General features: G+C 42.1%; 1 protein-coding gene and 1 long non-coding RNA gene across 8 annotated transcripts; one reads left to right on the forward strand and one right to left on the reverse strand.

The window, feature by feature from the left end:
• Positions 1 to 10,993: 10,993 nt before the first annotated feature.
• On the reverse strand, positions 10,994 to 219,241 carry EPHA5 (EPH receptor A5). Of its 7 annotated transcripts, none has more exons than XM_065689741.1 (18): positions 219,002 to 219,241; positions 203,681 to 203,745; positions 172,740 to 173,403; positions 112,715 to 112,870; positions 106,981 to 107,316; positions 75,858 to 75,982; positions 72,882 to 73,041; positions 68,804 to 68,906; positions 59,615 to 59,680; positions 52,696 to 52,763; positions 51,101 to 51,226; positions 49,862 to 50,047; positions 44,758 to 44,819; positions 43,743 to 43,952; positions 41,760 to 41,909; positions 36,893 to 37,086; positions 32,984 to 33,139; positions 10,994 to 11,166 (listed from the first exon to the last, which is right to left on the reverse strand). In XM_065689741.1, exons 1-18 carry the CDS (start codon positions 219,126 to 219,128, stop codon positions 11,106 to 11,108), a joined length of 3,015 nt encoding a protein of 1,004 aa, XP_065545813.1. In that variant the 5' UTR covers positions 219,129 to 219,241; the 3' UTR covers positions 10,994 to 11,105. The 7 variants fall into 7 exon arrangements, with proteins under 7 accessions (XP_065545813.1, XP_065545793.1, XP_065545823.1 ...); XM_065689721.1 differs by lacking the exon at positions 10,994 to 11,166 and adding an exon at positions 20,841 to 24,690; XM_065689715.1 differs by lacking the exon at positions 10,994 to 11,166 and adding an exon at positions 28,365 to 29,350.
• On the forward strand, positions 24,939 to 35,283 carry LOC136019499 (uncharacterized). Its single transcript, XR_010614913.1, has 3 exons — positions 24,939 to 25,608; positions 34,913 to 34,973; positions 35,127 to 35,283. It is a non-coding gene; the product is annotated as an uncharacterized LOC136019499 (long non-coding RNA).
• Positions 219,242 to 288,358: the final 69,117 nt, after the last annotated feature.

A 288,358-nucleotide genomic window follows, 5' to 3' on the forward strand; every position in this document is an offset into this window, starting at 1 on the left:
AAAACCATTTGCATTTTATTTATGCCTCAGAAAAAGAACAATCCAAGCTGACTACAATCTACAGACATTGCAATAAAAAAAAAAAAAAATTGTATCAATCTTTTTGCTGTAGTGCTCTTAACAAATCATTTTCAACTGGTCATTTCTCCACCTGCTCACCAAGGCCCAAGCAGCTGAAGCAAGCACATCTCTGACACTGACTGAATACCAATGAAGCTGAGGTCACTTCAGTGTCAAGTGAGTAGGAGAATAGCACCCAGCAAAAGATGTTAGTTTTGGACCAGCAGCAATCATTATGTGATAGAAACCAAGTAAGTAACAGGAGCACAAATCTTAGCAAACACACATTGACACGCACATGCACACAGAACAAAAGTTGAAAGGGGAAGGAAGGATGTGCCTAAATCAGAATAGCAAACAAAGGTTGTTCTGGCTCCCTTCATCTGAGACATCACTTGGCAAGTATTGATGGCAGTCTTAAATCAAGATTTGCATGCTGTCTCCAGCGTTAGTGATTTGTTCTGCCAGGTAAATCACTCCTGTAGAATACGTATTTATCAAGACATGATTTCTGCTCTCTAGAATCAAAGCTGCTAAAATACAAAGGAAAAGTAACCATTAAAATTCAATATTTCACAAAGCAAGAAAAAAAAGGGGGCAGGGGGAAGGAACAGGGTGATGATGGCTGCTACCTGCCTGCATCAATAACCCTGGAAGAGAGTAAAAGCATTTTATGTGCTGGGAAAGTTAGTGTATTTCATGTCGAAATGTGAAAAAATTACCAGAAATGGCAAAAGAGTGCAATTGATTGATATTGGTTGAAATGGCTTGAATTTTCCAAATCCTCTTATGACTTGATAAGAGCCCTGATAGGATTAGAGGATGCCTGAATTTCAGCCGTCTTTTGGAGGGTTCAGTCATCATCCATATAGCTGCCTGAGAAAACGCTTGTTTATATTTCACCACAATTTTAGATTGGTTTAGGATGAGAAGAGTCACATATTTCTCCGATCAGGTTTTCTTTTTCTGCTTATGTATATCCACATTCCCCAAAGTAAACAAACCTGTGCTTTTGAAGGAGGGTATTTTGTCTGTGGGGGTCCAACATAACACATAGGAACTTTAAGAAAAAAATAAAAACAGAACACACAATTACTGAAAATATCCTGTAGCTCCCTGTGTAGCAGAAGAATTTAAATTGATTTTTTAAAATTGATTGTAATCATTACTTTTAATTTTCCTCTAGAAAGTGCTTACTACAGTTCAATAATGGAGGGAGGAAACAGCTGGTCTGCACATTTGTGAGTGAGCAGCATTTAATAAGGTAATGTGTTCATTTTCTAGGTGTCAAGAATTATGAATTTATGCCAGGTCAAATTAATGCACGTGTTTTCAATCAACACAGTCAAGAGCTTTGTAAGTGAGCGCGGTTGTATTCAGTACATCTACTCCTGCATGAATAAAAGGAGAATGTCTGTATTATGGGGATGCAACATTTTATAACAGAAGTGGCAGGTCACATCTAACCCACATCTCACTATTCCCCTTAAAAACCAAAACTAGCAAAGCTGCTGGTCATAAAAACATTGGGCTACATTTGGTTCATAAACCTCAGGTTCCCATCCTTCTTCTGCTACAAAGTGCCCCATAGCGTTTCAGTAATATGAATAAAACCTAATGTTCCTTTGCCTGCCTTTGCAGCAGCGTGATACTGTGTTTGTAGTTTTTTATCTAAAACAGATATCAAATGCTATTAAATTTTGGGCTAGACTTTTTTTACTTCTTCCCAAAAGCAAATAGTAAATATTGACTGAAGTAGGCTTATCAATATTTATCTTAAGGTGAAAATAAATCTTCCTATTTGGGAGAGAGATGAGTCAGATAGTAAGTTTCCCAGTAATAGTCTCAGTGCCTTTCAGCAAACAGGGACATTAAAACAGAATGATCAGCTAAGGAATATTCAAAACACTCCCAGACACAAGCAGGTGCTAAGGCCAGGCAGGTGCTTTCTTCTGCTTTTAAACGCAGTGCCATTTTCAAAGCCACAATGCCCTAAAATTCCCATTTAGAAGGTGATGATGTGTTTGTGTATGTAGAGAGACAGGAACTGCATGGTTTGGGCACTGCAGTCACCTGGGTGCAGGATGTGATGCTACTCACCCCTAGCAGATATTTACCTTTCAGGGCAAACACAGAGGCCATGTGCCTGTGAAGGAAAAAGAGGATGGGGAAGGCAGAACTTAAGTGGGCAGTGAAATAAATTCCCTTGTCAGCCCAGAGAGATCAAAGAGGTGTAAGACAGGAATATAAATAGGTAAGTCTGCACAACTGTAACTGGAGAGAAAGCAACTGTCCTTATGGAGCTAATGAGACATGAGCCAGCACACGGAGGGAGGCAATGTTCCTTGTACCAAGGGCACCCTGACAGCAGCAGCAAACAGAGCAGGTATAGTGGAAGAGGGACACAGGCTGAGGCTCGCTGACCTGGCACACCAGAGACAGTGAGCAGGAGGTTCCGAAAATTGTACCAGCCCCTAATTTCAGCCCTGGGGTTCCTTTCTTTTCTACATAGTTGTGCACTTTATCTCTTTGCCCATGCTCAAAGGCTTAGTGCATTGACACATGCAAGGGAAAGCTCTGAGTCAGCCCTGAATTTGCTGACACTTGGTTAGAGGAAGTAGATTGTGGCACTGAACTAGATGCAAATAGGGCTTTGCACTTACTGAGGTCATGCCAGGATGTTGCTACTATGCATTTTTTGAGACTGTACCCTAGAATAGAACAAGTTTCCCTTTTTCTTCCACCCTTTCATTGGAAAATCCCATTATTCTCAGTGGTACAGGTTGGCTTCTCCTTTCTTCCTACTCCTCCACCCTTGCACAGAGAATGGAAAAAAAGGATTGTCTTGAGACCACTAAATGAAGGGTTCTGCCAAAATGCTGAGCTTATAAATTCAATTATTAAATGTTCTATAGCCAGTGACAAGGAAAGGAGGAGACGGATTACCAGTTTAGTGACACATTGCAAAATAAGCTTGGCTGAGATGCATACCTGACTTGTCCAGTTAATTACTTCATTTGATAAGATAGGAGCATGTGGAAAGGTGCAAAACATAATCCTGAATGGGGTAGGATTCAATTAATGGTTTTAATAAGCTGATTCTAGACTACGAATCTTGAACTATGAGTCACCTTCCTGTTGACCTTCAAGAAAGTGCTTGAGTGTTGGGATGATTTGGGAGGCTCCAAAAGGAATGTTCTAATCTACTTAGTTTTCAGCACAGAAAAATAAGCTCTAACACCTTGAGATATTACTCACTGAAGTATGGTGTCTCTGAAGAAGAGGTTATAAGAGGACAAATGCTTCCTTGAGAAATAATAGGCGAATTTTCTTGACTGGTTTATATGTGCCTGAAAGATGAGGTGGATTAATAGTGGGATGGCTGGCAGTTTCTGCAGGGGTAAAAAATCAAAGCATGTCAAAAAACAACATGTGGTCATCATCTCAAGATATTAAGGTGGATTGGGTAACCAGTATCCCTCATTCCTGTGTCATCCCAAGAATGTATGCAGTTGAATTACAGTCTTTTGGTTTCTTCATGGCCTCCAGAGTTCTAGCCTAGTTTTTTCTGAGACCACACTGACTCTCAAAATTGTTTCCAGCTATCAAACCCAGTATCCTAAGCTTTGGTCTAAGAAGGATACCAAGACCCAGGAACAGCGCCTCAGAAATTTGTGCTTCATTTCTGAAGAAGAAAACAAAAGCAACGTGATCCAAGTCTTTGTCCTTGTGCTACTGTTTCTCTGCATGAAGGCTGAACTGACAAGATCTGCATAAATTTCTGCCAGAGAGAGGACATAATACATAGACGAATAAGCACATAGCAAAATGGGAATGTATAATAAAAAAAGCACCAGATAAAGGGGAGGAGCTTTCAAAACTAATGCCATTAAATGCAATGCAATGATAGCATTTGCATATTGTACAGAAGAGTTGCCTTAAGGCCATGTTCTCCCACGGCAGCATTTATCTCCATGAGTGAGCAGAGACAAGGGACAACTGCCAAGAGGAATAGCCACAAGTGAGTTATTCTGTCTTTCTGTGCTAGCAATAACAAGTGGCAGAAGGGAGATCACCATTGCTCTCCTTGTCGTACTTCAGAATTAAAGCTGTTTTATGCAGCAGCTGGAGGGGATGGAAGATGCTTGGAAAGGTGATCATGCAAGATCCTAACAGCTAAAGGCTGTAAGGATTTTCCCCAAATGAAGAAATTTGTTGAGGTGCACAGCTAGAATGACATGAAGGTCCAGAGTGCCCATCCTCTTACTCAGGTTTAAATATCATCCTCTTATGTAGTGCTGAAGAGTAAAATTGCTAGGTTTCTCTCTGTGAAAGCGCTATTTGGTATTCTTAAAAAGCAATTCCAAAAGCCTTGTCTGATCCAACTGTGGATGCTTCAAGGACCTCAGATGAATCTCCAGCAGGGGATACCTTGGAAGGGTTAAATTAAAATTTCTTCTAAAATCATCCTTGATTTTGTCTATTCCTTCATTCTCTCCTTTTCTAGGTAGACTCACTGCTTGTATTTTTAAGCTTTGTCATCAAATTTAATACTAAATTTCAGTAATGTAAAAGTAATTTGTTATACTATCTTCACACATGTAGCTGTGGTGTCATCTATGAATTCTCAGCAATGTGGCACAAGTCAATGCCAGGCTTAAGCTGTGCCAGAGGATAGCAAGAATCTAATAGAGAATTATAAGAATTTTTTTGTGATAGAAGGGTGAGGATGGTGATTGGGATATTGTGCAGAAAAAGTTCTGGGGAATTATTTAAAGCCATGTTTGCAGACTGAGGTCTTTAATAAAATAAGAAGAGCAAAGAAAAGATTATGCGCGCTCTGATGCAGGGTTACAGGGTATGCTAAGTAACATTCACAGTCACCCGCTCTGAAGGAATGTTCTGACTTGTTAGAAATAAAGATTTACTGGGCCAAGTAAGGAGAAGAGTATTTTGACCTTGGCAGACTGGTGGTGGAACATGCAGATGGAGGAGCTGCTCTCTTCTAGTCCTTATAGGACTGTGTTTGTCCTTTCAAAGTGCCTTTCAGGACCAATGCAGAGCCCTGATGCTGGTTGGTGCATTTGGATGCTACCATAACACTAATGGATGAGCTAATTGTAATTAATGATTTATTTTATAAATTTAACCCCTTTAAACTTTTGTATTGCATTGTTTGCAAACAAGACTCATTTTTTTCCATCTTTCTAAGTTATTAAGCAGGTATTTTCTGCATCTATATTTCAGCCTACTGGAAATAATTGGTAAGACTTATTTGAATTTGGTGTTTGTACTGTGTGATTGGTCATGCTGTAATTCAAATCTGTATTCTTTCACATTTTGTCAGAGTCCAGAGCACACCACTGAGCTCTAATTACCCTAAAAGACCTAAAAAGTGTGATTCTCCACCCTTACTGTCTGCTTATTGGCCAGGAGCTCCATTTAATCTCAAGCTCAGGCCTTCAGTCTTACTGGAGTAATCCTGAGGGGAGTGTTTAATACAAGACATCAAAAAGAATCTCTACCTAACTTGGTTGAAGGCAGCATTTTGAAAAGTGTTGAGTGCTTGGAAGTCTCTTTTAGCAGTGATTTTGGCATTTCAGAGAAGAAGGTAGTATATAATTTGAATGAAATTTTACATTTCTAACTGCCCGACTGCAACAATGTTTGAAAGCAGTGATTAGTGAGAACTATTAAAGTTAATAAGTTGGAGGTGTCATTAATGTAAATACAGCTTAAACACTAGAAGGAAGAGTTTCAGTGAGAAGAAGAATCCCTATCTGCTCATTAGATTGCTAAGGCCAATCAAAACAGACATCTTTTGGAGGACCAGTTGTTTTAAAATCACCTTTAGGGATAATCATGTTTTAAGATGGATATGTAACTCTTTTAACATTTGGGTGATTTAAAAACTTCTGTCTAGAGGTCAAGAAATCTTATTATCTAAGGGCAAGTTTTCCAAATGCATTGGAGTTGCATAGCACCCACATCCCTTTAAGAGTGATGGAAAGGGTGCTAGTAAGAGATGGTATTCTACTGGGAAGGAAGAGGTGGACCCTAAAATGTTACGTTTGGCCAGACTGAGCATGACAGTGCCCCTTTCAGAATATGCTCGGTACAGGAGTTGATGGGAATGCTCACATGAACTACAGTGAGACCAAGAAGTACCAGGCACGTGAATGAATCCTGAAGTACACAGGACTTTTAGCAAATTTTTGAAAATAAGACCAATATTCTGCTAGTGCAAATCAGCTTACTCTTGCTGAAATCTATGGCCTCAGTTGCAGTAATCAGGTTACAGGCAAGTACATTACTTTGCTATGTATTCCAACTGAGAATCTGTCCTAGAGTATGCACTAGCTTCCCTAATAGACAGCAGATGTTTCCAAGATGAAATACTGACCTAAACGTTACCATCATCTCTTTAATAGCAATTTTTATTGTATCACATGCCTGGCAAAATATAGCTAGTGCAAGATGAGGCGAACTACTGCCAAGATGGACAATCAGCTAAAGGAGTCACTCTTAAGCCTTGAAAATACACTAACTGTGAGAAAACAAGCACTTGCAAAGGACCTCGGTGAACTCTGGTCCTTGTTGGAAATATTGCAGCTAATTAGCAACTATAGTTTCCAGAGAGAAGAAACTGACATGATGGAACGGCTGTTGGAGTCTCAGCCCATAGGTGTTTTGATGCTGGCACAGTTATTGATGTGACTTCTAGATTAAATTAAAGAGGGAGTCACAGCACAGGGCTTCTAAATGAAATAAATGTTCGGTAGCTAATGCTCTGCTAATATAATTTCACATAGGAGAATAGCCATGGCTATCAAGCATGGATTTTACTTGTTTCAGTCTGAGAAAGGTATTGAACAAAATAGTGCCATGTAAAGAACTGAACCTGTGGTTGTGTTTGCTTCCTTTTTGTAGCAAGGTATTACAGTCTCAACCAGCACAGAACAAGTCTACTCAGCAACCCTGGCACACTGTTTTCTCATGGTCCTTCAGAGCAATCCCGTCTCAGAGCATATATTCTGAGATGTTATTCTGGCATGTTTCATTGTCAGGTGCCAGAATAGAAATCAGAATTTCTGTGGCTTCTACCATTTATTTTCTCCTCCTCTTTTAATGTTGTTAATCAAAGATAATTCTAGGTGCGTACGATCATCTTCCAAGCTAGGAGAGGCAAACTTGATTCTCAATTTTAAATTTAACTGTATCTAGCCTTCCAAGGGTCGAGGAGGTGGAGGAAAGAGGAAAGAAGAAAACTATTTTTCTAGAGTAGAGAAATTCAAGCATTGCCTTATCTGGCTATTAAAGTTTTTAAAAGGCTGTTGGTTATCACTCAGAGGCATAGAGCAGAGTTTTAGGATCACAGGAACACAGGTCCAAGCCTACATCCACTGTCTTTAGTGTCTTGTCCTCTATAAAACCTCTTCCCTTCCCTCAAAATGGGAACGATATTGCGACAACTGTATTTGCTTCATTCGTTACCTAGAAGGAAGCTGTTCTGATAACCACAGCTGCAAAACAGAGCAGGTCAATTATTCATCCCACTGTCAGGAGAATAAATGCATGCTTGAAGGCAAACAAGAGTGTTTCCAGGAAGTCTCTTGGACCCATGTGATGATTCTGTCCTTTATACTCTCAAATGGTGAGCAAGCAACATCAGAAGGATACTGCTGAGATATTTTTCATCATTTTCAGCAATCATTGTAGTTTATGTCTTCCGTTTATATTAATAATCCTTTGCAATCTTGACACCAAAATCTGTTTTCTTTCCAGGAGCATTCCCCTCCATCACTCATGCACAAGCTCCTGGCTAATGGAAGATTGCTGGCAGGAAAATTGGCTTTCTTTTTTAACTTTTCTTTTCCTTCTTTTTCTTTACACCACTAAACCCCATGAGACTCTCTGTCTTGAGGAAGCCTCTTGAAGGATACTCAGCACTGGAAAAACAAGTGGAAAGAAGGAAAGTCAGAATGATGAGATGATGGCTTTGCGTGGAGGAAGAAAGGTGTGCCTTTTATGAATGTATACAAAACTTGATGGTGTTGTGCAGACAAGAGGCCTTTCCCCCATTTAACTATCTTTATCCCATCCTTCTCTTCACGTGGTGGATCCATCTAGAAATGGATATATTTCTCTGCATGTTATAACTGTGTTTGCAAGTTATTCCCCACCTAGCCCCATATCACAGAGGTAGATGCACAGGCAGGCACTGTCAGATCAACTCTGCCCCAGTGGCACAAAGCAAACATAAAGCAGGGCATCAAACATGTGAAATTGAGTTTCTAGCTGCTTTGCTGTGCTAGGCATGCAGCCCACAAGATAGCAGGGAAATCAACCCACTGTTTTGTTCATAGTGCTATTCCAGCCAAGGATGCGCAGTATCACTGCTCATTAGTAACTGTCTTGCTATGACTTTGGGTTCCCTCAGTTCCCATCTGCCTGATGTTTCCAGTTGCTGCTTCTAGGTTGCTGTTCTGGCAGTTCCCAAATTTGCTGCTGACCCAGCAGCAACTGGAGCATGGCATTGCCAGCACCACACACTGTCCCCATCCAAGCTCCTGGAAAAGCAACTGCATCACCTCTTGCTTCCCTAGCAGAAAATACCTTTACGTGAAAAGATCTGTCAGAGTCTCTTTAACTACAGCATGGAAGAGGGGAGGAAAGGGAGGAAGATATTAACAGGTGAGGTCTGAAAGTGGTGTTTTCCTTGTATAAATCACTTTATTACAAGTCCAATAAAATAAATGGAGGAGGTCAGAGTGATCACCTTCTCAATGCACAGGCATGGCTGGAACTTGCTTTTGGGGTTTATTTTAGAAATAAACTCTGAAAAATAAAAATGGGATCCAGTCAAGTGGAATTATAGCAGCAGACTTGGGAAGAGGATCTTTGTTGAGTGATTTTGGTCTCACTTGGATAGCCTTGCTAATATTAATGAAAGACAGTCGTAACTTGGCTGCTACTTTGTATGATTAAGAGCAGTGTTTTACACCATCCAATCTAAAACATTAAAACAAGTCATTAGCGAACAGTTTATCCAAGACTAAGAAAATAAAAAGACAAAAAGAAATTAAATGGGAACATGAAATATGCCTTGTAGCAAACCCTGGAACAGGTTTTGCAGGCCACAGTGCAGATATTTCAAATGTGTCAAAAGCAGCCTGACATTTCTTTAAGTCAAAAGAAAAAAGAAATGGCCATTGTGGGAATCGAGCTGCAACACTCACCTCTTCATCACCCTGATGTACAGCAGAAGGCTGAGGCTTATTTACTGGAAACTTGAACTGAAATTGGTGACCTGTGTGTACCTTATTGATGCTTTGCATCTCCCACAGGAGTTAGAACACCAAATTTCCCAACACAACCCACTGCTCTGTGCAATACTGAAGAGAAGGTTAACAGGAGGCTAACCTAGACCTCCTCCTGTAGTATGCCATTAAACTGCTGGCACTTGGGGTGGTGACTGGATTGGTCTCCTGTTCCTGACCAGTTGTGTCCTGGCTGGTTAAAGGGAGCAAAAGGCTGTGGAGGAGGTAAGGGGAGGATGCGCACCAGCAGGAGCTGAGTATCTGCAGAATCCTCCTTTTGGGGGGAGAATTGCACAGAAAAGCAGAGGCTGAGACCCAGGCATCCCTGTGAGACCACTGGGTCCCCGGGGGACCAGGTGTGCGCAGGTCATTGCTGGAAACCCTTTGAGGGCCAGGGTTAAACTCAAGTAATGGATGAGGGGGAAATGCTTCTGGTTTGGTCCATAGGGGTCCCCTGGGTGCTGCCAGTTCCAACCCCTCGCTGCGGCTTTGGACAGAGCTGGCACAGGCAGCCCTCCCTATTCCTGTCCCCGCTCGCTCTTCCCTTCGGGACAGGCTGTGGAGACTTGTCCCAGCTCCGGCCATGGCTGTCCCGGAGGGCTCTGGGGAGGAGGCGGGGCCGCCTGGCCCCCGCTGCAGCAGCGCTGCCTCTCTCACCCAGCCCTCTACACCCACACAGCAGAAGCCGTGCGGCGGGCCAGGGACACAGCCCCGCATCCCGGCCAGCGGCTCCGCCCGGCCCCTCCGCGGGGCGGGCCGGGCCGGGACAACCCCGGTGTCCGCCTGCCGTCTCTTCTCGCTCGGCAGGGGGCGGCAGCGGCCGCGGCCGGCTCCAGCAGCACGCCGGGTCAGGGCGGGTGAGGAGAGGTCGGGGCCGCGGCCTGTGGGGCTGCGGCCTGGCGGGCAAGTGCCGGCGGAGGGCCGGGGCCCGGCGTCTCTCGTCCTCGCCCGCCGCACGGGGTCTCCCCGGACAGTTCCCGAGCACCGCTCGGGACTCTCGGGAGGCACTGGCGAGGGCCTGGGGCTCAGCCCCGAAAGTCAGTCGGGGGTGTTTGTGGGACCCAGGACCCGGCTCCTGAGGCCGGTTTTGGGAGTCTGCAGCACGGAGCGGATCGGGCGTTTCCCAGGCTAGAAAACGCAGTGCAAATCGTTCGGGTTTGGGGCTGGGAAGTGGGCTCTTGGGGCTAGGCTGGGGGTTGGAGCAGAGATGGAGTCCTGTGTATTTGGGCTTGGAAACAGACAGCTGCTTCTGGGGTCAAACCCGGGGGCAGGTTGGGAACTGGTGCATGGGAGCGGGAGGGCATCCGGGGCTAGGCAGGGAGTATGGACCCTGCTGCACAAAGGGGTCTGGTCGTGTTGGTCACTGAAGTTTGGGAGGCTGGCATGTACCAGCCTGAACTGAGCATCTGAGATAGATTAGATAGTTAGATGATAGATGATGATAGATGATAGATAGATAGATAGATAGATAGATAGATAGATGATAGTCAATCAGTCTCTGGGGGAAGAGACATTTTTAACACCGTCTTCTTGTCCAACTCTTTATTCAAGGCATGTACAACAGCCAGAATAGTCATTAACTCATTAGTCCATACTTAGACAATGTACAATTATGAGAGTTCATATTCATGTGTACAAGTTCTGACAGTGACTGATTTCCAACCTTCTGAAAAGCCATGACCATTTGAACAAGCAGAAATTAACTGAACCCGGTGCTGAAATGAACTAAAGAGAGGCTGTGAACAAACTTGAGCTGAAATCAAGTGGAGCCATCTGTGAGCTGGACCTGAAACGAACCAAAGCAGAAACAAATGGGAGCTGTCCATAAGGTGGATGCAAAGCTGAACTGGAGCAGAAATGAGCTGCAACCATCCGCGAAGTACAGCTGTCCATGAGCTGGACCTGTGAACAAACTGGAGCCCAAACTAAACTGGAACCATCCATGAGCAAAACAAACAGAGGCTGAAACAACCGACTTGAAGCTGCAGCTGAGCTGAAGCTGCAGAGTGGTGTCTCCAGGCATTCAGAGCTGGTCTGTCCCCAGCCATGTGCAGTGCAGGCATTCTTCATGGGGGATCCACACCCCACGCGTGTCTCTTGGGCACAAGAGGCTCCCAGTGTGGCTGGGGCTCCTCTGTCTGTCCATCTCTGCCCAGGTTGAGACATGGCAAAATCAGAGCTCCCTGTGGCACCAGGAGTTGCTGTCCCTGCAAACCCTACTGTCTCCAGCCACAGGCAGCTCCTCTCAATCCCTCAATGACTCTTTCAGCAGTGGCTCCCTGGTGCCATGCACCCATGATTGGCGAGGAAGGAACAATGGATCCGGGACACCATAAATACCCCATTTCTTTCTGGGAGAGCAAATGAGAATCAGGATCTGGCTTAAACCAACTGCCCCCAGCCATCGGAGGAGGTCACCTCGGTGGGCACCGATGCCGTAGTCCTCAGCTCGTGAAGCACTGCAGCGGCACCTGCCGTGACCCGCTGGTGCTGCCCTGCTGGCACTAGGACCCCTCTTTACTTCCCAAGGGCTCTGCAAGGAAGCCCTGCAAGGAGGCGGTACCTGACCTCCTCGAAGGGGCAATGGCGGTGCCCCGGCTCCTACACCGGAGCCAGCGAACGGGAGAGAACGGCTGGTACCTCGAGGCCAGACGGGACACGGCGTCGCCCGCGGTTCCCGCCTGCTGGCTGCCACTGCGCGCCGCAGGAGCCCCGGGGACACGGGACAGCCGGGCTCGGCGCGGCTGCAGCCGGTGCTCCGCACAACGGCACCCTCTTCCCGGCCCGCAGCACGCCCGGGGTGGAGGGAGGCGGCGGCGGCACCGGCAGCAGCAGCGGCGAGGACCGGTCCCCGGCACGGCCCCGCTGCCAGACCGGCGCATCGCTCCTGGGGCGTTGGCGCCGCCTGGCGGCCGCGATGGGCACTCGCCTTGCGAAGCCTCAGCTCCGCACAGTGGCGCCGCCTGGTGGCCAGGGAGCGCGGCAGCATGAGGACACCCGTGGGAGGGGCACGGATGGGGAGATAGGAATGGGAATTACGAGACCTAAAGAAGCCTTCCAAAGTCTTTGAAAAGACATCACTGGCCTGGGTTTGGCTGTGATAGAGCTAGTTTTCTTCTTAGTAGCTGCTGCAGTGCTGTGTTTTGGCTTTACTCTGAGAATAATGCTGATAACACTGATGGTTTAGTTGTTGCTAAGTAAGTAAGGAGTGCATTCTTGTGCTACTAATAATAATTACTACTTACAGTGAGCAGTAGGGATTAAACCTATCTCAAGCACTTTTCACTCTAAGCAATAAGCCTCCAGAGAAATAATCTGTGAGATCCTTTAGCCAAACCCTCTACCCTGGGTGAAACACAGTGAGAATCTTGCCTTGATATCTGTGAGGTAAACTAAGCAATGCTTTTTATAGTATGGACTTCCTCGGCTGGTCAGTGTAAAGCACGGCTCCTCCCTGGCTATAAGGGGCTGGTGTTTTGTGGGATGTGTAAAGACAAAAGGCAGTCTCGCAAAACACTTAGGGTTTGCCAGCTCCCTCCACTGCCAGAAAGCCTCTTCACAAGGGATGCTCTAGCATCATCTATCTGCTGGTTCTACCTGAGGGCTTTGCTTTGTACCATTTTCCTGTTCCTCTTGTACCCTCTTGTCTTTCCCTCACTGTAAAAGTAAGTCCCATGTAACACAGCTAAGGAAAGCCACTGCAGCCACCATGGCCAAATGACCACCGCCCATCCACACTTGCATCCCCTGAGGAGGAAGAAGCATCCAGCATTGCTTCCAGGCAATGCAGACATGCCCAAAAGTGTTGCAGCAAACAGTGCAGTAGTGGAAGAAGATGGGGTGAATAGGGCTGGAAGTCACAAAACCTCCTCAATATTTCCCAGTTGTGCAGGGATTGCTCCAGCATGAATGCAAATGCTGCTAATGCCTTCTCCTCCAGAGCTGACATTTCCTGAGCAGAGCTCTCTTCTTTGACCTCCTTCTGTAAATATTGACATTGCATTCACATGGATAATAGATTTCTGTCTGCTTTTACTGCAGCCAAATGTTTCCACTGGGACTCTTATTACTTCTTATGGCTGGAAATGCACCTGCACCAGATGTGAGGTTCAGCATAAAACCCCTGCCAGGCCAAATCCCCAAGTCTCTGAACAGACTACTGCTGCCTCATCGCTGCAAAGCCCCCATTCATCTTTAGATAGGGTGAAGAAATAATAGTCTCCTGACCATTCCTCTTCTTTGGGAAAAAAGAAAAACCCTTGTGTTTGCCTGCTTTCTCCTTAAATCACTTCGTCTCTCCACAGCACACACTCCCAAAGCAAGTATCCGGCCTGAAAATCTACCTGCCCACCACACACAACCCACAGAGTCTCCTGAAATAAACCCACGAGCTTCCCAAAGGAGGAATAACCTGAGGTTTTGGTTTTCCAGTAGTAAACTGGCTGTTCGTAGCTATTTCTCCCCAAAATGAAATCCTCCTCCACCCATCACCCAGGGATGAGCCCCAGCACTTACTCTAGTGCTTTGCCTTCAGCAAAGCTTTGCTGCAAAGCATGATGCTTCCCTTTCTGCTCAGTGCAGTCTCTCTTACCATGCCAAATAATAGCCTGCTTTAAAAGCAAAATGGCTTGGTGATGCTTATCATGCCTCTGCTTCCTTAGTATTTTGCAGGCTCTTGGAGGGTTGCTCCAGGCAGGGCTTCAGAGAGCCAGTGCTGACCAGCATGCAAGAACTGAGTGGTCCACATGATAAACAGTAAGTACCTAGGAGATGGTTTTGCACAAATGTCTGGGTTTACCAGTTGCCTCAGCACCTTTGCTGTTATATTCAGCCCTTTTTTCTGCTCTCTCCTGCTGTCTGGAAGGTGCTGGAGGAAGGCAAGCTGTTGGCTGGCCAATATGCACGGGGCGCTGCTTGTCCTGTAGTTCTGGGGAGCTGCAGCTTGACTCTTTAAAGGTACTTTAATATTCCCCAATGGCCAGATTATGTCCTCCAAGTCTGGACCATGCAGTATCAACTCACTCCCTCTGCATACACCACTTGGCCTGTGGCCACAAGGAAAAGGCTTCTTAAGAAAGAGCATCTGAAGTGCTTCCTAAACTCGTCCTTTGTCTTTCACAGGGTCACACAACAGGCTCATGAGGATTTTGGTGTTCAAGGTGAATGCAGCTGTGTGAGCAAGGTGATTCCTCCTGCTTTCCCTTGCTCTGAGCTCCTGCGCAGAGCACGTTATGGGGGTGCCAGGAGTACCTCTCCCTTGTGGGCAGCTCTGGCTCCATGCAGAGAAATAATCACTCCCCCTTTTTTTAAGACATCTGGCATGCACTGAGCAGGAAAAATATGGCAAGCTGGAATTTCTTTCATTGGGAGAAGCAGACGACGCTATTTGGGCCAAATCTAAAGTTTCTCCCTTACAATTTTTGCATATGAATGGGAATTCAGGCTTGGTCCCCAGCGGGCCCATCATTATATGTATTAACAGGCAGCTGGGCTTTAGAAAAAGGGGGAAAGCAGAAAGAAAATAGATGTTTATTCTGTGCTTAGGCAAATTCACAGGAGACGAATCATCTCCCATTCTCGCCAGACAAACACTTTGCTCTCTATAGGCTCTGAATGCATTCACTCATCAAGGCATATTGGGTAACTGCTTATTAGCACAAGTTCGGCTGCCTTTGTGCATCCCTCAGCTACACACTCAAATTTAAGTCCTCAGTGTGGCAGCCCTGGTGAGATTATTTTGCTTTCCCTTGCTTGGAGGAAGCACAGGATTACACTACTAGAGCTTTAACTTTGATTTGAAAAAGACTCTTTGTATATATATATTTATATATATCAGAATATCAGTACATAAAATATTTATATCTGCATATACAGATATATATGTGTATTTTAATATATCTTTTATACTTTGTATATTTTTTCATATACATGTATTTTAAATATTCTCATATATTTTTACAACCTCCCTCAACACGGTCGCTTGTTAAACCTGGGGAGGTTGCAGTGCCCTGTGGTAAACATTCCCAGGGAATATAAAAGGGCTTTGCCATGGGTCAGCCTCAAATGAAGCTAAAATCAAATCACAGGGCTAGGGGAACCAAAGAAATGCCATTTTCCATTCAACTCCTGATTTATTAGCTCCTACAAACCACTGCTTCACCAGTGGGATGTTTCTGCAGTGTAAAAAATAACCTGAAGCACAGCTACCATCCTTTTCATCTTTCCTTTAGAAAACAAGACACCAATTCTCCTTGAATAGGCGAATAATATCATCAAAAAAGAATGTACATTGAGAGAACCATCCCCTGCCATCACTGGGGACCAGATGCCTGTACAATACCATTGCTTATGGAGGCATTTCAGCTCACTGCTTGGCTTCCTGGCATTTTTCTCCAAGAAAACAAACCTTTTGCTTTTTTGTCTGTTTTTTGTCAGAGTTTTTTATTTATTTATTGATTGAGTGGTCTCAAAGGAAGCCCAGTTTCAAAGGGAGCCATGCTCCATTGTACACCCTCCCACTGCTGCACCATGGCTGCAAGGGGAGGGCTGCTACCTGGTGCTTCCCTTCCCTTCCCAAAACTCAGGTGCACTCAGGCTTTCCAAATTTTGAGGGATGGAGGGGTCACCAGGACAATTCGGTGGGTTTTTTAGTCTTATTTTTACATCCAAATCCACTCCAAACCATAAGGTTTTATCTCTTTTTTTGCCCCTTTTCAGTGCTTACCTAGCAGCTTGCATAAACCCTGTGGCCTGTAAATTCCCCCCCTCCCATCACAAATCCCAGTGGCAACACCCACAAAGGCACCTGCAATAAGCTGATTTTTTTGAAAGGAAAGGTCTGGCTTTAAGACTAGGATGCAATGCCAAGAGAACTTGCAGAATCCCTGGGTGGTACCAGGGCCATCAGCCATTCATTACAGGCATTGGTACTGTTGCTAGAGAAGCTGGCTGCTTATCAGCTATGGCCATAAGGATCACAAGAGCCTGGATAATAAACTAGCAAGAGGTAGAGCTCTTTTTTCTGTCCCTGTACCCACTGTGGCTAAAGCCTGTATCTGAACGCGCTCTCTTGCCATAATTTATTTCTCCATTACATTTCTGACCCAGACCTGGCTTTGCAGATATCACTGTCAGCCTTTTGCCCTTCTGATTAGGCTAACAGCAGCACCTGAATGCTAATTGCCTTCCCTGACAAAGAAATCACCCACTTCCAGGGAATTAAGGAGGAATGGATAATGTGTGAAGGCTTTACCCCTGCCTGGATCCCCCCCTTCAGGATGTGAAGTGTGGGGACCAAGGGTTTGATGTCTCTCCAGCTGCTGCATAAAATTGGAGGGCAGTGCAATGACCCACAGCTCTTAGTTAGATCTGGGGGAAGGATGAAGCTATCACAGGGCTGATTTCTGTGCCCTGAATGAACTATCCTCATTGATTTGGGATGCTGCACGCCCATTACTGCCCCCCCCCCCCCGCCCCAAGCATCCCAAGTTTTCCTGTACTAGAGCCACCAGCTTTTCACCACACAGAAGACTTACAATTTTTTCTTTATTTCATTTTAGTTTAGTTTAGTTTAGTTCAGTTTAGTTTAGTTTAGTTCAGTTTAGTTTAGTTTATTATTTTGGTTTTCTGCTGGAAGAGGTGTAATTACTGATGCAAGAAGACCTACGATTTTGGCTGTGCAGCCAAATCCACCCTTCTCAGCCTGATCACTCCTAGGCTGTTTGCTGCCAGTCACCATATATCAGTTTATCACCTGGTGCTTCTGCACATGTATGCAAATATATCCCTCATTCCCTCCCCACCTGTACACATATATCTCCTTTCCCTTCCTCCTACATTATCTGGGTCCAACCATAGATTTTATCCCATTTGAAAGACATTAGAAAGCCCAGTGGTCCTGAACTCCTACACATCTCGTGGAAAGACGCTGCAGGAAGCCACTTTATCGGCATTTTTCCCACCAGATGGGAGAGGTTGTTGCCTATCTTCTTTTTTAAATGAACATATCATTTCCCTATCTTCTTTTTCTTTCCAATGAAATATCATTTTTACCTTGCATGCCCTTTTGCTCAGCAGCTCCACACTCTTGAGGAGTAAATGATTAAACTTTGGAGCCTGGAGTTTTGTGTTTAAATGTCAAGCTTGAAACACAGCAGCTGAGAAGAGAAATCGATAGGATTTCAATTTTCTTGTAATAAATATGGCCTTTATTGGGAGCAAACCAAGAAAATAGCTGGCAGCCTATCTCACAGTTCTGCTGCTTTTCTTTTTTTCAGCTCAGAAGATTTTCCTTTTTTGGTTTCAAAGTTAAAAAAATAAGCTTTGAGAGAAACGTCATCTTCACCAGCACAAAACACTGGCTGCTTATGGGGAAGCTTAAAGAGTTTTGTGGTCAAAAAAATCCTTGTTAGAGCTGCTAATAGGCTATCAAAGCATCACACCACCATAGAAAAGCATCTTCTTTCTTTTATTATACTTTATTTGCTGAATATTGCTAATACTGATGTTACAAATAGCAGGGCTGACCCCATCTGGAGGTGAGAGAATGATGGGGCAAGAAAGTAATTTATATGTGGACACCTTGTTCTCCTCCATGGCTGGCTCGTAAGCCTTACCAGGAGGAAAATAATCAGCCATATATTAATGGGTTATCACAGCTCACTGTAATGCAGGGGTCTGCAGGCATCAAACCCCCATGAGTCCCAAAGGACTTGCCCCAAATGCTTCAACTGGAAGTCTTGTTATAGAGGCAATCAAGCAGTGTCTTCAGTGTGCATCACCCTTCCCTGAGTTTCTCTGAGGCTTTTTCCCCAGAGACCCTCTGGTGTGCAGTAACTGCAAGCACACCCTGGTTTGCTCTCAGGGGTGCAGAGTGAGCCTTCTGCTGGCCATGCTGCTCTGGCTCCCATTTCCTACCCTATATCAGCCCGGGACTGCTTCCTTGATAACCATCTTTGCCCACATGAGGTCTGAGCTCTGGCAGGAAAAGAATAATTGAAAATACACACTTGGAAGGACACATGCCCTGCTGAGGGAACTGCCACCTTTGTAGCAGTGTCCTCACTGCAGCCCTGTGCTGAGTTTTCCAGAGTAGCCCTTTTTTTCCCAACTTACTGTTTTAGTTGTTTCTGCAGTGCCTTGATGTTGGCTCACTTTCTGCCTGTCTGCTGGTGCAGTAGCTTGTCCTAGGAGCAGTGGAAGCATTGTGTGTGAGGTAGACTCTCCCATCCCACCCATCCATTTTACCAAGCAGGTACAGTGTATGCCCTTCTCCACTCCTCAAAGTCCAGCTCCCTCCTCATGTCGGCAAAGATGAGTCACCCCTGGATCAGGTCGTGCTGTTTCGGCTGCTTCTTAATGCACTGGAGGGTGACTTTCAACAGGCCCTGTTGACTTGAATAAATCTATCTATCTCATTCTTTCATCTCTTCTGCTCGCTGGTCCCTTTCTTTGTGGAAGTATCCAGTCACAGTTTATGCATTCCAAGCTATTTATGCAGTGCAGCCCATGAAAAATACATGAACAGTCCCTTGCTCTTTCTCCCCACAGCTTCATAAATCTTGCATCACTTTCTGCATGGCAGCTCAGCTTCACCGGGTGATGGGGAGCAGCCTCCCCACTGCTCCTGCCCCAGAGCTGCAGCATCCTGTGGGGATGCTGGCACTATAGGCTCAAATCCTGTCAGGCTATCAGAGGAGGAGAAGGGGAGTGATCAGAGCCCCCTGAGCCCTGTTTTTATGTTATTGGACAAAAAAATAAGAGAGAGGTGCTAGTTCACTGCCTTGCAGTGTCTCCAGCACTGGGGGTCATCTTGCTTTGCAGTTTGTTTTGGATTTACTGAAAACCAGAGTGATGCAGAGAATAATTCCCCTCTTCACAGCCTGTTAAGCATCCTTGAGAGATGGCATATGTGACTGGAGATAAAGCTGTCTATTTACTGCAGGGACCAGCTGGAGACTGTGTAGGAGCACACCCAAAATGTAAGCAAGTCAGGCACAAGCTTTAGGACCCACTTTGCATGTAAAGCACCTTACCCTTCTGAGCAGGTAAGTTTATTATTCTGTGGCCACAATGTACAAGTGACTCTTCTCACACTGAGCCCAGTGGCAGAAAATACTAAGCAAACCCTGACCCGAGAGTTCTGTCAGGCTGGTCTCAAACCAAGATGGGCACAAAGGCTCAAAGAAATTGCCTAATTCCTTAGTTCTCACTTAAAGTGGAACATTATGGAAGGAGTTTGCATCCAGCTCTCATTTTTACTTTCTTTCTTTTTTTAATTCTTTGCATTGAAACTGCTAGCAGTGGTGAGCCTCCCTATTTTCCCTACAAGACCAGCCTCAGCTCTCAGATGCCTCCCCATCACCTGTAAAGCTATTTTGCTTGCAGCCCCTTTAAAGAAGTTTCCCCATTTTTGTGTTTTCCTCTTAGCAGGCTCTCTGCCTCCATGAATGATGCTGCTCACATGGGGTGAGTTTTTTCCCCATCCTCAAAGTCCCTCTGATCCTTCCAGCGTCTGTCGCCATCGTGGTCCAGCAGCAGATAACCCTGGGCTGAATAAGAAAACACTGCATGGGGACTGCCATGTCAATCCAGATAAAATTTATCCAAGTTGCTGACAGCCTCAGTTTGCTAACCCAATTGACCTTGTGCTCCCTTTAATATATAAAGCAGCATTCCCCTGCTGTCCCAGCCTACCGTGCCTTTCCTGGCCACAGTGTGAGTGTACCACCCATTGCTGGCTGTGGTTTCCCAAGATGCTGGGAGAACCAGCATCCTAATCCGCAGCTCTCCCATTTGTTCTCCAGCAGCAGTCATCATGCAGGAGACAGAAGATGCTGGCTGCCCACCACCACCTCTCTTAGACCTTTCCCAGGCTGATCTTTTACACCTTGCCCCTCAGCCTTTCCCAGCCACTGCTTGTCTCACTGCTCTTTAAGGCTGGGCAATGCTCCTTTGTAGCATGAGGTTGCCTCAAATCCATGGGGCAGGGGAGGAATGGGGTGGGGAATGTTGTGATGGGTGCTTTGGCCAGCCATGGGTTGGCTGGGGTCCCTCCCCCCAAAAAAAAACAGAGAAAAGCAGTTCTTGGAGGAGGGAAATCACAAAACCACAGTATTCCTGAGGGATGGAAGAATGGTGTGGCCAGCAACTCTTCTGAGTCTTGACTGGCTTGGTGGATGCTTTGCCTCACAAGCCAGACTAAAAAGGTTCCCTTCCCCCCCACAAAAAAATAACACAGGAAAGAGGGAACAGCCTGTAACAAGGTAGGATGGCTTCACGTAGGGTCTATGCATCTTCTTTGTCCCAGAGGCCCCTCTCTTCCCTAGGGACCACAAGATTAGCACCAAGTCTGTGTTTAGGAGAGAAAAAAAATAGAATTTATTTCCTTTCCAAGGGGAAAATCGTGATGCTTTGTGGACAGCCGAAGGAGCACGCGTGCGTGTGATCCACAACTGAATGTCACTGTTAGTCAAAGGTTTTTATTTTTATGAAAAAATAGAAAATTTCGTATCTTACACTACAAAAAAAACCCATGTACACAAACAAAATGCACAGAGAGCATCCAAGGAGGTGGGGGAGTGGGAAGGAGAGGAATAAATACAGCAATGCTAGTCTCCTATGAATTAACACGCTGATGCGAGGAGACGAGACGTATGCTGTGGCTCCGGCAGTGCTGGACGCACCAGTTCCCACCTTACCTGCCCTAAGGAATTACAATAAAGGACTGGAAACTAAGCGTTACTTAAGACTGCTACAGATGTATGTTACATACGCCTTAACGACTAATTTCAAGACCACAGCAGTCCAAGGAGTTACAATTTTTTGACCACTGGGACTTTCTACATTATATTCAACACTGAACAGACAAAAAAAAAAAAAAGAAAATTACCTTCATTTTTTGTTCTTCTGGCCATTAACATATAGAAAGAATAAATAAAATTTTTGAAGTATTTATTTTTTCTTTTAAATCAGTCCTATTTTTTATACTCAGGTAATTTTTCCAAATGGTAGCTACACAATGAAAGGGAGTTAGTCTACACAAGCCATGCCTGGGGATACTTCCTTCTCCCAAAAGGATAAACTACATTGAAAAGAGCCTTTTCATGTCCCAGGACCTTTGAAATACCTTCCTTACAATTAGCAGCAAAATATACTGGGAAAAAAGCACCCACTGGACCAGCCACAGCAAGATGGAAAAGAGCTTGGACCCACTGTAGGCAGGAAACCCACCTAAAGCCTTTACTAAGAGCATAACAAGTAAAATATTACTGTCATCTCATTCTGCTGCACTCCAATATATACAATCATGCCCAAAACACAGACTACTTCCAGTTCTTGGATGGGAACGGAAAGTCTCCGTTGTCTCTGGAATTTGCTTGTGGACATACAAGCTGTAACTTTTGGACCCTACTCATTAAATTACCATACTTTTTACTTTTAGCTCTAAGACAAAGCCTATTATACATGGATCTGTAGCAAGAACAGCTCTCGAAATAAATAGAAACGGTTATTTATTTATTTAAGGAACCGAGGTGTCCTATTTACAAATGCAGTCTGGCTTAAGGACAATTTGTTTTCCACCAATTCATAATCTTGAACGTTACTCCAGCACCTGGTGTACATCCCAGCCATATCACATATGCCTATAAAACTCCACGAATGGTGAAAAGAGAATTTTGCTGTTAAAAGATCATGAAAAAAGACCAAGCCCAACTCCCACAGAGCCAACAGGTAAGGAACAAGCAGAGAACGATCCCTCCCGATGAAATAAGTTGTTTCTGCCTTCCTACAGATTATTTTCCCAAGCACTGCAGGCAGGGAGGCACAAATAATCCCAAGACTGTTCTGCTGACAGCTCTAATAACCTATTATATGACAAATCTCTTTCTGTGTCGAAATTGTTATGTCTTGATTCCCCCTCCTCTTTTGTGGTCCAGTGGCTGCCAAAATGAAACAACAGGATGAGAAATCACACTATCAAGATTTGTCAGACCTTGCTGAGGCTCTTTTCCCTCCTATTTCTCCAGATTCTGGAGGACTTCAGCAGCAGCTCACAGGAAAGAAGGAGGAGGCCATTTCAGAACAGGCAAATACTGCCTGAAGAAGCCCTGCAGAAAGCAAGTAAAGCCCTGGTGCAAAAAAAGAAGCCCACCTAACCCTCTCCTCCTAGACCTTTCTCTTTTCTTCAGAAAGTGTGCTTTGTATCAAATCTCATCCAAAGACTTGGTGGAACTGGGAGAAAGACCTCTGAAACAGCTGAAGGTGGCATTCAACACCTGCTCCTGCAAGATGTGAAGGGACACAGGACTCCTTTCAGCACTGGATGAGCTCTTTAGGTTTGGCAGCACTGGGGATGAAGGGAGCTGCAGCACGTCAGTATGTCAAAGTTATCGCCAAGGAAGTATGCTATAAGATGCTACCCAAGCTCTAAGGAAGCAGTATATTTACAGAAACAGCAAACGCTTGCCATCCACTGATCCACTTTTAAATCCTTATCTTTACTGAAGCCTTCACCAAAAAAAAACAACCTATGAACTGCAAATTAACTGTGCTGATTAATACTTTGTGCGACAAAAAGAGAAGGACAGCCCCAAACTGTTTCTTGGTGGGATTCCCAGGTTATGAGGTTGAAAACAGCTCCCTCTGAAAACAGCAGCCATGAGCTTTAGTGGACACATTGAACCCCAACTGCAAGAAAGTGCTGATCTGAGCTATACCAGCCCTAGACACATAGTACCTTCTCACCCATGGGATGCCACTGTTGTCATAATGTTGTGCTGTTCTGTTCTTCTCTCCTCTCTGTGCTCTGCCCCAAAGTGGACAGGTCCATACCCAAACTGAAAATGCCCAGAGAGACAACTTAAGACAGCACAGTTCCCAAAATAGCCCCACTACAACCACCCCACCACCACTTTGGGCGAAATACTCAAAATCTCCATGCTGGATGACCACAGTCTCACCTCCACACTCCACCCCAGGACTTAATCCCCTTCATGAGAAGAGGCACAGCAAAATCCCTTCCTTCCAGCTCAAACCACGTCATGGCTTCTCTTCTGGGCTCCAGTGACAAGTGTGAGGGCTGCATGGGGTGATGGCTGCCAGGTTGAAATGCTGGTGTGGAGGCAGTCCCACAGTATCTTCAACAGGACTCGTACACACAAAAAACAATCCCATGCTGTTGCTGGAGGCCACTGAGAAGCAGATGCTTTACTTTTCTTCTTCTGAACATTCCCAGTCCATGGTGGAAAGAAAGAGGGGAGGACATCTTTTATTTTTGCAGACTCCTTCTACCTCATGTACGCAGTCAAAACTCCTGAAGGCTTTATATGTTGCTCAAACCAAACAGCAGCAAAAATACAAAGCATAGTGTTAACACAAAAGGGAGCCAAAGCAAAGCGAGAGGGAAGAAAAGCACAAACCAAGGAAAGAGCCCAAATTTTGTACCTGATGCGTAGCAAACTGTACAGTATATACATCTTCATCATGTATTATCCTCCCAGAAGGGCAAACAAAAAGAGCTTGATAACACAGAGGGAGGGAAAAAAATATACACCCTGTATTGTATTTACCATGGAGCAAGCAACATGTTTATACACTAGTATCTATAACTTAATGCTGTGTAACAGCACTTTTTTCCCATTTCTTTCAATTTACAAACAAAATATCTATCGAGAAATAATCTAATCATATTGCTCTTCAATACACTTCTGTAGACAAGTAAGACTTGAAGTGAAACTTCAGCAAACCTCAGCTTTTGGGAGCCCACAAATGGCTACGAAACTCCTCTGCTCAAGTCAGTCCTTGGAAGTATTACCATGTGCTGCTGTAATTAAGTATATAAAGGTGCTATATATATCTCTGTATCTCCCATGTACAGACAACGTATGGTGGGAAGGCTTGCTGTAGTCATCGCTGAAGCTTAAGAGATGGGTTAACCTCATGTACAGCAATTCGTTTCCATGTTCCATGCATCTTACATTTACTTCATGAAAATGAGGACACAAATAGGAAGAAAAGGAAAACTTCAGTCAAAACACTGCTTTAGAAGCGCTGCAGCAGAGGCCAATATCCTTCAGTTACAGAAACCACTGATTTTCCCTTTTTATCTTTTCTTTTTTTTTTTTTTTTTAGTCAAAATAAATCTCAGGGCTAGTGTACAAAGTGCAGGACCGACCCACTTGAGGAAGCAACTTTAAAACCGAGTTACAACGGCACCATTCCATTCACCAACTGGACCTTCATCTCTTGAAGGCTGTTCATTATCTTCTTCTGGTGACCAACAAGTGTCACTCCCAGCCGCCTCAAATCCCTGTGGGAGAAAGCAGACGTTGGTTCCAGGGGCCTCTCAGGTACACGCCGCCACACACACCACGCACCGCATGCGCCGATGCTGCTGTCAGCGCCTACTTCTTACCATTGGCAGCTCCTGAAGCCAAGCTTAGTTGGAAAGTTTAGTTTTCACTATTTCTTTTTTTAATTATTATTATTTTCAATGGTATCTCAGAGAGGTGACAGAATTTGACTTGAGATCACCTCGCTGGCCAAGAAGAAAAGCTGGACAGCAAAGTGCCAGCACCACTTTCAGCCAAGGAGTCTGCTAGGTGTGAAAAGTCCTATTTTCAAGAGAAAAGCTATGTAAGAAAGCCTGTGTTGCAGTTTCCTCTTCTTGGAAAGGCTGGTATTTCATCTTGGATACAAGCAGTGAGAAGTGAGGTCAATCCATGCTTCCTTCCTCTTCCGAAGAGGCAAAGCCAAAGATACACAAACCACAATCCTAAAACTAACTGCTACAGAGACCTGACAGGCAAAAGCCTCTGGAAGAGCCACCAGCCCGAGGACCCTCTACAGTCAACATGAACTGGCAGTGCAGCTCCCCTCTGAGCCTTGCACATCTTCCCATAAGCCCATGTTTGTTTTTTGGGGGGTAAATGCCAAACGCATTTGTGTTGAGTCTGTCTACTGGGCAGCCATTACAGAAAAGCTGTAATATAAGACAGTTTATGTGAAAAGCAGGATTAGGAGGAAAGATTGTTTTCTCAGAAGCTCAGCCCTCTAAAATTTAGGTGTATATATGAAGACAATCACGAAGGTTCATGCTGATGGCATGAAAGAGGCACCTCCAGGCAACAATTTATCCCATCCAAAGACAGAAGTACAACAAATTGTCCCCTGGAGATACTACAGCAGGACATTGGGTTACCAGAGACAATGACACACCTAAAGCCAGGTGAGGCCATGGGTTATGGCAGATTATAGCTGCTGGGATTTCTTTCTGGGGGGAAACACGTTAACAAATAAATTGTAGCAATAATATCTTAGAAGAAACGTCAGGACAGGTCCATCTGTGTTTCTAGCACAAGACACAGAGACTGTTAGAGAAGCAGTTTGTCTTAGAGGAGAATGGTATTTTGTCTTAAGACTTTCACTAGAAAAATATCAGCCCCTTCCTTTCTACCTCCACACTGGACTGAATAAAGGATGTTTTTGAAGTAGGGCTCTACAGGTTTTGTAATACACACATGAATCCCAGAGCTGCTGACACCCTGTGGCAAGTCTCTGAGGAGAAAGCTCTCCACTGAAAGCCAGTGGGATGTGACCTCCTCGAACACGTAGGTGCTTTTTGGAAACCACACTGGTGGGGTTGATGTGTGCAAGGGCTGGGGATTGCCAGCAACGCTCAGGAGCCCAACCATCACCTGAGACATACTGCAAACCTGGCCTATAGCTAACAGCATAGCTGTGTGCTGGAATGCAGGTGAACACACGCAAGTGACCACAAAAACACTTTCATGTAATGTTGCATGAGCTACCTATGGAGGTGTACCTCTCTCAGCAGCTTCACACTCCGGACAGAGTCCTGTGTGAATACAACCAACCACCTATGTCCAGAACTTACATAGATGAACATTGCTTCGAATAAAAACCAATCCTGAGTGAAGGTTGATACATCACCACATAAGCTTATTGAAGCCAAAAGTTAGATCTGTTGTTCTCCAAAGATTGTCACGCTTTCAGCCTTTTGATTTGGAAAATATCAGATATTCTGCTTCAGGTTAAACACTTCATTTGATTATCATACTCTTTTTTGGCAATGCAACTTGCCGATTTGTAGGGAAAATAACAAATACAAGCAGCATGGAGCAAGGGAGGTCAATGAGACACATCAGCAATGCTCCTTAGCTGGCAGAGAAAAGAAAGCAGCACCTGCAAAAGGTGTCTACCTTCTCAGGGGGACACACTTTCATTTCTGCCTCCACTGAATTGTGAAACTAGTTCAGCAAGTCATCTAAATAATAAAGGAAAATGTAGTAATGCTATTGTTACATGCAATTTATTTTATGTACACAGCACAGTTGGAAGTTCACATCAAAGATCAAAAAAAAAAAAAACCAACAAACCCAAACCAACCCAGTATAGGACCTGATTTTAAAAGAGCCAACATCCATCTTCCCCCTGCCGAGTGCTGCTCTGATGGCACTTCTTGAAAATTCAGCTTTTTTTGTTTTTTTTCCAGGTATGTAAAGTGCAAGCTGAGCTCTTTTGAAAATCCAGCACCGTGTATTTCACAGATGTATTGTTTCTGATAGTCTTGCATGTTATGCAGGAAAAAAATAGCTTGAAACTTTGAGAAAGGCATGTACGTCTTGGCATTTCATATCACCTCCATCAGTCTAACAAAAAACCCGAAACTACACAGATTTCCCCTAGCCACTTACGGTAACCCCTTAACTCAATATCCTTGAGGTGTGCCTCATGATTACAAAAGGGAAAGAAGAAAAAAGACTTTCTAGTTTCAATCCATTAGCTGCTCACCAGGGGATCCAGTCTCATTTTTCTTTTTTGAGTATCAAATTCTCTCAAATGCGGAGCCCACCAGTCAAAAGCACAGGGGCTCCTCAGAGAGGAGAAAAAAAAATTGCTACTGTGGAGTCCTTCACCTCCACAAAGACGCACCAGAAGACAACAGCTCCCGAGCCAGATGCTCACCTAGTATAAAATTAGCAGCTTTATTCAAAAGCCACTTCACGCATTGCAAAGCCAGCAATCAAACTTACAAAACACTGCCTAGAGATTGCATGAGCTTTAATTCCTTTTCTCCAGCCATGTCTTACAGTATGATGCACACTCCCATTCAGTTCTGAAGGACTTAAAGCAGTGCAAGGCAGAAGCCAATTTAAACAAAACCAGGGGCACGAACCAGCTGGTTTTGGGACAAACTCCTCCCCCTCCCCCAAACAACCCCCAACTTCTGTGCTTAAGGGCTGCCAAGCAAGTGTTCTCAAGGTCCAGTGTAGAGCCGCCTGGCTCATCTGAAGGCAGCCAACTAGTAATTTCAGTGGGCTCAGCTCAACAGAGGAGATGTGTGTGGCTATCTGCTGGGTCTTTGAAATAGAAATGCGCAATTCCCTCTAAGAAAAGGCACAACCAAGACCCGTGGACAAACAACACTTGCAATCAGGATCCAGGCTGCACCTTGCTGTGCAAGGGATCTGATCACCAGTGTTGGGTTTTGTGTGTGCTACTGCAGCAGCAGCACAGGCACCCCGCAAGGCCATGGAGATGCAGCAGCACAGGCTCCACAGAGGCCATGCAACCATGTGCTGTGGTGTCTCCTTGCTTCAAAATACTTAACCTCCCCAGGCGATCAGACAACTTTTATTTTTGTTTCAGGGATTAGTTTTCCCTTTGCATTTGTCTTTCATTTACATAGGGCTGAAAATGGGAACAGGGAGGAATTCAAATTACCTGCCAACAGAGTGTTAAGAAGCTGACCTAAGCTGACCAAAAAGCCAAGGAAATAAAAGGGCAAATTGGTGTTGGCTCATCCAAACCAGCCTGTATACAGCTGCATGCATGCTGCTCTCTTACCACTGCCTTGCACAGAAGCTCAACTGCAATGTGCCAGGGACAACACAGTATCTTCTTCCCTGCAATATCCTCCATTTGCAAGGGTTGAATTCACAGTCTCCACGTAGTAAGAAATATATTTAAACCATTTTATTTACAAACAGAACTACTTGTACACCATGGACCAGTTTGTCACAGTGTAGACTAGGACTCGTATGCCACATAAAATATAACCCTCTTCATTAGCCAGTTAGTCATGCAAGCAAAAAGGCCACATTCCTGGAAGATCTCAGTGGCTGGCACTAGTCAACCTACCACAGGTATTTTGTATTTTATCTCCTACCCAAGCCAGATTTCACCACCCTCAGGTGGTGTAACTCTACAGTTGCCTCATCAGACTGGGACTATTCACAGAGTTAGTTGTCAGTTTGAATAAGCGGTAAGAACAACCTCAAAGACCTTCAGGAGATGCTAAAGAGAGAGGAATCCACTTGCTAGGGACTTCAGCATCAAATAAGGACTTTAAGAGTTCATCTGCTCTTACTCATTATTCCCATCCTACTTGATTATGAGATGAGAACTGGTTTGTTCAGAAGCAGACACAGTATCACAATCTCAGGACTGAGATTTCAGGTTAACAATAAGCATCTAGAGCAGGTGGACTCTTAAACTCTTCATCCAGTATAACTTTTAATAAATGACTTATTTTATTTTAGAAGGAAAAAAAATACAATGCAAAGCAACACAGCACATGTTACAAATATTCAGAATTCTTCATCTAATAACAAACAAGAGGGTGTCCTGAGATTCAGTGAGTACAGATCTTTCAAAAGGTGGAAGTATGTAGTCCACATGGTTAGTAATTGGTCCAGTCAAGGGTCAAACTGAAACTCATATCATGGATCTATCTATTCTTGAGTATTGTCCTGGTAAAGTTATTCTTGCAGTGGATTGAAAGAGGTCCAGACACACTCAAAGTCACTAGGTGATCCACAAGTTTAAAGAGCAGGTCTGATCCACTGGAAAGGTTGCCTTCAAGTCTGATATCCAGTTGGAAAGAGAGGGTGGAGGGTGAGGCTCCACTTTTCACAAGGTGATTCGTCCCTTTGCAAGAATTAGAGCTAAATGTAGAAATCACTCTTTGTTTGAACACACACATTTTCAGGACTTTGCTTAAGCAGGCAGAGCTCAGGACTTGGGGCGATATTCACCAGTTTTAGCTTTTTTAATCTTTTGTTTTCAGAAATTTGTCACTACTACTACTCTTTTCTGGAATAAGTGCATCCAGACATCAGTTTGAAAAAAAAGCAGGGCAGTAACTGGGATTTTGCTTTGCATGGCGGGGGGGGGGGGGGGAGTGGAGGGGGGGGAATACGGAATAGTGGCAGAATTTAAAAGTGCTGAACATCTACCATTTCAACCAGGTCCTGTAAAAACACCACAGGCTGGGTGCCCACTGTCAGCAGTCCCATCAGCGTTAACGGCCAACACCTACTACAGAGCTACTTTTTCAGAAGGTTTTAGGAATCCTTTACATTAATCATATTTTTGGCTTTTCTAGCAGCAATTCTCCTGTTCGCCTTTCTCTATTTGATTTCCACATCTGTCTCCTATGCAGTTTAAATTTGGAAAATATAATTTTGGACGGTATTTGGAGGCAACCTCTTAAATTGTAAAGAATGTTTTACTGTTGTCATTTGGGGAAAGCAAGCTACTTTCAGATGTTCCGTTCACCTTTTCACCTGATCCCCCCAAGTCCCAGCTCTGGAATATACTGAACAGTTGCCTCTATTAAAAATGACAAGGAACATTTAACCAAAATTCTCTTTTGCAGAGTACAAAATAGTTTGTGGCTTCCTTTCGCAGGGAGAAAAAAAATGAAAACCTCTAGAAAACTGAAAACCCCAATTTATCAACCTTTAAAGAACTTCTCTTGTTGCAGTGTTTATGGAGAACCCATGAGTCTCAGCTGAGCCCACCCAGGAGCCACCCTTTGTTGATTTTAAGGGCAATCTACCAGTTTACATCAGCCTGACCATGTAGTTCAGGTTTTCAACATGGGACACCTTTCCTCTTAAGCCACTATGATGTTTTCTTCTTTAATAGTTGAGAATGTAGTCTTTTGTCTTTTTCTACTGTATCTGAGAAGGATGAGAGAAGTCTTAATTTGGATGCTTGGCTAGCTTTTTAATGAACCTTTCACAGTTATCCCAAAATAGACCTGAGTAGGGTCAAGCCTTTTTGTTAATGCAAAGATGTGCTGAGTTGCTCAAGAACTAAGCCTGACTCTTGCATCTTTGTCCAAGGCAGGGGAGGAGTTTATTTGCTGGCATAGATATCTAACTACTGGGAGTTAGTTTCAACATTTTCATCTTCAACTGAAATTCAAAATGGATTCATGAGATGTGTCCTTTTAGCTTAAAAGAACCCAACCCACAAACAAAACTCAGAAGCTCCCCAGGCCCTGAGGCATCAGCTCCACTGCACTGCTCTGCTGCTGTAAAGGCCCTGAAGAAAGCTGAAACTGAGCAGCTCAGACATGTGGTCTCCACTGGGGCTAGTAAAGGCCAGAGCAGGATGACACTTGTGCTATACAGAACATACTGGGACCCATTGGAGGGGGCCTTAGAGGCAGTTTGCAGCTGGTGAGGGTCAGAGCATCTCGGACAGCCATAATCTTACTTAAAGACTTTTAAACCAACTTGCCTTTCTGGCTAGAACTGTACAGATAATGGATTTCTTGGTTCACTGCCAATTGGAAAAAACATTTTGAAATACTTCTTGAGTATCCTGAAAAGACTTTTGAGGGATACTTTTCAGATTTCTGGAATATCAAAGAGTAGGGAAATATTTAAAATTTTAAGTCAAATTAATGACATAATTTCACAATCTAAAATGTTGCACTCAAGAAAATGAGGGGGTTTGTCAGTGGGATGAGATGCTAAGACTGTGTCAGCACAGACTAAGCTAAGACTCAGCTAAGACTGTTTAAAGCTGCATGAGTAAGTAAACTTCTACTTGACTGTCAAAAACAACCATTAATTTGAGGTCAAACTCAACGTTTCTCTCACCCAAACCAAAACATTTAAATTCTGAGCATTTCTTTTAGAGCTCTTGAATTTGCATAAAACTCTAAAGAGGAGCAAACTGGAAGCTTTATTGAAACTTAATTTTCTTTTTTAATTCAGCCAAGCAGCAATAAGTCTGTGATATAGTTTTCTATGTACATTTTTTTTTTCAACCTTCATTTTCTACCAGAACTTGCACTGGTTAGAAGTGTGAAGTGGCACAGCAGAGGGGAACGTTCCAACATTTTCCTTTTCTTTTAAATTACTGCCTCATCCTATCCCTCCTCTTTCCACTCAGCCTCTGTCTGGGTCTTTCTGCTACGTGGACTCTGACCACTCTGTGGATGGACCTCTTTCTTGGTCAGCATTTGTAGATCACCAGTCTAAATGGAGCTCTGAAGCCTGGGTGTTTCTGGGCACTACCATATCTGATGAGTAGGTAAGGAATGGTGGAGTGCTCAAAAGCCAAAGTAACATGGCACGTAAATGCAGTATTAGCTCAGAAACGGCATGTAGAGGTCTCAAGGCACACGAAAAAGGATCTCGGTAGAAATCCATGCACCCTGAGGTGCATATCCAGGTGTAAGGGATAAATATTGGTGATGTGAATGGTGCAAATATCTGAGTGAGGGCAGATGCACACATGGAGGGAGTGCAGGAGTGTCATCCAAAACTGAACTCCATGGAGATGCTACTGACCTGCATCATGTGCAAAGGACCTCCTACCCTGTACAGTAAGCTTCAAAGCAAGCCCTGTGGCAGGCAGGAGAACTGCTGTGGTTCTGTGGAGTTTCTTGTTTTATTCCTAACCCTCAGCATGGATTCTGTATATGCACTGGCAATTTGCATGTGGTCAGAAGAGCCACAACCTTCTCCAGAGCAGCACTGAGCATAATCCTTCCCATTCTGCCTTAATGCCTGCACTAACCTAAACTCAGATTAACCCAGCCAGAAAGGCAGGCTTTGAGATCAGTTTAAGTGGCAGGAGGAAAGTACAGACACAATTACACAAGCAAGGCAAGCAATTCAAAGTGGAACATACCAAATTAGCAGCCGTGAGGTGTTTACCGAGTCATTTGAATGCTGTCACGCCAATGGTAGTCATACCCATGTGCAAAAGCCAAGGGCACATTCAGATGGAAGTGTCATGACCAGGGAGCCTGTCTCCTAGAGCCGTGGGTTTGCTGACACTCTTCTGTTGGCATCAGCTGTATCTGTGCTTACTTCTGTTAATGTTGAATACTGTTTCTTGCCTTTACTGGGCTTGACTGTTCAGATCGACTGTGAAACCAGCTAATCTGGTGTAAAGGCAGTATACCACAGCAGGGACTCTAGATCTTATCCATTTAATAGTAGGGTGGGGGTTTTTATTTGGCAATAACCCCAAATATTCAACTGCTATTATGTCAAGAGGCACTTATTCAAACTGAAGCATTGATTTCTATAAGTAAAGAAGCCAAAGAAGTGACTGTTAAGTTAGTGACTGCCAATGTAGTGACTGTTAAGTTTTATTCTTGCCTGTACTTGTTATCATTAATACAGATGCTAAAAGAAAAACTGCTGACTGCAAACAAAGGGTAATGGTTTCCTCTCTGCAGCGTCATCCCTGCATGTTTTTGAATGGTTTGTCTTCCCACCCTCTTAAATTCCAGAAAATGGTGTGAGAATGATCTGGGCACTACTCACTCTAGGGTCACCTGAGCCACAGCATCCATCGAACTGTATCCATTCTCCATGAAGATCTCCGTGTATCGTCCCATTTTGATGGCTTCCAGCCACTCACCCACCGACCTGTAGGCGCCGCTCCCAACTGGACTGTGCTCTACCAACAGATTTGATACTCTAAAACCAAGTGAAAATATAAAAGCAAACAGAATCAGTATTGAGATGTACCCAATGTGACTCAGTAGCTCACATTTTTATATGGTAAAGATGATGCTTTTGTTATGGTTTCGGTGGTTGCTGCAGCCTAAATCCTCCCAGCAGGCTTGATATCCTGTGTTTCAAACATCCTGTAACTTCACTGACTTTAGAGTCTGTTCCTGCCATTTCTGGTCCTCACTGCAAGCAGAAAATGGAGAGGACTAACATCTATCCCCATTACCTCTCACCACCAAGCAGGCTCACTCTTACTTCAAAGTCTTCCATTTCACTCTTCCTGCTCTGTTTTCCTCATCCTTCTCCTTTAAAGCTCATAATTAACTTAAGATAGGCCAGAGCCTACAAGCCGTAAGCCAAATTACATTTCCCAGCAGTGGCCATCAATGGCAGGCTGCTGTTAACACTTCAGGGACCGCTTCAGCGAAGTTGGGTGGAGATGTCAGATATGGGCAGCATTCGATGAGCCCTGCAGAGAGCAGCAATGCTCCAACCATGAATGCAGAGGTAGACGCCTGCTCCTGAACCTTTGCTTAAGGCCTCTTTACTGCAATTGTAACCTGCTCAGTGATGCCATGCACGGAAGAAGCAACTCAGGCAAATAATAACCCTTCACCGCAGCAGAAACACCGATACAGTACCTGGCACAAGCGACCAGTGCCGTGTACAGGTCCACCACCCTACTAATGATGCGCAGAGAGGAAAGAGGGCTTGTCCAAGGTCAGCCAGGAAAGAAACTAGGTTTGTCCCTTCTTTTATAAACCAGGACATACAGCTAATGTAAGCCTTGCATAAAGATTATTACCCACAGGTATAAAAAGCCCCATTTTTTCTGGGTCAGCCTCTGACGGTGAGAATTATACTTAAAAGACTTTCAATTGGAAGGAGAGCTGGGATATTATATTAATATAGCACTTCAGGAACCTTCATATATTTTACGAGCACATTAGTATTATTTGTTTATTTAATAGCAATGCTGAAGGATCCAATAAAATGTGAATACTTGCACTACCAAGAACATAATGGCTTCCCATAACATTTTATACACATAAGAAATTCAAAACTCCTAAGTAATCATCATGAGAAGTGGATTTTCATCACTAATGTCAGGAGGCACCTACTGATATGCACATGCTGTAATGTAGAGAGTGACTTCCTCCCTTATTTGCATTAATGAGAATTTCCATAAAAAATACATTACATATATTAAAAAATCCTTTACAGCTGCTGTATGTTGAAACTATGATTCATTTGGAATTACTATAGTCTGAGCATGGCAATCTGTAACAATAGAAACACATTCCCAAAGGCTTGCTGCTCAGGTGCTCCATCCACATTGGGAATACCCACAGAAGCTCTGAAAAGGAAAGGTTTGGAATTGCATAGACATGTTCATGGAATAAAACATCAGGAAGGTGCTTAGCAGCTCAAGAAAATGACTCACTGCCTATTTTCCTCTTTTCTGGCATAACAGTCTGGCATAAAAGACTGCATGAAACTCTGCATAACAGGCCTGGGAAATAACTTGTTCTAAACTGAAAATGAAAGAGAAACACCACATATTTTATGCTATCATAAAGCTTTTCCTGCAGGTTTGCTGGGACTGACACTACATCTAATTGCTAATAAGAGTAATTTCTTCTTCAGATGGTAAATGATGCATGTAAAATAGCTTGGTGAATCAGATCTACCTTTTATTTAAATATTAACAGAGATTTCATGTTTCTTCTCTTCCAGTGAATGAGATGCCAGCACAGGGCTGTGAAGTTGAGCAACAGCAGTCAAGCAGGTCAAGCAGGTGAGATAAAGACACATGCAGCTGTGCAAGACTCACTCAGATGGTGCTCACAACAGTACATCTGCTTGGGTCCACACTACCAGTCCAACCTCATCTTAGATCCCTTTCATTCCTGTCCAAGGAAAACGATGTGTCTTTTTTTTTTCTCCTCAGAGTGTAAGTTTTTCTGAAGAGCCTCTTCCAGTGTAAGTCAGGGGAATTCCACTGCCATCAGTGAAGCAGCAATGATTTATATTCATCGTTCCTTCATGACCTTGCAAGCCACTGAGTGATTAGCAACAAAGATGGCTCAGAAGTAATACTTGCGTCCTTCCAGTGGAAACAGAAAAACCCTCCCCAAGATTCCAGTATGGTGGAGACGCTGTTACTAAAACTCAATAAAAAAATATTAATCTCTCTTGATTAAAGTGCAGCTTTATTTCTTGACCATATTTAATTTATTGTAGCCATGTAGCTATTCATATTCATGTTTAATTGTGCACCCACTGTTCTATTAACTTAATGTGGCTTTAGTAAATAGTTTGTGTAGAACTTTGGGAATCACAGAGACCCTCTTGTGATTACCAAGACTATCACAGCTGGCAGTGGTGTCTAGCATGCCTAGGAATGGTTGTGGGAGAATGTACTTGGACATAGAATCTTGGACATAGAATAGAATTGTCTGAGTTGGAAGGGATGTTAAAGATCAACTAGTTCCAACCCCCTGCCACAGGAAGAGACACCTGCTACTAGATTAAGTTGCTCAAAGCTCCGTCCAACCTGGCCTTGAAAGGGGAACCAGGGATGGGGCAGCCACAGCTTCTTTGGGCAACCTGTGCCAGTGCCTCAGCACCCTCACAGTGAAGAATTTCTTCCTAATACCTGACCTCAATCTTTCATTTTAAAGCCATTACCCCTTGTCTATCACTACACGCTCTTGTGAAAAGGGCAGCTTTCCAGCTTTCTCATAGGCTCTTTTTAAGCACTGTAAGGCTGCTATCCAACTCTCTCAGCTTGTCTTCAAAAGGAGGTGCTCCAGCCCTCTGATTGTTTTTGTGGCTCTCCTCTGGACTCACTCAAGCATGTCCATGTTCTCCTTATGTTGGAGGCCCTGGAGACAGATGCAGTACTGCAGGTGGGGTCTCAGGAGAGCCCAGTAGACAGGCAGGATCACCCCCCTCGACCTGCTGGTCACACTTGTTTTGATGCAGCCCAGGATATGTTTGAGTTTCTGGGCTGCAAGTGCACACTGTTGGCTCATGTTGAGCTTCTTGTCAAGCAAAACTCCAAGTCCTTGTCTTCAGGGATGCTCTCAAATCATTCTCTGCCCAGCCTGTATTTGTGATTGGGATTGCTCTGAAGCAGGTGCAGGACCTTGCACTTGGCCTTGCTGAACTTCCTGAAGCTGGCATTGGCCCACCTCTGAAGGTCCCTCTGGATGGCATCCCTTCCCTCCAGCATGAGGACTGTACCATACAGCTTGGTGTCATCAACATCTGTGAGCTTTGCATACCCTAAGACTTTCCCCAAGAGATGCTCTTCATTTGCATCACCAATATGAAGGCAACAGGCAAATAATTTGAGCAGTGTTTACTACCTACTTCCTGCACTCAAGTCTTGCCCTCTCTAATCTTGTGATAGAGCACAGGTAGCTTTATCATAGAACTATAAATGCCACTGAAACTCACGTTTCTGAAAGACAGGTCACAGTAATTTTCTTTGTGGTAGCAGCACTGCATTTAGACACTAAGTGAATTGCTCACCTGCCTGCCAATTTCAACAGAAGTATATTTGGGAAAAATCCTCTAGACATAATTAAACTGGAGTAACATCCACCTGCAGACACACAGAGGCTAAATAATAAGTGGTAACTCAACCCCAGGGGCAGGTATTCAGACAAGAATCTCACTCTGAGAAATGGCTTTGGCCCGAATTTGTACCTGCTCGATGCATTAACCAATGTCTTCAAGCTGCTTGGGTTACGGATGAGCTTGTCCAACATGCTGACAATTTCATCAAACTTGGGCCTGCTGTTGCGGTCTTTCTGCCAGCAGTCGAGCATTAGCTGGTAGAGAGCAGCAGGGCAGTCCATGGGACTTGGCAGGCGATAGCCTTCCTCCACGGCTTTAATCACCTACGGGAGACAAAACACAAGGCTGATGGCTTGCTTTTTTTCCTCTCATCTTTTCCCCAAATGCAAACTGACTTAAACAGAGAACTCTGGGACCAGCAATATGCTCAAGTAAAATCCCACAACTCCCCAGCTCCACACACAAGGGGCAAACCCTTCAAGAAAACTTCACTGTCTTTCATACTGTCTATGGAATGGGTTGAATAACTTAGGGTTTGGTCACTGCAAAATGAATCTAGAAAGCCACAGCACTGCTGCAACCGGGAGGGCAGATTGTCATGTCTCACTTGCTCAAAGCTCAGCCGAAGGCTGTAGGTTATATACCAGGAAACTCCAAGAGCCTACCCTAAATCCATGAAAAGCAGCCTACGGGGCTTTCTGGCATCTTCTTGAAGTACAGTGATTTTATTTATTCAGATGTTGGCTCCTTTCTAAATGAAAAAGCATGTGCTAGACCACAAATTTGTATTACAGTAATAAAAGTCTGACTGCATTTCAAAAGAGACTTTGAATGCTAATTGATGGATGGATTCAAGGCAGAGGCAGAATAACCATCTCATATATCATTCAATACTGTCTGGGTCTAGTTGTTTCTTAGTGTGGCCACATTTCTGCCAGGAATTTGAAATGTCAGCCCAAAAGTATATAAATTAAAACCAGGGGAGGGTTGTTGCACTGATTTCAAATACAAACCGTCTCTGGTTCTGTATCTTAAACAAGTGGTACGCACATGTGCTGCCGTAACTCTTGAAAGGCAGAAATGGATAAATGAGGGGAGAATTGAAGAAAGCAACTTGTTTTCCCCAGTTTGGGACAGATTTACAGCAGGGCTTCAAGCTCAGCAGTTCTCATTTAGAACCATTACAACTTTCAGGAGAACACAGCTTGTGTTTCAAGCCACAGGGGTCTGTGCTCATGCCAAGAGAGTCTCGGCAGCCCATCTTCACACCCTCTACTCCCAAGATTCCTTGTCCAAAAGGAGCTGGAAGCAGCTATTTGCAGTATGGAAAACCACAGCGCTTGACTGCTGGACTCCAAGAGCTACATCAGATACTATTCATTCTAGGCACCATCTCATGATTTGAAAACATCCTGTGTTCAAAAAGAAGGTGCTGTGGTTAGCGTGGAAGTTGTTTTCTTGATCTTTAGTCTCTATACATGCAGTACAGGAAGAGCCGTGTCAAGCTGGCATTGCATTTCAGAAGGCTCTGAAATTCAGGACCACATGTATCACTTTCAAATTATCCTCCACCACACAGCTTTTTGCCAAGTGGAAGAGTCTCAGGAATGAGCTGGGCTGGCCGAGCAGCAGTAGCAGGAACCTCAAACTCCCTAAGGATGTATGCAGTCGAGAAGTAGGCGAGGCTTTGTAATCTTCTCCAAATGCAGCAAGCACATCTGAAGATCTGGCCCACAAACCCTGCAGTGCTTTTGTGCCCATTTAAGGTTTCATCTGTCAGTAGAGCAGTTGCACTGCTTTCTACCTAACCTATGCTTGCAAAGCAGTCTCTTCGATGACCTGGCTCTTGCTCGCAACATCAAAAGCAGCCCCACCACACTAGGCTATCTGCACTGTCTGTTCTTCACACCATGCTTTTCAGCTAGTCCCTGATACTAGATTTGCAGCTGCCCTATTAAAAAAAGCCTCAGTGTGGCACAGCCACAAGAATATTATTTGCTGTGTCCACATCTGTATTTATAGCAATAACAGCTCCTCTTCCAGGTGTAGCAGAAAGAAAATAGTAGCAAGACAGGGACCAGACCATCTGGCACCAGCTCAGAATATCTGAACTACATCTGCAGAAGGGTTATGCATGTTTGATACTCCTGGCAGTAAGTAACATCACAATCAATGTCTTTAACTCAATTTACAGGATGTCATTTGTTCTAGCGGTACAATGTAAATGGCATCAAAATGCTGTGAGGAGCTAGGATGCTGAAATAGACTCTTGCATCTGAAGGTGCCTTGGGGGTCTGGCATTAAAAGGAACAAAAGAATGAAGCAACAGAGACCAAGTCACTTGTAGCCTCCACAATAGTTAGAAAATAAGAAAATGGCACATTCGCTGTTCCATTCATAGGTGTGTACTGCTTTGTAAAACTTGAAGAGCTAACATTTGCACCTAAGAGGCATTTTTGTCCCTTTTCTTCTTCTGGACAAACACTACTCACTTACAGATTGGGGTCACTGAACTGGGTGTTTGGGAGAGGGTGATTTGGGATAGTCTATTCCAGTAAATCAAAGCAACACTTTTAGCTCTGTTTTCATAAAACTACCAGTGTGAATACTAAAAAGCAACCACTGTGATCATTTAGCTTAGCAACCTGTGTAACACGCCACAAAATTCCTCCCAACAATTCCTGCATCAAAGCCTTATCTTTTGGTCAAGTCAAAGCGTATCTTAAGAAGATCATTCAGAAACTAGCACAACTCTAAACCATGGTTTGTAGCTTTTGCAGTAACAATGCTGCCTGCCCTACAGCACTGCATCTCCTTTAAAGCAATCCAGCTGTAACATGGTGAGAATCATTTTGCTCATTACTGACTGTGCTTGCAAACGATGTGCTTTAATTACAGCCCATGCAACAAGAAACTCCTGTGCAATGGAGTCCGAAATTCATGTGAGTAGAGACCCCATGTCCTCCGTATGAAAGCTAAAGCTGTATTTAACACCACTGGTTCTTCTGACAAGACAAGCAGGGGAGGAAAGAAGAGGCAGCCTTCAGAAGATGGAGGAGGAACGCATAAATCACACAAGAGACATGCCACAGCACTGAATCAAGTTTCATAAGCCTCCAGCATCCAGGCACTTGCCACCTTCAGAGGCAGAGGTAACCCAAGCAAAACCTGAGCAGAACTGATGCTCATAAACATTTCACCAGTCTTCTACTTTCTGCTGCTAAAGAAACCAATCCCCCATCCATTTCCCTTCAGGCAAGCGTGAAATTCATCATGCCCCACAGTGCATGGAGGCATTTGGGCTTTTCAGAACAGTTCTGCAAAGTGTGGATATTCATAGCAGTATGATCCAGACATGGGACTTCCCCGGCCACAGAGCCTTATTTTACTGGCACCAGCTTGAAACTTAGCCTGGCATTTACTGAATAACATCTGTGCTATGCTGAGGCATCAGCATTAAAGATAGTTAGAGGGCTCAGTGTGACAAAAAAAAGCTTGGCTCTCAATTGCTGCATTCTCCGCACAGGCTATGGAAAAAAGTCTCTGTATTTGACTGAGATAAATCCGTACATAAATACATGCTGCTTTACCAAACTCCCTGCAAACGTGACAGCTTTGGCAGTGCAGGAGTGGTGGGGCATTCATGCCAAACAACGAGCTTGTCTCCCTGGCAAGAAGCATGGCGTGAGCATCTCAAAGGTACCACTCTTTTCCATGCCTGGACTCAAAGTGAGATGAGACAGCAGCTTGGCATGACAGGTAGTAACGGTAGTAACATCCACTGATAGCAAAGGCCCGCAGAGAAACCACAGGAGAAACAGAATGCTCAGTCAGAGCCTTTGCTACCAGTGAAATGACAGAAACTCACAGGGATGCTGCTCAAAAAAAGGATGAAATATCAGGTGTTGTGACCAGAGGAAACCATGGTGGAACAATGACCTGCTTGCTTTGCCTAGCCGGCAGCAGCACCTCCACAGGCAGCAGGGCTGCAGAAATGAAGTGGAAGGTATGAGAAATGACTCTTTTCCACATGCAGGTGTTGCATTGTCCTCCACATCAGAAAGCTGCTTTGGGTGGCCCCACATGCTTTACGGTTATCCCTACGTCATGCACTAACCGGCATTCTCAGAGACCTCCACACACCATGGTTCTCAGAGATACAAAGAGGAAGGTGAGGCGCAGAAAATCTGGCAACCCCAGGCTTAAATTTTTTTAGCCTTAGACAAGAACAGGTGTTTATGAGGAGCTCAGGGTAGGATTTAGCCCTGCAGCAGGATCAAGGGATCCATACACAGGCTGGGATCAGAGCTGCGACAGGAGGAAGACAATGTCGCCAGGCATCCCCTGTCTGGAGAATGCTTCAGAGGGTGGCCTTGAGGTCATAGGCTCAAGAAAGCAGGGGCACAGGAACAAGGGAACTTGAGGGTGCTGTACAAACAAAGCATTAAGAGCTTACATTAAGAAAGACTTACAAGATGTTCACAACAGGAGCAAAACTATTCTCTTGAGATCAGCAATGCAAGGGCAACCAAGAAAGCTCTCTGGACTGCTGTTACTAGATCAAATCACCCAGCTTTTGTGCAGAGAAACAAAGGCCTTACCATGACTCCCCTGAGTTTCTGCTTTATGCGGCAGCAGGGGTTTGAACACACAATTGAAATGCTGCCAGTTTATCAGTATCTATCCCCTGGCAATCTTTGTCATTAAGCAGAAGAGGGACAGGCTCCAGCTCTAACAGCATTAGTGAAGCTCCAGCAGTCTGCTGTGGGAAGCAGGCTTGCCTCTGTGCAGACACATTTCCCTCTGCACACAGTCGGTTCTCTGCTGCTGCAAAAAAAGAGCACCAAATGGGAAGAACGTTTCTGTCAGGCATAGGGGAGCAAAGCCATTTTTACAGCAGCTCTCCTCCTCTTGTCCCCATCCTGCCTCTCTGATTGCAGAATGAACACCAAAGCCCTCAAAGTCCCAGCACGCAGCAGCTGTCACACATGCTTACATCTTGGTTTGTCATTTCCCAGTAAGGCCTCTCGCCGTAGGACATCACCTCCCACATCACGATGCCGTAGCTCCAGACGTCACTGGCTGATGTGAATTTGCGGAAGGCAATCGCTTCGGGTGCTGTCCATCGGATGGGGATCTTCCCTCCCTAGAAGCAAAAGAAAAGAAAAAAAACACCCAAATCAAACAAAACCAGATTGCAGAGGAGGGCAGAAAGCATGCAAAGGAGGACGAAACAGCACTTCCTAGAGCATCAAGGGATGTTATTTTCTCTCTGGAAAGAGACATCGAATTTTAAAGTAAATCTGTTTGACAGCATGGGGCCCTTTTCCACATTATCTCAGCCCATAAGCATTTGTAGGCTGCCTACTAATTGGCTGTCCTGAAGGTTTGTTGTTTGAATGCTGTTTGAATGCTGGGACATGTATAGGATCAACATCTCAATTATGTTGCACGGGTTGGTAGGGGAATACAGTTCCTCCATTTCTGAGAGCAAGCCGGGGAGGAACAGACAGCTCTGAAGCTGAGGAAGACTTTGATCTAATGAAGGATTCATGCAAATTGCTGCAGAAATAATGTCTTTTCTTTTTTTTAATGCAGTCCTGATCCTGCAGAGAAAGCTGCGTAGCCAGCACAGAAACCTGTGTGTGCAAAGACCAGTCGGCTTGGCCTCTGCTGTGGGACTGAAAATGATGCCACAGCTGTCAAATGCGCTTTGCTTTTTCCTTTTCTCGTTTCTACCATTTTAGAAATCAAGCTTCAGACCAGCTCTAAGAAGGAAGAGGGGAGGAAGAGGAAAGTTTGGATTAAGGAATACTTTTCTCATTGGGTTTAAAGAGTCGTTTCCCTTGATTTATTTAAAAATATATTTTACTGTGAAGTCCATCCCTTTCAGTGTTAAGCTAAATATTGGAAGGTCTCCCTGAATGCCCCTTAACAGTGTTTGTTATTGGAAAAAGGCAGAATTTGGAACACATTTTCAAAGTAAATTTTAAAAAGTCCCTTCTTCCAGTAATTATTTATTCACAGGCCTATCAGCACATGCCTTAAATGATGGGCCAGATTCTCAGCAGTGCCAATTAGCACATGGCAGCACATTGGAATCGCAGCAGGGCTGGCCAAGAGCCCTCCAGCCTGCAGGAAAACTCCAGTCCAGTCGTGCACTGAGTCCCATTGTGGGGCTGTGACTGCCAAGAGCTGAAAGACCTTTCCCAGATCTCCACAGGAACTCAGAATGTGACCCAGAGCTCTCACTGCCTGTTAAATAATACCCTTGGAAAAGCACGCTAACAGGACACGTCTGGGTGTGCCAATCACTGCCGTGAACACTGGAAGCTCCAGCCCTGCGCTGATGAGGATGGATCCTGTCCACCCCCTGTCCATGGTGCTGGGGCCATGTGGCCTTGCACTGGGATAGGTGGGCTGATGCCATGAAAGGATGAATAGAGGATGGAAAGGGGCAGAGCACTGAGGCTGAAGCAGCTCTTTCTCAGACTGGGGGAAATCACCTTAAACAGAGTAATGTTATAGACCATGTCCATCATTTGCAACGATATTACATGCTCACCAAAGTTTCAAAAGGGTCAAATTGTCCAGAAGACTGTGCCTTACATCCTTGCATGGGTGCCCAAGCAAAACAATTACTCTTGCTCTTTCCTCCCTTTGGTATTCACTAAAGAGGACAGAAGGATGCCTGGCACCTTTGCAAAGTTTGCTGTTCAACTCACGTGCCCAAGATGAACTTAGTTAACAGAAAGTTATTAGTTAAGTTCTGCCTTATTTGGCCACCTCCACTACGAAGTTACAGGCATTTGCAAAATGAATCTGACAAAGATTAACTGGTAATACGTGGCCAAACCCTTGTGCACAGTTTAAGGGCTCTGGATTCGTAGAAGCCTCTTTGCTAGAGAGCCTGAACACCAAAATTGGGCAGGAATACGTTTTAGTTGCGCTCAATCCTTTTCTTGAGCTTATAACTCACCCTGGTAGTGTATGCTGCTTCAGGATCATCTTCTAGGACTCTGGAGAGGCCAAAGTCTGACACCTTGCAGACTAAATTGCTGTTGATTAAAATATTCCTGGCAGCCAGATCTCTGTGTACGTAACCCATGTCAGACAAGTACTTCATTCCTGATGCAATACCTCGCAGCATCCCAACCAGCTGAATGACCGTGAACTGCCCATCGTTCTTCTGCAGAAGGAAGAAGACATTTGATCAGTTGAGAGTCTCTGCACCCTCAGCATTGTGTGTGCATGAATAAACTGCAAAGGCGAGTCTCCAGGGAAGAAAAACAGGGAAATTAATAATTCATTACTCTCATGCTCTGACCATGAAGCTTTTCAAAGTTTCACTGTTTGGATTAGGATCTCTAGAAGCAAAGCTAAGGAAATGTAGTTCTTTTAACTGGAGATCAAGGAGCAAGCTATTTCTACTGGTGACTGATAAAGAGACGGTGACTGTGAGTGAACGCATGTAGTTATGATTATAAAGGCAGGGGAGTGGGCTGTCTCCAAGTCAGCCAATTCAATGGCACCAAGTTGCATAGAAACCCTATCTGCAGAAGTCCATGTGTGAATATCTGGTGTTAGGGGCTCTTCCCCATGTTGCCATACCACATTTCTAACCACTTCCCCTATCCTCCCTTCGCTAGCTCTTAAGTTTCATAGAAAAACTCTGACAAGTCTGGGGGTTTGCTATGATGTAGTATGATTGTGCTCTTGAAACACATCACATTTTGCAGGATAAGTTAATAATTTCCATGCAGTAGACTGCCTTCTAAAATAAACATCCTCCAATTTATTCTTATCTGTTCATATCAGTGTACACACCAGGTCCTCCATGATGCCATATAAATGTAGATCAGACAACCAAGCTACTCCTGCCTCCAGACAGCATCAACAGCTGGACCACCACTCAGCAAACATTTTCATTGATATTAACCCAAAGAACCCAAACTGTAACCAAGGTCCCCCTGGAAAAAGGATCTAAGAATTACCTTTAAAAATGTATCCAGAGAACCATTCTCCATGTATTCAGTTACTATCATTACTGGTTTGCCTGGAAAAAAAAAGTGCATGAGTTTGTCAGCATTTTATTTAAAATAACATGAATAATAACAAAGTCTTTTCATAATGCATCTGAATGTGAATATACAGCCATGCAACAGTAAATCTACACTGAGACACTGCTGTCCCAGCAGGATAAAAATAGGTTTTGCCATAATATATGTAGACATAGGGGAATCGAGGAGTAGGGGATGAAAAAGAAATCCTGTATTATAGGTGGGGTATCAAGCCCTAAAGCTTATAGGCAATGTTTGAGGAAGAGGTTGCAAGGATAATCTGAAGTATCTGTGTGAGCTTGGTAACCGCCAAAACTAAGATCAGGACAGAATGGTATTACATCCCTTGTAATTCAAGTAAACCCATGTGACTATCCTTGTAAACACATCTGGAAGAAAGAATAGGAATATTTATGCTGCAGAACAAAAGCAAGTTAAGTATGGAATGAGTTGAGTGGAAATCAAAATAAAAGTTCTTAACAAAAGACCTGGTCTCCTATTGTTGACAGGAATAATAATGTTTTTCCAAATCCATTTGATTAATTTTCATCCCCGAGTCATTTTAATGGTAATTTTATATAGTTTTTGCTCAGATTTTATATCTAATTTCTCGCTAGCTTGCCACAATGACATAGCAATAATTAATGTAGTGTGCTCCAGCCCTTGTAAATTCAATGAAATCTTATAAGAACACGTAAATTATTTTTTATTTAAATCAATTTCCATTAGCTAGCATGAAGCACAGACAAAAGAGGAACTGTCAATTATTTGTAAAGTGCATTATAAATGTTTTCCATAGAAATGATCAACGAGAGCTGCTGCATGTCATAACATGCACATGAAAGTAAATGCTCCTAAAAATCGGCACATGTTCTACCATTTAGATTGATCTTAATCTTCCCACTTTCCTGTTATCTTAACTATTTGCCTAATTTACTGCTTAACTGTCCACATAATAAAGGTAATTGTAAACTTGTCAATCAAAACACTCATTGTGCAGATACTATTTTTGCAGCATGATGGACCTAAGCTGCTTCAGTTCTTTTAAGGTAATATCGCTGTTTCTGCCTGAGCTTCTAAGCTTCCTGAAAGTATTACTTTTTATATGAGAAATGCACCCTGGGGACATGAAAAATACCCTTAATTCCCAAAAGAAATAATGGACCCCATCTTCAAGGATGACAGCCGTCTGTCTATGCACATGGACTGCATGCAAGAGGAAGGAGAGATCTCATGTAATGTTCCCATAGGTTGGCAAACACATCAGTAAATACACAGGGAAGGAAAATACCAGGTATACCTCAATTTTTTTTGCATTTTTTGAGACATGAAACCCTGTCCTGGTGTCCTGGGCTTACCAGTAGCCGTTTTGCTCCTTCTTAGTAAGTGGTGCGAGCTCTGTTTTGACTTCCAGCCTGGGCAGAGAGCTGATAACACCGATTTAATTGTTGTTAAGTAATGTTTATTCTGGCCAAGGACTTTGTGAGTCTCATGCTCTGCTGGGGATGAGGGGAGGCTGGGAGGAAGCAGAGACAGGACACCTGACCCAAACTAGCCAAAGAGGTATTCCATACCACAGCACGTCATGCCCAGGGAGGTAACTGGGAGTTACCCGGAAGGGCACACTCTCTCTTCGGGGGGGTTGAACTCGTTTGGCGGTGGTATCGTATTCTCTTGTTATTTTCTCTTATCAATATTATCACTGGTGGTAGCAGTAGTGGTTTGTGTTGTACCTTAGTTACTGGGCTGTTCTTATATCAACCCGTGGGAGTTACATTCTCTTGATTCTCCTCCCCATCCCTCCGGGAGCGGGGAGGGTCGGGGTGGGGGGGTGAGGGGACGACCTGTGTGGATCGGTTTAAACCACCACACCTGTGTTCAACAGTAGCAGTCATTTTGCTTCTTCCTAGTAGCTGGTGCAGTGCTGCGTTTTTGACTTTGGCCTGGGAACAACACTGGTAACACCGATGTTTTCAGTTGTTACTAAGTAATGTTTAGTCTGACCAAGGACTTTTCAGTCCCTCATGCTCTGCCAGTGAGGAGGGGCACAAGAAGCCAGCAGGAAGCAGAGACAGGACACGTGACCCAAACTATCCAAAGGGGTATTCCATACCACACCACGCCATGCCCAGGATGGAAAACTGGGGGCAGTTATCTGGAAGGGCAAGGTTGCTGCTCAGGTCGGGCTGGGTATTGGTCGGCAGGTGGTGAGCTGTTGTATTCTCTTCCCTTGTTATTTCCCTTATCATCATTATTATTGGTGGCAGCAGCAGTGGTTTGTGTTATACCTTAGCTACTGGACTGTTCTTATCTCAACTCGTGGCAGTTACATTCTTTCAATTCTCCTCATCATCCCTTCAGGAGGAAGGGGTGGAAAAAGAGTTGGAATGAGCGAGCTGCTGAGTGGTTCTGAGTTACCGGCTGGGCTTAAACCATGACAAACCCTCAACTGTAGCATGAGGTCCCTTATTTCTGACACTGCAAGGCAGCATTGCAGAGAGATAGCATCCTGTTACATGACCATTCTGGGGGACCTCCTTCAGACTCCTGCCTTTGGTTGCCATCAGAGAAAAGAAAATAGGATTTCTGGCACTTATGTTTCATTACCTGATTGCTGCAGGTTGACAGTAATTGTGGTATAAATTAGCCCCATATCCAAAAGCATGGAAATAAAATATACAAATGGAGTATTTTTCAACAAAGTAAATTAAAACTAAGCATTGGCCCTTCTAAAGCACTGGGCTGATTTTCAGTATCAGCAGGGCTCCCTCCTGGCATTACAGGGCCATAAAATGTGTGTAAATGTCATTCATATCAGCATAATAATGCAGTGCATACACCTTCACTGCAACCAAAAGGATTCAAATGAAAACAGGACTATCATTACCTTTATAAAGCAGAAATAGCTAAGGGCTTGTCTGCACAGGGACAATGAAGATGATTACTCCAAATTAACTAAGGTGTGCATTTGAACTAGATTAGTTAAATGGTATTAAGCCCCTGCGTGGATATTCTCATTCAGAATTAAAAATGGCCTAATTCAATTTAACTTAATTTACTTCCAAAGTAAATCATAATGCAGCAAAGACATTTTACCCTAAAGATCTGAATCTACAACAGCCCAATGACTAAAACACTGAAGGGAAAAAGAAGTTAAACAATACTTGGAGATAGCAGCATAGTCTGGGATTCATAAAAGCTGTTTTGGTCCATTTGAAAGAAAATAAAAAAGCAGGCAAGATGCTCCAGATGCCTGATGGAAAAAATTTTGAGTGCAGTAAACAAGCATTTACTCAGCTAATGAGGAGCTCATGGTGAATATGTGTCCTTGCATCCAAACTACAGTTGCCCCAAGTCCAACTTAGAAGCAAAACTCTCAGCATTTCCATGGCCTTTGGAGAAGACAGCCACATTATATAAAAGAAACCTCACTAGGGAGGCATATCCTCTCTAAAGTGGGATTCCCACCCATCCCCTGAGGTCTCAGCAGACAGAAAGACTCAAGCCTATGTCAGCAGCAGCTTTTATGGAAGTATAATCATCACTGGCTTCTTGCCCAATATCCCGCATCACTGCAGGGCTAGAAATGGGAGCTTTTATGCATTAAGAGGTATACAGAGAGACCCTGAGAGATCTTCATATTTATTCAAATCTGGGGGGAGAAACCTATCTAGGTTATTTTTTTCTTTTCTTGAAAGCTTTAGGAAATGCAATTTTAAGGAAAAATGCAAGGAAAGGCTTTTTATTGCAAAATAGCAGATTTCGGAGATGCTGCCTCTGATGAATGACAAACAGTAGTAAGCACAGCCACATGGCCCCAAACAACAGCATTTGAACAGTAGTAGGTAAGCTCTGACATCACCAATCATGAAGACAAGAGGGAAGAGATTCTTCTGCCCTTATCTTTAATGAATACAGTAATTTACAGAAGAACTGGGCTGCGAAAGCTATGGAAGATTATTTTGCTAACTGAGTAGTCAGACCTTAGTAATTCTCATGTTTGCATGTTTTGCCAGCCATTTCACATTTTCCCCAAGCCTTCAACCCCTCTCATAATCTATATGCCAGCATCAGCAGCAACTATAACTATGGGCATCACGAGCAGATCCCAGAGGGAGCTTGCCTTAATTGTGGCTTTACACAGTCCTGTTGTCTTCAGCTACACTGCTGTTCTTCTTCCTTGTTTCTGGAAAGGAAAACTTCTGTCCTTGCTCACATGCCCTGTGAGTGATCACAAGGCTCAGCACTACCCTCTTGTGGGCTTTGCTTCAGTAGTTTCTCAAAATATGATGGCTGGAAATCATCAGGAGCTGGTGGTTTTTCTTTTTTAATATATTTATTTATTTTCCCAGACTCCTGGTAGCAAAATCCTCCCCGTTTCCCTGCCAGGGAAATAGCTTCTTGGCACATCTTTGCTCACCCTGGAGCCCACGTGGTTTCAAAAGCAAACAAATAAAAGCAGGAATAAGAAGTAAGCCTTCTCAAAAAACTTAGTGGGTGGCTTAGCATCACTGCATTCAAAATGCTTTTGCATTTTGCAGGCAGTAGGTGCTGCTGAACTACTTGCGAGGCAGCAGTCACGCAGTACACTCCACAGGCATTCAGACATCCCAGGCTTATTGCCGTCTCCATCACCTGTCCACTGCCTGAGGCTGGCAAACCATATCATCTCCTATTTCTGTCTCATTTAATTTGGGGCCTCTGAAGAGGGACTGCCTCTTAAGCCATGCACGTCATGCCTAAGTGAGGCAAGGTTTGCAGAGGGAGTTTACGTTTCTTACCGGTTTATCCATTATCTATCCCTTCTAGCTGAAAGAACACCAAAATCCTTTGGGCACAAAACCTCTTTACAATGTTGGGGAACTTGTTCTTGTCTAGACCTACAGAGTATGACATTTCAGGCAAAGAGAATTCACTGCTTTTTGAGAAATTAGGAAAGGCACAGTCAAACACGTTACCCAAGTCCTACTTACTCCCCTCACCCAACTATCCCATCAGCCAGAGTTCCAGAACAGCAGTCCACAGAACTTGTACCTACTTTTTGTTACAACACCCTCCAGGTGGATGATGTTGGGGTGGTCGAACTGTCCCATGATGCTTGCTTCTCCCAGGAAATCTCTCCTCTGTTTCTCCGTGTATCCCACCTTCAGAGTTTTGATAGCCACTGGAAACTCACGCTTTCCCTGCAGCTTCAGCCGCCCGCTGCAGACTTCCCCAAATTCACCTTCAGAACAAAATCAGAAAGAATGGGATCACAGCATGTTGAAGGAGTACAGGGCACGTGTCCGTCTACAGCAAGCAGTCCAGCCCCAATAGACAACTGATCAAAAGCACGCAGGGCTGTACCACAGTCACGGATGTGGAAAGCTGAAAATCACAGTGATCGCCCTCTCAAACATCCAGTGTACCACAAGCCAAGTAACTCATAGGCACAAAAAAAAACAAAACAAAACAAAACAAAACAAAAAAAAACCCAAAAAACAAACTAGGAAGAAAAAAGTCATTTTCCTATATTTAAAGAGCTATGTTCCACAGTCCATTGGGGTTGTTCCTAATTTTATATTTTGTTTAGTAGACGAAAGAGTCCTGTCACATCCTATATCATCGCCCTGTGTAGACAGCTTGCGTAAAACACAAGCCACTTGCTTCTTAACCTTCCTTTAGTAAGTTACATAGATGGAATGCTGTTAGCCTTTCACAGCAACATATATTTTTATGGACTATAAACCCTTTCTGATTTTATGACCCAAAATGGAATTTTTTTTTCTTTTTTTTTCTGGTGAACAGTAAATTACCTCCAAAACCATAATTTCAGAGGATAGAAAATATTCCTAAGGTTGGATGCGAGTCCAAATGAACAGCTTAACTAGAAAGAAAATGGGAGTTGCTTCTTTTAACCAAGGAAGTTGAAAGCTTTGGACTTTGGCTTGTGGGGTTTTTTTTGCAGTTGACTTCTTATTCTTACTTTTTGTTTCGAGACTGACCTTAATGGGGAGGAGGAAAAGGTTAAAATGGTGAAAAGAACCTGAACCCTTAGCATCCATCAAAACAACTCAGCTTGGCCCAAATGTGACCATTTTGTGCCATTTTCAGTTCAGTCCCTGAATTTCAAAACTGCAGATAATGGCAGGTTTTGTTTCACACTTCAGCTGGAACATACTCCCCATCACTTGCAGGGTACCTAACAGCACAAGTATTTCACGACCATTCCTTGGTCTCTTGCGTTAAGAAAGCCAACCCTCTATGCTGCTAAGGATCATGAAATGCATTTCCATACCAGCTCCAATAACTCTTTCAATGGTTATGCATGAAGCTTCAATTTCCTTAGCAAACTCATGGACAGCTTGGTTAGGGTCCTCATAGGTGTGGGGGTCAATGTAGGTCCTTACTCCAGGCAGCTTAACTGGAAACACAAATTAAAAGCATTAATGGCACATGGCATGACAGAAGATGGGCAATAGACATTCCTGTCCGTTGCACTTTGCTGGAAAAGCAGGAAAACTGCAGCAGGGAATGTTATTTCTATAGAAAAAATAACTTTCTTGGAAAATGACATTCAGTTTATTTGTGACATACATGTAACTTCATTGTATTTAGAAAAGCACATGACACTGCTGAGCTGGAATGATGCACAGCTAAAATTCCCTCTCAGTGCTGTGTAAAGGGCTGGTCCAGGGACTGGTACAAAAGGACCCTTTTCTGGATCTGGAAAGGGTATGCCAGAAGGAAAAGTGCAAAAATCTAAAAGTTAAGTGAACAATTTGCAGAGCAAGTTGGATAGACGGGTGTTGATGAAGACCTGCAATAAATTATGCCCTACTAGTCACAGATTAGCTCATCAATCAGCCACATTATTTCAGACGGAATTACTGAGATTTAAATGAACTGAATATTTGCAGTGCAAATCCTGTGGGTTGTACCAGTATAAATATAATCAATAGCAGGCTTTTTCTCCAGGACATGAGAGGAAAAAGAACTATTTTCATTTTCATTATCCATATTATAAGTTTATTTTGACAATCATTAAGGTTACTCACATGAAGAACTGCTCATCAGTCTAATGAGACAGCTACATTACACTGTGGCTTTTAATTGATTTGCTTCCTGCTGCCTTCATTACACAGCACTAATGGAAATTTGACTTTCACAAGATGCGTTTGCCTTTTCCACCCCAAAAGGCACCTTGCTGTTAGCCATCCCCAGATCCCACAGCACCAGACAAAGGAACGCTTTTCAAACCCTGGCTTTGGGTGTTCAGAAGGTCTGATAGGAACCATGAGCTGTACTTTCTAGCATCACCACAGAGGGTTTCATATACAAGGGCATTAACACAGCATTTCTGAAAACTTCCTAGGAGCAAGATGTAGGCATTACTTCTCGTGCCTCTGCAGAGACATCCAAAGCAAAGAGTAAATGTGGGTTTGGTCCTTATGGCTGGCGGGGGTGGAGTAAGGGTTTCAAGCAGGTATTCTGGACCGACAAGTCCAGACCAGAAAAACATAAAGTTGTTATGCGCTGACTGGGCAAAATTAATAGCACCTTGGGTCACACGGCAAAGACAGAAGACAGAACAAAATATCTCGCTAGAGAGATCTGTTGGAAATGTACAGGTGTGGATAACTGGGCACATACAAGGCCTGTTCAAATGTTCAGTTCTCCATGGAGCTTAGAGCAGGGGCAGATGTGGACTTACAAAATAGCAGAACAAAAAAATCTTCTGTGAATTATCAGCAAACCCAGAATTTACAACAAACAAAACACAAAAAATCCTCCCCAAAACCCCAAACCAAAACAAAGGAAACCCTCTCAGTTGTATGTCTTACTACTACTGAGAGTCAAAAACACATGCGTGTGTGTTTGATCTTTACTCACTGTGGCCATTATGAAAATGCATCTTTTCTTCTTCTGGATCTTGTTTAGCCTTGCTATAACCACATCTCCTGGAAAAAACCAAACCAAAACAAACAAACAGAAGAGTGTTTTTGTCTCATGTATGGCAGAACCCTGCTCTTTACTTCAAATCACACAAAGCACAGAACCCCAGAGCAGCGATAAACCCAACCTCTCTAGCAGCTGTATTGCTGCTGTCCCAGTTTTAGCTCATCAACTACTTGCAATTTCCCTAACGGGATTTAGGGCCCAAGGCCCACTGATTTTCAATTGGACTTGTGTTTCCAAATCCCACAGATGATTCTGAACAACTTCACTCTACTATACATCTAATTCAACTACTATTAAGAAGACAAGAAGGCAAGGACAGGAAGGACATTGGAAGGGGAATGGGATGAAACATCAGAATCACAGAAGCAAGATCTACTGGACCACAGAGCTTTTTGCAGGCACCATGTTGTATGCATTGCATGCTCCCCTCCATCCACTATCCATTTGAATAGAAATTTAAATTTTCATACTTTAGAAAAAAGCCCTGTGTAAATATTAGATATGTAAAACCTTAAACACATGCAAAATAATGGCTTATAAAGCAAAAAAAAAAAACCCAACAAAAACCAAACCATTGCCTCAGTGCCTTCAAGGGTCTCCTATGTATTTCTGGCTCTGAAGGGGTTTTCTGCACGTCTCCTGTCTATGCAGGGAAGCTACCATTCATGCAACCCCCTCTGCCCAGCACCAGTAAAGATGGAAAAAGACATGCAGTCACTGCCTGATTGATTGCTCTCATGTTAGCACCAGGCAGTTGCAAGGATGCTACTGAATCCTAGACATAGAGTTGCAACCATAGCCATATGAGAGTCATACCTTCCCCAGGGCATCTTCCTCATATTAGCCTTTGGCTGCTCTTCCCTGACTCGACCTTCACTCTTCTCACTGGTTCTCTAGGCAATGTTATTGCATTAGCATTAACTGAATGTTTTGGTGGTATTTCTGAGATTTGCTTCACTTAAGATTACCATGTAAGAAGCCACAGGGTAACTGCATAGGCAAAAAACTGCTATATACTCACATATATATGCACATTAAAAATATGGAATGCGGTATGTACGATGCACGTACATGCATATATGATGCCAGTCTTTCCAAGGACCTGATGTGATAACTGGATACAGGAACCAGACTGACCTTAAAGCAAACTGCATGAACATAAGACAGAAGGACATTGCCTGGTAGAATGGAAAACCTGGAGTAGACACCTACAACCCATCTAGCACACAGTGGGACTGCTAGCTGGCACACCTCAAAGAAAGCCTCAGATTACCAAGAAACCACTTAAAGCTGAGAGACTCTGAGTCTTTTCCATTGCCCGTGATTTTTGAGACGGGGGATGCAAGCACTCCAGCATCACTCACAGCAAGGAGGAGCATACGATTAGCAGAAACAAAACTGCAATTAGGAATAGGCAGTAATAGGCATCTGCATGAAACATGCCCTCAGCATGAAGTCCTATTACAAGGAACTGCTGTCTGCTTGGATGCATGGGGCCAAGCATTCTTTTGGCTATAGGATTTTGGCACTGGATCTGTAAAATGATCACAATTACAACAAAAGCCCCAACACAGTGGGACGTATGCACCGCTGCTGGGCTGGCCCCAGCAGAGCTGGGCAGACAGAGGGGAAAAGCAACATGAGCTCCTCAGGTTACTCCAGGGAAGGGGAGCAGGCACTTAGACTTACCTTGGGGAGAAGGGGACACCTACGCCAAGGGGAGAGGAGGAAGAAACAGTCTGCAAAGGTTGTGCAAATGCAGGGGAATGGATTGAGACAAGGTGCAAAAAACAAAGAGGGAGGCTGACAGGCAGGCCTGGGACACAGGCAGAGAGACAAACGGGTTGCACTTGCTAAACAGCCAGGCTATCTATCCATGCAGGGCATGATTTCAGCAGCAGAGATCATCACACTGAATGCAAAACCTATGAGAGCGGCAGTGAGGCTCAGTTATTTGCATGTCAGTGCTCATCGCCTTGCTCTAGCAGTGGCAGTGCCATTTCCCCAAGGTGGGGTCCTGCCTAATTAAGTAAAAACCTAAGCATTAGTTGTACACATTGATCCTGGGAGGAAGGGTCATTTAAAAGCATGCTTTGGTATTCACAACCCTTGGGTGAAAATGGGTTCTTCATCATACTGCCTCCCCTTAAACTGTATAAACTACAGTGTTATTATCAATTCCCACTGGCAGCCCCAGATTTTTCTGTTGCAAGTTGACAAAAGTTAAAGCCATTTTCCACAGAAGTACTTTCCTGGATTGAGGCATATAATGCAGTTCTCCTCTTAAGAAAAGCACAACTGTTTCAATCCATCCTTCTACCAAATGCACATATACAAGACTGCTTCTGTTTGCCTTTTCAGAGCAAATGCCCTTACCACTTCCTCATGTATGGAGTACTTAACCTATAAATAAGCTTTCTAACATTACTTTTTTTACTATCAGCATCTGCTGGTTCTTTGACCATGAAGACAGAGAAGAGAGAAACGGGGAACATGACATTGCTAGCATTCAGTGATCCGAGCACAAGCATGCCTTGACGCACAATGGTCCATGTTTTACTGCCCAGGGACACACTCTATGAGCCAGTGTGAATCAGTTGTCTCTGGCTGTCCCTTCTTCTCAAGCTAGGTAACACATACATACAGCAGCACATCACATTAGCATATGAAATAAGGCTCTGGGACCCCCAGAGCATCATTAAAAAAAGTTCTGATAAGACACACTGAAGTGAAATGGCAGCAAGTGGACTGCAAACAGCAAGCAACAGTTGGATGTCACTAACAGCTTGCTGCAAAACCTGTCTGTTGCAATCACTTGCACGCTTTACATACTCACTTCCTTAAACTACCCAGAGAAACAAGCCATTTACATGCTGATAAACTGCACTTCTTCCCTTCTTGACCTTCAGATGCTTTAAATAACACACACAACTATTTTTTGTCCTTTCCTCCTCAACTAAATACCATGAAAATCTGCTGTTTCAGGTTAACGGTCCTGGTTCACGGTGTAAATCTTACTGGCAGATAAAAGTATCTAAATATTGTGGCTTTGCAATGTATTTTGGGGAACGAAAAAACACCCACTTGTTTATGAAACAATCCATTTCTGCATGTGCATTGCTCTTCATATTTATTGGAAATGCTGCGAGTGTCAATTGCCTCCTGATGGAAGACTCATTCTGTAGTTTATTGTCATTGTACAAACCACAGATTTCCTATAACTTTTCTATACCATGTACAGCAAAAGCATAAAGATCCTGACACTTGCTTCGTCTCCCACTGAGCTGGAAACACTCAGACAAAGAGTTAATGCAATTCAGTAGCACACCTGAATCTCAACTCATTTACTCCTGTTGTGGATTTGTCCCAGTTTCTCTATCTAGAAAGCAGATGTCTTCATTGCACAGCTCTCTGTTTTTCAATAAAAGTATCAGAGGGAAAGAAAGTGAGACTTTAAATATTCTTAAGGCATCATGTCTTATTTAAAAACGACTTGCAGATTGGCAGGCAGCTCATAAAATATTTATGGAGCAGATTATAAAAGTGAAATTGTAAAATGATCCCTATATAGGTTTATAAAATATAAAACAGACAGGTAGAAAGATGAAGAATCCAGCTGGGAAACCAGTGACCACTTCCTTGAATGGCAGAAGCCAACTCACGGAGAAAAATCCTTCAAGAAATGAGGCAGGAAGATGTTTTTTTCTCCCTGGACTGATGAAGATACTCTGTGTCTGACCCTGTGCTTTGGGGTGCCCTTACCGGGTGGAGTGTGGTCCCTCAGCCACCCAAGGCATTCCCCAAAACCACAGAATACCCAAGGGAAGCGGTTTCCTCTTCTTAGCTGCGGCCACCACACTGGTCACAACCCACACAGGACACAGTCAGAGAACTGTGGAGTTGGGCCTTGGCCATCCAAGCCTTAGTAAGTGATGTGGGAGAGTCTTTATATACTTCTTTTATAGGCATAGGCCAAAGCATTTCAGCACACAGCCAAGCTGTTACTGGAAATGCACAGGGGACTGCACTTAAGACATCCCCAGTGAGGAAAGGGACCTCACCTTGCTAGATGCAGTCAGTATCATTGAATGGCTTGTGTCCTGAAGCAGCATGCAATCTCCCATCCCAGTTCTGCAGAGAATCATTCATGTATTTACTCTCTTAAATATGAGATAAATGAATTCTGTGCATTTCTCTGAAACAGAGACAAAATGCCAGTTGCTCTTCAGGGGCCAGACCTTCACTCAGAAGCACATCTTTTATAAATCAACTTTGAGGAACGCATCAAACCCATCCTGAGCTGTCATTTTACCGGAGATATGCGAGAACTGCAGGATTGTCATTTACAAGGGGTTAATGCTCATTTCATGCCATTGATTCCAAGATGTTAAAGTAATAAGGCTGCATACGTGTTGCAGGGCAGGACCGTGTTCCACCCAGAGGAACAAACAAAAATGGATCCGTCCATCTGGCAAAGATCCTGTCGCCTTAGCTCTGGGTCTGGAGACAATAACTTGTTCAGCAAATAGCTTTAGCCTGGATAAACAACACCGATACTGGGAGACAGAGGCAAAAGTCTACCTCTAGCAATGTTGGTCTATGTTCAGCATTCACCTTTTCTGCTTGCAATTCAGTATTCAGTACCGCAAAACCAGGGAATACTCAAGAGACTGGTGTAAAACGAACAGCTTTTATACTAGAAGTTGTTTCCCATTTTTCTGTTCACTTTCCTCCTGCATTTTTAAATGTCTATAAGGAGTTACTTCCATCATGCTGGACCAACCTTTCACCTGGAGTAACTTGGAGCCACCCATGCAGGCTGGGAATATGACTCATTCAACTCCTTTATCTACTCTCAAAGTCCTATAATTTGGAGAATGGGATCAAAAGAGCAGTAAAAGGTCTTGAGGTGACAAGCTAAGACATTCATCTCAGTTCAAAGATACACTAGACAACTGCCCTGAGGTAGGGTCCCTTCAAAACCACTGCAGGCTCACTGGCCTTCGCAGCAGCTTTCCCCAGCCACTGCTGTCCCCCTCTACACAATGCTACTCTGCCTTGACCTCTGATTAACTTGGATGCCTTACAAAGGAAGTTTCACAGTTCCAGCAGTGATATTTTTAGCCTTTAGTCTTTCCCTGCCTTCACACTGAATCACTCCTCACCTTCCAAAGCCACCACCAGAACAATTGAAAATAAACAAGATGCCATTTCCCCTTCTTGCAGGAAGCTCCCTCTGAAGTGATCTCCATAAATCTCGCTAAAGAGGTTGTTGTGCCTTCCCACAGCACAGCTGATGGCATCCGTGCCTTGTAGTCACTTTTCCCGTTTTCCCCTCCCAGCCTGCTGCTACATCAGTTTCTGCAGCTTAGGAGGAAACTTGTACAGAGTGTTTTCCAGGTCAGCCAAGTTTCTCTTTGTAGCCGTTCAGTCCATTGCTGGTCTAAGAAGTATTTTCCATTGCTGCCACTCTCTGGTTGGGAGTCTTGCTGAGCACATGTGAAGCATGACTTCCGCTGAGGGACTGCTTGTGCAGTAGTGGCACAGGCACAACAGACAACAGAAGTACTGGGAGGTTTTCTTGTAGCACAGTCGTTGCTTGCAGGAATGACCACACATACGAGAAGAATAGTTTGCAGCCTAACACTGAGCTGAGCTTCCTTGCTTGTTAACACTGCTCTTAAGCACTCAGAAGTCACAAAAACCCCCAATTTAAAAATGCTCAAACAGGCAGGAAAAAAACCCAAACTCCTGGTTTAGGCCTTTGAGATTTGCATTTGCAAACTCCTGCTTGGTTCAGGCCTCTGACGGAGCCAAAATACAGCATTAGAGAACCCAAAGGTCCTATCATTAAGGCACCAAGATCTGCCCTCATGACTGCTGTGCCCCACAGCCAGGGACTGCACCATCACCCAGCTCCCACCATATAAAGCCTCAGCATCCTTCAGAAAACACAGTAGAAGAGTTTCACACCTCTCACCCAGCTATGCTGCAAACTCTTCCCAGTTGCACAGCACATATGGGATATCTCAATGCTTCTGTGGTCTCAAGCAGCGATCTGATGGGGATGGTGATTGCATGAATCTCCTTAAGGCTTAAGAAGATCTTTGGCTGCACAGATTACAGCTCATTGAAAGACCTAAAATATATTCCTTTCAGGAAGCAACTCAACTCACGTCCAGTCAAACCAACAGAAGTTAAAATTACTCTTCTTTTGATTAGTTATAAAAGAGGGAGAGTACAAGAGAGCAGGATCTGGTGAGACAGCTCAGATGGTGGCAGAACAGGGCAGCATGCAGCACGGATACACAGCTCTCGATGCTCGCAGGGATATGTCCAATACTACTGAAGCGTATCATTGGCAAACAGCATCACGTCATTGCCATGTAGGTCATACATCGACACGTGTGTCGATGACAAGCTGTTTGTTTCACTGACATGCATGTTACATGCCACAAAACACCTTTCCACTCCCACCTGCCTCCCACCTCCTTTCTGAGGGCTCATTACCTCCCCCAGACCCTTTTGGTGACAAGAAGCAGAAGAATGTGTCCAGCTTATGCAATGTTTTATTATGACACGTGACATTGCTGGTGCAGTGTCTGGATCAAGCACAGCATAACACATTAGTTTGGTGGGTTTTTCCCCTTGAGACCCCTGCTCTTGCTGGAGACACACTCTGCTTCAGGTCATGCTATTTCCAGTTGTTGAGATAGACAAACTGGGTGCAGAGATCAAAAGAGAAAGCGATTTCCAGGCCAATACAAGAAAGGCACGGAAAGGCAGACCATGCACAGAAAACATGGAGGGAGGACACGAAATAGGAGCCAGCATGGGTGGGAACACTGACCATGTTAGGTTTGGATAGGCAACAGCACGCAGAGAAGAAGCCCACCCACAGCCATGATCGCAGCAACTGAAAAGCAAACAAAAAGGCCCAGGATAAGGAATAATCCCACTGCCCTGGCAAGGTGAAAGTACATTTTGCAACATTTCTATATGAACTTCTATCATCTTATTGCAATTATTATTTGGACCTTAACACCCTGGGCTGCAAGAATTTCATGGCATGTGCTACTGACAGGGAAAAACGCCTTGGGGAGAGTGCATGGATCCTAGTCCTGCAAAGCAATTAACCATGTGCTTCCTGTACTTGAGTACAACTGTTAGGATTAATGAGGCCACCCATGTGCTTAAACTTAAGCATCTGCCTTGGAGCAGGCAAAGGGACTTTTTCCACAGGTGTGTGTGTGGTATAGTACAATTTCTTTTAACAAAAAAAGCACTGGATGGATGGAAGCCCTGCTTTCGCAGACCCTTATGCATGTACTCAACTACACAGCTGTTTCTGGATCTCCTTGTATCAGTGAAGCTTTTGGCGTGTGCATTATATATCTGAAGAAGTGGGATAAGCTGTGTGTGAGCATTCAGTCTAAATAAACTCAATACGGTGAGTAGAAAGGTACTGCGTGCATCCACAGCTCGCTTTTGAAGGCTGCTGAGCCCTTACTCTACTCCAGTCAGAGCGTGAGTCCATCTGGCATCAGTCCACAACCCAAGGTTAGCTCCACCTCAGTAACTGACCTTTATCCTTCTCACAGAACTTGGCATGGACAATTTTTAAGTTACCAAGTCTATTAAGGTAATTCATCCTGAAAAAGAACACACTGCAGAAAAAACAACAGGAAGAACTTCAGTACAACATACAAGCAGCAGCCCAATGGTGCAGACATACTCTGGTTGGAGTCAGCTGAAGATCTCACTCATCACTTCTCAAATCATCATAACATTTCATTCTTGAAAAAAAATTGTGCCCATCAGATTTTTATAAAGTGCAACTTGCAATGCCAGAACATGTTAAAATAGCCTATTTAGACAAAATTAACATTCTGCAACTGCACTGCCTTGAATTATGTTTCAAAATAACTTCAGGCATGCGATGGTTTACAGAATTACATACTCGATTATGTGCTTACTTAAATTAGAACTGGTGCAGAATGTCTCTCTAAGCTCCTTTTGCACCAGCAAAACAACATGCTAATTTTCTAAACAAAGTGCCAATATTTTTTTACCATAATTGACAATATTTTGTATTTTCATAATGCCCTAGCTTGTGCAGTCGTACTAATATGGGACCAGCTCAGCCTTCACAAACCTCTCTATTGATTAGAGAGCACTCAAAAGCACACAAAGGGAACTCAACTATTATATATTTCGAGTTAATTTTGCTATTTTCTGGGTTTGTCTTTGCAGGGTTTGAGCGCAGGGAACCGGCAGTCTCCAGAAGATCAGTATGGCTCTGTCAACTGAGCTTACATTTTAGCTAGGAGGCCCTTTCCCCCAGGCATTTTCTAATGGTTGCTGTCACCAGACCTTCCCACACTACCCAGCAAGAAAAGTCAAGGGTTGTGAAACCATAGTTCAATTAACCTGAAAAGCAACCACCATGTTAAAATGAAAAGAGCTCACTGCTTTTTTACACAAACAAAACTCTTTGAGCACCTCATCAGTAACTGGGCTGGTCTGAGACAAAATCAGTTCTCTGCACTAAATGCAAAACACTTCAGATCTCACTTGCTTCCTTTATGGGGAGGAAAAAAATGCTCAAGTGTAAGGAAAATACGTCAAATGCAACCTCATGCCTGCATGGCCATCGCATAATGCTGTGCACTGAGGGTGAAAAACACTCTGAGGTGTAACATTAGGGGAAATCTAAAGCTGTTAGAAACAAACTAAACTGGATCAGCAGACAACAAAATTCACTTTCCAATCCCAGAAGTGCTTGGCTAAGTAAGTGAATGGACTACTTGGCTGGCACAATTAAGACAAAGGAAGATTTATTACTGCCTGTGTTAAAAGGATGGCTTGATTTGGCAGACAAATGGCAGAATATAAAAATCCCGAGGCAAACAAAACTGGATATTAAACTGCAGCAAACCTGCCGTGCCCTCATGGCCACCGCATCTGGCTGCTGAAGGCTCCTGGTAGGGACAGAGTTTCACAGTCTTCTCGCTCCACGCAGGTCTTGGTTTAGAAACTAAGAAGATGAGAGCAAATGCTTTCCCAGATGAGATCAAATGCTGTGGCAGGATAAGAGATTGCTGCTTAATGAAATACACCCAGACCTTTCTGGGGTTTTAAGATCTTTGACCAGCAAGCTGACCTGTATCGGGGAGCAGTCAGAGTTGAACCAAGCACTGTATACATCAAAATTATCTGCAAAGTCTCCTCCAGCATCATCAAATTGACCAGCAGACTACAAGGAGAGCTTTGGGGACTGCCTCTGGCCCCGGTGGGCGGCCAGGAGCCCCTTCAATGTGCTGCACGTTAACAGATGACATGTCCAGGTAACATGCACCAGTTAAGGTTATTGAGAAAATATCTACAGTGTCAAATCGCCTTTGCTAGGAAAGAATGAGGTGCTGAAGTGGCAGCGTCTCCAAAAGCCAAGCTGGTTTGAAACAAAATGTGACTCCTGCTTTGAGCCCTGGCTTCAAGAAAAGGGCTGCAAGGTGGGCAAAGACAATGTAGAGGAGCCTGGAGCTGCAGCTGCACCATCTGAACCTCTGTGGCCGGCTGGCACTGCCCCACTTTTTAGCTAGATGAACTCTACCTCTTCCAGCTATCTCATGCACACAAAGCTGATACAGTTCTAGCAAAGGTGACCCCCACAATGCCTATGTGGTTTGCAAGCCCAACTGTCCAGAGAGCAAACTTTAATAAACCTGTGCTAGGAGGACTTATCAACACCCTTGGCATCATTTCAAACCCTGGGCTACATACTTTGTTAATGAAATGTATATATTTGATGAGCGCCAACAACTGTGCCTGCAATCAATGTAATTAATTTACCACAAGTCTGCAGATGACCCAGACAGCATTCGGAATTAAACTACATTTCTAGTGGCTAGATAGATCTCAGAGAGGCTGTGCCTTATGTAGCTGTGGCTTTTAAGAGTTATAAGTTGAAGACTCAGAGTCATGATGAATGAAAACCTCGTTTGTTGCTTTTAATAAGCTGCTCTAATGGGATGTTCTTCAGAGGCTTGTAATTAGAGTCTGAAATACTTGAGGATGCCTGGGAAGATTTTTCTAATCCTGCATACAGCCTTAAGCAATGCAATGATTGCTTCCTGCAACTCCAGGTCAGGAGGCCAGCACTACACCTAGCACCTTGAGAGTAAACATGCTTGCTTCAAACATCAGAGCAGCAACATTACACACTGTGAGCTGGCAGAAATATATTTCTACTTTTCCCAGAACTATACAAATGTTTAAGAAGCCATCTCATTGTCCTGCTGAGCTATACCTAGTTCACATGTTAAAGCATTCCTTCGCACTGTTGAAGAATAACTGCCCAAGCAGACGATATCTATGCAAACACTATGGGGAAGGAAATGCCCTTGGAAAGACCTCTGGCATTATGTACACAAGGGGCTTTCATCAGTGCTCAGCAGGAGCCTAGAGCTGCCACCACTGAAGTCAGGCTCCATTTTCGGCTTGAAGGGCCACCCAGTTCCCTTCTTAATGTGGAAATGAGATTTGCAGAACGCCATCAAATGCATTATCTGAATGAAGGTGAGGAGCTTTCATCACTGACTGCTGCATTGCCCCATATTTCCCCTGCTCAGACAAAGCTTATGCCACCTGCTCGTCTGTTCATGACAATCCCACTCCATTCCCTTGGCTGCTGCCAGAATAACTCAGAAATGATCCTTTCAAGGGCAATGCCTCATGGGCTTACAGACTTGTTCAACTCTCACCTGTCTGGGCCAAAGTCATCTGAAGGCAGATTAGTCTGGGTTCTTAAAACCTCCTTGAAACTGCAGCAGCTCAGACTGGCTTGTGGAGCCTGGTGTGTTTGCACAGATGCACTAAGCCAAAATGTGTTTAGAATAAATAAGAAAAAGGTGTTGGAGCTGCCAAATTTGCCAAGACAATCTAGGCAAGATGCTGAGATGGGGAATACAGGCAGCAGATTTCCACACCGCCCTTGGAGGGCTTCACCTTGTACAGAAGGGTGCACTGGAGCACTTTTTCTTGTTGGTGAAGGATCCTTTATACCAATGGTGCTAACACTCATCACTGGGAAAACATACTGCCAAAGAGCAACGAGGCTGCTAACGTGATGGTGGTAGTAAAGCCTTGACCCAAACAGAAGCAGGACCAGACCCTCCTGCTCTTAGTGGATGGGAATTTTGACTTGGCAGAGCAATAGCTTCTCCAATAAAATCCTCTTGTCAGGTGAATCACGGGGAATATTTGGCAGTAGGCGGCATCATAAAGTGGCTATAAATCACAGGAGACAATGTCCTGTAGGAAGAAGGAAGAGCAGGGAAGAATGTAGATAAAAATCCTTTAAAAAATCACAACTAACAAAAACTGTGACTCATGCTGGAAAAATTCTCTATGAGAAACATTATCTACAAACTGTCTCCTGTTTCCTATGGAAATACCAAAAAAGCAAACTATTTTAAGCCTTGACATATCTTGGAAAATAGGATGGGGGCAGGTTGTGGAAAAATTCATCCATTTTGACCTTCCACATCACAGAGGGTTGCAAACTCTGGCTCAGGACCTAGGATATAAGCTATAATCCTTTCATCCTCTCTACTCCCTGAAAGTCACTTTTAACAAGATGCACATATTTGTGTCCAGAAAGTAGCCCTTTGCCACCACAGGGGCTGATATTTAAAAGTCTAAATCAGCTAAGGTCAAGGATGGATACTCCAGTGCAGAAGTCTCTAATTGCCAATACCCAGATGGCAAGATTTGTCTTTGCTTTGTCTTTTGAAGGCTGGTTCCTTGCCAGAAAGAGACCTTCTGTATATGCACGACACAGGGTGAGGGGCAGGGTTTTGTTGCTTCAAAACTGTTTTTTTCTTAAGTTCTATGAAAATAGTTCATTGGAAGATCACTCGAGATGGAAAGGTCATCTATAATGGCTATAAATGCAGATGCACAGTACACTTAGTTATTTTGAGTAGCTTTTCCAAACATGTACAAGCATTGACCTAATAGCATCCACATTTTACTCTGTCGAAGCCCATGCCTTTGTTTAGTGGTACAAAGTTCAAATGCTTAGAGGACCAGCAGTCTCTTAACACTCACCCTAATACCCTGTCAGTTTTGTAAAGAGAGTTTGGTTTGAAGGACAAAGAAGGTGAACCGTTTTAGAGCAGTGGGTCTCCTTCCCACGCTGATGCAAACCTGGCTTCCTACTTCAGTTTGTAGGAAGAAAGGGGCTGATGGCACAATGAGAATTGTGGCACCTTATTGTTCCTTGCAAGATTGAGAGCAAAGATCTCTGTGACTGTCATTGTCTGATACAGACTGCAAAACAGAAGTCTGTAATGATTTTAGATTAATATATACTTCAATCAGGAGCAACGATATCAAGCAGCATCTAATTCAAGCATTCTTAGGAAAGCAGAATTTATAGCCTTGCTTTATCTGTAAAATGCATTGCACTTTTGAGAACACATAATCCTAACAAAACAAAGATAATAACAACTTCGTGTTCTTTAATTCAATGCTTGTAGCTGGTTTAATAATAGATTTTCAATCCACTTCTCTTTTTTGCTGAGACAACTACAGTCTGATTTAGTGAATCTTTTTGATTTGTAATCCTGATCGTTATATTATTAATATGCCCTTGATGCAAAGAGCAGGATAACTTAAAAAAGTGATCAGCTATTTTTCTTGCCATTTATGACCTTGGTCAGAGGATGCATTATTTACAGGAAGAGTTTTCTGGAACATCTGCAAGTAAATCAGCTCTGAAACGCTGTTTAATTGTTTAGGGCAAAGCACACTTAGTTTCACATTCCCAGGAACCTCCAGCTACAGACACAGCGTGTTTCCACAGATGGACACTGGCATGTGGAAATGCCACTGTGACTACCGTTCAGCTGACCTTTGGTTTAGGGCCAGCTGCCAAGGGGAAATGCCAAGCTGTTACTTACATTCGTTCAAAAGAAGCGAGAAAACTATAGAGATACTTGAAAGCAAAAAAAGGGGAAGAGGTGTAAAAACTTCTGCCTCTGGGAACCTAGCAGAAAATAAAACCCCTGCAGAGCCCAGCAAACTCCTGAGTCCTACAGCTGGGAAGATATTTTCCAAGATGCCGAGAACTGAAGGGCATCCCCTTCTCACTGCAGGACTAGTCTCAAGCCCCTGCTCACTTCAGCCTGATATTTGGGAGGATAGGTGCGAAGAGATGCCATACAGAATCCTAGGGAGGAATACCCTAATTCTGAGGTGTCCAGGGCCTCCCAAGCATAGAGCCAGCAACAAGGAGCCTGTTGGCATGAGCTGGCCAGGCTATGTCCTCAGTGCTGCAGAACAAGAGGGTTTTTCTCCTTAGTTTTGCTACAGGACTGTACCTGCTTTCCTATGTTAGCAGGAAAGACAGAGCTTGGACTTTGCACAGCTTCCTTGGCATGGAAAGCAGTGCTGGTTCTAGCTGCAGCAAGTCCTGGAGTTGAAAATGTCTGGTTTTATAAAAGCAAGTATGGGAAAGAATAGGAAAGGAAATTCAGCTCTCTGCAACCAGGCACTGGAACAACATAACCACTCCAAAGATACAGGGAAGTGTCTTCCAGAAACAGGTTAGCAGTTTCAGAAAGGGATTAGCCCGTGACTTGGAATGTGTTTATCACCCCCGCAGAGTCACAGCAGGAGAGTGACCATTTGCTCCATGAATTGTCTCAAAATCACATCCAAGGCAAAGCAGCATGAGTGACTCACTTCCAAACAGGAGCAATTTTTTTGTTTTGCTTTGTTTAATTTCAAATTGGCTGTCAGCTTTCTGGCTTCTAGGGTTTATTTTTCTGGTCTCACAAGTCACTCCACGCATCAGACAAGCCTTAAAATTCATGGGAACTCAAGCCAATTCTCTAATGATGGACCAAACCTTGACACTGGAAGCTTCCACACTACCTCCAGCTGAGGGATGAGGTACTTCCCAGTTTAGGGGAAGGGCTTAAAAGATAAAAATAGATCAAGAGCTCAGCTCCCTTTGCCTGCACCTTCCCATATGTCCAGTGTGGCACCATGGAGAAGCTCCATGGGGTCCACGGAGAGAGGTGTGAGCACCAGTCAGGCAGATTAAGGCAGCAGCAGACGCAGTGGTAAAACTCTAGCCAGAGAAGACAAGGGCTTTTAAAAGCATGTCAAGAGATAAAGAGCCAAGAGGAAGCACATCCTGGAAAGCCCATTACAGTAAAGAACAGAAAGAGATAACTAACAAGAGTTGGTGACAAATGGCTCAGGCTTTGAAACTGTTTGTTCAGACCAGAGAGGGTAGCAGCAAAAAGAAGACCTGCGAGGGCATGTCTTCCCCTTTGGGTCCCAAGCACTTGTCAGTGACTGAGGGAAGAGCAAGAACTGTTAGTTGCCATGCAGTGCATTATGGCCACAGAGGGATACATGTCCCTCCACCTACAATTCACCCCCTTGGACTCCTCCTTGAAGAGGTGCCAGATTACATCTGTAGCTTCCCTATGGCCACGCGTGCATCCTCCTGTTTGCATTGATACAAGCACACATTCAGGCTGGGGAGGGCAAAGTCCACATCCCCCGGGTCTGTTTAAGGAGGGATTTGACTCAAAACATCCAGCACTTAAGGACAGGCTTGAACTCCTGCCTACAGCGTTCACAGCCCAGTCTTTCTGGCTACAGCTTTCCTGAAGCCCCTGGTGTGAATGGTCTACGGTCATTCACACCCCTCATGCCACTGCATGTTTCTTGTGCAGACAGAAGTATTTACTTTTCCATTTTTAAGCCAAATAAGTCACTCAGAGCAGACAACGAGAGCTCAAACAGCTGAGCTGGAAGAGACTGTCAGTCTCTGACCTTGAGTGGAGATGAGTCTGGCAGCACACTTACCTTTCAAGACAGGAAATAACTCTGTCCTTCCATGAATGCCTTATGCCTGGGGACACTGCTGCTCAGCCTGGCTGGATTTCACTGTGCTGCATTCACAGATTGATACCTTACTTCCTCTGGGAAATAAGACCCTCAGCCAGTATGCTCAGTATCAGTGCAGTTCCTCTGCAACTACGCTTAAAACATCCTGTAATTTACAGCCACCATGATAGAGCTGAGCTAAAGACAGATCTGTTTCATGAAAGAAACAGTGGGCTGATGGATAACTTAGAAGCATAAATGTTTACTTTGCACTGAAAGTAAGCTCAGCCTTATGAATAGATGCACTTCATATTGTTTTACATCGCACCGGTTTACTACTGCCATTAAAAAAAAATTACTAATACACAAGCAGTATATGAAAAACAGTGTCTTGTGTGCTGGTTGCTACACAAATTGAGTGCTACAGTGCAAACTGATCCTGATACAAGCCAGATTTTCCCCAAATACCACTACCCCTTGTTCACCACCAAGTTCATCAACTTCTATTAGAGTTGTCAAAGATGGTATAGCTCAGACTTTCATTACTTGCCTATGTTTAAGCACATGAGAAGTCAGTAAGATTGCTTTATGGCTTTAAGTAGAGTGTCTCCCTCCATGGATGGGAGCTCTCTGTATAATCTAACAGCATTGGGGAACACATTAGTGTCCTACATATGAAAAACGAAATGCAGACTTGACCAAAACTTGGGGCATCTGGCCATTCAGCTGGGTTTCTTCTCTTTTTCTCTGCAAGTGTTTTCCTGAAGTCAAGTTTTGCCTGTGAGCTGAGTGTAAACATATGGGCTTCAGGATATTTTACCTGTAATAACATGTCCTGCTTGTTTTTAAAGGAATGTGAAAACACTCCAGTGAGAATCAAGTTGAATAATTAGGGCCAGTATACCGAGAGATGAAAAATCACTGGGAAGTGAACCACATTTGTGAGCAAGCCTTTGCCATTCCTGCCTTTCCAAACAGATCAATCAGCCCACCCTCGTGCTGTGCTACAATGCTACTGCTTGACAGCTTCACGCACACGCTGCTTTCACCTAAAGTGCACTAACCAGCTGGTCAGATAAAAGTTATTACAAAAGTTGGAGAAGTATAAATACACAGTTTCTTCTCTTACCTTCCACTGAGAAGAAAACCGATAACAACAGCCAGCAGAATGACTCCCACTGTTACAGACACAACAATTATAGGAATCTGGCTCTGGTCGCTGGATGCAGCTACTGTTGAGATGAGAAACAGAAAATGGAGATTAAGGTTAAAATGGTAGTTGGCACTCACAGTGAGGCTGCCGGCAAGGTTTTAAGTCTTACCAGTTCACTACTTCTTTACGGCTTGTGTTTTCCCCCTTAACTGGCTGTTTCTAGTTTGGAAAGGAAATGGTTGGAAAGAAACCAAACACACATGCAAACCCAAGCCAAAACCCCAACAAAATTGCATTTCGTTATTGAATTCAGAAACAAAAGTGTTGCAGAACTCATCCTTTGAGTTTGCAGACTCAAGTTCGTCTTCCTGGATTGGCTGCATTAGAAATCACAGAGATAAAGGATGAAAACCTAACAGGGTCCCTTTTGTAGAGAGAACATTTATGGAATGTTGTTAAGAGACATATGCCTTACTTGTGCTTCAAGAGGTGTCCCTGCCTATGGCAGGGGGGTTTGAACTAGACGATCTTGAGGTCCTTTCCAACCCTAACTATTCTATGATTCTATAAGAAGCTATAAACAATTACAACTTCTTTGTGGCATCTGTATCACATGGCCAGAAGGTGCACTCGGTAATACAGGAATTTGCTAAGACACATGTAGAGGCTGGTCTTTTTATCAGCTAAAGGAAGCAGAACTCCCCCACCCATGCCTCGTAGACAGGTTTCACGCCAAAAGGCAGAAGACAAGTCCTGTGATAAAGATACCAGCATAAAGCTCAGGAAAGCTGTTTAAGACCTGGATTTTGTCACAGATTAAGTAAAAGCAGGTGAGCAAGCTCCTGCAGCCTGTGAAATGGAAATGCTAACATCGCTTGTATCTCAGTGCTTTGCACCGCAGGGCAAGGAACCCACATGCCCCAGAGGGTCCCCACACAGGAACTGAAGTCACCTCACCCTGCTCTTTCCATTGCCGGCTTATTTAGCTGCATATATTTAACCACTCCAGGATACAAATCCGACTTCCTCCCTGTAAAACTAGCTCTCTGGCATAGGCACTGCTGCTGCACGGGGAAAAACCTCATTATAGCTCTACCCTTGTGCCAACCCTGGACGAAGCTTCATCCACCCCGGGGGAGCAGCAGGTGAGCAGCAGCAATCGATTGCACATTGAAGAAGCCTTTAACTGAACGACTTAAGTAAAAACAGGTCCTTAGCACAGGATTAACTTTATGGAGGCTATAAAATAACTGAATGTAGTGCCATATTATTTCTTAAGATGAAAAGGTATGGCATTAAATGTTGATCTGCAATGGGTTTCAAGCAGTTCTTCATAAAGGAGCTCTTCAGCACTCAGTGATGAGCAGTGTGGACCTGCTATGGCAGTGTAAATGATTTCAGAAGGATTGGCCATGATACATTAAATATTTAATGTTAACTGCTCCAAACTCATGCCATCATCCAGAGATTTTATTAGCCTCACGAATTTATTGAGGCTCCTTAAGATGATGTTTTATTGCTTTCTTGACAAAGTAATTAAAAAGAAAAACATTTAAAGGAGAACATTAAGCTGTGACTGGTGTTTTTTTGCACAGCTCTAGGTATGGGGAGGCGAGATAAATCTTGCTGTGATCTATGGCAGCTAAAAAGCCTGAATTCATAAGCTAAGCTGGGACCTCGCTGCCTTTTAAGGCTGGAGAGAAACTGCATTAACCCTCCTTGACTTGATGACATGCTCCCAATATTGCCCAGCAGAACAGCTAGATTAGTTCACCAATCCAATGAAAAATCATCTTTTGGGCAGGTTAGTTTTATCAGGGCTAGATGAGTTTGGTGGCATTTCAAAAGGAGGACAGCAGTAAGCAGATACACCTAGCAACAGCTTCCACCCACATAAAAAGTAAAAATTAAAGCTGGGGCTGCAATGCGGTGCTTTGCAGAATTGCAAGTAATGGCAACAGTATGTAAAAAAAACCCAGAATCTGGAAAAAGAGAAAAGTCCAAACCAAGTCATGGCTTCCCCCCCCACTGCATTTGTCAGGCTGTTGTTTCGTATTTCCTCTAAGTGCATTAAAAATAACTTTGCAGAAACCTCACAAACTGGAAACAAAACCTGTTGCTTGGTCCAAATGATTTTGGAACCTGTTTTTGAGTCCCACAACAGTCACTGAAAGGTTTTCATTTGTGCTTGAATCAAAATAATTTGCTTTGGCTCTAAAAAGGGGTTCAGATCTGAACCCTGATGTAGCAGTGAGATTTCAGTCTGTGCTTGCTTCCAGATTCCTTAGGATGTGCAGGAAAGCAGTGGGAGTCTGGTCACACACTCCCATCACTGATACTGACTTTAGATTGGGCCTTTGAAAAAAAAAAAAGAATTAAAAATATTGTTTCTTTTAAAAGATTTTACATGTCAAATGGAGCTGCACCATGCATTATACTGAGGTTTATAATGCATTTAATTCTACCAACCATTTAAACATCTGGTTAAGTCGTGCTTCAGCCAGAGCTCAAGTCCAACAGAGGAAGAGTTCCCAGATCCCACACAGCAGGTATTTCTCTGACTACACTGGCAGCTCCTTAGTATTAGAGAATTACCTACTCCTCTGTCTTTAAAATGCTAAAAAGATGGGGATGCGGGTGTGACTAAAGGGGGCTTGGGTGTTTAAAGATATTAACATGTGATGTCCTCAAAACATCCTCATTAACACAGATACTTACACGATGGGACACGAAAGTGCCATTATTTTCGGACCAGGATTGCAAGTACTGACAGCACGGGATGAAATGTGCATATATTTAATATATTATATTAATAGTCTGGAACACTATTACTCAAATGTCTCTATACTAGAAACTTTCCAACTGCTAGCAAAATTCTCCTTGGTATAGTACAGGATAATTTTTGGCATAACATGATTTTATTGCTATTTATAAGGCACAATTAATGGTTAATAAAATAAGAAATACATTAAATGGACCATTCTTACTTCATTAATGTTTTCATCGTGATGCAATTTGCACTGTATTAGTTCAATCACTGGCTCCACAGCTACATCTGCACATGTATAATGACTCCTTTAAAATCTATTACAGCTTCAAAGGTAGCATGCATTGAAAAAACAACTTGGCATCCTCTTCTCAAAGATGATGAATTTTAAATGAACTGGAATAACAGTAATCAAGGAATTGACAAATTTAAATTTCCAAGGAAAACATACAGAAAATAGGCTTTTTCCCACAGGAATCAACCACGTATTCCCACTCTTTTCTGAGGGAGAAAGTTACTTTGACACCTCTGCAATAATTGGGACAAAAAGAATTTCCCCACAGCTGTGCCTGAGCACAGGCAAAAGAGCAGCTGAGCCTCTGTGGGGCTCAGAATGTGCTCCAGAATTCAGACCTGATCAGATTTATTTAAATACAAGAATTTTCAGTTTAAAAAAATTAAAATCAAACCCCATGAATTTCTAACAGGCCAATCCAAAGTCCTGTGCCTGCATCGTGTGTTTTTCCGGTTTCTGATCACAAGTCAAATGCCTCGAGACTGTGGCACTGGCAACAAACAGAAACCATCTTTCAACTTGACAGAAACTTACACCAAAGGACACTAATGCTGGTTCAATTCTTCCCCTTGCAGAAAGACACCATTTCAGGGCTTTTTCTCCAGATGCAGATATTTAAGAGATCTCAGCACACTCCACAGGTCTCCATTAAGAGGTGCAGAGGAGCAGGTCCCATCCCTCTGTCCCTCGTGAGAGCAGGACCCTTGTCTTCTTGCATCAGCTCTTGTAAATGAAGAATTTTTCTAAGCAGAGTGTGCTATGAATTTCTGGAACCTGAACACGTACTGACTTCACCCCCTGCCTCACTATGCAAGTTGAGGAGGCAAGGACAGATATGCCTGTCTAGTGCATGGTCATAATGTGCCTGATATTTCTAAAGTCAAGGGATGAGGCCAGGACAAGAAACAGCTCTCTGCAAAGGTATTGATCCCCTGACTCATTTCTGGTAACTCTTCCAGAGACACAGGCTGACAGTAATTAAAAGGACTTACACACTGGGCTGGTTTCAAACTCAAATCTTCGGCTGAAGCCACCATAGCCAGCAGCTGTCCGGGCTCGGATCTGGAAGATGTACACTGAGCCTGGTTTCAAGCCATCTGCCGTAATCGTCGTCAATTTGGATTTGATGATGGTGTAACTTGTCTCTTCGTCCTTTTCCCAACCCCACCCAAAAAACATAAAGTTCAAACACATAAATAGTATCTCTCAGAGAAAATAGGCTCTTAACAACCCCCACAGCAATGTTACAAGGGATGACCAGAATATGCATTTTTGAGAGGATATCTCTTCCTCCCCCCCTAAGGCCCTTTCTGCAGTACAAAGTGTGAGATATGACTTTCTCCTTTTTAATCAATGGCTCTAGAAGGAAACAAAGCAGAAGGACTTTCAACCCACAAATAACAATACGGGGACCAAACCAGCACCTGCAGTAGGAGCAGATTCCTATTTCTTTAGATGAACATGGCCCAGGGTAATGGAAAAGTTCATCCTACAAAATCAATCCCAAGGCATGGGGAAGAGGAAAAAAGTCCCATTGCCTCAGAGAGAGATTTTAATTTGTAGCAAAATGACTTCCCAGTAATGTAATTAGACCTAAAAAGAGAACAATATATTATACATTTTACAAGTTTATGCTGGCATTTCTAGAACCATGAATTAGACCTTGGAAGGGAATAATAAACCAAAACTCCAGGAAAATATCTAATTTTGCATTGTTCTTCTGAAGCAACAAACTTGAAGAAAAATTGCTGAAATAAATCTTCATTTACATCAGTTCCTAATGTGAAAGTGTTTCAGTTCTCTGATTAAAATTTCAATCAAATGCTTGGTAATTACTCTTAGAGTTATTTACTGTAACACATAATCTAGACAAGAGCTCATAAATTCACGCCTACAAACTTGGAAACTGCTTTTTATTCACCATATCCTCTCAGATTCAAATTATTCTGAGGTAAACAGGAGGTCTTAGTAATTCCCTACCAAGATTTCCACACAGCTCTGAACTGATTTTATTTTTTCCTTTTGAATTTAATGGACAACTTTCCATAGACAATAATATGCCTGGGTAAGGCCCTGGTAATTTCCAAATGTAGGATTATGGATTGTTCCATTGAAGCCTGTAGTTACACAGGACTGATTTGTAGAAATGTGTATGTGTGTGTGCCTATGTATATATATATATATGTCCTTTTTTTTTTTCTTGTTAAGGAGTGAGTTCCCTTAAAGGAATGTGATCTGACAAAACTTAGTTTTCCAAAACACTTAATATAGATCTTTCTAATCCCTTGGAAATGAATGCTGCAAATTTACCCTTATAAAGGCTGAAAAGCAAGAGGATATAAAAGACAGCAGCAACAGAAAAAGAAGAATTAAGGATGACATCCCAAATCTAACTCAATGACTGGTTAAAAAGCAATAAGTGAATATTAGGTCACATCTTTGCTTGTATGTCAGCCCAATTAGGTTTTCAATACACTGTTGGCTTCTGCAAACACTTAAACACTTGAGCATTCCTACAGAAAACCTTAAGCTTTGCTGTCTGAGAGAAATAAATCAAGACAGTATAAACTCAGACTGGCTGCAGTTACCTGCCCATGAAAGACCTGCACTTGAAGAACTATTTAGATATTTCAGACTAGTTCTGAACCACAAATACATTTTAAGCTCCTCTTCCCCCAGGTTGTTTGTGAACAAAGTCAAATGACGAAATATATGGATTTTTTTTTTTTTTTGCTTTAATTATTTGGTCATTATCCAGGTTTCTAGAGGCTAATCTTCCCAGGCCACTCCATGGGAAGGATTCAATATGCCACAATGGTTGCTCATACAAGTTATTAAAAGAACCAGTAATGGATTATTTCCAGCAATAGCATATCCTGATTCTTTGTGCTTCTATCTTTTTGAAAACCTCAGCCCTATTTAAGCCACTCACACATCTTGTGCACCTGCCCAAGATCCCTCAGCTGCAAAAGTGATGTTGATTTTATCCTGATGCAGAAGACTTCTGAAATTCTTTCCCTACTTCAGCAGGTCTCTTCCATGATCACAGCAAGGACAGAGGAGTAAGGACCCAGTCCTTGTCCATGTCAAGTGGTTTCACCTGGATCACAAACAGAACTAAGGGAAGATCTTCCTTAAAATAGAAATTCAACCACTCCCCTCTGTCCCCAAGTGAATTGTGACTCAATTTAATTATTTTCCTCTTGTTTCCAAGTAGAAGGTCTGGCTGTTCCAAAATTAAAAAGAACACCTTACAATCCCACGAAAGGCAAGATACTGCTATTCAGTCAACTCTTGCAAACCTGTTTTTTGGAAAGCGAACATCTCAAAGATGTAACACCCCATCACTCAAAAGATGCTACTTAAAATAAGTGCATTTGTTACTGTTTGCATTTAATCTCCATTAATTTTGCAGGAAGGGAGCAAGTCACCATTTGAACTGAAGACTAGGAGAGGCACATTTTGTAGGAAGAGAGAGTATTTCCCATTAGACCAAGAACAAGATCTGGAAAGCTCAGCAAGCTTTTAAGCCAGGATACCCTTCTTCACGTCAGAGCAGATACAATCTCTCCATAAAACCTCTTTCTTCTTCTTACACTGTGGGTGTAAAATGAAGTGAGAAATTGAAATAGTAAAGGCAAGGATAGCCTGATGATTCTGGGAGGAGACAGACACTCAATTCCCAACCTCTCCTATTTTTAACAAATGACCAGGCTCTATCTTAATGTGATAAGGCTGGTGAGGAATCTGACATGCAGATTTAATGTATTTGATCAACAGAAGTGACACACTAATGGAAAACAACACACTCATTTCAAGTCTTCCTAATCATTTACTGCAAAATCAATCTAACATTGATTTATGCATAAAATCGCTCCATTCCTTTCCATGACTCAAATAATTATCATTAAAATAAGAGGACAGTAAAGAGAAGGTACTTGGGATGCTCAGCAATCAGTCCGTCACACCTTTTCAAAATATTTGATTTCGTATTCCAGGATGATGCCGTTGGGTCGATCTGGCTCCTGCCAGGAAAGGGAGATGCTATTTTTAGTTATCTTCCCTTTTTTCACACTACTGACTGGAGAAGGTGCTGCAAAACATTAGAAAAACAGAACAGACAACATACATGGTTAGTAAGATGGTCTGCCCCTGCTGAAGTCAAATTCATCAGTGCATCCTCAAATGCAAGGTGATCCTTAGCTACTGCAGATCAGCAGGGTTTGTTTTCACCTTGGTGGTATTTACCCATTTTAACAACTGGACTTGCACAGATTTTCAGCAGCTGAGGATCTGACCAGCATCACCCACCCAAAAAAAGTAATATGAACTACCACCAGCAGCTTACATATCAACATTGTCTTCTCAAGCATTTTCAAACACATCAAGCCCACACCTTGCCTTTTCAAATGTGGCAGGGAGCGACATTATCAGAATTATGTTGATTATACATTGCTTTCTTCCACCCGCTTTGAACATATGTATTTTTCAGAAGACCTTAGATTAAATAGGCTCTTACGGATTCCTTTGGCTTGTACATTAGCAAAAGCCTAGGCATCTTTCAGACCCCTCCTTCCACATGGAAGGAACAGGGTAGAAAGGCCATTACAACTTTTATAATTCAATTGCTCTCAATAAATATCGTTGGGGTATTATAGCTCACATAGTGATGGTAATTCCTTGCAAATGCCAACTGTAAAGATTTTAATGGCAATCATGGTCTGGAATTTCACAGCATGCTTGGGGAAGCAGCAGCATGAAAGCAGATATACCAGCTCTGCTTATTATTTTAAGACTCAGCCCTGAAAGGTTATCTGCCCTTTGCAGCACACATGTGCATCAGACACAGGCTTGATCCTTTGTTTTCAGTCCACTATCTGCAGGGACTTTTCAAGTTGAGGTCATTGTCACCCCTGCCAGCTCCCTAGCAAAAGCTGCTATGGGCAATGCTATACTAAAGCCCCAGGTATTTCATGCCAGACAGTAGGAAACAACATGGAGTAAAAAGAGGATTGAAGAATTTCATAGTCTGTAATTCACAGGGCCAAGACCAGCTTCTCCAGATTTAAAAACAGCCCATGCCTGGCTGAGGGCCTTTGACTCACCCTCCTGACTGGCCAGCTCTTTCCAAGGATACTGAATGCAAAGAGCAGTAGCAAATATCCATATTTTCTCTTCTAAAATGTATTTGGAACTTAAAGAAAAAAAAAAAAAGACTTCTCCTATATGCAGGATTAACTAATTATCATTATATTAAAAAAAAAAAAAGGAAAAAAAAAGTCATTATGTAAAATAAAACCAACAAACTATTTTACCAGGTCTGATCTTCAGCCAAAAAGAGTAAGCGAAGAGCTCCAGTCAATTATGCCTGGAACAAAGGCTAGCAGCAAGTCTCTTACAGCAAGCTCTTGCATCTCAGTCTCTTTTCAGCCTCAGGTTTTCTCCCTCCTGTTTACTAATCTCTCCCCTGCTTGGTCCTTGGGAGGATCCTGAAAGGTACTGGCTATTTCCATACTGTTTTCTGCTGGAGAGCTGGCATCAAGCTGCACAAACAATGCCCACTTTTTAGCTCAGTGCATCCTACACCAAGCTCATAACTGCTCCACTGAGCAAGTAAAAACCACCTTCATTTGAATGATGACCATGTTATATATGTAGTCATTGCATGATGATCACCAACAATTTTTCATCCGCAAAAGACACCTTACCCTTGTCTGATGTCCTCCACAAATTCTGGGGCTATGTGAAGGCAAATAACTATCTAGACTCAAACTGCTAATCTGGCATAGGACTTCCCATTAAGTCATCCAGGTGCCTAAATATGTTATGAATGCATGTATACAGCAAGCTGAGTTGTGTATGCAAGGTATATGGTCCATGCACGGGCATTTAGTCAGATGTGTTAGCCCAGAAGACATAGCAAGCAGTGAACTCTGTTAAAATAGCATCAGCTTCCCTTCTAATGCAAAGGGAGCTAACATGGTTTTCAGAGGCATCAGAAAACAAGTCTCACCACAAGGGGTGGTGATGCCAAATAACAGGCAATTCTAAAACCCTAGTTAAGTAGACCATATTGATCACTTTTTATCATGAGCCACTTGAGTGATGTATATAGGGGATGGAGACACCAAAGTACTCAGAAGAAGGGACCCACGATCCTCTAGAACCGCTCCCTGCAATGCCTATCCCTTGCTTGCAGAGCTGGCAGCAGAGGTCTGGAAGGTTGGGAAAACTCAGAGCTGAGCACTGAACCTTTTTAAACTCCTAATAGCAAAAGCAAACTTGATGAGTGCAGCAAGGGGAGACCTCAGCCCTCCTGGTATTGAACACCTCTCAGGAAGGTGAAAAACATGCAATTCTCAGTCTCAAGGTTGCCTGACCAAATAATGGACTTTTCATCCACATTACTGAGGTTTCCTGAAGTGCTTATAGGACCAAGGCTCACAGGTCCTTTAAAAACAACAGAATGATGCAAGTGCTCCTGAACGCTGCTGCAAAATCTTTCCCTGGGAGATTCAGAGGTGTTAGCTCTCCTTCACATGCATCAGCACGGTACAGCACAAGATGCACCACCAGCCATCCAAAAGCACCCATCAAACCCCCTACTCCCATAAACCATAGCATCCTCTTTAAAAAGCAGTGTGTGAAAAGCTTGGCTAGTTAACAGCTTCATGGACTTAAATCTCCTGCTGTGCAAGCCTCTAACACCTCTAACCTCTCAATCATGGTTTTGCAGAACGCTCTGCACTACCAGGAAAAGGAGGGAAGATAAGAAAGTAAGTGACCCAACCCTCAAAGTAAATTAGAAGAGGAGTAACTGTATCTTTTTTGAATCTCCTTCCAAAGAAGCATTGAAATGTAACTGTGAGATAAAGGCCAATTAAGTAAATTCAATAAATCCCAGCGGTGCCGGGATGATACAGCAACTACTTTGCATCCTCCGTGCACAGAGATTACGACACTCTGAACTGACGGAAGGAAGGTATAAGTATTTTAGAATTTTCTTTGTCAAACAAAACGTAATCCAATCCAGGCAAGCGGGCAAAGCCTGCAATCATTCCATCTTAAAAGCCTGCAACTGGATACTGTGCTATATGATCTCAGAAAAATAAAAGGATTACTTGAGACTTGCTTTTCAAAGGTCACTGCTTCTGCAAGGGCAGCATCCTCTTAATAGAAAGCAACCAAGCCATGCAGCATTTCCATTTGGAGTACAACATGTAAAAAATAAATTCACCTAAGAGTCATGATACATAAGAAACATGGGAGATTTATGTAAGCAGGCAGAATTCTTGATCAAATCCCTGCCTTGACATTACAAAGGGTGGATGTACAATGTGAATGGATCGATTGTTGCTGTAACAAGTAATTCGCACATATGTATTAATTTCTTAGCAAGACACTCAAAATCAGAAGGATGTTACATCATTTATGCTTATGTTTCCCACTCATGAAAACAACCATGCGTGTGATGAAAGCAAACAGAAGATGTAACAAGGTGTGAAATTTCTAATGTACATTTTTGCTTTCCTGAGACCAAAATTAATTGGGACAAAAATAAAAGCACAGAAAACTGATTCTAACTTTTTTTTTTTTATTTATTTTGTTCCAATATTTCTTAAGAAGAATAAGGGGACATAACAAATAAATAAAGTTTTTGCAGAAGGTGCATCATTAGTCACGTCTGAATAACTACAGGAAATGATTTTATGAAGAATAGACCTTTAAGGACATTCTTGCTCTGCAACCTTTGATAATGACATTAGCACTGAATTAGCCACCTAGGCAGCAAACCCAGTATTTACAACACACTGTGCTGTGTCCCACTAACATCTAATGTACAATGATGCTTACTGGAATAAAATGTTAATTATATTTTAAGAGAAATTAATGTTATCAGGTGAATGACCACTGCACCTAGATAAAAGAAATAATTCAGTTTCTGCATTTCATGGCCTGTCTAATGCTCTCTCCAGCCCAACTACTTTTGTATTTTTCACTCTGGCAGAAACAACAGCTAATGGCTCACCATCCCACCCTTAGTCCCACAACCAGTAAAGTTTTCCACTTCTTATCAAAAAACCCAAACCAAAAACTAGTATCTTTCATCTTTTGAGCAAAACTCAAGCCAATAGCCCAGGACCTTCAATCCAGCTTTAACTCCTGCCAGGACAGGTCCTCGGTTGGAGCAACCCGGAGTATCACAGGAAGAGATGCTGGTTTGCATGGGCAAAGGGGCTGGCACCTCTCCATCCGTTGCATCTCTAAATAGCTAGGTTTCAGGTCCCTTTCCAAAGATAGCTAAGGTATCAAAGAGAAAGATCCTGCTATCACCTCTGTCCTGGCTGCTGTTATAGACACTTATATTACAAATGTCTATAGACACAGACATCACCTTACAGACATCTATGCTGTGGATTTTAATGTTTTCATGCATTTGAAATTTCGTTTACTGTGGTTACATTCCTGTACGCGAAAATGTTTGGGATCTAACACTTCAGACTTCTCAATACACATTGGGGTTCCTCTTCCCATGTGATGACACATTTATTTTGCAGTCTGAATTTATGCCAGAGGATTTAAAAATCAAATTCATGCTTGTGATTAAATCAATACCTTCACCTGTTACCATATAACCAAATAGTTATATGATCGTTAATGCACCTATAAAGCCAGGTTTAATTGAAGAAAATGAAACCTGTGTCAGAACAGTAACCACAAGACAAGTAATTCTGGTTCCACTTCAAAAGCCTGATATACTGCAAGCTTTCACTCAGTTTCTAATGAATGACATTATTGAATTTAGCTTTTTTTTCTCAGGCCTTTTGTGACTTCAGAGTTTGGAGCAAGACTTGCGTTATTCACCGAGACACACTAAAGGCATGTGAAGCTGCAGACGGCCTCAAGCAGTAGATTCATTTTAAACAAGCTACATTCATTAGTTAAAACAGAAACACTGGAGAATCAAAAAAAAAAAAAAGAAAAAGAAAGAAAGGCTTCACTATATTATATCTTTGCATTTTTGTACAGAAATGATATACTTTTAGAAAAGCTCAATACCCAATGGCTCCCCTAAAGGTATGTTTACTATGGATATTATACATTGGTCACAACTTAGCATTTAAGTCATAAATCGACTTTTAACTAAGCATAACTTGAGTATAGGGCTTCAGTTTTTAATATCCCAAAGTGTATCCCAGTTTGCCTGATGATGGGTTTTGAAACTCTGTCCCTTGAGGACAAGTAGTTGCAATCCATGCCTGGCTAGTTAGGCAAGCAGATGGGGCCTCAATTTGTGGGTGCTTCTAAGTGCTTCTGAAAACTGAGTCCAGGGAATGAAAGGTCCTTGAACTACATAGTGTTAAATGCCATTTCAATTCAGAGATCTTACATGGGATTTTAATGATACACAGGCCCTAAATAGTGCAAGGGGTTAACTTTAGCCCCAGTATTAAATCTAAACACCCTGCCAAAGCCAAGCCAAATCCTAAAACACAGGTTCATATATGGAGATCATCTTCTCTTGAATGAGTTTTCAAGATATCTCTTCAGTATATGGGGACTTCACTCTGGTCCTTTTTACACATCAAATACCAAAAGAAGAACAGAGTCTTAAAATTTACCTGGCAATGGATATACAGTGTTTCTTCACATCTTCTACCTCCCAAGATGAACACCTGGGGTAAATGCCAGGTCTTAGGCCAATTTACAGCCTCTGTTACCTACCTTCATTTTGAATGCCTCCAAAACCTGAGACATCTTGATGTATACCTCAAAATGAAAGAGGTCACACAAAAGAGAGCAACTCAATTCAATCACTCACTGCCCACAACAGAAGGTAGGGCCCCATTTTTGTAACATGAGTCCATGGCTAACCCAAGCAACCAGATTTATTTCATATGACAAGTGGTGATCTTTCAGATGGTTCCTACCCTAGTCCCTAAAAGATTAAACACAGCTCATTGAGCTTGACAGCAGGACATGACTTGAAGCCCAAGGTGGTCACAGAACTATGCTGCTTCCAGACCTTGCTGCCTCCTAGCCGGACATAGGGTTGGGGTGGTGCAAGGTGAAACAAGAATCACTGCCTAATTCTCTTGGATAGCCTGTTCTTTCTTTGGCAAAGCTTTCCTCAGATAATGACTCCCTAGACTTCTAATCCTTGGACCTAAGATACTAGAAAAGTACCCTTGCTAAAGGCAAAGAGAGCTGGATGGATGCTGTGGGTTTGTGGACACTTCTAACCTGATGATTTAATTACCAGCATCCCCACTACAGAGAAGTGTTCATAGTTGGAAGAATACAAAACAGGAAAAAACCTCCAATTCATACTCAGAGAGATAACAGAAGTAATCTGCATGCAATTTGTAGTAGCACAAGGATAACAGTTAATCTCTGACTTCTGATCTGTGTAATAGCTCAGGAGATATGCTTGGTTGAGACTGGGACTGCAATGCACCAGTGTGGTCTAAGGCTTCGAATTTTACTGTGCCCCAATACCCTGCTCTTGCTGTAATTACACTGTGCTAGTACAACGTGGGAGAAGGAGGGGTGCGTGCACACTAAATTCACCTTATTCAAGACCACCTTTCCTCTGAGGATTTCCTGAAGGAAGTTGCAAGGAGAGAAACTGCAAAGAGAAAAATCAGGGGAAACTAAGCCTCTTCAGTTTCACAGCAACTAGCTAACATCAACTGATCCACCCATAAGGATCGATTGCTTCTTGCCACAAATCTTTTGATGAACACTCCATATTTAGCTACACCTATAAAATGGTATTATAAGAACAAATAGCAAGAGAGCAGTACTACAGCATGTAAAAATCACTACTCAAATCCTTGTTATATTAACTTGTGTTATAAAAATATATCTATAAATATACTTTGTTATTAACACTGATTACTGATTTTTGATGCATAAGGTATGAAAACAATAAAATGCATAGATTTAAAGCATTTGTATGCAGTCTTTTCCTCTTAATCAAAATATGGTGTTAATTGAAAGCAGGACTTAACACATATTCTTCAAAGGACAGGGGATGCAGCAAATACAAGCTTTGCCATTCACAAAATATTTTGCCATGGCAAAATACTGCTAAGACTCACTGAAGTGCCTATCGTTGTGGAGGCAAGTCAGGCAGGGGTAGCAACATTGCACCTCCAGCACTCCTTTCTGTATGCCCTATTGCTGACTGCAGAAATGTTTCCAAAAAGTTACTGCTTTCATCACAAAAAAAAAAAAAAAGAAAAAAAAAAAGAAAAAAAAAAAGAAAAAAAAAAAGCAAATAACTTCTAAAAAAAGTTTAGCATAACGAAGCTATGCCATGACACATATCATGTGTTGCAATTGCAACTGGGTTACCAGCAGAGCCTAAAGACATCACAGAATCTGGGCACCAAGCTACAGAGCCTTTGGGGCAAGACTACTTTTGCATTCCTCATGTGCACCTCACCCCATGCACAACAGACCTAGGATATTTAATGGAGTCTATCATATATCACTGCCATCTCCAAGCACCGCATAATCTTGGGCAAGACTCTTAGATACACATGATTTCAATAAATAAATTGGATTCTTGCCATTTGCCTTCTGTTTACAGAGTTGTACAGACATACTACTTTCAGCTCCTGGCAATCTTGGATGTGAGACGTTTACTCTTAAGAAGTGGAAGCTGCCTGCAGATTCATGACTTGCAGGCATGGGGCTTTAGGTAAACATGACCAGATATTGCAAGAGAAAATTGCAGGTGATAGAACCCTGTCTTTCCCCAGGCAATCTTAAAAGTTATACATGAGAATAACGGCATTAGGGGTAGTTTATCTCCAGATAATGCGAGCTAACTAGCATGTTGCATGGTCACTATTGGAAATGCCACCTGTTCCACTGTTGGAATGTAGAGAACTGAGAAATGTCCTTACACTTCAGTTGCTGAGCAATCCTTCATACTCTATTAATATTCTCATTTCTTTTGTGATTTCCAAGAAGGCTTATCCTAAACAACTGTAGAATATGGAGCACGCTCATCTCAATGGGAGGCAAAGTATTATCTCCAACTTGTTCACTCAACAAACACATTCAATGCTTTATCAGTAGCACTAGTGTATAAGAATTTTAAGGCCTGCCTATATAACAAAGGCTACAAGGGCACCAAGCTCTGTAATATTACTAGAGGTAATTTTTTGCCCTTGAAACCTGAACACTTGCAAACACTCACCTGTATTTTGCAGGAACTCCAAAGCCAGACTCACACACATCATGGTGCAAAATCCCCTTTAAAAAGCTACAGATTGTTTAAAAAAAGTATTAAAAATTGGCTTGGCAAGACTTCCCAGGGCCATAATCCACTGTCTGGGAAACTTCTTTCCAACTGCCAGGCCTAGCATACTTTCATTTGTACTTACAGCAGCATCAGCCCTAAATTCTGCACAGACAGTTTCTGTTCAGCTGTAACTTACCCTGATCCCAGAAAGGGAGATGTAAACATTAGGGCATTACGGTCTGCCTGGGCTCAGAGAAAAGGATTCTTTTCTACCCCTAGCAGGTGCTGGCACTCAAGGCTTAGATGCACTCAATACAAAGGGTTGTCAGAGCAAGGAAGGGAGGCATGAAGGAGTATCTTGCTATAGGGTGAAGATCCACAGGGAATTGCAATACCTGGTTTTGTTTTTCTAGGGCCTTTGGAAATCTAGATATTGAGTTTTTCTCAAAGCTGGGGAACAATTTGTGGTTAAGACCAGAGCCAGATTCCTTCATGCCACAGCAGAGCTGTAATTTCCTTATATTCCATTAGTGGTTTAGTTGTGAAGCCTGTGAAACCTAAGAATAAATACTATTGACTCACAAGACTCTTACTATAAATTCGCTCCTAGCAAGGTGATAAGGACTCCAGCTCTGATCCATCAAAGTGCTTTGGGAAAATGCTTAACTTTAAGCGCATGAGTACTACTACTGCTGTCAGCACTTTGCTGGATCATAGCCACAGGGCTCAGCATTTTGCAATAGAATCCTCATTATTGAGTGCATTTATCAGGTTAGCTTCCAGAACATTTACAGCGCCTCTCCTATCATTAGTAACCTAGTATCTTATTTGCATGTAAGCAAAAGCTTCCTTTTAAAAACCACATGCCATTAAAAAAAAAAAACCCTAAAACCATAGCTACTGAATAAAATGCATAAAACATGCAGGTTCCTGCTCCCTCCCATAACTCACCTTCTTAATTCCTATATTGGCTTCTTTTTTCATACAAGACTCGCTGCATCCTTCTTCCAGCTGCTATCAAACTCTAAACTCGGTAAATTCACTGACCATTTTTAAACTGTATGGGAAATTTCTTTCTCTGCCAAGCCTGCCACTCTGTATAATACACCAATCAGTCTTGCTGATGAATTCTAATATTAAAGCCAAATTACTAAACACTCCAGTGAAATCAGAGGCAGCCAAATAAATTCCTTATGTTTCCACTTGAAGAACAGCTACTGAAGAGGTGCAGCATGTCAGAGGGAAGAATGGTCAAAGTCCTTAACTCCCACAATACCTAGTTTTGGATTTCCTATGGTACTTTGTCTCTCCTACCACCACTGCTCTTCTCTCTCATCTTACTCATAAATGGGAGAAAAGCACAAGCCCACTACCTTTGACGGGAACCTGAGCTGGCCGTAGCTTTGCAGAACCATGGTCCAGACCTCTTCCATAAGCAATTTCCCTCCCAACACTGAAGACCAGAAAGCTTGAAAAAAATTCCTAAAGATTAAGGATATCAAATGGTTTATATTAGAACAAAATCCTAGAATAGCAAAACATCAGTGACTAGAGCTGAAATGGAAAGGTTTATATGCCTGTGATCCATAAACTCACTCCCAACCTACCTTTGGTTTCAGAGTGACAGTGGCTTGTCTGGAAATGGGCAAAGGCTGCCCAGGCTATAACTGTTTTTAAAGGAAATGGCAAACAAATAGAGATAAAATCTAACAGATCTCATCCTTGCTGCCAACCCACACATACTCCCCAGTCTTTTGGTACTTAAAAGTGTGACCACGGGTACTGTTTGCCCTAAAATCTCAGGTTCCAAGCTTTGAAATGAAGCTAAGTAGCAAATGCAGCACAGATCAAAGTGCACTATGGGTGCCTGGGAAAACATTTCTTGATATTACCAAAAGAAAGTTGGGCACATTAAGCTTCCTAAGAAGTAACTTTTGGAGTGTGAAATATGCGAGTGTGCAATGCCTCTGGATCAGGGGACACGGAGGAAGAGCTACAGCTTCAACTTGGGGCTTCCAAGGTGGCAGAAAAGTGATTTATCAGGGCCTTGGGGAGAAGGGGAAAGTACTCGAAGCAGTTGGCATCTCCATACTGTGCTACGTTTTGAATGTTAGAAGAAACACAGTGCGTTCTGAGGGAATCAAAGAGGGAACTGGAGAACAAGCACAAGTTGAGAAAGCTATGAACAAGTTGAGAAAGCTCAAAGAAGCAGAGCTCTTCAGTCCTGGGAACAAAGAGATCGAAAGAGGATATGAACCTCCAGATAAATAAAACACTGCTGTCTCTAGAGCAAGACAAGGACAGAATTAAATTTAGGAATGGCTTTCTAAGGACAAGAATAATGAAGCACCAGGAAAAATCACCCAGTGAACCTGTGGCACCTGTGCCTCTGGAGGTTTTAAAGCAGGTTAGATGAGCACATCCTGAGACCTTCCAGACACACAGCCCTACAAAGGCAGCTGGGCATAGGGTGAGTGATACAAAGGATCTTGAAAGGCAGAGTTCAGGGAGACAGAGATTTTGTACCATTTACCAGCCTGCATGTTTGTGCCAGGAGATATTTAAGGAAAAACCTAAATTGTTGAAAGCAGCTAGCTGAACAAAAGGATGGCACTGAGATAAAAGCATCAGAGCAGAGGAAATAATACTTTGCTTCCTGGCTCTGCCAGAGACTCGGGGCATGACCATGAACAAGTCACTTCATCTTTCCCTGCTATTATCTGTGCAATGAAGATAATGGTAATGCCTTTATCTATTTTGACTTGAGGGGCAGGAACTAACTATTCAGATGCTTCCAGCACAATTTTGCTATGGCCTGCAGGCACTGCTGTAAGGCAAATAAAGAAAAGAAGGAATACCTGCAAGCTTTACTCCTGGCAGACGGCTTCTTCTATTTAAATCACAAGCAACTTGGCGACACCATGCTGAGCTCAAACATGGAACAAAATCCCTACACGAGTGACAAAAAGGAAAATTACTGGGAAATATGTGGAAAATGCTTATTTTCATAATTTAATAACTCTCTCCAACTTCTGTTTCCAAGCAGAAGCACTAGTTGTGTGCTTAAAGATGAGCACTGTGTGAAACTGCTTTGCTGAGGTGAAACTGCAGTGATCGCAACTAAGCAACACAAAGCCTGGGATGAGCAGTGTTTTGAATGGGATAAATGCAGCTGCATGTGAAAGCATAGTTCTTGAATTTCCTGCCCTGCCGAGGCATTACTTTCCTGCAGGAAGCAAGAAGAGATCCTCCCCTGACAAAACAGGGCAGGCTTTTCCAGTCCAGTTGGTTTCTGAAAGGGTTGAAAAGGATTTAGAGACAAACTCAAGAACACTCCAGAACAATTCTGACATGAAAACACAATTTACAGCCTTTACAGGGACTCTCTAGTCCCCTTTACTGCTGACAGGGTGTGTCTAAGCACTTGCCCACTTAACTGGGTCACCACAAATTCTGGAGGTCAGGGCAATGCTACGGAACAGTAAAACGGCCCAAGCATCTGAGGCTAAAAACTAAATGGTCTTAACAGAGATTTCAGATGTTTTAAATTGCAGTTGCACATATAATGCTTAAATCGACACATCTTTAGCTTCTTCTCAGCATCAGAACTCTTGATCAAACAGGTTTCTGTTTGCAACATGCTGCTTAGTGCAATCTTCACTGGTTGGTGGCTCATCCTCCCATTACACTATTTTTCACCACTTTGTGGATATGACTGGTCAAAAATCAGGCGATTATATATGCATACAGGATAGCAGAGTGGGAATTTTCTGCCTTTTTGGCTTGCATTTCCAATAGTGCCACTCTCTGAAGCCTCAGTGAAAAAAAAATGAACCACAAATCCACATTTTAGAACCACCCACCTCCTGGCTACAAAACAAAGCCAGTAGCTTCACTATTTCTAGATATGGCCTGAAAGAGGCTTACAGGAATCAAGCAATGTACTGCTTCAGAGTAAGCATTTGTGAAGTTGCACTCTCAAACACATCTTGGGGCTTTGGTGACATCGTCTCATTCAGCATTCCCAAACCCTCATTATAGAAGGATAGAGGTGAGACAAGTCTCACTGCATCCAGATTCTTCTTTAGGTTCATGACCACTACAATAGGGCTGCAGATCTGGTTTTGGCAAATTCTCATTATGCTGATTACTCACCTCGTCTCAGCTTTGCAACTGCTAGAAGAGAAAAGGGGTTTTCACCATGATCAGTCACTAGGGGTTTGTCCTTCAGAGGAGTTTCTTGGCTCTGTTCTCCAATTTGGACCAGGGATCTAAGACCCCGCTTAGGTCTTAGACCTAAGCAAGTGCCCTACTCCTTCCAGATCTTTCACCTTCATTCACCTGTTCAGCATGTGGTCTAGATCACCAATACATTTAGTGAGGAAATAAAATATGTACTTGCATGTCTCCATACATGGAATACATGAATAACTTCCCTGTTTGTTATTACTGTGCACATTTATGACTCCCCCTTCATGATGCAAGTGCTCACCTCATCCAGTAGGTTGCTGAAATTGTACCTTGAAGATGGTTGAAAGTAGCCAAAGCAAAGCAGGCAACAAGATGTGGTGTCTACTAATGCTTAATGCACAAATACCAACTGCTCACAGGCATTTGCCTGCATCCTTCACAGATCTGTGATCATGTTAGCTTCCAGTTGCTCTTGGAAAAAAGCAGTTTACAGCACCACTGAGGGCTATCCACCCAGCAGAGGTGGGAGTTCACAAAGGTTTTCCTTCAGACAACAACTTGAGTCCTCCACAGGGATGTCATCTCAAGATCAGATGTGTAGAACAGTTTGTCTGCATGGGGCCAGGGATCTAGCTACTTAGACTGAAGAGCCAGATATTGAACCCTACAGGTTTCTCCACTATTCTATTCCCCAGGACGTTGCCTAATAGGATGACTTTTCTCTCCTTAAACGTGCCCTGCATAAATGTGAGCTGATAACAGTAAGAAGCATTAAAAAAAGTGAATGATGAATGGTATGCATCAGGCAGGATGATTAAATAACTATGTGTAGATTCTAGGGTATACTAGCTTCTCCGCCTTCTGACATGATAATTGATCATCCTTAATCTACGGCAGGAAGAAAACAAAGATTACCTCCTCTCAAACAATTCAGCTTCTATTCGCCTGTTTATTCCACCCTCCCATCCCAAGGGGAAAGCCCATTAACTAGCTCTAACTGGTTTTAATTCAGTGGTATTGAAAATGGGATCCTAGGAAAGCATGTAATTGATCCTGTTTTTAAGGGACCGCCTTCCGAGGACTAGCAAAGGTGAAACATTCACATTATCAAGGTCACTGCAGTAAATACAAGAATAACAGACTTGGGTTTGCATCAGGATTCAATTACAGTGAAGTATTCAAATGTTGCTAAACTGCCCCCCCCAAAAAAGTACTCTAAGAGAGCTACACACAGTTAAGTGGGCTTACAGAAAGAGCAATATTTGAAATGGTTTAGTTAAAAATCTGTACAAATACACTAGACTAAACCAGAATATGTTTTATGTTAATTTAACTTGAATTCACAAATTTATAGGCAGCAGGTAAGGCAAGATAATAAATTTTAAATCAATATCCCTAGATTTTAAGGCCAGAAGAGGTAATTTAGCCCTCCCACAAAACACTACTGAGTTTTCATCTTTTTTTAAATCAATAATGATTCACCCTGGGGCCAGTTTACCAAACTTCACCATGCAGTGACTTGCTGGATTACTGCCCATCTTGCCCTGTGTTCTTAATTACAAAACCACATTTATATCTAATAGCGATGTATGCTTGGGTAAAGAAAGGACAAAATTTACAAAAGCGGGTAAAAAAACTTGGTTAAAAAAAATGTAAAAATTAAGAGATAACTTTGTTCTAGAAATTAGTACAGAGGACAAAAAGCATAAGAAAAAATATCAATACAAGTTACTTGCTGAGAAGCTGAAAAAGGAAACAGAAAAGGACAGTTTAAATGCAGATATACACGCTTCCATGAGTCAACCAGGAAAAACTTCAGAAAAGCCTTAAGTAAGGATGTATGCTTCAAGTGTGTTTTTTAAAGTTGAACGTCCCTTGAAGATTGCCAATGAATTTCCAAGGAATCTGGCAACAGTTATCAGCCTATAAAAATTATAAAACCAGCCTGATTTTAAAAAGCCTGCAGATACTGAACTACCCGATCAGTGCAAACTGTCCACACACATTTTCATAGTATTTAGCGCTAGAGGGTACAGAATTCAGCTCTGTGGATTACCCTCCCATGTGCCTTTTCCTACCAGTGATAAATGCATCTGAGAAAAGCAGAAATATATTTTTTTCAGTGTTATCATCCATTCAGATGTTATACAGCTAAGAAAAAAAATCCCATCCAGTTGTACAGCTGCCAAGCAACTGCTTGCAGAGACATGTATTACTTCATACACAATTGCCTTATTTATTGTACTCCAACAAAAATTACTCAAACCGTTAATGCCCATCTAACATCTTGTGCATTGCTCTGATAAGAACTTCATATTACTTACTTCTTTCTCCTGCTAAATGAAAGGCATGCCAAGCATGCAAGCACATCTTACCTTGTATCTCAAGAACGATATCACTATCATTCTTGAATGGTTTCCAGTGAAGCTTAGTCTTGTATCTGCTGCATAAATATGGACCCCAGGTTCCCACTGGCATCACTGGGGTGCTGCTAATTTTAAAACTGCTGGAGCTAGCTGCATTCTTTTTTTTGTTTATTCTGAGAGTATGGCCTTTAAAGCCTAGATATGACATTTAAAGGGCCATTAAATGCCATATCCTCTCTCAACCATGAATCTTGTCTAACAGCAGTATATTATAATCTCAATGATCTAATTCTCGAGATCATCTCTTTATTGACAAGACCCAGAATGGTCACTATGATAAAGCTCTGGGAACTCAAAAAATCTCAGTCACTGACTCAATAATAAATCTGATGCTCTCTGCTTCATCTTTTACTCTGTAACGCATGTCAATTCGTATACTACAACTACATACTAAATGACCTGGGCAAAGGGATTTTCAGAAAATTGTGGAAAAAAGAGACACTGCATCCTTACAAAAATGAAAAGCAAAATTATTACAATTTCATGCACCAGAAAAAATTGCTTTCTTAACACCCTGGGAAAATTTTATGTTTAGAGCCAAAATTTCTAAAGCCCAAACAGAAACACAAGCAGCAGCTGTGAGCACATCCAGAGGAAAAAGTGGGAAGATCAAACCTATTTGAGGCATCAGGCCATATCTTCCATTTGCCCACATGACTCACCGACTTCGTCAGAAGTAGTTTCCATATTACTAAGACAAGAATTAGAACCACTAGGGAAGGAGAAACATAATATATCCCTCCAGGTACTGAATTAGCCAAGGCAATGAATGAAAGAGAAGACCACTTGGACCAATGGCCAGCTGCAGATTAACACAGACAAAATTTGCTCTTCCATTGTGGAAGAGATCCTGTCTATGGTCTCGTACTGTTCAGCAGTCCTCATCAGGAACAACTTAGATGTACACCCTAACCCTAACAATCCCTAACTCTGTATTCCTTCATAGAGCACTAAAAAGTAGTCAAGAAACATGGGGGAAAGAGGAGGACCCAAATGAACTACATTAACTTTATGGCTCAACCCTGACTCCAGCAAAATGCAGTGCCACCAGACCCTGGTGACTTTTGGTCTTTTCCTGGCCTCGCTGCTGAACTATTGGGTGACCTTGGGAAAAATCTCTTCACTCTCTCTTGCAGCCTGTAAAATGTGTGGGAGGGACGTTCATGTCCCTTGCAAAGCACCACGAGGTTCACAGTTGACATGTTCCGATGAAGTGCAAACAACTTGATCTTTGGTGGTAGCTTTAGGCCTGTGGTTGAAACAATCTCTCCCCCGAGATCCACCTTGTCCACCCCTTCCCAAACAGATTTAATTAAAAAGCCTTAAATTCTGAGCTGCTAATGATGATCTTCTATTGAAAATCCTCTTCCCTGGGCAAGTTGTTCCTGTCTTATTCCCAGACACGACTTCCAGTCTTGCTTATTTCCACAATAAGCTGCTTCTACTTATACTTTATTTGATTGACTGACAAGAGAGCAGGTTTAATCCCCAACAACATTTTTTCATTTAAGACTGCAGAGCCCTGCGCCTGTGATGTGTGGCTGGGGTTATTTCATAGACAAGCCTCTTCTCAGGACTCCAGGTTTCTCTCCTCCAATGCTGGCACACAGAAACACCCTGCACAACAGAGGTCAAATGAGATGAACGCTGCTCCCTCCTGGCCCTTGCTAATTTTGGTTATGCTTTTGCTTTTTTTTCTTTCATGTGTGTATATAAAACAGGCAGAAGTGAATAATGGAGTCAGCTATGGGGAAACCTCTGGAAATGCATAAATACCAGGGACCCAAAATGTTACAGTAGTAGGGCTATGGGAAACATCTGGTGCCTCTCCAAGTGCTGATAAGAGCTTCTCTCTGACTTATTAAGTCCCTTAAACTTGACTAATACATGTGCAACATACAGCAACACTACAGACACATCCTAATGGTCTGAAGCGCCAGCTCCCATGATAAATATATGCATCCTGTGTGCAATTATGCCTGTTTCTTAATGGCATTCAGATGGCTGAAAGATACTAATTACCAAATAAGAATTTTGAAATTATACTCCATCATACTGTACTCCTGACAGAGCTACTTTTGAGTAAACAAGGATTTTTGTTTCAACATCACCAAAGAAAAGGGAGTTTTCTCCTTTGATCCATTTAACTTTCCAAGAACAACTGTGGAATTACAGAAGAGCAAAATTTCCCATTTGTTGAAGTAATGCCAGGGCTTCAATGCAGCCACTTCACTGCTATTAAGAAACATTGCTAGCCCTTTTTATTAACCACAGGGAGGAATGATGTTATCTGAGATGAAAATAATATCATTAGGTAATTCATGCTATTCTCCAGCCAGGATTTCAGTGTTTGTCATGAACTGTTTGCAAATTCACCTTTGCTTTAATCAACAATACTGTCAGATCCAAGGTACTCTCCTTGCCTAACACTGATCTCACCAGGCAAAACACACCTCTTACTTGCCTCACCTGTAGACATACTGGCAAACAGGCTACACCACAACTAAAGAGCACAGAAAAGCTTCTTTCTGAGGCATGTGAGAGGGATGTAATGAGAATTGTGCACAGCCACTCAGACACAGGGGTACCATCCTTGCAGGGAAATAAACAGCAAAGTCCCTGGTTGAGTACGCTGGAAAGCGAATTAAGCCAGAGCTGAGCAGTTTATATATCTCCCCTTTTGGTTTTACCTCCTGACATTAAAATAAACAATCATGGTCATCTGGATAAGAAGCCAGCTGGGTGAGATTATAACAAGGATAATGTGAACTCAGTTCAAACCATTCTGTGATTCTAAGTATGGGAACCTGCAGCATTAAACACAATTTGAAAGAATGCACTAATGACAGCAATATTTTTCCACTGTTCATGTGAGCACAGACACAAATGTGCAATCTGTCTCTGTCTGCCTTTTTGCAGTGCTGTTTTATGACACAGTTAATGATTTGGCAAAAAAAAAAAAAAGTAATGGCCTTGTACTGCAGCAATTGCAAATGATCTTTGCCTTCCATCTTGAAAGATGAGTAACTGAAGCCTCTGTTTGACCCCTTTATGTGCATTTTGCTTGTGTGGAGGGAGAGGGGAAGCTGGAATAAACACCTGCAATATATATGCAGTAAGTGTACAAACGATGCCCTGATGTACAGCTACCTTGTTTACCATTATCCTTAGCCACAGATTCATCACCATGCTTCTTAACGCATGCTGTATATCTTTCCTTTTTTTTTTTCCCCTTCCCTTCTAATTGGAACTGAGTCTGTGAAATGTAATTAAAGCTCCCATAAATACTGCCAGTGAGTGCACCTTTTTTCTTCCAAGTAACTACTAACATCTTCAAGAAGACCTCATCAACCCCTGATAGGAGATAGACTAATGTATCTTCTCACACACGCTGCTCAGGATGGAGAAGTCAATCTTTCCACCTTCCACATAATTAAAGTCACCCACGTTATGTGCTTTTGCTTTGCCGATCCCTCCTCTTCTCCAACACATGTATCACCCTGTCATCAGCTCCTCTCCTTTCATCTGATTTATTCTGTTTCTAATCACTGAAAAAAATATAGTGCTTTTGCGAAGAGTTGGAGCAGTCCTAGGCACAGCTCACACCAGCCTTCTTTTTTCTTGGCTCCTCCCGTCTGATATTAAAAGACAGCACTTTTAACTCTCCTTTAAGAGGGATTATTTCCAGCAATCTAGAGAGTTTATTCATGCCTGCAAGTGAAAAAAAAATACCCTCTTCCACTCAGGGTAAATGACTGAGACATAAACAGTAAAATTCAATGGTACTTCAAAGACTCCTTTGGGCCCTAAAGAATGTGTAAGGCTGCCTGGGGACCGAACAAAGCCCAGTTATCCCAACAGGTGGCTTCATTTGGTCTGTGAAAAATAGCTGCTACTTCTCTCAGAGAGGAAAACACTCCTGGATTCAGCAATAAAAACGTCTGACTTCAGGCAACTCTCAAGTTTTCAAGCACCCACGTGGCAAAGGGAGAAGGTGGCTGCTGTGTGTGCCAGAGCACTGCTCTGGCTGTAGCACCAAATTTCTCCTGCTATGGAAAAGGGCATAGTCCTCCCAGGGTCCAATGGTTTAGGAGCCACTTGTGAGCCCTGTCCCCAGAAGTTCATCATTATTTCTACAAAGCAGTGCAGCTGGATCTGGATACATGGAGGCAGGAGACCTGACAGCTCCTTTCTTCAGATATTTGGATATTATCCCACCAAACCACCAGTGGAGCAGCTCCTCAAGCACCTGCCTGGGGCTTAGCAGGGGACCAGGGAGCAGAGGGCTGCGTGACCCTGGACCACAGCATCCCAGGGGAGGACAGTCTGACACAGCTCTGTGTGGTGATGCCTCTCACTGGGGGGCAACCCCCACACCAGCCACTAGCAGATGCTGTCTCACTATCCAGAAAAGGCAGAGAAACCAGGAGAAGCTGATGAAATCTTTGCTAATCTCTCAAGAGAATAAACAAAGTGTCAGCATCTTTAGCACTTCATTACTGTTATCCCTTGATTTTGTTAAGTGCTTTTTTTGGACCCTCATCAGTGAATAGTTGCCAAGCCATTCTAAATACTATTACTGCAGAATGCCAAATAAAACTCATCCTATTTACTGAAGAGGTAGCAATTGCTCTCCTGCTGGATAGGAAGTCAAAAGGATCAGGATTTTAGTTACATTTAATCGGCTGGGCATGGGAATTTGCAACCACTCGGAATGGATACTATCACATTATTAACAGCTCCATTTTTAGCAGACAAAGCACTGTTCACCAACCAAATGTATTGCAGGCAATACCTTGCACCCAGTTGGACTTGGATCAAAGATTGTCTTTCCTGACTGATGGTGTAAAAGAGGGAAGGGAACTGCCACTACTGCAATTAAGATTTGAGAGCAAACAGACCCCCTGCCACACTTTTCCCCAAGCTATTCATTATATTTCAGCTCACCAAACACTTTGGATAAATATACTGTTGACTGACATGTGTATGAAACCACAGTAATACTGACACCAATTCAGAAAAAAAACAAAACAAAACAAAACCCCAACCACCAAGCCCATCTCCAGAGGACTCTGACCAGCCTCTCCTACCTACTTTTAAAGTCAGTTTGGCAAACAGGTTAGGAAACATCTCCAATGCAGGTCAGGGCTCCAGCCTTACAGCAAGGGCTCAACACAGGCAGATGAACAGCAAGAAGAGTCCCAGCACTGGTGTGGGCCCGCTAGCCTGTCCCACCACACCTCTATGCCTCAGTTTCCCCATTAACAAACACAAGAAAACTCTCCTTGATGAAAGGCAGTGCAAAAATTGTAGGCACTGAAATAGCAATTTACTGGCAACCCTTTCAATAGTGCTGTATCCATCAGGTCTGGATAACAGAAAGCTGAGCTAAGCTGCATTTATTTACTGTATATATTTGCATAATGACCAAGTATTTCACTTCCCTATTTTGTCCTAAATGAAGAACCGGACACTGTACCAGCTGAATTTAAAACAGCAGTCATCATTTGTTGGCTAATATCAGAAGATACAGGAACCGTGTGAGGTCATGGCAGCTGCACACTAGTTATTTGAGCACATGCAGTGCTTATCGACTGCCTGACTACTTTATGGTGATTTGTTTTATTTTACAGAGATGTTCTGCAAAGGTCGCAAATAGCGCACAAAGCCCTACAAGCCTATCTGACTCTGACAGAACCCCCCTTCAAAGCCACAGCCAACACATAGGGGAGAGTGTGGTGCATCACCTCTGCAGAAAGCACAGGGCATTTTGTCCTTCACGCACACCAAGCTTTGCTAGTTGCTAACTGCAATTTTGGAGAAGGCAGAGGTGGCCCCGAGCCTTCATGTGCATCCTTGCTCAGTCATCCTCCAGCTCCTTTCCATCACCTTGCAAGGACCAAGTCACACCTGGTACAAAGAGATGTGCAATAAATTAAATTACCTGGCCATTTCTGCAACAATAATCTTCCAGTTTACTGAACTGGGTGAGACCACCTTTCTGTGGAAACTGTCCTTGCATGGTCTTGTGCTTAATGGCTGACACGATAAGTCTCTGACAAGGTCAGCAAGCGATTTCATGCTCTTAGTGCCACCCATCAGGAGTACAAGGCAGAACCACAGAGCTGCACGGTTTAATGACCCAAGGCAGGAGCCCATGATGGGGAAGGCAGGGTCCTGGGTAACAGGATGATAGGATAACAGTGCAGTGCAGATCAGTCCCCTGTAACAAGCCATGCTAATGCTGAACTGTGTGAAAGACAGCTCAGGAGATAGCACCATTAATAGCCTACTTGGCTGAGAACCACTTTCTCTCCTTGGACTGAGGCTGATTGCACAGAGCTGTGAAGAAGCTAAGAAGGCATTACACACAGGGTCCCGTAAACACTTGCAGACCAAAGGCGGGAAGGCAAGCCTAGTTTTCTGCTTTTACCTGATTCAATACTGCTTCTTTTCCTCTCATTTAGGGGTAAGGAGCAAAGATTCACAAGTTTTGCACACAGGATGCAAAAGCACACTGGACAATTACAATGTGTGCTCCCAGGAAGGTAGCAAGCAGGTGCTGGTGCCCTCCAGTAGTACCTTCCACCTAATTCTGCAGATTTGCTTTTGGGGCATCTTCAACTCTTTCTGCCAAATACCATGCAGAGCTAATGGGTCAGGAGCAAAAGGCCTCTTCTACTACTACTCGACTTATCCACTGCCCCTGGCCAAAACCTACAGGGTGGATTTTGCCAACTCCATAACAGAGTTTGCAAATTTTTCCATCATTTTCCACAGGGCAGTGATCTCTCCAAGGCTTGCCCAAGGCTCACACAGGATCAGGTCAGTGTGCTCAGCACCCCTCAGCAAGAGCAGTGCTCTGGCTTGCTGCATTGCAGCAGAAAAACACTCAACCAGCGATGCCACAGCCAGTGGGTGTCCTGCATCGATTCACACACGGCCTTTGATCAGACCCAGTATTCTTAAAAGTTATCAAGCCTGAGGAAGCAGGAAAATAAATAAATAATAACACTTTCCTTCTGGTGATTTCTATTGTACTGATCTAGCTGGAAATCCCATTAGCTACTCGCTTTGATCAGGACTGTTCCTCCAGGACCAGGAGATGCAGAAAGCATTTCACCACGCCAGCAAATGAGCACATCTGAAGTGCATTTTAATTAAAGCCTTCTAACTCTTGAGCTTTTTGCAGTATTTACATGTAGCTGAACTTTGGCCCAGCTGCTGTGTTTAAGAAATATAGTTTACTGCGGCACTCTCTGTCACCTTAGTGCTGCTCTTGGTTCTCCAGTCCATTCCAAACCCCCAGGCAAGGAGAGAAGGGGCAGTAAACAGGGATAAAGCACTAACCAGCTGCATTACAGCTATTATGTTAAACCTTTGCAAGCAATTACAGTGCCAAAAGTAGCATTTCAGAGATCTTTCAAGAAATGAGCAAGGGGGTTGCTATTGAAATGGACTGTAATAGCAACCACAGTAGAAGATATGGAAAAGCCTTCCAAGTCTTGCTGAAACATGATTATCCAATAAGAAGCAAGCCAGGGGAGAAAAGCATTTCAGCTCTATACTGTAAAATAGTGATTGGGAACCTGTAATTCATGCATATTGAGAGCTGGAACTCAGACTGGATACAGAAAAATCCTTCCTGAAATGCAGAAACCAGCTTGCTCCATAGGCACATCAGCAGCTGAGGGGAAAAAATCTGGTGAAATGAACAAAATAGATTAATTATCAACTGCATATTAAAGAAGGTCAGGCTGAAGGCATAAGAAAGCAGGCAGGAGGAATATACGGCAAGAAAACTGTCAGGTAGCCTTGCAGCACCGAGTCACCCTATGTGAACATGGGCCTGGCTAGCACGCAATTTGGTAGCACAGCAGCAAAACCAAAATGGATTTCCACCACCTGAGCTTTACAAAGCTGTCACAGATATCCATGTAAAACAAGGGTGGGTAAGCTTCATTTTCTGCCTGGCATGTCCCCTGCATGTTCGTACACACACAAACATGTATGTATTTCCATGCACATACTTACACCTTCATGCTCGTTCAAATTCATATTATTGGCATGATAGTTGCATGTGAAAGGAGAAATGTCCTGTAAAGTAGCTATAGCCTGAGTGGTGTTTCTATAGCACAGCTTACTCAATGCCCAATTACTGAACTGCAAATGTTGCAAACTACTCTGGCTCCTCCACCATTATATTTAACCTTTGAGGAAGATTACTATAAAGAAGTTACTTGGTATGGTAAAGAAGATGCAGCCAAAGAGCAACTGGGATGTTTATTAAATGCTTATGAGTCCCCTGCTATTTCTCTGACAGGACTGGAAATATTTTTATGTTGCTTTTTTGGCCATTTTTGAGTCTTGGTGTCTTACGAGTACTTTCACAAATATCATCTACGCAGAGTGTTAAAACTATAAAACTAGTTTTAAAACCACAATCAGAGAAATAACATATCAGACAAAGGAATTATCAGCTTCCAGACTGAGACAAAAGAGCTGAATAGGATTTTATTAGCAATAAAATTCAGAAGCTACATTTATGTTAAAAAATAATCTATACATTGATGGGCCATTTCTGGGCAGTGAAAACATTTTAGATGCTTTACTTTTGTTGTCTGCCAGGTACTATGATCAACACAATACAAAGAGAACTCCTTGGCCAAAAGGACTGTTTTTTAAACAGTCAGTGATCAGAATTAGATGAATATAAAATTACTTGGCAATCCTTTAAAAAGATGCCAGCAAAATGGGAAATAAAATTTTAAACCAGCACTATCATTCTTGCAATGGAACATCAGTTATGCGCTACAAAAACACAAGTTTTTTACAGCTCTGACCTTGTGATGCTCTTAGCACATCTGATTGCAGCACAGACTGCTCTATGACTTTGGAAAAATATCAATATTTGCTCCTCATGCACCTCTAAAAATCTAGACTTGGGCTGTCCAGTTTCTGCTACTTTACCCCAAGCCAGAATCTATGTTGCTGGTGGTGTTCCATGTGGCTCTGGAATGTTATGGAGCAACCAGTGTCAGCCATGCTAGCTACAGGACCTCAAGCAGCGTATTTTGGGCAGCTTTTGCTCCCTTATTCCCAGCTGCATGGCACTACCTCTGTGCAGTCCATAGATAAATCTTCCCCAGGTGTAACCTGGATCCTGCCCCTCTATTCTGCTCTTGTGAGACCCCACTGGGAGAACTGTGCGCAGTTCTGGTGTTCTCAACATAAAAAGGACATAGAGCTGCTGGAGCAAGTCCAGAGGAGGGCCACGAGGATGATCAGGGGACTGGAGCACCTCCCGTATGAAGACAGGCTGAGGAAGTTGGGGCTGTCCAGCTGGAGAAGAGAAGGTTGCATGGAGACCTCATAGCAGCCTTCCAGTATCTGAAGGGGGCCTACAAGGATGCCGGAGAGGGACTCTTCATCAGGGACTGTAGCAATAGGACAAGGGGTAATGGGTTGAAACTTAAACAGGGGAAGTTCAGGTTGGATATAAGGAAGAAGTTCTTTACTGTTAGGGTGGTGAGGCACTGGAATGTGTTGCCCAAAGAAGTTCTGAATGCTCCATCCCTGGCAGTGTTCAAGGCCAGGTTGGACAGAGCCTTGGGAAACATGGTCTAGAGTGAGGTGTTCCTGCCCATGGCAGGGGGGTTGGAACTAGATGACCTTGAGGTCTTCTCCAATCCAAACCATTCTATGATTCTATGATTTATTTTTCACAGTTCATGTGACTACCTCACAAGCAGCATGCTTTGAAGGAAACTTACTCCTTTAAAGATATTTGTCTTGCTGCTACTGGGAGATGGTAAAACCTGCACCTTACTGCGCAATATAGAACAGATGTCATTGATTGAATTTCATCACAAGAATTTCAGTGCCTTTCTCTTTCCCTTTTTTAGGAGGAGGGTGGATGGGGATGACTATTGCTTACTATTTTTATTTTTATCTATAAATAAGACATTTTCATTTCATGTCAAAATTGAAAGGTCTGCCTGTAGATGGAGGAAAACATTTTTTATTTCAGCTTTTAATGTCCTCATATATCAACAACAGGGTTGTCCTCAAGAATAAAAATTACCTTTAACTAAAAGTCATATTGTAATTTGGGGGATTTTTTCTCATATTCTAAAATATTCTTTCAATATTCAAGCACATATTTCTAATACTCCAAGTATAACAAAAAGACTTATAACAAACTATGAAAAAGTAGCAATTACCAACTGGGGAGTTATAAATAAAACCGTAAAATATTCAGCTGATCCATAATTCATCTGGTAGCAGACACCCAGCCATCTGGGCTAGGGTGAACTCACGACCCTGGAATAAGACGGTGGATGAAGATTTTATATGCAGAATAAATGCGCCCATCGCATTCACACACACACAAAAAAAGCAAACAATAAACCTTTTGTGCAACACTGGCTTTCACGTTTTACTTTGCCAGAGTGTTTGGTTTTTAACTACCTATGATTGCATCCTCTGATTACATGTGATCACCTTCAAAAAGAGCAAAATACTTCTTGAGGCTTATTACCAGCATATGCACAGGACAAACAAAATTAATCTCTCTTCCTGCCTGAACCCTCACTCGCAGCTTGATACTCATTTTTGCATCTCCCTGAACATGAAGGGTGTTCACAACCAGCAAAGGGATCCTGCTGCAAGGTGCAGCCATGCTGCCACACACTGCAGTGCAGTGTGCACCCAAGTTTAAATGGAGACCACGGTCTTCAAGGAGTACTAGTTTACCTCTGCTTATTAAAATACTCATGTAATTACCATCCTTGTATGGATGATTATACTTCACTTTTAAGAGCACCTTATTCTAGGTTAGATGCTGCAATACCTGTGTTAATGCACTGGAAGCTAGTGTGGCATCTCTAAGTAACAGTGCTTTCAAAATAGATAGGTAACTGCGAGCCTTAAACCCTCTATGCCACTAATAGCTCCTCTCTGACCAACATGAATGTAAAGCACAGCTTAAACTATCAGACATACCAAATTCAAACAGGACTGCCTGCAGCTGCTAAAATTTTCTTGGATTTCATAAAATTATGAAATTCATGGGAGAAAAATCTGTTAAGGGCTATAAAGCACAAAGACATTGACCCTAGAGGTTTGAAAGTGCTCTAAGGAAGCATCAGTGTCTGCCTCATGCTCATACTCTTTCTGTGGTATCCTGACCGTTGCTGAAGAGATGATGCACCTCAATGGATCAAGTACTGTTACAATGGACATTTGCAGGCAAGCCCTGCTCACCATGCTGGCTGTGAAAAGTCTTCCAAAACTAAGCATCTACTTAAGCTTTCACAGGCCCTAGGTCAGCAGTTCTGGCTGAAAAGTATAGCTGCAAAACCAGTCTTCGTGAATCACGTGAGATGCATGAAGCACACTGCATCTACTGCAGCATCCTCTTGGAAATTTGTTATTATGTCTAAAGAAAATAAGCAAACTCCCCCTCACCAAGCCAAACCAAACAAGCCTGTGAGGCTTGAAAGTTCCAAGAACCAGACCCTGAACCTTACAGGATTTGAACCTGTCCATTCCCGATGGCAATCTCTGTAAACATGCTTCCCAGCACAGCCATCTTCTTGTCTCATTTTCTGATGTTTTCTTCCCAGACTGAGCAGGGCTGCACTTACTGGTTTCAAAAGCACACAGCTGCTGATATAAGATCACAATAAGCTCTATATTGCAGGTTTCCCTTTCCGAATCATCTTTGGCTGCTTTTCAAAGACTGGTACATCCTGAGTGCTAAGGAAAACACCTTCTCCATTGTTCTCTCCCATTGCAGCATCCCAGAATGCACAGAGTGAGGATCTCGGCTCTCAGCACACCTCCCTGTTCCAAGAGCTTTCCAGCTTCTCCAAGCACCCAATGAGCTGTTGGGGTTTTGTTTTGTCAAGCAAGAACCTAGCCATGCTTCCCAGGCAGCAGCACAAGTTGCCAGGTCCTGTCCTGTAACCCCTCTACTTACACAGTGTTACTGCGCCATAGGATGCAACTTGTATCTCTGGTTTGGCCTCAGGCACACACAGACTTCTTGAGGCATTAGACACCTTAACACCTCCTCTGTTAGCAAGCACATCTTGATCTTTCTTCTTTTTCTCCCCCAAAAGGCTTAAAAATATCGTACAGGTCACAGGAGAGGATTGAACAGTCTGCTGACTTTTCAAACAGAAAACAGGCAGGCAGCTTATCTGAAAACACACACAGATAAGGTCTTTAAATGTAAAGGACCCTGTGGCATTTGGGATGCCATCAGGAGAACCACCCCGCTCTCACACCCCCCACCTCCAGGCCAGCACCATGCCTGAAACCATACCCAGCATGGGAGATGCTGGAAATTAAAAGCAAAACTGCTTGGCTGTTTAGGCTTAAAGTGAGTATTCTTGGCAGGTTTTAAGCCTAGAAAGGTTTTATACGTGGCATCTTCTCCATGTACTCCTACGATGATACAACCAGTGCGCAGGCAACCATGAATCACAACTGGTTTCTCTCTATGGACCCATTACAAGACACACATCTCTGACCAAGACGTCATGGTAGGTGCTTTCTGTATACAGGGCAGATAAGAAGAAAGGCCTCAAGGGAGATGCACAACTCTGTCTAGAGTGACAGCATTACTTAATCATCCAGCTTGGTGAAATTGCTGAGAAAAGAAACATCACGTGGTTGTCACTTGAAAAGCAAACTTCAGTAATAGCTGCACACGCAGACTGCTCTCTGGAAACCATCTAAGTAGGTGGCAGTTCCGAAAGTATGAAAACTTGAGCAAAACCATGAAAACGAAAAGGATGACTAACTTAATGCTATCATTACAGCCTATGAATTATTCACTGGGCTCCAGCCTATGTGCACAAGGCACATTTTTTAATGCACTGTGAGAGTGTATTACAGATGGCTCCCTGCCATCTGTGCTGGGAAATCCCTTGGGCATGTATTTTGCAGCAGTCCCACAGGAGAGAGCCATACTTTGGCCAACCCATGTACTTACAAAGGGAGTAAGGTCCTCTGCCTGCAACAGCTCCAGGGTAGACACAATGGAGGCCATTGCACTTTCTACCTCCCCTTAATTGTGGCATTGCTCACCCTTTCTAGATACATGTTCTCCCTTGGAAAACATCTGCAAAATCTCACAGAAACAACAGAGGCTTAGGGATTGCAAGAGGGTGCCAGAGGAACTAGTCCTGCACCTGAAGCCTAAGGCCACTGCGTCCCACATGGACAGTCGCATCCCAAGCACCACCAGGTCCCAAGGGACTGATGGAGCAGAACTGGAGTCACCAGCTGATCTGCCTCCTCTTGTGCACAAAACATTACTGTTTCCTTGATGGTTTTCCAAATTGAATTTCAAAAGTTCAGTGGAAAATTAAATCCGTCTAAAAATGCTAGACTTACTGCCAGTGCAAATTCTTTTTCTCATTATTTTAAGTTGGGGAAAGAGAAATGGGGACAAATTATTTTGAAAAAAAAGAAACATTATTTTCAGGAAGCAATCCCTTCAAAAGCTCAACCCAGAGACAGTTTCTGCTGCCAAAAGCTCTCATGCACAGAAAAGGTCATGCACCCAGCACCCCATTGCCTCTGAATTCTCTGCAGTCCTGAAATTCACGTGGTCTTCTGGGGATAGACAAAAGCCAAACCAACAAAACAAGCCCTGGCATTTCTCTGCAGTGCTGGGTTAGTGAATAGCTGCCAACAGGACTCCAGCAGCCAGACCTATCCCGCAGCATGCAATTTGTTTCATTTCCTGCAGCCAGCATTTCTTGTAGCAGGATTTCTCCTACTGCTGCAGTTGTCCTTGTGTCTACACTTCCTGTGACTCAGCTTTGTTACACCAGCCTTCATGAAAATATAATCATACCACCAGAAAACCCGTGCGAGGGAAAGGATGAGGCCCCAGAGCTGTACACCTTGGTAGCAATTTCAGGTGGAAGACACGTGGGCTGAGACTTCCTGAAGCCCCATGTGCCCTGCCCGCACTTATTTGAAAGAGGATGGCTGAAGGTGATGCTCATTCAGTGATATCCAGCATCTTTGGGCATGGCCAGGCATGGACCACTCCACCTGCACATTTCTATTACTTGCCTCAAAGGATATTTTTTGGAGGCAGCTTAAGAAAACAGATATTCACTTCCCATCTGGTTTGCAAAGTGTCCCCCCCCCCCTCTATAGCTGCTTTATTTCTGGCATGAAGAAACTGATTATCACCTCAGGGAGTACTGAAAGAGCACATTACTGGGAAGGGTGTTTGATGCTGCAGGTTCAGCAGAAAGGCCTGGATCTCCTCCTGAACGAGATCAGTCAGATAGACAACAAAATACAGTCACCACTCCTGTTGAATCAAACACGAGAGCGTACAGATGCAATTTCAAAATCACACAGTGATCATAACTGGATCCATTAGTATATCTCCTGACTGCAGCTCCACCAGGATAAACAGCGAGACTGAACCAGAAGCTACACTTACCCACTTGTCCTTAGCATAAGTTTATCACAGGTCTACCATGTCCTGTAATAGACCTTTCAATACAAGGCTGGAGGATATATCTGCACAGGGAGGTTATTCTTGGCCTGAGGAACAGGAAGACAGCTACATGGATAAATCCTACCGAAACTATGGTGAGTTTGGGATGTAAGTCATGAACTGGGGCCGTTTCCTCACAGCCTGCATGGACCAGCAATGTATCATCTCCCCCCATGCAACTACACTTACTGAGGTTTATGTGGATTTAACTCCATGTATCAGGGAAAATCCATTGCCAGCAATGAAATACTAACGCAAGCCCACTAACAGGAAAATACATCTTTTCCAGCAACAGCTATTGGCAGCAGCATTTGCAATGGGAAAAGAGTAAACAGCATCATGACCATGACACCCACTGATCTGCATTAAACAGGTGCCCTCAACAGGTGTCATACTGCCATTCACTGATGTTCCTCCAGAAGATTTCCGGACACATCCATCAGCATGCCTTTATTTCCTCTCCACTCTAATTACCAGGACAGGTATCTGATGAAGTGAGATGCAATCACACTCTTGAGCTGCTGGCTGCCAAGCCTGCACATGTTCACCTGGGTAGCAGAAATGAAATGCAGCCCTGCTTTCAGCTAGCAGTTTTCCGCTCTGCAGTGAGGATCTGCCAATCTCCATCTACCTGTTATGCTGCACAGTGCACCAGACTTCCCGGCTAAGCCCCGTCTGTCAGAAGAAGACAAGGGGTTCGCTTCAGTGATCTGGCAGCACAGTCCTCACAGCCCCAAATATCATTTGTTCACATTCCTGGAAGGACTCCATAGTAGACGAGCGTCACTGGGGAGCCCTGAATTAAAAAGGCAGGAAGTAAGCCAGGTAAGCAAAGGTTAAGACCCTAAAACACAGAGCATGATGGACAAGAGAAGAAGGACAGACAGGTCTCCAGGGCTTACAGAAGCTGTGTGATATGCCTGGTGTGTTGATGTGTATGAAAGGAAATGCAATCATGTTCTTGCCTCCCATCACAGCTCCAAATGACAAGGCACAATGGCAGCTCCCTGTCTGTGTCCAAGGCAAAAGCTCTTTTCAACTACTGGGCAAAGGAAGGACAGACAGACTAAGCTCTGGACAAAAGAACAAACCAGTCTACATCTCTGCCGGTACAGGGCAAAATCAAGAAGTACACAGTACGCAATGACATGTCAGCCCTACCTTGTTGGAGAAGCTGTGACAGCGTATCATGTCTTACCAGCCTGAGTCCAGTCACTTTAGCATCACAGTGCAGAAGAGGGATTAAATTCCCTAAAGTCACTCAAAGCATTTTTCTTCAGGTAACTGTTTGCAAAGGTAGGGCATTTTAATGACTGGAATTCGGAATTAAAATGAACTCTTAGAAATTCCCCTTTCTCAACAGGAAAGGCAACTGTTTTCTTTCTGATTTAGCAGGCGGATACAGCAAAATGCGAAGAAGCAGAGGGATCTCCAAGTAGCTTAGTGTAAAAGGAAAGAACCAAATATCCTAAAAGCGTGTCTTGCTGGGAGGAAACGTGCTGAAGACTGCAGTAATTGTAACCTGTGAGACACAACCACCCGCACACATATATTTGAAGATGCCACAGTCCAGCCCTTCATGCTGGGGACTTCCACCCATTTCAAAGGGAGGTCTGCACAGGGTCTGACTGGCTCAGGCTCCCACCCCAGACATTTCCCCATGTTGAAGATTCACTTACCTGCCTGGTTTGTGGTTACATTTACAGACACAAACTGCCGGGCTCCAGGGTTCTGGTCGGATACTCCATTCACTGCCTCAATTTCAAAGGTATAGTTTGTATGGGCAAGCAGATCCACCATCATGACAGAGGTGTTTTTCAGGCCGGTTTGCTGGGGGAGGTACCTGACATGACTGCCACACGCCTCACACAGACCTGAGTGTGAGTTGCACTTCTTGCATGCAATATAATAAGACACATCTTTCCTTCCACCAGTATCAGCAGGGGGAATCCATTCCAGAAAGACACTAGTCTCGTTAACATTTGAGATGGCACTCCGAGGAGCAGAGGGGGGTCCTGGTTTGTAAAGTGAGAAAAACACATGGTAAAAACAGTATTATCAGTCATCCTGCTCTCTACTACTCACTAGGCTGAAGAGAGATGTCCTGTTGCTTATGCACCAGAAAGTACATTTTGCAGAAGCACATGAAGAAGTGGGAAACTGGGGATTTGGTCTGAGTATTCCCACCTTGCCTCAAGGGGTCTGTGCTGGGATGCAGCCACCTGCATAAGAGGACTAGGCATGGGGCTGTCTCAAACTCAACAGGAGGAGCACTCCATCCCAGAGCATTGCCTCTCATGCTCTCCTTACTCTTCCTGAGAAGAGAGCTGCAAATCTTTGCTCTGCACAAGTCACTGACTTCACCAACAGCAAGATTCCCCCTCTGCACCCCACTGGCCCTACGTTACTAGCCCTAGGTCCTAAAAAAGGACATATGCTGTGGCATTCACACTACTTAGGTACTCAACTCCAACACCAAATCTCTCCTCTATGTGCACCCGCCTCTCCCCATCAGATATTTGGCAGCAGTGAAACCTAAGCTTGGGCATCCAAATAACACCTAAATGAGATACTCAATGTAGCCCAAAGCAGATGGTGATATACACGGGTCACTGGAAACATGGCCATATCCAGCTACTCAATGGCAGCCTTCTTGATCCCTGCCAAGCTCTAGCACAGTTGGTTAGCCACACTGTGCTTGCTTATTTAGCCAAGCCTCCCCGCTCAGGATGCCAGCATGGTGCTGGCAAGGCTATCAAAGGAGAAACAGCTGCTGCAGAGGTACCAGAGCTCCTGCAAAAGATGAGCTGTTTTCCTTCATCCTACTGGGAAAGACCACAGCTGGGCAAGCAAAGCCCACCTGGAGACACCTTCAAGACTGCTAACTTGCAGAGGTGCTGCAAGTGTTTTTAACAGGCTTGTGTTGGAGATGAAGGGCAAGCTGCATATACACCCTTGAAGACAATGTGAAAGGGCAAGCAGGAATCTCATGCAAGAGATTCATGTGTTATATACTCAGGGAATGCTAATGAATGAGGAAGAAAGAGGAAATTTATCAAAGCAAGCCAGGAAGGATTTTAGTCACAGCACCACCAGAATCTATGCAGCAAAGACTGGGATTTTTCCAAGGGAGGTTGATGAGGGAAGGCAACACACTTCCCTTCAGTTTGAATCAAGCTGTCAAAACTCATGAGCAGCTCATTGAAAAGAGCCCGACAAGTAACTTCATCAGCTAGAAATCCATATGAATTCAAGTCTGTCTTAGGTTGTCACCTTCTTGTTTTGTTGTAATAATTAAACTCGATATCATATTTTAAAGAGGCAGTGTTGCAAAACTGAAACTACCTTATAAACCAGAAGCATTTTCCTCTATTTCCCTTTCCTATTCCCCTATTTAAGTCAATAAAACTGGTACCACTGATAAAACACTGTCATGACTTTGACTCAAGCTGTTATGATTCAGTGAGGAACTCACAGAGGAAATAAATAATACTGATTTTTTATCTTCTTGGGAGGAGGGAGGAAAGCAGTTGAAAACAAAAGCTAAGTCAGTTTAGGAAATAACACATCTGCCTTGTTTGTCTGTGATCACTTTAGATCACGGGAAGCAAGCCATTCACAATCTGAGCCACAGAGACCCACTGCTACTTAGCTAATGACACCAAGGTACAGCTCAAGTCAGGACTATTTTCTGCACTGTCATACTCATACTGACACAATGGAAAGTACAAAATTCATCCCTGGAGCTGTGTGGAGTTATATATACTGCACTCAGAGGTTTTCTTTATGTTTCTACTGTTTAGATTGGCCTATTTTTTCTTCCAGGGAATGAATGCCCTTTTACTGCTACCAGTACTCTAAGAAAAAAATTAAGAAATCAAGCACAAGAAACACTTACTGGACAAAGTGTCTTTAATTAGGATAAGTTACTACTTTTGTAAATTCACCAGAGATTTTTTACTTTGTTTGTACAGAAGAGTCAGCTGCTGTTCTTGAAGGCTTAAAAACATCAACTTCAGTGGAAGCACTTTGAAGCTAGTGGGACTTCATAACCTATAAAATTAGCATTCTCACAGGGGCTCAGATAAAGGTCTTTAGTAGTCTACAGATATCTTACAAGACCTACTTGACAAATCCTGAAACCACGATGGGTAAAACTTTGATAAATCACAGCTGGGATAACAAACCAGTGTTTTATCTTTGGAAGAAGGGCCCCTAGGTCTGCTAGAAAGGTCTGTTTTAATTTCCAACCTCCTTTTATCACGGAAAAAGATACTAGTTTACAGATATATATATCTGTGTATATATATTCATCTATATGTATATATAGATGTACATATGTATATTATGAATATATGTGTATATATATTCGTACATATGTATATACGTATTTTTTCGCTAATTTATACCCTAAACATCCCTTCTGCACCAGCATTTACTGACTAGACTAGAGGCAAACACTTTCTGAAGACAAACATTAGTATTTTTCTTGATGGACATAAACCTGCTATTTGCTGATGTATACATTTAGAAAACATAACCTAAGAATTTACCCTCCAGATATAAGATGTATATGTATGCACTCAAACTGTAAACTTCTTGTGAGTAGGACATTACACTAAATACTATAAAATCTTCAGTTTGTCCTATGTTTCATACTACTAAAGATATTTCCCCAGTATGCTCTGAACAGCCATAGGGTTTCTTCTCTGAGATGGGAGACACGGGGAAACCAAAGGGTGCAACTATGTTTTAATTTCAAAAAGATGATGTTCAAGGAACTGAAGCTAGGATTACTTAGCTATAATCAAGGTCAATATATAATATAAGGTCAATAAATATTTCAGACTGCATTAGAGCAGTATTAATTTCAAAATCACCAAACATTACTTATAAAACATGCATATTGAACTGGAAAAATTAAATTAAATCCATTTTTTTTCCCCTTCAGTGTACTTAACTGAGCAGTTAACAGTGGTGTAGCAGTTAGTTTTCTTCAGTGATGCTGCTGGTGGTGGGGAGACTCATGCAGCTTGGGACTGAAAAGCATTTGCTTCAAATAAGGAAAATGTCATTTCATAGCTACAGCAACCGGCAAGGGGACTTTGCAGATATAGACCTGAATGGACATTGACAGATTCTCTAAAACTAACAAGATTTCAAGGTGAGGGAAACCTACAAATATTATTAAATTCTGTGGTAATAAATATTAAAAACATACCAAATCCTTGCAGTATTTTCCTACCAGTCACGACTTAAGTCTATCTTGCTTGTATTTCAGTTCACAATGAGATGTTCCTTTTCAGATCTATTTGGACTAGCTTAAAATGTTAGTGTCAATACTTTCACTTCACTGTCTCTGCCAAAATTTACTACTTTTTTTTTTTTTTAATAAAGAAGAAGAAAAACAAAAAGCCCAAACAAACACGAAGAGAAAATCCCATAGTATGTGCAGAATCAGAAATTACAGCCTTTACCTACAGGATTCAAATTGCACCAGAAACCTGGGGGTGAGAAGCACTCGAGTTGTACTACTTTTTAATAGGAGCTGGTCACCAAGCTTGCTTGTGCCTCTGAAAATCCTGTCCTACACTCAGGTCACAGGCACACATAAAGCTCTTTCTTGGGGACCACAACTGATTCCCTGTGTTGCTTCACCAGCAGGACAGGCTGGATGCATACCCCTCCATCCTGAGAAGGGACAGAGAGCAATATCATCGATGACGGGCAGGAGGTACTGCTGACACTGGCAGCCTGGCATACCCGTGTCAGTCCCTAGCTTTGGTTCTGCCTGCACAGAAAAGCCGATTTTATGTGTGTTTCCAGAGCTCAGAGTATTCCTCTCCCTTCCCATTTCCCAGTACCATGCTGGACCTAATCGTCTCTCATTTATCTAAGTCAGGCCAAGGGGCAAAATGGACATCAAGAAACCCTGGTATCAAAGTTTTTCATGCTGTAACCCACCCTAGCTACTGTTCTAAAAGACACCAGCATGCCTATTAAATAAACTGAGAAGTGCTTGCATGATTCATCCCCCCAGACCACTTTGATCTGACAGCACCAGCTACTGGTAGCCGCCTAAGGCTGTCTTCTCCTTCCCTGCAGCACACCTTCCAATAGGCACATGCTTTATGCTCCTTTGGCTGGTGAAGAGCAAACACAAAGTTCAAGGGCCCCGATTCTATTCTGAGTGCCTCCTTCAGGCAAGCAGAGACCTGCCAAGGGCAATTTCCTTTGCGTCTCTCCAACAGGAACAGACTTTCTTTCTCTTTTTGAAGTGCAAACTTGGGAAGCTAGGAAGGACATCTGTATTCACTGGGATGAAGGCACAATAAACCATGCTTTTAATGAAGGCACAAAACCCTATGCCCACATGATGCAAGGAAACAGTATGGAAGGCACCTCTGCACTATGTCCCAGGGGCTCCAAGCGTGCATGGACTCATACACCTACTTTTCCCTCCACTGTTTAAGTTCCTTGGAAGCTCTACCTCTTCCTGCTCCAGTAGTTCAGCTCCACTTTGGTCCCTTTTAATCTCTTTTGCACCACAAAAAAATTTCATTCGGGGCATGAGAGACCCAGAAAATACTTGTGGTCTGTGCTGCACTCAGTGGGACTAGCTGGAATGTGGCAAAATGTGGCCCTCAGAATACTAAACATAAAATGAACAAGAAACTGTCAAAGTACAGCTGACAGGACAGCTTACAGATAGCAGGAAAAGGGCAAAATCAGTGATTCTGATTCCATAGACTTCACCTTGGACTTCCAATACCCCAATTTGCTCGTTATCTACCCTCCCCTTACACCAAGTTGAAAAGCTTGACGTTTCTGCTGCAGGTTTGGAGAAGCAGTTTCCGTCACAGAGTTTTGAGGCTACCCTGAAGAATGACCTTCTCCAGATGGGTTGGAAAGTTAGGGGTCTCCCTGCTTGCTTGTTGAAAATGAGCTAAGAGAAGATACTAAGCAGGAACATGTAGACTCTACCCATGCCTAGCACTGACAAGCTCTACCCATCATTTCCTAGATGTGTGTGCCCCACACCGATACCCACGCACGCACCGATGAGGGTATCTGAATGCCATGCTGCTGGGTGAGACTGTCCATAAGTGGCTGGTGAGAGATGGAGCTCACTACAGAGTCACAGATCACAGAGTCATTAGGGTTGGAAGGGACCTCTGGAGACAAAAACACTTCCTGGGTTTAATGCCAGCTTTTGAAGCAAAGGGATATGGAAAGTTTATTCTTGTGTAACCAGAGGTCTGGTGGACAAAACCAGACATTAAAAGTATGTCAAGACTAGTTCAGACTCCAGCCCAGAGCCTGTAAAAGCACATTAATTAGGATCATAATGTCCAGTCATAGTACAGGAACAGCTTGAAAGGATTAAAAATAACCCTATAAGCACATGCTTACTTGTACAGGCCATTGTAGGTGGGTCTGATTCCTTCCTAAAATAGTGTTCTTCACACAGGCAAGATGTGGATGCTTCATCAAGCGTGTAGCTGTGAGGGGGACATTTGCTGCAGGATGGACTGTGGGGTGAAGCTTTGAAGAACCCAGGTCTGCATACTGTGAAAAGAAGAACCACAGGCTAAGCTCTCCCATCATAAAATTAGTCTCTTCACATTTCCTTAAAAAAATAAAGCAAAACAACCAACCAAAAAAAACCCCAACCCCAATAAAAATGTATGTTCAGCTAGAAAACAGACAAACACTTGCAAGCTATTTGGTTTGGTATATTTTAAAACAGTCTAGGACACTAGCAGTCAGTGAATACCTAAATATCTGCATGAAAAGAGAATGTGAAGCTGTTGATTATTCTTTTCCCCCTAGCATCTGCCTTTGCTGGGCATTTATTTTCCTTGTTGAATGCATTAGAGCAACATCATTTGGTCTCTGCTTTAGAAAACATTATTGTGTTTGGGGATTTTTTCATTCAGTCTTAGAAAAATGGGTAAAATACATCTCATGTTTTTTGTTTAAGATGTTCTACACCCAGAAATCAATGTCTCAGCAAACAAATAGCAACACAGTGGTGGAAGGACCTCAAGATTGACAGCTCTAAGACACTGTGATAAGGTTACTTCCCTAGGGTCTTTTCCTCTGCAAACCTATGATGAATTTTAAAGTGCTCCATACAAGACAGACTGCTCTGGGTATAGCCTGAACCAGGCATGTTTGCTCTACAAGAAATTCCTCCCAGCTACAATATATATGCATGACAAGGCACAAAGACTTGATACAAGAGCTGTTTTTTGTTCTCACAAACATATGGATTACTGTAGCTTAGAAACATTTATTTTATTATTTATTTAATAATTTGAAGTGAATACAGTAATATCTTGTTCCCAGCCTCCTGAAAAATGCACTCTTTCACCTAAGCACAGCACTCTGCACGTCACCTGTGTGTGCACACTCAGTCAGAAGCAGTGACAACCATAGGTTTGCATGTATCCACCCTGGCATTAGCACAAAAGCAGCTGGCCCTGTAATCACACTGTTATATGCAGAATTACAAACCCACTGTTAGCAAAAGGAGGAAAACTTGATTTTGTGTTTGTCTCAAAAAGCAGAGATATGGAGATCAGTTAAAGCAGAGACATGGGGATAAGTTAAAGCAGCTCGAGAACACTGCTACTTTCTTCTTCCTTCAGAGATGCTTTCAAATGATTCTGCCCAGTGTGATATCAATGATGCCCAGGTCTGCTGTCAGACTTACAGAAGTTACCCGGAGATCCCATCTGCGTTCAAACTTCCCCAGCTGTAATCAGTTTGCAAAGAAAATGAGCTCACAAAAATGGCATTAATATTATCCCATCAGGAATGTCCCAGACAAACACAGTATGAAGATCATGTGCTAAAATTCAGCCAGTAATGACAGAATTCATCTTCATGGTAGATAAAGTGCAGTTCATTGCTAGAGATCCCTTTTCCTCTGATGGACTAACTAGGACAACTGCTTCTGAAGTTTGATATGCTTCCTGCAGTACCAGAGAACAGTCTCGACATCTTCCTTTTTATGCCACTAGCTTCACCAAAGGTGAGACACTTGCACATCAACTTCTAACTCCTGGAGATAACCAGCAAGTCTGTTGATCAAGAACACTCATGAATCAGAAGGGGTGTGATCCAAGAACATCCTGTAGACTTCCCCCAGACTTCAACTCCACAGTCATGATCAGAACATGAAGCTCTCCCACTGAATGCCATGAAACCCTGAAGCAGCTCACAAGCCCACCACAGGCTGCCAGATCTCCATCATGCATATGCAGCCTCCCCATCTCTCTATGGGACGCTCATCTCCAGCATCCCTGCTGACCTCCCCAAACCGGGCACTCTCCCATACCTTCCTCAAACTCCCTTTTCTTCCCACAAGACAGGCAGAGAAGCTAGTAGAACTGGTGGGATTTACAGGTTTAAAAAGCCCTGTAAAACCCTGTAATTTCCAAAACTGTTGATCATCCAACTAGTGCTCTGTACCTAGGCTGTGAGCTCTGCAGGATGCAGTCATCTGCTTTGTGTCCATACACCAGGATCGGTGAACAGACTTAGGGCTGAATTTATTCTTGATGGGTGTTAGCAGACTTTCCACGAGCTGCCCTCACACTTTATGGCACATTCCTCAGTTTCTAGCACAGAGTTGAGTTCTTTTATTCGCTTCACAACCACCTTCAAATGCTGCCCTTCCTACAGCAAGGACTTGTTACTCTATCGCTGGAGAGTCTTCTGGGAGAGGAGACCACCAAATGGCTCCTCTATACCCTATAATTTGTATTTCAAAGTCAAATCAAACTCACTTGCACCTGCAGACAATAGGGATGGGGAAATGAAAGCACAAAAATGCGCAACATTAATGAGGGCAGCCCACGTCTAGCATGTACTTGATGTAATTAGCCTTCAAAAAATTACTTGAATTTACCTCATTATGTCCCATCAAGACAGACAATCATTACAGCACAAGATTTTACCATGTTTCTATTTTGTACAAAGCAGCAAATGAAGAATAAGTCAGTTTTCCTTGACAGACTTTCCACAAGGTGCAGCTTGTTAATGATGGTATGATGCGTAGCTCAGCTCAAAGGGAGTGTTTGGTTTTTATGAATAAGTATGGAGCCAGCAGATGTACAACACTAATAGTACATGTTTTAATAAGGCAGGTGAAACAAAACTGCACTGGACCAATTTTTGTATAATCCACAGGTTCCCATGCATCAGGCAAGTCCCTTCTCTATTCAAAAGGTATAAGAAAGAACAATCAAGAACATTAAATTACACTGAAGCCAGCAGAGTAGTGTGCTGTCGTATCTAAGTGAAATACTCTTGTGTTGGATAGAAAGGAAGAACTCAGGGACAGGAGATGGGATATGCTAAAAAAGGAAGGACAGGAAATAAAAATAAATGCAACAATTAGCATAGCAAGTGGTGGCATGCCCAGTCCACGCTCCTGCATCAGATGCTCTGCGGAGGACAGAACAGGATTTGCATGGTACCCCCAACATAGCCCTCCAGCCTCTCACGACTAGCAGCTTGGGGACCACTCCTGGTGGGAAACACATTTATGCTACCATGCTCAGGAGCAGAAGCAGCTGTAGCTGCAAGTGTGTTTCAGACATAACTAGTATCTATTAAAACACTTCTCTCTGTACACTTTCCTATGTTTGCTTTGTGCCTGACACAAGGGAGAGGATAGATGATGAGATGGTTCAAGCAGCAATCTTTTAATAAACAGGAATGCTGTGATAAAATGGATATTGTTAGATGAAAGCTGACCCAGGAACATCTTATGCCTCCACACTGCACAGCAGGTAACACAGTAGCCACATGGGCACAGTCTTGTCTGAGCTCAACAGCCAAAAGCAGGGGCTGGTACCATGTCATTTTTCTGCTACTGGTGGCAATATCTCAGGTATTTTGGAATCTGGATTCAGAGTAGAATAGGGCCACAAACAGCTTACCTTGCACATACCTTGGGTTTTGGTCTTTATTTCACTATTCCTCTTCTGACAGTCAACCTTACAATCTCTTCATAAAGTATACATGACTTTTTTAAAATTACATGCATGTCTTGGGTTTAATTTCTAACTGAATCTTATTTTAGTCTTCTTATATTTTTATCTTAGTATTTCTAATTCAACAGCTCTTGAAAGGATATGTAGAACTAGCATCCTACAGTCACACATGCAATGGTACTACCTCATTTCAAGGGGGGGGGGGAAAGGAGGAGAGATAAGATGAGCCTAAGACTCCCCACAATCTGCTGCAAGATAGCTAAAAAAAACCATGAAATTAAGTTTTAAGCTGTTGATGAGATCTGCTTCTTTCTTCCTAATATTAAAACTGATAACTCCTTAACTGATTAACAGCCACTGACGTATGAAAATAGACTTTAAATGAAATTGGCTGGTAGAAAAAAAAATAAAATAAGAGTATTTTTAGACGCAGCAAATATGCATAAACAGCCTGCTGGTGTTAGGTACAAGTGCAACGCATTTCTCTTAGTAGCACATCCATTATTAGCAATTAATTTCACTCTTTTTATTCTTAGTAGCAACCGCAAAATGTTGCAGGCATAGAGCATTAACATCTGTGCAGTCTTCTGCTTGCCCACTTCAGGATGGGCCAGTGAGAGGTGGCTGCAATGAACGATGGCAGTAAGAACCTCCTGGGACAAATGGTGTGAACTCATCCCTTAAACTGGCAGTGATTGGATTAGAAACTGGCTTTGCGCTTTGCAGACAGAAGCCCACAAGAGCTGTGCTGACAGAAGCTGGCTCTTCAAATGCGGGTGGATGGAGGAGGGATTCCCTGTACTCTTACAATGAAAACCACCCCCTTCAAATGATATGCCGAACTTTTATGTGCTATATCAGTGATAGAGACAGTGAGCACCAGTGGAGGGTGCGAGGTGGGGGAAGCAGGCAGAGTAACAATCAAACAGCTGGGACTACTTGACAGATGATTTTCTGCAAGCCTTAACATCAAATGATTCACAGCTGCATCCCTGTAACCATCCCTGAGCTTCATTCAATGGGCAGGACTTCTCCCCTCCCTGGCTACCCTGTGCCTTTGCTGCACACCAACCTCAGGCAACAAGTACTGGAAGCAAGGACCACCTTTAAGTCTTTCCATATCCACAGACACATACATGGCCATACAGGTAAAGCAATCTAATTAATATTTAGTAGGAATTCCAGTTTTGTCACTGGCAATAAAAAAGCTAAGAAGCATGACCCTGTAAGTGTTGAAACTTCAGGAATCATGAAAAAGGTCCAGCCTATTAGTCCCTTTGCACTCTCCTAACGCCGGGAGGATAAACTCAGAGTACTTAAGTGCTTAAGATCAGCAAAGTGACCTTTCATATATCGCAGAAAATAAAGCTCAAACAAGAATTACAGTCTCTCTTGCAGAGCACCAAAATTAGTCTCCACAGTAATCAGAAATTACAAGTATAATTCATAAGGCAGTGCCAGTAATCCATAAATAAAGCTAAAGGACAAAATCTTACAAAAAAATAATGAGGATAAGGATGCCTAATCTAAACAGAGCACAGGTTATCCGGCTAAAACAGGTTGCCTCCACGAAACACAAAACCTCTTTGCTTCTTCTTCCAGTCCTTTAGTCTCATTTGCCTTTTCAGACTGCAAACTTCTGTCAGGGACACACATCTCAAATTACCACAGCTCTTAGAAGCAACTACAGCATAAAACTCTGCCCCATGCCAGACCCATAAGCCACATCGAGCAGGCTCTTGGCAGAAATACAAGCAAGACGTGGTGCATGCGTGTGTGCTCAGTAGAAAGGAAAGCAAGCAGCTCTGTAGCTCATCAACTCTGCCTTCATTAGCACATCGCTCCAGCACAGGGAATATGGCTCAAGAGTTGAGAGATTTGAGCAAAACCAATCTACAAATAAACAACCCCCCGTTTTCATCTCTGGAGCTGCCATGCCTTGAAGCAAGAGGGGACTGCTGCCTGTTAGATGCATCCAAAACATAAAGAAGGGTTTAGGGAGGTACAGGTCTTTACTATGTGGAATCAATTATACTGCTGAGCGGCTCCAAGCTCCAGCTTGTGCTCCTGACAGACTTTAACTTTCAGGAAAAAAACAAACCGAAAACCACAGCAGACTGCATTCATATCTTCCAACCAGTATAAACAGATGATTGCCATGCTCTTTTAAAAAGTATTCCAAGAACTACAGCAACCCACTATTGAGCATCCTCCTGCAGAATTTACAAGCAGGCTCCCAAAAGCTAATCCTGCCTTCCCTAACAGCTCTCTTTGAACTGCAGGCTGACATCGAAATTGCTGCCAAAGCTATAAAGCCATAGACAAATGTGTAAAATGCCCTGGTGATATCTCCTTTAGGGTTGGTCTCTCTATCTGCAATGGTGCTATGTTGCTTCCTGCAGCACACCTTGGGAATTTGAAGGGAATTAAATAAAAACCCACTAGTAAAACACTGTAATTCAAAGTTGCTGGTTTGCTTGAATCCACTGTACTTGCCATCATCCTTTGGCAACTTCAACACCCAGTGCTGCAGCCCAAGACCTGCTAAAGGTTCTTTTAAATGGGTTCCTGGAGCTTGCTAAGTGGGGATAAGTGGGGCATCTGAGGGCTTTGCACATTGAAAAAAGAGACTGGTCCCTTACCTTGGACATAAGCCAATTCATGCACCTCCAGTGGGAAATAGTGTTCTGTGTCTGGTTTTGTTTTTTTTGTTCTAAGAAAACAGTGTCTTTTGATGCTGTTCTGTCCAACCTTACACTAACTCAGGCTGAATTACCTCACTCCACACTGAAATCAGCTCCAGTTCTGAACACCAAAACAACCTTGAAAACTTGAACAGAAATAAATTAGTACTTGCAGTTCCTCCCTTTGAAATGCCACTTTTTCTACCATGTGACTCACTAAATTGTCACATGGCAATTTATGACATGACCATAGATGTTGGAAAACTAAGAATTAACTGCCACTAATGACATTAATGTGTTTCTTCTAAATGGCATAAAACTTCATCACATGGCTTCATTCTGAAAAATTAATCAAATTCCCAAGTCAGCCACATTTGCAAGCCATAAAAATACTTGGAACACAATGCATTTGAAAATGCTTATGCTTACATTAAGGTCTTAATGGGCTATATTTCTGCACATTCCTATGCTGCTCTAAAGAAGATTTTGAAGCAATCAATGAGGCAAAACCTGAATCAAGCCCAAACTCTCATCAGTGTGACAGAGGAGCAGGGAAAGAGATTTATCCTGGCATATATGCAAACCCATGCTACCATTTGGGTTTAATTTTGCAGAAGGAAAGCAAGCTATGGAAAATACATGTTTTTAGGCAAAACAGAAGATTTCTCAAAAGCACTCAGCACCATGCAAGGGTGCTCTCACCAGCTGTATTGATGGTGGGGCTAGCTCAAAGTGTTTTTTTATTTGGTTTGTTTTCTTTTTTGTCCCCAAACTTGACTTTCAAAAAAACAACCCTGGGAGAAACTGGACCGTTTCTAGAGGAAGCACTGCTTCAGATGAAGTGTCATTTCCTAGCAAACCCAAAATTTCTCAGGCCAGCAGCTGCATGTTCTTGCAAGCATGTTCAAGGGCTCCTTCAGCTCTCAGCCCAGGTGGCACCTGTGTTTCTCTTTGCTCTCTGGTTACAAGAGACAGACCCAATTTGGTCTCACTGAGCCCCACCTATCTGGCGTACAGTAAGAAAAGGCAGTCCACATCCTGTTGCTCAGACTTGGTCTATTATAGCTATAAAATATCTCCATAATTTTCTAAATCTCTATCTATAAAACCTATATATGCATCTTTACCTTGTTCTCCAAAGTATGGGGAAAAGATGAACTTAAATTATGCTCAAATTGCTGTTTTATTTTTTTTTCTCGTAAATCAAGACAAACTGAAATAATTTTATTCTCATAAACAGAGGAAGCAAAGATTTACAATGCTGCACCTAAGGGAAAAATACAATTTAAGATACAGAAGACAGCAGGGACACATTTGTTTCTGCACGCTTGTAAACATAACTTTAGATGCCTGGCTCCACGTGTAATTCAAGAGACACAAGAGTCTGCTTTGGAAGTTTCTGTACGCGTAGACACACACACCAGGTTATTCTTTGTTGTGCGAATGGCAACTTAAACATTCAAGTTGCATTGCACTCTAAGTGAAGGGAGGATTGATGGACAAGCTGCAGAACTCCCTCAAGTTCAATAGAGGCATTGACTGAATAGCAAATAGCAATCATCATCCCTAATGGCAAGAGGGTGATGGTATCAAACCTGAAAATGATGCAGACAAAACCCCCCTATATCTATCTGTGAGCAAGTATTACGGAGAGTAATGCAAAGACATGTTGGCAAAATCTCTTGGAAAACAGTGCTCTTCAAAGCTGCATGTTTGTTGGCACAATTCTACAGTAAAAGGGTTTTAGTCTTCTGGTTCAGTCCGCCATAGGGATCTGGAGCCCAGCCAGCAAAGAAAGAAAGATTCTGTAATTATGATGTGGCTTGGACAATAGCAACCCATCGTGGTTAAGAAATATGACATTTGGGATGATTTATTGTGATGATTTATGTCATGTGTGTTTACTTGACCAACATTTCAAGGTTTTAGCCTGAACTAATAGATTGTATATATGCAGGCGGTAAAGAGAAGTAAAACCTCCTAAAATACTTCCTTCTACTTGGTTCTATCTTGTAAAACTTTGTTTATGTGGACAACATTTCTAAGTGGTATAAAATCAGCCTTTCCTCTGCTGACTATTTTGGTCCAAAATAGGCAGCATCCCACCAACCTACCGTGATGCTGACACCTACGCAAAAGGATCCTTTCAAACCCTACCTCAATGTTTAAAGACTTGTTTGCTTCAAGCTTTACGATCAGCTGCCTCAGGAGGTAAATGTGGTAGGACTGGCTGCAGACAATTTATTTTAAAATTGTTCCTCTGTAATTTATAGCTGAACATATGTCACGCCAGACACGTCTATTCAAATTCCATCACAGGGTGACAGAGATGGATCGTTCACAGTCCTTCCGACCAAAAAAAGATAGGAAGGATTTATCTAGAGTTGCCTGGACTAAGTGTGCTAAATGGGTTTATGCATATAAAAGTGACTCCAGGGAAGTGGGGTTTATTTTGCAAATTTAAGATACAGGCGCTGCTAAGTAAAATTCTGCAGCAGGCTGGTGGCTTAGAGAGACACAGAAGGAAATGTGAGCATGCCTCTTGGGGAATATCTCCCTTCAGTCATGCCGTCTTCCACAGAAGCTCATGGCTTTTTGCACTGGAGCACAACGTTTGGAGTTACACATGCAGGTCTCTCTGAGCTAAATTCTCCCCCAATATGCATACCCTGAGATACTCCGACTTTAGTTAGGAGGCAATCAAAGGGTGGGTACAACGAGGATAAGACAAGGATTAATACTCTGAGAAATTTCATGAGGAATGCTGAGCAACCTACACCACACGCACGCAGAACTGCAGAAACTCAAGCGGTTATCCCATCACATGCAGATACAATAATTTCTCCCATTCCTATAGGAAAACTTGCAGCATATCAACAAACATGCGCAAACCCAAAATGAATCAATACAACTTGATACTTTAAAGCTCCTGGTTTTGGAGCCAATCACAATACTCTTTGAGTAGGTGGCCTCATGGCTTTTGGATGCTGGAATTGGATCATCCTTGCCACAAACAAGCTAGAACTGCTGTGATTCCAGACCAGACAGAAAAACACTAAAACCCCAAGGAAAAAGAGAAAACCAAACCCAAACAGTTCCATCTCAAGAAGATATTTTTTCAGACTATAAACAGCACTTTTCTGAGACCAAAGCATCTTAGACTTGGGAGGGAGATGTCCTGCTAGGATCCCTGCCTCTTCTCATGGGCTTTGTTCTTGCCCCCAGAATAGCTGTTTGACATACACAACTGATCCAGAAATTCAGAAGTGAAGCAAAAAGTAAAGCAAAGCAAACACTGCCTTCCCTCTTGCTGCATGAAGCCTCACCACAACCTCCTTCCCACCAAATCCATTTTCCCGTACTAGAGAGCACTAGCCCAAAGCACACTCTGCAGCAGTGATGTTGGCCATTCTCACAGGATTTTTATTCAAGGTTTTGAGCTGCCAAAGCTTGATTTATGGAGATTTAATTCTCAAACTATTATAAAGGGATACTGTTGCTCACATGTAGCTTAGTTGGCTCTCCAGCTACATGAAAGAAGTAAGCATCGCCTACACAAGCCTATTCACCCTGGAAACCCAGCACTAACTTTATTTGTAATTTACCACTGTATCTCTGCACCCTTGCATCTCATCAACTTGAACAGTCTTCCTAAGGCACTTTGGGAAAAAAAAACAAAAATAAACAACACTTCTGCTTTATAGAAACCATTCACATTTGATTTGTTCAAGAGAACACTGGAAAACAGGAGAGGAGAAAGGGGAAAGCTGGTGTGGACAGAAGGCCATTGCACCCTGGGCTTGCAGTCTTGCAAGAGAAGACTGCAACCTGTTCATCTTATGCCTCATACACAACCACCCCAAACAATTTGCCATCCCACAGCTCTTCCACATCTTGTTTTCAAAGCCTTGTCAAGTATTGTGGCATCTATCCTGGGATACCCAGCGGTCAAAGGTGGAACAAGAGGATGCTGCTTGTCCTCTCAGCAGCTCTGAAAGGTGGAGATTACAGAAGAAGCTGAAGAATCAGTTTTGTGATTAAAAAAAAAAAAAAGGAAACAGTTTCTTAGCCTTTTTGAGAAGAAAGCCTGAAAATGCAAACACCAACAGATCAACCAGTAGAAGGCAAATATTAAAAGCCCACTATTTATTCTTTTATTGGAAGTGGTATGCTTTGCACTGAAAGACCAAATGGGAGTTTCCTGCGTCAGGTAGGGACTGGCAATATTTTCCTCCCTGCCACTTGTCGTCCCCAGTATCCTGCATCCATTCTACACGGATGTAGTCCTCATTGTAGGTTTCTTTTCAGATGCACTAGAGAGAAGCTAGGAACTCCTGAGGCCCAAATACTATTCACGGTTTAATTCTTTTTAAGTTGCACAAGTCACAGAAACACACGGCTCGTTATTCCACACAGAAATTCTCTCATCATCCAGCCAAATTTGAAAATAAATAGTTGCAATTAAACGCAGCACTACATTATTTATGTAGATGCATTCAATTTGCAGAAAAACGCTATAAAATATTCCCCTTCAGTACAAGGGAAATTTATTACACTTTTATTGTATACTTTCTTCTCCCTTTTATTTTTTCCTGTGTTACTTAACAGATCATTTTCTAGCCACTGTTTCTGCTGCTTCTGTCTTTAAAGAATGAGGGATGTAATCCAAATCCAAATGTTTCTTGATTATTTGTGAACAAGGCTGCTGAATGATTGCTAGGCAGATAATTCCAGTATTTCCCTTGCAATCGAGGATCTCTCCTCGTCTCTGCATTTTGCTCTTACAGCTGCTGTGTAAATGATTGCACCGAGGCTGTCCAAGGCTTCAGAATGCATATTAATTCTGCCAGGAACTCTAGAGACTCTGAAGAATTGCTAATTTAACAACAGGCTGTGAAATTATTTTTTCTTTCTTTATTATCCATACAGCTTCCCATCGTAGGTCTTTAGATGGGGACGTTGTTTGAACTGTTTTATTACAGCAGGGCTTGTGATAGGATGAGGGGTGATGTCTTTAAACCGAAAGAGGGGAGATTCAGGCTCGATGCGAGGAAAATATTCTTTACAATGAGGGTGGGTCAAACACTGGCACAGGTTGCCCAGAGAAGATGGTAGATGCCCTATCCCTGGAGACATTCAAGGCCAGGCTGGATGAGGGTCTGGGCAACCTGATCTAGTTGAAGATGTCCCTGCTCATTGCAGGGGGCTGGACTGGATGACCTTTGAAGGTCCCTTCCAGCCCAAACTGTTTTATGATTAATTGCTCTGCTATTTGAAAGCGACTTCACAGCCCTGACTGTCTTTCGATGTGAGGAACAGGGGGCATTTCATCCTGCCAGGAAATAACGGAAAGCTTTCTCCCAAGCAGTCCCTATATTCATAACCAAATACAAATATGTGAAACAAGTGCTAATAAAAATAGGTTAACTTGCTGCAGGTGTTCCTCTGTCAATTTTTCCAGGTGATATTGGCAAAATCTGACAGGGAAGCACAGTGATATATTTCGCTTATGCTTTGACATTTTGGTTCTGTTTGTTAGGGTGTATGTGCAGGGATCTGGCTTTTTCTCCAAGACCTCTATAGCTGTCAGTCTGTGCAAACAGGATTTGACAAGATGTCCATTTAGCAGGATGGGAGGGCAAAGGAAAGGTAAAAAAAAGAGAGCTGGAGAGAGCAGGTATCTCGGTAAAGCTGCACTGCAGTGCAAAAATGGATGCTCTTCACATAAGAACCTGAAAAAAAGAGCAGCTTGATATGCATGATCTAAGGCAGTTTGCATCCTTTAATCAATAGCTCCTTCAAGAAAGGTGGCCTAGAATAATACAAACAGAAAGTGGAGGAGAAAGAAGACAAAAGGCCAGCACTGGAGAAGTCAGTCATTGGGATCACTGTACACTCATTCACAAGAAGATTTTTGGATGGTCTTACTTCTTTTTTAAAAGGAGAAATGAAAGGAAGAAAAAATAAATGCGTCCTTTGCTCCTGAGAATTAAACTGAAGAAGAAATCTAAATAAGAAGTTTTGCTTTCCAAGGCTGCCCTCTTCCAGCCTGAGAAAAGAAGCAGAAGGTAATGAAGCTGTCTTCCAGGAATAATATTGGAACATGCTCTGCTTATGGAGCCCTGAATTTAGAAGTCCTCAGTTCACCTCTCCCTGCAAAGAACTTTGGACCAGAAGCACACAGATGGGTTAGAATCAAATACAGTAAGAATAAGCTGCAAAAATGAAAACAGAAAATTAATATAGCATTTAAAAGAGACAGTAATCAGAGATGAGAGATTTAGTAAAGTGATGAAAGGAGACCTTGGCTGAGCAGAGCCAGTTGTGCCCTCCTTCCCTTGCTGCTTTACCAAGACAGAAAGCATGTAATACTGAAGCTGTAAGTGCTTACAGTTACGGCCCCAAACCCAGTAATCTCCACTGATGTAGGTAAATTGCTGACCGCTCTATCACTGTTATTCACGATGCAAAAAATCCTTGTTTTTTTCTCTGCAGCTTAATAAAACCTGTTGGGAATCAGTGCAAGGCTTTCATTCCTTATAGCTAGCCTTTAATGTTGAAGTCTAGATTTCCTGGAGGGGAACTGAATAGTTTAGAATAATTAGTGATTTACATATAGAGTTGTCAACAAAGATACACAGTATTAAGTTACCAAGATGAAGGGTTCCACCTTCTCAGTTGCTAATTTTGATTTTATTTTATTTCAAAATTCTACATTTTAATTCCACTCACATTCTTCTATCACTAGTAAAGTGGCCTGAAATGGACAGCAAGAACAGAGCGCTAAATCAAAGGCTTAAATCACTTCTTCCTCCGTTCCCTGGCAGATTTAAAGAGCAACTTGGCACTAACGCTTTCAAATAATATACTGTTGGACCTGACACAGCAGAGAAACGCTGCTTCAAATCAAACAATAGTCCAGGTGACTGCACAATTACAATTAACCTTGTGCCTGCTGTGCCTAATGACAGATGATCATGTAAATGATAGACTCAGGAAAGGACCCAGGTATCAAAAACAAAAAAGCTCCCAAAAAATCAGATTCTTACATATTTAAGAATCCATTTTCAGTTAGGAAGAAGCCAAGGGACACTAATTTAAGTTTTCCATCCAAAAGAAATTAATAACCCTTGCTAATACACATGCAGGCATAAGCACACACTGTCAGCCTTCTAGCAGTAAGAGGGATGCATGGAAGTCTACCACCACAGAGCTGTAATCGGAAAAGTACTAATATCCTGCACTGCTATAAATCTCAGCCCAGCCCAGAGAACATGAATTTTGCCCATGCTCGACAGAAAAAAAAAAAGGTGATATAACCTCAAAGTAGCATGAAATACCTTTTGGCACATTTACTGGGCCCATGGGTTACCATTACAGGGTTACTAACTGGAGGGGGTTATCCTATGTTGTCCCATCAAATTTTGTGCTTTTTCTGCTTTATGTCCCTTATCCCTTACTTACCTCTTAAGCTCCCTTTACCATGCAGCATCTTCCTCTCTCTAACATAACATCTTCAGGTGTAAGCACAACTATTTTCCAGCTTGCTCCCTTTGCAGAACAGAAAAGCACAAAGATTGTCCCATATCGGGAAGAGCCAAAGGCACCGATTTCCTTTCTAGTACTAATGTTTAATAGGGAAAGAGTTTATTTGTCCCAAACACTCTCCTAGTCAGAAGTTACTGCCCCTCCAGATCTGCAGCAGAGCAGATCTCTCCCTCACCTGCTTCATTGAAGCAAGCCTATTTGTCTAAATAATTTATGGCTTTTGTTAATTTACTCATTTTAATTAGTGTCCAGACTTGAAGAGGGGAAAACCTCTAGCTGAGGAGCAGGAAGATATGTGTCTGTGTGTATTTTTTTATATTTATATGTATAGGACATGCTTATGAAAACTGTATCCCCCACTCTTCCTAAATCTGGCATTTTCTAGCATAAATACATCTCACAAGAGCAACAGAAGCAATATGAACATGTCCACCCAGACGGCACCACTAGCAGGCACTGCCAAGACTTCTTTAGAAGCAAAGCAAACCTTTACCTCCCACTTTTTTCAGAGCTAAAGGACACAGCACCACCACTGATACATGGGCCATACTCCTAATCAAGGTAAATGGGCAATGAGAAGCACTGTAGTTTGGCAGGACCCTCCTGAAGAGCATGTTATGGCAAGTATTCATCAGGTTGCATGCTGAGCTGTTTTATAGTGCTTAATCACAGACATAACACAATTAGAAGATAAGCCTCATAATGCAAAAGTTTATGTATAAGGGTTTCTACATGTATTTATAACACCTGTTTCATAGACAAAGACTGCTCATGTAAAATAAAATAAATACAAATATACTGTTTTCTGTCAATTTAGTCTGATGGCTGATTAGGGAAACATTGCTTCATGAATTCTAAGCCATGACATTTTCACTAATCTTCCTATTTCAACAGCAGAGAAAGAAATGGCTTTCATATCTCCATGCTTATCATTTTCAAGCTGAGTATATTATCTGTTAGTCTCTGGATTTACCAGATAGCTCTTTAAAAAACAAAATATATTGCCAGGGTTTATAAAACTTATGTGTGGCTTACTCAGAGAGCTGTATGTCATTCTGAAGATGAACAAATGTAGAAACTAGCTCTCATTTTTTTAAAGTATGTCAAATAAATAAATAACCAGATTGCTATCTGTTATTTCCCTTCAATGAGATCGCTGCTTAAATGGTTATAAACGATGATGGTTTTGCTTTTGCGGAAGGCTATGCATTAAACTTCTCATATCGCCTTGCAAGGATCAAATACGGTCTGTTTGTTAAGCCTGCTCTTCTGCAAAGCTCCCTAATGTAATAGCTACCACCTCTCTATATGCTACTTTGGCCTTGAGAGACCTTACCTTGCAACCTTGCAGCATCTCACCTTCTGATCCCCAACCTCAAAGACGTTTTAACACCTAAAATTAATAGTAACAAGCTCCTCAGCTGCAACTTCAAAGTTTCAGATTTAATTTTGTGTTAACTTTGGGTTTCTCATATCTCAGCCCCGCAATCAGTATGAGCTGTTGTGTGAGAAGACACCTTGTCACCTACAGTCCTAGCTGAGGATGCCCTCCAACCACTGAGCGTCAAATGTGATTGCTTGCACACACCTCTAGGATGCAGGCCCTTGAGGTCTTACAATGCGGTGGAAAGCACATTCTTTGAGTGCTGGCTTTGAACCAAAATCCTAGTTATCATCACAAAAATACATGTCAGTACACTCACCTTCCCCCACATAATAAATTTACATAATTATATAAAATAATTTATCTTCATATTGCTTCATTAGGATACCTCCATACCAACATCAGGACAATAAATGTCTCTCAAACCCTTCTTAGATGAAAGAAACAGATTTTTGGGTTGTTTTCATTGACTCTCCTTGTAGCACTTATATTTTTGCTAAAGGTCTCTCCTCTGGAAAGACCTGCTGGCTAGCTGAACCAGTCTTCAAAACACAGTCTTATAACAGTGCTGTGCATTTCATAAGAGCACAGTGAAGAGTCATGGTCTGATGGAGAAAAGACACATTTGTTTACAGTTGCAGGGCTATCAAAGTTACTGACTGTACCATGTTGTGGTGCCAAGATGGACAGCTGCTTAAATAACACAGTGTGAACAAAAGTAAATGCTTCAAAATACAATGTACATGTACTTAAACTGTATCAGTTATATTTCTTTCAGGTGCGTATTTTTGAAGTGAAACTCTCAATTATGCCAATTTACTTTCAACAGCACATAGTATCAACTGTGCAAAATGGATCTCAAAATGAAACTCAACACAAAGATGTGCTCTGGGAGTGCAGTTACATGCTCAAGGGTTTTTCCAAAAGGCCAAGACACGAGCAGAGCCAAGCAGGGTCCTTGCAAAATGCACAGCATGTTGCTTCATCCTGTGAATCCATCCCCAGTGCATCATCCCACCTGTCAACATTGATAGAGCTACTATCATTAACTACACAATCCTGCTTTTTGTTTTGCCATAGTACATAACTATAGGAGCCTTTATGCTACAATATATTCAGATTCAAGCTGTCTTTGGAATTTGCTTTCCCAATAGCTGTCATGCCCCAACACTTGTCAGTTGTCTCAGATAACAAAATATTACTCTGATGCTTGCAGCGTAACCTAGAAATTCCCTACACAAACTACAGGGAATTCTGCCAGTTCTGAGCTAAATTAACCGCTTATCAAAGGTAAAAGTGACAAGGGTTGTTAGGGTTGTTTAGTTGTTTTTCTTTTTTTTTTTGCATGAATCCGTGGTTTACTGCTTCCCAGCCCTGTAATGCTACTTAGTTTTCTCATGATCTGTGCATGAAGACCTTTAGAGATATAATTTCAGCTTAACACCACAATTACAATCACTTAATGAATTTCAGGGAACAGTCACAGCTTAATTTCCAGTAGGAACAAGCGGAAGTTGCATGCTCTGCTAGCAAGGCATAAACCACCAGCCTGTACTCAAACTCTCTTTTATTTGCTTAGCCAGAAACTTCCTTACTGACTGGCACAAGTGGGAGCACTGGCACAAGTAGGAGCACGTAGTCCCTGATCCCAGCTCCTCAGGGCAAAGTCCACATGACTCCTTTCGGAGTTTGACTGTGGCACTTCCCTTTCCCCAGCCTGAAGGGATAGCACTGCAGCTTCTTTGCCTGAGGTTATGCTAAACTCTAGCAGTGAATCTTTATTTTTCTTCATTAAATCAGCCTTCTGGGTCACATCTTGGAGGTTATGTTTTAAAAGCCCCAAAATTTATCCTGGCAGCAATCGAACCCCAAGCTACAGAGTTTTCTCAGTATTTAAATGCCAAAGTACTTTGGCTTCCCATGCCCCTGGAAAAGCAATTCACTCCACAGACCTCATGGGCACAAGGATGCCAAATCTTGGCACGAAAGATGAGAAGGCTACCAGGGGACCACCAAAATCAGTCCTACACATATGGTAACCCAGGCCTGTGGTCAGCAGCAGCCTGCCTACAGAGAAGCTGGTGCCCTACCACTAAATAACCCATTCCATTCAGTCTGTATGATCCATTATCTCATCATCCTTCCAACCAATGTCCTAATTTCTGAGGAGGGAAGTTAAAAAAGAAAAAGAAAGAAACCCCCAAAAAACCCCACCAAAAAAACAACCGACCAAAAAAGAAAAAAACTAACCAAACCCAAAAAACAAAAGCACAAAACCCAAACAAACAAACAAAGAGAGTATAATGCTTTCCAACATGGAATAACAGGGTAGGCACATTTCAGTGCCATAGCAGAGCAGAACTGATGCTGCCCACACAACATGGGGTTTGGCAATAATGTATTTATAGAAGTACATTAAGACCAATTTAGAAAAGGTTGATTAGATAAAGTAATGCTCATCCAGGCAAGCCTAAACAATTTTCTTATTTCATTGAATCAGCAATAATGTACTCCTACAACTGCAATAAATATATATCCAACCAGCTCCTCCTTCAGTGACTTCTCTCCTTGTTCCTTTCAATTGACAGCATTCAGTTTGGGTTGTTTTCAGAAAGGGAAGAAACAAAACAAAAACCCCACAACAAAAACTCCAGTAGCTCATTTATAAAACCTTCTCTTCCTGGTAATTTTATCTTATAGCATAAGGCAATCCAGCAGAAGCAAACATTGTTTACTTGTTAATACCAAACCAAAACTCTTAGAGAGAGCCTGTGAGACCACAGAGGAAAACTATTGCTTTCTTTGTTATTCTGCTGGAAGACTTCTGGTAATATGTCAGACATCAGTAAAGCCTATTGGGGAAAATATAAATAGTTCTTCTCTTTTCATCCATATGCATGGAAAATCATGTTGGTCTACATGCTCTGGAAGATTTCATGCTGTTGTTCCAGCCTGCTCTTCTCACACTGTAACAACACCTGCTTTAAAAAAAAAAAAGAAAATCACTGCAATTTGTAATTCAGAAACCAAAGTATTGCAAAAATCTTGACTGTTTGATTGTGTTACTATACCAACTGATTATTCACAAGGTCCATCTCAAGAGACATGCCATACTAACTGCAGAACAGGCTTGAGTCCCAGCCCCCCACATCCCCAGGGTAAGCCCCTATAGCAGGATCTGACCCACCATCACTCAGATAAAGGGAGAAAATGAGGAGCTGAAGGCAACTGAGGGTCCTAGCAAGGCATACACATACAAAATCCTTTTGGTTTTGTGTACAGTTACATTTGTTACCAGATTACCCTTTGTTTAACTATGGCTTTCATGGCAGCATGATTACTTTTGATATGAGAGTACCATTGGGGGGGGGGGGGGGGGAATTGTATTTGTCATCTTTTTCTATGCAATCATTTGCTTGTTGAGGTACAAAAGCAGGTATATGTTGCTACAATGATTTCAGGAAAGATAGACTTGAGCGAATTTATTCTGTTGGCCAGAAATTTCACAGCTGCATCTGTGCCTAACCTAAATTCCCAAGCATACGCTCTGAATAAAGCCTCCATCAGCTCCCATCACAGAGAACCGATCCATAAAGTCTACCCTTTATGAAGAGAGACATTTTTCATCCTGTGCTACAAATTCAAATTTAATAAAGGATACTGCTTAAGTAGGCTTTTTTTTTTCTTTTTCTATAACCAAGTCTAGCAAATTTCCCTGAATGAATTTGGGTTCAGCAAGGGGACATTCCTGAGCTGCTACCAGAGTTCACTCCCTCTTAGAGGGAAAATGGCAACATTTGGCCCCTAAGAACAAAAAGGCACCAATTCAACAAATACTTAGCACCCTTCACGGATATTACTTTTTTCTAACAGCAAGATGCTGGATGAAAACTTTCTAAACCAGAACTGGGTTTTCGGAAGTCCTGCATGTCCAGTCATTAAACCCCTAAATGCATTTAAAAGCCCAATCTATAATGATTTGGCAACCCAAGTCCAAATCACTCCCAGTACAACTGAACGGTTTGAGAAGTCCTACAGTTAGGCAAGTAACGAGTGTGGGATTTTTGTCTTGTGCTATAAATCAGTGCCCAGCCACTCCTAGGGACTTAAACCCTCCCAGAAAAATTGGAGTGACTGTAGATTCACCACTGCCTTCAACAGAATAGAGGTTTTAATCCAGACCTTTCACTTACATGCCTGCATAATACAGATTTAAAAACCTAACTTTATTTTGCTTCTTTTGGAAATCTCACTCTAATAACGCAAAAAAAAAACCCAAGAATGATTTAGTTATGAAACCAAAATTAGCCAGACTTAAGTAGCTACACAGCAATACACACAGCTGAATGGCTATTTCTAAGGAGTCAGCACAAAAGCCTGGAAAAAGATTTGCGGATTTAGGACTTGCCCTATAATTTTGCTTGACCCAAGATTAACTCCACTCAAAACAGAATTGAAAACAAATGAACACTTACATTCTTTGCATTACAGACACCCCCCCAAAGGCAAGGAGAGTGTTTACCCAGCTCAAGTGTGGTATGGAAGTAGCTCAGACCCCACTTGCCACATCTCAGCAACTAGGGACCTGGGGAAGCAACTGCTTTTGGCATTGTCCAGCAATGAAAGCAGTGAAGCAAACAAAATCCTGCTAATAAGAGAAATTTGGTCAGGACAAGCTTAGGTGATCCCCCAACTCCAGCCCCAAGAATAGTTCCCTTGAGTAAAGAAAATACATTGGACCTTTCCAAGTGACACCATTCTTATGGACCATCCCTTTCCTAGATATTTTTCCCTGTAGCAACACCCTACCCTGAGCACCACTGCCTGCTACCCCCTCCCTTGATGTGACCAGGGCAAAAGTCAACTTTGGTACTGTCTCACAGTAAAGGAGTGACAGCAGAAAACAAGAAATCTGTAGTGAGACAGTATGAAAGTCATGATGGAAAGGTGTGGGGCATTTGCTGGAAGGGGCAAAAAGAACTTTGCATAGGAAAAACTAGGGGAAAAGAAGAAATGTAGAGCCAGGAACCTGCTGATGCCAGTTAACACAGCAATGCTGCTCCCTGGAACTGCACTGACCTTCCCAGGGAAATTAATGTATTTCTGCCTACTACCTGGTGGGGATTTTTTTTCCTGTTTTTTTTTTTAAGGATTTATTGACAATTATAACCCCAAAATACCTTGGAGCACTGGCTCTCACATGCATGCACACATTAAGTCTAATATAATGCAGTTCCCATTACTGAGCAAAGGTGCGACTGCACCTGCTCCGCACTGCTTCAGGCAGACAATTGCCCTGTTCTAACCCCTTCTGTAGCCAACACAGCAAGCAATTTATCACCATCATCTAACCTCATTCACTTCCCTTGCTGAGTGACAGCCATCAAAAGTCATGTTATTGGCCTGTTACTAGGTGACAAGGCAATCACATCACCTAACAAGGTCTTAAAGAGGAGAGAAACTTCCTAAATCCCATTACCTGAAGGCCCTCCCTCCCCCAAGATGAAGATTTGAGTGTTTGTGCCACAGATGTCAAATGCATTTCTGACCCTTTTTAATAACTTTCGACCTTGCTTCTAGGTGAATGAAGCAGGAGAGTCCTCCTACAGATGCACAGATTTGCTGCGTGGAGTTTAAAACCATCAACAGTTGAATTTGCTGGATGTTTTCAAGGCAAATCCACTTACTTGACTAATACGTAAGCCTTTCAGGCAGGGGCAAGTCATACAGTGATTTATCCCTGGTAACTGATGCACACTGCTAGGAGTGTATTTCTTGACAAGTAGCAGGAAGGCTACTTGTACCATATCCAAGTGTATTGCTGGAAGTGAAGCCAAAACCCTTCCTAAACTCCCTACTCTATTCATTTCTGGGGAGTGAAATGGAAAGGGACATTTCTGGGAATGGAGATCACAAAATATGAAAGATGATTAATAATGACAACTGTGACAATCGAGTGACGTGGCAGTCAGCAGTCTGTAATGGTGGCTCACAACATCTGGAGATGCTATCAAACCTGGCAAGGTAGCAGCTGCTGCCAACAACAGCCAAGCACAAGCCATTTTAGATTCACCATATGGTTTATATAGAATCATAGAATCAACTATGTTGGAAAAAACCTTTAAGATCAACTCCAACTGTTACCCCAGGACTGCCAAGATCACCACTAAATCATGTCACTAAGGACCTCATCTGCACTGCTTTTGAACACTATCAGGGACAGTGGTCCCACCACTGCCCTGGGCAGCCTGTTTCAATGCCTGACCACCCTCTGGGTGAATGAATTTTCTCTAATGTCCATTCTAAACTTCCCCTGGCACAGCTTGAGTCTGTTTTCTCTTGTCCTATTGCTTGTTACTTGGGAGAAGAGACAGACCCCCCCACCTCTCTCCATTCCCCTTTCAGGTAGTTGTAGAGAGCAATAAGGTCCCCCCTGAGCCTTCTCTTCTCCAGACTGAACAACTCCAGTTCCTTCAGCCATTCCTCATCACACTTGTGCTCCAGACCCTTTATCAGCTTCGTTGCCCTTTTCTGGACCTGCTCCAGCACCTCAGTGTCTGCCTTGTAGTGAAGGGTCCAGAATTGAACACAGGATTTGAGGTGCAGCACTGGTTGCCTAAAATCCAGAATCTTTCACTCCATAAAAGGTCATCTTAGTTGAAGTTACAAGAATAATTTTAAGAGTTTAATTTCATTCCTAAACATTCCTGGAAAACACTTGGCAGCTGCTCTAATAACGATGTCCACAAATAAAAGATGTGCAGATGATGCACATACCTTATATACCCTCAAAGCATTTAGTTTCATTCTTCCCATATAGCACCATGGCTACTGATATAGGTTAATTTATAGCAGCATCTGGGGCTTCCAGTCAAAATTACCCTGAGCACCGAATCAGGAGGGAGAAGAAGGCAAGGGCTGAAACAAAGCCAAACCATAAGAATAACTTACAATGCATAAATTCAATTTTTTAATCACAAACAACACAGCATCCTCCAATTGACTGTGCTACAACTGGACATCAAACTGCAGCAAAGATACCAGGGCAAATGAATGATCCATTACTTTTGTGCAAGGCTGTTAACATCTAGCAATGAAATTCACTCCCTCCACTAGCCAAGCCAATCTAAACTGGAACTGGTGGATTTTGCTTTCTCAGTCCAGGGAAGTTTCCTGCCAGCTGGGCTTGCAGAACAGAACATACCTCAGTATGGGAATCCACCAGGTCTTAACCTCAGGTCTGAAATCCCTCTTTTCCTTCTGCAGTACTAAATCCACACCACCACTGCAGAGCACTGTTGCTCAATACTTGTTTAGCAGTCAAGTACCCGTACGTTTAGGTGGGCATTTTTTAAACACTCCTTTGTCTGGGTACCCCGTGCATCTGAGTAATTTAGAGGAAAAGAGCAGTCAGTATTCCTACTGATGCAGGAAATGGATGCTCTCCAGATAAAAATACTCAGGAGAGAATAATATTTGGGTACCAGGTCCTGAGCTAAAAGGCAGTGATGCACAAATGAAAGAATCCATCATATTATTTATCATAGTATTTGTCTAGAAATAGATTACAGTCTGTCCCTTAAAATATCCTTATTTTTAGAATATTCAGTGTACAGCTTTTGCCATTCACATCTTTTCTTTCCCCCCCACATACAGATGATTTTTTATTTTTACAGAGGAATCAATTGTTATTATAAGTGGATTTCTTAATCTTCACCTTGTCGTTTTTCTTTTGCTGTACTGAATTTAAGTGCATATGACTTAACAGACACACAGATGCAGCTTTCTTAGGTGGTTTAGGAGATAATGTTTCCTTTGAAGGTGCTTTTTAAAAAAAAAAAAACAACAACAAACATACAAACAAAAAAATCCCACCCCAAAAAAAACCCAAAAAACAAAACAAAAAACAAAAAGGAAAAGAGAGACTCATTATTTGGTGGATGAGCCGAAGTCCAGGGACTTATAAGGGGCTGTGCAGGCAGCCTAAACGTCTATCTATCTAAACATCTATTAAAGCATCTATCAGAAAAACAACAGTGAAATGATGTCTTGCAGAAATAGCATTATTACCCCCACCCTTCTCCAGCCCAGGCAAGGACTGAACCTAATAATCACTGTGACATCCTCCAAGGCTCTTCTACAAGCCTTTTCCTGATTCAGTCACTTGCTCCTCATTTCACCCTCCCTTAGGGTTTGGAAGGTGGATAGAGATATAAAAAAACAAGTTAACACACATTAGCCTTTAACAGCTGCCTCTGCCACCTGCAGAGATACCAGTAGTCAGCCAGCAGTGACATCTTGGGTACAGGCATGTGACAGACTGAATTGCCAAGTATGGTGATCTCCACCCCCAGCTCTCCTTCCACCCAACGCAAAAAGGTTAGATAGAAAAGTAAGCAATTCTTGCTCTCTATTACTGATAAACCCAGAAATATCTCCCGCGTGTCACTTCAAATGTATGAGATCATACCTCCTCATTTAGGAGGTAGGCAGGCAAGAGTTCAAATATCTCCGGCTGCAAGTAACATCGTTGATGCATAGTGAATGAAGGGTTAATGTTTATAAAATGTCATGAGAGTTACGTAGGTAAATACATATTGCGTATTCTGGGCATCAGGAAAAAGCCTGCAGTACATGCCACTGGATGTGGTTTTAAATACCCATGCAGACAACATACTTCTGAAGCCAAACCCATTGAAACAACAACAGCCTTTCTAGCATCTTTAGACTGAGCCAGCTCTAAACAAATTTTTAAGATAAATATGGAGAATCTGACAAATCTACACGCACAATTGCCATAGATTACAACTATAGTACAGCCTGATTGAAAATACATTCAAATCTCCTGTGTTGAAAAAAACCCCAAACCTCAAAAAACCAGCCCCAGAAAGCCCAGCCAGGACCCAAGGCCTTGCCGTAATATATCTGCTGGCAGCAGGATGCTGCTCCCAACATCAGAAGCTGCTCAGGCTGCTCCCCAAACGGAGATCACTTGTTTCAGTCTCTCCCAGCCTTCCCAATGCCTCGAGCCTGTTTGGAAGAGGGATGGGCTGCAAAGACACAACGTGGAACTGCTTTATTTTCCCCATTTCAAGCAGGTATTGCAGCCCCTGAAAGCAGAGGCTTTCAGATAGGCACTGCATATGCACAAATTCTCCATCAAAGTCTTTTCCTTTCTGGCACCCTGGTAACAGCAACACATAGCTTATAATTCTTCCAAAGTGGAGAGGTTGGTGGTACAGCGATCTACAGAAAGAACTAAATCAGCATTGGTTTTCTTTCGTTTTTTCTTGGTTTTCTTTCATTTCACCAGGAGTCCTCCGTATGAAGGAAGTCTAGAGTTTGGCTTTTTACTTGCAAGTGACGTTAAACCAGACCTCCAGTTTATTTGAAGTTTGTGGTAAAGCAGAGATATTCAAATAAGTTAATGGGCAGGATTTGTATGACTCAGCACTTATGGTAGACAAGAACTAGCATGAGAACAGTGGAAGTCCTCTCTGCTCCTCAGTCATCTGATGCTTTCTAAGTATTTTCATTAAAAAAAAAAGAAAAAATTTAAAAGGAGAGAAAAATATGAACTCATAAGCTTTAGGCCAAGTCAACCTCTAAGTGCTTGCTGCCAGGCTGAGCAGCTACTGCAGAAGCCTGTGCTGGAACATCTCTTCACTCCCACCCACCAAGCAAGGATTTCACCTGCCCAAGTACTCATTGCCAGCATCAGGCACCCCTCTGCACAATGTGGTCCAGGGGATGGGCTCTCAAGATGACACCTTGGGTTGTTCTTGAAAGAGCTCGTTACTCCACATAATCATGTCAGGCTTCAGGCTCTCTCTGGAAACAATGTTAAATATAAGCTGCTCTAGACTTCTGGTTCTGAAAACATGACACACTGACATCAACATGAGGTGAGAGAAGAAATTTGTGCAGAAATAGCTTATTGCAGCCCAGCCAATCGCCGACACATTTTGCCTCTCTAGTGCTATCACACAGGAATCTTCACTTTAAAAGGCGAGAGATAAACTGGCCTAGAAGAAAAAGAAACACAGAAGATCTGCAAAGCTTACTGAAATAAAGGGGGGAGAAAAAACATGACAAAAATTACACTGGCCCTAAAGAATTCCCAAGCTGTGCTTCACACAGGCCAGGGCACAGTCTTTTCAATGGCAGGTTATAAATATGCTTTCAAATAGATAAGGCTTAAAATTCCCATCCCTATTCCAAGAACATCAGGGATAATTTCCCAAGCCTCACTAATGCCACTAATCAAGAGCTACAACGTAACAGCTACTCAAAGCTCAATCCCTGCAGCCCCATTTAGGTACTCAAAAGGACCTCAGGTGCAAGATGCTGACACTGGATCAGCCAGGAGGAGGCATCACATCAAAGGTCTCCATGTTCACAGAAACGACTACTGCAAATGATCACTTCTGGGCAGCTACCTAACATAGCTGGCAATTTCTCACCCAGTGCCTTGGAAAGACAGCCCACCAACCTGCAGCACTGCTGCAGCCTGGCCCCAAGTGCCTTCATCCAGGTACAGGCATAACCTGAAGCCGCAGGAGGCAAGAACATCTCACACTGTAGACAACTCTCTTCCCAGCGGTGTTTTCACCACGTCCAGCCACCAGTGTGAGCACTTCACTGTGCGGGGATTGGGACGGTTGGCTAGTATCTTGTAGTAGACGTTTAGTGGCCATCCCTTTGATGTACAGATTCATTCAACAGATTGTTCTTCCAAGGTATCTGCTACTTCTAGTGCGTATCAGCCTTGGTAAGTTCAGAAATGTAAGCATATGCTTGCTATCTATCTGCTCCTTCAACACCTTCCTGACACAAATCATCTCACAGTCCCCATCCCAGAGACAGGCATTCATTGCGCATAATGCATTGCATCAGGCAGGTATTTTCAGTGAGTAAAACTGTGCACAGGCATAACTCAAGGGAGGGGAACATGCACACACACATATGCATGAGAAGCAAAAGGAGAACTTCACTTATAACAAGCCAAAAATGCATCATCTTTTAAGTGCAGCCACCTAATCCTTTTTCTTTCAGGTCTGTACAGCACAAAATCACACTGATAACCCTATCCTATCAAGCCACCAAACCCCTTCTATCCGGTGTTGTTGCCTTTTTTTCATTCTCCAAGGGAAAAAAAAGAAAAAAAAAAAAAAGCCTTTTTAATGAAGCTGTTCAGCCTTATGTTTGAACAGCAGAAGCAGAAGTCAACCTCATCAGTGTTTAAGAGTTACAGGGGCCGAGAGTGTTTTCTCGCTGAGCATCAATTCCAGCTCTTTGAACCAATTGCCACAGATTCCAGGAGCTTGCCCACACTACAATTTTCACACTTAGCAACTGTAAAATTGTTAAAGAGATATCTTTCCACACAGTTGCTCTGTTATTAGCGCTTAGTTTGGCATGCCACCTTAGTTATGGGCTTTAAATGCCACTTTCCGGGGTAACCTTGGCCATGAAATCGGAAAATCAGATCATTTTCTGGTCTGTTTTCTTCTTTTTCTCTGGATGAGATTACATTTTGCTACGCTTGACTGGCAAACCTCATTTGGGATTCCAGAGGAGGCTGAAGCCCTGACCTCTTTAAGAAGTGGGAGGCAAAGATGTCTCAAGCTATGATAAAGAAGAAAGAGCTTAATTTCAACACATCACATAACAGGCAATTAGTAATTAATTTGTACTGAGAGATAAACATGCTTGAAAAATATGCTCAGAGTGCCTCCCTGTCAAGTCAAGGCACTTAGATTTTATTTTTCTAAAAGGATGCTAGAATGTAAGAGGTTTTCTTCTTCCTCTATTTTATCTGTTTCAGTAGCGTTTATCTCAGGAAAACAGATCTATGGGCATTGGGGGTTTTCTTTAAACATTTCAACTAAATCCAATGAAGAAGCAGCCCAACAGTGTTTTCAAGATTTTTTTTTAACCACGTTTAAGTGATTATTTGACCTTTCCATTGCTGTAATCTTTTGACAGCTCATTATGTTCCAAACATGTTATCAGTGCTAGATGCAGTGTTACTTCAAAAGGATGCCAAACTGCACATCAACCCTAATGAACAGCAGACAAATGTAAAAAAACATAAAAAATCATAAATTAATTTCTAGCATTTAGTCATGCCTCTGTTGAAAGTTAACATCACATGAAACAGTAATATGGAGTAACTTTCAAAATGACAGGGTAAAACCTCAGCTGCTCCATCAAGTAATACGCTTTAAACTGTAAGACATCAACGTCTGGTCCACAGAACTGTATTAACTGATGATATGGAGGACCACCCACTGACAGTGTGAGACTTACTGCTGATTAACCAGGAATTAAAAAAGAATAACAAACCAACCATATCAAAGCAGCAGAGATGCCCAGTACTAAGGTTTTAATTTTCTTAGAATTATTCATAATTATTCTTAACATTACAGAAGGAAAACCAAATCAATCAATATGAAAATATTACAGATTAAGAAGACTAAAATACAGGCACCGCCTAGAGAGTTTATAATCTTTGCCTGGAGTTACTCCTTAAGCCACATCTCCAACTAGAAAGGTTGTAGTACAATCCAAATACACCCGACGCTCCAGTGTTTCCCAAGCAGTCTGGGCTCACAGAGCTTACCTCACCTCAGGAAAACTTTATATACTGGATCTTCACAGGACTCCATCCAAGTTTCAACACAAGCTGAGGAAGAACCAGCTTCATACATGCAGACTTATTTCAGAGCTACAAGCCCCATGTAAACTTTTTTCCTGAGCAGCACTTCCACTTTTTTGGACTGACTTTCATAGAAAGCTGTTTACAGACAGGTTTACAGAACTGGGAAAAAGGGATGGACTGTCCCAGACAGCACTTTGCAGAAGAGAAGCTTTTCTGAGCGAAAATGAACTTGCAATGGGGAGTGCCCTTCCAAACCCAGCTTCAAAATCCCTTCAAACTCTCCTAGAGGAAACCCTGTTTTGTGCCTTTGCAAACTTACTGACAGTCAGAGATTGCTAACTTTTCCATTGTTGCCCATTATCCCCAGGCACTGAGGCAGGATAAATGAGGCACACTGACAAGTGACAGTAATCGATTTTTCAGCATGCATTTTTTTATATTTAGACAGGGAGTGCCAAGCTAATGAAATGAACTACAAAAGTACAAAAGTGGATTACAGCATATGTCAGTCTGCAAAAAGCACCCATCTCAATGTCCTGCAGTCTTGTACTGCCACTGTGCTTTGCGCCTACCTCTTGACTTTGATAGCCTTATCAAAGCAGGCACATGGGAGCATGGGCTTGTTTGAACCAAGTCAACTAGGACAGGACCATGCCCTACTAACAAGGTGATCACAAGGAGCCTTACAGGGCTGGGAGCATCAGTGCGAGGGAGCCCATGATGGGGCAAAACCACAAAGATACATTATAGACAGACAACAGGAAGAGACTTCTGCAGTCATGAGCTGGCCACTGTTGAATGCGAGAAGCCACAAAAGCCATCAGTAACCACCTCTAACATCTTCAGCACCAGCTCTGATTTAAACAAATAAGGCATTACTACTTTTAAAAACTGATATCCCCTCATTTTAATTGTTACTGCTTAAAATGTAAACTTGGGAATAAAGGCTTAAGGACCTCCTGTCAAAAGACTTTGCAAGAGTCCCTGGATACACAGATGTAATTGCAGTCTTCCCTGCTACTACCAGATCTCCACGAAGCTTGTGCTTGAGGACTTGAGGATCGTATCACAACTCAGTGAGAAGCAGAAATCTGGAGACTGTCTCTTGTTATTCCACATCATTGCTGTCCAACTCATAAATTGCAAGACACTGCAAAACCTATATGTTTTACCTCTTCATCAGGCATTCACAGCTTTCCCACTGATGATGTTCAAGCTCAGATACAGCTTGGCTTCTCCTCATTCAGCTACATCATGGATTGCACCTGCTTGGACCAATTACGAGCTGACAGTTCTGTATGCATGCCCTACACACAGCACATCCCATCTGGAATATTATTTATGGCTGAAGAATGAGATGAGGCAGTTTGTAAACCTTGTACAGCCACAACCTCACTCCTCTAGATCTGCAGTAGGACAGGAGGCCAAGAGGTTAAATTCCTCAAGCATTTGTTTCTTAAAGAGCACAAGGTTTACTGATCTGTTATCCCAGTTACGAAACAACATAAAGAATTTCTATAGTGAAGATAAATATTGATAAAGGTCATCACCCCCAGCTACATTGCTGCTTTGAGGACAACCACATGATCCACATTATTCAGGCAGAAGAATCCCAAGCCCAGTGCTCTTGCCACATCTCTTCAGTTTTTCTCCCCCTACCTCCTTCCAGTGCAATTGAATATTAATAGCATGAAATTTCCTATTTCATGTTACAAAGTTCTTTATCTGTTGCCAGTGTTGTATTTGATCTTCATCTTTTCTGCTCATCCTATGTTTTTGTTATGAATAAAATACAAATTAAAAAGTAAGGTAATAAAATAAAATGAGATATAATGAATATCTTGGGCATTACACACAGAAGGAAATTAGAAAAACTTCTACAGAGCTGGGTTTTTACTCAACAGGATATTAACATACATATGCCTTCGAGACCCAAATCAGAGCATCTTTTTATCACTTGCAATGATGCAGGGGACTGGCAGGAGAAAGAGGATGTGGGCAGTCTTGTAAATAAACTGCTCAGATCCACCAGACATGGAGCACATAGACAGGTGAGTAATAAATACCAAATTGATTATGCCAAAGTTTCTGCCAGTTCTTAGATGTTGTCATGAGACAGAATGGAAATCAGAAAAGTCTCACTCCAGTACAACATGCTGTTCATTTCTCTTGCAATGCAGCAAGAGAAGTGCTGGAATGAGTCCTTACTGCGTGGAAAGACTGCAGCAATTTTGTAACTGTGCGGTTTGCTTTGAATCAGCATCAAGAACTTTGCTGTCAATGTTTTTATGACAGGATTTGCTGTTCTCAGTTTGCTTGGTTCAAGAAGAGGTGGTCTGGTGCTTTCACCACCTGCATTTTCACTTCTGGCCCTCAGTTTGGTCAAGGTGCCTGTCCTAAGACAGCCCCCACTTGCAGCATAGCTCTTGCATATATTCCTATCACAAAGAGGATGAATTGTGAAGGAAAAAGTCACACGAAGCACCTCTATGTACAAAATTAACTGGTCCAAGCTCATCTTTCCCTGTTAGTCCCAGAAAACACTTTAACTGAAGAGAAGATTGATTTCAAGTTCAATTTACTCCTCTTTGCACCGAGCTTAACACTATAATGCACAGCACAGACATGAAGACTTTGTCCTTCAGGTCCTCCTCTACAACATAATCACTCTTCTTCCAGGGATCTACAATGCCCTTTTGCTTGTTTCCAGCATTTCAAGTGATTCAGCAGGAGCCGAGCTGTACTCCCTCTACTTTTCTTACTTGTTTTCTAGAGAAATACAGATCTTTTTATTCAACTCTCCCTGCTTTTGTGAGAAATGTCACAACTCGGCTGAGGCTGGCATTTATGCTTTCAAAACTAACCTTCACAGTTATTACTCTTGCCGCAAAGAGGGGAGCAAGTGCTATTAGTCATATTGCTTTCCACCAGAAATGTAAAGATATCTAGTAGGTAATAAAAACTATTCTCTTATATTAAAGATAATAAATTTGTCAAAGTTTTGGAATCTGTAAGGCTCAGAAAGGTCTAAATTGTCACAATCCATCAAACCTGGTGTTTTCAGGGGAAAGAGGTGATTCTCAGTTGCAACTTCAAGTTTTAAACTTGAATAAGTAATAAGAACTTCAAGTTTTGGAAATTAATAACAACAATACTATTCACCATGGACATGGCATCTTTACCTTCAAAGGGACTCTATCAAAAAAGAACCAAGTAACTTGCACTTAACCTTTTTATCTATTGAGCATTTTATTTTTAATACTAATAAAATTAAAACTATGTGCTGCCTTTAGTACAGCACTGTATTTTTTTTTTTAGAATAATAAACAGCCTATTTTACAAGCTACATAATTCATGTATATAGGGTAAACCCAGCAAGGAAAACTTACCATGATTGATAAGTTTAACATTTTTACTTAGGTCACACAGTCACTTTTGGCAGACATCAATAAAATGTTTTACAGTTAAATAACAAATCAGTCACTGACAAGATAAATCACTGTAACGGGCAACTACTTTCCAATTACACTTTATTTTTGCAGAAGTCATTCTAGGGAAACAGCATTAATTGCCACTTGGAGTTGATAGGGCATTACCACCAAGCAGGGAGGGAGGCATCTCGGTTCAGAACTGTAAATGCTGTGTGTGATACCAGCATGAAGCTTAAGTTGAAAATAAATCACAAGCAGCATGAAGATAGCAGGGGTAATAGTTCCCCTCCTCCCCCAATAGATGACCTAAATAAATGAGAAAAAGTTCTGTGAAAGGTACAACAACTTTTAAGCAAGCTGTTCTTCCATCCAACAGCTCAGCTTCAGGCTTTCCAAGGCACTCGCTGGCTGCAAATATCCAAAGGTATCAGTTATGAACAATGTGCTTTCACTGATGGAGATTTTTTTCCCCCAAGAACAACCAAAAATAAAGGAAATATACCTGATGCCTCTTGCACAGTCATGAGATGGCCAAAAGAAGTCAAACATTTACAGAAAACCCTCTTGTGTAAAAATAACTAAAAGAAGAAAAAGTCACGATTGGTACAGCAGACCTACTTTAAAAGATATTACAATTTCCCACAGTTCTAGCAATTCCCACAATCCTGCAAGTCAGGTTGACTTGCTATTTAACTCGTGTGCAACAACAGTCTTGTTCAATATCTTCAATATTTTTATTGATGAACTGGTTGAGGGGATTAAGTGCACCCTCAGTAAACTTGCAGACAGTACCAAGCTGGGCAGGAGTGCTGATGTGTTAGAGAATAGGAAGGCTCTGCAGAGGGATCTGGACAGGCTGGATTGTTGGGCTGCGAGCAATTGTATGAGATTCAACAAAGTGCTAGGTCCTGCACTTTGGCCACGACAACCCCAGGCAATGATACAGGCCTGGGGAGAAGTGCCTGGAAAGCTGCCCAGTGGGAAAGGACTTCGGGGTGCTGACTGACAGCTGCTGAACACAGGCCAGCTTGTGCCCAGGCAGCCAAGGAGGCCAACAATATCCCGGGCTGTATCAGCAATAGAGTGGCCACCAGGGCCAGGGCAGTGGTCATCGCCCTGTACTCAGCACTGGTGAGGCCACATCTCGATCCTGTGTTCAGTTCTGGGCCCTTCACAACAAGGTGCTGGAGCAGGTCCAAGAAGGGCAACAAAGCTGGTGAAGGGTCTGGAGCACAAGTGTGATGAGGAATGGCTGAAGGAACTGGGGTTGTTTAGTCTGGAGAAGAGAAGGCTCAGGGGGCACCTTATGGCCCTCTACAACTACCTGAAAGGAGGATGGAGCAAGGAGGTGGCTGGTCTCTTCTCCCAGGTAATTTGTGATAGGACAAGAGGAAACAGCCTCAAGCTGTGCCATGGGAGGTTTATACTGCCTATTAAGAACAATTTCTTCACTGAAAGGATAGTTAGGCATTGGAACATGCTGGCCAGGGAAGTGGTGGAATCACCATCCCCAGAAGTGTTCAAAGCAACATAGATGAGGCCCTTAGTTACATGGTTTAGCAGCAGTTTTGGTGGTCCTGGCATAACAGTTGGACTTATCTTAACTTTTTTTCCAACTTAGTTGACTCTATGATTCTATAACAGTACAGGAGAGGGAGCTATTTACGGAACAAACCTAACACAACCAGGCAAGTTTAAAGACATAAGAAATCCCAACATATTAAGGAGAAAAATACAATCCCAAACTCCTTCAATCATGTCCCCAGAGCAGCACTTCTGATCCTCCTGTCAAAAAGGAGCTGAATGCTTCAGCTATGAGGAGCATTCCTGTCTCCCCTGGGCACCACGAGCACTTCCAGGAGTCTGGGCAGGCAAAGAATATTCTTATTTTTATATGAGTAACCTCATCTGCTGGTGTTGGTGGTCAGTCTCTTGTGTCTCAGCAACATAATAACGTAATATACTTGCCCATTGCAGGAATAACTGTAGAGGCCCTGGATTAGGGCAGAGTTACCTAACAAGGTCAGTATGACATTGAGAGCAATTTGGGATTTCAGCCCTACAAGAACACCTGAATCCCTTTTTTAGATGCCTACACCCATTTTTGGATTTGATCCACCTGCCAACAGACTCCATAACATGCCTATTCCACAGACCAGCGACATGACTATAGCTCAGTTTAGCACAGCTGCCTTCTGCATCACCAAACTCTGGGCTGGAGCATGGACACATTCAGCAGCACATGAACCCAGAAGAAAACACACTGCATCCCAGCAGCCAGGCTGTCTACAACATAAGGAGGTGTGGGAGTCTTTCTAGATCTGCTACTAACATGTTTGCCTTCACTCTTAAAGGAGTTAACGATTAGACTTATAATCTCTCAAAATCAAGCATCTCAAGAGGATAACTGCTTCTATTAGGAAAAAAATGTGTTTGATTCCCAGCTCAAGCTTATTATGGAGCCATAAAACACCCAGCTGCAAAGTACTGCTTTTGTGTCTATGTGCATCTTTTTTAAATTACTGAATCAGGGCAAGTTTCTGGAACCTGAAGAAGTTCAAATCCTTCCTTCACCCCTAGTTTTGATCCATAAATATTATGAAATTCGGGATTAAGGCCAGACAGGGATCAAATAAATGCATGGCAATGTGGCTTTCTATAATGTAGGAAGCAGTGCCGTCAACTCACCAATTTGGCACTGTGGGGCAACATTTGAAATTCCTATTGCAAAAACTTCAAGAGAAGCACTTAACTTGTCAACTCCACCCTGCTACAACACAGGCAGCCAGCACAGTGGATCTTCCTTGTTTCAGCAGCACCAAGGGCACGCTCCACAAATGAGCCAGGCTGCTCTTCAGCAGCAAATCACTCATTTCCAAAGGAGCATCTGCAATGTCTCGTCCCAACAGCTGCCTTCGGGTCTCTCTGCAGTCTTTCCACAATTCAGTGTTTTCACAGCGATTTCACAGGCTGTTCATTTCAATAAACATTAGCCACCCAGGCTGCCCATGCCACACGCCCCTGTTTGTGAGCTGCGGCATCAGGAGCATGTGCATGAGAGCAGGTCTGATCATCCTCCCAGGAGCTTCAGCAAATTCCAGGATCAGTTGGTTCACCTACTAATTGCAAATCTCATTTTCCAACTGCATGTCCCCCTTCCCTTCTTATCATTAATACTTTAATAGATGCAAATGTCCAGGATAAGGCAGAAATGCTCTTGGACTCTCAGCTGATAACTAGCATTTAATAAGGGCAAACAGATGGGTATGCAAAAATCAAATGCCAAGCATACTGTTATGTGTAATACAGCAGTACCGATACACCCCATATAAGGTTAGGAAATCTCTGTGCCATTTGGTATAGTTTGCCCCAAAGACAGGAAGAACAGGCTGAACTGATGAAAAGGTGGGAAACAGGCAGAAAAAGAATGCTCAAGGACACAAGAATTGCTTTTAACATCCCAGCCTCTACTCTTTGTGCAGAGATGGATGTGTCCACAGCACACTGCAATGCCATCCCCAGATTTACATCAATTCCCTGCACTTCCTATTTAGTCCTCAAAAATCAGGCTGTGCATCTTCCTAAAATGCACTTTCAACAGCACATTCAAGCCATAAGTCTCCAGGGCAAGACTGAACTTTCAAAGGGAGACACAGCCTTTCCCCTAGTGCTGCTTTATGCAAGTCTAACTTGAAACTAATCTTTTCAATGCTTGTTTGTGCATCTACATAAGTCTACTTTTCAAGTAGAAAAAGTCCTTGTGTTCTAGCAACTTCTGCCACTTCAGTACTAAGTTTGACCATCCGGCAATTGCAGAGGAGTTGAAACACGGATGTAAGGTCACTCAGAGGAACTTGTTTAGTATTTTGTCCTGATGGCGCATCCATGTTTCTTTTGAATATGTCAGCTACCCGTCCAGTTGCTTGTCATGATGGTGAGAAAAGATCAGATTTTCTTCTTTTTCCAAATTAGCACTGCTTCAATTTTAATTTGAATCCTGACTGCATGTGCAAGTAGCCACAGAAACAGAAAGCCTCCCTCCCTTCTCTCCCCTTAATTACCCTTATCATACCCTTTTCCCTAACAGAGCTGTCAGGGAACAAGGTGGCTTAGGTTCCCTTTGCTGAAATAGGAGAACACTTCTACTTTTACTCAACTTAGTAACACGCAAGATGAAGCTCTCCGAGTATCCAGAATAGGCTTTAGCTGTTCAGATGCTGTGCCTAAGTAGAGCAAGAGGACCCACACACAGAAGTGTGACTCCCAAGCACAGAACTGCCTTAATACTGACAATATAATCTTCTGGTCAGGTATTCAAAGAGCTCACTGCAATACACTACAGCTATAGCTGATCTTCAAGTCCTAACACGCATCCTGAAAAAAGCTCTTAAGTCTCCATTCAAGATGCTGAGAAATTTATAGAACCTGGCTTCTGACTTGGAAATCTTCTCCCTTCTCAGCTTCCTTTGGGTGCAAGGGAACATTTTCTGCCATCGATTCTGCATAGGTAATTTCTAGCCAGAAGAGAATATAGGGAAAAATACAGAGGTCTTGCGGACTGCATTGGAAGAGAGGCAAGATTTGCAAAAGCTGGTCTTTAAAGGCCAACATAAGAACCTGAAAACAACTCCAATTTTCTGATTACGGGGTTTCAGCTTTCAGTAGGAGACCAGTCATGTGGAAGAACCCTTCAGTGGGAGCCTGAAAAGGTCTCAAAAGTTTGGGTGACCTGTGATTTCCCTCAAAACAAAGTGCATGAAGTTCAAATATATGAATAGTTGTAAGGCTCCATTTCCTTTTCAAAACATCACAAATCATTGCATAACACTTGCAGAGCAGAAACACAGGATTATTATACCTAAAATCAAAAATCCCCACATTGACCCCCAAAAAAACTAATTATAACATGAAAAATAATCCAATACCCTAACACAATTCAAGCACTGCTATACAAAATACAGGGAGAGTGGAAGAACATGGCAACGTCTATGATTGCTCCTTGACTCTTACACATCATTTCTCTAAAACAGGGCTTTGAAGAAAGAAAGATTAGTAGAGCACACTAATGCAAAAAGGGGTGAAACTAAGGATATTTTAAGGTCATGTTTTCTGAACACGATATATAATTGTGTTGTTAGCACTGAAGTAATGCAAACACTAACTAGAAAAAACATGGTTTTTACACTTGATGAAAACACTGTTTTCATTACTATCAGTCATATTGCCAGAAAGTAGGTGTCCTACCTAAAGTGGGTGATAGATGCAAGATTCCTATGATGCTTTCATATATGCTTAAAAACACTACTATAGGGAACTAAATCCAGCCATGGCTAATTAAAATAATACATTTTAATAGGTAAAACAGTATTCTTGCTTTATTCTTAGACAGTGAGTTTCATTACAAAAGCTCCTTTACAAAACCTTAACTCCCACCATACCAGCCACTCTTTCTCATCCTTATGTTTTCTCCCTATAGTCCTTAAAATCCAACCAAAAATACTTAACAGAGCCAAAAAAGATTTCCACTGTTTTCTGAATGAGCCATTTGAGACCATCACACCTTTCACCCTATAAACTCCTCCTCGAAACATACTTCTCCTGTTTGGCTTGCAACTGTGGTTCAGATCTTACTCTCCCCCCATTCTATTTTTTGCCCTTTCTTCTACACAGAAACACTCAAAAAACCTGGGAGAAAGCAAAAGCATGTTGCTGGAATTAGACTAATAGTGTTTTATAGGGATGACTGAATTAGCCAAAGCAAAGAAGACTCAACAGATCTGCTTTTGCATTAGCACATAAGGAGGAGAGTTCAGAGCAAATGGATGAGGTGATTGCTGATGACCAGCAACAACAACCACCATCCACTTCCAATACACCAACTCCTACTTCTTTCACCAGAAAAACAAGTATCTACTTGAAGAAGGAGGTTGGGGAGGATCTCTGCCCTGCAACCTTTCAGAAAATGGAGTCCAAAAGCACATCGTCTACTTAGGAAACTTCATCACCCAAACCAAGGGGTTGACTACGGACAGAGCAGCCAACAGCAGAGCCATCAAGAAGAAAACCCTCCAATGGCATGAAAAACCATGCAGAATTGTTAAATTAAATCACAGATTCACTGAGCTATTTTGGGTGACAGCTCTCAGGGTTTCAGGAAGTCCTCACAGAAACACAGACCCTGGGACTAAAAAGGTGAGAAGACGCAAAATAGCAGCCATCATTCCCCACTGTCTGCAGGATCAATTTAACACAATTATCAGCTTCTTTTGAGCAAAATCATGACTGACAGCACAGCACTGCTCCAGATTAATTTGCAGCAGTGGAGGAGCAGCCATAGCACAGAAATGGCCAGAAGCAGCTTCTGGTTAGTCATGCCCACTCCTGCGAGCACCATGGCACCCAGTGCTTCCCCATGCCACAAACATGGTTCCTCATCACCTCATAGTCCTGTGCATCCGCACAGAAGAAAGTCTCTGCCCCAGTATAAAGTCTTAAAGCTTTACTTTTTAAGGGAAAAGAGAAAGTACACCAATATTTACATAAGGGAGCTCAAGGAGCTACAGTTACAAAGGGAGTATTGTGTGCAGTTCTGGTGTCCTCAACATAAAAAGGACATGGAGCTGTTGGAGCAAGTCCAGAGGAGGGCCACGAGGATGATCAGGGGACTGGAGCACCTCCCGTATGAAGACAGGCTGAGAAAGTTGGGGCTGTTCAGCCGGGAGAAGAGAAGGCTGCGTGGAGACCTCATAGCAGCCTTCCAGTATCTGAAGGGGGCCTATAGGGATGATGGGGAGGGACTCTTCATTAGGGATTGTAGTGATAGGACAAGGGGTAACGGGTTAAAACTTAAACAGGGGAAGTTTAGATTGGATATAAGGAAGAAGTTCTCTACTGTAAGGGTGGTGAGGCACTGGAATAGGTTGCCCAGGGAAGTTGTGAGTGCTCCATCCCTGGCGGTGTTCAAGGCCAGGTTGGACAGAGCCTTGGGTGAGATGGTTTAGTGTGAGGTGTCCCTGCCCATGGCAGGCGATTGGAACTAGATGATCTTAAGGTCCTTTCCAACCCTAACTGTTCCATGATTCTATGAAGACTAGTGGTTATGTCAAGACTTGCAACTGTTGCGAACCATAAAAGTCTTGTATGGCCTAATTTGCACACGCTCATCACCCCCAGCACTACCATTCATAGGAAACAAAAAAGCACTTCTAAAACAAGTCTAAACCAGTTAAGGCATAGATGATATATGCCACATATAATATAAATAGGTATACAGGCTTGCAGATTAATATATACAGTGAAATATATGACATGTAACTCAGTAGGTAAATAATAGTACTACAACTAGGAGGCAGCTTTCAATTTTTCATGAACAGCTTCTAAGCTGGACTGAGTTTTGAGTTTAAGGTAGACACCATTAGTAGCAGGGTAGCTAATAAATACAAATCAGAAAAGCTAAAGCCTTCTTTCTAGGCATGTCACTACACAAGCATTAAACCTATGCTTAGAGATGCATGCCCCCATTTAGAAAATTTCTGTTGCTCCCCATTGCTTTAAAATTTATATTTTTGTTTTTCCCTCTGCACTTTAGCCATTTGGTACAGTCAGTAAGAGAAAAAAGCATCAGCCTCAAGGTTCTCCACAACTTCTAAATATTCACTTTGCTTACAGTGGCATTGCAGTGCTTTAGTTTCTCCTTTACGGCTAGCTGCCTGGCCCTGGTGAAAAAACCCACTGTTTTCATGAGGCAGCACTAGCTGAAAAAATAATTGACTCCTAGGAGCTGCATGGGTATAGACACCCCTAATGTATTATTAGATATGATGTCATCTGTGAGACACAATCTAATGACTATTTATCATATATGCAACACTTCATTTGGAAACATGCTGTATAATTTTTCATCTTCAGCCTACTACACAAGATAAGAACTTGCCAGTGCATTGATCTTAAATAATTTACTACACCATGGATAATATCTTAATTTGCTGGGAAAGAAAAGTGACAGAACGGCAGCGCTGGGGACTAATGTTTGTTTGTCTCTGATGGAGAATTCATAGAGCCTAGGTAAAAGCAATACATCTTCCCCAAACTCACCTCTATTATTTCAAGTCCTCTCACAGACTGTTACTGATGCAGACGGCAAGGTTGATCTTCAGATGGGTACAGTTGTTTGCCCCTCTGATGAAAAAAAAGAAATCAGATGCAAAGCACTGAAGTGTTAAAGCCAAATGGGTTTTATTACACTAATCTCATCTCACCAAGTAGTCAGAAAACCTAACCCAGTTATTCCTGGAGCAAGCCCCTCAGCTGGCGCATCATCTGTATTCAGATGCAAAAGGTTTGTTTATGCTTTCCTGACACTCTTGCCAGGTATCTTATTTTCATCCTATTTGGTATTTACACTAAAATGACCCATTAGAATCACAGTCTCCATCCATCTTTTTCTAATTAGGTTTGCAGGCTTCACATTTGCTAAGTAAATCTTGAAAATGAAAACCAAAGGCTCAAAACATGTGAGGCAATCAAAGAACTCAAACCAAGGAGTAGCTTTTAAAATTAATGATTTTCAATCAAACTGCACAACTTCTGCATGCATACATTTGCAGTACTGTGATACAGATAACTGCAAGAAGCAACAACACGCAGCCAATATTCTACCTATTTCATTGCCTCTCCCTCTTTTCTCACACTTCTGTAACTATATATACGTGGTCACCATACGGTAATTACATCTCGTCACTCTTGGCTTAAGACAAGCTGGGACCTATCAAGTGGAAACAAACACCAACCCCCTAAAACCATCTCATTTCATAAATTACATTCTGTGAAACAACCAACAAGAAAAGATTGGATGACAGAGGGCCCCACAAGTTGCTAAATCCCAAGGCTTTTTCTACATTTTTTGCCAAAAAAAAAAGGCAATATGTATTGTCTGAAACTTACTGTTTTGCAAGATGAGCCTATATTAACAACTTGAAGCCCATATCTCAGGTAATATTTCTCCCAAGGGTAGATGTTGCTAAGACAATCTCCCTTTTGGCTGCTTAATCCATTCACCAGCCCTGCCACAGTCACCCAGTACATCCACCTGCCTCCAGAGGGAGCTGGGAAAACCCACTGAACTCTGCGCTTACTGACCACTTCTGACAAATACCGCTTTTTAATAATTTATTTGTTTTGTTCTACTAAGAACCACACGTATTTTTAGGGATGCAAATATCTTCCCTTCCCACCAACATCTCATCCACCAGAGAAAACAAATAAAGCCAAAGGATGGGTTAAAATGAAAACTGTGAGCTATACACAACTCAGGCTCGTAACAACTCTGGCTCATAACATTTTCAGCATGAATTCTTTATGTCCCTAGTTAACAGGGTAGAAGCTTCGTTGAAACAAATCAGCTTGTGTTCAGTTCATTGCTTTCCATGAAAACAAAGAAAAAAGATAATTACTGCTTTTAGAAAATTCTGATCCATCAAAGCCTACGGAGAAGATTTTTTTAAAGTAATTTCTAAGTAATTATGCATTATACTTAACTACCTCCCCACTTTCAGCACTTGCTCTTGATTCTACCATGCTATATCTTATTTCACCTCTAGCAAGATCCCTCAGCGGCGTATGATTCAAAGCATCATCGTGACTGTTGTTTTCAATGTACTAGCTGCATCTGGTTATTTCTGCAGACTGATATTTCTGCACAGACAGGCAGCCATCATGGACAGCAACATCTCCCAAGGAAGCTTTCCAAACCCTGCTAACAAATCAGATAACCTTCCCTTCACTCTCCATAAAGATACCAAGAAATTAATTTCTACTTTGAGGCTATTCCACCAATTTTATTACCACAAAGAGTGAAAAGAAGGTTTGCGCATATCTTTAATGGTGAACATCTGTTGTGATGTGGCCTGAAGGTCAAGGTTGGTGATTCTGCCCCTCTACTCTTGTGAGACCCCCCCTGCAGTCCTGTGTCCAGCTCTGGTGCCCTCAGTGCAGGAAAGACACAGACCTGTTGGAGAAGGTCTGCAGGAGGGCCACAAAAATTGTCAGAGGGCTAGAACGCCTCTCCTATGAGGAAAGGCTGAGAGGGCTGGGGTTGTTCAGCCTGGAGAAGAGAAGGCTCCAGAAAGACCTTACTGTGGCCTTTCAGTTCTTAAAAGAGGCCTATAAGAAAGACAGGGACAGGCTTTTTAGCAGGGCCTGTTGCGACAGGATGAGGGGTGATGTTTTTAAACTAAAAGAGGGAAGATTCAGACTGGATGTGAAGAAGAAATGCTTTACAATGAGGGTGTTAAAACACTGGCACACGTTGCCCAGAGAGGTGGTAGATGCACCATCCCTGGAGACATCCAAGGCCAGGCTGGATGTGATTCTGAGCAACCCGATCAGGTTGAAGATGTCCCTGCTCACTGCAGGGGTTTGGTTTAGATGACCTTTGAAGGTCCCTTCCAATCCAAACCATTCCATGATTCTACAATTAAACTGGCATCTCAGGACAGAACACAACCTGCTTCCAAGCACACTGACCCTTCCTGACAAAGATACCACAGAAAAGCTTCCCTACCAGTGGGCTTGGAAGAGCACGGGAAGGGCTGTGGGGTGCAAGAGGGATCTTCCAGGAGCAGCAGGGAGGAGGAAGGGAGTTGGAAGTGTTAGGAACAAGCTAGGTGGTTTGCAATGAAAAGCAGGGGCTGGCACAAGGTACCAGAGGGTGAGTGGGAGGGAATGAGAGCAGATATGTACTCGATAATTATAGCTGCATTTCAAGCAGCTCCAGGAAAATGCTGTGGCGAATGCCAAGGCAGAGAGAAGAGCCAGACACGCTGAGGTGGTTTCACTCCACCTTAGATCTCATGGGCGACAGGAGCAGGAGGCAGACACAGGAAGCCAAGGGAGGCAGTGAAAATGAGAAATCCTATTTTTGCACCTTAGGAGCTGTAGATAATTCATTTCAACATGTGCTCAGCACTGAATTACTCACCCACTCTCTGGGGAAGGAGCTGCATAGTCTCCACTCCTCTACCATCACAACCAGCAGCAGACACCCGCCCTAAAGCAGCATCCACCATTCTGTGCCTCAACATCCCCCTGCTCCAGCAGCAGCACAGTACTCGGTAGCCAGCTTCCCATCAGCTTTTTTCCTTTCCAGACCATCTTTCATATTGGAGGCCACTAGACCCAGCAGAAACATGGCAGTTGACAGAGGCCAAGCACCACAAGGCAACAGAACATTTACCACAGATAATTTATCACAGCTATGCAGTGGTACTGCCAGGAGGATGCACGCCCTGACTTTTGTAGTCTGTGTCTTTTGATTATTAAAAGGGCCAATTAGCACATAAATGGAGCTGTGAATACTGAAAGGGATTTGAAAACAATAATAATTAAAGAGCAGGACAGCAACTGGGCTCACGAGCTGCCCCTCATCTTCCCTGGCCTGCTTGCTAAGCCACTCACATATCAATGGAAGAAAAGCAGCAGTGCTCATTATCTGCGCAGTGTGGTACAGGTACAAGCTGCTTCCCCAGCCCCATGCTTGCAAATACACAGGCTCCCTGCCTCACACCAAGAAACACAGTATTTATTTTGATTTCTCCAGTTTCACTCAGCATTGAGTCCCCAAGAAACCTTTTCACCTCCACACCCTGCCAAATGCCTGGGAAAGGTGATTCACAGGTACTCATCGTGGGACACCAAGCCCCAAAGGAAGGGGTGGCTCAGTAAGAGAGAGGAAAAGTGCCGAAGCTCAACACCCTACCTGCCACCTTTCCCTGCGCCAGCCACCACCTAATGAGGAGTATCTCATGGCAAACTATGTTCTCAGACCTCAAGCTGCTCCCCAAGGAAGCCATCAGCATCTTTTATTTACAGACTGACAAAAATCCCCAGAGAAAACAGCACCAACTCCCTGCTTGGAACATGGGAAATATGTATCTTTTTAATCACCACAGCACCAATTCATCTTCAATGCTGGTACAGCTTCCGCTTTTTGTTGCTCTGAAGCAATTGCAGTGATTCAGCTCCCCTGTGAATACCACTGCCTCTGAATCCCAACATTTACTATCAGGATGGCTAAATACTCACTGACATGCAGGCAGCTCCATCCTGACCCCTGAGGCAAGGTCTTCTCAGCTCTCCCATACAAGCAAACTAAACATGGAAGGGAGTTATTTGGACATACTTTGCACCAATATAAATGACAGGTCCACAGAAGTTGAATAAACACAGGTTTAATGAACAAGCCACCAAGATCTCCATACGAAGAATGCAAATCCAGCATGTTATTATATATATGGTTTATATATACATATAGTAGAACACAACTCAAGTAAATGGTCTCCCTTCCTCATCTGAAACATACCAATTTGATGATTTCTTATGAAAAGTACAATTGGCTTAAAAAAAAAAGGGGGGGGGGGAGGGGAACCAAAATGTCAACGCCATAGGGCAAAAAAAGGGGAAAAAAAAAAAAAAAGAAAGAGACGACAGGCGCTTATTTAGGAATAAACAAATGTGCTCATGAAAACTGGCATATTTCTACTCCATTTAGCACTGCATGAAATCTCAATGTGCTAGGCTGATGCAGCTATAAAGCTCCATCTCTCCCAATGCCTTGCAACCAGCAAGATCAAGTAGTGGCACTGATACACCTCCCTTTACAAGATCAAAAAGCAAAGCACAGCCTGTTACACAAACAAGTTCCCCAAAACAGGGGTCAAAATCTCACCTATAGGGGCTTAGAAGACAGTGAGACTCACACCTGCAAACTCTTTTGGACAGGGTCTAGGCATCTAGAACATAAGAGAAGAAAGACCAAGGCACTCTGCAAAAAATATAGGACAATTTATACTACATACAGACTCTGCCACTTCAGTTTCCTGGTCACCCCTGACGTTAACAACTTTCAACAATAAAAGTGAGCATCCTTCAAATTCATGTGGGCAGTAAACAGCTTTGAAATTAGTGTGAGCCAAGTTCCCTTGCAGAGAGGTACAGGCTTGAGAGAGACAATTACAGAGGAGCTGAGCAGATTTATATCAGTTGGCTTAACATTAAATCTCCTCGGAGCATTTAAAAACATTAAATTGAGACCTTATTTAAAAACTCGGCATTTTTATTTCACCAGATTAATGACACCTACATTACTAAATTCAATCTGTAGTTTTGAACACCACCAACAACACAGTTCTATCTAAGTGTAATTGAAGAAGTAGTCACCGTTTTGGGGAAAATTTCTGGAGGCACACCAGCAAGTTTGATAAATTCAAGGAACTTGCCCTTACATGGTTATTCTAGCACATGTATTTTATTTTTCCCTTGCCTGTCTGTGTACAATGAAATATCCTGATAGCATTACATTATCAAACAATACAACTAAAGGGACTGAAAGCTCACAGCAGGCTTCACTAATACACACTAGTTAATCATAATTTATTGGAAACTTTGCAGTTGTATGTTTTGGCTTGTTAATCTTTTGACTGTGAAGACGCAAGTCTGTCAGGTTTTGTCTAAACAGTAGATTGCCAGTTTTGCATGAAGACAGTAAGAGCTTTTGTTTTCATTTTTACTTGAGAGGAAGAGATCCAGTCCTGTTGCCGCAGGATGCAAACCAGAGACATATTGCTTTGCAAGGCACTGATCCACTATCATCCTCTTTTAAAGAGATAATTAAATACACAGAAAACACCAGCTACAGTGGCATGCTATTTTAAAGCAAATGTTGGAACGTGTATTTAGAATCTGGTGCTTCAGCAAAAGAGATTTGGCTGCAAATCATCCTTTGTAGTAAGTCAGAACAGAGCAAAATATCCAATCCAACCTTTTCTAGAAAGGGACAGATAGTAATACCATGTACTTTGTAGTGGAATTTCTATAACATGCTAAATATCTCTTATTTCCCCAACAGCTTAAGACATTAGAAATTAAATACTCCTATATCGATGATGATCTCCTGTCTCCAGCTTTCCTAACTAGTTGAGAACATCTGTAGACTGTGAGAATATGCAATACAAAATGTGGTAAAGAGTCTGACTGAGCTACAGCTGGAAACCCAGCCTAGAGTATTTGGGAAAAAAAAACCAAAGCCCTCAACTGTTAACTACAAATCACATCACTGAAACTAAATATTGCCAGGACAATGAGTCACTTATGATCAGCTAAAACATAGTAGGTACATGCCTACAGTTACTAATGAGAAGAAACAACAGTTATGTATCTGCATCAACATGTGGTTTAGCAAGTGTAGTACAAGATTTGGAAGCTTGATTTTCCACTGAATGATACATGATTTTGGCAATTTCCTTCTTTGCTTCCTCATCACCAAAATCAGGATAATGACAACACCTATGTACAGCAGATATTTAATCCTGTGATAAAAGCCTTGAGGCTAGAATTCCCAGGAGGCAAGTATAGAAGAGGAGTAACTGCACCTCACTGCTCGGCTTTTTTTCCTCCATCAACTGCAAAATTCCCTTGGCTTTGAAAATGCCATGTTAGCCCCACATTAGTGCTACTGTTATGTTGTTGCTGGGGTTTTCATGGTTCTTTCTCCACCAAGGTGATGCCACCTTGTCATGACTATTAACAGGTTTTTTTCTCCCCTTCAGTCTCAACAGACCTATAGACCAACTAGTTCAAAATCAAAACAGAACAGACGTAACTTTTCTCTGGAACAACAATCGCTTTTGCTATATTCCAGTAGAGACTGAACAACACACTACATTTTCCAAGTAGTGCTTCATGTCATATAAACCTAAGAAAAGTGAGGGGAGGAGAGGGAGCAAAGCTCTTCCATTATTTATCAGCCACACAGTCTAGTCTTTGCCCCATGAGCTATTTCAGAGATCTATGGACGCAGCATTCACAGATTTTCCCTCATTAATACTTTCAACCATGCTGATCTGCAGCACAACATTAAATCTACACACCACTGACTGTTGGGAAATATTTTTTTTTCGCCCCCAGGAATGCTTAAAATAAAAATAATTAAATTCCTATGCTTTTATGTCATAATAGTGTGCAACAAAGTAGTATATGAGCACTGTGCATTTATTGAAGCTCGTAAGTTATTGATGAGACTCTTAAAGACTAAGCTGACAAAGCCATTCCACTTCTGGTGATTTACACAATTATATTTTAGGTACAATTTATTATTCTGCTGCTTATAATCAACTTTTAAGCAAACATTCTGTGTATACCCTTATGTTTTAACCTGAAGCAATCCAAATTAATAAACACAGCTTCATGCAAGAGCAGAGGTCTCCTGAAAGGCATCTCAGCTACATGTTTTAAAGCAATGGGTAACAATGGGGGGGGGGGAAGTAATCCTCATCATCACCTCTTTACATTTCCTGTGGCTGTTCATTTGTTTATATCACAACAGCACCTAATCAAGAACCAGAGATACTTAGCAGTTGTTAGACAGACAAGTGTTACTTGGACACTTATCCACTTGCCACTTCCTACTGAAAAGCTGTTTCCAAAGTGCCACAGAAAGCCCCAGATACACCAGGGTATTAAATTTCAAAGCATGTGTTCATCTTCTGTTATCTGACACAACACCAACATTGTGTTCTGAATTACACTGCAAAAACCATGCCCTTGAAATTCCTCTCTGTCCCAGCCAGGAGGAGGCAAACAGCAAAGCAGTCACCTAAGCTGAGTGCTCAGTTCCTCCTAAAGGGAAACTCCTGAGGGGAAAACAATGCACATACAAAACGAGAGGGGCAGAGAGGAAGTGAGTCAGGGCTGCTGGAAAATACTTACTTGCTGATTTGAACACAAAGGAATCCCAAGCATTCCTCACCATCCCTTCAGCAAGGCACACTGCGCATAGCACATTGGATCTGTTGCCACAGTATATTTAAGGTAAACGTCTGCCATTTCTGTCCTTCAGCCGTATCAGTGCAAGTTACTCCCCCAGGCCCTGACAGCACAGCATCACTCTGCAAGGCCTTCCCAGATGTGCAAGGATGCTACACCATCTTCTGTTAGGTAACAAGTGCATGAATAGATTCTTTTCATGAAAGCAAGAGAGAGCAGAGGAATTGCTAATGATTTTGGAGGAAAGATGATGAAACCAGGAAGCCTGAGCCTCCTGACTCCATCAAAACTGGTTAATGGACCTTCAGCATGCCACCTAGCCTTTATGTCTGTTTTCCCCTCTAAATACCTATCTATGTATTTAATATGTGTGTGTACAGCTGGAGAACTCCAGAAGGCAGCCAGGGCAAAATGTCAGAGCTAGCAAGCAGCAGAAAAAGACCTCCCAAAGATCTTTCAGATTAATATTATTCTTTAGGTAGGCACTGTGGCAGAGAGGGATTGCTGCAGCCCACTGCATTTTCCAAGTGCTGCTCTGGAAGCTATAGGCACCTGCAGCAAAGTAATCTCAGGATAAGGGAGTGACTCAGCCTCCTGAATGCTGGACAAGGAAGGCTGCAGGATTTCAGGGGTGAAAGTGAGGAAGGATCAGATGAATCACAGCACTGTGTAACTCCTCCTCCTACACGACTCTAGTGGGCTTATTACTGGCTGAGGACTGCATAGTGCTGGTTTCTTGAACAGAGAGAAAGGCCAAACCCTCCGCATCAGAAAAAGGCTTTGCAAGTGAAAGCCACTGCTGGCTAGAGCTTTTGCAAACCAGTTAGCCAGCATCTCCCCTGCTCACAGCTGAGCAGGGCAGGGAGGTGGGAAATAGCCAAGGGCACCTCATATTTACACTTGTGCTTGAAGGAGCCCTGCTAGGAAAGGCCTTCTCCAGCTGCGACCATAGGGTTGGGAATGGAGATGCTTGAGATCTGTGCTGGGGTATTGTAAGCAGCCACAATGCTGTCGCAGCAACATGACTTCAGCACTTCATGGCTGCAATGAAATACTGCTGATCTGTTAGCACTGAAAACACTACTGATGTAAAACACAGCACTACTGACATCACCAGTGCTATCCTCAGTTTGGGTCAGATGGGTGTTAATAAAATCATCTTGTATCTCCCATGGTCCTGGAGGTCTGTGCTCAAGCAAGTCAGGAGTTGAACATTAAAACTATAGCCCTTTTGACACCGAAAATGTTTTCCATCAGTATAAGAGTGCCTACATAATTTATATATCACAAATATGATTTGGCAGGATTAAATATGAAAATAATATATCAAGGATTTGTTATTGGAAGGGAAAACATTTGCAGCATACAACAGCCCAACAGAAGACAAGCCTGATTGCTGTGATGAATAATGCATATTGCCTATGGTACTAATTAACCTTGTACTCCAGTAAGATATTACGGAACAATAAGGCTAATTTGAATGTGGCCCAACACTTTTCCCAATGGCATCTGGAAATCAGTCTTTGGAAAATGTAAAATTTGAATTTGTTAAACCAGAAGCCTTTATTTCTCAAAGAATAAACTTTCAGAAAGAATATTTTTGTTTCTCTGCATTCACAGCCCACTCTGTTGGCATGCATGCACACAGTACAAAAATACAGAAGGGGACTCCACAACCAGAAATGGTCTACTTTGGCTTTCCATGAGCCCCCACCCATCTGCCAGCAGCATGCAGGCAGTGACAACATGCTTCTGACTAAATTCCACAAAGCCTCTACAGACTCAGATGTCCTACGGATTAACTGCAGCATGACTGTTGCACAGCCTTGCTTTCTCCCTGATCTGAGTGGCAAAACAAGGTAGTTGAAAATGAACACTGGAACGTCAAGCTAATACTTTTATGCCTCCAACCTAAAAGCACACGCCTCCACCTGAAAACACTGACTCTAGTTCAGGCTGCTCTTGCTTTCCTTCCAAAATACTCATTTTCTTGTTAGTCCAAAGCTACACATGGTATTTAACACATGACACATCAGAAGCACTGTGTTCTTAGTCATGTGCACAGTATGCACAACGTGCAGAAAGCTACTTGCACACAAAGACATGCAGGCATGACCAAAGGCACAGAAGGCATCATGGATAGGCATCTTGATAAACACCTTTAAGAGCAGACATTCAACCATAAGTTCACACAGTCATGGGCACAGGTGTTCAGATAACACTGGGCAACTGCTTTACACACTAAGGTCTGATACAGGATAGACTTACCTGGGGGGGGTTGTAGGAAACCAACCAACAGAGAAAAAAGCAGACTTTTTGGCTTTCTGTAAGCATCCTTCTGCCCTGGGAATTGCTGGGAGGTCACCAAACCAGACAGTACCCAACAATGTTTTGGAAGGGTAGGCTCTGACAGGGGTCATTGACCCCCCATCAACCAATGCACTTAACACACTACCTTTCAGAGCCAGTGCGTGACTCTCCAACTTCACCACAAGGATGACACAGCTCTTGTCAATGCCATTAGCCATTAGCTCAGAGCTCAGTCAATAACAGACTCACACAGTCATTTCATCTGCCCCCAAGCACCAGATTTCCAGCTGGCAGCCGTCCCACACACCAGTGTGAAAACCCCACATAGAACACCAGCAAAATAGCACCAGGAGATCTCTGACCGGACTGCTGAGTATCGTGTTATCAACGCATCCAGGAAGTGAGAGCCCCAAAACATCAACAATGGGGATGCCAACTGCAGAGCAAGAGTCATTTGAGCACACAGAATGACAGCAGCAACTTAGGGAAAAGGCTTCCTATGATGCACCAAGTCCTGCAAGCAGACTCAGAGTGCTAGCATGCCATTTTAGATGGTAGTAATAGTGAGGAGTGACTCAAAACTTCCTCCCTACTCTTTTCAATGGACCACAATACAGAATCACATGGATGAGCTTTAGCCTGTGGCCCCCTGCATGAGATGAGAAAAAGACAACCACAAAGAGCCAGAAACTGATACTTGGGAGGTATGGAGGAGATCAGGATCAAACCATTTGCTGAGAAATAGGTCTGATGTGAATTACATCAATTATTATGAACTACATTTCTATCGTATAGGCTGTGCTCTGCTGGCAGCCAGTGCAACAGGAAATCATTTAGTTGTTAGAAATATATTATAAAAGATTATCATCTCCCACCAAAAATCAATGATAAAATCCCTACTGACTACAGAAAGCACAAGATCACGCTGCTACTCACTTCTTCCAGGAAACCGGCACCCAGACGTATTAGCCTGGCAGCACTACCCTGCAGCAAGGGCTCCGGCTGCTATTTCTGCCAGGCTTACCAGCACAGACACCAATAGGACAGTTTCTGTCTGGTACTAGCTAGACTCTCAATCTGGCCTGAATTGCCTTTGCACATAAATGGTCAATTAACTCCCTCAAGCATAAGCTTGTCTCTGCATCTGCCTGTGTGGGGCCACACTGCTCTGACCCAAGCCATGTCTGTAGCCATTACCCCCATCTAAATCCCCTGCTGCTGGCTTTGTTGGTGGATGCTACTGCTGTCACAACACAAGAGCAAGTCCTAGCAGCTGTGACACTTCATTTGTCTGGGCAGCAGCATGCCTCAAAGGATGACTACCCTGTTTTAGTGGGAGTATGCAAGACAATCAATGCAAACTAGTTTTGACATATTAAATAATGCTTGAACTGCGAGAGCAAAGAAAAATAATGTAAAAGTCATAAAAAAAAAAAAAAGCCTTACAAATAAATAAATAATGTGGGCCAGTCTTGAGCACAGGAAGGGGAGAAAAACCTTTTACCTGAGCCTGACTGAAAACTTCGGGTAGGCACAGAGTGAAAGATTGCTTTGCAAGACAGACACCTGCCTTTTTCTATAGAGGTTTATAGCCATTTACATGCATTTCACTTCCAGGATGAGTCTCTTGCCAATCACCTGCTCTGGCACTGAAAGAGCATCAAGTGTTCTAGCAAAGAGCAGCCCCAAAAACAGATCGGACAGGAAAAGTGAAATTCTATCACATGTATATTTACCCCTTACCAGCACACTCACCTGCATGCAAAACCCCTGAGCAACATCTGACTTGGTACTGGAGGTCTCATGGCTGGTTTTGCCACTCTGTGAGCCCTTCAGCCGTATTAAAATCAAATTCCCTCTGCAAACACTTTGCTCTAGAGGTTTCTTGCCAGAGAGATAATCTGCTGCAAGTCTACCATTGCAATGCAGGAAATCCCACCAGCACAGGGTCACAGGGCATCTGTGGACACTGGCAATTAACTGTGGCATCTCCCCGTCATCCTGAACCCCTTCCTCCCTGCTGTGGATTTTTTCCAGTAATTAACATGCCAAATTGCCTTGGATTTATACTAATAAAATGCTGACTCCTGTCCCAAAATCCCATCATTGCTGGCACTTTTCAGAACCTGCACAGAGCCCCAGCAGTAATGAAGTCCATGGTCCTGTCTCTGTCCCTGCCTGGGTTGTAGGCTATCTGTAAAGCGGCTTGGAGCTGAGAAGCTGCAACCCACAGGCTGCTTCTGCCGAATACCAAATTAGCACATTCTCCAAGCTTGTAGGGAGCAGCTTTTCTCTGGCTGTGCAGTAATTAAAAAGCTTCCTTTCCAGGCAGCTTTCGAAGGCAACACTATGACCTCCATCACTGCTGCAATGGGATGAGAGACTCAGTGTAAGACTTACAATGCATTATTTGGGGAATTAGTATTATAGCAGAGCAACCCTTCTGACCATGCAGGAGGCAGCCATTTCACTCAGTGGATGGTAACCATGACTCCAGAGTTCAATAAAGATCACGTTAGCTGCCTAGACAGATTCACTTTATTCAAGTAATACTAGTCACACATGCAGAGGGACTGCTGGGGTAGGAGAAGTATTTTTATCTCTCTGCAGAGGGTCTGGTACTCAATAAAGCTGAAGCTTTGGCAGTGAAAGGTACCTTTGTTAGAGATGGACTCCTAGGCACAGCTTCCACACTAGGCAGAGGCTGTGGTTGATGTGAGAGTCCTGCTCAGAAAACGCACCTCCAGGCCAAACATTTTTTTTAAGAGAAGCATCTAATCGAGGTACAAAAGCACGCCTTTTGCAAAGACAGCTTCTACTTAAATTCTGGATCTAGAGGAATGGCAAGTTTGTTGTTACTTCTCAACGAATCCACTTGGAGATGAATGTTCTCAGGGGTTTAGGTTAGTCTAAGACCATAAAAAGAGCACAAGGGACCAAGTACAGCACTGACACCCAGAACCTTGGTTCAGGCTACAGCCCCTGGCTGGCACTGAACAACTCGGCCTCTGGCCCAAGGCTGTAATCTATTAAGAGGGGAATAGTGATTCTGACTTACATCATAAAGCAGATCCCTCGAGATCCAATAGAGAAAAGCCCTTTATACAACCTGCAAATGTTTTTAATAATCTGTATTAACCATTTATTCACACTAAAACAGTCACATCTGAAGTGCCAGAGAAACTACTCACAAGCCACTCAAAGTCTACAATGAGGCCTTGACTCAGGATACACCACCAAGTCTTACCACAACAATGGGTCACGTCACAAGGCAGTGCTGCATCCTGTGCCACACTGGCCAGGTAAACCTGCCATGGGAGCTGAGCCCACCACCACCATCACCACAGTGGGCTGTGCAAGGATGCCAGGCTGAAGATGCAGATGAAGATGCTCTGCTGATGCATATTTTCTCCCACTCACCCAGCTGGCATCCAGGAACATGACTTCAGCTCTTTATTTAGGGACATACATTTACAGAGATAAAACGTGTATGAAATCAATAAGAGACATTCACAAGCCTGGCATTGTCTCTTTTGTCTTTTATTTTTTTCCCCTTTAATCTGCTTTGGTTATAGAGCTTGAGGTTTATATAACACCTAGCCTCCTCACTCTTCAAGTTCATTCCAGCATTAACCTCAGCCATCCCTGACTGAAATAAAACATGGAAGCACATCAGTACCTGCTGCAGCCTTTGCCATCTGTTCATTGATACCATTGTGCCTATACTAGATTAACTTCTTCAGTGACAGAAAATGAGCAAACTTCAAGCAAAATAAATGGGCATCTCTATTTACATGAAGAGCAGATTCACCTCTTTCTGCAGACATCTGTGTTGCAGTCTCTGCTTTTATTGCAGTCTGTTGAACACTTACCTTATACATAATACAGGTTTATCCAGCTAAAGAAATTAAACGAAAAGTAAGCTGCAAATCTGTTCATACAAGCACAATGGTATTCTCCTTCTGCAGAGCCAGGATTTCAACCTCAATGTTAACCCAAAGTAAGCTAAAATGGACAAAAAGTAAAGCAGGCAGATGGAAAAGCTTATTATTGAAATGTCAATACATCATTAACTACTGCTAAGTGCTTCTAAATGAGCAACACAGAACTGGAAACTCAAATTATGAACAAAACACAATAGTACAACTTCATTTTAATACCGCATTAAATTAGGTGGAATGAGGGTTCTGACAAATGAGCTCTGGCAGACCTTAGGCAGTTCAAGAGGTTGCAGATACCTTCCTATTAAAGATCACAGTGGGATAGGACCCGCGTCCTGGGCAGCTGAGGCATCAAGAAAAACCCTACACTTGTCACATCAACTCTTGGGCAGATTATCCAGTTCTGCAGAGCCAGCAGCAGCTTCCATGATTGAGAGAGAGGGCAGCTGGGGACAGCCATACCTTAAATCAAGGCAATTAAATTCACTGCATTGCCAACCAGCATTTTTGTACTTTATCCTTAGTATTTCTCCAGAGTCCTTACTTGTTTCTAAAAAACCACAGTTAATAAGAAAGCTGCTTCCAAGAATTTCAAAATCAAAGGTGGAAATTAAAGGAACCTAACAGCACCATGGCTAAGACTCCCTTTTCTCCTGCATCACCTCTCTCATCCCATAATTTAAGAAATCCCAATTTCTACCAATGGATACCCTACAGTAAAGAACACTAAACCCAAAGGCAGTATTCAAATAAATATCAGTTAATTATCTAGGACCAGACTAAGAAACGTACCCTAAGATCTGCCCCAAAATATCTCACAGCTAAGAAGCAAACACAACCTTCACAGTTGACACTTTTGGAGCCATTTCCAAACCTTATTTGCACTGTTCAATCTACACTTTGTAGGGGAAAAAAGTGCTCCTTAACTGTCCTTCTGGAAGGTGACTGTCAGCAGCCACACTGCAAAAAACAGTAAAGTTAGGTTGGTCAAAGTAACGGCCTAAAAGTGTTGCTGCAGAATGAGGAAAGATCTTCAGAGTCATTGGGGTTATGAGCAAACAAGGTAGTGCAGAAGGTTACAACTCATTAGCAAAGCACTATATATTGCACATAAAGAGATACCAAGCCTCCTATAATGAAGGCACACATACATGCAAAATAAAGCAAAGAGAATAATATTTAATTAATCCTGCTGCAACACAGTTTTGATCTATGGAAAACATTTTCCTGCTCTTGTTACTTATTTCAGCTGCAGAAGAAACCACCTAAATATTCACATGCACATACCTCTCTGCAGAATAAAGCCCATTCCCCCTCTGGTGACAACTGCCTTTTGCTGAAATGAGGCATTCAACTGATTTTCTTTACGTCTGAAAAAAACAATACACACTGTGTGGCCAAAAATTCAGCTATTCTGACACTGGTTTGTTTTGTGCCTAAATTAAAATTAACTAGGCACTTCAGCTCATAATTATATAAACACCTATGATGCTATACTCCTAACCAATTTGGTTTTAATCAGAAAAATGCATGAGAAGTATGAATGATGGGCAAAGAGCTCCCTTGAGGGGCAACTGTGTTTCCAAATTCAGTATTCTCCGTATACTGAGTAATTCCATCCATGCTTCTCTTTCCATGTAATCACCTCCCAGTAGAACAATTAAAAGTGGGGTGTTTTTTTTTTTTTTTTGGTTGGTTGGTTGCTTTTTATCCCTGGACTATGCTTACTTTCCACTCCACCACAAGGGTAAAAGCACACTTGCCTTATTCACCTAAGCCCCAGCTGGGAAGCATCCCACAAGACAAGCAGGATTTAGCAGCATGCTGTCATTCTAGCGTCTGCAACAAGGAGTTTAGAGCAAGAATTCAGCCCTGAGTCAGAGAGGCAAGCAAACAAGGTATAGAGGAAGAAAAGTTGCCCTTCTCCTGCACCTACATCAAATGCAAAACCATAAACACTGGCTGCTTCGGGCAAAGGCCCAGGCTCCAAAATAAGGGTACCCGTGCAGCAGCACACTTCCATTTCCTAGAAATAAGGGGACAGGGAAAGCAACGGCTGAGCTGCAGCGCTATGTCACTTGAGGAAACCACACACAGTGAATTTGTTAAAAATAGAGGTGTTTTTTATTGTGGAATCAGCTACGTGTTTCATTCACAGGTCGGGCCTCTGGGATAGCTGTTGCGCAGACACAGAAATGCGATATTCATCAAGCGTGGCTCCATCATCACCATCATTGGCAAGCCATCAGTTGCCTTCTAACCCTCCACAGATGGTGCCACCTACCAGCCGAGGGTCACTACCTCTGCCTGACTGCTCCTGCACAGCTGCAAGAAACCCAATTGCCTCTGAATATCCTTCCAGTAGCTGATCAACAGAGGGGCAATCACTGTTCTAGGAAAGTGCCTTCAAACGTCTGCACTGATTGCACTGCTCTTAGAGGAAGATGAGCAACTCTGTTCCACCCCCAATCAGCCAGCAACAAAATCACCTGAGAACTGATTTATCAAGTAAACTTCTGATCTACGTATACTAGCTACCTATGTCAATTAGTTTTAATTATATCAAGAATAAAAGATCTGTGAACACAAGAGTTTTTTTCAGCTTTGTTCCTGTAAGAAATTCTCATTTCTCTTGGCAGAGCTCAGCTGAATTGCAACACAAGCAATGAACAATCAGCAAAAATAAACAGTTTGGCAAATGCACTGAGGTATGCTCAAAGTTGATTAAGGGAAGAATAATCAAACAAACATCAATATTTAAGACAGCAGAAGGGCTTGAACACTAGAGTTGTTTTACAAATGAAAAAAATCCAAGTATTTCCTCTGGCAGCAATTCCTTTCTAAAACCAGAAAATAATACTGCAATCTATCCTCCCTCCAGCCCTCAGTTTCAAAGTTCTTCCTCAGAAGAAGGCAAGGGTAGAGAAAGATTTCACTGAGTTTTCCTCCATTATTTTGTCCACCTCTAACATCTGTAATCTTATCCATACTTGTAGCTGACTAAAACCAGCTGTACTCTTTTTGATGTCTCCTAAGTAGCAGCATGCACTGATTCTTGGAAAGGAAAGCCTTACAACCCCCTGAACTCATTATCCACCTTCTCAGCTGGGCTGTCATGCAGTGCAGTTTTTCTACCCTCCCCCCCCACCCTTTTTCTTTTTTTTTTCTTTTTTTTTTTTTAACTCAAATATTTAATTAATTTTTGATTCAGCTCTAAGAGCAGCTGAAAAAAACATCAGGCTCTGCAAATCAATTACACCCACAATTACCACTCTGGTCACTAGCAGGACCTCACCACTGCAATTGTATTTGGGTCTCATTAAGCTTAACCTGTCAACATCCTCTCCCTTCCAGTACCATGGGCTCCAAAGCCTTGAAAGGCATAAAAGGAAGTACTTCTTACTAAGAACACATTGGGCTGGAGGTGAGGACGAATACAAAGAGAAGTGCTAGAAGGTGCCCTTTTCACAGTGGGTTTATTAACTTCCTACACAAACCCCAGTAGTGAGCCCTGCTGTATACAGAAAGCAACTAAAATTGAAGTTACAATAAAACCCATCTATACCAAGGCAGGAAGAAGGAAAATATAGACTGGGGCAGATAAGGATTTTTTTGCCAAACCCCTAAATGGATAAAGGCAGATATTTCAGTGCTGCTGCATGATGTTTTTACAGTACCTGGGGAACTGGCCATTAACTTTGGTTGAGCACTGCCTGCTAAGGAGGATACCACCATTAGGAGACTTGAAATAGACCAAACAGACTTGAAACTGGGCACTTTCCTCAATTTTCCTCAAGGTCCCATTCAGACAGCACCAGCTGAACCGAAGCAAAGCCAATAACCATTAGTCCTTTCAGCAGCACCAAATCACAGCTCTGGAAACCAGCACAGAAATTCACAGAGCAACTGCTTTCATTTCTCTTATTAACTAGTACAGCAATTTATTCTTGTGAATAATGAACCTTAACACCAGTCCTTTATAAACATGTCCCAAAACAGTCACAATTTACCTCTAACTGTTCCATAGCAGATGCTGATAAATGAGCCATGTTGCCAAAGGATGTATAAAATCCAGCTAGTCTGGGTTCTTTACACTAAATACTACCTAGCCGCCTATATTAGTTGAGAGAGTGAGTACATTATATAAGGAGATTAGACCATGCCATATTTACAGCCTCAGTGTCCCCAGCGGGAGAAACTGCTCAGCTGTTACTGTCAGTGCCTTCTTCAAACAGGAACCCTGCTGACAGGATGATGAATTCAGAACATCGTTGCCAATTAATGATTTGTAGGCAGAAGGGATTTCAATAGTTCCCATATGTTTGTGAGAGCGACTGGGATTTACATTACCTCTAATAAGAGAGTGTAGTCTGCTCTGTCCAGACATGACACTAGAGCTTGGAAAATGTCATATTTGCAGGAGAAATTTTAATAAACAAAGCCAGGCTCTTCTGGGTTGAAAGTGTTTCCTAAAGCATGGTCATTAACAACCTACTTATGCTTAAGCAAAAGGAAGCAGGGAGACCGCCTGCAAGATGCAGCCAAGTGATTTACAAACCAAAGGTCAGAGGTTATTTAGGTGTTTGTCTAAGCTACACTGAAGAGTGCCAAGATCATCATTATGTCAGCCGGGAGCACAAAGTGCATTTCCTAAACACCAGTCAGGCCAGTGGGGCAGTAGGAAGAGGCATCTACAAGCACACAGGACCTTTCTTGGTGTTACATATACTGCCTGTGGGCTGCAAAATTTAACTTCACTGTCCTATAAAAAAACCCTCATCCTTATGAATATAACAATACCCAGACAAGAAAGCACTTTACTCACAAAGCTTCAGCATGAATTCCATACACGCTCAGTGCAGACCTCCTGAATGGCCTAAGGCTGAATATCTCCTATGGACTGAGCATCTCCTCAGAGCCAACCAGCAGGAAACACTTGGCACGATGACCTAGGTTAAACACCAGGATACCCAAACGGGGCCCTCAAACAGACTTTGCTGTAGGCACTCAGATCCCAGTGTCCCACTGATTTGGTGATAGAATTTAGGGCTTTCCTACAAATAAGAATTATGGGCTTTAAGAGCTCTAGACCAATTAAATTACTTAATGAACTCCTGCCAAGGGTGAAGCTTGTAGGTGAAGTATATTTTTATCCATAACGAAGCATATCCTTATTGATCTATCTGACCCACACCTCTCATCCGACAATGTGGATTTCCTCAGCTTGGGCTAATGTTGATCTTGACTCCCCTTGTGCAGTATGAAACATCAAGTCTGATTCTTCTCCCCCTTCCCCATGGAAGAAGTATTTTTATTAGCACAGGAAAAGCAAAACCAAGTCAGATTTTGTTGCATGGACTACATCTGCAAAAAACGACTACCCTGGTTAAAAAACACACTCCACATGCTGTTTACTAGAGGGTTCTCCAAAACCAGTATTACCTACATTTTCTCTCCAAGAAAATTCTCCCTTGAAAAGACTTGAACTTCTGAGGTACAATGTGTGACCAAGTATAAAAGGATCGAGGCCAGTTTGCTTTGGATACGTACTGATCTAGCCTTTGCATCAACACTACAATCATAAGTAACAAGTGTCTGGAGAGAGATGAAGAGAAAAATTCAACACCACCTTTGGTTGGAACAGAATCCCTCTGACTTCCCCACAGGTTAGGTACTACCAAGTGGCTGAAGTGCAGGCAGTTCAGATAGGACTGATAACCAACATATAGTAATTTTGCAAAAAAGCAAACTGCAGTGAAATATTGGGCATTTTTTCCCCTTTCCCCTTCTTTTTAATGTCCAAATCAATTTTAAGCTACCTGTTACATATTTACAAGAGAGGGGCAGATTTTATAAACCAGCATGTAATACAGCAAGCCATAAAATGAGATTATACACTCCTGGAGTATGTTGCATTTTAAAAGTATTCTTTTTTAGGTCTTAAGCTTCAGATCTCTTGCAGAAAGCCCCTGATGATTCAGGAGACCAGCACTGCTGACCAGCAACTCAGAAACCTCAGCCAGCTACTTGTGTGAAAACTTCAGCACATATGAAAGCATTTTTGTTGGTAGCGCTTTAGGTTTAACTCTAAACAGCTGAGCAGCTTCATATTAAACTGTTTACCAGAGAGGAAAATCAATCACCTCACCACATCAAATCCCCACTCCCCCCCACAGAGTTATAAAGAAAGAAAAACATACTCTTTTAAATACAGAAACAAAATGCATCCTGCATAGGGAGATTAACTTCAAACAGTCCCTAGTACAATCCAGAAAAAAGAAATCAAGTTTCTAAAATTCATAAGGAAACCCCAATGCTGAGGAGAAAAAGGTACAGCCTTAAATAACAGATAAAATTGTAACTGCCTCATGGACTCAGCAGTACTGTTTTCCAAAGATAATAGTGGTGTGCCAGACTCTCCTCGTCCACAGATCTGCAAGCACCAGAAGCACCCATACACAAGTGTCAAGTCCCACTACATTCAGCCAAGGCCTCTCCCTTCCTGATGCCAAAGTCATTCAAAGAACCTCAGTGGAAGTGAGAACCTGATCCACCAGTGTCAACTCAACCAGGCATGAAGGACGTGGAAGAGAAGAAAGCTGAGACTGCACATCACCTCAGCACAGCACCCTTCCTGCAAACCCTTACCTTGGCAGGTATTGTTCTTCTCTTCATACCCTGCCTTGCACAAGCACTTCCCGATGGGCACCAGCCATTCCCCCTCAGCACTGCAGTGCATCTTTGGCGCTTCATCAGTCACTGAATGGTTGACGCAGACACCTGACACCTCCAGCAGCTGTGAGGAATCTGCTCCTGTGATGGTGTCAGGAAAGCGGGCCAGGTTGCGAATCACCGATGGGCATTTCTTGTAGTACACACGCACGGAGACCAAGGCAATGCAGGCACCCACATCCTGGAAAGCAAGGTAAAATCCCTTTTTTGTTAAGGGACCAACATCTCTCACCTCTGTGTTTAGCTTCATAACTCTGTCGCCAAGATCTAACTCTGTAAAGCTCTCATCAGCAGCAATGGTATCAATCTTGATGTACTGGTTTTCTTTGATGTTCCTCCCATCTTCATCATCTGATTCAAAGTAATACATGTTAAAAGTCTCTTTGCAAGTCCCGAGTCCTCCTGGAAGGCTGTTACAGTCCCTCAGGGTGAATTTGAGCTCTATGAAGATGCGGGATGCCCCTTCATTAGAGATCCAGCTGGTCAGAAGCCAGTTATTCTGGTTTTGTTCCATTACCTTGCATACTTGGTATGTGTGTATCGGAGCGTAGTTTTCATCCACCTCACCAATTTCTTCCCACTGTATAGAAAGGAAAAGTGTTACTGTTTTTAAATGTTACAGCTCCCGCAAAATCTTAGCTAATCCCACCTAAAAGCCCCTTGGCCTTCAGAGGTTTAAGAGGACTTTTAGGGTGAAAAAAAAGTTTAATGGCAGTTTTGCATACTGGAGGCTCAATGCATTTCTGATAAAGTCAGATAAAAGACCCTTTAGAAATATAAAAGGATGTTGGTTAAAACCTTTTCTTTCAGGTATTTCCGAAGTGGGAAAACATACTGCTGGGTTTGTCCACTGACACTTTGTTAGGAAACAAAACAAAAGCAGATGGGGCCATGAGCTGGCCTTTTCCAATGCATCAATATAGGAGAGGAAAAGAAAAAATAACCAAGATCACTATTACGGTCCGTCTGTCCCTGCTCCCCCAGGCTGCTTTCTACTACATCCTCAAATCACTGCTGAACACAATGAGGACAACCACGTTTCTCCAAGCTATTCTCCCCCACCAAATAGCCTTCCAGAAAATAAGCAGAGTGATATATGAAAGAAATAGGCCTTCGCTCTCCCCAAGTGTGTTAGGCAGAGGAGTTCCTGCTCATGCAAGAAGATTACTTCCAGTAAAGGTTACCAGGATCTGCAAAGGTACAGCTGTTTGTGAGCTGCACAGGTTTTTAAGCAGAGCTCCAGATAACTTCTCACAACTGTTTGTGGGAATTGTAGCAACTGTTTTTTTTTCATTTAATTTGGCCATACTCTGAAGTACATCACTTGGAAGAAATGCTTTTCCTCATCCAGCACACCACAGTAAGTAGTGCCACAATAGTGCCTACAGTAGAGACACAACATTGTTTCCTCTTTGCTTTTGACAACTGTAGCACCACATTAATGAGATTAGATTAACCCATGTAAGTACAGCAAAGAACTTGGGAGAATTTGTGATGGTTTCAGTTTTATTCCCTTCTACTTCTGAACTGTTCATCTGCAAGGGCTTAATTTCCAAAGCCTCTTCCATCCTCTGCTCAACATTGCTGCCTGCATCAAGTCACAGCACAGAGAAAACACACAGAGCATAAATTAAAGGTGCTCCAGTACAAGGTAATAGCTATGTTCCAGGATGCGTATCTTCTAAGGCTAAAAGCCAATTTTTGTCATTGGAAATACAGCCTGAGATTAAGATGAAAGCCTTCTCAACCTAGCTGCCATTACTGCAAATCTGATGAGGAGGAACACCCTCGGAGTCAGCATAATGATAAAGGTTTTTAAGGGAAATGCTGTTCTTAAAATTTAAATAAAAATGGCAGCAGCAAGTGGAATGAAAACACAACCTGATACTACAGTCCCAAATGAGTTATAAATACTGCCAGCAGAAAAGTTTTTTCTCTCCTCCCTGACTCAGGACGTGAAATAGTGGAGACTTTTGCAATTTCAGCAAGACATACCTGCCGTGATGTGCAGAGTTCACATGCACAGCCAGTCTTCCAAGTGAGGAACGTAACCTGAGGACGTTTTTGTCATGCTAAGCAGTATCTTAATTTCTAAACTCTTTTTATGTCTCTGGGCTTAAACAGGCCATGACCTTATCATGATTAACATGTACTTGTCACTTCTCCCTTCCTGGTAGTGCCACAGACTTAGCTGGAAGTATGCCTGCAGCAAAAGCTAGGCAGATCTGTGCAGGATTCATTCTCCTTACTTAGAGGAAGGGCAATTAACAATTATAAAGAGTAGAGCCACTGAGAAAACACGTAAGAAGAATATGCAAGATAGTACAAATCAGCAGCTAGCTTCTCTACATTCCAGCAAATGGGGTAGGTTTAAATACATGAAATTAAAAAGCAGAAAAGCACCATCCTTCAGCTACTGTGCTTAAGTGGTAAATATGCTATACATATAAGCTTCAAGTGGATTTATTTAACATGACACTTTATAAATGCACAGTCTCTTTATCATAGCAGCAATTCTCCATTTGATGAAGATATACCCCATATAGGCCATAACCTTAATGACTTTATACTTTTGCTTTTTCTGGCTGAAGGTCAGAGGATCACCTGAACAATCACACCCATCAACCAGCATATGTCAAGAAGTGTTAACCTCCAGCAGGAGGTGGTGAGGGATCGAAATCGCTTTGACCAGTTTTAGCAAGTGGGAATGTGTACAGATAGCCACAAGGTACATAATGTAACTCCACAGATGCTCCCTAAATGTAGAATCTTAGATCAGTTAGGGTTGGAAAGGACCTTAAGATGATCTAGTTCCAACCCCCCTGCCATGGGTTAGAACTCACAGTAGACCATGTCGCCCAAGGCTCTGTGCAGCCTGGCCTTAAACACTGCCAGGGATGGAGCAGGGATGTGTATTTCTTTCAGAGAACTGACCATTTGCAGTGACTGTGGTGTTGCAGGAATATCATTAGAGACCTTACTTGAAGGCATACCTAAAAACATCACTTCCCTTTCTTTAATACTTGCCAGATCATTTATCAAAGACCCAACCCATCATGCTTTCCAGGATTATGAAATAAAGGTCATTTCCACAGCTGCTCCAGAAGATCTGTTAGTGGGAGCGAGTATAAGAAAGCTCATTTGTTCAGAAACTAAATCCAGTGAATCTAATAGCTGCTTTCACACACTGACAGCACTAAACACTGTGAAAAGGAAGGCCCAAGCATCAATACATCAGCTGAGCTAGTTTAATATTAGCTGCAAGAAATGGCATAGAATCTGACATCTCAGTCTTCAGGATGTGCCTCCTTTCCAGCACTGCACCCCAGATCAGAGCAAGTCCTGCCATCACCACCTGCCATCAAACCTAAAGCAATCACCAGGGAGCAAGAGGAAAGGGAGGTGCTAATAAGCTAAGGCAGTTTGTCTCTGTATAATCCTCAAGGGAAAGCCAACCTGATTTTATCAGAACAGCCACTATTGTGCAAAATCTCTGCTCTGTCATTTAATGTTCTTCTCTCCCATCTGCATGTAGGGGTGCACTGTTTCTTTCTCTTCAGCTGGGTCTGCCTCTCTCAAAGACTGCAGGCAGCCTGCTACCCTTCTGCTTTTACATCCCTCCATGACAAGGGGAGAGGGTAAGGAGCCCCTGCACCTCTGCCTGATCCCAGCTTCCCAATCACTATAGACCCCAGACAAGCTTTTCAACCAAAGGATTACAAACTAGAGAATGAAATGCAGCACCTTACGGTTACTGAAAAAGAAAGCTCACCACATTAAAGAAACAACATATAGCTGAAAATATTGGCATAAAAAACCCTAAGTACAACTGAAAAATTGTGTAATATTATAATTCCTCTCTGCAGAACATATTTGAGATATAAATCAATCCCATCTGTACGATTAAAACAAAAATGCAACCATTAATTTGGTGCTAAAATTTTTTTCTATGCCTTTAATAGCCCTAAGAAGGAAAACACAAAAGCATTTCAATGGTCTGATGTTAAATCATTTATAGGAGACCTATTTCTGAATCAGAAATTTCCAGTACTGTACTGCTGGCAAGTTAACAGAAGCTAAAGACTGCACTCTGCTCCATCAATAGGAAGCATGCGATTCATGAAGGCTGTCTGCCTACAGAAAGGGCAAAGATATCTTACATCTAACTAAAAATATAAGAGCTAAAAAGCATTCAGTGGAGCAGCCTTGGGTTAAAGGGGCAATTTTAGAACACATTCACCATCTGTCTGCTACTCAGGCTTGTGTCTAATCTCCGAGATTCCAGGACTGCAATTTGCTAGCACAGCACAGCAAAAGGCTGCTGCCCCAAAAACAAACACTGACAGCAGGGATGAAAATTTCAGAGCCACTGTTTATTTGGTTTCAAAGGTATTTCTGCAAGAATTTTTGTTACTGGTCTGCAATAACTCACTCTCTTTTGCAGCCATTTAAGGTGGTGTGGATATTTCAAGCCCCCTTCATAATTTCACACATCCTAGCACTGATGAAAGAGAAATCAAGCATTTAGCAAAATCCTAGGAGTTTAAAGAGGGAAAGGGAGCTTAAAAACACTAAGCAAGGGGGTTCCTAAGACTTGCCTGGAACCTTCCATGTAGAACTCCCTACCTCCAAGAGCTTGCAACCTGCCTGTGGTTCCCACTACCTATTTCACAGGCTCCATGGGTACAAACCTCATCTTCTCCCATTTAATTTTCCACCCCACCATGTAAAGCTGTAAAACATATGCAGGTTAATTTAATAATCTTCTGGCAAAAAGATGTAAAATTGGAAAAGGATTTACGCATTTGCACTTTTCTTTTGGAGAAAGGCAAAACTGACACAGATATAGAATCCCAAGCTTTGAATGAGCTACAATCACAGAATAGCTAGGGTTGGAAGGGACCTTAAAGATCATCTAGTTTCCTGTAGTAGTGCTTGGGATTGTCCTGACCCACATGCAGAAGCTTGCATTTGGCCTTGCTGAACTTCATAAGGTATGCATCGGCCTGTCAAGGTCTCTGACGATGGCATCCCTTCTCTCCAGTGTGTTGACTGCACCACACAGCTTGGTGTCATCAGCAGACTTGCTGAGGGCACACTCGATCTCACTGTCCATGTCACTGACAAAGATGGTAAACAGCACTGGTCCCAGTACTGACGCCCGAGGAACACCACTCGTCACTTGTCTCCACTTGGACATCGAGCGGTTGACAACTCTCGTTGTGACCATCCAACCAATTCCATACCCACCAAGTGGTCCATCCATCAAATCCATGCCTCTCCAGTTTGGAGACAAGGATGTTGTATAGCAGAGTATCAAGTCTAGGTAGATGACATCAGTCACTCTTGCCTTATCCACCAATGGGCCAAAACCACCAGATCTATCAGGAATTTTTTGCCCTTAGTAAAGCTATGCTGACTGTCACTAATCACCCCCCTTTTAATGCTAGAGTTTGTTCAGGAGCACTTTGTTCATCCACACAGACCTCCCGGTGGTTGTGCCTGACTTCCTCTTTGCTGGGATGTGTTGCTCCTGAGCCTGGAGGAGTAGATCCTTGAATACTGTACAGCTTTCCTGGGCCCCTTTTCCCTCCAGGGCTATATCCCAAGACACTCTACCAAGCAGATCCCTCAAGAGGCCAAAGCGCACTTTCCTTAAGCCCAGGGTAGCAAGACTGCTGCTCACCTTCCTCACCACCCTAAAGATTTCAGACTTCCCCATTTCATGGTCACTGCAGCCAAGGCTGTTCTTCACACTCCTCTATCAGCCAAGGCTCCAGCTTCACATTCTCCACCAGCCCCTCCCTGTAGGTTAGAACAAGGTCCAGCATAGCCCCACTCCTCATTGCTTCCTCTACTGTTTGGACAAGGAAGTTATCATCAATGCATCTCAGGAATCTCCTGCATGGCTTGTGCCCTGCTGTGTTGTACCTCCACCATATATTAGGGTGGTTGAAATCCCCCATGAAGACCAGAGCTTGTGAACATAAGGCCATGTCTATCCGTCTATAGAGGGCCTCATCCTGTTTTCCTGGTCAGGTGGCCTGTAGCAGACCTACATCGTAATGTCCCCTGTTCCCACCTTCCCTTTAATGCTAACCCGTAAGCTCTCAGTCAGCTCCTGATCCATCCCCAGGCAGAGCTCTATGCTCAGCTGCTGGTAATTGACATACAGGGTTGCACCCCCTCCTCATCTCCCCAGCCTGTCTTTCCTGAAGTGCCTGTATCCTTCCATTCCAACACTCCAGAGGCAGGAGGTGTCCCACCATGTGTCCATGGCACCAGTGAGTTTGTAGCCCTTCAGGCATGTGCACACCTCTAACTCCTCTTGATTGTTTCCCATGCTACATGCATTGGCGTAGAGGTATTTCAGCTGGGCCCCTGACAATGATGGATTATTGGATGGAGCGGCTGCAAGTCCTCTGTGCTGCTCGTCGGGTGCTCCCTTGCTGATCATAGAATCAGTTAGGTTGGAAAAGACCTTTAAGATCAACAAGTCTGACCATTACCCCAGACTGATGATCCCCCACTAGTTTCTGAGCATCTCCTACTGGCACCAACATCAGACTGGTAGGAGCTGGATGGATTGAGGTTCCCCTCCCCCAGCAACTCTTAGTTTAAAGCTTACTTAGCTAAAGATACTCCATATGCTTTCCCTACAGACAGAAAAGAGTAATTTCACCCCTGGATCCTGCTGTCAATCACAGCAGAAGCACACATTCATGCAGAGAAGAGCATGGCGTGGGGCTATGCAATCCCTATGCCAAGTTAAAAGGGGAGACCTGCTGCCCTTCCAGAAGGGCAAACCAGCCTGATGTTCAGCTCTGTGCTATTTATCCTGCCTTTCATCCTGGTAATATCCAGGCAGTCTCTTCGATTTCCTTTTATGTAGCTGATGTTAAGACCCAGCTGCCAATCAATAGCCTCCAGCTCGGCTCCCATAAGCATTCACTCCTGCTACTCAACTTTATCTCCCAGCCTGCTTCTTCCCTCCCTTTGCCATTCTCCTCCTATCCTAAAACCCAAAAACTTGGGTGTTTGTGTTTCTTTTAGCTGCCTGCCAGCTTTCTACCTGCTATCATATCACAGAGTTAAAGCAAGTAAGTAAGTAAGAAGCACAGCTTCAGTGACTTCAGTGAGGTCACGTAAGGCTAAATCTCTAGTGAAAGCCAGGCAGAGCACTATGCATCCTTTTTTGCCTGCACTGCGGAAGGTTTTGCAGGGTTGTGATAGCTGTAAAATAAGGCTGATTGTGTCACCATCTTACCTGTTGCAAACACCATCTACAGACACAACAGTCCCAAAATTCGACTACTTCAAAGCATGTCACCAATATTACCAGTTTTATCGACATGCTCTGCAGTGCATGACATTGCCCAGATTTTCAGCTCTGAAGCCATATGATTAAAAGAGAGTCTTTGATTTAGCTGGGGGTGTTTCAGTCTTTTCTTTGCTTGATCAAAGAATAAAAAATGGAAAGTACCTTATTTATAGTCACCTTATTTGTAGCCCCCTCTAAGGTATGCTGACCTCAGGATTGCCCAGAGCAAAACAGTTCCGTTTCGAACATTGGAATTGGCAAGAAGTATATGTATAACCTATATGACCTATTGATTGTGGCAGTGTCCATCAGCACCTAATGGAGCACTTGGGAGGCCAGGCAAGGGACAATGATCCAAACTATTCTCATACAGAATTAAAATGCAGCAACGATGCTGCCAGTTTGCCAGCCTGTTCTTCCCAATGGAGCAACACTGCTAGGAGCAGAGTGGAGATGTGGCAAGCAGCTCAAGATCTACAGCATAAATGATGCCCACTACATATCCAATAAAAGGAAAAATTGCTTTGTTCAGCTTTCTTCCACCACTGCCAGGTCACTGGTCCCTGCTTTAAATGGAGCTCTTAGGCAATTATTTTTAGGTACTTGTGTCAGTGTTATAACCCAGGCTTCACGTTCAGACTCTGCTTGGGGGCAGGATGCTCATGCACTGGGACAGCCCTGAGCATCCCCCTCCTGCCCTGCACCAACCAGACAGCAGAAGGAAACTACCAACCACAGCTGTGAGACTTTTTCCAGTAAATCACAAATTTGAAATAAAAATAACCGGGAAACCAAAACTATTAATGTACTTGGATCAAGTTAGGCAAGAAGCAAAGGGGGCCAAAAAAAGAAACAATAAATCAGGGAAACAGTGGTTTTGACAGCCTCCCAAACCATGTGTTTACCATCTTTCCTTCCTGAACATAAACAACATAGAGGGCAGGAAGGGGAAAAAAAATAGAAAAAGAAATTATAAGAAAACTGTTCTAGAGTGGCCCAAACTCATTCTTTCAATCTCAAACACACTTCGTGTTTTTGTTTCAGCTAACAACAACAATAAAAAACACTTATTACTTGTAGAAAATTTTCCAATACTGAGAACCACTTCTACAATGCAAGAGGCAAAGATTCCTACGCAGCCTCATCTTGGGTTTTGGGGGTTTGAAGCTCATTTCAAGGGCAGAAACCAGTGTCAAAAGGGAACTGCAGTGAGTTCAATAAAACAATATTCAGTCCAATGTTTATTAAAACCTCTAAATACCAGAAGCAGTTGTAACTGCCCAGGATCTTACCATTTCCATACATCTGCTACTCCCCCCACCCAAGGTCAAGTCTTATTTGGATGGCAGTTTTACAACTGAAACATTTATACATACAGACATATATTCCTACTGACAGCAGTTACTAATCGAGCAAAAAACATAATGGATAACAGACACAGAGGATAGAAAGGATCTGATTAATCTCCCCACTCAGGCAGAAATCTGGTCTAATGAAATTAATTTAAAAAGCTGAGTTTCCAAAGAAGGAACTTAACGTTTCCTGGTTGTTTGGCACACTTCCCTCAATTTGTCCAACTAGGAAAATAAACAAAACAAGTAAGAATACCACGACATTGGGGCCTACACTTCTCATTTTACTACTGGATTGCAGTTTGCTGCTGCTGCTTGCAATGTGTCAGTTTAAATGACACAGCTTCTGGCCACTAAGCTACACAATCCGGTTAACATACAAGCCCCAGAATATCCTGAAGTTAATTACCTTAAGTAAACGTGAGTTTCCTCACTCACTGGAGTTTTCCCAGCCAGAAGCTAATTATCATTTTTCATAAACTAAAACATAAGTGGAGGAAGTAAACTCCAAAGAGGTATAAACTGGAAGTTCATGGCTTCTTCTTGAGACACAACACATCTAACTGGTGAACTTTTTTCTCCATCTCTATATTAACCAAACACCCACATATTCCCTGATATCCCACAGGTGATACTTGCCTAGCAGAAAGCAAAGTCAATTCCACTACCCTTCCCCCAAAGCCCACAAAAACTTAAATCCTCACTTCAGCAACATTAAAGGAACAGCTAAAAATGTGCTTCTGAACAATCTTTTTTAACACATGGGCAAGCAAAAGTGTGCAGAGCAGAAAAAGGGCCTTACTACATATTAAAGACTCACCACTGCATCAAGATTTAACAAGGCTCGATTTCACTTGATGCCAAGGTTTTATGTACTGCTTTGCTCTGTGACTGAGGGCAGAAGAGGGATTAGTGAAGATGGGGAAATGCTTAAAGTGTCATCTCCACTATAAAACGGAAGTACACTGACAATAAGCTAGGTGAATGTTCACCGCACCATCAATCTGCATCCCAGCTCCTGCTGCCAACTGCACTCTCCAGTTCTCAGAAGAACTCACTGTCAGCAATCAGCTTAAAAAAAAGCAAAAAGAATTTTTACAAGCGAGAAGCATTTGGGGTTTCTTCTTCTGTATCTTACAGTGGTTTGGATCTTCATAATTCCTCTTGGGTCAAGCTTCCAAAGCCCTGTGCACAATCTGGACTGCCAGAATTCCCTCTTCCTCCACAAAGTTATGCCAAGTAAGGCTCTCACACAGCCACACTGCTCAGAGCTAAGGGAAAACACAAAATAGGACAGACCCATGCAGAAACTCTAAGACTAAGCGTGACTGCTTCTCTCAAGAAATGCGAGATGTGAAGATGCACCAGGGTCACCTAGAGTTACATGGAGAATTTCATAATCATCAGTTTAAACATTTGGATTTGGTACTCCAACACTTTTTCAATATTCTTTTATGTATGTAATATGCATGTAAAGTTTGTCACCACACCTTCTATTTCTGCAGCAGGCTGTGCAGGGGACTTCTCAATAAAACTCCCTTAGTTTAATATAATGCAAAGGTTTTTGACAGTTCCTGGATTGCTCTGCACTACCAATGAGATAAGAAACAATGCAGATTTCTGTAAAACTCAGGTAGCATCTCAAAACCCAAACAGTAACTTGCTAAACCAAGTGCCACCCAAGAAAGTCTGTAAAACAGAAAAGCAATGAAGCCCTTAAGAATTATTTGCAGTACATGCTTATGATGAAATATTTGTTCAGACCTGCATGTTTCAAATTGTTGAAAGATGAAGAAACATCAGGACAAAGTCACGTAGACTTTTCAGTGCTGCACACCAAGAGACAATGGGAAAAATACTTAAAAAAATAAAAAAAAAAAAAAAAGAAAAAGAAAAAATGGGACAGAAGTTTTGCTCAGACTTTGATCATTTGCTTGATCAATGAAAGATGTCAGGTCCAGAATCCAAATGGAAAGAGAACCCAGCTGGATTTTAGCACAATTGAAATGAGAAGGAGCATCAGACCCTCTCTAGCATGCCTAATCAGGGACTGCTCTGACTCCTTGCCAGAACAAAGCAATGTGTTATTTTCAATCCCCTCTCCACAATTTTATGTCTTTTTTATCTTTTTTAAGGTTTGAAATTCTCTGTACATCCAAATGAAAAGATCCATTTCAAACCCCAGTCCAGCAATTGAGGGTAAAACAATGAAGATGAGCATGAAAGAGGCAATGAAGAAACACAATACCATTAAATCACATTTCAATGCTTAATGTAACACTCATTGCAGAACAATTTAACAAAAGCCATAACAAACAGTGTTGACACCACAAGGTTTAACACTGGAAGACTGACAGAGACAGATTTTCTGAAGGACTCACAGTATGACAATTAAGGTTTATAACCAGATTCTTGGATTTTCAAACCTTTTGGAATACTGTTCACACTACTCATCGTTTGATAACGCCAGTAGGTTCACAGAATAATTTTTGAACGCAGGAAGAAAGGAAGCTTTCCTTGTTATTTTTATATTGTCCTAATATTTAAGTGAATCAAAATTTATTTGGGGCTTCTGTTTAGTACAACTGAATTACACAAAGCATTTGGCTTATTTTTAATAAGCACGTAACAGTGAAAATTTGTGAAAACTAAACTAAACCCTTAATCTTTATCATTGTCATCGGCTATCTATAATTTCCTGAAAGCAATGAAACCTTTTTTGAGAGTTTCCAGTAAAAGAGAAAGAATACTTGATCAAAGAGTGCATTCAATGAAAATAAAGCAGATTAAACTTCTTTGTTTTCTAGTATTTCAGGCACAGTGATACAACTATCCATGTGCTGTGCTAGCAAAGCCTAACCCCTCACATATATACCAAATTTGACTAGATTACAGACAGCCCATACACTATATCAGATCCTCCAGCAAATGCATTATTTTGCCCCTGCTCCCTGGTCTGTAATCTACCCAAAGCTTTTCATAGAGATAATATTACATTCATGGCTTAGGCCTTGACAACTGCACCCATAAATCAATTTTAAATCTTGCATTAATCATCATTCTGTAATCAGTGGCTATTCAGCACAAATTTACATCTCATTTCTGTTGGCCAAACAGCCACATTAGAGCTTTGAAGCTTATTCAGGCTTAAATGATTACATTCCCCTAATAAATACTGACGTCCTCTCAGTCCAGCTGCCATGAGCTGCATTAATGACATGCCACAGCAGCAGAAGCTATCTGAAGTCAGCCTTGCACAATGCCACAAGCAGCAGCCCCCATGCCAAACAGATTTTTTTCATTTCCAATACACTCAGACAAAGAAATGAGAAGGCTGCTCTGCCTGGACAGACCCTCTTAGTGAAACTGGCATGCACAGCATGCTCATACACCAGGCAATTTATTGCACCTCTTCCTAACAGCTCCATTTGCCACCCTTGAATACATGACATTACCAGTAAGAAAACCAAAACCAAGATATTCTGATTCCCTACATGCTGAGCAACTTACAACTGTCACCAAAACCAAAGCAAGCTATTGAAACTGAACCCTGTAGAAAATCCACTATTCCCATTTGTCAGGCAGCTGTAACTTTGTTCACAGCACCACCAGATTGGGCCTTGGCATGCTCTTCTTTGATCACCTCAGAATGAGGCACTACATTTTTAATATCCAACTACAACTTTTTCCTGGGTTTTTTGGTTGCTTTCACTGGTTTGTGAGACAAAGACTATCACACAGGACTATAGTAAGCAGTTAAAAATATGACCAGTTCAGGGCAGATTTTGCATGCTCATGCCTGCAATCCCTATAGTGAAGCAATCTATCCTGATTGAATGAAGAATAATTATTTAATTAAAGATCCTCAGCAGGATTACATTATTAAGCCAGCATAAAAAGCCTCACATTGATTATATATTCACTTTCAGTTAAGGTCTGAATCAGTATTCCAAGATCTAAAAATGAATGAAGAGAATGCGTTCATTATGACTGTTGTTAAGTACTTACCCACTATAGCCAATAAATTATACATATGGGTGCTTGTTATGCTTATTCCACAACACAATGAAACTTCTAGCTACTTTTTATTCTATGGGATTTAATTCCCACCATGCCCAGTTGATATTACTATTTCAATACAGCATCAGAATTACAAAGATTTAATCTGTTGGACAGAGATGCAATCTGGACCTCAATATTTCTTTAAATCTGGAATTAAATAAACATGGATGCACTCATTTGTTTATAATGGATGTCCTAAATCCTACCCATCACAGGAAAGATACATTTCTGGAAAGGCTCCAGTTTAGAACCAAGGAGGTTGTGCAGAAGTGTCAAATGCCTTGCACAAGTCTAGGTAGATGACTTCAGTCATTCTTTCCTTATCCACCAACACCATGATGTCTCTGTTTTGTGCAGCTTATGGACATAATGCAGCAAATGGCAGCAACAGTGTTTTATTGCGAGGCAAGATAATCCTCATCTGTGGCCTGAATTTCTGGTAAAAACAAGTTTTAAACAAGCTTCAGAACTTTCTCAGAGGAACGGCACTACTCTGCACAGAAATTATTCCAGGCTTTACACTCACTGCACAAAATGGACCGATTTAGCTCCTCACACAAACACGAAATTACAAACCCAGTTTCATTATTATTTAAGCAGTTAAACCTGAAATCAATCCCCTCTCAATCTTTGTCTTCTGCAGCTTCAGACTCTTTCAGTGAAACTGGATGCTGAAAGTGGATGCACGTTTCACAAAATGTTGACGTTGGAAAGGAAAAGGATGAATGAATGCACTTTAAAAAAATAAAAGTACAATTCTCAGAGGAAGAACTAATTAGCATAGGAAACAGCATTCTATAGGTTATGTGGTTAATTGACATCATTCTTCTTATCAAAACACATACCCACTGGAAGTTAGACAGCTGAAGAAATGGTACTGTGTTGAAAAGTTGCCCCCATAGTGCACAACACAAAGCTATCTAATAATGTGTGCTCTCATCCATAAGTTATTGTGCACAAAGAAACTTAAAACAGTAAGCAGCGAAAGAAATTTCATACTTAATAAAGGAGTATGCCGCTTAGGGAAAGGACACAAAAACACTGTTATGCACTTCCATAGCTTCCCTTCACCTGGGGTGCAAGTGACTTAGGTCCAGAGCCAAAGAAGTCAACCACTCATACATATAAAAAGCAATTTTTACACTTCAGTGCAGTTTTCTCTGCATCTGCTCAGGGATGCAGAATCCTGAGATGCTGCAAGATATTTGGCTTTGCAGGTATGAAGGCTTTACTTGCACTGAAGCTGATGCTGAGCCAGGGCTGAATTCTACCTTTCCCAGGACTTTAGGAGGCTCTAGAATTGCATCTTCCACTGTAACAGGAGCCTGCCTTCCCACCAGAAATGATCCACTCACACAGTACTGCATCCATTTCCCATGGACTCCCCCTTGCCAAACAATCAAGCGCTCAGGTCAACTGATGGCAGAGACTTCAGCACAGCCCTAGCACAGGATTTCAGGTCATAGATGCATCTGGTACTGTACCCCAACTCATAACTGACACAGCATCCACCTGAGCAGCCACTAAGTTTCCCCCTTCAGTTCTACGTGGCTTCCACCACAAGGATGATTTTCTTCTCCTTGTGATCCATTTGCCTCACAGAGCAAATAAAAAGATAATGCAACACTTCACTATGACCACTTCCAGAAAGCCACTTTCATTTTGAACGGCAACAACTTCAGCTAGGACAAATTGTAAAGATACCATGAAAGAAGACTCCACAGCTACTCAAGCAATCAAAAGCCTACTTTACAGCACAAACACTTGTAAAGAAAAAAAAAAGTAGTGAAGAAAGGCCAAGGGGGAGTGGACCTAGATGATCTTAAGGTCCTTTCCAACCCAGACCATTCTATGATTCTATGAAAAGGCTGGGATGTGGCTAACTTGCTTGTGGCCTCTATTTGCCTGAAATAGGGTGTGGGGAGCAGAAAGACAGAGATGACTGGTACATACCTGTAAAGTTAACAAGAGGAGGTACAGCAAGATCCACTGATTGAGAACTGAAGTTTGACTAGTTCAAGTTAGGAAGACTAGTTTTTCTTATAACAAGAACAGCTGTCAGCACAAGCTACAAAGGGATATGGTAGACTCACCATAACAAACTAAATCAAAGAAGAAATCCTTCTCCATAAAATGCACTGGAGGTCAAATCAAGGTTACAGACCTACTGCAAGGACCCCTGAAAAAGTTTCTATGCTGTACACACCACAGGAGATTCAACTACGCAATATTAACAAACCCACTGGCCTTAAATCCTATGAAGCTACAACACCATTACCTTTAATCCACACATTCACAAATCTGTTCTTATTTTTAAATAATAAGAACTAGCAAATACTATAATGTTGTGCTTTTTTTCCAGTTGTTTTACTCCACCAAAAAGGAAACTCAATAAGAAACAGTATGTCTAGAATGTTAATGATTTGCAATTAACATATTTGAACAGCAGGGAGTTGCCCAACTTTCTTAATATTATTTTGATTATTTACATATTAACTGTAAAAGTGGTTCAGTTTGCAGATTTAAAACTGTGCAGAGCAGAGAAGAAAGGAAATTTGCCAAGTAATAACTTTGGTCACAGCACTGTGCGTGAAAATATTGTTTTCATTCTATCTTCTCTCTTTGCTGCTTTATTTTTAAACAGACAAAATGCAGGTTAGAAAAAAGGAAGGGGACAGTCTTTTTTAAAGACCACAGTCAAGACTCTGCTAACTTAGGCTCATTCTCAGTTCAAGAAAACAAAGGACACCTATGGCACTAGCACCCATTTTGGGTCTCAGTGGCTTGCTTTATCCGTCATCTATGGGGACACTGTGGTTTTCCAGCAGGGACAGATGCAACAGGGAATTCATTTGGGAAAAGCACCTCTCACGCAAAAAAAGCTCAGTGCAGATTCTGGCTTCTGCCAAAGACCCTCTGCAGCACCTGGAGAGATGCACATCCAGCTTCAGCAAGGCCAGCCTCTGCAAACTGCAGTGCTGAGGGAACATCCCATTTTACTGCTGGAGCAGCTAACCCTGCAAGCGGAAAACCTCAGGACTAGCTCTGTGCTCAAAAGCAGCAGGGAAGAGAGAAGTCCAACAAGTTTACCTGGACTAGTGACATCAACCTAAAAACCTTTGCAAACACCAAGCAAGGGCTGCTTAACATTCCCTGCTTTCTCTCCAACACCTTCACAGCAAAACCCTTTTACAAATATTACACAGGCAGCATCATAACCAAATCCCCTGGGGGCTAATGACATTTGCCAGGTCAATACAGTACAGTAAATCTGTAAATTTATATGGCTCTGAGAAACAGGCTCTGCCAGACTTAGTTACTATGACTCCAAAGGACACAGGTAGCTTCCGTCTTATCTGTACTGCCTGTCCACATCGAGACTACCCCTCTGCGTTAAATATACCAGACTCTGAATAAGCAGCATTTTGAAACTGAATCAACGCTTGGGAAGCTGAGCTTACAGCCTGTGCAATCAGCACAGATATTCAATTATCATTCAAATTAATAAGTAGGACAACAACCAAATCCCCTGATGGGTTTTGATTATCTCAGTCTGGGTATTCATCAGAATTACTCTGACACACTGAGTCACTGGGCTCTGGCTGATAGGCACAAGTCACTCCTTAACCCACTGCAGTTTCCTTTCACACTGGAAGTGTTGTGACATCCGACATCAGAAAAAGACAGGTACCACACAAGTAAGGAGATGGATATCTGAAACTGCGCAAAAAGGTTTGATTTGGTCTGAAATCTATTTCTAAGTGAGCTATTAATTTCCTTCCTGATCGGAAGCTGTACTCTGCCTCACTGTAATTCTGCGGCAGAGCAACTGCAGCCACTACTTTTTGCAGGGAGGCATTGACCTGCAGTCACCTACACCGTCACCTAACACCATGTACCAATGACTGCAACTCATTTGTTTTCTGATCATCTGACAAGACATCTTCAGTGACTGACATAACTAGCAATTATTTTCTAAAACTTCATAATTTTTAAGGTGGATTTTCCCAGCACTAGAACTGAAACCATCAGGACTTTGCTCAACTATTGTATTAATATCCAATGCCAACCTTATGAAGTTCAACCATGCCAAGTGCAAGGTCCTACACCTGGGTCAGAACAAGCCCAGGCACAGCTACAGGTTGGGCAGAGAAGAGATTCAGAGCAGCCCTGTGGAGAAGGACTTGGGGGTGCTGGTCGATGAGAAAATGAACATGAGCCAGCTTCAGTGTGCGCTCACAGCCCAGAAAGCTAACCGTATCCTGGGCTGCATCAAAAGGAGCGTGACCAGCAGGTCGAAGGAGGTGATCCTGCCCCTCTACTCTGCTCTTGTGAGACCTCACCTGGAGTATTGTGTGCAGTTCTGGTGTCCTCAACATCAAAAGGACATGGAGCTGTTGGAGCAAGTCCAGAGGAGGGCCACGAGGATGATCAGGGGACTGGAGCACCTCCCGTATGAAGACAGGCTGAGAAAGTTGGGGCTGTTCAGCCTGGAGAAGAGAACGCTGCATGGGGACCTCATAGCAGCCTTCCAGTATCTGAAGGGGGGCTATAGGGATGATGGGGAGGGACTGTTCATCAGGGACTGTAGTGACAGGACAAGGGGTAATGGGTTAAAACTTAAACAGGAGAAGTTCAGGTTGGATATAAGGAAGAAGTCCTTTACTGTGAGGGTGGTGAGGCACTGGAATGAGTTGCCCAGGGAAGTTGTGAATGCTCCATCCCTGGCGGTGTTCAAGGACAGGTTGGACAGAGCCTTGGGTGACACGGTTTAGTTTGAGGTGTCCCTGCCCATGGCAGGGGGGTTGGAACTTGAAGATCTTAAGGTCCTTTCCAACCCTAACTATTCTATGATTCTATGATTCTGTATTTTTAAGGAACTAGAATAAACTCCAGAATTCGCAGAGACATTAAAAGCATACATGCTGCCATTGAAGTTCACTACACAGGAACATTCAGTTATTCAATCTAGCAGCAAAATAAAGCAAACAGTAAACCACAAGGAGATTGTGTAATGAAGTGACTTTATCTCACTGGATTATACTTATGACTTTTATTGTGCAGTCTAGAAGGATCTGCAACAAAGTAAAGCTTGCATTACTGCAATTATTTGCAATCACAACACTGGCTACGATTTATTGGTTTACTATACATTTACATTGCAATCAAATGAAACAGTTTGTGCATTCCCTACAATTCGTAACAGCACTTAAAATTAGGTCTTGCAAGGAGGTCCAACAGCTGCCCAGTCAAAGAGTTTGGAGGTTTGAAACTATGGCAAAGCTCTGAAGTGTAGATTTTCCCAATTTTTGAAGCACATAAAGCTAAAATAAAACAAAACTGCAAAACCCCCAAGGTTTCTGAGCAGAAGATCAAAGGCCACATTTCTGCTATCCTTTACTGTTGACCGCCCCAGAAGCAAGCAACGCTGAGCAGACAGCATACCGAGCAGAAGTTATTTTGATGGCCTTCAATTTCAGGAATGACACCCAAGCTCCAGAAGGAAACGAGGAGTATCACATCATCAGTGCTGTAATTAGAGTTTGCAGGCTGAATATGCAAAGACAACACCCCCTACACACAAACACACAAAAAAATGAGGTCTCAACGAAAAAGGTCACAGAATCACAGAATGGTGTGGCTTGGAAAGGACCTTGGAGATCATCTAGTTCCAACCCCCTGCCATGGGCAGGGACACCTTCACCAGGCCTGGTTGCCCAAGGCCCTGTCCAACCTGGGTTTGAACACTGCCAGAGATAGGGCATTCACAACTTCCTTGGGCAACCAGCTGCCAGCAGGGGCAGAAGGTGCTATTCTTCCTAAACAACTGGAAGAAAACAGCAAGGCTAAGTCCTGCTTTTCAGAAACAGTTTCCCCACCCCACTTGGTATATGCGCAGTACAGCTGGGTCCTGGGGGTATCATCCCAGCAGGACTGCTCTCTACGAGCAGCACATCTGCATTACAGAGAAACTCAAACATCTAAAATAGCCATTAATTCTGAAAGATCATTTTCAATAAGTAGATATTTAAATTACAAAGTCCTGTCAGCACCTCTCTCACCATGCCCTCACACTGGTTCTTGGTCTAGCTTACAGCAGGCAAGGCAAACGAAGGGCTGACTCAAACAAGAATAACACCAAGCCTGCATCTCTTCCTCACGACCGGAACAGAATTGCAAATGGATTAACTGTGTACACCAACATCTCAAATCATATTAAGAAATACTCTGTGCTATCTTCTCCTGCCAACTGCATCTTCTGTACAGCATTATGGACTGTCAATATTACAGGAAGAATCATTGTTGTTACAGGAAGACCTTATTAGGCTAGGGCCAGGTCGCTTACCCTAAAATAGTTTTGCTCAAGTCAGATAAGAATTTTTGCAGCATAAAGGCTCAGTCCCTCCCCACTTCAGAGCCAAAAGTTCTCATCTTTGATACTGCTAAAAAGCATTCCAAGGAGGTCAGTTTTCCACAGAAAGCACACATCTTTACAAGCTTCTGGTTTATCGTATTCCAGCACAGTAACAGATCTAGAGGACTTTATTTTCTATGTTTCAATATATAGTTCATACACACAGAAATTGGTAAGATCATAGAATCGTGGAATAATTTGGGTCAGAAGGGACCTTCAAAGGTCATCCAGTCCAACACCCCTGCAATGAGCAGGGACATCTTCAACTAGACCAGGTTGCTCAGGACCACATCAAGCCTGCTCTTGAACTTCTACAGCAATGGTGCATCTACCACCTCTCTGGGCAACCTGTGCCAGTGTTTCACCACCCTCATTGTAAAGAATTTTTTTCCTCACATCTAGTCTGAATCTCCCCTCTTTTACTTTAAAACCATCACCCCTCATCCTATTGCAACAGGCCCTGCTAAAAAGTCCCTCCTTATTTTTCTTATAGGCCCCTTTTAAGAACTGAAAGGCCACAGTAAAGTCTCCCTGGAAGGGGTCTCCCTCCCTTCTTTTTTCTCCAGGCTGAACAACCCCAGCCCTCTCAGCCTTTCCTCATAGGCGAGGTGTTCCAGTCCTCTGATAATTTTTGTGGCCCTCCTGCAGACCTTCTCCAACAGGTCTGCGTCTTTCCTGCACTGAGAGCACCAGAGCTGGACACAGGACTGCAGGTGGGGTCTCACCAGAGCAGAGGGGTAGAATCACCAACCTTGACCTGCTGGCCACAATTTTTGGATGCAGCCCAAGATACAATTGGCCTTCTGGGCTGTGAGTGCACATTGCTGGCTCATGTTCAATCTTTCATCCACCAGTACCACCAAGCCCCTCTCAGAGGTGCTCTCAATCCCTTTATCCCCCAGTCTGTACCAATACCAGGGGTTGCCCCAATCCAGGCGTTCAGGACTTTGACTTGTTGAACCTCATGAAGTTTGCATAAGCCCATTTCTTGAGCTTACCCATGCCTCTCTGGCATCCCATCCTTCGGGTGTGTCAACTGCAGCAGTCAGCTTGGTGTCATCTGCAAAGTTGCTGATGGCACACTCAGTCCCACTGTCTATGTTGTTGATGAAGATATGAAAAAGTACTGGTCCCAGAACACACCCCTCAGGGGCACTACTTGTCACTGGTGTCCATCCAGACATACAGCCACTGATTACTACCCTCTGGATATGACCATCCAGCCAGGTCTTCACCTACTGAACAGTCCACCCATCAAGTCCATATCTCTCTAATGCAGAGAGAACGATGTTGTGGAGGATCATGTCGAAGGCTTTACAGAAGTCTAGATAGACAACATCAAGCCCTTGCTTTGTTCACTGATTCAGTTACCCAATCACAGAAGAACACTAGGGAGCTCAGACAGGACTTGCCCTTGGTGAAGCCTTGCTGGCTGTCTCAAAATAACTCCCTGTGTCCCATGTGCCTTAGAATATAGCTCCTAGAAGAAGCTGTTCCATGATCTTCCCAGGCACAGAGGTGAGGCTGACAGGTTGGTAGATCCCATGGTCCTCCTTTCTACCCTTTTTAAAAAAGGGTGTGATATTTCCCTTTTTCCAGTCATCAGGGACTTCACCTGACTGCCATGACTTCTCAAACATCATGGAAAGCGGCTTGGCAACTACATCAGCCAGTTCCCTCAGGACTCTGGGATGGATCTCATTGGGCCTCAAAGATTTGTGTATGTTCAGGTTCCTCAAATAATCACAAACCTCATCTTCACTTACAGTGGAAGGGACTTTGCTCCCACAGTTCCCACCTTGAAATTCATCCACTCGAGAGGTGTGGGTAGAGAGCCTGCCAGTGAAGACTGACACAAAAGTTTGTTGAGTACCTTAGCCTTCTCCTCGCCCATCGTTACCAGCTCTCCAGCCTTGCTCATCATGGGGCACACTTTCTCTGACCTTCCACTTCTGGTTGACATACTTCTACAAGCCCTTCTTGTTATTCTTCGTGTCCCTTGCCAAGTTCAGCTCAGCTCCGCCTTGGCCTTCCTGACTCCACCACTGCACAATTGGGCAGTCTTAATGCACAGCCTTAAAGGCAAAACAGGCTTTAAGGAATGGATAACTTTTCTAACAATTCAAACACATCTGCTTAGAAATACAATAATTTTTTTCTACTGTTCAGTTTGTGAAATCAGGAATTTAATGTAATCAAAACAACAGCCTGGCACTTGCTGGAGTAATGAACATAAAAGAGAAATAAGTAAGAATATACAAGTTAAATGCTTATCAGAGCATTTTGGCAAGAAACAGGTATCTCATAATACTTCCCTTCTTGGAGAGCAGCAATAGGAGGCAAATCAAGGGCTGTGTTGCAGGTGTTTCAGCATAGCCTGACAGCTGCAGCTTTTAGAAAGCCATCAACAATCTCTTCTCCTTGCTATCACCACCCTTCTCCTGAAAGCTGCGCCAGAGGTTCCCAGCTCAGCAGGCAATTCCTTGTTCTCCTCCACCAACATGCTGATGCACAGTTCCCACGCTTCTTGCTTCCTACCAACCCTCAGGGCCTCATCCTGCCCTCTCCTGCAGCTACCTGGCAACATCCATGGATTATTCCATACTAAGAGCATACAGGGGTAGGTGAGTGTCATTCGCTCCTAACTCTAAATCACTACTACATCACTTACGTGTTTTCAGTAAGCCCTTTTGAAAAAGAAATAAGGATCAGCAATTTCCCCACTACAAGTGGAAGAAATAACTGCTCTCTCCCCTAAATACTGACAGGTTCCCACAGGACAACAGGATTTTTTTTATTTATTTACTTATTTTTTCTTTTTTTTTTTTTTTTTTATGAGGGGTTTTGTGTGTGGTTTTTTTCTCCCCCAACCCTCTGATCAGGCAGGGGAAGCAGCAGCCAGATCAAGTTCTGCAATTCTTTCATACTCGCTGTTCCTCCCATGGGGTATAGACAATCTATCACAGCATCTTGGCAGCACACAATGTCACAGTGATAAGGCACAGATGACTGATAGTTGGGTGTCACCCGTCTTCCCTTCAGCAGCATGTCATCCTTCATGTTGGGAAGAACCTAAAAACTGGTGAGAGGAGCTGCCACTTTTCTTTGGAGAGAGCTAACACACAACCTCCAAAAGGATGTATTTGGATCCATGTGTACTCCTGGTACTTACTTTCCATGCTGCTTTGCCACAGTATTTTTAATATTAAAAGTGACCAACCTCATGATTACTACCTCCTTTAGTCAAACCACACTAAATCATATAGCTCTGCATGCTTTTTCTCCAAAAAGAGAAAGACATCTTAAGGTAAACTAAGACTATAAAATAAAAATATTTTGAGGCAAAAAAAGAGCTTTCAACTGAAATAGTGGCATTTTCTTTCAATAGCCAAAAACCTAGTCCAACTCTCCCCTTTCATCTGTGCACATAACCTTCACGCACTGAAAACCACCCCCTTTTACAAATAGGCACAGAGAACTTGGTGTCACCGTTTTCAAGCTTTGAAAATCCTGAACCATTCTAATAACTTGAAAAATAGGTGGAAGTTTTTCTAACAGTAATAGATGTTTGGTTGTTGGACCATTTCTTAAATAGCCACTTATCAGGATTTTGCAGTAAAACAGCAGTCAATCAGAAAGCTCTTCTTGCTTGTTTTAAGCTAGATGACAACTTTTCAAAACAGCCCTTTAATTTTTATTGTCTCGATTCACTGTGCAATACACAAGGGCAACCACTGGTCCTGAAGACAAAATAGCAGCTTCCATCTTAACACTGTTTTCAGTAATTTTACATTTTTAATGTTGTCCTTCTAGGCAAACATACCATGTGCTTCCCTTTCCAAAGTTAGCATTCATTTTATATCGGTTTTGAGCTGGCTTCCTGAGTGAGTAACATGGAAAGAAAACCAAACAGGACTGCACTCTTGAATTTAGTTATGCCAAAAAAAGTTATTAACCTGAATAAAAATAGATGCTGTCAAATGGGGCAAGAGCAAGGCCAATGCATTTTAAGTCTTATAAAAGGATTATGCAATTAAGTGCTAAGTAACCCACTGACACATATATTTAGCATATGAAATAATAATATACTACAAAAATTCATCAACATAAGCTATAAAATCCTAATGCATGTTTTATAAACCCCAATTTGTTGCATATGTTTTCTATAATGATGATATTTTATTCTGCAGAGTTTCAGATTCTCCATGACAGCACTACATTTATACATTTTTATTGTAGAGTTACTAACTGTTGGATACAAATACTTCTGAAACTGGCACGAAAGTAACAGAGAAAACAATGGATTTAGAAGATAAAGCTCTTCAAAGCTCTTTTATCCCCAAATGTAATTCCTAGGCACTAAAGGAAAAAAAAACAACCAACAAAAAAACCCACAACTTTTTAGCATGAAAGGAGATTATTGTTTGCCCAATGAGCCTGTGTGGAGGAACCTAATGATAACAACTGTATTTACTAAGTGATATAGCAAAGGATCAGCCTTCATTTTTTTTTTTCTGTGGTGTATTTTCAAGACCAGGATAGTAACATATTATTCCTGTAATACACTTCTAGCCAAGATAAAGATTTGCTTTATTCTTAATCTCACTAGTATTAATGTATTTTACAGTACCTTAGAGTACTGTAGGCATTTTAGATCTCCTTTAATAAGACCTACACCTCACTGGACACTGCTACCAAAAAAACCTTGATTCATGACAACAGCATACAAACTAGAGGGCAGGTAGCTGAGAGCCAGGATGACAAGTTTAAGAGCATTCTCAAATGGAGTGAAAAGATTTAACTTCAGATAGGAGAAAGAACATGAATAAAATGGTGGGGCTATTCAATGAGAACTGTTTTCCAGCAAGAGGTTCTCTGGTTTAAAAGCAGCTACATACCATAGCTGGAAAAGGTGAAAACATCACTTGGCTTATTCCTCCACAAGAGATAAACTCTGTCCAGAATAACAGAGATGAATGTCTGACCTTCTGTCAGAGTCCTCCTGTGAAAGAAACACCACATCTGCCCCAAAGATGCACCAGTATAAGGTCCTTTCCATCAAATTTAACCTGAACCAGTTTAGCTGAAACCAATCCTGTTTTTCTTGTCCTACCCATTACAAACCTGGGAAAGAAGTTATTCCTGTCTTCTCTGCATCCTTCAAAGTGGGTGGTTGTGGGCCAGTCCAATACTCTGCGCTTCACCCAACTCCATCAGCCTTTCCATGCAAGATGTATCTTCCCATTGCAGAACTAATCTCTTTAGATTTGGATTAATATATACAAGCTCTGTGAAACAAATGCAGCTCTACAAGCATTGGCAAGGCCTCCAACTCAACCAGGAAAATCCACCAATTCAAACAGTAGTCAGCTGGCCTAATTCAATTCTCTTGGCAGTGCCCCTATCCCATAAACTCCAACATCTTCAGACTCACTCAAGGGCTTTCAGACTTTGAAACATGAACTCCACACTGCTTTAAAATGCAGTTTAGTTCAATTATCACAAGGGTCCTGCATAACTACATTATTAACCTCTGGTGTCTTTTCAGACCCAAAGCTCAACTTCTTTTGTTATAATTATGCTGCACAATGCAAGCATGCATAAATCACTCTGGCTCACTAAAACAGGCAGAATAACCAAAAAAAGACAAAAAATCATGGCCCCAAAGGATATAAGCATAACTGACCATGTAAGCTTATGAAGAACCAAGAGGAGGGTCACAGAGGACAAAAATTTACATATACACAGATACTGCATCTTAAGGAATACCAGTGGAAAACAAACCCCCCGTGTATTTCCATCCTACCGAACTCAACATCATCCTCCAGTTACTCATGTAAAATTCCTTTATTCTGTATGTAACAGAAAATTTTATGTACTGCTTTGTTCAGTTTACTCTAAATACTTAGATGTGCAGTATGTTTCTTACCAACCTGTGCATGCACAAAAGCACATACATATAAGCAAATCAGCCAAATTGTTGGTTTTAAAGATATCATTAACCTATTTTTTTCATGTACTCAGGTGGTAATTATTTCTGTCATGCTCTCTGCTGCAGTATGAATTTCATTCTTGACATGTTTGCAGTATGTGCTGGTTTTGGCTGGGATAGAGTTAATTTTCTTCATAAGTAGCTAGTATGGGGCTATGTTTTGGATTTGTGCTGAAAACAGTGTTGGCATGACCTTTTCTGCCTCTCTCCCCATCCCAGCAGTGAGTAGGCTGGGGGTGCACAAGAAGCTGGGAGGGGACACAGGCAGAAGAGCTGACCCCAACTGACCAAAGGGACATTACACACCATACAAGACCAGGCTAAGCATACAAAGCTGGGGGAAGAAGAAGGAAGCAGGGGGATGTTCAGAGTAATGCTGTTTGTCTTCCTAAGTAATGCATGATGGAGCCCTGCTTTGCTGGAGATGGCTGAACACCTGCCTCCCAGTGGGAAGTATGGAACGAATTCCTTGTTTTGCTTTGCTTGCACATTTGGCTTTTGCATTACCCATTAATCTGTTATCTCAACCCACAGGTTTTCTCACTTTACCATTCTGATTCTCTCCCCCATCCCACCAGGGGGGAGTGAGCAAGGGGCTGTGTGGGGTTTAGATGCCAGCTGGGCTGAAACCACAGCATATTCCCAGTTCCTCTTCTGCACTGGTCACAGTCAAGAAGCAGCTTTTGCAAGAGGAAAAAAACCCAAACAACCAAACAATTGCAGGATGCCAGAAGTACTGTCCCCAAAATGCCAATTATAATCATGGCTATATGACACAGCTCAATGGTGCCAGGAATCTTCCTTCTCCTTTCACTACCCCATATCCCTCCCCCTTTATTTTATTCCTGTCCCTCAGGGCAAACACTGCCTCCAATCCAGGATTCTTGTATAAAAATCTCTAACTGAACTAAGACTGACATAGAGCAACATGAATCTATTCACAAACCATGCTGAGTAATCTAAACCACTGTTATTTTTAACTTCAAAGAGGCACCCTCCAGTACCTGTGCTCAAAAGAATGAGCCAGAAATGCTGCTTGGGGAGCGACAAAAATAAAATATCAAAGCCACCAAAGTCCTTCATAAATGAGAAGCAACTTGAAGAATCAATCTGGTTGAATTTATCCCCTGACTTTTGGTATTTGTCCTTATTAACCACCAAAAGCAGGGGCAATTGTCTTTGCTCTCACCATTCACACACAAGAAGTCATCTAGCCCCATTTTCTGAAATGAATAAAGAATTGTAACATCTCCACAGGACCAGGTTTCTTAGTACATGCTTATTTTCCTGTCTGAGCCTAAAAAAGAAAATCTCAGCACATGGAGCTGTGCCATGAGCCACAGAACATGGCCAATTCCCCAGGGACCACAGAGGCTTTCCTGTTCTGTGCTACAGGAAGAGCAGGAAAATCAATGGGAAGTTGAGGAGATGGGAGAGGACCCCATTACACAAAAGCAAAGCAGGTGTGTAGTTTTCTAACTGCGACAGAAAGAGTTCTTCTAAGCTGTAAAGAAGTTTTTAAATATGCCCTGAAAGAAAGTAGGGTCTGAAACAAGTAAATCAGTGCTGTTACAGCCACTGGAATAAAAATCAGATGGAATCACTGAATAAATCAAGTCAGGTGAAAGAAAACATTTATTTTAATCAGTTTTTTCAATTATCTAGATATTGTTAAAAGTGGTTATGTTTTTACATGGTCAGACCAAATAGGACTGAACAGCACAGGCTGATAGGAGATTCTGCCCGTGCTATGGTTTCTCAGAGAGTCAAAATGCATCACTGAGTCTCCTGCCAAAACAAGGGAGGAGATGAGGCGATACAGCCTGCAAACACCCTGTGTTTAGGCGTATGTGAGCTTCCATATGATAAAAATATATGCTTAGCACAAGCAAGTGCAGGCAGTTTCTGTAGGTCAGAGCTAGTCAGTGTCACAGCCCTATGTAACGCACACGTAAACCTCTGATGCGCCCAATTCAGATAATCCTAAGCAACACTCCAGGAATCAGTCCAGAGGTAAAAGACTTTGTAGACCTCTGTATATTAATACATAGCTTTAATAAAAAAGCCTGACTGGCTTTGTCAATGTGTTTGGAAGGCTTCCTGCTACTCAAGAGGGAGCAGACTTTTCTGATATAGCCTCTGGTAATTCTAATAACCTCCTCCAGGTTAAAATAAACTTCCATGAGCTGCAACACAAAGTCCAGATTGTCCCTTTGGCAGATAATAACAGGATCAATTCCCAACCTGAGCCGAAAAAGTGGCAGCTGACCACAAACCATTGGCAGGGAGAGTCCTTTTTCTGAGCTCCATGGCCATGCAGACCTCACAAAGGCTTTGCTCACACTCTAACAGCTATAACTGCAGGTTTAAGAGCTGACTGCTCAACTGCTGCAAGCTGATGAACCCACAGAGCCAGAGAAGGCCTCCTGGGGCAGCCAGGAAGCCACACTACCACATTAATCTTTCAGAGCAAAGCAGCAGAAAGAAGAAAGCACCTTCTGCTGCACAAAAGCTGGTTCTTCACACCCGGGGACATTGTTACAACCCCTGCTTGGCCACAACATATTTCAGTCACATCATTTCATTTCCACTGGCCACTCAATGCTTCATATAAAAGGAAGAGGGGGATTTTTCTTACCTTCCATGTGCATAGGGAAAATGAAGGCCACCCAGGTTACAGGGGTAACGGACAACACCAAAACCTGCATCAAATAAGTACCCAGATAGACAAAGCTCTGAAGGGACAACCCTCGGCTAAACTGCTGGTCTCCCTTCCTCTAAAACCCATTACTCACAAGATGAGCTGCTGTACACCGTTTATCAGTAGACATAGGTCTGATCTTGTGGGGACTAAAGCAGCTGCAGTGCTTTATCTGGAATTACAGACATGAAACAGGTCTACCTCTAAAACTCATCTGCCTGCAGACTAGAGGATCAGTCTTCTTCCCCAACACTGCCGCTTTCATTTCCCAAATTAGATCACATTTTCCCATTATGTTCAGCAAAAATGGGGTGAGCAACAGGCTAAACAAGGGCGGCTGGACCTCCCTGGAGCATGGAATGTCTTAAAGCTTTAATAGACAAAAATTACCATGACACATTGCTATAATAAAAATTTACACTATGACACCTACACAGGATGTGCCAAAAGCACTATTTTGGCTTGACTGGGTATCTTACCCCCATTGTTTTGGCGGGATTTGTGTTCGGTTGAGGGTGGTTTTATTTGTTTGGTTTTTATAAATGTGGAAATCTGATTTGAAAACCTACCAGCCTGAACCTTTGTAATACACAGATAACTTCTCCCAGGCACTCCCATACAACTACGAAGACTAAATACTTGCTTTCTTTAACAGCAGCTGTGCTCCTGGCGCAACCTCCCACTTGCAGCAGATGTAGTCCTAGGAAAAACACTGTTTCCTTAAGATTCATAATGAAAATCAAGTGGAGAAGCAGCAACACTAGAAGCATCGAAGCGTACTTCAAAAGTTAATGTATCTTCAGCTGGAACCATATCACCATTGAATTGCTATATCATGCGTGACTAGACTCTACAGAATACTGTTAATAACAGTAATAAAATACCATGCATCAAAAAGCTTATTGCAGCACATGGTCTGTATCTACACACTATAGTGTTGCAAAGTGTGACACATTATGACATTTCTGTTCCTTTCCTTGATGCAGACAGATACACACGCCTTCCAAGATTTTCCCTAAGAGGACATCTTGAAATAACAAATTTGCATGATAATACCTCAAAAAATAGCTGTGTATCTCTGATGCCAGTTAAAGACCCCTCCTTTTACAAATTCAGATCCTGAAGAGAATTACTTTAAATCTTTCTACAAGGTAGAAAAAACTAAGCAAACAGTGCATGAGTGCAGCACAGCGGAGTGCAGAGCAGATAAGGCAGTTAGAGAAGTAACTCTGGAAAGTACTTGCAAAATACTGCAACTATATTAGGCAAAAAAACCCAGACAATTGGACTGACCTCCTACATTTTTATGATGTCCCATGACAACAAAGAAGATTAAGAGGACATCTCTGGAAATTCAAACCCAACTGCCTGATTCACTTTTTATTTGTGGAAGTTAATTTAAGGAAGGGGAAAAAAAAATCTCCCTATTGAGTGAGTAACCATTCATTTGGCATTCACGAGTGCACTTCCAAGTGCTGTTTGGAAACTGAGCTTGTAAATATAGAAAGGTCTCTCTAAATAATTAAAAGATGCAACTGAGGCATTTGCATGGGATATTTAGCTTTACATTTACTCATCTACCTATACGGACTCAGCAGTCTTCTGAACTCATCAGGCCTAGTTATTTTAACACTGATATTCTTGTCAGGGCATTGGAATATACAGCAACTGTGCTTTATACCATAGGAAAAATCTTCTATTAAGAAGTGGACATCAGGATCTTCATAGTGTAACATGGCACCAGCACATGATGCTAGCACATTTAGTACTGGCTTATTATTCTGATGCTCACACATGCAAGGGGAGCAAGTTTAGTTCTCAGCTTTAACTTAATAGATTAAAAAAAAAATATTAAAAAAAAAAAAAACTGTTATAGACTTTGACCACAACAGGATTAGATCTTGAACTAAGCTGAGGATAAACTCAGCTCCCCATGTAGCTTTTACATCACTGCCATGCAGCTTGCCTGAGTGAAGTCGCCATTTCTACCACCTTACATTCACACAGAACACATGGAAAGCCACTGTGTCATTCACTGTGTAATATATATATATATATATATATATATATGTGCAGGGTTGGCTGCATTTCATATAAACACTGCCACCATTTTTATGACAATCCAACTGGAGCCCAGGACAATTGTGCAGCCCATTTCAGCTGGTGACTAAAGCTCTGGAATAACACATTCCTGGGAGCTGCTCTGTTGGAGGGCTCAGTCATGCAGCATTTCTGTGTTGGGATGATTTCTCACCTCAGATGGTGCTCATGGCTCCCAGGAACTGACAGGAACACTCAGCACTGTGAATAAGTCAACATTTCAAGACTGTACCAAAGCTCTGTTACAGTAGAGCATTGAGGATGCCGTAGCCAAGACGAAGTCACAGCAATGACTGCTCACATGATGTAGTCGGGCCAGGCAGACACAATGGGGGGTATTAATGCATCTAAACTCCAACACTTATTTCAGGTATGAAATCAGGAAGCCAGGTTCTTTCAGTTCTCAGTATAATGGTAAGGGACAGAGGCTCTTCAAGGTGTTTAAAACTCAGCTCCTGCTCCAGTTTTATCAGCTCTCAGCATTTTATCATGGGCCTGAGAAGTGTTTCTAAACTGCCCTGCTTATTTAAGTCTAACAGCAATGTCCCAGGGCCTGTGTTTCAGAAAAAGATTTCCAGGAAATTGTGTTGTACATTTACCCCAAAGGCTCAAAAAGAGCAGGAATTTATAGTTTAAAAAATTTAAATAACCTCATGGATTTTCTTGGTGAGGGAAGGAGCAAGGCGGTTGACTTATGGGGTTTTTTTAATACTTGTGGCTGGCTCCACTGCATAAATAAATCAATCCCCTAGCCACACAGCTCCATTTTTCCAGTCACAGCTTGTTGTTTTATTTTTCTCCCTCCATTGCTGACAAACCACTCCAGGGAGTTTTTAAACCCAGTAGTCTACTTTCCAAATGGAAACGATTAGTACAATTTGCAAGAGAGAAAGCAAACAACAACAGAGACTTACCCCATTTTTTGGGTAGGCTATCCATCCTAGATCCCCCATTACCGTCCGTGAGTCCAGTAAATTCACTGAAAATAAGAGGAAAAAAAAAGTTAAAGATGAGTGGATTACAACATTCTATAAATATTTCAAGGTTTAGGTGGCTAGAGTAAACAAGCTACTTAAAATTAACCAAGGAAGTTGGATTTTTGTAAAGCAGAATAACAATGCTACAACTCCTCTAACAATGAGGTCATACACTGAAAACAGTTCTATGTATGCATTACTTTATTCCATTGAGATCTGCCACTGAAACCAAGTTGCAAATGCACTAAAATCTTGTAAGATCCAGATCCTTCCCGTTCCTAGGATCTAGTCTTCTGTGGGGAATAAATACATAATGCATACTGTGTGTTTATGTGCATATGTAAGACATAAAGTACATAGCCGTACATACAAACACCTATGCAGGTTCACACATACATTTCTTCTAAGGTAGCACATGTTGTGGCATAAACAGGCCTTGAAGACAGAATGAAACATGAAACAACAGATGCAGAGTTTACAGATTATCATTAATTCAAATTATTTTATGTGCAGGTATTATAGCATTACTGTTACCAGGAATCTATTCTTTTCTATCTCCCACATTTTTCCCCAAGTCTTTAACAACTTCATTATAAGGTATCCAAGGGATATTTTTTCCACACACACACAAATTTGGAGGAGTTTTAAAAACATATAAGCAATTGGCAATTTATATTAAGCGCAAAAAAAACCCACATTCCTAAGCTTTTAATATTTCCTCCCCCCTCATTTTACTTGAAGTACTGAGTAAAAAGTGTGAAGTAACTAAATCTACACACACTTAACTCAGCTAAGAAAAAGCATAGGAGCTTCTGGTGCTGAACTTTCAGCTCCTGTATTTAGGGTTTTAAATCTTGAAGTAAAAAGCTCATCCCTGCATAAACAACTGGCATCCAAAATCTCAACCTATGAAGAACTTTCTTGTACTTTAGGAGCACACTTCCTTGTCTTTGGATTACAACGCTCACTTCTCATAGTATATTTGTCTGTGTGATACCTTACTTTCTGTATTCATGTCCTTCCTGAAAAGGAAGCTATTTTCCTGGGTCTTCAATTCCTGATCTTCTCCTTGCTCTTTAAAAATCCCACTGGAAGTTTTCCCAGTTGGTCTTTCAAGACTTCCCAGCCCATCATGATCTAGCCCAAGAACAAGCCTGAACCAGATGGAGGAGGCTCTGTCCTTGCTCCTTGTAGAAATGCAACCGTGTAGATACTTAAAGGTTGCTAGAGAACAGAAGCAAGCAGGTTGCATGCACAAGAATAAAGGATGTGAGTATCATAACCCTCACCACTAATTCTTTAGCAGGCTGATTTGCTGCCACTGCACATCGAAATACACCAACAGAAATGTCTACGAAGTATACAGAGCCTACCTTACACCAGCACAGGTCACCCCACTGCAGGGAACTGAAGACAAAATTACCAATGCTGCCATGTAAGTTGCTCAGATATCAGGATTACACTGTTTCCAGAGAAACCGTAAGAAAAGCCAGAAGTACCTATACTAAAAGGTATGTTCCTTTAAAATCTTAAATATAATATTAAGTAATATAAATACAAATAACATAATGCTAAATATAAATTTTAAAATGGTTAAACAATAGATTTGGTTAAAAAAAGAAAAGAAAAAACACAACAAAGTTCTCTGAGTCAGTTTGGCCTTCATCATTGTACTCATACTGAAGGCTGACTGCTATAATCCCTTGTGCACAAAACCAGCCCAAGACACAAAAATATAACGCTCAGGTAGAAAAACAATCAGTTCACAGCTCTGGCATCAAATATCTATCTTAAAGAGTTGTCTATCCAGACATTCTCACAATGTACGCAAGTATTACTACAGGACACTACCATAAGGTATATAGATGTTCTACCTAGCCAAGCACATTTTCATTAAGCTGAGCAAAAACATTTGGTAGCTCAGGGTTTTCATGCCTAGAATGCTTTCTCCTGCCAAAACAGAAAACAGTTGGGAGCTGGCAACATTACCAATTTGCAGGACATTTGGTGGAAGCAATACTTAGAGACCACAATGAACTATATTCACAGTAAGTAAACATACAATTAGGTGGCTTTCCACCTCACAGCCCAGGCAAAATAAAAGCATTCCTATTATCTGCCACAAGATGTGTCACCCAGTGCTGGGCAGCCTTTCCCCTCCCACAGTCTTGAGGAAAAATGCACATTAATTTCTCCTGTTCCAGTTGAAGTCAAGCACTAGTATCCAAGTGCTCCTGAACCACGCTGCAGTTTCAATAGGATAAAAAAAAAATGATCTTAATATATTCTTCACAATAGGACATACATAAATAGCATACAGTTACAATACAGGACATGTTATTTTAAAAAGCAAGAGACAGGAGTGTGATTGCCAAACTGGCAGGTTTACTCAAATTCCTTCTATTACAGTCACTGTAATTAAACTGTGCAGAACAATACATTCCTGTCATATGTTGAAATGGATTCAAAACAAGTATTGATCTACATTGTACAATTTAATTAAAACTTGTCCTGGAGATGCTACTAATGAATGTAATTAAATAGTATGTTTGATGCCACAAACTTCTTCATAACATGCTAATTAAAGAAAAAGAAAAAATGTTTTATTCAGGCATCAGATCATAAAAATAACAAGATACAACTAAATATTGTATTATCTTGCTATCAATGACAATTTTAAAATTGCAGTTATTAGCTTCAATTTCAAAATAATTTTCTGCATGTGAAAAGATAATACAACCCATTCAGCTCTAACTCAAGTCAGTGAGAACCTCCCTACCGGTGAGTCAGCCAGCAGAAATGAATACTAAATCTCCAGTTAGAAAAGACTCTATTCCTCCCTTATTGTAGTAGAATTATGCATAGAATAAAAATAAAGAGGAGAGGACTGGAGACACCTTTTGACACGTGTGGCACAGTAACCCAAAATTCACATACAAGAAAGACAAAAAGCAACAAGTGACTTTAAGCTCCCCCTGTGCTCAGGCTACTCTGCAATGGAGGGGCTCCTAACACAGCCCACACAACTCTGGGGGGGCTAAGTCTGTTCCATATGCTTCTGCCCAGGACTGCTTTCACAGTGTATCTTCTAAAATGCCATACTACACTGATCTGCCAGGAATATATTTAGCCAGTAGTTATTCTAAATTGCCTGAAAGGACCACGTGCATTTGTGCGGTGAGAATGCCCAAAATTCTGATGTAAACACTGTTTCATCTAGATACAAGGTGTCTCTATCTTCTCCATCAGTACCCTACCCAGTCATTGTCAGTATATCTGTCCTTTACTTGCATCATTGCCAGGTCCCAATCCCACCTTGATTCAGCCTTGAATCAGGCTAGAGTCCTGGCATGCCCCCTCCAAAGGCATGGCTCCTTTAACAGCCCAGTTGCAAGAGCTCTCCACACAGGGTGATGGTGCTACCAACACTTTTGGGACACACAGGCAGCCTTTCCATCCTGCCCTGCCAGAGAGGCCACCAGCACACGCTCCCACTACACAAGTCCATACAGGCTCGGCACAAGCTCTCTTCCCACCACCTTCCAGCCTAGCACAAACAACATTTTTGCTAAAATAGGTATCATAAAAAAAATAAATAAAAAATGTAGATTGGCCAGGTTGGGGAAGAAACAGGAGGAAAACAGCAGGTAAAATAGAGGAAACACATTTTAGCAAAATGTGCTAGAGGAAACCATTTTAGCAAAGACTTTATAGAAGGGCTACCACCATCCCAAAAAGATGCTTCCATAATTCATTGCATGGCTAGTTGAGAAGAGATGAGGCTTTTTTGCATGCAAACAAAAAACCCTGAAACTGGCTTTCATTCAAGCCACAGCAAGAAAGAGACCAGAGGTTTTCTCCAGAGCAGCAGAACCACTTTGTCCCCATCCGACTTGTGATGACCATCAGCACACATTTGGGTATGGCTAATAACCAACTGATCCAAACATTCAGGTCACTGAAGGAGGTAATTCAGGAAAGCCTCCAATTATGTACTTACGGCTTCCACACTTCAAGAGGTCTGGTGCCAGCTTCTGTATAGCTTAGGACTCCTGGGGCAGTCCCAATGCTGCAGGTACTCCACAGTCATAACCCAAGAGCTGCACTCAGCAGGACTCAGTGCAGGAGTGCTTACACTGAAGAAATCTCTTCAGAAGACACTAGCAACTCTGCCTGGCTCATAATCTTAAAAGCCTCCAAAACAACAGATCTCACTTATTCCCACTTTTTTTCCTCAGCACTAGCTAGCTATGTCTCAACAAACAAGCAAGAAACCTCAGAGCCCATAAGCACACACGTAAACTGTATCTTTGCCAGCAAACTTGGAACAGGCACATACACACAGCAGCAAATGTTTTCTGCTCATCTCCACCATCAGTGCATCCATCCCACAAGCCCTAATTATTTCTAATGCTCAGTCAAGGGGAACACAAAGCCATGCAGATCTATATCATCATTAATTTCTATGCCTTCAGGGTAGGATAAATGATGATTAAGTCTAAAGTTATACCATAGTCTTTTTTCTTTTTAAATACAGAATAGCCCAGGGAATTGGCATACACTCTTGTTCTCAGACAGGCTGGTTACTACAGGTGAGCAATCGAGTCACAATAAAACCAGAAGTGATATAAAACTTTGCCCTGATCTCTAGCTGGTAAACTAACAGTGTGCTTTTCACTCAGGAATCTCCGACAGGGAGACTGGATATAGCTTTTTACTCAGATGTCCCTGTCACATTCATACAGCCAGCATTTAGCAGCTTCACCATGGCTGCAAGAAGCACAAGAAATACCAGGACTGATGGTATTCAGCATTCATCTAAACCAATATTGCTGTGTACACAGCAAAGCACACCATCCGACACAGCTATCTAACACAGTGCCATGTGGCAGTATTAGGCAAAAGCAGGACATGTTTGTCATAATGATACAATGCCTGAAGCACAAGCCACTGATCCATAGACTTTTGTTTTGGTCATGCCATTTAAGGAAAATGGCTCCTGGGATCCAGTCTGGAGCACAATCAGCTTCTTCACTCCAATTTCAAATGAGGGAGGGGAGGAGAAAGGGGGAAACAATCTGAGGGAATAAATAAAAAAGCCCTACCAACAGTCTAAACCACTGAGCACTTTTGACCCCGCCAGCAACACACCCCTCCTGCCATTTCAGTACGTAAGGATCTTCCAGAAAAACCTCCATTGCTTACATTACAGGAAAATCTCTGCAGGCATACAAAAGATTGAACTCTCCTGGGTTGCCACAGTCTTTGAGAGGATTTCTGCTAAATCCTTATGCACTGGAGTAGTCCTGCTTTTCAGTAGCATCGTTTGCAGGCTACAGCCTATCACAGGGCACACTTTACCAAAGTTTATCCTGAAAATTTGCTCTGGAACTGGCAAAATGATCAGAATAGCAAAAGCTGATGGAGTTTATGCCATGAAGCTGTAAAACCATAAGAATCTTATTTCACTAAAACACACCTAAAGCAGGAGGAAAAGAACATCCTCTTTGAGCAAATCAATACCCTATAAGCACAGTTTCCATCACAAAACAAACAGAAGAAAACTTCCTTAAAGCCTGCACAAATATTTCAAAACATCACATGATTTCTAATGTTCCATTTTAAGCAAATGAAGCAAAACTCCGATTTAATATGTTTGTTACAAATTGAACAGGAATGCGAACATTGGTTTAGGTAGCCTGAGTCTGAACTCCCATGTGAAAAAAAGCCCACGTGTGAATCAAGTGCTTCTACATCCTCCTCAAGGTTCCTCCTGCAGCCCCTGGCCCCCTTCACATAGCACTCTGCAGGACGCTGCCACACATGGGAAGGCCAGAGCTACATCAAGGTAGCCCCAGACATGACCATAGCTTATGGGACCAACCACATATAAAGTATTTGTGAGAAACCTCTCACGGGAACACTCACACACTGCCAATTAAACATTAGGTGAAACGCTCTGCTGAACGGGTGTCAAGGAACATGACAAGATGTGACAGCAGCACTTTGTACCCAACCCTTATTGGGAGGTCTCCTGAACAGCATCACAGGTTTTCTACCAAGCTTCATTCCCCTGCTTTCCTCCTCTTTCCTCTGCCCAACGCAGGGGTATAGCTGCCAAACACATCATCATTAATAGAGCTGCTTCCTCCCCCATTCTTTCTCGTGTGCTCCTGGAGTTCACAGTGCTACCAAGACACACTGACTGCAGAGGACTCTTCATCATGAGTTTTCCTGCTTCATAAATCTTCACTGGTTTTATTGCAGTATTGTTGCCATTCATTTTCCAACTGTTTTCCCTGATGTGCCAAGTATTTCTTCAAAAAGTATAAATCCAACGTACTCCCAACGAGTGATAGTAAAAAATAATCCAGGAAAACAAAAACAAACTAAAAAAAAAAACAAGTCTTAAAAGAAATCAAAGCCATCAGGGAGCAGACATTTTGAATTAATTATCTTCACTGAGTTGGGACCAAACACAACACACACAGGCAAGAACCTCTGAAGCATTTCCATCAGTGGAAACAAGCTACAGCAGAGTGCAAGCTGTAGCAGTACCTATTATTTATGGCCCACTGGAGGAAGAAAATATACACTACTTAATGAACTAGCAAACTAATATTAACTGCAGATTTATATTTTATTATGTTGGCTTCATTCTGCTCCAAGTTTTCTCATGATTCTCTTTTATAGCAGGAGCCAAAACACTAGAATCTGCATCAGAGATTAATAGGTTTTTAAGGCCAGATGGACAACTGCAATCATAACATCAGCTAGAGAATTTTAGCCAGTAATTTCTGCATTACGTCTGTAATTTGTTTGAACACACTGCTTATGAGGGGTGCAATACTGCCCTTTGACAAAATTCTTTGGGTTGGTGGCATTTTTTCCCCACAGGCACAGCACCAGCTGTAGCACCAAGAAGTGGAACACAAAGGCACGTGGACAATCAGATTCAGTTCTTTACAAGGACCTGCACAAGAGGCAGCTGTTTGCTCTTCCCACCGTACATAACTTAAAGCAGAAGCTCAGGAGATTAGCTTGACATCAAAATGCCTGAAAACTTAAAAACGTCACTATGGTTTGCCTTTTTTTTTTTTTTTTTTAATGGCAAACACTCCCATTCCCACCCAAAAATCACCACGTAATTCAAAATTATTTATTCACTGTGAAGAAAGCTAGTAAAATACTTCCAGTCCCACTCATAAGTTCCAGTGCAAACAACTCTGTACTGCTAGAACTGATCTCTGAGCTGGCCACAGCACAAATATTTTGGGGAAACCATCTGGGCAAGTAACATTCTGCCAGTAAGAATGAAGCAGCATCTTCCACTGAAGGCAAGATACAACCAGCACCTGCAATCAGCAACCTGACAACCAGCCTGTATGAAGAAACAAAATACCAGCGTTGCCTGCAGATCCAGGGTCTCCAGCCACTGCAATCCATTGATGGACGCAGTTTCTTAAAGACCCTACTTTAAGCAAGCACCTTATAAAATACACACAAAGTCAACCCCTGAAAACCCTACCAGCTTCCCAGCTCAATCAAAACACGTGCCGGCAATGCTGAGGTGACATCTCACCTTCTTCCCTAAATCTGAGCATTACCAGCTAAAACAGTCTCCATTCCTAAAAGGTATCCTAAAAGACGTGGTGAACAAATTCTGTTATGCATATAACTAAACAAAAGGAAAGAAAGCTGGCACAGACACATCCAGACCTGTCAAGGCTGTCAGCTTTCACCACCAGTGGACTTGCAAGACCTCACTGTCCAGCACCAATAAAGCCTTCCTGTTGACAATAATGACTACTCTGCTGCCACTGAGCTCACTCAAGTATAAAAAAAGGAACTGACATAATGCTTAGATAGCATTTGGTAGGAAAAAAAAAAACTGTTTAAGATGATCTATCAGCTTTTCAGGGGGTTGACAGTTTATCCCTTCTATTTCTGTTGAGGGAAGAGGATGGAGGTTGCTAGGGGGAACAGCACATTGCCAACACATTTAAAAAAGGCAGTATGTAAATATTAGTAAAGCAAAGATGGATAAACCAAAATGGGCAGGGTTTTTTCAGAAATTAACTTGCAAAGGCAAGTATGCAGATAATTTCATCAAGTAGTTACACTGGTTTGGGACACAACTTCAAAAATGATACAAGTCCACCCAGAAACATCATGAATTGCACATTATTGATACTGAATAATTAATTTCCTCCCAAGTGTTTCTCTATCCCCTCAGAGAATTAGAAAGTTCAGACTGGTTGGCCTGACCTCTTTCTAACATTAAGTGGTCCAGGTTAGAGAACCCAGAAGTTACGAACTTGTCAAGACACTTCAGTACTGCCCCCTGCACCAAAATGAAGTAGCTGGCTTGAAAACCTGCAAGCCCAGGGGCCATGCCCTCTCTCCTACAGCTTCAATTGTCTGCTACACAGCCACCAAAACCTAGAAGCACCCAGCTGTGGCAGGGCACTGTTTCCTCTCCATGCACATCCCCAAGGCATGGTTTGCTCAAAAGCATACCACCTGAAACCCTGCTGATGCTCAGCAACTTGCTGGGATAAGACAAGAGGCAAGAGTTACCTTCTCCCTTAGGGCTGCCAGACCAGCTCACGCAGGTATTCCCCGATCTGCTGTGATAGTACATGCTATATCACCTTCTCCTGCAGACAACTCATCCTTCCAGCTAGTGGTCACCAGAACAGCTCTACCTGGTCAAAGTCCTCCTAACAAACCTGCACAATTCAAATACCAGCAAAGAGGGAGAGAAAAGAGGGTGTTTTTCCACATGCAACTCTCTCAGTGAGATAGTCACAGCATGCTCTCTTGGCAACTGCTCTGACCCAAAGCATCTCTAGTCCTCTTTGCAAGGCAGAAGCAGGAAGGCCATGGGCCATGCTCATACACGCAGCTCAGGGCAGCCTGCAGGTCCCACCACATTTGTCCACAGCAGTCAACATGCCACTGCACCTCTACAAGCAGCCACCCATCACTTACCACATCCACAACTGCTGTTAATCGTAATGTTCCCATCTCCTCCCAACTGTCCCCTCTTGACTAGCTTCCTTGCAGAAGACAGGGATAATTGCTTTCTACCTCCAAGAGGATAAGCGCATTAAACCTTCAGACAGGCTCAGAAACTGCACTGGCTAAAGCCATAGCAAATACCAAAACTGAGACTGCAAGAGATATAATAGGTCAAACAAGCAACTAAAAGGGTAACAAATCCCTTGAAACACCTAAGCTACTGAAGGCCAGTGCTTAAGTTTGCTAATACAGAAGGCTGTGAAAGCAACTGCAGCAACAAACCCTTTCACCTCAGCAAAACCTATCACCTCAATGTCCAGCTAGTTGCAGAGCGATATGCAACACAGAGGACAATCCATCTCCCTATTCTGCCTGTGCCAAAAACGAGGGACATCTTATGAACAAAATATATTTTCAAAGGAAAAAAAAAATAAAATTCTCTACTAGCTTTTAAAACACACTGCAATTTTACAGCAAAGATCAAAGAAAATGAGTTTAGTAAAGAGTAAATTATAAAAAAAATTGTTCTCTCCAATGCAATCATTAACACAGCAGTTCTTCAACATTCTCTAAGAAAAATACTTAGCTCAAGCCCATCCCAGTTGAAATGAGTCCCAGTCTCTCACCAGCAGTTACAGTCACTGAAAAAGGTGCACTTAGAACCAATATCTCAATTATATGTTTAGATGTTTTATTATAAGCATGAGGGTTTTTTTTTTAACCTTTTATTGAATAGTATGCCGAGTATCTGCTGAAGAGCCTCACTGAATACTCTTTCCTCCATAGAAGTGAGCACTTAATAACCAAGAAATTTAGTGCTTCCACAATGTGACTAATCTGTGTGCATTTGGGGCTTTTTTTACGTCTCATTTTGCCCTTACGTCACATACAGATTTCAATTTACTTCCTAAGGAGGAAGTGAGAAAAAAATAAGCCAAGAGTTTTCTTTTTACTCTGGGGCAGGGTCTCACGCCCCTAACACTCCTGAGCAATGTTTAAAGCTCATCTCTGTTCAAGGTTATACACACCTGCGCACTTACAGGAACTGAGTAAAAGTAAAAAAGACTGGGGACATCGAACAGACCTACTTCTGCTCAAGACCCTAACGTCAGCTGAGCCGAGGAATCTCAGCACAAGGTAAAGGCCTCTGTGCTATCTCAGCACGTGCTGGGAACAAGAATTCCTGCAGAAGCAGCACAGAAACCCTCAAAACAGTAAAGCATATACCCCGCAAGATCAGAGAACAAGGCACACATAATAAACTCTTCCAGCTTTGCAATTTCTGACAGATTTTATTAAATCCTGATCCCGCCTGCAATCCCCCAGAGCCTGCTGCAAAACACTGTATTTTAATGCAAAGAATAAACACTTCTTTATAGGCGAGATTTTGTTAACTTATTTAACAGAAAGAGAACAGCAAACATGGAGATGGACTGTATACTGGAGCTAAAAAGTGAGGTAATGGTGGGAGAGTTAACAGGGGAGAGGGAAGAAGCTGTCAGACAAGCCCACTAACTTTCTTCTCTCCCATGGTACCTGCTAGTTTACCCATCTGTAGATTGATGCGCAAATAGCTTCTTTATACATCAAATTATGGTGTCAACATTTACGATACTGTAAGCACTGTCAGTGGTTCTGTTTAAGACAATTTGCCTGTTTCCCACTATTTATTACCATTTTTAAAATAAGCTTCAAAAGGAAACAGGTACTATCTTGGAGTCAATCATTGCTATTGTTTATTTCCCTTTTTCTAAACATCTGTCATTATGCACTAATGCTTTTAGTCATATACTTAAAAGTGCTGCATTTCAAATGTTGTTTTACTGTTAAAAGGATAGTAGTTTCCATTTTAAAGCCATGATTGAGTCATTCTAAACCTCTTGAAAAGCCATACATCACACATCAGACTGATCCCAAAAAGACCATTAGACATGAGCTGTCCTTCTCCTACCAGTAAATCCACTGCAGTAAATTTAAAAGTTAATGGGATTACTCCTGTGAATAAAATAAACACACAGCACTGAGGCTATGCTCTGCTATCACAGAAAGCACACCAGGAACCATTCTAATTTACAAAATGAACAGATAACTCCTCAAAGCACCCTTACAAAGCATTGTGAGCAGACTGAAATGTGTCCAAACTTACAAGTTCTGCATACACATGGATAGGCATGCTAGCAGTACTTAGCTCCTACATAATTACACAAAATGCAATTGCTGTGTGAATAGATGATATACAAAGACAAGCTACCAGAAGCAAAGTAATGAGCAAAACGTTCAGATTGTGTGTATTTTTACCTGAAGCATTAGTCTAATTGAAATACATTGATATGAAAATTAGAACCATTTTCACACCTGCTTCTATTAAATACACAAAAAATAACTCTCTCAAAAAAGACTTCATTCACTGATTAAAGATAAACATTGTGATGTTATACCTAAATACAGGCTTATCCAGTGTGCCACAACACCAAAATTATATGTCAGCATGAAAAAACACACACACAAGTCAACACACTGAGAACAGGTAGGCTCATTCCAGGCTCTGGCATGAATAATCTACAAATTAAAACCTTCGTTTATTTTAACCAGACCCACCCCTTTAATTGCACTCATTTATTCATTCATTCAAAATAAAAACGATACATTAAGATAAAGGAAGCTTCAGAAAAGACTGGAAGAATTAAGAGGAAGAGGAACAAATGCAGAAGTTTGTAACTAAAGAATAATTTTCTGATCTTAAAACAAATACAACACATTACAAAGACTCATTTTGTCTTTCGTGTCTTCGTCTATTTAGGTCAATGTCACTATTTCAAACTGTATTTCTTTTATTTTCTTAACAATATACTTGATAGTTATAGCACTGCCCCATCAGCACTTACTTCACTGAAAAGCCCTAAAATGAAATATACTATTCATTTAATGACAATTACACAAACATGATGTGGAGTTACTTTGTTACAAGCAATCAGATATAACTTACTCCACTCTTTTAATAATTAGCCTGCATGACACTTTTTAAGGTCATCTGGGTGCCATCCAAATGAGATCTGCAAACAAATCCAAAGCCACAGGTGATGCGTAACAAATAATGAACCTTCAGTCTATGTTTTATGTAAATAATTTATACAAGCCACTTCCCAAACTCCAGTACCTACAATAGAAAGGCTTAAAACACACACTTTTAAACCAAAGGAGGTACAGGAAGCCCAGTCACATACTGCAGGGCTCGCCTCTCACACCATATTATCATAGGGGATGCATTTTACAGCAATGATGCACTTCCAAAATAAGGGCACTTGGAAATAGTGTAATACTTACAGTATACTCTTTGGAACATTTACTTTGTATTAATTTCTGCATTTGTAGAAGTAGTCAAAGGGAAGACGGAAACCTCTGGTTTTAATCAATGAACTCTGATAAGAGTTGAAAACAAAGGCTAAACCATAATTGAAAATGCACGAAATATGTTTTGCTTTTAATATATAAACTGAGATATATTATTGAAATAAAATTTGTTTTATTTCTCTATCATAGGAAAACCTGAAAAAATATAAATCCATTTTCCTAATGTATATCCTTCTGTCTGCAACTGAAGTTACCTACGAAGGTGACCAGGCTTCTGATCTGATCACTTGACAATTCACTTGATGCTGGGCACATGATAATTCCCCAGAAAAAAACGGCACGAGCTTCTGAAATTCAGCTGCCCTCACAAAAAGCTATTTCCACACTAAAGAACCCAAGCACTGGGTTTTTTTAGCACTGAATTTACCTTCTTTTCCCTCCTCCCAGAAATCCTAACCTAGATTTTTAAAGTCTTTTCCCCTAAGTGTCCCTCCACTAGAGGGTAAAACAAAAAACCATGCACTGTGAATTGTTACCTGCATATATCTTATGCTACGAAGTCACTGTGTATTATGGTGAGATTTTGAAAAATAAAATGATGTAATACAGGGTTAAAGAGAAAAGTAATTATGAGAACTTGTTATCCTTTATGCACCTACATATATGTTACACACCTACACAGCGCAGGGTATTGGCTAGTTGTTTAACCATGGTGAGTAAGATGAGAGATAATAAAACACAAAACCCAGAAAAAAACAATACCGCTAACTTTTGAAGATACTATTAACAGGTCTAAGACAGCTACCTCCACCCAAGCAAAAGCAAAGTTCCTAACCAGCTGAATATGACAACTAACCCCAGGGGAGGATCTCTCTCATCACAGCCCAGAAGCAGCCAAACTGAATTTTTCAAGCCCAAATTCATGACAAGTGTCAGCGGCGTACAGCTAGGCAGGCAGACTTCAGCAGCTGAGGTTTCTCATGCATTAGACTTCACGTACTGCAGGGTGAGCCATTCCCAGAGCAGAGCGGTTCAGTAGTAATTGGCAAATGAGACATGCTGTGAGAAGCACTTGTCAAATAATGCTTGTTTACAGATAAATCTCCTAACAGCAAAGGACAGTGGTTATTGAATAAGTTCAGGTCCAGAGTCAGACCCCTCCTATCTGAAGTCTTGTAGCTTTGCATTTACTAAAGAAACAGAGAGCAACAGCAAGAAAAGTAGGGGGAGAGAGACCACAAAGCAAGTGCTCATGCTGCTCATCATTATTGTAATATTCCCCTGCAACCTCCCCATAAAGATGCCACTTTCCAGTGGAATACTGGAATCCTTTCCAGTATTGTCTCCTATCGAGTAAGTCGTATTCTACTATTGCCTGTGCATGGGCAGAGACACCTCTATGCTCAGCCAGCGGTCCCATTGACTCTCAGCACTATCCAGATTTTCCAAGAACTGGCAAAGACAACTGAGACAGGGCTTGGAGTATCTGCCGGTCTCTCAGCAGGTATCCAGAGTACGCAGGACATAATCCCTCCCAGGAAGCAAGTAACAGTGAAAGCCCTTCGGAAGCATCTACACCACCTCCCACGGGTGAAAACCTCCAAAATCATATAGGAGCAGAAGGACTGGGGCCACCTTTACCTAACCAAGACAAAGCCACTTCCACCATCCCCTGAACCAATGCACTTCCTGAGCATTGGATAACTTCACACACAGAGGAACTGTATTTTCCCCTTCCCCTGCACTTTTTTAAAAGAGAACTGTGATTCACATTATTCTCGCTCTCCAAAACAAATTACAGCGAGCTGCTTACCTCAGGCCACATACTTGAAATTCTGGTACTGTTTTCCTGTACCAGACCCTGCACATCTCCTCCCTCTAAAGGAGTTTCAGCAATTACGGTGCATCACCAAGCCAGCCTGCTACGAGCCGCCGGCATCCCCTTCAGATACTGAACTTCACCCATTCCTTTCACACCACAGCTTGCCCACGGATCCAAAAATAATAACAAAAAAGCCGCAAGCAGTGCCCACACCACGTAGAGAGGGGAAAAAAACACAGTCCGGTTGTAAAGTCTGGAAGTACCCTGCCAGGCAAGCAGCCCTGGGCATGGTTTTGGCTATTGGCTTCACAGAGATCAAACGTACCAAAAAAACCCAAACCTAGCGGCCGCGCTCAGCTGCGCTGCGGGTTAAATACCGGCACCTCCGCTGCTTCCCCTCCTTTTTATACCTGTATTTCAACCCACGAAATAAGCGCACTGCGGCCAGCGCTTGCAGGGCTCCCCAGCGACAGCCGCCACCGGCCAGGTCCCGCCGAGCCCCGCTCCCGCTCCGCCTGCGCGCAGCACCGCAAACGCCCATGCCTGTGCTAACTCCCCCGTGCGAAGCGCTGCGGTTACAGCCGTGCAGCCCGGCCCGTGCGAAGCCCTGCAAAACCACCCGCACGAATGTACCTGTGCAACTCCCCCTGCGCAAACCACTAGGAAGCCCGGCCGTGCCAACCCACCCGTGCAACGGTCCCCACGCAGCGGCACCTATACAGTGCTGCTGCGCCCCTTTCCACCCTCCCTCCCCCCGAAAAACCCAAACCCAAACCCAAACCACTGCAAAATCCGCCCATGCCAAGGAATCTGTGCACAAACTGAGGCAGCGCTGCCGTTCCCGCACGCAACCGCCTCCCTTTCCCGGGACCCCCAACCTCATCGATCAGTATCACCCGCTTCTCCTGCAGCGGAATCCGACTCCCCGAGAGCAGAGCCCCCTGCACCTCCCCAGGAATGTACAGAAACTAAGTCACACAAGCCCGAACCAGCCCACCGCCGGACAGCCCCCCTTCTCTGTGGGCTCTGCCCGACGGTCCGGCCGCCCCGTCCCCGCTCACCCTCGCTGCCGGGGCTGGCCAGCAGGCTCCGGAGCACGGCGCACAGCAGCAGCGGCAGGAGGCACGTCCAACCGGGAGCCGGCGCTCCGGCAGTGCCGGCCCAGCCGCCGGCTCCCCGCGGCCCCATCCCGCCTTCCCTCAGCACATGAGGAGGAGGAGGAGGCAGCGGCTCCCCCCCGGCGCTGCCCGCTCGGGTCGGCTCGGGACGGGGCGAGCTGACAGCACAGCTCGGCTACGCTCCGCTCCGCTCCCGTCCAGCGGCCGATGCGACTGGGGAGCCGGGGGGCGGGGATGGGGGAGGAGGCCCCGCGCCGCCGCGGAGACGCCCCCGACGGGGCGGACCCGCGGCCGCCACCGCCGTCGTCGTCGTCGCTGTTGTCTTCTTCGCCGTCCCCGCTTCAGGGAGCCCCGGGGCGCAGCGGGGACCACACCTGGAATGCGGCATCTCAGCCCGGACCCGCGCTGCTCGTCTGGGACAGCGGGCAGTAGTGCTGTCCCTGCATGGCGTCCCTCGGGCTCCAGGGAGCCCGCCGAATGGAATCGGGGAGTCCCGATGCTCCTAGCAACAGCCACTGATTACGGTCCCAAAAACTTAGCCGCCATCCCCTGTCAGCCCGCAGAGACGGGGAAGCCGCGATTTCACAGAGCGGGCAAACCTGAGAGGAAGGCTCGTTCGCGGCCGGGAAAGGAAAAATGCCAGAAACTCCATAATGGAGCCAATAGAAGGCTGATTTTCAGGTGTGTTTTAACCTCAGGTCACCATCACAGCAGAGCTTTGAATCCAGCACAGACAATTAGTTTCATAGAAGTTTTCACTGAGGTTTTTCATCCCTCAGAGCCCTACTTGTCACTTACTTCATCTTCGTTTAAAATCAAAAAGCCAACAACCCAAAAGTATGAGGAATTAATTCCTGAAGGTTTATTCACCCACATCAGTTCCTCCCCTGAGAAGACTACTTGCAGAGAAGCCAATGGAGACAAAAATTCAGTATTGCAGGTGCACAAGCAGCAAATCAAGGTTGACCAAAACCCTGCTCACCCAGTGCTGCCTCCTGCCTTTCACCCCACTGCCAAAATTTTGGCCAGTTCATTTATATTATAAAAGCAGTAACCGAAGGTTGTGCACCTGCAAAAGCTCTCTTCCTCTTTCAGCTGAGGACCAGGGCTCCAAAGAAGCTGAGATTAAAATTACAATACCCCCAAAGCCAGTTTGAAGAGGACAAATCTTCCAGGAACTGACGATAACACAGCTCTCTACACTGCCATAGCTCATTTTTTATTCAAGAGTAGCTGGACAATGCTTTTCTCTGTGTCCTTGCATCACATACAAACCTCAGCTGCTGCCAAAATGTTAACGTAGTCCTGAGCTGTACATGCATATTATTTTCAAAAGCGTTTACTCATTTTGCAAGAGAATTTTCTGCCTTAAGCTATTCAACATTTTTACTGCCACCAGGAGGACGAGGAAGGGGCTTTGCTTTACAACATGAGGTACATCAGTAATTACCAGCCAAATGAGAAGCATGGCATGCATCTGTTTACAGCAGTGCATCAGACCTTCACTATTCTTATCTCTGTAGTTCAAAAGACACTAAGGTTTGCCATCAGACCAGCCGTGCGTAAAGCTTCATGGCCAGATCCTCAAGTGGGATAAATCACAACTGAGAACTGTTTCTTTTTTTGTGAGCCGACCCCAGCCCTGCATCAGATTCAGGATGGGAGCAGCACCATGTGGTATACTTATTTCTAGGGATTTACCATCTGTAGAAGCAGTGCTAAGTTTTGCCACCCAGAAATCAGAGCAATGCAGGAAAACATCATCAGAAACAGTGCCATGCTAGCATAGTGAAAAGGATCAGCTGACAAATAACAAGCAAAATGCCAAGCTGGACAGGCCTCCCCACCGGCTAAGGGGCAAGACTGCTGTAGCTAGACAAGTCTCTTATCACAGTCTCATGTCAAACTGTTGTTTGCTCCTGATTTTCAGCCGGTATTTGACAGTCATTAACTGCTGTTTAGACTGTCAGGCTTATAATTTAGAGGCATTTCAGATAATATGTTAGTGACATTTTAATTTTCTCGGAAACACTGAGGTGATCTTCATATGGTTCATAGCTATTTAAAAATAGCCACAATGTTCTAGGTTTCATCCTAGCTGCCTTTCTTTCCTTGCAGGAAACCAGCTCTTATTCCAAGACATTTGATTTGTTCTCCATCCTGGCTGTGGCACAGGAAAAGTGTCCCTACCTCACCTCCCAGGACATTATTGAGTACTGATAAACTAAATACAGCCTTATTTTTATAAGGGTTATTGTCTTATCCTCAAATGCAGAGTATTGCAACTTCATGCAGTGTCTACTGGATCCTACTTGGCGGGGGCTCAGCCTTCTACAACTCTACTAATAAGAGCAAAACCAGGAGGAATCTGCAACAAGCAATTTTCTCCTGCCTTTTGCCTTAGTGCGCCCAGTGGGCTCTTAAAGAGAGGACAGAAGTTTTAGTAAAGTGCTGCAGCATTCCTGATAGCCTTGATGGGTAGTCAGGGAGAAGCTGGGTGATCTCTGGTGGGATCTTTTCCTATCTCCCACCAAAGAGTACCTCTTTTATCACTTTGAGTAAATTCACTGTAAAAATCACAAGGTGTGGGTCAAAAACTATTCAGCAATCTATACCATCTCAGGCTCATCCCATTTGTCTCTATATCCAGCCAATATTTTATGTTAGTTTCAGACGTTTCTTCCTGCATCCCATTAATATATTTCTGCCCCTTACATCCATGCATTTTCACCTATGCAAACAGTATTACCTCTTAATCGTGACTCAGATAAGGTCTGAATTTTGTTCTTTATATCTATCTTTTTCTCATGAGTCATTCCTATAGAGCATTAGTAATACTGTTATTATCCAAACTCCCCCAGGTTTTCCCAACATCTTCCTCATAACAGTTTGCCCAGAAGTGTAATCATACTAAAGCCATAATAAACAACTATCTCTAAAATGCTTTTGCATATAGTGTCTGAAGCTGAAATGACATCTGTGCCTGGTGCTACTTGCCACTTCATATCTAATTTGCTGTCAGCTATTCCACATATTTTATATATATTTTTATTATTATTTTGGTTATTTATTAAATCAGACATCTTTTGAGTTAGCGTATTTCAGGTTATTTCACTTAGATATGCAAAAGCTCATTTTCCCAAATTTATGTATTTTCTCTCCCATGTATATAGTTCCTTCATGTAATTTCTGTGTTCTGACTGGCTTCTAATTCTGCATTGCCAATTCATTTTGTTAGCATGCTGTTTATCCTATCATTGACAGGATACACTTGAACAATAAATGAGTCTATCCTTCAGATTATTTCAGGAACCAAAAACTGCCAACCAAATCTATTCCCTGTATCATTATCCTTTACTGAAGTGTAAGGGCATAATACTTATTGCATCTCCATATTCAATAAGGCCACCATCTGAGAAAAGATTCAATTTCATACTTTAAATTTAAGGGTAAACAGTCCCACTAAAGCTATGTCTTCATTGCATTAATGGAATAGAAGCCCCACTGTAATGCAAAAAAGTGTTTAATTAGTTAGGCATATAAGCATTTCCCTTCTCCTTTGAAAAGTACTTTCAAAAGAGGCAGAGAAGATGGCACCTTTAAGGAATACCCTCTTGAAATTTATTAATTTGTGGGGGTTTTTTTCTCCACAAACCCTTTGAAACTGAAGAGTTACCTCCTATTCAAAAACTAAACGCATATTAAAAGCAGAAGCAACATGGGATGAGCTAAGCAGCTTTGCATAGTAGATCTATTTGGATATGTACCATGAACGCAACTACAATTTTAACACAAAATGGCTGCGTTCAATAAACACAACAGCAGCCTGCGTAGGACTGCAGAAAGCAATAATCAGAGCCCCAGAGGACAACAGCAAAATCTGTACCAAAAGCCAGTGGGGACAGGGAAGTTAAACAGCAAGTGGAGGTGGGCCACCCCTTGGCCAGACAAGGTATACCAGAGATTGTGCCCCTCTGTCAGTGCTGAAATCTTCATGCCTCAGAGTGGGGGAAGATGTTAACAAACAAACCGATATTTGCATGAATAAAATGAGCAAGTGATAAAAAAATCATTGCCTGTGCTAGTTCACAACCCAGCCTCTTGTATGGTCTCAGCACTGATTTGTCTTTTGCCACCCCCACAAAACACAGGAGCTACTGGCAGCTGTGCATTTAGGAAAATCTGCTCACTTCATTTACAGCCTGAAATTAGATCCGAAGCCATAAAAATCCATGAGAAAAACACGTGAATATTTGTTTCAGTCAGAAAAGGCTTAGAGAAAGCATGACATTTCAGCTTGGCATTTCATTTTGGAGCACTTCATCACCAGCCCTTGGCCCTGATAAGAGTTCTTCCAAAGGCCCCTGACCTGGCAGCACACTTTCCCATTTGCAAATGCTGTGTCACTACTCCTCTCTTTCTCTCATTGCCCTGCAGTGATCCCATGGAGCCAGATCCCCGATGATAAAACCTCACTGTCCATCTGCAAGCAGAGGAGTGGTGCCTGGCCCAAGGAGCTCAATGTATATCTCTTCACGTGCCAATCTGGATTAGACTGATCAGCAAATGTGACAGTCACATTTTTTGAGCACCAATAGGAGCAGCAGATACAGCTGGCAGTACCTGCAGATCACCCACTACTCAGCAAACATCGAGGTGTTTCTTTGCATCACAGCAGAGGAGAGCAATAAATGGAACAAACGGAATGGCTTTGCAGAGATTTATGGATATTTACTAATGCAGAAAGTGGAGCATGGGAGAAAGTGCAAAGGCTAATTTGATTACATTGTTAGTCTGTATAAATTTAATAATGGACTCGCTTCAGCATTCCTCATCATAAGCTATTTACATGCATCCACTAACAGCAATAGCTCAGCACCTCAAGCTCTTGAATCAGTCTTCCCAAGTCACTCCTGTGAGGAAGAGCATTACAACTCCTGCACAGATAGACACAAAGATGTTAAAGATCCAGATAAAAATTACTGAATTTATTATGGCTCCTCTAGATCAGGGGTAATGTTCTTAAAATACTAATGAAGTTATCTTATTCTTGTATCAGAAAAAGAATCAAGAGCTGCTAAGAGGAACTGGCTTATTTGCTGAATACATTCGGTCATGAGCTTTACCTGCATAAGCTTGGGCAAGTGACTTGGGTACCTTTGCAAGTACTACTAGAATGCTTATGGAAACCTAGTCCTTGAGTAACTTGCTCGAGGTCACACAGAAGGTGTGCAGCAGAGGTGAGTCAAGCTCAAAAGCTATTAGAGCATCCATTTACATTTTTTTCTCCCTTTTCCTTTTCCGGTATGTCATTTTGGATCAGGATCTATGCTAGCAAACGTGGGCATTACTGTATTTCAAGGGTTCGCATTCAGCACTACACTCATAAAATGCACATTGTTGCAAGGTACAAACACAACATATATAATGATGAAAATCACTATATTACTGCATCATTTAATAATGAAGTACATTATTCTCCTGTATACAGTACTGTCCAGAACTCAGTTCCTTTCTGAACTATGTTGCATAAGATCAATACCACCTTCTTTAATTCCTAAGGGCAGTCTGGTTGGCTACCCTGAATTTCTTTGATCATAGGCAGACTAGTTTCATTAACTCAAGCTATTGCCCTATATTCCACACTGGAATAGTGGAATACAGTAGCTGTATGTCTATTCATATTAATTTGTTTGATCCTGACTTCTCTGTTTTAACCTACTCCTAATGATAATAATTTATTCCTAAATAAATCACATCATTGTCAGTCACTTCATATCTCAAATACTTGCGAATGCTTAGCAATTTCAGCTGCCAACACATTCATTTATGTTTTTGTGAGATGGCATCTGGATCACAGCTATAACATTTGAGTTCTTTCCATCAGCTAATTGCAGCTGGTTTGGAAATGCAGGAGCTTATTTATTTGTTTCATTCCTTCACATGTTCAAGTTGTGCCTTTAGGTAGGCCCTGAGTTTCAAACTCAGAAATACTTAGCTTACAGAACTCCAGTGTCTACCCAGAGAAGTGCTTCAGAGAGTTTAAGGGGTTTTTTTTGGCATGTGCTTTGTTAAGTATTTTTTAAACAATAGAGTGACAAGGTAGGATCAGGGCCAGCTTTCTGGGGCAGACTGCCTTATATGACAAATTCTGACACAAATATTGCTCAGTGACATACAGTCCATGTGTTTCCCAACATCACGCTTAGCTTTCAACGTGTCTTCCCCTATTCCATCCTCAAGTAACAAACAAAATACTTAATAGCTTAACTGTGCTAGATTTTGAAAAATGAAAGAAAAGGTAAAAAATCCAGCAGCTACCCTTTATACAGAAACTTCCCAAATCGAGGGTCTAGCTAGCATAAGAAGGCAAGCCTTCCAGGCAGACTTCCACTCATTGTTAGGAAAACCTGTTCCTTCCATATGAGAATTGCTTGAGCAATTAGGTGATACAAGCTACAAGACTCAGACGCGTTGATATAAGTTTTGCTTCTGACACAGATACCCTGAGTAATCCTAGGGAAGCTATTTCTCAGTTGAGAATATCCCTTTACTCAATGCTCAATGATAGGGTCCCAAATGAGGTACAAGTAAAATCCTGTTAAGAAAGACGTGCTTTAAAGGGTCAGCATTACACATGAGGTGAGGGAATCACCGTCCAGCCTGGCTCTTGCACCATCACTATCACAGTAGCATTTTTGCATTACTGTTCATTTGCAGTGTGGTTTAACCTAACCCTAACTATTCTATGATTCTGGAACCAGACAAGCCAAATCCAATGATTGCAAACACTGATGTGCCTTACTTCACCTCCCTGTTCTTTCAAGTCCAACCCCTTTCCTTGCCGGACACCCTTTGCTTTCTCTTTCTAGCAGGACTGCTTTTTAACATAGCCATTAGCCATGTCTACTTGTCACCTGCTTCCCCATAGAAGCCTTTCTCATTACTTTTGACATCACTTGCCAGATCCAGTTCTAGCTGGACATTTTCTGATATCATCCTTGCATGCTTAGACAGTGTGTTTGTATTCCTCACAGATTTCACTGAAGTATTAGCAGTGTACTGGACAGTACTGCGGTATAAACACACCATGCATCATGGCATGGCTTTAAATGAGAACTGACAGCTCGTTATCCATTATTTCTCCTTTTTGTAGCTTCTCCTCTTTGCTCTCTAAACTTCATTCCCCTTTCTGTCTCTTGTAAGATCTTCTGTTCTGTGGCACCTTTGCTTAATCTCCACTCAATTCACCCTCTGGTAGGTTCTGCCTTCCCGTGTGTGCACTCCCAGGCACTTCTGGCTGCCTCTGTTTTCTGCTTTTAATTCTGCCCCTAGCTAAACAGAAAAGTAGGTGATTACAATTTCATTCAATCAGGAGAGGTGAAGGAGATGGGGGCATATGCACAGCAAGTTGAGAGAGGAGTGGCAATCAGATTACAGCTATAGCCTAGAGCAGAATACTTCCTAATGTGAATTTATAATGGTTCTCTGGTCTAGGGCACATAATAAACATTTTACCCAGAGTGCAATGGTCACCCAAAGACATTTACTTCAGGAAATACTGAGACTGGTATAAACATTTAAACTTTAATAAAACCATTACAGATGCACTGATTGCATAGCTCCTGTAGACAGTGAAGCTGCATATGGAAGTGAATAATAAAAATAAGCAAGGTGAGCAGAAGTCATTACCAGGATATTTACATAAAGATTTACTGAAAACTCACCCTTAGCATGGCTTTTGGTGGATGCATTATTGATGTCCAAGAGCTAGCCACCAAACAACGACTATCTCAAAATATATTCCGTCTTAGACACAAATTGTGCTCTGCAGATCAATGTATTTAAAGAAGTTATATCAAAAATTAATATTTTCACTCCAATTTCATATTCACAATGTCCAGACCTGTTATAAGCTCAACAGAACAGTAAAGTAGAACATAAACATCATATTTTTGTGGGGCACATATTGTTCCTGCACATGCTCAGAACAACTTCAACACTAACAAGCAAATTGTGTTTAACTTGTCATATTTCAAATAACAAACATAACTCTGCCCACAAAATAAAAAATGCTGAAAAAGCATTTACAGGGAAGACAAGAGTCCAGTCAGGAGGCAGTGCAAATCTCCCTCTCTGTCTTGTTAACCTAACTAGCTGATGAGTCATCTTTCTGGACCACCTTCAGACAGAATTATTCCAAACAAACATTTCAACACTAAATAAGCTTTCTCTGTATTCTGAGGAAAGCATCAAATCCACAATCCCACCTTTCTGGACAAGTCCCCTAACCGAAAGGCAACTATACAGAAAATATGAGTACCTCAGAGCTACAGATAAGTATCCAGGAGAGAGACAGGGATTTGCCCAAGCATTATCCTCTGGCCAGCACAACCCTCTATGCCAAGGATGAGTATTTACCAAAATGCTGTACAAAGGGGCTGATTATTGCACAGGATAGCAGTTAACACTTCTGTTCTCTGCTGTTTTGTTACTGGTGGGTGTTGTGAATTCCTTTCCTCCACACCAAGCTCTCCCCATTTTGTTTGTACTCTGACCCATTAATTCTCTTCATAACCATCACCCCAGGAACTGGATACCTACATATTAGGTATCTTGGTTTGGGCCTGAGTTAACCCCTAATCTGGAAGGTGGGAACACATTCACATCATGTCTGCATCCATGGAAAAAGGGATGCTGCAGGTATGCACACACCACCAGGAGAACAGAGCAGACAGATTATTTTCAGATTAATAGCTACTTTCTCAGTATTTGGATGTCATTCCCCTCACAAACACTGGAGGCAGAAAATCATACCTAGTAGAAAGAATTGACCGGAGAGCTATACCAGCCATCAGATCTCACTTGGACATTGTTGAACGTGGGAGAAAAGGCCCCTAGTTCCTAGGCCATGCTTATAAAGCAATAAAGATCCCTTTATTCTGCAGTTGACCTTTTTCCTAGAGCTGATCCATAAACCTCTAAAACCAAAAGATTTCAACACCTCCCAGTAAAAATACAAGGCCAACTTCTGTAATTTTTTTTTCTGTCCTTATCCGAATCAGCCCTCAGTGCTCTTATGGAAGGAAAGCTAATGGTGACAATCACAGAATAAATCTAGACACTCAGACAAAGCAACTGTCTTTACACTAGAAGCAGTAGGAGACTCATGAGGTCACTTAAACACGGTAATACGCTGTAACATACTACACTGAATGCAATTACTTAGGTTTTGCCTTGATCTGTTCTTTGTCCTGATACCAAAAAAAGCCAGATTTTCTATGGCATTGCCACTGATTTGCTCTGGTCTTAGTATATCTGTAGCTAAACATAGATAGGTTGATAATCCATCTTCAAACTGCAGGTTGTAATTACCTTTTATCTTCTCCGTTCAGAACAAAGGTTTGTCTCCGTATATATACTTAACTCCTTACAGAACAGTCCCTGCTTTGACTGGGCTCTGTTCTCTCCTGATACTCATAAACACCTGGGTTATACCTGGGTTCCACAAAATTAATCTTAGCTTAACTGCATTTGGCTAGCACTGCCATCAAGTTTTATTCACAGAAAAAGCCATCTTCCATTCTATGCAGAAGTCTGCTGTTCTGTGATCACTGTCCCCACTTCCTGACTCCCCAAATCCTGACTAATGTCCCCTTCCTGGCATTAAAAGAAAAATGTGTTTGCTGACACACAGAACAGGGTTGGACTCTAAGTGGAGGCTTCAAAGCCATTTAGAAAACACTGTCCTTGAATTGACTCAAGTAGTTCATTTCCAGAAATTCAGTCCCAGGAGAAGGTGTGAGCCCCCCTATTCAGCTCCTGTTTTTCAACACATACCTCCTTTCAGAAGAGAGTTTTATCACTCGCTCCCCAGCTCCATGCAAGCTCTAGGGTAAGGGCAATATGCAACAGAACAGATGCTGTGGCAGGAGAATGTTTACACGAAGCTGCTGACAGCAGATGCCAGCTTGTAAAATTAGCCAATAAAAATACCAGCATCACTGTTTACGACTACTCTGAGCAAGATGGGCTGCCAGCAAACTGGAAATCACATTGTACTGACACACCAGGTTAAAGATACAGCATTTGGCAAAGCATAGTCATTTTTACACTACCAGAAGTGAGATTCTCATTCAGGTAGAAGAGAATCAACCAAGAGCTGCACAACAGTCTTAGCCTTCAGTTTTGCATTTCAAAAGAATCCTATTTAATGTTAAAACATAAAAGAACCAGAAATACTGTAACTAAGAAACCACATGCATCACCAGCTACTGACAGGTTTTCTTTATCCTGCTATGGTCAAACAAGAAATTGAGCAGCATGTATACAGCAAGCATGCTATAGAGCAGGAAGCTCCTACTTGAACTTAAACCCTCTCCGGTACTTTTTGGAATTACAAATGTAATGAAAAAGTCCTGATTTTGCACCAAATTTTTGCCTACATCTTGCCCATCTATATCAGGGGATGCTCAGACTGATCCTTTCAGAAGGTTTAAATAGTACTAAATTTTTCCCCAGTTAATTATCACTAATCCTTCTGAACCATTTAAAACACTATTAAAGCCATCACATAGAAATACAGAATATAGAAATAAAGAAATATAAAATCCTCAAGAAAATTATTAAAATTATGTTTTTAAGCTTAACACTGCCTACAGTCAGGACAATCTCCTTCCATAGTGTTAGATAAAGCCAAGTTTTCAAATCTTTCCCCTCCCATTCATTAATTTCCCTACATTGGAAAATATAAACCTTCATTAAAATCTCAATTAATACCTTCAATAATACTTTCAACTAGGAAATTAGAATTATTAAGAAAAATATTAAAGGAACCAAGATATTTCTGAGGCTAACTTTGAGACCAAATTTAGTCAGTTATTACTTTTATGTTAAGAAAACACATAAATTCAGTCCTCTGGAAAAAAAAATCATTTTATAAATGGTTAATGAGCTATCAAAAGCTTCTGTAAGCCTCTTGCAGGCATAAGCAAGAAGTTACAGTAAAACAGAAGTATTAGAGAGATTATAAGACATGATTAAAAGTAGCCTCTTTTCCTCTATAATCAAAGACTGATACTAGTTAATAACGTAACACACTTTTGGAATGTATCCATGAAACCACAACGCTAAATGAACCATATGCCTACAATGTCTTTTCCACAAGAAATACTGAACAGCTTCGGTATTCTGTACGCCGAACTAACAAAAGATAAATAAAACAAAAAGAATAAAATCAAAGTGTTGAAATCCTGCTGCTACTGAATTGAATAAAACAAAATTCAAAGACTCCAATTCAAACTAACACTTTCTTCAATATGAAAAAGCTAATAAACATGACCTACCATAACATTTAATGCAAAAATAGCAACAAACCACCTTCTATTTTACAACTCTCTTATAAGGAACAAACAAGAACCTCAGCTATGCACCAGGGGGAAGGGGAAAAGGGGAAAAGGGGAAAAGGGGAAAAGGGGAAAAGGGGGAAAGGGGGAAAGGGGGAAAGGGGAGTGTCTGAGATCTTCTCCCAGCTGTGGTCAAGCAGCAATTAGACACAATTGCTATCAAGTCTGCATTTGGAGAAGTTTTCTAACATCTGAGAAGGAGTTTGGCTGGGTGGTAAGGGAGGGACAGATTGTACCATATTCTGGGAAGGTGGGGTGATTTTTTTTTCAACTGAAGATTTGTGGTAGGAAAGATTTGTTTGCTTTATTAAAAGTAAAGGCCTAAGGAGTGATAAATTAGCAGTGTCAAAGTCTACAGAGATGCTCATGAGCTGTGGATGGCATCATATCTTCGTTTTAGGCAGTATGGAGACTTTTACAAGATGTCTCTGGTGGCAGTCATGTTGCTAAGCCCTTTGTTTTGTTTTTTTTTTTTGTCAACTAAATAATTGTGCCTCTTCAGTAAGCAGCTCTTGTTCATGAGTAGTTTGGGGTTTCCCAGTTGTGTAGATGAGCTCTGTTCCTCTGTACTAGAGAATGTTTAAAGGATTACGTGGAGAATAAGGAAATCTCAGTTTTGAGAGCTGAAAAAATCTGTGTTTTTTTGTAGTAAGCAGAGGTTTTTCTTTTCTCTGTTTATTTCTGAGAAGTAGTATTGTAGCTTTTTTCCTGAGCCTTGTTTAAATTGTATGCATATTTTGCATAAGTAGTAGCTTTCTTTCCCTGGAACAGTGGAGGACAGAGAGGGTGGTTACTAGAGCTTCCTGTGATAACTGCTGTTTCCAAAAAGTACTTAAAATTGGTTGAAGCTTTAAGTCTTCATTAGGCAAAGTCAACCCTGGTTGTTAATTAAGCTTTGCCTGCTAGGTACAGGAGAAAGCTATATGCCTGTTCAGTGCAGGCTACTTCTATGCACAGCTGCTAATATACTGATCCAGTTTTGTTTCTCTGCTTAAGCATATGCTCAGCTTCATGCTGTGGGTAATCTTGCTAACATGTTTGAAGTTTTCTCAGGTGCATAAAATTAAGCATATGCAAGACCTGGCTCTATAGTGAGCACAGAAGTAATGTGGTCTGTCAGTAATACTTGGTGTGATTAATATACATGATGCATATTTCCACTCTTATAAATTTATGGAATGGTAAGAAACTTTCATGTACTTCTGAAGAGTTATCACCTCCTTAGCTGTTGAGTTTTGAGTTGAAATGAAGGCTTTCCAAACAAACTCCTCCAAAGTTTGCAGAAGACAAGTATGTACCTGAAGGATTTAAAAAGACACTGTATGTGAGATATGTAAGATAAGTTAAATGTGGTTCTTGGTGCCTCTAGATGTGAAATCTGGAGAAATCTTCACTGGAAGCACTTGTTTACGCTGCAAAGCCCAACTCCCTTACAGGTTTAACTTGCAGTAACTAAAGTCGCGCTTAGGTTTTTATTTGTCAATTTCACTTTCCTTGCTGGTATTTTTTCCATAGAAAGAGTTCCAAAAGAACTAGTCAGACACTAATTTATTGAAGGTACTTTAGTGAAAAAATAATTGACTGATTAATGTTCCTTTAACATAGAGCTGTAATGGCTGGTTGATTTTTATAGTCTCCCCACTTTGTACTGGTCCTAGGGACTAGAGCTTTTTCTTCCTCACACTAGTGTGCATCTGATAATACAAATGTGGTCTGTCAGCAGGCAATTAAGTAAAAAATAACATTTGAATTCCTGTAGCACGCTAAGATACATAGCATGTGTGTCTATTTAATGAAACTAAGAAATAGCAATTTGGGTGTTATCACATGTCAGAAATGGCCCAGGCTCTGGAAAAGGCCTCATGAATCTGAAGTGTGAGTCCTGTAGCAAATTAACATCTAGCTCAATTTCTTCTGTTTGGAACTGGGCATATAAAAGGCATGAGAAAGTATGATTTCCATCTCAGACACCCAGTAGTAAAAAAATTCATAAGGCAATACTTGTCAAGTTTGCTTGACATATCTACTTTGCATATGTGCATGGGAAATAACTTGCCTCAACTGAAGTCCTGCTTTACAGTTTAATAGAAGAGCTTGACTCTACTTCATCTGCTCACATTACGTTTAACTGTCCATCAAGTGACCAAAGTTGCATGGGTCAACTCAGGGGAGAGAAGGTAATTAAGCAGTAGTATGATTGCAGTTGGCGTATATGTCTACGTATGACAGGTGTTTTCACCGCTTTGTAGGAGTGGGATGCATATTTTGGTGGTATTGGCTTCCTTGCTTTGTAGCCAGAAGTTATGGTGTCTGTGATGTACAGGGTTCTTCATGAAAGAACTAGTTGCAAATATTTCCTGCTGTCAAGCTTCTGATTTTCTGTTGCATCTATAGCACTTTGCAGTCTGGCTTCAGGGCAAAATACGCAGTAACTTTCATCTCAGATGGTGAGAATGTTCATAGGTTTTCCCCAAACTATACTCCAATTTGAGGGGAATTGCAGAGCTAGTGATAACTGTACAACATACTTCTCAGTGAAAAGACATTGGCCTTGGCTTAGGTTTGCCTGAGGTAAATGTTAGCTTAGCAATTCATTGGACCGACCCTCTTGCTCTAATTGGTCAGTGGTTGACCCAAACACTTGTGTGATTTCCCAGAATAAAGGCTGACTGAAATTGCTTGCAGTGAAATATTTGACTGGAGAAGTCAAAATGTCTAAATGTGCTTGTTCTTGTCTATAGGGAATTCTGATTATGGTGAGTTAAAAGGCATTTTGTACCTCACTTGCAACAGCAAGCCTGGACCACGTGTTCTGTGGTTAGCAGTTCAGGGGCACCCAGAGTATGTAGGAGCTAGGCTCACAACTAAAGGCCAGTTACTTGCTCTACTTAACAAGCTATTTTGGAGATGGGAGGTCTATTGGATTTGTGTACAAGCTTTAGTTAGCAGGGAGGCTACAGGTGTGGCTTCTATGAGAACCTGCTAGAAGCTTCCCCTGTGTCCAATAGAGCCAGTGCCAGGTGGCTCCAAGATGGACTTACCAGTTGCCGAGGCTGAGCCCACCAGTGACAGTGGTAGTACCTCTGGAACAACACATTTAAGAAGAGGAGTTCCTGAAGAACTGCACCCTATGGAAGGTACCCACACTGGAGCAGTTTGTGAAGAGCTGCAGCCCATGGGCAGGACTCACGTTGGAGAAGTTCATGAAGGACTGTCTCCTGTGGGAAGGATACCACACTGGAGAAGAGAGTGGCAGGGACAATGTGTGATGGACTGACCTCCACCCTCATTATCCATCCCCCTGCCCTGCTATGGGGGAAAAAAGTAGAGAAAATAGGGAGTGAAGTTAAGCCTGAGAAGAAGGAAGGGGTAGGGCAAATGTGTTCTTTAAAGTCTGGTTTTATTTCTCATTATCCTACTCTGATTTAATTGGTGATGAATTAAACTAATTTACTCAAGTTGAATCTATTTTGCCTGTGATGGTAGGTGGTGAATACTCTCTCCCTGGCCTTATCTTGACCCATTTCATTATGTTTTCTCTCCCCTGATCAGTTGAGAGGAGGTAGTGATAGAATGGCTTTGGGCACCTGGCATCCAGCTGGGGCCAACCCACTACAGGTTTCCAGGTCTTCCTGTTGAAGTTTTTACATTTCTAATCTCTTACAGAGGAGGAGACTGGAACTTGACTATTCCATGTAAATTTCTCTGAGATATTTCTTGGAAGCAACTTTTGATCAGTGTTTAAGTGAGGCAGTTTTGGTACTGCTATGTACCCTAAAAGCAGCACTTGCTTAAATGCCTATCGCAAAACTGACATCCTTTCTGAGTGAAGTACCATTCAAGATTCACTGTTTTTTCCATGATTTAAAGAAAAATAAGCTGTAGCTCACAGTTTGAGTCAAGTTATATGCTATCATTTGTACTGGATTGTGCTACAAATACAGCAGATGTGACTCAAAAGTAGAATATTGAATGAGCATTAACATGAATTTGGGTTCTTGGCCACAAGAAACAGAAGCTTTATGAAGGCTGGTATAGAAATTCTATGAGACCATTTGATATAGCTCAGTTGGTTGTGCTGTCCAGGATTCCTGTACATCTTTTTGAGCGACCATCCCAAAGTTTCCAAAGCGCTTGCTGTGTATAGTTAAGGCTGGAAATGAAGTCAAGTGCAGCACCTTGATTTTCAGCTTGTCCTCAGCAAGAGCTCAGCTGTTACTGAATATGTTGGTTTTGACTGATCTTGTTTGCTGTGTCTGGAGCAATGAAGGACCTGCCCTCTCTTGCAAGATTGTCAGTGCTAACAAGAGTAAAGTTTTGTCATAACTAATTTCCTCACTGTTTTGAAGTATTAAAACATGTTTAAAATAAACTAATATCTGTCTACTATCAAGTTCTAATGGTTGTCTCAAGGTATCATATAAAGACATCAGGAACTTGAACTTTTTGTGGCTCACTGACATGATGGGAAATAATCGGTGGTACATTCTGAGCTGACCTTTGGGACTGAGTGCAGCTAGAAGGTGCTGCTTTCTTTGAGATGCTGAGCTCCTTGGTTCTGTTGTGAGGGCACAACAATACTTCTGCTACCTGCAGCTCTGGCTTTGTTCAGTGGCACAGTATATTTATGAATTCAGTGTCCATGCTGTGAATTTTCAGGAAGATGTATTTTTGACAGTGGCCATCTTGAAATTTGTTGTGAGAGTGAGGGGTTAGAGACAGTTCTCTAATACTCAATTTTGCTACTTCCCTCTGCAAAGCAGCAGTGGCTTCATTTGCAGTAAGCAAATAGGTGTTGCATGAAATGAGGAATAGTCAGAAACTTCAAAATAAAACTACTTAAACTGAATTCTGGTGTGTTGTGTGGTTCATTAGGCTTTGGTCATAGAAGGGGAGTTATGCTGCAGGGAACTTGGCTGGGAACTGTAGAAGGCATTTAAACCTTGTACCCCAAAACACACTGCTTTGCAGGAGTACAAGATAAGTGGTGGCCAGAGTGCAGGCAAGATGCCAGCAGTCTGAGGGCTGCCACAGACTGGTGTGTCAGTGTAACTGCAGCACATGCTTGTTCTTCAAATCCTTCCTATGTTTTTTCTCATTCAAGGTAGATGCTAACCTCTTAAAATCTTAAAGCAATAACTGATCACGTGTTAAGTGCTGTACATGGGTTAATAAAAAGCATCTTGAGCAAGTGTTAACTGTGCTCACACAAACCATCAGCGTTGTTTTACTTTGAATTTACTCCAAGGCAACCAGCTTCTGGAGCTTATGGAAAAGCTTATATTGTATTAGGAGCAATCCTTTTTCTTGTCTTAAACATAATGCAAGCATCTATAACATATGATACTACCAGAACAGATTGTGGCCCTCTTACCTCCTGATTTGAATGGGATTCTTGCAAAGTCAAGTTCTAGCCAGGGGCTTAAAATTGTTCTTGGCAATCACGTATGTTAATTATCTATGATCATGCTGTGTAGAAGAAAATTTTGTCCAGTATGTAACTAACCTCAAATGTATGCTTATCATAGTCAGTTGGTAATGTTTTTTTTTATGGTGGGTGGAGAGAAATCTTGCCCACTTTTCTTTCTCCTGTTTCTTCTGAAAATGAATGCTAAGATATGTGTTTCATTGGAAAACTGCTGAGCTGACAGCTGAAGAAATATAGGAAGATAATGAGAAAGTCATGTGCCTTGGGCATATGATAGCTTAATCTGCTCTTCCATGAGTGAATAGGTCTGTCTTGCAAGAATTTATCTATATATGCCTGTATCTTTGGTAGTAGATGGAGGCAAGATAATTAATCTTCATTCATTAAATCAATGGGAGAATGTATTCAGAATAGGCTGATATGTCATCTGCTGTAATCTGGGCGGTTTGTCTCAGTAGTGGAATAACACTGATCCCAGGACAGCCAGATTCTGATGGATGTTAATGCATGAAACTTATCTGTGTGAATTTGGCAATCTGTCATATGACTGTAAAATGGCAATTTGTGTCAAACTCTGGTTTTGCATCTTTCTGAGGCTTACGCTTGTCTCCACCTCACCTGTGGGGACTGATATCTGGACTACTGTGAGCAAGGCAGTCTACTCCCCAGTAACTGGGGCTGAAGTGTGACTTCTGAAAGCTTTCACCTACAAAGCAGGTATGTGAAAGTCTGGATTTTCCCAGAAGACTGAGTACAAGTGGATTTTGCCCCATTCAGAAAGATTTTAGAAGAGTCTGTGTCTTTGGGCCAAATGTCACAGGTCATAAATTGGGAATAAGATTCTTTCAATGCTTAAATCCGGTTTTGTATGATAAACTGTGGTTCAAGGACTGCTTAAGGTCAGAAATGAGTGACAAGGTGATGTTCTGAGATGATCTTGTCCTTTGCAGGACAGTGACATGTCTTTTTTCTTAGGCCAAAGCCTTGGGAGAAAATTCTGTATCTCTGTCTGAAATGGTCTGTTCTGGGATTAGGGAATGGAAAAAAAAATCTCCTTTTATAGAGAAGCTCTACACAACACAATAATCTTGAAACTACCTGCAACTGCAGGAACAAGCTCAAATGTTATATCTGGTCTCATGCATCCTGTTTCTCTGGGAATCCTAGGTGACCTTATTGGGGTAAAAAATTATGTGGAAGTCATTGTGGGACAGTTAGAAGTTGATCATGGAATGATGATTTTTCTATAGAATGATTGGAAAATACCATCATTTCTTCTCTGACTTTCTAACTTCTATTAGAGTTAATTGAAGTCAATAAATAAATATAACTTCTCAGTCCATCATGACGTCTTATTGTGTTTTTAATCTATTTGGCAATGTTAGAAGTGGGAAGTAGACTATGTCAGCTTTTCTTGCTCATTCTTCTCTGCTGCCCAAGAAAACCTAACCACTTCAATAGAGTTCGGGGTTGGGGGTGGGAGGGAAAGCCTGCTTTTAATTTTAAAATCTAAGAAATTGCAATCAAACTTAAGGTAAGAAACAAACCAAATAATGGGGGAGAAGTGCTGTGCTCTTCTGAGAAAGCAGTAGTTAAGGCTGCCCAACAACTTTCATTTGGACAATTTTTGTATATAAAGCTTGATCAGTTATCTAAATACTGGCTGTCTTTTGCCATGAGATCCCTGCTTGTGTTAAGATACAGAATGAACTTTCTGTAGGGTTTATTCAAGGGCAGACAGCTGGAAATGCTGATACCGAAGTCAATGGGAGCTCTCAATTAGAATGTATCATGACATGCACACGAGGTGCTCATCTTTGTGGCTTTGTGCCTCTAGTCTTTTGAAAGCAAACCAAATGGAACCAATTGTATTCTGGCATGTGGCTTTTCATCAGTCTGGAATTTGACTGCACCAGTTGGTCATTCAGGTCATGGTGGTAGTATGTTTGTGGTATGGCTGAAGAGAGATGAGGCTTTGGCTTGGGTGAAGGATTTCATAGGATCTTACTGAGAGCAGGGTAAGGGTGATCCGATCTCTGGTTTCTGTCCCAGGCTCTGAAAGGAAATGTTTGGGGTGGTTCTTATGGTCAGCCATTTAGTTCTATACTTGGCCACACTAGGTTGCACAGTCAAGCTCTGCTGTATCCTGGCCAGCCCTTTTGCAGGATAGTTGATCCTACCCTTGATGGCAGGCAACTATTCTAATATCACTTGCTCCTGCAGATAGGCTCCTCATGTCAGGTTCAGGCTCTGCCAGTTTTGAACTAATGTCTGATTTAAAACTATTTTCAGCATATAATTACTACAATGAAAGTACCAAAGAAATTGATTTCTTGTATTCTTCACATTATATTACTCTGGATTCCTGTCTATGTGCTGAGGAGTTAAATATGATTCATGTAATCTACTTTCCCACTAAACATTTATTCAATTACCTATTAAACCTGGGCAAGAAAGACCAAAAAAAGGAAAGGGGAGAGACTAACCTGGAGTGTATATTCAATAAAATGCTACAAACAACAACTAATCATTAATTATCTAATCAGCATTCTGTGAATCTTTTAGCCATAATCTCATTACTGTAATTAATTGCAAGAATCATCTTGTAAACAGAGCACAATAAAGTATATGCAACATAACAGTACCTAAATTAAATTTAAATCCCAGAATGAATAACAGAGTAAGCTGGGAGATCTTGCTAAGAGAGGGTGTCATTAAAGGAGATCATATTTCAATGTCAAAATCTGGTGGGCTACTTGTGCTGCAGGAGTAAATCAATAGTGTTGCACTGAAAAGACTGGGCCACTTTGGTGCAATTAATCACAACTCCATTAAAGCACAGCTACAGATTGGGCAAAGAAGAGATTCAGAGCAGCCCTGTGGAGAAGGACTTGGGGGTGCAGGTCGATGAGAAAATGAACATGAGCCGGCTTCAGTGTGCACTCGCAGCCCAGAAAGCCAACCGTATCCTGGGCTGCATCAAAAGGAGTGTGACCAGCAGGTCGAAGGAGGTGATCCTGCCCCTCTACTCTGCTCTTGTGAGACCTCACCTGGAGTACTGTGTGCAGTTCTGGTGTCCTCAACATAAAAAGGACATGGAACCGTTGGAACAAGTCCAGAGGAGGGCCACGAGGATGATCAGAGGACTGGAGCACCTCCCGTATGAAGACAGGCTGAGAAAGTTGGGGCTGTTCAGCCTGGAGAAGAGAAGGCTGCGTGGGGACCTCATAGCAGCCTTCCAGTATCTGAAGATGCTGGAGAGGGACTCTTCATCAGGGACTGTAGCAATAGGACAAGGGGTAACGGGTTAAAACTTAAACAGGGGAAGTTTAGATTGGATATAAGGACGAAATTCTTTCCTGTGAGGTGTGTGAGGGTTGCCCAAGGAGGTTGTGAGTGCTCCATCCCTGGCAGTGTTCAAAGCCAGGTTGGATGAAGCCTTGGGTGGGATGGTTTAGTGCGAGGTGTTGAAGGCTTTCAGATGCTGTTGAACATCCTCCCTTTGGCCAGGTTTTGATAGTCTTTCACTTCTGAAAGTGGCAGCCCTCCTCTTTGTCTTTTTCTACAGTAAATAAATTATGCAGACAGATCCCACAGACACCTGCTGGGCTTACAGCAAACTTTCTTCATGACACTATCAGGACTGCTGCCGTCTTTTGACTGCAGCAGGTATTTTTGTCATATTTTTCTCCTTTTCATTTAATTTTTCATTAATTTTTGTAAGGATCAATGTCAGGATTCATTTAAAAGCTGTAACACAATATAAAAAACGAAGTCGCAACAACCATAGGCTTGGTTGTGCCATTGATTTTTCTGAGCAGAATTCCCTGCTGACTGCAAAAGGGAGTTGATCAAAGATATTGATAGTGTGTGCCCCTCTACAGAGAATTTAGATTAAAAACATCATACTTTCTAGTAAAAATGTTGTGTGTGGAGTGCATTTACTTTGGGGGGTGGGATGGGGGTGGGGGAAGCTGGGCTGTACAAAGAAGCTGGCAGAAGCTAAAATAGCCCTTATAGTAGAAATGAGTGTTCAGATGAATGCTGTAATGTAAGGGAAAGGCCATATTAATGCTTCCACCTTTCCCTGCTGAGACTTGACAAAGTACTGGCCCATTGTTTAAATTGAGCTCCTTGGACAAGGGCAGTAGGCAAGTATGCCTGATGATAGCCTGTATGGAGGATCTCTCTGGTCTGCTGCTCAAAGCAGTGTTTAGCTTACCTGGACAGATTGGTCAAGGATGACTTAAAAGCCTTGTCTTCCATTATGCTATTCCTTGCTCTCAAGTGCTACATGCCTGCCCTGTACGCCAATGTGTGGGTCAGGATGTACTTTAGAAGGTTTGCCATGACACTTCAGTGTGTTTATTGAGCATCCTGAATCCACAGCATCCTTTAAATCCTCCATTAAAGCAAATTCTACAGAGGAAATGCAGAATGCCTTGTTAATTCAGTTTTTAATGATGAATGCCCTGTGGCTTTCCCTTTTGATAATCACAGTTTGCTTCTATAAGCAGCTCATACCTTTCTTTAGTTCACTATGCCCCTTCTTAAGGCTGCAAATGTCTCCAGGGGTAAAGCTGAGTTAGCCAGTTCTGTAGGTGAAGGGAATAACAAAAAGTAGAACTTTGGCCTGTGTCTGTACTGCAGGTATATAAATAGTGGAAATGCAGCTAAGCCAGAGAATTGTTTTAATTGTGACCAAGACAATGCAGTTTTAAGTAACTGACTAATTTTGTTTTTAAAGACCTAAATGTCTTTAAAGTATTTTTTCGTTTGGAAGGGTGATTCTGGTGTTTTATAGAGTCAGCCTCATGTTTGAATTCATTTGTCTTCAACAATGCATTACAGCTACATTTAGCAAGTATATTTTAATGTTAGGGTTAAATTAAGTGCCTTTTCTTCCAAGTAAAAATAGTGCACCAGCTGTATGAATTAGTAATTTCCAAAGTAATAAATATTATGAACTTAGTTTAAGACACACTGGAATAATATTTTTCCTGGTTTTAGACCATTAGCCAATTCCTACATATGCTGTGTTTGGCAAGTTGTGGAGATGCCATAGAGGTGCCTGATTTATATTTTTTTTTTTCTAGTGCAGCTGTTAGATCAATGGCACTGCGTGATTTATGGCCCTCAACAGCAAGCCCTAGGGAGTATGTCCAGTTCTCTGGCTATAGGAGGGATGCCAAGACCTTTCACAGGACACAGACTGGGACCTATGCTGAATCCTTGTGAAGGCTGAGTATGGAAGGTGTTTGTTTTCTTGTTCTGGGAAAGCTTTGCCATGTGCAGAAGTTCATTTGCTTCTGGGTTTTGTCAGGCCGGATGTTTAAGTCTTGCTTTGGGTACTGGGATACCTGACTATTATTTCTCCTTTGAATCCCTTCATGTGGAGCATCTGCTTGTTTGGGTTACACAGTCTGAAAAGCATTTGTGGTTATATCAGACTGTACTTGTTTGCTGTTTCTGTGCGGTGTCTGAAATTAGATTGCTTTTTAAGTTTAGGTGTTCAGGAAGGCTTTGGAAAATGTTAGCTGTTATAAAATGTAGGGTGTTTTGTATTGGAAATAGATGCTTACCTAAATAGTAATAGCTATTTTTCCTCAATGAATTACATGGTACTTACCATTGGCTTTAATCCTGGCCCTCAAAGAATAGATTTTACCATCACTGAGATAACTGAGTTTGGGAAATAAGCTTCTAAAGAAACAGTAGATGCATCATTTGATCACGTGGGATTATTAAACTGAAACAGCTACATGCTATTTTGTCAGTTGGCTCCCATCTTCAATCTGAAACCTGGACAGCTCAGTTTCTCCATTTACAGCTTTGAATATACTCAGGGAACTAATAAACTGAAATGACAGATGCAGAGGGATTACAGGATATCAAGCAGCATTTTCCAAATGGAGTACCAACTGCTACAAAGAATCATTCTGTTGTAATAATGAAAGTTATCTTTTTACATCTTGTGCTTGCTCGTCTGGAATCACCAAAGAGATGAGAATTTCTCCTGCAGCTAAAACACTCAGTAAGCCTCCTGTGGGATGTTTACCAGTGGTTTGCAATCTGAGTGACTGATGTATATAAGCCCCTCACCATTACATTGGGAAATACTGAATATAACACTCCTTGCTGCTCAGGCTGACTTGAATCTTTCATCTCTCTGAAACCTTTTCTCCATCTTTATAATACTGATGAGTCATGAGGTAACTGACCAGGCTCTGGGGCAGAGATGAAGCCATTGGATTTGCTGCCTCTGTTTCTCTAAGACATGGGTCCTTCTGGGACGTGTGCTGAAACTAGAGGACAGAATTGATGGCTGTGCAGTACAACCCCTTCGAAAGCACCCATGGATGGGATCTGGGCATACTGACTTGTGTTTCCTTGGTGAAAATAAGCAAAGACTGAGGTCAGAAACACCTGAGATGAGCTCCAATGAATTGGAGGGATCTTGGTGCAAAAGGAGCTAACCATAGGCCTGTGGAAGGTGTGTAAAAAGGGAGAGCATCTTGGCACTGAATTATTTTTAGAGGAAGTACTCTAAATTTACACTAAAAAGTTATCCTTCATAGGGGACTTCAATCTTTGCTGGGCCATGCTGCACTGAGGATCTCAGGACAAGATACTATTTTGCTTTAACTTCATTCAAATATAGAAAAATATTATTTGAAGGGAAACTTCAGGTGTAACTGTAAGTACTTGCTTAACAACACTGTATTAATGACCCCTCTGAATGGAGATGTCTGAGTACATGTGTATTTTCCTTTCTTCATAGTCTCTTCTATCACTCAGCCAGGGATGAAGCTTAACACAGTTTGTGTAAGAGGATTACAGGGGTACTCCACAATATATATGCACATGAATGCCTATATTACGTGTTTTACAGCACAAAACTCTCAAGCTTCAAAAATGCTGTAGCTCTTTTCTTCAGAATTTCTTTCTCTGTGGTTGTTTTGAAGCTGTGTATTTATCTTTGTGTAATAGCTGCAGATGTCTCCGCCAAAGAGGAAGGACAGGCCTTGGGATCAGCTTGGACAACTTGTATGGCTTTACTAGCATGTAGGGTGTCCTTTCCTTGCACTTTCAGGGAAATCATGCCTCTTAATATCTCTCCAGAGAAGACATCCATCATTAGGCTGGATAGAAACCCATTGTCCATGCAGCCTGCTCTGTAGCCTCTCTTACTCTTGAGGAAGCAGAAATAAGTAGGGGAGAGAAGCCAGCAACTTGCTGAGGCAAATGTTTGTTTTCAGTTTACTAGACTTCTAAATATTTTGTAGAGTTACAAAGGAATTGGAGGGGATTGTGAAGTTTCAATTCAGACTGTATTACCTTCTATAAAGAATTCTCCAGCTCATGCATCTAACATGGAGAGGCACCCAGGGTGTTCCTCAGATGAGCAGTTCAGCCACTGCAATAAGGTGTAAAATAATCTTGCCTGTAAGTTAACTGACCAAGGGATTACAAAACGCAGAGATGGGGCAGCTGGGACCTCTGTCATGCTGTTCACATGGTAAAGGGTGTGTGCTAGAAGTGTCCTTTCATACTGGGCAGTCAGATGATGTGCAAATATCGTGTTGCCTTCTCATTGGGCTTTCTTATAAATGAATAAACTGTTTTCTTGCTTTTCTGCCTCAACTCTACCATGCACCCTAAAGGGTCAGATCTTAGCCTCAAAGGCTTATTTAGCTGCCTGATCTTAGAGAGTAATAAAATAGATTGCCTTGAAATAGTGGACATGTATTCTCCAACCTTCTTCCATTATTCTTCTCTTCTATAAGGACGTTTCTCTGAGATGATCTACCACATTGTCCTATTTCTTGAAGATGCCATTCTGCCCTCTTAAAGTATCTATTAGTTAATGCATCTTAAATTTTGCTTGAGTTTCAATCACAGCTGGGATAACATTATTATGAAGCTTTCTGATAAGATGGTCACCGGTAGGTGTGTGAATGATGTCTTAACTGTGGGGATGGAGTCATAACTGAAGGACGGACTACTTTCCCTTTTGTTTCTTTCCCTTCATCTTTACCTTTCTAAACATACAGATGCTTAGTAATGGTGTTAGAAAGATCACCAGAAAGTTTTTACTGATCTTTGTCCCCATGTAACAAATTTGAAAAAAGCTATTATACTTGCGGCCAATATCTTAATCTGTATTTTCTGATGTCAGTATCTTCCCCATTGTCCCCCAGACAGTGCCAGTGTAAGGTTTAAGGTGTCTCTACTCTTCAGCTTTGTTTACTGCATTCCTGCAGTAAAGCTTTTAAAAGAACAATATGAATGCATCTATAATGGCCACTCGGACGCCTCTGCCCATCAGTTTTCTTTAGCAGTATGGCACAGAATCTGTGTTAAGAAACTTGACAGGTAACGATTCCAGCTCTGCTGCAGCAACATTTTTCTTAAGGAAGATCCATAGATGGTTAATGCATTGCAGACCTAAAAATGTTAAATGCAAATATAGGGAAGGGATCTTATTTCTGAGGGAAGATTGTTAATTTCTTGGCTCTCAATGTCAGGTAAGACTAATTTCTGACACATGACTTCTTGTAGGTTTTGTATTGCAGGAAAGCTTGCAATCCTCAACACCCTCTCTATTCCCTGCAAACATGTAGAACAGCTATTTTCTCCTTCAGATGACAATTTTCATTTCAAGCAGGCTACAAGAGGTCATTTAGCTAATTTATGTGGAGATGAGGGAGGGTTTGTGGCACAGGCTTGAGAAATCAGGGAGATATGCAGCAAATAAGACTGCAAAAATAGTTGATGAAGTGCCATTGCTGTCAGCATTTGTAACTGTAGATTAAGGTGTTTCCATCCTAATTTAGACTTGTGCTTGAGGCACACCATTAACCTCCTGACAGCTAGCAAAGTGCATGCACTGTGGATCACCTGATCGTTTTTCCTTAAAATGTTGACTGTTTAAGTGCTGAAGAAGTGTTAAAACTCTGTCCACAGGCTCCTGTTCTAATTTTAAACTAGAGCGATTACATGGAGATAGAGAGCTGATGCTATTGAAAGGGATGGCATGTTGTCTCTGAAATACAATGTTCCCAACTATTGACATACACCAGCAGCCTAGCTTCTCTCCAAGCTGTGTGTTACAGCAAATTCCAGAACAATAAAAATTCAGACAGTGTTGTTTTCTGTGAGTAATTCTCCTGCTTATGCAATGTTATTCCAAGAAGTGTACTCCACCAGCGCCAACACTTGGCACAGAATTTTCTCCAACCCTTGCCCTGCTTTTAAGTGGATTTTAACTATCACACATGATGCGGGGGGGGGGGGGGGGGGGGGGGGGAGGAGGGAATGGGAGATTATGATGTGTTATATTTGTTTTTCTATGAGAGTTGTGTTGAACTTGCTATTTGAAAGTTAGCTCCTGATACAAACTTTACTTGCATTCATCTTGATATAGGGTGAATAACATAAGAATTATTTTATCGTGCTGTGCATTGGTATGGTTTACAGAGATTCTCTGAAATGTTTTGTTTAAGTATGCTTGAATCTAGCCAATAAATTGCTTTCATAAAAATTAGCCTAAATCCTGGTATTTGATGGACAGTTGGTGTGAGATATCGTATGTGGTTCGGTAAGGCACAATGGAGAAATAGCAGCTCTGTGCTGTTCTGTGCCCAGGTGATGATGGCAGCACCTTTCTTCCTCTTCAGCTTGTTGCGAATTGGTATCAGAGCAGGTTTTTGTTTAAAATAGTCAGAAAAATATTTCCAGTGGGATTTGCTACATAAGCAGGTTAGCTTCAGCTATTCCTGGATTTTCTTGTTCTCCCCTCTGAGATGCAGGGATTTGCAGAATACTTTGATCCTGTAGGTATTTCTCTGGATGGGAAAAAATATCATCTCGTTCTCATTGCTCCCTCTTAAAGTTGCTGGAGTTCTCAGTACCTTCCTGCTGTGCCAGAGGCTTTTTGCTGAGGTGCAAGCCAGAACAGATCTGTTAAGTGTAACGTTGCTCCCTGCTCCTCTGCCAGCCCTCCTCCCTGTGCTAGGACATGATAAATGTTAGCAAGTGCATCAAAGTTCTCACCTCCATGAAGCTCCTGGTTTTTATTTGGGAACTTGCTGTCTCTAAGAAGAGATTAAGCTAACTGGTGGACTTAGACTCCTTGGTGTTTGAGTGGCGACTTAGTGGCCTCCAGGAGGGTGAATCAAAATCTGAGCTGGTGACTTCTTTTATTTTACTTGAGAGATGTGTTGAGGATGGATTCGGTTGCTAAAGGCTGCTTTAGATTTTGAGGTCCATGAGGAAGCTGTATCACTCTGCTCTCCTAGAATGAGTCGCCTTGTAACTGGGTGAGTCGCCCTCAGAATGGTGAATGCTTGAGTCTTTCCTCAGTTGGGTACTGGCTATAGTACCATAGATAGTACTTGTTCAGAGCACCAGGTTTGTAATTCAGAGGCTATAATTTCTTAGGTGTTTTTTTTACAAGAGACACTGGGAGCCAGGATATTTCTCCATGTGAAAGTAGTATGGTTACATGCCACTTCTTGGAACAGGGTACATAAGTATGTGTAATGTCTGATATGGAAAAAGACAAACCTTCCACACTTCTGAAAGCACTCTTGGTGAATGACTCAGAAGCTGCTAGTATAATGCTGTTACTCTTCCATGACAGGCAGCAGTGGGAGATGGTGTTAGCACTGGCTTTCCCTATGTTCTCTTTACCATGATCATCTCCTTCAGACACCTGGGCTGTTAAGGATGCTCAAGAAAAGGCTGTCAAGCTCTCACTGCTTTGACTCACACTCAAGCTGTGCCATTGAGTGACTTTATCCTGATCCATGTGAGGGTTATGCCTCATTCTGCAATAAAATAATGTTTCTGGTGATCTCTGCACAGAGGTGGCAGCAAAGCAGGAACACTCCCACTTAGATGTTTCTTCTAGTCCTTCACAAGACTACAGTGGCCTGATGGAGAACAAAGTCAGTATTCCAGTACCATAGGTTTGCATCCTTACCTTCTGCAGTAGAAAAGTTTTTATACTCTTAAAAAGTTGAAGATAGAAAGCAGTGAAGATACATGTATTTAAAGGTTCCTTGATATTGAACAATCATTGAAAATGCCTTTGAATAACTATACAAACGGCATTGTTAGAGCACGATTCAAAGTCTGAAATACTTACTGACTTTTGGCTTGGAATTGGAGACCAGAAAGCTTCCAGTTCCTGTACTAGCTTTACAGGTTGCAACAAATGGCTGATAATTGCTTTAGATTTAGATTGTTTCTACATGAAATGTAGTATGGTACTGAAAATTAGTATCTAAGCAATTCTATGCATAGACTCAGTAGTCTCAGTTCCACCTGACTCAGTAGTCTCAGTTCCACCTATGGACAGTGTATCTTATTAAAACTTCATGCATAATGCTTTCCAGGATGCTGGCCTCTGCTTTGAAGTAAAACATTGCTGTGAGTTTCTGCAAATACTCACTCAGAAGAATTCCAGCCTGCAGATGCTGAGTGCTCTCACCCTGATTTTAGCTAAGCATATAAGTTATACTTGACCATAGGAAATCTTGGGTTGCACCAGTGGCTTTAAATGGGAAGTGTTAATATTTTTGTGTTCAATCGGAAATACTCTCAAGAAATATTTGGCAAGTGTTGTACAAGCTAAAGTAGGCCAGAAATAGGTATTTGTGTCTGTCCAGGATATTCTTATTCCATCCCTCAAAACTGCTGCAGATGATGAAGCAGCTTCACGTCTGTCTGTATACAGTGTTTACAGAAACTCAAGAGAAAATATCCCTCTTAAGTGCTAGCTAGTGTAGCTGTATGTAAGAACCAGGTGACTGCTGAGGGGCTTATACTATGTTATATATGGGCCTGTACAAAACTAACTCAGGACACTACTTTTCCTTTCCTAGAAATGGTAAAGCACACTGCTAAGTAGCAATGCTTTGAAAAGAAAGTCTCATCCAGCCTCTGTAGGGTGAAAAGTGTCAGTGCTGCTAATTGTCCACAACAATGTGCTATTTGTTTCTTTTAATGAACTTAAATAATTCTATGGTATGTCACAGTATGTGCCCACACAGATGACCAGTTTGTCTCTACTACCAAAAAAGTAACAATTCTCCTTCTTCCACATCTTGAAAAGATTATTTCCTACGTACTTGCCAACGTTTTGTCTTGGGATATGTGTAATGGTTTGCTCTGTAGTGGTTGGTTTGGCTACTTTAATCCAAGTGGGCTCTGTGTAAGTCTAAACCTGGCTTTCACCACCCCCATCAGGCACCCTTCTGGCCCAATTGCACTAGCATAGCATTACAGGAGACTTGTCTCCTGTGTTTAGAGGGTGATGCGTCCAGCCCTCCAAGATGAGGTATTTTGAAATTGTTGTAGGTGGAAATAAGTTGAAACTCTGGAGGCATAACGCCAAGCAGAAGCTTGCAGGGTCATGATGAGAATTATATCATTATACCTCTCTGAGCACTTATGGGCTTGTGCAGTGCATCGTAACTCAGTCTTGGCTTTCAGTCTTTCAGTCTCCAGGGTTGCACTTCCTCAGTCTCTGTTTCCTTTTCTCTCCTCTGGTGAGGCAAGGGAGAGCTCCCTGCCTGCCTAATTAGCCCAGCATGTGTTTCCTAATAGCCAGTAACTCCTCAAGAAAGAGATACCAAATTCACTCTGCAGCCCAGGTCATGAGTGACAATCACCTAGGAGGAGCAAAAGGGAGCTAGAGGCAGACTTATGGCAATAACTCTAGAGAGACAACAGGCAAGGAAGCGTATATTTTTCATCTTGGTGTAACAAGATCTGTAATGAAAACATGGGTTTGTTTTTCTTAAGACATGAATGTGTTTGAAAACACAAGCATGAATCTGGATGTGGCAGTGAGTCACTCCTGGGCCCTCTGATGGGGAGAGCACTTTCCTCACACCTCAACAGTGCTAAATGACTGTCTTAGTGTGAGAATTGGGTCTAATCATTTTTAGTATGTGTAACCGACTATAGCTGTTATTCCTTTAGGCTTGTTTAAGATTATTGCCATATAGATCGAAAATATGCCCTAACCTGCACAGGTGGAGTTCAGGTGCTCAGTTGCTAAAAAATGTAACGTTAACAAAAATAAAGAAGTTTTTTTCTTGTAGCTTAGTGTGGAATAAATGTGGTGTGGGTTTTGTGCATTTGTGTGGTGGGGTGTTTTTGTTGGTTGCTTTTATTTCCAATACTCCTGGGCTTTCTGGGTGGATAGATAAAAGCAGTTATCTTCTGCACTAGCCCTCTGTTTCTGGGCCCCTCTCAAGAGGGATTTTCACTGAACATCTTTAAGGAAGCCTAAGGATGAGTTATGTTCTTGCAGCTTGCGGCATGGCTCAATGCTACTCTAGGGTAACACTAAACAACAGGAGTTAGGTCGCAGAAAGAGGGGCAGCACCATTGAAATGCTACAGGAAGCAGAAATCCTCCCTGGCAGCGAACAAGCAGGAACAGTTTCAGAGGGGGTCGTTTCCTCTGGCGGCTGGGTACCTGTGTAAACAGTAAGCTCTGGTTAACTCTGTCTACAAAGAATTGTACCATTACTACTTTGTCGTAAGATGTTGACACCTCTGCCTAAATGTCCATCCAGCGAATGTTGTTAAATAATACTCATTCTAGAGACTACTCACTGACTGATCATGTAGGCAAATGGCAGCTTCAATAACCAGGAGTTTGGTAGAGTGAATATTACCAGGGTTTTGTACAGGAAGGTTTGTTATTTTCTACGTTAGTGATCTTCTCATAAATCCACAGGTCTAGTACTGTTGTTGTTGGTCCCCATTAACTTGGCAATGCATCAGTGCCTACCTAAGAAAAGCCTCTTCAGACTGCTTCTGACAGTACTATATAGTGCTGGCTCCCTCGAGCTTTCATGGTCTTGCAGTAAGAGGCAGTACAGAAAGATGGTTTTCACAGCTTTCTCCAGCCTACATGGTATAAAATACTATTGTATTCATGTGCTGCTATGTGCTGATATACATGCATGCCACTTATGTGTATATATGTATTTATATGCAGGTGATGCTATGGCTTTGCTGACTTGAGAGATCTTTCAGTAGCAAAACCCATTTCCATGTTACTTTACAAAATAAGCTTGTTTCCTTTCCTTTGCGGATTGCTATCCTAATGCTTGTTTTAGTATACTTGAAAGCCTGCAACTACAAGTTTATTCTCCTTAAATGCTTATTATCTAGCACTGTGTCTTTTATTAATTGTTTGAATAACACCCATAAGTACTGGATAAGGCAAGGCCCCACTGGGACAAGTTCTGTGCAAATACACTGTAAAACTCCCTGCTTTGAAGAGTTTCAATACAAGCCGTATTTCTTTGATTAACAATACATGATGGACTGCTATGGCAATCTTGGGCCCCTCTGAAGCTGTCTGGCTTCTAATTTATTCTCTATTTGATCCTGTAAATTACAGAATGGAAGCCTAGATCAACAAGATGGCTGAGGTTGGAGGTTTGGGGAAGGAGAAAAGTGCAGGGGAAATAAGAGCAACAAAAACGTATTTTCTATAACCTAACAATGATTAAATAACAATGGTGAAGTGACTGGAGATACAACAGGTCCAAAGCCATGAATGGTATATCAATTTAAACAGGGGTAGGATGTTTTCTCTTCTAGCACAAGAGGTATCCTGGTGACCTAGTGGGTGTCTAGTGTGTGTACACAGGAGGAGATAAAGGAAGCAGTCTGTCACACAACATGTAGTTAAATGGTTCATGTACTTGCCACAGGATACTGAACATGCTGAAAGCTTATATGGGCTCAAAGTGCGACTGGACAAATTAATGGAATAAGAAGGCATTGTAGGCTGTTGAACAGCGCTGTTGCCTCTGGCACAGGACAAATTGAAACAACTTTCTGGTAGGCCAGGAAGTAACAACTTTGCTCTCTGGCTTTAACCCCTTATGTTTGCAGATATCCATGTCTGACCTCTGCCTGTCAAGGGACATTAATCCTTGTTGTGATGTAGTACATCCTGGTCTTCTTGTCCTGTGCTTTTTCATTTGGCATCACCTTCATGGGAGAGTCTGGTATGATAACTTATTGTTATCCAATAGACTTTGTTATTGTTAAATTTGCTAAAATTTTCTTGCCTTTTGGACATACACTGGCCTTTATTACCCTTTCCCCAACACCACATTTGGTCATTTATAAATGAGTCACTGATCTTTCTTGGTTAGCTTGTCATGGCCAAGCTCTTGAACAGTAAATAGGCATGCCTCACTCTGACAACCAGTTGGATCTGTTCCCTCAACTACTACCAAAGGCTGTCTCCTGTTGCTCTTCGTAATGCCTGATGACACCGCGAGTTGCTGTTTCTCTTACGCTGAAGCCAAAGTAACTAATTCAAGGGTCTAGGAAGCTATATTACAAGGCTGGGGTTAAATAAATGAAGCTGAGAAAAAGCTAAAATCAGATATAGAAATCAATTCCAGTTGTGCAAATAACTTTGGTAATGGATGGCTTATAGTGGTAGATGCATTCAGAGCATGAGAGGTCAGAATAGCAAAACAAATATGAAGGGGGGGTTCCAAAATCAGTAGCATGTGGAGGGGGAACACGACCTAGACAACCTATGGAAAGCTCTTCCTTCTGGAGGAGCACTGACAGACTGACACACCAGATGCTCTGAAGTGGTTGCAGTTAAACTTGGGTTCTGTTGTTGGTTAACTATTGTGAGGATTCAGGCACCAGCATGTGTCATGGAGGCCAACAGATACTTGGAGAGCTTTAATTTTTCAAAGGCTCGGTTGCCTGAATATGGAGTTTGGATGTAAATATTTCTGAAACATTCTGCTTATGATAATTTAGGCCCTAATCATGGGGAGTGCCAGAGCACTGGAACAGGCTGCCCAGGTTGTGGAGTCCCTCTCTCTACATATATTCAAAATCTACCTGAACACATTCCTGTGTAACCTGTCTCTAGGTGCTCCTGCTTTGGCATGGGGGTTGGACTAGATGATCTCCAGAGGTCCCTTCCAACCCCAATGATTCTGTGATTGTGATCTTCATGCTAGGCACAGTTGTGGAGGGTTACATAGAAATTGGATAATATCCTAGTAAGAGCTGTAGGAATCTAAGTAATATAAATAATTTAATTATAAATATCTGTACAATGCGCTTAAGATATTCAGTATGCAGAATATACTTCTCTTTTTTGAGGCCCAACGGATAACTGAGCAACAGTACCTGCAGAGACAGTATAATCATCACAGCTGTCAGTAAAGCCTACATTAATGTGTCTTGAAAGAGTGATTAATGAGTTTTGACAATATCATTGCATTTCATATTTAATCAGATTATGCATCTGTTAGGAATGGTGCACTCCTAACATCTGCAGTCAGAGCCCATGATCTGCATCCAGATCATCAGTTTGGCAGCAGTGTGCAGCATGGTCTATGGCAGGCCTTTGGCAAGCTAAAGCTATGTGCAGTCTATTGTGTTTTTAAAATCAGATGTTTACTTTCATGCATCGTACATGTACGTATGTATGCTCATAGTCTCCTTTCTTGGTGAAAATCCTGGTATGGCAAAACATAGAGTCTGAAGACAAACTAATTTGAGTATTTTACTGAAGGGGAAGGCTGGTGAAAACTAGTGTTAGTACACATACCCCAGTGTATGTGTGCCTAATGCTTGGTTCCCCGCTCTGTTAGGTGCTTCTTGTATGATTTCTGTCAAGTTATTCTTCTGTCAAGCCTATTTTTTTCTGTAGCTCATGTTCACCTCTGATTTTGTTGGTAGCGCTTTCCTATGTTGTATGGCTGGGGGATGGAGGCAGCATCATGTGCTACAGTAGTAGAGGCTTATCTGTACACTAGAAATATAAAGGCTTAGAATTTAAAGATTATCCCATATGTATTTGGGCAGCTGTTAAAATACACGGGAGTCTCTGCCTGGAAATACTTGGAAAAAAATTGACGTAATTCATCTAATGGTTGGCCTAACATATCTTTTAGACTCATCCTGGTCTTGAATTTTCTGAAAATAAACTGTGTAAGTAATGTTTATGTTCTATTTTTCTTTTGATTTGCTCAGCTATCAAAACACTCAAATGAAGAACCTGACCATAGTGTCACAAATATGCATGAACCAAGAATTAAAAAAACATCCATTTAGTTTCCTTTTTGGTTTCTTGGAACATAGAGCATGAAGGACCTCCCTAAATGCTGCTGGGGATTTATTACTAGGTGCTTCTGCTCTGCTGTGCAGTGGCTGTGTATGAGGTAGTCATTGCTGGCCTGGAGCAGGCAGGGGAATGCAGCAAAGCTGAATGTGGAATGCATGGCACAGAGCACACAACATTTCTGGTTTTCCTAGGCACCTGAGAGGGAGCACTCACTGAGCCAGCTGCCCTAATAGCAGGTTAGGAGATGTAACCGAGAGAAGCTGTGATCTCAAGTGAAATATATTACTGGTAGCATCAGACAGTGGGGAGCAATTGTGGCTCTGAACAGCCCCATTCTTTCATCTTTGCAGATCTGTCTCAGGATTTAAAAGCAGTGCACTCCACGGTCAGTGTGAGCAGAAGCTATGTGTGAACCTTTGTTGTCACACAGACACTGTCTTCCTAGGATTTGTTGGACTGTCACCATTGTAATATGAGTGTTACTCCTCTGCTACCCTACAGAGTTCCCCTGGATTATGTGGGAGCAGAGCTTGCAAGTGAGCTGGAGCTTTCATGGGGAAGGATGATTTCTAGTTTCACCTCACTCATTTATTCTTCCTGTCAGTGACTTCATGATGTGCAGAGTTTTAAGCCACCTCACACTTCCTTTGGAAGATGAGGTCCCTGCTTTGACAGACTGAGAAGAATTAATTTTCCATTTAAATACCAGCTGTCACCCCAGACTGGTTGCATGACCATCTACGTCTGCAGGGCAATTTTCTTTTCAGAAAAACAAGTCATTTGATTTGCTCTGTGAATCTTTAAAACTGAGGATTTTTCCTTTTAATAAACAATAAGTAGTTAAAAAACACTCCAGCCAACAAAACCAGAATAACAGCCTATAATTCCCTTGTTGTGACTCTCGTGAAAAGCTGTATGTTACTGGATGGGCTTATGTCATCTTTTGGTGTCTGTTTGCCTTCAGAAGTGTCAAAATGCGTCCAAATGTCCATGAACAGATGCAGGGAGCTGCTTTGAGAAATAATTACACACTGTTACAAAAAGACACTGGTGATTCACAATTTGGTTAGATAAATCATCAGTCTCTGTTAGGGGAAGGGGATGAGAATCTCTTGTTCAACAATGTCATCTCTAAAACAGTCTTAAGGCTTCACTCCTCATGCCATTCATTCATTGTATGCCTTTTCTACAGTAAGGTTGGAGCCCTGCTGTGGGAGATCCCATTTTCATCCAATGTGGAGAAGCTGCCCGTTCAGATAATCTATTAGTCAGAACTAGGGGAAGACAAAGCAAAGGCATTGCTGAAGGAAGAAGCAGGATAAGACACCTGGTTGAGAGAAACCATCCCTGTTCTTGAAGGCATGTGAATATCCATGTATATACTCCCCTGAGCAAGGAGCGATGTAAACACTAATGTAAGCACTAACAGAAATAGTTCCTTAACTCTGACAGTTTCTCTTGTAGGGTGGTGTGGTGGTGTAAGTTTTGGGGAAGCTGGACTGTTTTTATCTTGTTAGAGTATGTTGCCTTGGGTATAATGAATAAGCCGGGGGAACTCTTGGAGAATAGAGTTCAGCTGCAATTGAATCTGAGTGTGGCACTCTTCTAAAGAGATAGGAAAGACTCCAGTGGCCTAGTGAACAATGTTGGCTGAGAAATTATTCCTTTTCCTTGGCATTTCATTTGCCAACAGGGAAACTTGTCTGTGTGAGCTACCCTGAATTTTGACACTTGAATTCTGGGACTTAGTGTGGGTGCAGTGCCTGGAAGGCTTTCAGTGTGTCCCTTACATGCTGTTAGAGTGAGAACTGCAGCTGGATTTCTTGAGCACCACATTTCACTGCTGAAGATTTTTGAAGTGTTCCCAACTTTTTTAAAAGGTGGGGAAAAGAGTAACTGCAAAGGCTTGCTGAATTTAAAAGCCTGTGTGCTACTATAAAAACTGATGCAGGGCTTCATTAGTTCTGCTTCATTCATTAACCTCTGGACTGAGTTTGCCGCAGGGCACCACTAAAAGCAAAAGTCTTGTGCCTTTGACACAGACACCTTTCTGCTTGCTTGCCCTGCAGTCACCCAACACCTCAGGGAATAAATTGGCTCCAGATTTTCCAAAGCCTCTAGAAATGGAGGTTTCCAAATCAGAAGTGAGACCGTCAAATTGCGACTTGGTGGTCAGATGCTTGACAAACTTAGTGGGGTTTGAATATGTGCCTATTTGATCTACATGCTACAAGTGCATGTTTATACCCATTCTGAAATGACTATTCGTCATGCACTCAGGCAGTGTTGGTGTTGTACTGAATACAGCTGAGAACAGTTTTAAGCTGTGATCTCCATTGTTGTGTAGTGAGCTGTATGTTTTGAAATGTCTTACCTGTGTTTTCCCTGTTAGCCTGCCTCCCTCAGGATTCAGTCTAACATTACAAACAGCTTTAAATACCGCAAGATAAAAGCTATCTGAAGAGTAACAGCTTGCCTGACAAACGTATTGATATGCTGCTTAGATCCAGTCACCAAGCTCAAATCTAACTTTACTTCAAAATAGCTCTAGTCTAAGATGTTGGGTGGGCAATGTAGAGTCTTGGCATGGAGATGAGTGTAATAATATCCCATATGCTTAGAAATAGCAATAGGCTCCCTCTGCCACTGGGAAGCAAGTATTGTTATGTCCCACTGGAGGAAACCACTGCTTCTCTTCCTGCAACAACCTGCAGTGCTGCTACAGTGTACCCTAAAGAAATTTATCTATTTTTTTCCCTTTTTAAATCCCTATAAGGCTAGATTCGTGGACCTGAGAGCCCTATATTAAGTCAGAATTTTTAAAAATAGACCACTGAAAGTAATAGAAATAGCTCCCCATTGAAACCAAGTGTTTGTTCTACTGTGGAGCAATATGGTATCAAAGCTTTATCAGCACTGGGTCATTGACCTGAATTATTAGTAGCTCTGTGCAATTGATTATTCAAGGAAATTAAATTACCTGTATGTATTTAATTTCAGTGGTATTTAGAACTGACTCACTCAAGCTGTTCAGAAAATCACATCCAAAATCTGAGATGTGATTCTGCTCCACAGTATCAGTCTGCAGAGAATTCTGTATCCTTTGTGAGTTTAGATTTGACTTAGTGAAGTAGAGCTGCAATTTGTGCTTCTTACATACAGCCAAATGTATTAAATTCACTTTCCATACTTTTGGTCTATTTTCTGGGCTTTCCAGTTTGTCATTGTAGCAGCCACACTTGAAACTAATTCTGATATTGAGCAATTAAGATGCCTGAGCCACCCTGTGGCCCTGCAAAAATCCATCATCTACTGTTCTACTTAAAGATAAGTTTTAGCAAAGCAATGGTATTGAGAATATACAATTCCCAAGTTTGCTGCACTTTGGCATCTTTTGAATTGATTTATCTTCCCTGAGCACTATATATATATATATGTAAGCGTATGTGTATGTATAAATATAAAAAACAATATCTGGCAGTTGCAAGGAGTACAAGGCTCTTGTGAAAACCAATGAGCATACCAATGTGCATTATAAAAGCTGAAATTCATAACAGCTACAGGAGTGCGGAGTTATTTTCTTTTTTCAAGGAATTTTTCCATAAAGTAAGACTTGTTTCCTTTTATTATGCAGCTACAGTACTTACCATGCTGGAAAACTTTGAAGAAAAAGTACAGAATAGATTTGACCTTAGAAAGGAACACGATAAATTAGAGTTGCTTTGAAGAATTCAAATTAGATTTGCAAACTGTTAGTTTGATTGAGCCAAGATGATCTTGTAGAGAATGGAGAAGGTGACGGTAGCAAGCTAGACATTTGGCCATTAAATCCTACAGAAGGCTTTTTCTTCTTTCTCCTGTTTTTTCCCCCTGGTTTTCTGTACTCAATAGTAAACACTGGTAAGTGACATCTTTCCACTGTTTAAACTAGGGAGAGGAATTTTTATGTTTTGAAGGTATTTCCTCTTGGGGTTTTGTCTTTGCTCACTGAAACTCTTCAAGATGCTGAACTGGGGATCTGTGAAGTTTGTTTCCCAAAGGCTGCAGAAACTGATGGCTTTTCTGACAAACTGGTAAGGGAGGGAAAAGGAGGCAGCTAACTTGTAGGGATAACACAGAAGGATTCAGAGAAGCCTGGAATACTCATTGTGAGCATCTGGCGTGAGACATCAGGGACAAGAACACGTCTCAGACATTAGGCGATGTTGTTGGGGTAAACATATCCTGTGAAAAGGCATCCTCCTGAGGCTAGCTCCCATGCAAGTCCTTCCCAGATCGACAAGCAAAACTGGGTGAGCTGTGTTCTCTCAGTTCAGTTTTTTACCTAGGATCAGTGGGAAAAGACTACAGTCCACAAAGACAAACGGCAAATGCAATCTGTTGCTTAAACTACCAGTTTTGCTCACAAAGGCTTGAATCTGTCTTCTGATTCTGACTTCTCGATTTACTTCTAATTCCCAGGCATTTAGCAAAATGGAACTATTGGAATGGTGTGAAAGGAAAAGATGGGAGTGAAAGATGAGAGGTGCTAACAGGTCTGGAAGTGAATAAGTTATCACAAAGAACTGCAACTGCGTCAGTTCCTTCTTCAGGGGGAATTTTCTGTCTAATTCAGCTTGGTATTTTGAGCCCTTGTTTGGCAGCCGAAAACTGCCTGGTTAATAAGAAGTTACCTGGTAACTTCTTATTTTCAGAGAAGTTGAAGTGTAGTGAAAGGAGAATCTTCACAAAAACAAATCAGTTGGGCGAAGTGGTTTGGCTTCTTATAACTGGCTCATTTTCAAGATGAGTTCTTAATTCCCCCTTGCTTTAGGAGGGGTGGATTAGAGGATGAGCAACGAATTAGGTGAGGACACTGGTGCTGCCCTGGGAACAATGGAATTTGCTCTTTTAAGATTTTCACAATGGTTCTGTGGGGAATCTCATGAGGGCTACAAATGCCTGTGTGGTATTCCAAGAGGAGGCAGGATTTACCCCAGTGTTTCAGTTCATGGGCCCCCATCCCCTTCATTTTTGTGTGTATCTCTGCCACTAGGTTAAGGCCAGGGCAGCCTACTTGCATGCTTTAGGTGTCTGCCCTGTTTAATGTATCCAGCATCCCCCGCCAAGTTGCTTGAGTGTCAGCTCTAGCTGGGTCTCCCTCCCAGGGCTTTTGCAGCTAGAAACTTCGCCTGAATTGAAGTTGTCAATTTCAAGTGTGCTCTATTTTCAGCAATTGCTCAACACTGGTGTCTGGTTCTCACTCAAAACCTGGTTAGATTCTTGGTGTCATCTTGACCATCAGCTAAATGTAAAGTGAGTGACTGGGGAAAGACTTCACTTGACCTGTATCCATGGAAACTGTATGGTCCCTCTTTTGACAGGCAGTTTGGCTCTTGAGCTGGGGTAGAGACTTTTCTGCAAAATTCAAAGTGTTTACAGTATGCTTTTGAGCTGTGGAAGAGCAAGCATGCACCTTTACACTTCCAGGTGATCAGTAAACCAAAATGCAAAGGATTGTCACAGCTGTAAGCATATAAGCTGGGGTGTGTTATGTCTTTTTCTGATAGTCAGCTCCCAGCAGTTATGGGGTTGCCATCTGGTCTAGCACCTAATTTTTCTCAGGCAACTTCTTACACAAAGAAGGACTAAAATATGTGTTAACGTGCATTCAGTGTGTGACCAGGTTAGTTCCTACTTCCTGATTTTGTGCATGAGGGCAAAAAAGGAATCTCTGATCTTGAGCTCTCTGCATGCATAGCAGTGAATCAAGGGCAAATGTAGATGCACACAAAGATGAGTTTAAAAAGCAAACCTCAGACAGTTTATTCTAAGTGACTGAAGGCAGATTCTTAGATTTTCTGTTACAAAGTAATGAAGTCTGACAATTGTATTGGATGCAATAGCTGCATATGACTTTGGGAGAGTCAACCTTGGACTGGATCAAATCCACATCCCAGCTAAGTCTTTGCTTTCTGCAGTGGTAGTCACCTGCAAGCAAGTTGTGTATAAAGTTTCCTCCCGTGTTTAAACAGTTGTTGATTTAACTCCTAAAGCAACTTCATTTAATTATTTTTTTCTCCTTACCACCGATAGTGTTCCGTATATAGAGACAAATGCTGCAATTGTGAATGCTTCTACAGTATCTTCCACTGTCATCTTACGGTAGAACTCTGCAGTGTAGTAATGGGAAAAGTGTTTTATCAGTTCTGCATCTAGCATTTTTCATTTTCACATGGACCCCAGTCTTATTCAGAATATGAACAGTAAATCTTGGAGGAACTGGTTTAGAGTTATCATTTATGTAGCTATTGTAAAGATGTCACATTTTTATATAGCTGAAATTCTCACAACAAACAACATTTTGCTATCTTGGGTGGGTTTTCTTAAGTTTTTATTTATCAGATCTTTGCAGTTTTATTGTTGGGGTTTTGTGTGAATACTTAAGTATTGCATTTTAACGTTTAAAAACTATGCAATACAGCCAGTATCTTTGAAACTGCACTCAGTTCGGACTTCAACATCCAAAGACAGAAGATAATCTTCTGTTTAAGAAGCCACATGCTGTGTTAGCTGCTCTGTATTGGCCTTGCTATTTTTGATTTACTCAGTATGGAAAGGTCATATGGTTCTATCTTAACACCTGTCATTGAAATCACTGGTATCATATCGTTCACAATTCAGACCACCAAAACCTTCCACAAAATTGCTATAAACTGAAGAGGCTAAAAAAGCATGGGTATGTCTTTAAGCACTTCATTATTAAGTAAAATATGCTTCTATCTTTTTCAGAGACATAAAGAAAAACTGCGTGATATAGGTGGTAATGATCCACAATCCAGGGTTGTAATTAAGTTATGGGAGTTAAGATGCAGTTACAAAGAGCTCTGAACTTTATATTTACTAGCTAGCTCATATAATGCTGGTAGCAAACTGTTAAAAGCTCCACTGTAGATCCAATGCTGTGGAGCACTTAAAGCAACAGTGCTCATCAGCATTACTGCTGTGTATCAGCAAACCAGTGGCAGTGTGCTGGTATTTCCTCTGCTTTCTTGGTGTTCATCTGTTCAGCAAAATCTGCTTCTGAGATGTCTGGAAGCCAAGAATACTATTTAGAAGCTGCACTGCTGATAAGTGATATGGGTCATACGGGTTGTGTTAGTTGTAATTTCCATGCTTCCTATATTTCAGTGTGAAGTGTCTTTACCAGAAGAGCTTAATTATCATTGAGCTTTCACAAAATTAATCCTTAGTTTTGATTTAGTGAGTACTGAATTAGCTAGAAAAGAAGAAATGTCAATCATTTTATCTACTTGGCAGATGGATAAGCAACCAAAACTGGAAGCTTTTGTGCAATAAGATATCATACTAATGGAAATGCTATGAAACAAGGTGCTGTGCTAAGGAACTATACAAAGGAAGATGGCAGCAGCTTGCAAGACTTCCAGGCAATGTTGTCCATCCTTGAGTCCTATCTTCAGACACAGATTTGTATGTATGTAGGCTAGAGATTTTCTTGTAACAACTGCCAGTTGGTTAATAGATGTGTTTAGAAGGCTGGATGGATGGACCCATGTGGCAATACAAGTTAAAAAATTAATGTCAAAACTAAACAGCATCCCTCAGAAAGAGTTCTTTGGGGCTTAGTGTGGAGGGGTGAGTAGGAAACCCAGAATGAGACTGCTGGTTTGCATTTAACAATGGTGGTCAACACGATAAAAAGGTCGAATAGTGTTTGCTTTTCCAGACCCTGACAAAACCCCACATCCTAATGTAACCAAATTAGGGAGATTGAAAGTGGCTTACAGATGGAAGAGAAATACTCAGTTTTCTCCACAAGGAGCAGAAGGTACATGGGGTGGAGAGCACTGAGTTTCTGAAAGGCCTGACCCCAAAAATGCCCTAGATCTATGAATATGGAGGCACGCTTAAAAGTAGACTTGTCTTAGCTATAACTGTATGTTTCTATTGCTATCCAAAGCACTGAGCGGTTGTTAGAAGCTTGAAAGTCAGTTTTGTGGTGTGCTGGCCGTGTGACCCAAAGAGGCTGAGGAGTGATGAGCAAGGTGCTGACTCTAGGAAAGCTGACTTCTAGGAAAAGCCACCTTTTAGCCACTTAGCTTTTGGTATCAGCCATAAGTCATGGGAAAAAGGACTTTACTTTCAAAAGAAACACTGGAAAGAACACTCCTTTAGAAAGGTCTTGGAAAAGATCCTGGTTCCCAGGTTTTGCTTTGTCTCTGAGAACTCGAAAACCAACAGTGTATGCCATGCTAGCATGCAGAGCAGAGCTATTTCAGGGTAGTGCTAACTACTCAAAGACAGGTCTCACAGAGGCCCTTCTATAAAAATATTTGACACCTTACATCTTTCATTGAAAAGAATTGCAGCAAGTCCAGCCAACCCTGTCCAGGGCACAACACGCATAACAGACTGGTAGAACAAATGCACAGCTCTTTCAGATGCCTTCATTTTAGTAATGAGTTAATATTTCTGGTTGGTAGCACATGTGAGATGCAGCTAATAGTTAATCTGCTGAGGGCCTTGCAGGTGCAATAACAATCATACCCTTCCTATCTGAAGACAAAATGCCTAACTGTGCTTGGAGCACTTCACATTGAAATACCAGCACTGCAAGGCGAGTGCTGATTACAGCCTCCCATGAAAAATTAAGCCTACAGATAATGTGCTGTTTGTAACTTGCCAAGTACATTGCTCATGAGCAGCACAGGAGAATCAATTCCCTAGTTAGTACAAATTAGTATACATCCTTTTCTGAATGCTGAGGAATATTAGATTATGTGAGGTTTTGTGCACAAGGCCTTTTGATCATGGAAATGATTTGTATGTCTTGTCAGAAAAAGACTTTTCAGTTGCTAAGACACAATTTGCGATGTATAAGGCTCTAAATGTGCAGACAGAATGAAGTCACTAACATACCTGAAGTCAGACTGATAATATTTTGCTATTACACTTGTAAATTAGTGTACTTCCACAGAGGAATCTGCCTCTGTAATCTGAAGGATGGGCAGTCAGATTTTTAAGTGCTTCTAAACTTATTCTGTGTATTCCTTCAATGTCATTCACATTGAGCTGAGGTTCAAAGGATCATATTGTAAGATCTTTTAGTGGCTCGAATAACAATTCAGTCCTGCTTAATGTGTCCATTATAAAATGTTAGAATGGAATGAGTGTAATTGGCATTTAAAAACATTGATGCTTATCATGCTGTCTCGAGACTGCAACTATGACCAAAATTGGTATTTATTAGGTACTTACTAATGAAAGAATTTTAAAATTGGCTTAAACCTGTTCTTCCTGAAGTGGTAAAACTATAGTTTAGTCAAATAGAAGGAGGATTAGATAAATGCTGACTGCTTGTGAAGTCTCATCCATTAACTTTCAACAACAAAGTAGAAGTTTTCCGTATGTTCTACTTGCAAGACGAGATGTCTGTAAACTAATTAGAAGTGCTGTTAAAATATTTACTATCTGAACTTTCAAACACGTGAAAAGATTAATTAAATTCTACTATTCTGGCTAGCTATAAAGAAACCTCCCTTCATGCCTGAATATCTGATTACTTGTGTAAGGAACCTTGAGGAGTTAAGTATTTAATAGGGGTCCTGTGTTTTCACACTAAATCTTCAGCAGGGGCAAAGCAGCCCCTGTTGACTGATACAAATCTTTCATGTCCTTACCCTTGTCTATGTTATGAGCACATATTGGCTCTCAGTCCCTGGCTATGACTTGTGCTCTAGAGCTGATACTTGTGAGCTGGTCTCACAAGAACTGACTCCAGGAGGAGCTCCATGGTCTTTGTGTATATCTCACCCTGAGCAGCTGAGTACGTGCCAGAAGCATTATCAACTGGCCTGTCAGTCTCTAAACTGTTGGGCTGCAGACCATATTAAAAAAAAAGGCACAAGCCCAACAACTTGAAGGGTCTGGTGAACTTGAGACTCTTCTAAAATACATAATGTTGAAATAGAATTTATTTTCCCAACTTCTAATGCATATGGTATTTGTTGAAATTGATTGTAAATTGCATTCTCCCAAGTGGCAAAAGCACTGAAAGCATCCAGATGGTTAGCAGAAATATATAGTATATTAACAGACCATGGGAACTTGGTCCTATAGGTTTTTTTTTCTCACTGGCAACTGAAAAAACTTTTTTCAAATTGAACATCCAAGTGCATTGGAAAAAATACAGTTTCTTTAGAAGTAATAGCGCAATTACTCTTTTTAGCTGTCTTTTCCCCTCCACCTCTCCTGAGTGCTACTATTTCTAATAGAATAAGTGGAAAAATACATAGCAATCTAAGTTACTAAATTGTATTGAAATATTAGTCTGAAGTTCCTTCTCTCTGAGAGACCTGGTTTCTGTCCGCATACTAAATGATACATTTTTAAATCTTAAGTTGAAACCTTATGTACCATGACTTTTTTTTAATTAACTGAGCCAGAAGGTGCAATAATTGTCATTTAATTTAACATCCACCTTTTCTCTGGACTAAGTAACCTGCACCCGCCCTAGAATAAGATGTGCTGCCAATAGCGTATAATAAAATATAATAAAAATGAAAATAAACATAACAAAATTTAATAAAGCTATCTTTAAAAAATGCCTAATCTGACTCCACTAAAGCTATTCTCTGGGTGGAGATAAATTATATCTCCGTTATATATGCCTGAGTGACCCTAGCATGATAAAAAGCAGGTGAGTATCTGACCCCAAGTGTTAGAAGACATTTGCCAATTTATGGGCTCTGGATCTGTTTTAGAGCTTTAAACATCCTGATATCCTGGGAGATATAAAACATAACATGAGCATCAGCTGGGGAGCTCACTGCCATGCAGATCAATGGGTTTTTTGCTAAATAACTCAGTTAATCCTTAACCTGCTGCAGTTAAAAAACCCTCAATAGTAAGATGAGTCCCATTGTGAAAGAGTGCTTCAAAGACTATCTGGAGTGGTTCATTGCAGAGTCTTAAACTGATGTTTTTCAATGTTGCAATGAAGCCAAAAAGAAATTAAGATTTAGCAAAAATAAGCAGCATATTTAAATAATTTGGTTACCTCAGACACCTGCTAACATATAACATATAACATATAACATATAACATTTGAGAAACTGAGTAATGAGTGAACTGTTGTAGCAATCTTCGTACCTTATTGATGGAAAAAAGCAAATTCCACAGGAGATAACATTATTGATTACATGGAGACCAAACTTTGGGGAACTGGGTTTTGGTTCCAGTATCTGATGCAGACTCTATTTAATGCTGCTATCACATCACTATCATCTAAGTGCCATGGCTGTATCTGCAAACCCTGACAGAAATCAAGAGCCATATCATGCTACCCTCAACACAAATATCCTGGAACAAAGAGCCTCTTTCTTCAAGACCTTCCTGTGCAATTAAGCAACAAAAGGGATAAAAAAGAAGATTAGGTTGCACAAAGCTACCCAGCAGCAGTGTTGAATTCTGAAATGGCTATCTCCTGGTATGCAACTCAAGGCTGTTCTACTAGAGCCTAGTAAACCTAAAATTTGACCCAGGTTTGCTCTGACAAATAGACCACACATCTTTGTTACTACAGTGAAATCTTAGTTACAGGAGAAACATGTAAGCAGTAAATTGTCTCTTGAGATCCCTTCAGAACTGAATTTTCCTACAGTCATAGAATAAAGTTTATCTTCATTTATTTGTTGCAAGCCTTTAGGGGAAAATAAAGCACATTTGCTACACTTTCTGTAGCAGGCAGCCCTGAAGAAAGATGTAATATCTTTAAAATGGCTTGGCTGTGGAATGGCTGTTAAGCTTTTTTTTGACATTTGTAATACTCAAAACTTCAGTCACATCTGCGTGTACCATTAATTGGCCTGATGTGCAAGTATGTTACCTATATTCTTTATTACTTGGAAGTTTTCTGGATGCCTACCACGATGCTGCAAGTCAGCCTCCTGAATTTTGTTTTTGAAGGCTTGGGTGTCAAACTCCATTCAAGCCTTTCAGTTTGTGGTGAAACTCTAGTCAGTAGCTCCTATTACACTAACATCAGCCAGCAGGCGTACTCTCCCTTGCACTGTTCCATACAGGCAGTGGAAAAGTTATTGAGCACTTGAATACAGCCAGTAATGCTTACAGGCTGGGACCAGAGTGCTGATGTGCCAAGGGTGTAGCAATCCAAAAGACAGATTTATTACAGATTTGACTTATCTATCAATCTTTATTTAACAAAGTATTTAAGACTTGCTGAATTCTTAAGTACATGCAGATGATTTCATGCTACTCCAAAAGACAAACGTAATTATGCTTTCTGCTGCAATCAGTTTGAGATCCCCTTCCCATTTGTCCAAATTCAATGTCCAAACACTAGACATAGCGGGAGAAGGACTTGGGGGTGCTGGTCGATGAGAAAATGAACATGGGCCGGCTTCAGTGTGCGCTCACAGCCCAGAAAGCCAAACGTATCCTGGGCTGCATCAAAAGGAGAGTGACCAGCAGGTCGAAGGAGGTGATCCTGACCCTCTACTCTGCTGTCGTGAGACCTCACCTGGAGTATTGTGTGCAGTTCTGGTGTCCTCAACATAAAAAGGACATGGAACTGTTGGAACAAGTCCAGAGGAGGGCCACAAGGATGATCAGGGGACTGGAGCACCTCCCGTATGAAGACAGGCTGAGGAAGTTGGGGCTGTTCAGCCTGGAGAAGAGAAGGCAGTGTGGAGACCTCATAGCAGCCTTCCAGTGTATGAAGATGCTGGGGAGGGGCTCTTCATCAGGGACTGTAGCAATAGGACAAGGGGTAACGGGTTAAAACTTAAACAGGGGAAGTTTAGATTGGATATAAGGAGGAAATTCTTTCCTGTTAGGGTGGTGAGGCACTGGAATGGGTTGCCCAGGGAGGTTGCGAGTGCTCCATCCCTGGGAGTGTTCAAGGCCAGGTTGGATGAAGCCTTGGGTGGGATGGTTTAGTGTGAGGTGTCCCTGTCCATGACAGGGGAGTTGGAACTGGATGATCTTGAGGTCCTTTCCAATCCTAACTATTCTATGATTCTATGAAATGCTACAAAAGGTTTGTTTTGCTAATACTGGATTAGACAATGGTATGTTATAAAAATGTGGTGATACATAAAGCATTTGCATCCCACACTGCATGTGAATGTATTGCTTAAATGAATATGGTGGATTCATAATGTGGTGCAATAGCTGCTGAACAGCTCACGAATCTGTTGTTTATGTTCATCTCACACAGCCATGACATGCTGGAATTTAGACAGAGAAGAGCAATGGCTACCTGCTGAAATTAGCTATCTTTGTATACTTCAAGGAAACATTCCCTGCCATACAGCAGAAGCTGTGGTGCTATAGAACAATGTGGTCATGAAGGGTGACCTGCCAGACAAGAAGTGCAGTTTAACGGTAAGGGCTTGTTATGGGACTTGCCTGGTCAGTAGACTCCCATCATTCAAGCTGGTGTCTGATGAAAGAACTTAAGGCAGTCAGAGTCCAAAACAGGCAACTGTAAACTGAGGAAAGATTTTATTTGGGGTACCTTGATGCCTTGAACAAAATTGTGATATAAGGTATCATCCCAGGAGAAATGAAGCAATCATTTCATCTGAAACTCAGCCTTTCACTTTGCAGAGATGCTACTGCAGATGTCTGCTGTCAGAGTCAGATTATTTTCATTTAGTCAGGTTGGAATCTTCCCCTCTAGTGAGGACCCTTTCTCTAAGTGGCATGCAAGTTGGCCACATGATGCAGATGAGCTGTGAGCTTCAAGGATGGGATAATTAAGGACTTAATAAAAAGAAATATTTTAGGAATATTTAAATCATGAGATCTGGGAATCTTGTTGAGCCTACCAAGGATCCTCAGTGCAGACATTTTGACTTCAGATCATGTTGATAGCTCCTCTGGTCTGCACTCCCATGTTACTACAAGAACTTAATAAGTAGTCTTGTACGGGGAACAGAAATCCCTGGGTAGCAGAAATCTTTCCTCAGGAAGTGATACAGGTTTGATCTGAACTTATCTAATGATGTGACCCTGCCCCATCCCAATATTTTATTGCAGCAATTAAGTTCCTTCACTGTTAAAAGCAGTACCCCCTTCAATTCGAATCTATCCCCCTTCTGTTATCAGCGGCTGCTTTTTTACACTTTTCTCCATTAGTTAAATGTATCTTCAGCACCCAGAACTTCCCAGTATCTCTCCAGAAATGTGCATGTAGGATTCTAGTGATGGTGTCAGACATGTCCTAGCAAACGCTGCTCTTGCACTGCAAGATGCAGAGCTATGCAACAGCTTTATGGCAATAGTTTAAGGCATAGCATATGTAGAACACATTTCAAGAATCCTGTAAGGACCCAAAATTGGATCCTTCTACTGGTAACAGCCCCAAAGGGCTCCCACATAACATCTCTTAAATAAAAGCACTAACTTGGTTACTTATCCCATATGCAAGCTCACTAGTGGGGTGCTGTTGTTGTGATTGACTTTAGTACAAGGATAAGCCTTACCCTGTCCAGAAATCCCAATGCATAAATATACTGTATACACTCTAATTTGTTTTGCCAATGTAAGAAGCCATGAAGAGACAACTTTGAACAGGTTGAGTTTTTCTTTTTCTTTTTTTTTTTCAGTGAATTGGGCTGGGCTGTCATTTTGGCTGGTATTCTATACAGTGGAGGTGCACCAGCATGACTTCCACTGACAAAACCCTTTGAGCATTTAGGATCTGTATTAACACTGGGCAGTTTTCCCAGTGGCTGCCAAAGGACTTAGGAGTGCCAGGCTCCCCATTGCTCATCAGCGTTTCTGCTTCAGGTTTCCTTCAGTGCTTTTTCAGAGCTCTGCAGCAACACGCTCCCATCATGGCAAAGGAGCAAAGCACTGAAAGCAAGACAGAATCTACTGTCTTTTGTTTGTACAAAACAAGCACAGAAATTAGGAGAGATTTTTTTCAGGACAAGAATCTTGAGTAAAGAAAAATACTGTCATACTGGGCAAGGTGCCTGTTCCTGGAGATGCTGTGGGTTTTGGAAAGCTCCTGATTTACCCAATCTGTTTTGCAAGCCACAGGGGGCTGCATGTCGTGCTGCAGTTCTGCTTCCTGAGCCTGAGGCTCCACCACTCTCTGCTGCTCCTGTCTGCTTGACGGTATCTGTGAGAGCCAGGTTGAGGCTGCATATTGGGACCACAGAACGGGGTCCCTTGGAAGAGCCTTTTCAGGGAGTGTCCAGCCCTGCATCCTAGCAGCAGCATTTCTTAGGTGAACAATAAGGTCTATGTGTGGTTTTATACACAATATATCCCTATCTACCCACACATATACAGACAAACAGAATATTTATCACCACTCTGTTCCTTCTGGCTTTCAAAGCAGGCTGTTAACCCTTCCACTAATGCCAGTGCACTGGAAGCAGCTCATTTATGCCATTACACTGAGTCAACAGCAACTCCAACAACCTGAATGCAACCTGCATTGTTTGCTTTGCTGCCCAAAGGAAATGGTAAATCCTTGAACAAAATGGCTTCATTTAGGGGCATGATATGTTTTCAGTTGAGCTTGTTGATCGGGCAAGAAGCTAGAGCTGAATTGTATGGATCCGGGGAGGCAGATTTTGAACTCTGAAAAGGACATATTCAATTTATCCATCATCTTCTCCTACTAGGTGATCTGTGAACACTGCCCATGGGTGTTTCACCCTTGTGCCGGTACAGCAGTGTGTCATTTACATCAGCTGTCCATGAGTATTTTTTTTTTCCTGACTGCAGCCAGAGAATCTCTGCTGACTTCCTAAACAGGTAACAGAAATCCATGTTCCTTTATTGACTTGGCATCTTATCTGTTTATTCATTGTGTATATAGTGCATGGTCATTTCCTCTTGTCCATCTCATCCTTTGCTATTCCTAGGAGTACCAGAGGCTGAACAGACTGAAAAATGGAATTCCTTGGAAAGAAGTGCACAGCTTTTCCTTCTTTGCTCAAATAATATGCTGTGAAATTCACACCCAGGTGGCATACCGAATAACAGACCTCACTCTTTCCTGTGAGAGCATTGACTGAGAGCTTTGGCACTAAATGCTGTAAAGTAATTAGCAGCATGGGGCAAGCAAGCTTGCTCGTGCTACCTCCATGCAAGCAAATCCAGAGTTAACACACAAGAACAATGTCACCTTGTTGATGCAAGATTGCTCTTAGTGGCATGCCTGGTCTTCCAAAACCAGGCTTACCTGGGGTGAGAAAGACAAATTATGTAAGCAACCCTCAGCTATTTAAACACATAATCCAGCTTTACAACTCATTAGAACATAGCAGAGTGCAATTTGCATGTACTAATACAGCCAAGGGTTACCCAAGCAGTCTAGAGAAAACTGAGGCTGCAGAAGGAGACTTTTGTGTTCACTGGTGTCTTACTATGGATGGCTCAAAGCCAGAAATCACAGAGCTACATAGAAGCAGGTTTTGGAAAAGTCTTCCAGGAAGGCGTGGAAAGAGGACTAAACAAATGCATTTATGCATATACGGTCCAAAGGATTCAAGATTACAGGGAGATGGCAATATACTGCCTACAACTGCTAGTGACAGGATCACTAAGGAGCTGGTGAGCCCAGAGCAACCAGATAGCTTTTCAGAGTCCTGGAATGTGAATCTCCTCTAAAACAAAAGAAACAGAGTGTTTCTTTTTTCATACCCAGTGATCTACTAGATTCTCAGTTTTACACCAGCAAAAACACTTGGGAGGAGAGTTCTTCAAAGGCCATAACACTCATGCACAGCAAAGGCATCCATTTGCCTGCCTTGCCTCGAATATCATGTGCAGGGTGCAGCTTGCAGTTTATGCACTGCACAAAATCCAGTGGCACTATTGCAATTTTTCATTTTTCCAGGGCAAGAAAAGAACCTTGCTTCTCTTCACACCTTCCATCCACTCAGACACCTAGGAGAAATGCAGGAATTTGTCTCCTCCTGCATGAAGAACTCTGAAACCCAAATTTGCCTATTGGAAAATATTGCACCATGGGGCTATGATCTCTTCTGGAGTGGACAGAGCAATTCATCCTTTCTCCATAAGCAGTGCATGGAGTAGCTAAGAATCACTGGATATCACAGAGGGAGAGAAAACTTGCATGCCCCTTCACTCTAGGGAGTAGGACTGTCTGTGAGGAATAGGAACTGGGATTAGCTATAGGATTTAAATGTAATCACATGCTCTGAACCCAATGACTAGATCACCCTTCCCCTCAAGCAGATGCTTCTCCACCAGCCTGGACTTTTTAGTCACAGTGCAATTCACTGTCACTGAGCTGATCAAATTATCACAGTGTCTGGTTTACAATATCACTGATTAAGTCGCAGAGGAGGAAGCTAATTATAGAGGAGCATGCTATTTACACACAGGGATGCTGTAGCAAGCTCTGCAGGAGGCAGATGGGAGCATTTTGAATGAAAAAGGGGGAAAAGGCATACAGCACTCAAACACATTTTGTTGTGGGGAATGCTACAGCCTTCTCTTGAGGCAGAGATGGTCAGAAGAGCATTCTCAGAGTTTGAGGGTAGAACTCCAAAAGGCTGTGTTAATTTTATTACTGGACACATGATCATTATGCTACAGACCAGAATAGCTCAGACTTGGCTTTAATGTTGACCTATCAGTGTATTCATCACTGAGCAAGCATTACATAATTACACTGAATCACAAGATTAGAATATAAGGGATTGTTTGGGGGACAGTTATCTTAATACAGAATGATCTAGTTTGTATCGATCTTTCTTTCTATAACATGCTTAAGGGTAAGTGTACTTTGGAGCCAACCACATCATAAAAACAAGGTCTGGAGTCAAATAGATGAGAACTGTGGCACAACCACAATATGGGTACTTGCTCAGAAAATTCATTGAAGCAAGTAGAACTGATAACTATCTTCAGTGCACTTGAAGTGCACTGAAACATTTTTAATGCAAAACAATTTAACATTGTACTTACAATTGACATTTTTTTCTACAATGATCAAGAGTGCTGTTGCCTTCCAGCTTTACAATGGGAAGTACAAGTTTCTGGAATCTGAATCTGACATTGCCCTAATTTGTTTCTTTTGTGATGTTTTAGAAAGAGAATATAACAGAGATCTGCTGATAGAACAACATTTACACCCATTTAACATGTGTTTTAAGACAGGCCAGAGAAAGATAAAGAGCTATTTAAGGCAAACCTGCTTTATAAATCCCCTTTGTGACTTGTTACCATCAGATTAAAACAAAGCAAAAAAACCTATTGACCAGGAATTTATGGAAATGCTGCTTTGGTTGTACAGGAAGCCTGCAGGGCAATATAAAGGTCTTTTGGTAGTATGGCTGGCAAGCAGTGTTATACAAGATGAACACTTCCAAGGGTGGAGCAAACCAGACCTGGTCCTTGGCATAAGCTGGCAGAGAAGAGTTTAGCTGGTAAACTATAATATGCCACTTTTCTTGTAGGACCTTAATAGAACAGGGGGCTGAAGGGACTTTCCTATAGAACATATATGAATCCCCTGCAGTCACATCATTAAGCTCCCAGTAGGTCAGCAGGAGTGTAGATACCACAAGCAGAAGGAGGAATTGGATTACTCCACTTTGGCTGGTTCTTGAAGGGCATTTAACAGACCATTTTGAGCTTGAGAGGATAAGTTAGCACAGTAGGAAGGGGAGAAGGCAATAATTTCCTCTCTGTGGGAAAGACCATTGAGAAGTGATAGGATAGCTATAAGCATTTACTTTGAGAAGGTGAGCTTTGAAACAGGGGTCATCTATTTAGAGAGCCTAAGTAGCAGTTAGCTGGATTCAGAGGTTTATTATTTTTTCGTCCACAGCCTGATAGGTGACTTTTTGAAAGAGGAATGGGGTTGAGGAGTAGAAGATGTTGCGTGAACTACCTCTACTTGGGGTATCCGTAATACCACCTCTTCCACATCATCACTAAAAGCCTGAGCTATCAGCAGATAGCTGCTGCTTGCAGTCCAACACCCCCATCTGGGGTGCTGAAGATGAGATAGAGAGACAGGCTGTCAAGGCATATTCACACAGAGGAAGGAACAAGCTGCTTGAAAAACATACTTGAGACAGGAGCTATTTTCCTTCAGCTGGCACAACCTTGGTTTTGTCTGGATCCATGCGCGATATGGAAATACCTAGTGGGAACATACCAGAGCCAGGCTAGCGTCTGGTTTTCAGACAGGAAGGAAGATCAGCAGCTAATGTCTAAGCCAAGGAAAGTCACCCTTACACATGCACACACACGCAAAAAAAGTGTCAGATATTTGGAAAGACAGGGAGAGGTGGTTTGGTACATTGCAGCACAAAGTCTGAGGGGAACATATTAAGCCTAACATATTTTTCTAGCTAAAGGTAATTACATGAGAAACTCCTAGCATGGAGAATGCCAGCCCTAATTGCTTATTCCTGTGACTGTGCTAAAGAGGGATCCACTGGTGCTGATTTGTGGCAATATGCAGATATTTGCCTCTGTGTGAGTTGTTATTCCTGAGGTAGTTTCTCTTCTGTTACTGAAGGTCCCGCTCCTCTATTAGAGCGATGTTTTCAAGTTCTTATAATGGGCCATATAGTCTCTGGGCTGATGTGCCTAACAGTGCTTTCCTCTGAAGTTACCTGTGTGATGCTATGGAAGAGGTGAAATGCCCTATTGTAACTGCCCCACAAGAATGGGTTGTTAACTGTGAGGTAAAATCAGTTCTTGCTTTCATAAGTAGGTTCATGTATGCCCTGGAGGGATGTAAAAACTGTATTAAAAGGATTATAACTCATCTTTTCAACTTTATAAAAACAGAATTCCATTGTAGGCAGCTTCTTTATTTGTCCTGCTTTGGTGTAGGGTGCCATTTCAAAGAGAAATAAGAAATTCAACAGTCTTCCATATGTATGCGCAGCCTTCTGCTGTCTCACACCAGCCTGCCCCTGGATTACTTTACCACTGAGTGTGTCTGAGTAAGATGGGTCTGCTCTGCCACAGGAGTAAGAAAAACGTGTCATATCTAACTGTGGCACATTGGACTAGATGATCTTTTTAGGTCCCTTCCAACCCTTGGGATTCTGTGATTCTGTGATTCTAGTGCGTTCTAATTAGGTAGTAAAATAGTTAGATACTGATTTTTAGCTTGATTCCTCCAGTAGTAATTTGCAAGATGCTTGCAACATAGGCTTGAAAATAAAGCATGTTAGAAAATTGTGTCCTAGTATTTTCTTTCTGAACTGGTCTAAGGAGGATATTTTAATGCTGTGAACAGGCCTGCTTAAATGTTCATAAGAGTATCAGTATAAAATTCTAATGAGCAATAATCTGTCTCTAATTCCTCTAATGTAGTCTCTGGTCTGAATGATAGCACTTGTATTGCTTTCTATGAAACACATTTACCTCTTGCAATTCATTTGGCTGTAATTCTTTCGCAGTTTATAATTGGCCGGTTTTGTTTTATACTTACCAGTAACTCTATCTAAGCACAGGTAGATTATTGAAAAAACAAAGCATATTTAAATAGTACTGGAAGAAGATTATTCGAGCTGCAACTATAACAACACCTCTAATGTTTAACAAGCCACAAAACTGGAAGAATAGAATAATTTACTTGGCCCGTAGAAGAACAGAAGTAGTTACATAAAATGAACATATCAGTCCATTGTTATTCCTTTTCCACATAGTTTCCTGTGGCATATTTCATGTCACACCTTTTTTTTTTCTTTTTTTTTTTAAGGAAAATTAATTCAATTATGATACTTTGATGCAGTTTCCTCTGGGTCAGAGAGACCAGGTTAGCCAGAAAGAAATGGCTTCTCAGAAATAGAAAGATATCATGCTTCCTGGCTTTCAACCCTGTTACTAGGACAATAGATGGATATAAATTTCAAGAAATACAAAATAAGCTCAATTGTAGAGCTACTCTAAGAGTGATTCTGAAACGAGACAAAACCAAATGGCGTTATAGGACTGGAAAACAAAATACTACATTACTTATATCACTTTTCCCAAAAGCATAAAAAGGTATTAAAAAGTCATTAGCCATTCCAGCTCAGTCACCTGAGAATCTTTGGGAATGACGCTTCAATCCCACTCTTTCTTAATGACCATGTGGGTTCGTGGAAGTGGAAAGACAACAGTATTAATTCTTCTGGAGGAGTCCTGTGCAGGCAAGATAGCAAAGTGTTCCTAGCAGCTCTGAGACAAGATCCTGCTCCAAACACACATTTAAAGGTCAGGCCCTGTGTCAGACCTACTCATCATGGCTGATATTTAAGCCCATACTAAGTCTGCGGAGGTAATGCTGGCAGCTTCTGTAGAAGTCTCATTATGTGTCTAGCAACCTTTCCAATTGTCTGGTTTTATGTCTTCTGGTTTTATAAGGTTGTGCCTAACTTTATGCTTTTTTGGGGGAACAGTGTAACTTTTGGGGCAGGTTGAAATCTACTCCTGGCTGGCTGATACTTTCATTTGGTAGTCAGAGATCTGTATTCTCATGAGGGGACACTTGCACTGCATTCAGGAAGAAGTGCTTTTTGGGACTAGTTTTCCCACTGCTTCAGTGAGTGGTCTAGTGGCATTGCTGGCTTTCAGCCAACATACCTCCATGCTGAGCCCCATAACTCAGTTGCTGTTGACTTGGGTCCACTAAAGTGCATGGAGCTCTGATTACTATATTTTGCCTGAAATTCGTTGGGATGAAACTGGCCCCAATCTCTACTCAGGTGTTATTTCATGTGAGTGGGATCAGGCTTGTATTTATTTTGGGGTGATTTCAAGATGTCTGTTGACACAGCACCACGTGATGCTCAATGCAGCCAGATGTTTCCTGCAGGGCTGTGCAAGCTGGCTCTGTCTGTGTTGCAGTTTGAGGTAGCAGCTGAAGGGAGACAAACTACAAGGAACTGCAATAATCAAGTTGCTGGGGATGGGGGTGAATCAATGTCCAGGCAGAATTTCAGCCTTGGGAAACAAATGTTAGCAAAGTCAGGCAATACTCAAGAAATTTTTGTAAGGTTTTTCCTTTTTTTACTTTTTTCTTGGTGTGTGTAGTTTTTATAACATTTTTGTTCAGATGGTTTGATTGTTGGTTTTATTTGGTCGGGTTTTTTTCAGTAGCCTTCGAGTTCTGCATCTAACTCACATGATGGGTTACAGTCCAAATTAATTTTGAAGGCAAGGTTTTTCATCCAGAAGTTGCATCTGCTGAAAATAAAAGGAAGTGAACTGTTTATTATGAGTGCAGTGGGGTGACAAGGTATCATAATTTCAGGTTTAGGTGCATTTATGTCTGAGAAAAATTGATTACATTTGACTTTTTGCTGTTTCATAGAGCTGGGGAAGAGGAGTCCAGCATAACAACATCAAATAGTATAAAAAAAAAAAATAAATCTATAGACTAATAGAAAGCTGTTGAGAAATGTGGAGTTTCAGTCATAAGCAATAGCATAAAGACCAGCATGGCCTATGGATTCTGAGTAAACTTAAATTTCAAGCAACTTTTTATGCAGTAACCAGCTGAACTGTAAAGGGAAAAGAAGAGGGTATCAGGCAATAATGACTTGTTTTTGGGGGGCCGCTGAGTTCTAAATCAACTGTATGATGTTCTTGAAATGTCAGTGAATGTTTCCAAGCATTATGCTAAAATTTCACGATCAATAATGCTGAAAGCTGCATTACACACAGGTTAAATAGCTGCTGATAATTCACCAGTATATGAATTTAATAAAATGTTCACCAGCATTAGCTGCAATGCACTGTCCAGATTATCCTTTTGATTAGAAATTACCTGTCAGAACAGACCTTTTTTGTTAGGTGAGCATAGATCAAACACAGTATTGCTTGTTCTCTTGTGTATTTACTGCCAGAAATAGGTAGCTGCTTATTCAAGCTTGATCTAGCTGCTAAGTAACATAGCCTTTTCCTTCCTATAAACATATTATGTTCTGCATCAAAGGAATGCCTGCAGGCCCAGCTGAGTTCAGGATTCCATCATTCCAGTGAGTAGCAGTCCCCACCCTAAAGACTTAGAAATATAAATATATAAGAGCCAGCAGGCTGAGAAGTGGGAGCAGGCATTTCAAAAGCAGGTAGAATGTGATGACAAAGGCTACTACAGTTATCCTTGGAAAACCCAAAGAATTCAACTTATGTTCCAAACATGGCTTTATGTATCCAAGATACTTCATAAAATGGGACTTAATTATCCAGGAGCATCTTTAAAGATTTACCTGAAGAACTGGATTTCTATTTTTCATTAAACCCAAGAAGTTTTTCTAGACGTATCAATTTGAATATAGACAGAAGGTTTGTATGTTATGATACTGGGTGGTAAATTGCCTAACTTTTGACAGCTTGGTAGTTAAGGTCCCCATATGATGCTGTGGCTAACTCTGTGTTTACTTGCTAGCTCAGTGGTTTCCATCCTTTTTTCTTTCCAGTTATCCAGTATGTGAGGCACATTCAAATCAACCATCTGTCTGAGAGATTCTGAAAGCCACCATTTTCCAGGTCTTGCAACTATTCGTCTCTCTATAGCATATTCTAGGATGGTCTTACTGAATTTTGTGGAAGCTCTTCTACTTCTTGTGAATGAGTATTCATTGGAGAACAAGTAAGTGAAAGACTATCTTTCAGAGTGCCACCTAAGATGGGCAAAACCTTTTTTCTCAGCTGTGCTACATGGACTGTTTATATTTTTTCATGTTTCAGGTTTCTTTGGGAACAGAATCTGGAATGCAGCGACCCTTCTGCTTGAGGAACTAGTTCCAGAAATGCAGGTACACTGTTTATTTCAGTTGATAATAAGGTGGATATTATGCCATGTAAAATAGCACTAATTCAGGAATAAAGAACAAGGGCATTCTGTCACATCTTCTTATGCTTAGAGGTATAATATTGTTTAACTCTACTGAGATATGGGAAAGATGGATTTACAGCACTGTTTAGTCTTCCAAGTTCTTATGTTTAATAAACAAAAAATGAGGCAATAGTTGGGGCATACCAACACTGCTGTCCCCATGAATGCGTTCTCCAAGTCATTTCATCTTTACTGGTATGTAACAGCTTTTGGTAATTTTGCAGCAGTTGGCAACTTCTGGATGGTATCGCCTGGAGGATGGAGTAAAGACTTGTCTTATATAGAGAATTATACGATGATGCTTGAGTAATGCAATACAATATTACATATTTAGTTCTAAGAAAATTTTTCACTAACTCCAAGTGACTCTGTTTATTAGAACCTCTAATACACTTCCACAGTTAGTCTGCTGGAGCCTTTACTTTAACTGTTCCTTCACAGCTACAGTGAATTGATTCTTTTTCCCTTATAACGCTACCCAAAACTGTTCTTTTAATGTAATTTGTGCATCTTGAAATACTCTGGTGTTTCTTATGTGGCTGGATGTCTGCCCAGGATTTGCTTAGAAGTATGAAACATTAAAAAAAAAAAAAAAATCTGATTTTATTGTATTAGTCAGGGATATGGTAAACCAAAACAATATAATGTACTCTAGGACTACACTTACTCACAGTAACGGCCTTTGAAGCCTTTTGTGGAAGACAAGTTGTTACAAATTAGCAGGCAAATGTGCATTCACAAATAAACAGTATTTATTATTGATCATTTATTTGGACAATTGTTCTTTAAATAATTTATGACACTGCTTCATAGTGATCAACTAGTACGGATATGGTAGTGGCATGTGTTGCAAGAGTAAAAAGGGAAATAATGTAATGCACAACTTCCTTACAGAAATTTGGTACAAAGTCTTTGTTTGAGAAACAGGCTGGGTCTACTGGGAAAAATTATGCTTGTGGAATATGTAAGATGTGTTTGTGTAGCAGATGGTACGTCCTGGAGACCCTTATGAACCTAGAGAGAAAACTGGAGAAGAAAGGATGTCCTGCTCCAGTCAGGGTCCTGGTCATACCGTGTCACTGTCTCAGGGTTTTGGCTTGGTTAATTCTGCTTTCTGTTATTGCAAGGCAACTGTTCATATTTAAAGTTGTGCTAACTGCTGCTTCTAGACGTGAAAAATACACATACATACCCTCAAATATCATCTTTCACTTTTTAATGTAATGCTGTTTTGAAAACTGTCAAGGAGAGGCTAAAGCACTTGTCTAGTGCTGAAGCGCTAGTTTGGAAGACAAGCAATGATTTCCTCTTCTACTGCTGAGTTCTGTGAGATGGGGCAGGTGACAATATTTTTCTGTGCCACAGTTCACTCAGTGTTGTCTTGTCTCACCTGATATAGGCTGGGAATAATTAATCAGGTTACTGTGTGGCTAGTGATCAACTAGTACACATACTATAGTAGCATGTTTGGAATAAGTCCAAAATGTGCTGCTTGGGGTTTTCAGTTCTGAAGCTATTGGCAGCTTTGATATTATAAAGGCAGATTCCACCACCTATAATGACTCTTTGTCCAAAAAACCTGGTATTTCATTTCAGAGATCATAAGATTTGACCAGGAATGGAAAGCAGTCTTAGAACATTGGTGTGCCCAAACAAACAGACTGCTTCTGCAATCAGACTTTACCTTTTACAGAACAGACAGTGTGAGAAAAATATTTTAGAAGTCAAGCACTTTCCCTCTCCTCCCCTTCCTCCCCAGGTGAACAGTACAACTGGTTCACAGTTTGGGCTTTCAACACCATTTTTGTCTATTTTTCATTTAATGGTGTGGAAGAAAATGCCATTGAGAACTTCTTCCAGAACTGCTTTTAGGTTCAATCTAGATTTTGTTCTAATAACGTCTTCTGATTTCAAGCTTCCACTTCAATAGAAACAATTTTGAGCCTTGCTTTGACACTCTGGTAGGTCACAGAAGTAAGGTAGGACCTTGGAGAATCCCTTGCTGGATCAAGGCATCTCAGCAGGAAAGGGCAGAGCACTACACCACATGCAGAGGAGTGACACCCAGGGAAACTGCTGCAGGAGAAAGGGTTGCAGGTTGATGTGTCCTCACTGTCACTTGCTCCTATACAACAGCAGAAGTTTGACTATAAATACAAATGACTTTAAGGATTCTCTGGAGAATTTGGGCGTGCTCTAGGCAGAGCTGTGGTTGGGTGGTTGTTGCACAAAGTGTGTTCTACAGCTCCAGTTTTAATCCTTCTGGTAAGAAAGGCAGGTGAGAAACTGGGAAGTGTTAGACTATTGCAGCTACCTCCAGCCAAACGAGTTAAACCAGGCTTATTTTATTCCCTGCTATGCCCTGCTAGCCCAGCCTATGCCTACAGAAAACACACTGAATACATTTTCTTTTCTTTATGATTAATCGCTTGTTCATTTGAAAATGCAATTTCAGTTGACTAGAACCTCTCCTGTGTTTTGAATTTGATGTAAATTAGGAACTGCATTTGATGTAAATTACATTTGGTCAAGTTCTTTGGGTTTGTTTGTTTGTTGTGGTTTTGGGTTTGTTTATTTGGTTGGTTGGTTTGCTTGTTGTTTTTTAAATAATAGAATCTCTGAACAGTGAACAGGCTTGAAGTTTTCTGGCTCAGTTTACAAGGGGGCAGCAGTGCCTTGAGGCATCTTTGCTTGACCAGAACACTGAACATAACTCCTAATCATAGAAAACAGTGTCACACAAGTCCTGATGCAAATTTGCCAGGTTGTGACATAAGAAATTATAGCTCCTTCTTTTATCTGCTGGTCCAACTTGAAAGCTCTGCAACTGTCTCTTTGGAACTTCTTGTCATCTCCAATGTTTGCTAATTCACAGCTGGTCTAATCCATGCTTGGGTTTGGACCAACATTTGTTTGGATTTGATATCTTTTTTTCTCCCCAGGATGCTCCCCTGGGGGTAAGCTAAAGAAGCCATGCTTCCTTCTTTTCAGTAGCAATGCTCACCCTAAGCACCAACACTCCCTTCCCCCTTTCCTTTATGCCAGTAGCCCTCCTTTGAACTTCTTTAGTTAGTTTATCCTAAACTGAAGACTGATTCTGAATCACTGGTGCTGGAAAGAGTCTTGGTCTCAGACTGTCATGGTTTAAGCCCAGTCAGTCACACAGCCACTCGCTCATTCCCACCTCTTCATCCCCACCAGTCCTGGAGGGATGGGGAGGAAAATAGAGAGAATGTAACTCCCACGGGCTGGGATAAGAGCAGCCCAGTAACTAAGGTATAACACAAACCACTGCTGCTACCGCCAATAATAATAATGATAAGGGAAATAACGAGGGAAGAGAATACAACTGCTCACCACTCGCCGACTGATACGCAGCCCAATCCAAGCCGTGATCTAGCCCTTCAGGATAACTGCCCCCAGTGTATACAGTGGGCATGACGTGCTGTGGTATGGAATACCTCTTTGGCTAGTTTGGGTCAGGTGTCCTGTGTCTGCTTCCTCCCGGCTTCCCCTCCTCCCTGGCAGAGCATGAGACTCACGAAGTCCTTGGTCAGAGTAAACATTACAGAGCAGCAACTAAAACCATCGGTGTTATCAGCGCTGTTCTCAGGCCAAAAGTCAAAACCACAGCTCTGCACCAGCTACTAAGAAGGAGAAAAATGACTGCTACTGCTGAACCCAGGACACAAACCAGCTTTCATTCTCCCCTGCTTATTGGTGGTTCACATGAACATTTGGGCAACATTTGCCCTGTGACAATCCTTGTGTGGCATGTAGCAAAGCTATCCTAAACAGTGCATAGATAATTCACCTGCAATAGTTTGGGTAAAATAAAGTTCATTTTTTTTAGCCGGTATGGTGGCTGTCACTCAGAATCAACAGTTGCCCAAGGTTATTGTGCATTGGATAGTGGAGAAGTTTGCTCTTTTTTTCTTCCCAGTATGATAAGAACAGGGAAATATCCATGGTAACTGTATTTTGTCTTATGGCAAATGTTGGATTTCTGTGTGTGCGTGTGAAACAGTGACAGCTGCATGGTACCATTTCTAAGCATTTTCAGCATATGTGTGTTGGGCAGGATAAGAAGGTTACCTCCTACATTACCAACTTTAAAGCATAAGAGATTCAGTATCCTGTCTCTGTACTCCTCTTCGTGCTTTGCTTTAATCTATAGCAGTGAGGTGCTAGGGAAATACACCTTGCCAGTCTTGTGAATCTTTGGAGAGTGTAACTAATGTCCCTTGAGACACTTTTAAGTGAGAAGAGAAAGAAAGGAGTGTAAAGTTCTTATTATTTCAGGGCTTAAAAGATCCACGTCCTACCGTTTTTACTTAAAATCAAGTGTTACTACAAAACCCCCTAGAATTATTGACAACATCCAGATTTCTGAACAGGATTGTGGCAAGTTTGCAAGATCTTTTCTGTGAACTTAACTGCTAATAAATCTTAGGTCACATTAACTGCTTGCTTGAGACTTTGACAGTGGTGAAGAGACAATTAATTGAGGAACAGCCATATCCAGTCAGCACAAAGGTCTGTCTTAAGCAGCAGCCCATGCACTGTGTGGTGTAGATTATCATAGAATCATAGAATGGTTTGGGTGGAAGAGACCTATAAAGGTCATCCTTTAAAGGTCATCAACCCTGCAATGAGCAGGGACATCTTCCACTAGATCAGGTTGCTCTGGGTCCCATCCAGCCTGACTTTGAATGTTTCCGGGAATGGGGAATCTACCAACTATCTGGGAACTGATTAATGTTGTGCAATGTTCAGAGCCAGGTATGTGGCTTTTTTGCCGTTTCAAGGACACTCTACATATCCTTTTAGCATTCACTCTGCCTGACTTTGTTCCAATTTATTTTACTGAGTTCTGCAAATTTAGCTAGGACCAGAAATTCTCTAAGTTCAATAATGACTTCATACATTTTGTTACCCATGTCCACATATTTTACCAGCCCAGCATTTAAAACATAGGCCAGTAATGAATTTAATAATATTGTAAAATATTGAAATTATTTCTAGACATAATATTAAGACTCTAGGGACAGTAGGTTTTTAATTATTGAAATATAACATACCTATTTTGGTCGTAATTTCAGCTACAATGTCACTTGCTCCTTGTAACAGATTTCAAGGAGAACTCAGCTTCTTTGTTTAGAGAAGTATTGTACCGTACAGTGGGTTTAGTAGATGACAACCCTAACCACATGGGTTTAGAATTTCTTTTTCTGTGTTTCTGGTGATGCTAGTAGATTTACACCTTATTGTGAATGCAGCTTTGACTTGATTCTCCAAACATTTCCAATGCATTCATATTTCAGTTTTCAAAGAACAGCAGCCTGCAACTGTTAATACTTTGGTTACAGGGAAATGTTGAGATAAATGCACTCTCAGGTGTGCTTGGCTTGCTGAAATAGGACAGGTATTACAAACCAACCTAACTGTGAAACTGCCACAGTGAACTGCAGGGGCAGATCTGGGTGCCAAATTATTGGATTTTTGGGATTCTTTGTGGAAGTGTGTGAGCATAAGGAGACTGTTCTTTGGAATATCACAGCCACAGATGAATTACTCAAGGTAGGTAATAATGTGCAGCAAGATACTTCTGTTCCTACCATTGCCCAGTATCCAGGATGCAACTTATGTGAGCACTCAACTTGGATGAACAAAGCGAGTGGGTGAGACTGATGATCATCTGTTAACTTCAATGCAACTGAATTATGAGAAGGACAGATGTGGCATTTAATGCTTTCTATAAGAAGAATGCTCTATTGCCTGTGACCCACTGTTACTGTTAAGATGCTGCAACAGCTGCAACTTTCAAAACAGGCAGATAAGTTAGGACTTGATTTATTTCTGTTTGAATTCTGTGAGAATTAGGGATGTGTTTGTTGATAATCACAGACGAGGTTATGCACATGGTGCTCACAAATACATCTAAGGCCACATTCTTGCAGCCTTTAGTGAAGGTCAGTACAGTGTTTTCAGTTTCAGTGTGCCTATGATGGGCAGGTATACAACTTCAAAGCTGTTGCCTCCAGCTGAATTGTAGCGCTTGGCTCTGGTAGTGCTCCTGGGCTGCCTCAGCCGCATTGTAAAACATTTTGAACCACAGCTCAACCAGCTGGTAATGATGGCCAGGTTATTCATCTGCACTGATTATTTAGACCTTGCTACAATGAATAAGTTCAGCTGATCTCTGCCTTCTGCATAATTTTGTTTGCAGTTATGAGCTCTGTTCTCTAAGGATTTTTGCAGCTTTCTTGTGGTTCTCATTACACTAAAAGAAAGCCCACAGCTTTTTCAGATTTGGTTTCCTCCTTTCTAGAAATTCTCTCCAAATTGTTAATCCAAAAGTTAAGTGAGGTCATAGAAGGGAATCTTGATGCAGTCTGAGAGTTTACAGCATCAGTGTAATTGGTAGGGCTAAATACAAGCTAAAACTAGAAGACTCTCCGATAGAGAAGACCGGCAAACATTTGCAGATCATCCTGGCAGTGATAGTCTGCTCTACAAAAGCTGGGTCTGTTCTGTCCTCAGAGTGTTGTGATCTCTTGCTCACCACCATCCCTCCAGAGGATTATGTAGGAAGCTGTGGAGAGCTTGAGGTGTAAAATGCCCGGGCCATGTGTACATTTTTGTTTGCTTGCTTGGGGTTTTGTTTGTTTGTTTGTTTTTCATTGGGTCCAGGACTGCATTCCAGGTGTCTGCAAAGGAACAAGTACTGCAAAAGAACTAGTACTGAAAAGAAGGGACAACTGCTGGCTGCTACTCGCTACTCATCCTGAGGAATAAAAGCACTACTTTGGACTGCTGTAAGACTGAGTGCAGGCTTCTTGAATCTCTTGATGGTTAAGTGTGCGTGTGTGTAGATGGGTTATTTAGAATTCTACAGTGAATTTAATTTAAATTGATCTTCAAATAGATATCAACAAACTGTTTCATTTGTCGGGGGAAATCACCTTTTATTGTTTTTAAATGAGAATGGTAATTAGCAGGAAGTTTGGGTGAAAATTGCTTCTTGGGCTAGCTTGTTACTTCACTATTCACTTCATTACCAAAGGGAAATAGCCATGTCCCCATCTAATCTGAACTCATCAACAAGTGCTCGAAACTACATGTGGCTTGTTAGTAAATGCTACAATTAAAAGGAGGAAGGGAAATCCCTAAGACTAACACATAGTAGGACCTGAAAAAAAGGGTCAGCTTTCTCTCTTCCTGTCTATTCCCTCTAGGGTCTACATGGTCTACTCCTAACTCAGAACTGTTGCTGTCATTGGGAGTATTGTTTGCCCATGAAGTAGAAGGGCAAATTTAGAACTATAATCTGAAAAGACTAGGAAAACTAATGCTGAGTTCTGACGAGAAGCAGATATTCTTCTCCAAAGTTATATGTAGATTAATCATGATCAGATAGCATGGTCACTATTCCCTTAAGTGGACGTTCATAACTAACAATGTGGAAGGGTAAGGGCAAGGGTTTAACCTAAAACCCACAAAGGAATCAGAATTTGTCAAATGTTTAGCACTCATATTTTGAAAGCAGCTGGACATTTAAAGATAGAAGCATCTAATGTCCTTTCATCTCCAAGGTATTAATCTTCTTTTTTATGCGTTTGTAGAGAGTGTTGATTCTCCTCCTGGCAATCTTTTTAAGAAAAGCTGCAAATGGATCTATGTTGTTGTAGGTGTACATATAGATTTCTGAAGTTGTGATATGGCCCAAGGTGGTCTCTGTTGGTAGGTCTTTGTGGGATAATGAACTGATGCCTTGGGAATTATTTGATATTTGTGTTCTCAAGCATCCCTTGTCTTTTTCCACAGCAGCATACATGCATTTATTTTAAGGAGAAAATGAGGTCTTAGTCTTTGAGTTTGGTTTTTTGTTTTGTTTAGGTTTTTTTTAAGTATGGTTATTCATGTGGGGGAAGAGGGAGGTAAGGGGGAAGAATTATAGTGCACGTCTTAACAAACAGCTGTGTTGCAAAGTGCCATTATCTTTCATACAGAGTTCCTCAGTCCTGTCAGCAGTGTCTGCCTGAATAATACATGGGGCGGGGGGCAGATGCTTGGGTAGGTGTGGATTTCTACCAGAATGCAGTTTTTGAAACATTAGTGATATTCTTAAGATGTGCATACTCAGCATAATATATTCATTCTTGGTTGCCTCCTCATTCTTTTAGACAATTAAAGCAATTTATTGGGGTATAAATATGCAACAAAAGTAACTCTCAAAAGACTTTTTTTTTCTCCATCCTGTGTATGAATGTTGTCTGCATTTTCTTCCATATCCCATTCCAATTGCTGGCACATGCTTTTTAATGTTATAATTTTCCACCTCGTTTCGTGAATGGCTTTGATTAAAGCTATGTACTTTTCTAGTGCTTGTTATTTCTTCTGGTTTAAAAATTAAAATAATAATAATATAAAAAGGGTAAAAAAAACCCCTCAACTATCTTGCTCTCTGCATGATTCTTGTATCTATTAAAGGAGATCTGTTAGAAAATTTAATATGTATTACTTCTAAACCCACACATACCATAATAGATGCATTTATAGATAATAGGCAATATTATGAATAACTAAGGGTGGAATTACTGTGGAGATACCTAAGGATAAGTCATGGTGTTTTTTTCAAGGCTAACAACTAAGTAGAAAGTAAAAAAATCTCACGTTCCTCTTAGCTATGGTATTAAAATAGTTGTGCTATCAAGACATGTAATTGTTTATGGTGCATTATTTTTGTCTTCCGCCACAGTTTCCAGTCCCTTGAAATCTTGGAGAGCACATGTACGTGTATAGCACATATACGTGTGCAGCAAGCAATCAAATCTGCTTCACAGAGGCATCTTAATTCAGTTGGAATTTTAACATCATTTATATTCTGCTTTTGTTGCTCTTGTAAATTGCTGGATATAAGATAGCTTTTGTTGTAAGACTGTGGACTGTAAGTGTTACACTTTTATAATGTCACCTTGCCAGCATGTACCTGATCCAACAGGACTGGGAATATTGTTTACAGCTGTTGGGCTGGCTGTTGGGCTGTAACTTAAGCCTGTGAAGTGATGCCATTTTACACTTGTCTGTCCAGAATGGGCGCTCTGGTTGCTGTGTGCTTTTGAGGAGATAGCATGTGCTGTAGTGGGTCAGGTCCAGTGCCAGCAAGAGGCAGAAAACAATTTAATAATGATGCTGTCCACACAGATTGGCCAGCTGGATGCCTCCAAAGCAGGTGGCAGCATCTTTGTACTTGAGAGAGAAAAATAAAATGTGAGAACTTTAAATTGGACTCATCATCCCCTACTAAAAAGCTATGCAAATTAGAAACCTCTCGTTAAATGAAGGCTAGAAGAAGCGGCCTTTCCATGTATTTAATCAGATTGTGTGGTTTTGATTGAAATTATTTCATTTTGTATGGAGGATTTAACTTCATATAAATTATTTTTAGTTAACTTGAAGGTATATGTGAGCTGTCTATCTCTGGTCCCTAGATAACACTGAAATTATACTAGTTACAATTTTACAGATCTGACAAATCCCTGGTAATCGTTACCTTGGTTGAAATCTAATTAATGGTAGTATAGCATTACAGTTGTATGTCCTTTGTGAAATTTAATAGTCACATGGTGACTTTCAGACACTAGCTGCCTAGTAGGCATACATTGGGAGTTCTCAGACTAGGAATATTCAAATCCCAAACATTCAGCAATATGCAGTTTACTATGACATGGAACACCTTTAAAAAAGTTACTGTTGCACAAGGAGGCATTTGAAAGAGTTTTTTCCTTGTGGTTTGGGGTTTTCTGTGTGTGTTTGTTGCCTGTTTGGGTTTTTTTTTAAATGCAATATCAGTGCACCTTAGGGAAGTGCTCCTCTAGGGTTTTTTTGCTTTGCTTTAGGTCTCTGCATGTGGCATCCATATAAATTGGAGAGAGCTGATTTATTTTTTCCTTTTTTTATTTCCAAATCTTTGTGAAATATATTCTGTTCCATATGTTTACAGAATCATTCTTTGCTATGTTGTCCTGAAGTTCCTTAGGCAAAATAAGGACTGCTTTTCCTTTAGTGTAGCATCTAGTACTGCTCAGCTGAAGCTAAATATTTTCTTTCTGAATTTAGCTCTGTTTGTGCTTTGGTTCAGAAACAGAGTGGAAGTCGGGTCCAGGAAAGAGATATGATCAAATAACTATGCGATTTAAAGTCAGAATTTCACTTTTTCTCCTTCTGAATTTTAGTATGTGTCTGAAACAGCACACTCTGATCAACAAGCGCTCTAGCAAAGAAGTGGGGTCAACCTGAACTCATGCAGCATAGAAAAAGAAAGAGGAAGGTGAGCATTCATCTCAGTTTTATAACTTGAACCTTCTTACAGAGCTTTAGACCTTCAAACCTCTTTTCAGCGCAGGCAGCTGAAATTTGTGTTTGTAAAGACCTTCCTCATTCAAACAGACAAACTTTGGTGTGTTTGTATATTCTGTTTGTTAGGCAACCTAATACTGAATGAGGTGTCTGGAAGGATACCTGCTCTAGCTTGTCTCTTGTGTGCTAGCATTTTTTTTAGATGGTAGGAGTTGATTGTTGGAAAGCATTTTCTTTTAATGCAGATATAACTCGAGTGCTGGAATACTGATAACTGAAGGAAACACTTTGGTGCTTTACAGATAAGTGAGCTTTACATTAGGTGGAAGACCACATAACATAATTACTCATTCATAGTACTTTTCACCATGCAATTGCATCTATCCCATTGACATATGCCAGCAGTGCCACTGGAATTGTCTTCTAGATCAGTGTTGGGCTACAGAAGAAAGCAGCATCTTCATAAATATCTTACTGCATTAGTTTTCTTTTTAGTCCTGATGAACACAAGCTTGAAGTGAAATGGTAGAAAGGAAGATGAGCAGTAAAAAGCACAACAACTTTGAAAATACCTATAAGGTTTTAAAAGATAAAAACCTGAAGAAAACTAGAGAGAGCCTACAGACAAATCTAACTTGTCTCTAACACATACCTAGTCTGGAAATTCGTCGTACCTCTGATTGAGGAAAGAAAGACCAATTATCCCAGGAAAACATGGATTGCATTACATATGCATTCACTGCCAAAGGGGGAGAATGTTGATTACTTAACACAAAAGTGCTGAAGCCATTAGTACAGCCTTTTAGAGTTGAAATAAACATGTGTATTATATGCCTGTAAATCCCAGTGGACAGCACAACTGGTGTCATATTCCACAGTGGATCCATTAGCAACATAATGTCATCTCACCACAGGCCATAATGGTTTAAATTAGAATGTGTGTGGATTTTTTAATTTATAAAAGACACTGCTCTCTGATTAGAATAAACCTCTTCAGTATAAAGCTGCTGGTCTTAAATGAAAACCCTCGTAGTACATCACTTCAAGCAATGTCAGTGAATGGGAAGGTGTGAAGCTAAGCTTTCTGAGAGTGC

This window comes from Lathamus discolor, chromosome 1, assembly GCF_037157495.1.
Source record: "Lathamus discolor isolate bLatDis1 chromosome 1, bLatDis1.hap1, whole genome shotgun sequence".
Classification (NCBI taxonomy): domain Eukaryota; kingdom Metazoa; phylum Chordata; class Aves; order Psittaciformes; family Psittacidae; genus Lathamus; species Lathamus discolor.

Coding starts and splice junctions, on each gene's coding strand:
- EPHA5 (XM_065689715.1), bottom strand. CDS start 219,128: ATGGGGCCGCGGGGAGCCGGCGGCTGGGCCGGCACTGCCGGAGCGCCG. Junction 52,764..59,614: donor GCCTATCCAAACCTAACATG/GTCAGTGTTCCC, acceptor GGTTTTTTCCAG/GAGATGTGGTTATAGCAAGG. Junction 41,910..43,742: donor AAGCAGCATACACTACCAGG/GTGAGTTATAAG, acceptor TTTTGCTTCTAG/GGAGGGAAGATCCCCATCCG.